At 38.2% G+C, this 243,793-nt stretch overlaps 2 protein-coding genes across 5 annotated transcripts; both read right to left on the bottom strand.

Moving 5' to 3' along the window:
- Positions 1–387: 387 nt before the first annotated feature.
- On the bottom strand, positions 388–191,978 carry Ppn (Papilin). 4 transcript variants are annotated; one of them, XM_067762362.1, is made up of 19 exons: positions 191,547–191,978; positions 21,718–21,787; positions 21,471–21,649; positions 20,377–21,405; positions 20,185–20,308; positions 19,938–20,117; positions 16,387–19,882; positions 16,143–16,322; positions 12,323–12,493; positions 11,000–12,078; positions 10,749–10,932; positions 7,449–7,643; positions 7,195–7,365; positions 6,178–6,761; positions 4,996–5,146; positions 4,344–4,799; positions 4,033–4,191; positions 1,524–1,640; positions 388–1,452 (listed from the first exon to the last, which is right to left on the bottom strand). In XM_067762362.1, the coding sequence occupies exons 1-19, from the start codon at positions 191,567–191,569 to the stop codon at positions 1,289–1,291; spliced, it is 8,712 nt and encodes a 2,903-aa protein (XP_067618463.1). In that variant the 5' UTR covers positions 191,570–191,978; the 3' UTR covers positions 388–1,288. The 4 variants fall into 4 exon arrangements, with proteins under 4 accessions (XP_067618463.1, XP_067618466.1, XP_067618464.1 ...); XM_067762365.1 differs by lacking the exon at positions 4,344–4,799; XM_067762363.1 differs by lacking the exon at positions 12,323–12,493.
- Positions 191,979–213,693: 21,715 nt separating this feature from the next.
- On the bottom strand, positions 213,694–222,322 carry mIF2 (mitochondrial translation initiation factor 2). The gene is made up of 9 exons (XM_067773494.1): positions 222,219–222,322; positions 221,896–222,076; positions 221,711–221,837; positions 221,125–221,652; positions 221,007–221,056; positions 215,618–215,832; positions 215,342–215,546; positions 214,632–215,289; positions 213,694–214,568 (listed from the first exon to the last, which is right to left on the bottom strand). Exons 1-9 carry the CDS (start codon positions 222,239–222,241, stop codon positions 214,396–214,398), a joined length of 2,160 nt encoding a protein of 719 aa, XP_067629595.1. The 5' UTR covers positions 222,242–222,322; the 3' UTR covers positions 213,694–214,395.
- Between the last annotated feature and the right edge of the window lie 21,471 nt (positions 222,323–243,793).

Here is a 243,793-nt window from a genome sequence, read left to right as displayed (position 1 = left end):
CGAAAACCCAAAAAAGTGCGATAATTCATTACCAAAGACGAATAAAGTGATGAAACTTGGTAGGTGGGTTGACCTTATGACGCAGAAAATTAGTAAAATTTTGGGCAAAGAGCGTGGCACCGCCCACTTTTAAAAGAAGGTAATTTAAAAGTTTCGCAAGCTGTAATTTGGCAGCTGAGTATGTAATGTTCGGTTAAACCCGTACTTAGCCTTCCTTACTTGTTCATTTTAGTTCCGGTCGAAACACTATGGACATATATATGTGAGGTCTTTATTGACCGGACAGTGCAGCCTAGTTCTGATCGAGGCAGGTGGCAGTGTAACGTAGTCCACCGAAAAACAAACACCTTTCCAACCCCAACATGCCCGCAATAAAACGCGTCCATATTTTATTATCTTTTACATCATTAGTTTATTTACAAAATTACTTCTTTTAACATTTTTACGTTGATACCTAAATCAATGCACAAATCTCTATTATAATTAAGTAAAAAGTAGTAAGGCACTTTGTAATTACAAAAAAAAAAAATCGTTTAAATTAAAATTACCTACAAAACAGGGAAATCACAAGCTTTGTTCTTGAGTTACCCATTTGGTCGTTTTTTGTGAGTATTAGTACATTCATTTGTGTGTGTATGTGCGGGTGTGCCTGAGAATGAGTTCACGGCTTTTGACACATCAATGCTAATCAATATTATCGAGTGCTCTAAAACCCATCCTCAACTGGCACAATAAATAGGAACAAACTAAAAACTAACATACTATTAAATGTATAAGTAAATTTATAAAAGCTATTATTCATTTGTGGTTTTTTGTATAATTATTTCTTTTGTATTATTATTTTGCATTTTTGTTGGTGTTTGTAAGTGCAAGTGTGCATTTGGGTGTGTTAGAAAAAATACTATACATGTATGTGTAAGTAGCTCGAATGTTAATATTACATACAAACAAACTAAGAAGATGAAAATAAATTTATTTTATTTATTACTATCGAATAACTTGAAGAGTTTTTTATGGTGAACGATGAAACCTAATGATGGTCATAATATTCAACTCGCCTTAAACGAGCTAATTTAGCCAGAGTTCATGATATCGATTGTGTATGCTTTCTTATTTTAAATAATAAATTTTTGTTTCTGAAAATACTAGTTAACTAAATTTGTGATTCGATTACATAAATTAATAGTACTGTTCGTTTTTTTGCTTTCTTTTTTGGAATTTAACAGCTTTAAGCTTTCACTCATTGCAACAGCTTCTTTAGTCAGTGAATGTCATTCTTTCTAGCGCTTTATACGGCATTTGGATGCGCAAATGCAATTTGACCAGCGAGCGTGCACGATCTACAGCAGAATTGTGCATAGTATTTATTACGGCAATATCTTCCGCTTACAATTAGTTTACAGTTGGCAAAATACTGATTATCAATGCAATCCGGATTTATTGGTATTGAAGCTGTAAGTAAGTAAAATAAACAAAAAAGTGTTAACAGGAACGTCTCTTTGCGCATATTAACTTCTACATACATTCGATTGTTATCTTCTCTTCGCTAGTATTATAACTCACTGAGTTTCTAGCTGTACAACCATACATGCCAGTATCCTCGGGCGTGGCATTGCTTATTACCAAAGTGTGGGGTTCACCTGTTGAAAGAGAAAAGAAATATTATCAGACACAGTAATTATCATTTCCAGTTTCCGGTTGTAAATGTATATACAAAAGCATCATATGAAAATAGGAATAGCCCATTGTAAAATACGAAAGCCTCACTTCGATATGAGAATAGTGTGAATGATATGCAAATGCGTCAAATAAAATTGGAAACAATCAGTTGTAACTGAGCACAGTTAATTGTAAATCCTGAGACATCGCCTCGATATGACAATTGTCACTTGTAAATGAGAAAGCGTCAACTTTAATTTAGAACAGTCAGTTGTTAGTGAGAACAGCCAATTCTAAATGTGAACGCATCGCTTCGATATAAGAATGGGCACTTGTAAATGAGAAACCTTTAAACGAAATTTGAAATCGCCCATCATAATTGAGTATAGTGAGTTGAAAATAAAAAAACAGTCAATTGTAAATGCGAAAACATCGTTTTGATATGAGTATAATCAATTGTAAATGAAATGAGAAAACATCAAATATAATTTGGAACAGTCAATTGTAAATGAGAACAGTCAATTTTAAATTCGAAAACATTGCTTCGATATGAGAATTGTCACTTTTAAATGAGATAGCGTCAAATACAATTGACAACAGTCAGTTGTTAATGAGAACAGTCTATTTTAAATGCGAATGCATCACTTCTATATGAGAAAAGTCATTTGTAAATTAGAAAGAGTCAAATGAAATTTTGAAATCGTCAGCTACAATTGAGAATATAGAGTTGAAAATAAAAACATTCAATTGTAAATCCGAAAACATCGCTTCGGAATGAGAAAAGTCACTTGTAAGTGAAATGATAAAGCGTCGTATATAATTGAGAATGGTCAGTTGCAAATGAGAACAGGCAGGTGTCAATCCGAAAATATCGTTTCGATATTAAAATTTTCAATTTTAAATGGGAAAACTTCAAATATAGTTGAGAATAGTCAGTTGTTAATAAGAAGAAACAATTGTAAATTTGAACGCATCAGTTCGATATGTGAATAGCCTTTTGTAGATTAAAAAGCGTCAAACGAAATTTGAAAGCGTCAATCTTGATTGAAAATAGTGAGTTGAAAATAAAAACAGTCAATTGTAAATGGGAAACATCGCTTCGATATGAGAATAAACACTTGTAAATGAAATGATAAAACGCAAAGTATAATTGAGAACAGTCAGTTGTAAATGAGAACTGTCAATTCGAAATCCGAAAACATCGCTTCAAAATGAAAATTGTGACTTGTAAATGAGAAAGCGTCAAATATAATTGAGATCAGTCATTTATAAATGAGAATAGTCAATTGTAAATGCGAAAAGTCAGATGTATACCGAAAAGAGAAAATAAGAAAAAGGGGAGTTGATTAGTATCACAATAATGCAAAATGAACCAACCTAACCGCTAACATTCTTCGATGCAACTGGATGGCATAATATGGTAAAGTTTACGACCTGCATCGCGAATTTAAATATGCTGAGTTGAGTTGCTCCAGACCTTTAAACTCTGTGGGTATGTAGATCACAAATTCCAACGATACTAAAGTCCAAGATATGGATACGACGTGTGGTGAAGCCTTAGTGTGTGGTGAGTCTGTTGCAGCATCAAAACTCGAATATACTGAAACGTGATTGTAAGGTACTTGAAGTATCTCGAAGATTTGGCACTAGATCTTTATGCAAGCAGGTAGGCGAGGAATATGTTGCCTTACGAAGATAAATCTCACGGACAATAATCTAAATACGCTAAACAAGGCGAGGAAGAAAGATACATCGAAAACCCTAAATCAACTGGGCAGTAGGGGGATATACATGTAACGACGATGGTGTTTGAGGTTGTTAAACAAAAAAATGGAGGCGCGGATCTTTCAAATAAGCCTTCAACACATTAGTTCTTATCAGCCTTTAAGGATTGTTCGCTTTACGTTACGCGGATGAAGAAGCCGTGGCTTATGTTGGAAGAAATATATAAATAAGTAATATAAGCGGCCGCAGCTTCAGGGACTCAGGTGAGAGCTACGATTATCATAAGGAAATAGATATATTCATGTTTTTGTCTAACTATAATACTTAGAACCTCGTGCTGGCATTCATTCTGAAATCCTGCAATATGAGTCATAATGCGAAGGTACTACAAGACGAGTCCTAGTGGCTCGGATGCGGCTGTGCACCAGAGTTACTTTCTAACTCATTTCATTTCAACATAGTGGATAATTCGTATCTATGAATACGTTCAGAAAAAAATAAGATAAAACATGGCAGAAATTAAACCAAATTTGGCAAAGGATGACGTAAATCGGTTCAATATACTTCTATTATTTTCTATTTACTTTACGTGTTGGGAAATGTGATCCATTTATGAATATCGAATTTGCGCGAATAATATCGACTTACTTGTAATTTGTATGCGGTCACTCGGCTGCAATGGTATTGAATCCTTTGTCCATGTAACATTTGGTGTCGGGACACCCTGCACTGAGCATTTCATAGCGATAGATGCACCTGGACTATAAGTGTTTCTGGGATCTAAAGCTAGAACGGCTTGCGCGCTTACTGTAAATTTTGCACATAAAACAAAAATATTAATTCAGTTAAGGTTATAAAACTACATGAAATACATGCAACACAGTTGACCTAATATTATTTCACCCTTTTCACAAACATAAAGGCATTAACCCAAACCTCAACTCATGCATCATACTTACTCAATTGTTGCCGGCGCGGTGGTTCAACATATACCGGTGGCGGTGGTTGTGGTGGTCTTTGTGGCCTATATGGATAGGATGGTCGTTGCGTGACCGGTGCTCGTGCTGGATCTATTATATACTGCAAATAGGGTGCTTCATCATTGGTCACAGCACGTGCTGGTCCAACTGCTTTCAAAACAACTTTCATTGAAGTTGGACGGCCCAAACCATTCCATACTTCACAAGTATAAGGGCCCAAATCGATTAGCTGTATGGAACGGAACATTAACGAATAGTCGCGTGTCAACTCAAAACGATCGCTTATCAAGCCCAAACGTTTACGATTACGCCACCAGCTCACATGTGGCGCAGGATGACCACCAGCCGGACAACGCACTTGCGCTGGACGATTCAAGCTTACAATTTGTGTGGCATTCTTATCGCCATAAACATAGGCAGGTAGCTCTTTGGGCTCTGCATTTTTTCATTATGATATCAGCAACAAGCAAGCAATCAATCAGTTTCAATTATGCATTTGTTAGGTAAAGCAACAAGACAAGCAGGAAATTATTAGCAAAGATCAATTCATGCAAAAATAAAACATGCTCTTAATTAGTACACAAAACCAACACCATAGAATGAAGAAAGAGAGAGAGAGGAGTTTACAAACCTGTAACGGCTAGCTGTACCTCGCGACTCACTGGATCGCCAAGGCCATTCGAGGCCACACATACATACGATCCGCTGTCCGTTTGACGTACTTGTACAATTGTCAAATCACCAGCAGCAGTTAGTACGTAGCGTCCTTGATTGGTGTCGATCTGTAAGATAGAACAATACAAGTGAAACAATTGTAGTATGGATATTTATATTTAGGTTCTCCTATGCCTCACTTGAATAGTTTTAAATTACCCTCTCTTTTCTCTACCACCTTTTCTTTTCTTTATCCTATTCTAGTCCCCCTACATCTCCTTCTTTTACTGCCTCTTATTATTCCTCCTAGGCTCTCTCTATCTTCTCTTTTATTTCTCTCCGCTTTTAGTATTAATACTGTTACGTTAATACTGTTCTTTTTTTATTTTTATCCGCATTCCAATTCTTATTTATACTTCCATTCTTCTTCTAATTCCCATTTCCTATTTGTATTTCGTTATTCTGCTAATGCATCGGGTATGATTTTTTAATCCTTCGAACATTCAGCTCTGGAAACATTGCAAGCTCCCAAATTTGCTTGGTTCACTTTCGCACTCCTTTTCCCTCGTCCTTCTACTTCTCTTCATTTTTCCTATTCCCTTGGCTCTTATTTAATACATCCTCCCAATTTCCCTGATTTACTGCTCCCTTTATTTATATCTTTACGTTCCATGAAATTATTATTTTGGCTTCTACTAAATATTACCTCTCTATTTTTCCCTAGTTGTTGACTCCTTTTATTTATCACCCTACGCTTTCTTGAAACTATCTCATACCCCCTCCCCCTCTCTAACACCACTCATTTTCCGCTTTATCTGCTCTCCTACTTTTTATTTTGTTTTGTTGATTTTCCGACAGGGTGGATAAATGATGTATATTGGAACGATTTTCCGTCATCCCTTAACAATTTTGGTTTCCAGACAAACCGTTTTCGGCGTTATGCCATCATCAGTGTCGATTTTCATTCTTTTTCCTTTCCCTCCCACCCTGTCTGTACTTGTACTTCGACCTCAATTTCCTCCCCTTCCCCTTTATCTTCTCATACATCGTACCCTATTTCGCACCAACCCTCTCTGTATTCCATTTCATAAAATTCCACATCGCTGTTGGAGTTAAATTGTTCTATTCTTCAATCCCATACCTTCCCCTCCAAACTTACCAACACATTGCTGCGCGACCATGTAACATTTGGCGGCGGACTACCTGTAGCAAAGCAACGCAATAGAGCAATTCCACCAACAGCTGCCTGTACGTCGACCTCTTGTGGTTGTTTTGGTTCTAGTGCAACTTCCACTTCACCTGGATAAATGACAACTGGTGCTGGAGTAGTCGGTGGACGTGGACGTGAGGTAGGTTGTGTGGGACGTACACAAACAAAACCACAACCATTACTGCAACATTTATTATCCTCACGACAATCGGCATCGGTATAACATTCACGACCACAATTCTCACCTTCGGGCTGACTAAGATGCGGACACTCGCCTGTCTTGTTGGTTTCACGACATACGGGAACAAATTGTCTGGACGTATCCATCGAAACATCGACGGCACATTGCTGACCTTCGTTACATTCGTAATTCTCACAAGGATTCTCACATACACAACGAGTGCAATCGCTATTTTCAACGGCGACACGACGTAAACCAAATGGACAGCGCAGTGTACGACATTCCTCGTCGAATGTTTCGCATGGATTGGGTAAAACTTCATTTTCGCTGGGCTCTGGTGGTTTTTCAGTTTCTACGGAGAGGAATATGATTTCAAGTGATTAGTTCGTTAGTTAATAGTAAGGTTGGGATAAGTATGTATATAAGAATATCTTAAGTTCTAATGGAACCAATCACCACGTGCTAATAAATGATAGAAAAGTGCATTCAAACTACAAATACTTGAACTTAAGAACTAGATAGTAAAGAACTAGATCAGGCATTGCAGAAATAGACTCTGGATATTTATATAAGCATACCAATTTGAGTGGTAAGTAAAAAATTAAACTTTTAATAGATCTTGTGCATAAAATGTAAAATGGTAGTGCAAGGGGTGCAGACGCGATTTCATGGGTGCATAGGTGCGTGTTCGAGTGTAACAATTTGGTGCGATGGTAGTGTCGGATGTCGATGAAGGTTGTGCCAATATTTCGTATGTTCGTACAACACATGTGACATGCGCTTACTTGCACAGTGATCAAAGCAAGCTTCGTATGAACGGAAATTATTTTGATTGCCAGCGCAACCCGAATAAATGAATGACACACAGGTGCCGCGCTCGTCGTCATAATAGTAGCGTCGCTCGTACGCAGTTGGTCCGTTGCAGCTTCCAATTTGTACAGGCAGCTTACAAATATCTACTCATAAAATTAAAATTTTTATAGAAAAACAATTCTTTTAAAATCCTTGATGGCATTTTTGTGATCGTCGTTTGAATTACCTTTGGGTGCATGCGTCTTCGGCTCTTGTCCCAAGATGCAAACCGACTCGCACTCAGCACGTTCGGCAAATCGATTTCCAGTGCCCTCACAGCCGCCATATGTGAAGGGATCGCAACTTCTCGTCGCTTTATTATAATAGAAACGTGTCTGCCATTGACGGCATGGACCAGTCTCGACTGGCTCATTGCACACATCTAAGCAGGTATGATATTGGTAATTTTGTTTCATACAATATTAAATAATAAATATAAGTTGGGCCTCAGCTCGGGTTGATCCGAGCTTGTTATACATATGTACATATATACCCAGCTGTGAGTTTAAGCAAATATGGTACTAGTAAAAAAAGGGCTAAGATCGGCGAGAACGGAAGCTTGGAAAATTGTATGCTGAAGAAAATAATATTAATTTTTTAATATGTGGCAAGGATATTTGTCCGAATCGTTTAATATCTTGAGTTCTGGCGTTTAAATATTTTTGGTTGATACAAATTCGTCCCTTTTGACGATATTGATGTAATAAGGGGGAATTTTTTCAAGATGCTGAGGTCTTACAAGCTCAATAGAGAAGAACGGACTCAAAAGACCTCGGTAGCTCCCCAAAGTGAATTGTGCTGCTTATAATACATCCGCGGCAGGTATGCCTGTCGTAATAGGGACTAAAATACTAAATTGTGTCAATCGGCTGTGTAACGCAACCCTTTCTAGGGGTCGCCAGCCCAATTTATAGCTTCTCCAACCTAAGGGTCAATGTTACAGTGACTAATTCTGTTTGATTAGCAGCCGAGGCTCTGGTGTTTCCTAATTTTCTCATGTATCTAGGGGGTGCGAGGGCGGTATGGTCTTGATGGTTATATGTGGTCATACTAAATCGTTCCCGGCATGGCCGGGCTAGTACCTTAATGGTGCTTGTTACCGGAACTTACCGGATCTATATCCGCCAAAGGACCATCAACATGGATACCGCTCCCCAAAGCCTACGGGGAGTATCCTCATCGCTACAACAACATCAATTTCATTAACTCTGTACTCCAGAAAAAGAATGCTGAGCTACACTAGATATATGCCGCCATTGTTGTCCTGTTGAATTTTCGAGGCAATTCTGAGGCTAGTTCTACTTGATGGGGTACTGCTTTGGTGTTCAGTTTAAAAAAAAATTATACGTGAAGATGCGCTGAAAACCACAAAGACAGCTGCGTTAAACGCCATACTGATCCTATATTTCCGCAAATATACTGTTACTTATAATAAGGCGAATATACTACACGTACCGGTTCCTGAGCTTCAAAGATATTTCGAATGCCATGATGGAGGTCGATGATTAGAGGAAAAGTACTGCAAGATTTGAGTGCCTTATAAGTACCCAAATGTTCAGGATGTGCAATTTTAGTTTCCACAACCTAGAACCAATAGTGGTCCCAAGAAGCCTCTCGCGTTGTAAAGTAACGTTGATATAGTAAGACCCCAACAGTCACTTCAGCTGCGCCTTAACTGTACTCTTGTACGGCATCACAATGACGGTTTGTTTATGTTAAATATCTTAATGAATGACGTCAACAAAATTTTCTACTGGGAACGCATTCGGTACTTCTGACGCTCTGGGTGGAAGAAGTGCTATCGTGACATGGTACACATTTAGATTACAAGGATACCAGGGCGCAATCTTTTTCGGTTATATCATCAGTCTTCTTAGCTAACTGAGGGGCCTTGCCGCCTTATGTCCTCACGACCTCTTCCCATCAGCACTGGCTTCAACTGAGCTTCGGGTACATCACCCCTGCGGCCCCTATATTAGTGTGCGAACGCATGACGCGGGATCTCCAGGGAGTACTTCCACCGCTAGCGGGATATTTAAAAAGGTTGCTAGCATGACGAGGGTCACGCGCTGCTTCTCAACCTTTGAGGCTATTTCGATCGCCGTCCGCTTATTTGAAGGCTAAACGTTGGCTTATGACTACTCGATCAATTCCACTCAGCTCAGATTCTGGCCGCACACTTACCGATATATGAGCTAAAAAACTACAGTTATACATTCATAGCGCGACTCCCCTACGCTCACGGATTACCATACTAAGCTTAGGCCAGTACAGCTACTTCTGTCTTTCTAGCTCGCAGTTCTAGTTTTAGATAACAACCCCGCCGAAAGAGCATCGACAAGCGGAAGATCGACCAGTGGGACAAGTTTTCATTTCAGATAACTACTTAGCCGAAGAAGTACCTACCGTAGACTATCCCCGGAGTATAATCCAGTGTGAAAAGGTAGAGCATCAACCTCTATAGCCCTTGCGTCATGACCGAAACTCCAGTCCCTATGGCACCATTACTGGTATGCGCTCCATCGCCTCACTGTCACCATCGGCCACTCATTCTGTCATTCTACCGTGATAACAATCTCCAATCTCAATTAGTTCCTCCGTCGCATAAAAATAAACCAAGCAACCTCGCTTCATGTTCTTAGTATTGAAAGTTGCTATCCTCTCAACAACACAAACAGTGTGTATGTATGTGTGTGTACTCCATCTTAGACCATAAATTCAGTGTTTTTATTTAGTGGAAGCTTGTGGAACCTTTACCGGACTCTAGATTCACTGAGTCCTGTCTCAGCTTTCGACAAAGTGCAAAGCAGTTATGGTGGGAGGAGGTATCACTTGCCCAACTTTTGAACCTGATCTAAAGATGTTTAATCGTAACCTCGGTGCTACATCCGATCTTCCATTAAACTTCACACAAAAGAATTCTAAGCTTAGAGTAGTCTCTTTGGACATTTTAAAGGGACGAGATGCACATTTGATTTGGAAAATTTACTAGCTAAATTTGATGTTCCTTTAATCCCAAGGCCTGGTACTGCACTATATTAACTTCGATGGGCAGTCAATATAATAGCAAGGATAGGTACTGTGGAGAAAGAAGCAGACAAAGCAACTCATAACTTGCCACGGGGGAATCTCTGAAAACCATGGAGACCTCATCTGTATATCTTAGAATTTGGATATGATAGATGTCTCTGGTTGTACATTGTGCAAGTTTCTTGGGGTAGGTCCCTTTACATCATGTGTGGTAGCATATGAATGACGTATTCCAGCCACTGCAGATTGTCTAAGGAGGTTCAGCTGAGCAAGTCCTGTGGGCAGGTCATAAGTGTTCGAAATTATATAAAGAGGGATACAAAAGGTATATTTCGCTTTTTGTCTCCATCTTTCTTCTATTTTTATGTTTGAACATATTTTCTTAACACAGCTGGGCTCACCAATATCTTTAAAGACCATTTTTGGTTCTCCTGTCTCATGACAACTGAATACTTACCAACTCCCTTGAATTCACCGCATTGACGATCACATTGTTCCTTTGACTCGAAACGATTACCATTACCGCCGCAACCAGAGTAAGAGAAGGCAGTACAGGCCATAGACTCGCCATCATAGAACCAAGCTGCAGTACTATTTTCACAATCACCACGTTCCACAGGCAAATCACATACCGAATAAGCCTTTAAAACAAAATAAAATATTACAATCAATATCGATTTAAACTTCCACTGGCATGCATCTTCCTACCGGCGCTGATGATTCTGGCTGCTGAGGTGCACCACTGCCGCACCATTGCAAACATTCAGCTTGGGTAACAAAATTATTTCTATTGCCACGGCAACCCGTAAATTCAAACTCATTACAACGACGATCACGTTCATCGTAGTACCAACGTATAATATGCTCCTCACATCTACCCGCCAATGGTGGTAGTGAACAAGTTGTCTGTACTTCAAAGCATTGATCCTGGCACTCCTCTTCACTTCTAAAGTTATTCACATTTCCACCGCAACCACCATATACGAACTCATCACATATACCTTCCGCGTGATTATAATACCAACGCGTCTGATTGTTATCCGCACAATGACCGTAATCCGGCGCAAGCGTACAACCTCTATCTTCGCGAGAGTCTGGTGCTGGTGCTGGTGCAGGTGCTGCTTCTGGTGCTCCAAAACGATCCTCAATTGAAGGCGATACTGCTGCCACACAGCGGCTATTACACTCCGCTTCAGTCTCGAAACGATTTTCATTACCAGCACAGCCGCCATAATAGAATTGTGTACAGCGTTTTTCCTCCTTATCGTAGTACCATTTCAGCACATAATCATCACAATTACCTACATCTGCAGAGGCTTCGCAAATATTCGCAGTTACAGGTGCGGGAGCGGGCTCTGGCCGACGTTGAGGCTCTGGCGCAGATGGTGGGGCCGTGCATAATTGATCACACTCTTGCTGAGTATTGAAACGATTGCCGTTACCACCACAGCCGCCATAATAGAATTGTCGACAAGACTGAGCTGCTCTATCATAATACCATTGCATAATGAAGGCGCGGCAGTTTCCTGCATCCGCACTATATTGACACACTTCATGCGAGGTAGGCTCTGGTAAAAGTGCGCCAGGTTGCTCCGGTACAGGCTCTGGTTCAGGTTTCTTTTCACAACGTTGCAGACAAGCTTCTTCACTTGAGAATTTATTGTCATTGCCACCACAGCCGCCATAATAGAATTGGCGACAACGCTCATCCTTTGTATCGTAATACCACATTGCTGTGTAATCGGTACATGCGCCCACCTCTGCAGGTATCTCGCAGATATCCTTGGCTATTTGAATTTGGTAATGAAAAATTTTATTAAAGCGTTAAATTTTTAATTAAATGAGAAAAAGAGAGAAAGAGAATGAATGAGATTTGTTTATGAATGGAATGTTGGGTTTGTGAAGTGCAACCATTTTTTTCGCCACAACATTGAAAGCGACAGCTGCCACACAACTGGCATTTGCATGTGTGTATGTATATTTGTGAGTGTGCTATGTGGTGAAGAAATAATTTTAGAAAATTTGCCTTACCAACTTCCTTGGGACAATGATCCTCGCACGAATCCTGTGTTGGGAAATTGTTTTTGTTGCCACCACAGCCCGTGTAGTAGAAAGGCATGCACTTCTTATCCGCGTCCGAGTAATACCAACGCGCATGTTGTTCGCTGCAATCACCGGTTTGTTTAGGTAGCGAACAATAATCTAATTCAGCAACAGGTTCGGTTTTTTTTGTTTTTGGTTTTTATAGAGTGTGTAGTGTGTGTTTTTAGGCGGTGTTGCATTAGTTTGCAATCGTGGAAAAGCATCGTGTCATTTGTGTGGTGAAATTTAAAAGCAAGAAGGAAAAGAACAGCAAACAGCAAGCGGGCATGCAACATAATTGATAAATAAATAATAAAAAGGAAAATTTAAAAAATAACAAACCATAATACCAAAACATAAAACAAAAAAGTAACTCAAGAGAAAAACATAAATACGATAAGATTAAGGTGTATCCTGTATAAGCTCAGCTAGTAAGCGAGTCGCTTACCACTTTCATCGTGATCATTTGATAATAACTGTTGTTTTCCGAACAATAAAATAACTACTATTTTCGAAGATAAGTAAAAAAAACTCAATAAATAACTGTTATTAGCGAGTATAAAAAAAAATCTAAAAATTATTATTAAATAGGGAAATTCAAAAGACTTTTTAATTCTTATAGACAACTGAAGGAAGAACTTATAGATGAAATCCGGAGGAGGGACTGCATAGAATATGTATGATTAAGAAGTGAGTGTACTTGGAAAGACAAAATAGGATAAAAAGGACGGGCAAGAGCATATTTAAGGGCGTATGGATGTTAGATCGAATAAGTATTATGGATGCCTAAACTCATATGCACAATTATTCGGAACGACATCTTAAAGAGCCCCAGCGCCTTTGATGGCTCAGAACATATGCATGGTAAAGCATAACTGTCACAAGACACCACCAACATTCAGCAAAGCCTTTGCTTCGGCGAGCTTGTGTGATTTTTCCTTTTCCCTCAAAGTTCCTTTGTTCTTGAACCCATATGAGCGTGATGTAAGGAAAGTTAGCTGCAAAATTATGCAACCTCTGCAATTTCTCTTATACTACGATGGATGCTGCGGTGGAGGAATTTAGCGCCATTAACTTTGCTTGACTATCTGAGAAAATGCATACCATATAACCTTCACTATTTCTTCCGACAGGAGTCTAAAGTCCTTCACTATAACCAATATATCTGCTGGAAAATATTAGTCGAATCGAGAACACGAAGTCAAACCGATAATTGAGGCTGCTCAGAGAGGACCCCAGCGTTTACGCCGCAGTTCACTTTTGGCCCATTGGTGTAGGCTGAGCATGCCTTCTGCTGTCGTCCGAGTTCTCTTGATAGAAAGATCACTTCATAACTCCAATTAAAGCTTAGCCAGGGCGAAGTGTATCTATTGATGACCGTTCTAATTTAGTGCACTCAGAGAAAAAATCGTTCTAAAACGAACGAAACAAGTTCAAAATTAAGAACATTCGTTGACAAAAGTATGTTAAGTACGTTTTTTCTTAACTCGTGACCGATGGGCTTGTTTTAAGAACAGTTTTTCCAAGCACACCGTTCGTATTTTATGACCAGTTCGGTATTGATGTGTGAACCTTCTGTCCTCATTTCAAGCACTATTTGTGCTTAAAATAAGATTTTTTGTTCTCACGCTTCGAGAACGACTTGTGGTCGATTTAACATTTTTCGTTCTCAATTCAAGAACGGTTTGGGCTTGATCATTGATGGGAGAGGAAAGTATTTGTTTCAATAGGCACCCATTTATTTTTTATTAATAATAATTTTTTTGTCATAAATAAAAAATATTTATAACAAAAAAATCTTTATTATAGTCCTAAAATTTAAGAAAAAATGCATAATATGCATTTTTGCTTATGTTTCTCTTATTGAGAAATTATTCTTATTTGAAGGTGTAATCTGCATATATACTTAAAACATTTCATAACAAGTTTGAGAATTATCTGTGCATAAGTGAATGGAAAAATAATTGAATGAAATATAAAAGTTAAAATATTGCTTTAAAAAATTTTATAGTTTGACGGTGATCGAACTCGCGCCACGCGATCGCAACCACAACATCATAACCGCTGGGCCACTACGACTGCTTGATAGCTTGCGCCAAATGTTGTATTTAACATTGTAGTACACACGAATTTTACAGTTTCTTTTACTTGAACTTAATTTAAGAACATTGTTCTCATTAATAGAACATTTGTTCATATTTTAAGACCACCCGTTCTCTTTTCAAGAAAATGGTTGTCAGTTTAAGAGCAAGGTTGTTGTTTTGAGAACAGGTCGGTCGTTTTTCAAGAACAAACAAGTAAGAACATGAAAATCTTGAATTGAGTACGGTGGTGCTGGATTTTGGAACGGCGTTCTCTGAGTATACTCATTATAAATAGGTTCGTTCATAGATGCGAGTGGTGATTGTTAGAAGAGCGTACAACTTTATAGAGGAACTCATTGGATTACCATTTAGGTTAACGCTGATAGTCTAAAATAAATGTAAAGTTGTTGTTGTCCCTTTTGTTGTAACAGCCTCTGCATGCAAGCCTCTGCCGTACATAATTCCGGAACGCTCCGATATTACTACCAGCTGATACTACTGTACCCTAACTGCAGCGAGAACATTGCGTGTCATGAATAAAGAGTGTGCATTTTCTCAGAATCGATTTTCTGAGTAGAGGTTGTGTATTTTGCTTTTGTAACATAAACACCACCTTTTGCCAAACAAAAATTAGGCCTGATCAAATGTTCATTTTTGCATTATCTCAACTAGCTTATTTGTTTTCAAACATATTTTAGAACCCAACAGAGTCACCTAACTTGAGAACTAAGAAGGCGTCATACACCCGCAGATTAGTCATTGGTTTGCGGTTAATTCCTTACAGGTGGATTATTTAACCTATTCTGGGCAAGTTTCTTATCAAAAAATGAATCCAATGATTGAGAGGCAATGAGAGTGACTTATTCGAGAGCCACGAAAGACAGACCTGTCACCTGATAAAAGCTGAGGATGAGTGGATGAACGGAGCTATGCAGATACATATGTAATTGGAGAGCTGGTTGTTCTTTTTCCAGCTTAGGTGAGTTCCGGATAATTTATTGGTTATCTGATATTGGGCTCTGGAGTTTTTATCGGCAACCCATTTGTCAGTCTCACGTACTCGTGGCGAACCTTTGGCGACTCAAATTCCTAACAGAAGAAGGGGGCTGGTTGAGCTAAAAGGTTCAACTTGGTCATATCAAATAGTTCCCGAGATAGTAGTTCTTGTACCTAATGGCGCTATATACCAGACCGTACGAAATTAATCTTCGCCAGAGCTGATGGCCTGAGTAGCCAATGCTCCTTTAGTTAGTTCTGATATTCATACCAGTACCTCACCAATAATAATAATAATAATAATAATAATAATAATAATAATAATAATAACATCCGCCAATGGACCGTTTACGTTGATAAAATTCACCAAAATCTCCGAGGGTCCTTCTACCGCAAAAAAAAAAAAAGAAGATGAAAAAATTGTTTCACTGAACTTAATAAAATTGTATAGTGATGTAATTGTAAAACATTGAGATCAACTGAGCTCGGAGCTAATCACCTTTGATTCATTCGTAATACATAGCTTATACTAAAGCCCTTCCATCCCGATTAGATTAGATAAGATCTTGTGTTTTCATGCCCAAAACACATGCTTTCAAGCTTCAAATCATGCAAATTTTGCAAGATGCAAGATGTACATAAAAAGTGCATACCAAATACCAACTTAAGCCTAAATACTGAATTCAAACCTTTGTGCACTCCCGGCTGACGGCAGTGATAGCTGCAAGCATGTTCAGTTGGATAGTTGTTTTTGTTTCCTTTACAGCCACCATAACGGAACGGACGGCACACATCTGTCTCATTATCATAGTACCAACGTTCGAAGTTACCTTCGCAGGGTCCAGATTCCATTGGTTGATCGCAGGGTGCTAAAGCAAAGGCAATCGATAAGTTACTTATCCCATTCCTGTAAATAAACTGCGCTCTACTTACGTGTTGTTTCATCGACAGCACAGAAAGCTTGACACTCAGCCAAACTATCGAAGCGATTGGTATTACCGTAACAGCCGCCATAATTGAATTCCTCGCAACGATTACGTTCAGCATCAAAGTACCATTTTTTGTTGTATTGCGAACAAGGTCCGGAAATTTTCGGCAGGAAGCATTTTTCTTTGCCACTAAACTCTTCACAAGTGGCCTTGCATACGCTTTCAGTTTCAAAGCGATTATCATTACCCTCACAACCGCCGTACCAGAAACGTCGACATGCACCATAAGTCGTATCGAAGAAGGCTCTAATACTAAAGTTTTGACATGGACCAGTATCCTTGGGCAAACCACATGCTTTCTGTAGTGGTTCTTTAGTGTCTGCACAACCTTCAAATTTCTCACCCTCTGCTGATGTAACACCATCAGGACAACAACCATATTTACTTTCCAAACAAGTGCAACCCTGACCATCTGGTCCCTTGGCCGGTGTCTTCTCGTCAGGGCAGCATTTAAATTCGGTTTGTGAGCAATGGCAGCCATAGTGATGTGGACCTTGTGCAATTGTGAGACCATCGGGACAGCAACCAAATTGCAATGTATGACAGGGGCAACCTTCAAATTTGGGTCCACTAGCTGGTGTGATTTTATCGGGACAGCAACCGTGCGGTGAACGCTCACAGCCACATCCCTCTTTATTGGGTCCACGTGCAGCAGTCTTTTGATCCGTACAACAACCATATGGCGTGAACTTACAATCACAATCTTCAAAGTTTGGTCCCCGTGCAGCATTTATGTTATCTGGACAACAGCCATAGGGTGTGTTCAGACAACAACCCTCACCAAGTGATCCATGTGCTGGAGTGCGATTGTCTGGGCAACAGCCGAATGGTTCACGTGTGCATGCTGCACAACCTTCGTAATTTGGACCAGCAGCAGCAGTACGACCATCTGGACAACAACCATTCTGTGTTTGTGCACATAGTCTTGTATCGGTAGGTGCTTGCGCACAGCCTTCAAAATCTTTACCCTTGGCTTCGGTAACGCCATCAGGACAGCAACCGAAGTCACCAAATGAGCATGACTTAACGACATCTGATGCAATTGTGCTCTCGGGTTCTTCTGTGCTTTCCGGTGATAATGTACTTTCAGGTGATAATGTACTTTCAGGTTGTTCGGTAGTTTCGCCCAACTCTTCTGTAGTGATCTCAACTGTGGTAGTTGGTGGTGCAGTCGTTGTTTCGGGACATCCTTCATTGTCCTCACCTTCTGCGGGTGTGTAATTGTCTGGACAGCAACCGAATAAGGTTTCCGCGCACTGCGATTTGGGACAACCCGCATTATTATTTCCCTCAGCTGGTGACACACCGTCTGGACAACAGCCGTATTTAGTCTCAGCACATGTCTTAACAATTGGGCAACCCTTGTCGAATGGACCTTTCGCAGGTGTCTTTTTGTCCGGACAACATCCATAAGTTGCTCTCTTACAACTCTTCTTAATTTTACATTTCTTTGGCTTAGGCGTTTTAGTGAATAGCGCCTCGAGCGTATTAGGCGTGCTCTCCTCGTCTCCTTCATCTGTTGTAGACCAAATATCAAATGTGGAACCAGTTTCCCCAGAGCCTTCAAATGTTGTTTCACTAGTCGCTCCACTCTCTGTTGTCTCAGTGCTTTCAGTTGGTCCACTTTCAGTTGGTCCACTTTCAGTGGTCTCTGTGCTTTCTGTAGAACCACTCTCAGTTGTTTCAGACATTGCAACCGAAGAAGAGGATTCAGTACTTTCGCTAGCCTCAGCGCTAAATATAGATCCTTCTGTTGACTCTGAAGAAGCTCCCTCAATTGTGGACTCAGTGAATGTCCCCGTTGTACTCTCTTCTGTTGATGCTGAAACGGTAGACTCTGAGGTATCCGTCGAACTTGAGATTTCCGTTGTGGTTTCATCGTTTTCACTGGATGCTGTTGAGTCCGTTGTTTCAGATATGCCTAAATCAGTTGATGTATCAGAGGATTCAGTACTAATGTCTGTTGTGTCTGTAATATCTGATGTACTCTCAGAGGATTCTGTTGTGAAATCAGTGGTAACATCCGTAGTAGTGTCGGAGGTATCCGTCGTGCTTTCTGTGGATTCCGTGAACAGTGAAGAATCTGTTGTAGATTCTGTTGTGTCCGTGGACTGCTCGGAAGTTGATTCGGTTGTATCTGTAGATGTGGACTCTGTTGAATCCGTTGTATCTGTCGATGTAGCCTCAGTTGATTCCGTTGTGTCTGTAGATGTAGACTCAGTTGATTCTGTGGTATCGGTGAGGGTTGAATCAGTTGTATCTGTTGCATCAGTAGCAGAAACTTCTGTTGACGGTGATGATTCCGTGTACAATGATGAATCCGTACTTGCTTCGGAAGTAGATTCGGATACTGCGGTGGTATCAGAGGACTCAATTGTAGAATCAGTAGAGGCAGGTGACTCTGATGACTCTGTAGAGCTCGAATCCCCAGGAGTTGTTGAGTCCGTGGTTTCGGGTGGCGCAGATGATTCTGTTGATTCAGTAGGCTCTGTTGATCCTGATTTATCTGTTGTATCTGCCTCGGTAGAATCTGTGCTAGCTGGTGATTCGTCTGTTGAGCTACTTTGTTCTGTTGAAGAATCCGTAATATCAGTGAAATCAACAGTTGAATCATATCCACTTCCTTCACTAACAAGTGTAGATTCTTCAGTATAATCTGTTAATTCGCCGGATCCTTCAACCGTGCTAAACGGAATATCCGTAGAAGTCACATCACTTGATTCGTGACTGGACGGGGAGTCGCCAAGCATAAGCTCATCAGTTATGAGCGAAGAAAGCGTTGTTGTCTCTTCATCCAAATCGATGCCGTCTGAAATTTTCAAGTCCGCCTTTGTAGCTAATCCCTCGTCCTCATCCTCAACCTCTTCACCATCATTATCACAGTCGTCTTCTTCATCAGACACAGCATCTTCTTCAATCGGTGATGCAGTACTATCCACTGGTAGAAGCTCATCCTCTGTACATGCTTGTGTATTACATTTTTCAGAAAGCGACTCAATCTTCAATTCATCACAGTTGAGTGATTTCGTGCCATTAGCTAAACACAACACCTCACGTGTGCGCTCGCCGCCTCCACATGATTTGCTGCATGGTTCCCATGGACCCGTAAACCATTGACCAGGACATTCTTTCACCTCACCTTCACACTGTTGCTCTGATTCTGGTTTAGCGGCAGCGTCGCATTTCGAGTCTTCGGCAGGTTTGATACTTTTGCCATCGAACTCACCACATATTACAATACGTGATTGTACGCCCTTCCCACAAGCCGCCGAACATGTACTCCATTCTGACGTAAACCATTTCGGCTTACATTTAGACGATTTGCATGGCCGTGACAGCGCAGGTACTTCAGGTGCACAAAATTCTTCAGGGAATACCTTGCCATATTTTGAGGCGCAAACGGCTGTGCGTGTCTCAGTTTTTTGTCCACATTCGTCACACTGGCAGAAAATGGATTAATTGAAAGGGAAACGAGAACATAAAGTGCATACTTACGCCACTCCACTCGGATATAATCCAGTCCACACCTTCGCACGGGGTGAGCATACATTCTTTCTCAGTCGGCGGTTTCTCTTCTACACAATCTTCCTCGGGCAGCACTCTCTTACGACCATTTTCCTCAATATAACACGTCACTTTACGCTTTTGTTTACCTTCACCGCACAATTTGTCACACTAGAAGTTAGATAAGCTTATTGATAGGGTTTTGATATAAATATAGAAAGGGCGTGGCATTATTTACCGGTGACCATGGACCTAAATGATATTTCGGACAGTTTTTCACATCTCGATTGCATTCTTGCTGTGTAGCAGGCTTGTTGCCCACTTCCTGCAAGCAAACTGAGTCTTCCTCTGCGGTGCGCTCACTGTAAACATAAAAGTTAAGTTCGCGCACAAATTCTCTAGATTTATTCATCATCATATTCAAACTTACCCACTGGGCGAAATACGTTCACACGTCACTGTTCTGTTCTGCACACCATCTGCACCACATCCCTTCGAGCATTTACCCCAATCACCTTCTAGCCAGTGTGGTGCACATGGTTTCTCACCGCAAGCCTGCTCTTCTGGTGGCTTTACGCTAGCATCACATAAATTCGCATCAACCTCCTCCAGTGTCATGCGATTATTACAGGTTACCTTGCGCGTTTGCGTACCTCCACCACAAGGCGCACTACATGGCTCAAATTCCATATGCGTCCATGAATATTCCACAGGTGGTTGATTACTCACCGACTCCGGTATGCTGTATTCATAATCTATGCTTATATTTTTATCTTGCACCAACATCATAATGGTGATCGACTCTGTTGTGGGACCACTGCAAGTTAGTTGATCTGGTGCTGCAAAACCTGCCGGTTTTCTCTGATAGTTCCACCAACAGCCAGCATAGAACATAGGACGCGGAAAATCTATACGCCAATTACCATTTAAATAATAGTGGCCGGTTGAGTTGCGGCAGGCTAAGTAATTGTTAGAGGGTGCTGTCTCTTGTACGCGTATATTAGTGGCACCACTTGGTATGAGCACGATGTCATTATAACCAACTGGATAATTATTGGCAGTGAAAGTATTCGCTATCGTTTGGCATGTACTACCATCTCCGCCACACTTTCGACATTTGTCTTCCTTAGCATTTGAGCCGAGCATCATATCGCAACCCACCGGCTGACATTCACCGTCTACACACACATCCAACTCACGATCATTACAACGTGTACCATCTATCACTTTCGCTTTCTGGCGGTAATAGAAACGTTCACCTACCGGCATACAATTTAACTCGCAGGGATTGGGTGCATTCGTATAAGGTACCCATTCATAGGTTAGACCATCAAAGGGTACACGATTGAAACGTGCACACTGCTGTGTTCTAAAATCGGGCTCATCTTCGGGACAGTCTTGTGTATTGCAGGAAAAGTACTTACGATTGCCGCCTCTACAAATTGGCGCACCATTGGGCCTGTAAGGGATAAGAAAAGTAAAATGTATTCTTGAAAAAGCTTAATTTGTAGTCTTTAAACGTACGCAGTTCTTAGGCATTCCCGCGTTTGATAAGATACACCACCACCGCAAGTGCGTGAACACTCGGATGGTGAACTCCAGTCTGTCCATTCGGCAGGATCATCTCCCTCGCCGCCCGGCACGATGTAACTCGCCGGTAAGTACATATTTGCGCCATATTGTCTTTTCTGTCGCGTTCCAAACTGTAAGAGGATGGTTGAATTTGTTTTAATATCTACTTTAAACAACTGTGAACAATTTGTTAACTTACGAATCTGGAGTGTGAAGATTGAATAAAAAATAGCAGGATGAATATTATCAAGGCCGCTGAACTGCAAGAACTGTAAGAGATAAAAAATTTATAATCAATATTATGTATGAGACCTGTGAAAGATTGCAATCAAATTATGTTACAAATATTAAAATCGTGAAATAAATATTAATCAAATGTGATTGTATTTATTGTGATTGCAAAAACTATAATCTGGAATTCATTCATTGTAATCACGTTTAAATTACATTTGCTGTTTCTACAATCAATTTCCAATTTTTCCAAAAACCTTTCGGATAGCGAGTCACGTTGTAAAGAATTCAGAAGCCAGCAACCGAAAACAGGCGCTTTGTAAAAGCAAAAGACGGTAATGGTGCAATGTACTTAATCTATATACATATGATATCCAGCTCTACTACACATATGTGCGTACACGCAGCAGAGAGAGACGCACAAACACATGCATATATATTATCTGAGATGCTCCCAAAAGTAGGCAATCATATTTGGAAGTATCACTCACATATACACGCGCATGGACTATGCGAAACGCTATAACAATCGTGCATCTGTAGTTATAGCTGAGAAATTTATAGCTGGTAGTAAATTCTAAAAATGAAACGCCTAGAAGTATGCGAACGAGGAGAGAGACGAGAATATAAAAGGAGGTAAAGCTGAGAATCGGAGTGAGTTTGATTTAAGCACGCTATCTGTCGAGAAGTAGAAGTGTTATTATGAAGTACTTTAATAAAGGCCATTTTGCATTATTGAATAGTGGAATTATTTGTTCAACAGTTTAGTGATTCGAACGTTAGTAGAAGGTTGCAAATAAGCGTATTTTCCCAAAATTCGTTACAATTGGTTTCAGAAGTGGGATTGTTGAATAAAATCCGAAGATTGCGAATACAACTTGGACATGGCAAAATTGAGTGAATTGAGGATCCAGCAACTGAAGAAAGAGTTGGAGAGCCGTGGATTGAATACAAGAGGCAATAAACTCGAACTTCAGGCACGACTACGAGACGCTATGGAGTCGGAAGGAATTAATGTGGACGGTGATGTCTTTCATCCTGATGGGGACGAGACAACAACAAAAATTTAAGAGAAAAACGAAACATCGCAGGCAGTTACCAGCACATACTTGAACATGATATTGGCTGCAATAACTGCTCAAACATCGACAGTGGCATCTCAACGGGAATCGCAGGAGACACGCTTAACATCCAAGATGGAAGCACAAGAGGCACGTATTTCAGAAATGTCTACACAGATAACATTCAAGATGGAAAGTCAACTGGAAGCTCAGGAGACACGTATAACATACAAGATGGGAACGCAACTGGAAGAACAGAAGACATATGTAGCATCCCAACTGGAATCACAAGAAGCACGTATTACAGAAATGTCGTCGCAAGTGTCATCTCAACTGGAAGACCAAAAGACATATATGGTATCTCAATTGGAAGCGCAAGAGGCACGTACATCTGAAATGTCGGCAGAAATTTTGGAAGAGGTGTCATCAAAACTGGAAGCGCAGGATGCAAAAATGGCTCAATTTCAGGCAGAAGTAGATGATTTAGAAGGTCGTATGGAGCAGATACAACTAAACCGCCCCGCTGTTTCAGCAAGCAATCCGAAGGTAAAAACTCCGTCTTTTGACGGCTCTGTTCCTTTCCAGGTCCTTAAGCTACAGTTTGAGAAGACCGATGCAGTGAACAACTGGAATACTGAAGATAAAGTTGCAGCTCTATTCGTAGCATTGAAGGGGCCAACAGCGGAACAACTATTAAGCATTGATGGCCGCTGTAAAACGACGTTACGGAAGCGAACACAGGAAACAAATCTACCAAATAGAATTGCAAAACCGCTGCCAAATATCTAACGAGACTTTGCAGGAGTTTGCTTCGGACATTGAAATATTGCCCCATCTTGCAAAAGCGGACGCACCCGTGGAGTAAACCGAGAGGGTAAAAATCCAGAGTTTTATAAATGGCATACGGGACGTAGAAACGAAGCGAGCGACATATGCAAAACCAAAACCCACATTCGCAGAAACGGTATCACATGCTCTGATTCAGGAAACACCGTCGCTTTTGTGTAAGCCAGTTTTCAAAGCACGCAGTGTGGAAGTGGAAAGGGCAGACAGGGTGAGCACAATATTGGAAGCGCTGAAGGGATCACATCAGTAAAATGATGGAGTTATGAATTGTTTCAAGTGCTGTAACCCAGGTCACATTGTACGTCATTGCAGCACCGGTCCTGGTAGTTCCAACTTGAGTGGCCGTAAACACAAAGCTGGAGGAGATGAGCCAGAGCATCTGGATCGAGAGCTAGCTCCAGCTGTTGAATGTCCTGTGATATCTATCTCGCAAATTCTCGCGCAGTCTTACCGTCAGAAGGAATGTGTATGGCAAAGAGTGTGTACTGACTGTAGATACGGACGCATCTCATTCCTTAATCCGATCTGATTTGGTCAATAGGAGAGTAAAGCCATTACCTGGAGCAAGGTTGGGTACGGTCACTGGCGAGTATAACCAAGTCCAGGGAGAAGTAATATGTGAAGTCTTAAATGGGAAGGTCATGGTTCTACACAAATTCATTGTGGCGGAGATCGTTGATGAAGTCATATTGGGAGAGGGCTTATTAGTTGACCATGGCATTAGGATCGATATGCTCACAGAGTATATTAATTTTGTTCCCATAACATTACCCCGCAACGGCATAAACTAATCGAGCTAGATATAGACTTCTATAATATATCAAAATGATCTGGGCGAAAAAATAAATTCATTTAGCAATGTCCGCCCGTCCGTCTGTCTGTTCGTAAACACGATAACTTGAGAAAATTTTTAGGTATCTTAATGAAATTTGGTATGTGAGTTCCTCGTCAAATTACAGCATGCAAAATTTTTGAATTACCTCCTTTTAAAAGTGGGCGTTGCCAAGCCTATTGTCCAAAATTTTGCTAATTTTCTATTCTGCGTCGTAGGGTCAACCCACCTACCAAGTTTCATCGCTTTATCCATTCATAATGCATTACGCACTTTTTCGGTTTTTTTAAATTTTTGATATCGAAAAAGTGGGCGTTGTTATAGTCCGATATCGTTCATTTTAAACAGCGATCTGAGATGAGCGCCCAGGAACCTACATACCAAATTTCATCAAGATACCTCATAATTTACTCAAGTTACCGTGTTTATGGACGGACGGACGGACGGACGAACATGGCTAAATGAATTTCTTTTTTCACCCAGATATTTTGATATAGTTTATGCCGTTACGGATTACCGTTATACGAACAAAGTTAATATACTCTGTGAGCTCTGCTCAGCTGACTACATTCTAAAGGAAAAACATTTTAAAGGAAATAAGCAGTTGTTAACGCTTTGTTCTTTGCCACCCGGCCTATAGATGGAATGTGCAGAATGACATAAAGTGCAGCCGTCCCGGTTTTTCTTTTGGTCTCTCGTAATTCTAAGCATTTATAGCCTGCATACCCGTTCTTATTTTTTGAGGCATATTCTTTTAGAATGGCTATTCACCAAAGAGGGAATCCATAATTTACGTTCGCTGTAAATACCCAGTAAGAGAGAGAGGGCGATAGAACCCACGTACACCCCGGGATTCTTTTACTTGCATAAAGTCCAACGAGGCTTTCTGCACTCTCCCCTCCAGCTTGAGATTCCACGACAACTTGATGTCTAGAATGATTCCTAGATATTAAATAAGATCACATATTTAAGTATATCCAGAAGCGCCCGATCCATAAAGGAGCTAATTGATGGAAGGCATTTTCCACTTGTTATAACTGTACGCCATTTGCGTAAGTCATTTGTTTGACGAGTCCCTCATCCACCCGCCTGAGCAGTTGGTTGATGAACAGCGTTGACAGCAGAGGTGATAACACTCCATCGTGCGGCGTACTCCTGTAAATTGATTTCGTAGCATCCGACCACCCTCATTGTGAAGTAATCTTCCTGCAATTTAACATGCAACCAATCCAACTGGTTATGACTGGATGTACTTCAACTCAAAATTTGTAGCATCGCTGGGAATGTACCATCTGAGCCCGGCGATTTAAGCTTCGATCTTGGTATCGGTCACCAAGACCGTCAATAACCGCTCCGTGATCGAAGGGTATGTGCTCTTCTGAATCATCTCCCTATCGGAAATATCTGTCGAAAAGCCCCTCAAGGGACTCTTCGCTATAAGGTGAATTTTCCCCGTTCTTTCACTTTATTTTTTCCTGGACTATGTTTGCCTTTGCTAGGACTTTCCTCAATTGCGCTGTTTTGCTGGACCACTTGATATACGCACAGAAACGTTACCATGAGACTCTTTTCGCCACGGAAATTTCACGCTTGTAGATCCACAACAGATCCCTATATTCGCCTCCTCGGCACACTTGACCTTCCGCAACCTTTGTTAGCTTAAACATTTTGTTTACCTGTTTTCTAAGAAAACGCAGCTCATTTCTCCACCATGGCGACTTTGGTTTTCCTCTGAGTATTTTCTAAAGGCAAGATATACGCAGTCATAAGCGTCTTTGTTGGGAAATTATTGGACTACTCAAGTTCGCCTACATTGCCAACTTCTTTAGGTAGTACCAGTTTTGTTTCTACATGTTTCTGGAATTTTTTCTAGTTCGTTCAGCTAGAGTTTCTAAAGGCTGATCCCTTCTCTATCCTCTTTAGGGGATGAACTTCATTGCAGCGAAGGTTGTTTTAAGATGTAGAAAGGTCATTGCCTTATTATTGTACTGCTGTTTTTTAATTTAGAAAAGTAATATTGCATCTACATATAAAGCCGAGCTCGAAATGAAAACCAATTTGATTTGCGCACAAAAACAATAACAACTAAAAACTAATAAATACGATAGAACAGTGCGTGCAGCTCACCCAGAATGCTAACATGAATATATTTATGCAATTAGTTGACCTGCATCAAATAAGATTAGTCCGGGATGCGTCTGGGAATAGTCGTGATAGTGCGATATATATTTCTTTTCTTGTTTTTCTTACGTTTGCCTTACCAATATGGTATTTTTTGTTGTTATGCTTTTTGTTGGTATCAAACATTTTGATTCAAGTTGCTTCTTCTTGATAATTTCCAAGGCGAATTTATACAAAGTAATGGCAAAGCGAATTAAGCCCAATTCGCCGTGCAGAAGAATCTCAAGTCAAAAGAAAGTTGGCATTGTATGGAAGATTACCAAGAAAAAGCAATCAGCTGATGGGATAACAGCACCTGGTATTTAATTCGCCTTAATAATTTCCAAACAACTTCTTTGTACAACAATATGTCGGACAATCGAAATCTATACAAATTTTCTTTTGATTTGACACTCACGTATTGGGTTGAATTCGCTTTGCCTTTTATAGGTATTGTTAAAGCCTGTGAAAACACGGCGCTCAGGACTGCCACGGAATGTCTTCCAGAAGACAGTGAGGCGAAAATACTCTCCATAAAGCAGAGATATGAAATATTGAACAAACAGGGCATCCCTACAGACATCTGATTGAAGAGGACTCGACGCAGGAACTTAAGAAGTCATCTACGTTAGCACAATGAAGAAATCCGGCATTTAAGAAGTCAGCCTTATGGAGATAAATAGCTTTAAAAGGCCCTCAGAGACATCCACACGAAGTCGTCGGATTATTATGCCAACAACTGCGGTGAACTACGTTCTCCAAAATAAATATCCTAAACTCGCAGTTGAGGTAAGCAACTTCCACAGGGAGACTTGCGCCACTCTAGTTAAATTTCAATCTGAATACGGGATAATGGGTTAAACTCTTACTTATTCAGATAGAACCCCGAAATATCCAATATATGACCTGCTTGAAACGTGTCGCCACATGACATCAACCATATTTTCTATTGCAGTTCGGAATCAATGCCTCTAACACCCTTACTTCTTTGTAACAATCCTGTGGAAACAACAAGTTTCCTCGGAGTCCCACTTGATCGAAATTGATGACAATTTGTGAGTGATCTCATTCATTGGATGGAGAAGCACTGCTGCGACAACAACAACTAGAAAGTCACGGCAGTGACATGTACACAATTAAATTTGTATTTAATAATAAAACTCCTGGCACCTGATTGGGGTTCTTGCTTTTGGTCGTCAAAAAAATTCTGATAACACTATGGGTACACTCAGTATATGTGAGGTCTTTTCATCTTGCCAGTCAACCTAACCTTCTCCATTTTTAAGAAAATTATTCCTATGACTAATGAAGCAAGGGTGCTCAAAGGATTTGAATAACGAAGCCAAACGACTATAACGTTAGTCAAAAGTACAACACCTGCCTTGCCGGAATAACAACAATAAACTCCGTGTTATTCTACCGATCGAATTGGTTGTTGTTGAGAGCCAGCCGGAGCCAATAGAGCCATTACGTAGGCACCCTAGATTTAAAGTGTGACTGAAAGCATTGCGAGGGAACAGAATTAGAACTACTACTGTCTCTTGGTGCGTTAGTTCAGAGCTAGTTCCGAACTAGTGCGATTTGTTGCTGGCAATATACACCCACTTATCCATACATAATAATATATTGACATTTTTATACAAAAGCAATTATTTACCATACTTTGTAGCATTAGTGCTTAGGATAACAAAATAACACAATTACAATAACAAACAAATGGCTTAGTAAATTTATTTATCTTTAAACATATTCAACCCATTGAAAGTATAAGGAATGCGTGCTTAAGATAAATATACATTCACTATATGAAAGATGCCCAGTCAACATTTTTGCTTGTTGTGCCGAGCATACACATAAAACATATATACCCATCAAAAATTGGCATAAGCTGTTTTAAGTAATATGGACAAGGCTCCAGTCTAAATACTGAACGTAAGCCCTACATTCGAATGATAATGTACCTAAAGAGATATTGCTGCTTAGCAGGTTGATGACAAACATCAAATGATCAAAAGAACCCAAAAGGAAGCTGTAGCTTAACATCGCAGTATCCGCGCTATTGTATGGATCCGAGCTGTGAACAAAATTACCTCAGACCCACTGTAAGGTACTAACTTTTGTTTTGTTCTTTGCTCTGAGACTGCACTCAAACAACTTTTTTCTAAAATGGGAATGATTTTTCGCCATAGAAATTTCTTTCTCAAAACAAAGGAATTTTTCAAAAAACAAGGAAACCCGTCTTTTATACATGAACATTTTCTTCAATTCAGGAAAGGTCAGTCACATTTTCCAGTTCTTAGGAAGTTTTTTTGTGAGTGTAGCATCCGATAATTGCACAGTAACGGGATTAGCCGTACAAGTGATATCCATAAAAATCGGTATAGATTTATTGGTACTGGAAACACGAGAGTTATAGGAATTAAGAATGCCGAAGGATCAAGAGCGCATGAAAATCGGTAACCAAGAAAGCAAGAAAGGAACGTTATGACTGTAGCAGGACCGCTTGAAAACTAAACAACCGACCAGAGAAATAGCGAAATTAATGACAGATGTTAGTTGATTCAAGTGGTTGCCAGTGCAATTGATAGCTCCTCCAATCAAATCGTCAACCTCACATACCCGTAGCTAGTCCTGCTTAGTTAGCTGTCGAGATTCTGATGACTCCAAGTTCCGCACAGAAGGAGAACGTTTGATAGCCTGAAAGGTTTAACGTGATTACATCAAATTATTTCCGGTTTTATCAAATCATTAATGCTGCTATTTTCTGGGACATGCCGGATCAATATCCGGCAAAGGACCATCAACATCGATAAAACTATCCAACACCTTTGGGAAATCTTCTTTTCGCTCTTAAAAGAATAATCAGACTGATGTAAAAGCATGAAGTACACCATAGGCACCACAAAACATGTCGGCGCAGAATAAAAACGACGAAATTCCTTAGTGCTTTCACGGGATGCGGATCAGCAAGATGCAACTTCTTTGAATGCTCGTAATATAGCCAGAACCGAAAAATAGTCGGGCAAAGCTTCGGCGTAATCACAGTCTATATGCTAAAGAGCGGATATGCGGAACCTGGGAAAACAGCATGATTTAAAATATTGTTACCGGGAGGCGCTACGACTCAAAAACGTAGTCTCACTAGTTCTTTAATTTGCTAATGATCTCGGTTTTCCAAAGATCTTATAAAGTAGTAATACCGGCAACGGTAATGATAGCTGACACGCCTATCGTAGAACCGTATCGCAGCGATAATATGATTCGAGAAAGTGAAATCGCTTCTTATTCAAAGCGAATCCATTGTGTTCACTGGGTATATTATAAACAGTCCATACACACACATACATATATGCTAATGCAGCATACATGTATATGTGTACGCTTATTTAGATGCTGAGAAATTTATTTTGTTTGCCAACAACTTGTTGCACTTTTACTGTACATCAGCAATGCCACGCCACCATAACCGCTGTCATTGCCATCAACAGACACACCAACAGCATCGTCAAAGTTGGTGCAGCTGCGGTCGACAAGTGTAATAAGCGCTCTTAGCCTAACAACTTCCACTTAATTAATTTTTATGGCTTCGCACGCTTCATAAACAGTTCAAAAGGCAAATAAATATGCCACGAAGAAGTGTCGTAAGGAAAACAAAAGCACACATATGTATCTTCATCTAGCACTTGATATTAAAATGTTTGTTTGCCTTTCATTAATGATATCTTGATCATAATATGGAATGTTGTTACTCATCAACAGCGATTGGATCGGTGGTAATGCGTTCGCTAACTCCCTTGCTTCATATGGATTTGGAATGCATGAATTTTACTTCATCATCAATATGTATTAATTGACGCTGGATTTTGGACGTTGTGTACAAAACAGGACAATCATCTCCTCTTGGCGATAAATGACTCCAATTAAAAAGACCAAGCAAAGTACCTAGTCCTACAACTGCCGAATTCCAGTGTCGAAAAGATTAACTTCAAGGCTAGAACATTTTCATTTATTCGCATATCTTGCGGTAGTGACTGGAGGGAAGAACTTTTAGGGACCTTAGTATTTTTATGTCCGATTCATATCCCAGGTCAAATAGACTTCACGCTTGTTGCTTCTAGATGTGACAGTTGGAGTCCTGATCTGGCAAGCACAAGGCACGAAGAAGAACCACCCCAATCGTTTCATCCTGCAACGCGAACGTCCTACATATGCTATAACTCACGAGGCCCAATTGAGTTGCGTATGGCGCCAGAAAGCGCCTACAGCACGTCTACAGTGTACTCTTTTTAGTGATAATACTAACTTTTATAATCTAATGTCGTGATGAACATGATTTTCGACACTTTTTAGCCTGGCGCTTGGTTTCCCACCTTTCCTGCTTAGTTGATTATATACTGTTCCTTCTCTTTTTTATATCGCTTAATCTGACACTGAGTCAGCTCATCCGCTGTTGTGTTATTGTCTATTCCCGTATGACCGGATACGAGATTACTTCTTGAGAATATGTATACTCTAACATATATCTAGAAGTATTACAGTGCGAGATTACAAATTTATTGTTAGCTTGGCTGTCAACATATAAGTTGACCCGACTGAAGTTTATGATATTTTTCTCTAGGGTTTCTACTATTTTAGTCACGGCTTATACTTCTGACCAGATTCATTTCTTCGGAGCCACCGGTGTACACGTTTATCGCCTCTTCCGCCATTTGAGCACATTTAAGCTAAAATTCTAGCTCTATTTTAGCTCCAATATCAACAGCAAAGCACAGGCGCGGAATCTGGTAGTCTCTTCGCCTAAAAGCGCTAGCACTCAAGTTGCCCCCTTTGTAACCCCGCCCCCCCTCAGGTCATCAGGTGCGGAATCTGGTAGTCTCTTCGCCCAAAAGCGCTAGTGCTCAAGTTCCCAAACCCCCCCCAAGGTCAGCAGGTGGAGCTTTTATAATGATATACGGTGCAAGTTGCCGAGGTTGTTTTCAGGTGTACCTTTATACTAAGCACTGATACCCCGTACAGCCCCTGGTTAACGTTACCGGTACATCCGATTCCAAATGCTCAGGCATGGTGGTAATTGGTTTATAGCCAGCGTCTGCGGCAAAGAGGATAATACCCTTCTCTGTGACGCTACCAAAGCATAAATAGTCTTCCCGAGCGATGTGAATCTGATAACCGATTTAAAGAGGCCTAATTTATAATAGAAAGTCGCCTTGTTGTTGTTTCTTTTTTCTAACTGCGCATATCTCTTCCTTTGAAGTCGCGACAAAACTTTTAGCCTTATATACTGGAATTTTGCGATAGCGTCCTTTTTTCTCCGTTCATCGCGAAATATCTGGTCTTAGTAGTTATTCTTCCATACTATCAGGAACCCCAGAGTGTCCGCAAGGTAAGGTACTAAATGAGTCAGGTCAAAATTGTCAGCTGAATGTTGAAATATGACCATATATCGAGGCAAAGACAATGAGATTTACCCCCCTTCCTCTGCTTCTTCTTGTACCGATAAGGGGACTCCCCTAAAAATTTAAGGAGTTTTATCGATGTTGATGGTTCTTTGTCGGATATTGATACGGTACGGTGTGAAAACTAGCATCATTAAGATATTAGGGCGACCCTCTCGGGAGCGATTTAATGTGACAACGATGGACCTTGCAAGGCATCTAACACAATCCTTCCGTATGGAGAGTGGGGTTCATTGCATTGGAGAATATATAAATTACTTATGTATTGGCATAAAGAGTCGCCCCAAATTCAGCGGTTTGTTCCGATTTATGTTAAACCTACAGAAACTTGGGTATCCAAGCAGAAAACTGATTTATCTGCCCCGTCTTACATGCAAACTAGGGCACATCTCCGTAAGCACTATGAGACGATTTGCATACAATAACACTGCCGTTTAACAAAGAAAAGTTTGACAAGATCCTCAGAATCATTCACGTACATTCGATAAATTCTTATGTCAAGCAATACTAGGTAATACCCGTGTTCAGAGTTCAATATCGAATTACTGCAGGAAAGTAGCCCATGCAGTCGCGGGTAACTCTAGCTCAACTTCATTCCAGATATAGTAATACGTTAGACTTTTACTTATCCATAATCAACACCGACTTATGTAACGCATATCATGCAGGTAATGTGTTCCCATATGACACCAACCATCTTTACAATTGCAACGTGGAATTAACGCCTCTAGTACTAATATGTATATAATTCAATCCTTTTAAACTGACACCTTCCTTGGATTTACTTTAGTGTATATGACAACTGAGTGAGTGATCCAACCTATAGGATGGGGCCAGGCACTGCTAAAAGAAGAAAAATAATGCAGGACTGCTTTTTTACCTTTCGAGCCTTAGGGTCTGTGGACTTTAATTTCCTCTTACCAAAGTCATGCTTTAATGGCGGGTATATTCAAGTCTCTAAGTCGCTGGCGTGATCCGCTGTAAGATGAGACATAGTAAACCTCCATGTTCCCCTAAGCCGAGTATGCTGGAGCGTTCGTGTTGCTGTCACCTCTCTTTCTGGAACGTTCCAAAGTACCATTTGGGTTGGTTACGTAAGAATCGTCCACGTTACTCCAGCGTCATAACCATAAACTCTTATGTTTATGTCCCCATCTTAATACGCTATTTATCTGCTCTTCTGAGACCCCTTGCATGCTTAAGAGTCTTTGTTATCGGTTATAGTCAATGATGCCAACAAAATTTCTAATTAAAGAATTAAACCTTCGAAATCACCACATAACAATATGAAGTATGTTTCTAGAACAAAAGGGCAACACTGGTCATGCATTTAATTTCCAAATAAGCAATTCTCGCTCTGTTTCATTACTAATTTCGCATGAAAATGTTATTAGGAATGACAGCTGTGTGTCACTATACTATAACATAGAACGCATGAAACAATGGAGTGCTTATTGGAATAACAATAAAAACAAAGACCGGAATTGCAGATACATACATAACCTCAAACATTTTGAGAATATCTAATATGTGGCAAACTGAATTTTCACATTCACTTGACATTATCATTTTTTGCAGCAGACCGCCCGCTGCTATTGGCTTTATTTTAGCATTAAGAGGCGACGAACTGTAACTTATTATTTCGGTTTAGATTTCTGCGATTCGTAAAATGTTTGCAATTTGTCACGTGGCACACACGCAGTGAGCAAAATTAAATTGGCAGTAGACCAATGTGGAATTTCTATGAAAAAACAAAAACCGGCAAAAGCCAAAATATTAATGTATGCAAGAATAAAAATAGAAAGAAAATATCAAAATTAAATAAATAAGTGTGTTAGCGAATTTCTGCAATTCCTTCATACATGCAATGAAATTTGTTTGATGTCATACTTGCATGCATACGCAGTTATAAACGTCACATACCGGTATACGTATACTTGCTGTGTACTGTGGGATATTTGCAGCAAGTTTGCCACAATGTCTGATTTCTAGTACCGAAAAGCTCTGTGGTATATACTTTGTAAATTGTATGTCGTAGTAAATTTAGAGAGCCCAAGTTCAGAAATAAGCGAACATTATAGGAAAGGAAAGGAACAGAAGGGAAAGGAAAGAAAGGAGCCAGACAGGGGAGAGGAAATGAAAGATTGAAAGTCAAAACCGAAGCCAGATCCAAACGAACGACGATTATCAATTTTTTATCGAAGTGCTTGTGATGTAGGAAGGATATGGGCGTGTTATCCATTTCTTATCAACGAATATTTTTTGACTATATGAAGGGCTCAGGACCAAAAAGATCTAAGTGACATTTTTTTTTAAATTGAGTTATACCCATATTTATATATTTAATATAGTGTCTATTTGTTGACAATGCGATCCAAGCCATTTTGGACATTTTAGTGCCATATATTTGCCAGGCCAAAAACGTACTAAATTTTATTGCATTAATAATTGGAGCCAAAAGGATCTAAGTGCGCTCCTCTAAGCAATAAAATTTAATTGCTCGGCCAAGAGAACATGCAGAATTTTTTCAAATATGCAGTTTTGTAGCCAGTAAGTAAGTTAATCTTAGTTTTGTAAAAAATTTCCCTAAATTTGGCAATTTTTTTCTTGAGTTATACCCCATAAGAATTTTTTAACGTAATTTTTTTATATGGAAAAAAGTCCTTATCCTCGTAAAAAAAAAATTGCCAAAAATCAGCGATATATTCTACGAACTTAAGTTTAGCACTTTATTACACTAAAATTAAACGGGCTACAAAACTGCATACTCGAAAAAATTCTGCATGTTCTTTTGGCCGAGCAATCAACGTTCGAAATTTTATTGCAATCATTTTTGGAAATTTTTGCAATAATTTTTGGAAATTTATAGTTATTTTCCATCTGCGGTAAACAACCTTTGAATTAGTTGACTAACCTGCATTCATTTAGACAGGAATCATTTCAAACGCATTTACCCAGAATTTACAATAAGTAATTTACATTAACCTTAATTATCTCAATTCAACGCGGATGTTACTTAGATCCTTTTGGTTCTAAGCCCTTCATATATATTTTTTTATGAAAACGTTATGAATGTGCCATACTGCAAAAAGGCAGTCAAGTGGAATCGGAGAAAATTGAATTTTTTATTTCGGAAATTTTACGTTTTTTCAAGTAAATATCAAATTTTAAATCATGTTTTATCCCTCAATGTAAACTTTCAATAAGTACTGGTTAAGGTAACGTATAAATTGTAGTCGCAGAAATTTGTTCACATTAAAATTCCTAAAAGGCAGTAAGCGAACTTTATTGCCTTTTTGCTGTGAACGGCTGTATAGATTTGCTATCGGAGCTTACAAATTGGTTATAGGCCTGGTATCTATTTGCTATCGAATATATTTCGATTTATAGTCCAAAAGAGATCAATAACTTATCGATATGTTAACAAAACGTTATTCATATACATATTTTTGTCGAAGAGTAACCAATTTGCTATATATAATATATATAATTATCGCTTTGCTATCGATTTTGTATAAAAAAATTTTCGATTTTATATCATAAAGTTATTAGAGTGTTATCGGTTTGTTACGAAATCGTTATCGACAACTCATCGGCTTGTTATAACAGATACCGATAAAGATTCAATATAAAACTGATGACACATCTGTTACCCGTCGATAGGAAGCCGATGAGAAATCTATTAGAGGCACCTTTTTGACTCTACTATAATAAGTTATCGACCAATTTCGCAAATTTAAAAAAAATATATGTGTATTTCTTTTTTTTGGTAAAAATTATGATGGGATACATGAAGTCTTTTTCGAGTTATGTCTTGAGTACGGTTGTAATGCCGCCATTCCAAGCAGAAACGAGTGGAAGAGAAACCCGGGAATAAGGGACGACGACATCCAAATATACACTGACGGCTCGAAGATGGAATCGGGAGTAGGGGCTGGAGTTTTCTCTGAGTCCCAAGATTTGTCAGCATCATTCAGACTCCCATCGCACTGCAGCGTGTTTCAAGCAGAGATCCTCGCAATTTGGCAAGCCTGCAAATCACTGGAGGGCTTGAATGTAGCTGGTAAAGTTTGCATCCTGTCGGATAGCCAAGCAGCGATAAAAGCGCTTTCTTCGCCATACATTAACTCAAAATTAGTGTGGGCTCGTAAGCGACTCATATCCCAGTTATCCACCAATCTAGAACTACGTGTTATCTGGGTCCCGGGTCATAGGGGGATATAGGGTAAAGAGAAGGCCGACGAGCTAGCACGCAGGGGCTCGTCGGAGATGAACGAGGAAATAACCAGTGTCGAAGTAGGCATACCTTTAGCAGTAGCCAAGGGGAATATCCAAAGCTTCTACTTGAAGAAAGCACACACAAAGTGGAATAACATCACCACCTGTACAATATCAAAATCCATTTGGCCAAACTATGATGGAAAGAGGACGAGAAGTCTTCTGAACAAATCCAGGGATAACATACGCAAACTGATAGCAGTCTGCACCGGTCATTGGGCAGTAGGTACGCATGCGGAAAAGATGGGCATTCCGTATAACGACTACTGCAGAAGCTGCAAAGATCCAAATGCCAAGGAGGCAATAGAACACTTTATGTGTAAATGCCCGGCTCTAGCTAGAGCCCGGCTAAGGTTCCTTGGAAACCTGTTTCTAGAAGACCTCAGAGGGATATCTGTGATAGTAATCCCGAATATTTTTAATTTTATCAACAACTCTGGCTGGTTGTAATACATTAACCGTAACATTCCGTAGGTTTTTAGACGAGTTACATGACATCAAAACGGCTTTAAATAGCTCCTTGGGCCACCAGGGTCGCAGCCATTTCACCTACCTACCTCGAAGAAGTTTCTCCAGGACTCCAACTTAGCCCTCCTTAATTATGACTCATAGATACATAACATTGGGAGTCCTCAGTCTGGTTTTAGTTTACTCCTCCTGTCATCGTTAAAACGTCGTATACTGGAAGCCTCGACGCCGTGTATTATCCTAACTGGCCACGATGGATACAGCGCAACGTTCCTCCCTCTCCCTGCTCAAAGGGGTTGCCTGCGCAGTTCACAGCTTCTTCAACCCAAATTCCAAACTCACATACTTCACATACATAATAACTTAATATCCGGAAAAGGACCGTCAATAAAACTCACGAAAAGAGGGCAGCCCCCTCCGGGAAGTTTACGGTTTTCATATCATATATCGTTTGGCAAGCACTACGAGTGTATTTCTACCATGAAAAGCTTCTCAGTGATAACTCATCTGCCTTGTAAATGCCGTTCGGAGTCGGCGTAAATCTTATAGGTTCCGTCCCACCAATTTGTAAGAAAAATTTAAAATGAGCACGACGCAAATTGGAGAGAATCTTTCATAAAATCTCTTTCGAGATTATCGCGCCTTGTATTGATTAACTTTTTAACCACAATAAAGTTGCCAATTTTGTGCGCCTGGGATATTTAAATGCGATTTTTGCGAAGCACTGCTCATCAAAGAAAAATTGGATGAACTTGTAGTTGGAGAAGGTGTGCTCCGAAAAAGCTTCCATCCTGATATCAGAGTAAACAGATCTTCCGAAACAAGGGTGAGGTCGAACACCATCTCCATAACGTCAGTAATGAAAGTAGGATAATTATCTGATATACAAATACATAAACTCTCGTTGAGAGAAAAGGGGTAAATACCCGATAAATTGGTTATATGTGGTAAAATTTGGTAAATACCTAGATATTTACCCAAAAGAAGATTTGTCCTATAGATACTGGTGGGTATTTATCCATTGCACTATTGGTTGAATTCGTTTTAATCTGTAATTCAGCGTTTTTGAAAAATCTGAACTCCGTAATGCATGCCGTTTTTTTTAGTTTACCCAGCAAACATTTTAAGTCAAAAACAAAGCGCGAAAAAAATATCTAAATCGGAGCATTTACAGTCGTTATGAGCTAATTTGTGGGGCCGGAATTAATGTGTATGCATTCTAGCAATAGGCGTCCTATATGAGCCTGTTAGCATATATCATTTCAGCCTAAATAAGAGTCCGATATGGATCATAAGAGGATTTTAAACAGCTCATATTTAGCCTCTACTGGAACTCTTTCTGACATTATTCATAGCTTTAATGCACTCTCATTTTATGACACCTAATTGGGCTATTTATAATGCATCGTCAGTGCTTATCGGAGACATATAAGGTTTGAAATGCCAACACAAAGCGCGGCAGTTTAGGCGGTCACATAAAAAGAAATCAAAATATTTGTATTTTTAAGATTTAGATGACTGTGGAGAAGCGTCCATGAGCGGAAAAACTTCGATTACAACACAAAAAAGTAATAGCAAGGGTAACAATAATGTACAAATGTAATTACTTTTTATTAAAATTTAAAATTCTCGTAATAAAATATCAATAATTGTAAAATGGGTGTGACACCTACCATATTAAGTAGAATAAAATGAAAAAGTTCTGTAGGGCGAAATCAAAAGCCCTTGGAATCATGGCAGGAATACTGTTCGTGGTACTACATATATAAATAAATTAGCGGTACCCAACAGATGATGTTCTGGGTCACTGTGGTCCACATTTTGGTCGATATCTCGAAAACGCCTTCACATATACAACTAAGGGCCTTTTAAAATCCTCATTAATACCTTTAATTTGATATACATATCGTACAAACACATTCTAGAGTCACCCCTGGCCCACCTTTATGGTGATATCTCGAAAAGGCGCCCTCTTATAGAACTAAGGCCCACTCCCTTTTAAAATACTCATTATCACCCTTCATTTGATACCCATTGAACATTTGAACACATTCCAGGGTTACCCTAGGTTCATTTTCCTACATGGTGATTTTCCCTTATTTGACAGAGGATGAAAGAAAATCGTTCCAAAAAACGTTGGTCTACAATTTGGTCGATATTTCCCAAACGAATGTGATAGGGAATTAAAAACCACTTATAAACCATCTACGAAACCCAACGAAACCAACGCAGCTAAGCTCTCAGCTGAGTATGTAATGTTCGGTTACACCCGAACTTAGCCTTCCTTACTTGTTTGGTTTAAACTGTTTTGTGATTTTTTTGTTCAAATACTTAAGAAATTTAAACCGAGTAAGATTAAAAAATCTCAATAGTAGTTTGAAAAGTTTCCAATATAGAAGAAAAAAGTTAAAAAAAAATTGCTTGAACCGAGTTGTGGTTTAAAATTAAGGCTCATAATTTTAACCATGTGGCAATTCTACCCGTGAACTAATGATGAAAGCTTCTGCTTTGTCTGCAAGGAACTCAAATGGGTGTGAATCCAAATATGAACTCTTTTTTGATTGAATATATTTTCTGTCATATTTTCTTCTTATCAGAATCCAGCCTCCAAATTCCAACTTTCGATAACGCAAACAGCTTAGCTACAACACTTTTACATAGGACTTAGACGGTTATTGGGGATGGAATTCTAGCTTTAACGAAGGCTGGAATTTAGAGGCAGCTTTTGAATGTCAGTACACGCTTAGTAAATATAAAGAGCTTAGCAAGAAAATCAATGTTTACATGATACCTTATTCCAGAGAAACAACTAAGCAAATTAATAAAGTCGTTAGAAGCAAAACTTATGGCCTCAATATTTTGCGAAATCAACAATGACAAACATACGCAAATCTCACAGTACACATTACCACATGGTAGGTATTTTGTCAATATGAATAAAATTTGAAACAACAGCCAAATAGTTTTAGCGCATTTGTTTAACTCGGCGCCACACCAACTTCCGTGCGGCGTGATTTAGATGTTTGCTTACATGGCTACAATCAATTTTTCAAAACATTTGCAGCTCATTTTCTATTTTGCTGTCGTTTTGATTTCATTTTACTTTTTTTTTGCCGCTACCCTCCTATTGTGCTCATATATTTTCTTATAGTAATTCAACTATCTTTTACCGCCTTTCATCTTCCCTATTCAATTTAGCGGACACAACCTAAACGGACATAATTTAGTGCTTTGAAAATTTTTTTTATTTGTCGCTGAGTTGGCGCAAATGCGAAACCATTTATCTAAAAAAATATGTGTTTACAAAAAACAGTTACTGTTTATAGAGAAAAAAAAAAAAAAAACAAAAAAAAAAACCAACCAAAAGAAAACAGGCGCGCGTAACAAAAACTAAATTGCAGCATTGGAAATGATCAAACCCCAAATCATTTAAAAGGAGAAAAAAAATGTCATGAAAAAACAAAACCAATTGGGGGCGCAACGCAAATGTGACAAATTACTGTCCACGCATTGCTGAAATTTCCTTAATGGATAATCTCGGCTATTAGCAAGCTGTATTCAAGAAGCTCGTCAGTTAAAAGGAATTGAAATTTTACTTAACCTTAAAAAAATTGATATAATTTGCGAAGCGCATTATCATTCACCCGAAAATGTTATGTCATGTAGCTAACGCTCCTCTATGTTTCGAGATCTACAACGAAACGACTTCAAATTCATGGGCTCAGGAGCGCTTAAGTACGATGCGTGGAAGGTATTAAATAAACAATAAATGAAGCAATAATATTATGTAATGCAAGTTCGCACATCCGCCGTGCGGCCGCCGTGTTGTGATGGTAGCATGCTCCGCCTACCAGACCGAAGATCCTGGGTTCACGCCACAGGCAAAGCAAAATAAAAATTTTAGAAACAAGTTTTTTCAATTACAAAAGAAAATTTGTCTAAGCGGGGTCGCCCTCGGCAGTGTTTGGCAAGCACTACGAGCGTATTTCTGCAATGAAAAGCTCTCAGTGAAAACTCATCTGCCGTGCAGATGCCGTTCGGGGTCGGCATAAAAACAAGTAGGTCCCATCCCGACAATTTGTAGTGAAAATTTAAAAAAAGGAGTACGACGCAAATTGGAAGAGAAGCTCGGCTTAAAATCTCTTGGGAGGCTGTCGTACCGTACATTTGTTTTATGTTCTCACATCAAGAACTGTCTCTTTTAAGGCACTTAAATTGTAAATCTTCAGTTTTCAGAAAAAAAGTAAGAAAGTCTTAGTTCGGGTGAAACCGAACATTACATACCCAGCTCTGCACTTGAAATGCTGTTGTTGTTTGCTTTGTGTGGTTAATTGTATTATAAGGCTGCGTAATACTGTTTTCACACAGATACTTAATGATCTCATTTCACCTTCTAATAAAATCGTAAATTTTTTGCTTTCACACAGAAGTAACTGCTCGATTAGTATGAAGGATGAGACAGACAATCATGGCGGAACGATACAAGGTGGCAGCATGGTGACATACCTACAAACAAAAAAATTCCATGTACTTGTAAATTCGATGGACAAATGTCAAAATCGTACTGCGCCGGTAGTTTATGTATCAAATCAAATAAAAAAGGTTATAATCAGCTGTTCGATGCGTCCACCTTGTATCGTTCCGCCATGTAGACAATGACATTTACTTTGACAAATGACATTTTTAAGCACTGAACACACCAAAAACTAAGAAGCGGAAACGGAAGCGGAACGCTGCCAACAGAGTTGCATTGTGCTTTTGACTTCATTAGGCATTCGATTAGCTACTAATGAAATAATTATAGATTCCAATTTTGTAGGGAAGATTGAGCTCAATAAGCGTCTTAATGTAGAAACTGCCTTTATTATTCAATAAGCCGTCTGTGTGAAAACAGTATAGTAATACATAAATGGTTCTATTCTGAGCTCATTTTCGTTCAAACGAAGCAAGAAGGATACAGAGGCTACCACCAATAAACTTAAGCGTGTTTAATACAGCTTAACAGTTATAGCTACAAAGAAAATGTGTATGCCACATTTCGTTCGGGTTGGGAAATTTTTTTCGACTTAGGCCATTGAAATTATTTCGGAAAGAGTAACAGAAAAGAGGCGTGCCCATTTTCAAATTTGTTTAAGTTTTGTTCATAGCTCAACCATACCACTACTGATAAATACCGTAGAGTTATTGCAAACTTTGTTAAGGTTTTACCTTTAGAAAAGGTGGGCGTGGTCTTTAACCGATTTAGATTATATTCACTAAGTCTATATAACTTGGCAATGAGTGTCACTGCCAAATTTCAATGTAATACCTTTAACGGCGTTTGATTTACGGCTTGTTAAACTTCCAAATTTTCTTCTTCTAAATGTGAATGGTGCCACGGCCATATTCCAAAATTTTTTGGAGTTTATGTTTTGCTTCATAAAACCAATCCACCTACCAAATTTTATTAGCTTGACGGTATTACTTTTTTAATTATCTAATTTTTTTCATTTTTCTAAATTTTCGATATCGAAAAAGTGAGCGTGGTTATCGTTCGATTTCGCGCATTTTCAATACCAATCAATTCTAGGTCGAGATATGTCAAGTTATCATGTTAACGGACGGACAAAAGGACGGACGGACGGGCAAGGCTTAATCAAATTTTGTTTCGATACTGATGATTTTGATATATGGAAGTCTATATCTACATATATCGATTCCTTTATACCTGTACAACCAACCGTTATCCAATCAAGTACAGATGGGTATAAAAATGTGAATACCATGTACTCGTGATGTTCTTTGTGTAAATATAAAGCCATACCTCTAGAAAAATTGTATTTTTTTTTATTAATTTGAGCTCTCCCAGGGCCCTGCAAAAATCGTTGGATCATGTGGTCCACTGGAGTACTTACCATTATACTCCACTGTAATGCAGCAATGGACCAACTCATGTTTCTACACGAACATATTGTAAGCCGATCATTGCTCGTTTTTAACGATTGTAATCACTGCACGATGTTTATTGGACGGTGGGTACTCCATGGATTACTCTGATGTAATGCGGAGCTGGAGTATATGGTCCCGTCCTAGGACATCGCAATGTTAATTGGACCATATTTTTTGTATGAATTGTGGTTAATTTTGAAGCACTCGGTTGGTCCATAGTGAGTACTCCATACATGCAGGCATGGAGTACTCGCGATTTTTGCAGGGGGATTGCAGTTAAACCACACAAAGGTAACTTTTGGAGACGATTTTCGTCGGCTTTTGTATCGGTCATAACCGATACTGACTAATTATTGTTTTACTATCGGCTTATTTTCGATAGCGACTTATTACCGGCGAGGAATCGCTTTGTTGTGGTCTTGCTATTACCGAGTCTTCAGCTTCTAATTGGTTTCTTCTCGACTTGTTAGTTGCCGATTAGAGATGTAGAGTCGATTTTGTATTGAAGTTTAATCGGTATCTGTTTCAAAGCAAATCGTTGAGTCATCGACAATAAAAAGATAACACGCCGATAGCAAATGAGTAACGATGCGACAAATCACTAACATTTCAATAACAAATCGATAGCTTTTCGATGACTAGTCGATAATAAGCTGATAGCAAATCGATAACACTGCGATTAAAAATCAATAACTGTTTGATAACGAATCGACAGTTTTTCGATAACAAGTCGATACGTTTTTTGGCAGCATGTCAATAATTTTTAAATAAATGGTTTATAACGTTAACATCGATAACACATCGATGAGTTTTCGAATTTTAGGCCGAGCTCCACTTCGAACTTGCTCCGTGCTCCTTTTTTAATTTTCCCCTACAAAAAGATGGGACGGGACTTACATGTTTTATACAAACCACTGGCGAAGGCCGACTCCGCTTGGATAAAGCTTTCTCTAATCGAAAAAACATATTTCAAAATTTTGATGTTACTTTGCTTGGTACGCGAACCCAGCTCGTTCGGTTCAAAGTGATCTTTTTGATAACATATTGTTAAATTTTCGATAAAGAATCGATAACTTTTCGATAACATGTCAATATCTCTTTGATGGCAAATCGATAACATGCTGAAAACAAATTGGGTACACTTCGATAAGAAACCGATAATTTCTTGATAACAAATCGCTGAGTTTTCGATAGGAATTCGCCAATTTTTAACAATCTAATCGGCAAACCTTTTGATATCAAATCGAGAACTTTTCGATAGATATTTGACAAATTTTCAATAACATATTTACTTCAGATTAGTTAAAAAAAAACGATAGTTTTCCGATAGCAGATCGATAAATGCTCGATAACTTTTATGTAATAAATAAATAACTTTGATAACATATCGATACATTTTTGATAAGTAATCGACAATTTTTCGATAACAAATCGATACGTTTTCGATAAAAAACCAATAGGTAAGAATGAACTGGGAGGTCAATAAAAACCTAATATAGGCTGAACGTGTCCATAGCGTTACCAGAATTTCTTTGACGGCCAAACACAATAACTCCAATCAGCTGCCAGTACTTATGTTATAGAATAACTCCGTCCTCCTGGCAAACGCTAGAAGCTTTCTAGGACCTAACTTAATTGCTGTGTGAATTTCTGCTGCTTTCTTCACGGCTATTATTTCCGCCTATAAGACACTACAGTAGTCTGGCAACCTTTATGATCTACTTATTTCTGAATCGACACAGGAAACAGCAGAGCCGACTCATTCCGTTAATTTGGAACCATCGTTATACACGTGTCATTTGTGTACCCTGATCTCAACCCTCCGACTCAATTATAGCTTGCAGTTCTCTCTCGAGGCTCCATCACGGGACCATATATTCCGTTTTCCTGATATAAGATGGCGCTGTATTGCCATGAACACACGACCTGCACCAAAGCTGCCTTCAGACTTTAAGCCTTGCTGCAGTAACTAACGATATAGTTCTGGTCATAAATCAATGATAATCTGCATACCCATTCTAGATTTTTGGTATGGGTACTTTTTTGTGTGGCTGTCCACCAAACAATGAACCCATAGTAAAGTATAGGTTTGACAATTACCGCATATACCCTGGGGGTTCGTCCACGTGCATCTTAGTATCCTCTTGCATGCATAGAATGCCGCGGAGGCTTTCTTTGCTCTCTCCTCTACATGAATTTTCCACGACAACTTATTATCTAAGTACAAAGACTCCTGGATATAACAAACCGATAACTTGTGGATAAAAAGTCAGAAACTCATTGATAACCGTTTTTATCGGTTGAAATTTTATAACACTTCGATAACAAATCGATAGCTCGTCTATACTTAGTTGATAGCACACGTACATATAACAAACTGATAACTTGTCAATAAGCAATAGATAACACTGCTATAACCCGTCGATAACAAACCGATAACTTTTCAAGAATAAACACTTGGATAACAAATTGATAACACTCCATTCGGTTTCAGTTCCAGCTTCGGTTTTGACTTCTAATGTTTCCTTTCCTCTTCCCTCCCTTTCCTTTCCTTTCCATTCCCGCCCTTTGAGCCCGAATACCAATGTTCTAGGCGACTACCATACAACTATTGCTGACACTATATATCAAATTTAATTTGCAATTTGTCTGCAAATTATGCGGGAGCAAACACTTAAGTCGAATGTCATAACGATGCTTGCTTAGAAGGCAAGCGACAAGCTACAACAACAGTGACCGCAGCAGTTTCAACAGCATGCGCAACATTAATGTAGTATATTATAATAAATAATTTGATTGTTGTTGTTTTTAGGTGATGTTTTTTCAATTGCAACAAATCCACAAGATCAACAGCAAACTCTGCAACAAAAACTAATTGTTTAGCGTTAAGAATAGGTACATACATATATATCGCTTTTTCCTGAGCCTTTTTTATGCTTCAGTTTCATATACTTATTATTGTAGTTGTTATTGTGCTGCTTCTATAGCTGTCGCATAGCCAACACCTACTTAATTTTGTCAAGTGACACTTTATTGCTAACAATAAAAGCAATGGCAACAACAAAACCAACGTGTAGACAGCAGCAGCAACATGAATCCGCTACCAACAGTTTCAAACTTCTAAGAGTCCCAAAAGAAAATATAGAAAAAAAATATATGACTCAAAATAACAATGGCATTGGTGTTGTGTGCAAATTTCGCACTAGCAGGTAAAAACAAAAGGGCTATTGTTGTGACACAATGAAGCGTTGAAGTATTCGCCTGTTGCATGCCACTGCAGCGCTGTGTTCTAAACATTGCCATGTGTCTACTATAAGTGAATGCTGCTTTGGGCAACACGTCCTACCGCTGTGACTTTACTGGTAGATGGCGAAATCGCGGGCAAAAAAAAAAGTGAGATCCTCTACCCCAGGCCAAACGTTCAGGCAGCAGCGGCACTTTGATCGTAAAATAAGCGCAAGTGAAGTTAACGAGGAGGAGGGTAAAAAACTCTGGTTCAAGTTAATTGTATAAATATGTACATATTCAGGGGATCTGCTGATACCTTTTTATGTGCATAGTTTTAGCACAGATAATAAATCACGAAACTTTTAACTAATTTTATATTTATAGCAAAAAAGAAATTGGGAGTAAATCTGAGTAACTTTGAACTTAATAACTACTTTTGTCCACATATAGAACCGAAATATGGAAATGTTTGCTTTTCAAAAAAAGTTGCATTTAACCCTTTGTAAAATAGGACACGGGCATATCATGATATCAATATTGGAGTAAGTAAGATATGTCTGGGAATTTTGCACACTTTTACTGGGTGACATTTTCCCCATTGTGAATGCCTTCGGTGAGTGCCAGGCGGAGGCAAATCCGTCCAACAGTTTACCCGAAATCTGAGTCGGCTTCTTTGCAGTCCTTTGCATCGGCAGAGAAACTGAAGAATCGACTCCTCTTCCCACTCAGTTTGATTACACTGTCATTTATCTTAACCCTTAACATCTCACAATCATCCCAGTCGGTCCGGTGGTAGTTATATGGAGCTGTCAACCTCATTAACATCCATTTCGGAATCTTTCCCATTAAGGTGACTTCATATATGAAGGAGTGCCCGTTTTAGCCTTGCTGTCGAAGTTTTTTTGTCTTGCCCATGAAGTAACAGCTGGTAACACACCTTGTATGCCGTCGACTTCGATTATCTTAAATTTGGTCCCAGTGAGTGGCGAAACATTTTGATCCACGGTCGATGGACCAGTGCCTTCTCGAGTGGGAGTTAGTTTTCGCCCTATAAATAATGAGTTTCGAAAAATTTTCAGATATTGTCCTTTCGCATACGAAATGACTGCACAATTGTGCTATGGAATGCCAACCTCTGTTATAAAGTAATTGAAGGCCATTTCTTTTTCTTGCTTTGGTTTTTGTTTATTATTCAGTTATGTGATTGGGTCCCCACTTAAGAGCGCTATCTTAGTTCGAATTTATAGTCACCTTGATTGATGTCGTTTTTGTCTATGCGAAAGAAGGAAGACGTAAAAGTTCCTAATGAAGTCCCTCTTGAAGATTGCGTTCAGAGCCAGATCAGCGTCAATCGGTCTCAACCGAACCTGGACCAGCAGCTTAATGATGATGGACTCCAAGGTCTGCGAAAGTTTTAACGGGACGGAGACGAATTCCTCAATAGTCGGAAAGTCGTTTTGAACGAGTGTCAAGCCCGGTACTAAGAATGGCCCACTCAGCAGCCCGTAACAAACATATCCAAATTCCAGCATATAAAGCTCAATAAGAACCTTACTGGACTCAGTCTTAGTATGTTATTAAATAAGTTGTCTTATTATTTCAAGAGTTAAGCGTTATTCCTTCTTTTTTCTTTTCTTGATTCCAGGATTTCTTTTCTTCGCCGCATAATTGACTTCCAATTGACCCATCGTGGATAGATTCTCCTCTCAAGTAGTCCCGATGTGCGTTGTGGAATGCTTAATCCCAGGGCGGCATCTACTAGCCCTGTCACTAGAGGTTAGCAGGGTGTGCGTGAGGTTTTTGGGCCAACCCTCCTTTACCATCACTACTACCTCTCTATCAGTACCCCTCCAACTACACCTATACCTCTACCTCCCCTTCTGCTTCTACACATACTTCTACCCCACATCTACCGCTATCTCTACCTCTTCCTGCTCTTCTAACTCTACTCCTACCTTTATATCTACATCAAGCTGAACCTCGGCCTGTACTTCTACCACTTCCTTTATCTCTTCCCGTATCGCAACCTCTATTTCATCCTTCCCCTCTTCCTCTGCCGCTGCTTTCATCTCTTCTTATAACTCTTATCTTTACCCCTTCTTACACCTTTAGATTCAAACATATATTTGCAAATCGCATGAAAACCTGCAACTCCGCTGTTTTTAGTACTTATTTCCGGGCAAATTGTAAAATATTTTTTGAAAAGAGTACGTACAACAACAACCACTTGTAAACATGTCTAATTGATTGCACAGATTCCACAAATCGCATTCGACTCCACAGCAAATTTCTCGCTCTAATTATGCTGCCATCGAACTTATATTTAATGGAAATCGGCTATCCCCCTTTCTATTCTCCATTGGGCAATTAAAACAAATTTAACTGAAGATATTTACTTTGAATCATTAATGGGTGCATTTGCCACACTTAGTGCTAAGTGAAGTAGCGACATGTTGCAGCTGTGGCATAAAAATAATCTTAATATGTAGATGCATAAGTACGTTAGAATTCCCAGTAGAAAAGCATACGGGATTACAACAACAGAATGTTGAATGTATGTGATAAAAACAAGTCGATATACATATGTATGTAGTTTGCTTCCTATTCCTGCGATATCAAATTTGTTTTTGGGCTTCCTGTAGAAGTTATCATGGCTATGGAGCAATTACTTTGCAGAATAATGAACTTGGCGGCCGCCGTGGTGTGATGGTAGCATGCTTCGCCTACCACACCAAAGATTCTGGGTTCACTCCACGGGCAAAGCGACATCAAAATTTTAGAAAAATTTTTTTTCAATTAAATGAAAATATTTCTAAGCGGGGTGCTTGAAAAACACTCCGAGTGTATCTCTGCCATGAAAAGCTCTCAGTGTAAACTAATCTGACTTGCAGATGCCGTTCGGAGTAGGCATAAAACAAGCAGGTCTCGTTAAGCCAATTTGTATGGACAATTATTAGGAGCACGACGCAAATCCATATGGATGGCTATGCAATATATTTAACACACGGATAACATTCCATTTCTGCCAAGTACGATGGTGAAAAGTTGATGAAATCAAATCAATCTTAAACTAAATATCTTTTTATAATTTAATATCTTCCACATAGTTCATCTTACAAAAATTAAGCCTTTTGATGTCTAAGTCCTGCATAACAATTTATAAGAATGCGCTGGACCAACAAGTTTTTTCAAGCATTTGTGAACATAATAATAAAAAGAAAAAGAGGGTTTTTTGAGAAACTAATGGAGAATCATAGGCACAACTACTTGATATTGGCAACAAGGTTCGCTCACGAGGAGATATAGAATGGACTAAATGGCAGATACAGGATTTGCTACCATGAAGACATCAATATATGCAGAAGACAACTGGTCGATAAGCATTCGAGTTGGAAGTTAGAAGAAATCCTAAAGAACTGCAAAACCTCTACCGGTATTAGTAACATATGGTTACCTATAAAGTCCCTGTCAAATCCGACGTACACAATGCCAAATTATCTATCGTCTGTGGTGACAAATGCATTCAGACTCGAAGAATTACGCAGCGGTTTTTGCCAGCAATATGTAATGCATTCTTCGATTGAGAAAACCAGACATAAATACAATTGGTCTATCACCATTGCCGTCACGTAGCTTTACAAATGCAAACCCTCAAAAGCAGTACACCGATTTGGAAAAGCCAGTCAGATGATACAACAACTTGGCGAAGAGATATTCAGTTACCTAGCGCATGTTCTCCATAGATGGAAACTTGCCAGGGTGGTACTGCTACTAAAACTTGGGAAACCCGCTAGCTGATTGAATCATAGACATAGAGTGTTGTAGTTTACGTGGATACCTGTCAAGTATGGCCTAGCCACATGATGTTTTAAAACATACGGATTTTATTACATTAAATAACTGGTCCCATAATGCTGGTACCAATAAACTAGCTGATGAATTACGAGGGCTACCTAAAACCTCTGCTTCTATAGGTCTGGGCACCCAGTGGCTCGAAATCTCAGTCTGACAAAACCCAAAACCAAAATACAATTCCGTAAATATATACCAAAATTAAGGGATGTGACACAACCTTTTCAACCAATCGGTATTGTTAAGTCCTTTCCTTCTGCGGCACAAAATGTCACCGTCAAAATTTAAAGCATAGTCTAAAGCAAATTTAAACATCTCAAAAGAAAGGGATGAGCACAAGCCGACTCATACAATAATCGATTGCTAACGATAGGCATTTGCTAAACCAAGCTTGTAAACATTTTGCACCATTTTACCACAATTAAAGAATGCGATCAACCGTTTAACCATTCCTTAATGAAGGTTCCGTTAAAAATATCGAAAACCTTTGACAAACCCACCGCGCAACTCCTTGAAGGGCATGAAAATCAGCCAAGATGGATTGAATGGCGGTTCCATATGATTGTGCCCTATTCTCCCTTTCTAATTTCCACATATCAAGCTCCCTTGCATGATTTACGCAAGATCAGATCAAACTGTTTTTGTTTAATGTCCATATATATGGCACTTCCAAGAGATGCACCCCACCCTCGCATAAGCACTGTAAAGATATTCGGCATACAATTACTAAAGAATTCAATCCGGAAGAGCAGGGACCTCAGTCTCATCGACACACGGTAGGTAAATTCTTTTCTCTTAGCACCGGGGTTTAGTGCAATACACATTTCATGTAAATGAGGAAAACAGACTTCCCAGGGACTCTTTCGCCACTGGCTCAACCTCCATCCAGTTATATGTGAAAATCTCACATATTCAGAATTAACACCGATATATGTAATGGATGTCTTACATGTACTACGTCCCCAAACGACACCAGCCATATTTTCAAAGCTATCAATTCAACTCCAAGGTATCTATGTTTCAACCCTCTTGCAACTGTTACTTTGATCAGACTTCCATTAGAGAATATCGACAAAAAGAGCGAAGCTATCTTACAAGAAGGGGAACATCAAGAGGATCAAAAATAAACGACCGCACAATTTATCTACACGAGATTCATCTAACGATTATTATACACCAACATTTAAGAAGGATTGAGCTGGCTGACTTCAGCGACGTCTTAAAATGCTCCGTAAATAATTAACCAAATCAAGTTTACGCTTTGAACAAAAATAGGATAACAGTACAACAGAAGATGACACAAATAATGTTGCGAGCAGAAATTCCAACCTCAGCGGGTTAGAGGGCTTAGAATATACCCGCGGCAGGTATGCCCGTCGTAAGAGGCGGCTTAAATACCAAATGGATTCAAGGGATTGTGTTGCGCAAATTATAGCTTCTCCAACCCAATTTTCAAGCTCACCTGCCCGTGGCGAATGGTACTTTAATGGTATTTGTTACCGGAACGTACCGGATCTGCATCCGGAAAAGTACCATCAATATCAATAACACTCCCCAAGGCCTTCGGAGAGTGTCCTTATCGCTACAACAACAACAACAAGCAGAAATTGCAGATGCAATAATTTCCCATGCATCATCTATGTATAAGAAACTTCGCTGACATCTTATTTTATACTTTAAGTCCCTACTCATGTTAAACATGTGACACAGCTGTCAGATCTAGAAGCAGCAAGTGGCATAGATCCTAGAAAGCTACTAGTATTACTAAGAGGACGGAGTTATTTTATAACATAGGTCCTGATTTTTGATAGAGTTTTTCAGTTTGTTCGTTGAACAAACTTTTGGTAACACTACGGGCTCATTCATTCAATGTGAGGTCCACATGGACCGGCCAGTTCACCCTAACCTAACCTAGTCCCTATTCAGCCACATCCGAAATTTTTCTAAACACCTATTGCCAGAAACAACAGCCAATCGTCCTAGTTCTGCCACACACATAAGTAGTTGCCATTTTCTCGATAGAAATGTCTGCGTGTTCACAGGCGCGTAGACCATTTGCTTTCACTCATCTACAAGAACAAAATTTATAGTTTTGAAATCGTACATGTGGAGAGATTAAAATTAAAGTGTACTCGAATAAAGCCTCAACGGAAGTTCGTCTATCATATTATCTAATCCCAGTCAAAGTTATATGTAGAATGGGTCGTGTCATTTCTTAAAATAGACGTAAATTGAAGGCAATCGTACTGAAGAGCAAGTGCAAAGTAAATACTACACACTTCACCTGAACAAATATGGAGCAATAGATTGGCTATACTTAGTCGAAAAGTTTATTTCCAAACATACATATTTATGTAAGTACTTATGTGTGTACTATTTTATATGAACTTTCCCAAAACATCAAACAGTGCCATAGTGAAATGTGGCCTATAAGTTGTGGCACGTATGTACGTGTAAGCTGATCACCACTTGCTTCAATGCACGAGCAAAGGAATATGAAATAATAACAGCAACAACAACAAATCAAAAGAAGAATTTGTGCTGCAATAGAAGCTCGAAATAAATTAATACGCGTAGTTTATTTTCTCATGCCATTTACGTTCCATCGATTGGTGCGAGCCACTTACAACACCCAGAAATGAAAGACCTCATCATCATATCATGCACCATGTAGTATTTTTGCGCTCAGAACTGTATTTGTATTTGTGTTTCTTAGTATGTGAAAGTGTCAGTCGTGGCATTCATTTATGTACATATGGATGTGCGTCGGCGTTACAATAAAACAATAAAATGCTTCACGAACTTGTGATTTCAAATTACTCATTCCGCCGCGGAAAAAGCAGAAAATTGTTCTGTTAGAAATTGTGCGTTAGTGGCATTATCAGTGCAGCACAATACTGAGCCAACTCAGAGTATGCATAGAAGCACAAAAAAAAACACCTTCTCTGTCGTTCAAAGTTCTTAAACGATCAAGACGAAATGTTAACAAAAGAAAAGGATGGCGGGACCAAGCGCCCAGGCAATATAAATTTCATTTTGTCAAAAATCCGGCCTTGTTTAGCGCAACTTATTATTTATACAGAAGAGTTGGTGAGCGGGACCATGCCCATATCATCAGCACTAATTGACGCTTAATCGTCTAAGCGAATTTTGCCATTTCGTAATAAGCCACGGCAGCTATCCCTGTTTCGCGATATCTGACGCTATTTAGGAGCACCAAGGGCGGACAAGTCTTCCCCCACATGTCTCTCCTAATTCAGTGAAGGCTCCCGCTTCCTTTGCTTCCAAACTGCAGTGTCGACTGAAATACTTTATTGGCCAGCGAAGCCCTAGGAATTTTATTTGCTGCACTATCGTCGTATTTGGGTAAAGCTCATACAGCTCATCATTATATCTTCTTTGACACTCTCCGTTAGAACCACGGACAAAACTTTTCCTTCGAACGCTCCAGAAGCCATCTCATCTCCTCTCGACATCGTCCATGCATCAGGACCGGTATTATGAGTTACTTATAGAGCATAACATTTGTTCGTCGAGAGAGGGCTTTACTTTTGAATTGCCTACTCAGTCCAAAGTGGCACTTTTTGGTAATTGTTATTCTCCGTTTGATTTCTAAGCTGACATTATTTTTTCTTTTAATGCTGATTCCACAAGAGACGGAATCCTTCACAGACTCGAATGTATATCCGTCAACAGTGACGGACTGTCAAGGTGAAAATGCGCTCTTTCTTTCTTGAATGACATCAAGTACTTTGTCTTGTCCTGTGTGGGTGTTAGCAAAAAGACCCAGCGCAAAAACCCACCCAGCACGTTTCTTCAGCCCAATAATATAAATATCATTAGCCAACGCCAGCAGCTCTACCGTCTTATAATAGATGGTATCATCACGGTTAAGTTCTGCTGCTAGAATTATCTTCTTTAGCATTATGTTAAAGGATACGCTCGAAAGGAAGTCGCCTTGTCTGAAGCATCTTTCGGTTTGAATGGCTCGGAGAGCTTCTAGACTTACAGAGCTGATGGTGTTGCTCAACGTCATTGGACAGAGCCTTATCAACTTTGCAGGGAAGTTAAGTTCTGTCATAGCAGCATGCAAACAATTTTTTTCGTACTGTCGAAGGCTGTGCCGAGTCTCTTAACGTGAGTCTCCAGGATCTGGCGCACCATGAAGATCTAGACGACAGCAGATTTACCAGGTCTGAAGCCGCTTTGATAAGGTCAAATCAGTTTGTTGACTATGGACCTCATTTCTTGTGGATTGGGCAAAGTACACTTAAGTTCTGATCAGGAAGCATGCGCTCATCCGACCACATTTAGCTTTGGAGTTGATGCATGCTCTTTATTAACCCTTCGCCTACGTGTTTGAACAACACGACCTATATTCTGTCAGTACCCGGCGCCTTGTGATCCCAAGCAATATAAACTTAATTTTGACAAAAGTCTGGGTCTGTTTTGCTAAACTATTTATATAAAGGAATGTAAGGGAATAACAGATAAGAATAAGAAGGACAATGGAACAAAAAGCGGAGAAAAATGGGATAAAGAGTATTATGGGAAAAGGAGGAACACTTTTTAAATATGGGAATACTTATTGTCGCGTAGGACAACTTCTGCCTTGCACGCTAGTAATTCCGTTTTCCCTAAAAGAATATAGTGCACTCCCCAAGATTATTGCGCAAAATAGAAGAACAGATCTTATAAACTAATGTACCCAAAACGTCGAATTCGAACAGTACCCCAGGTGCTACTTAAGTACAAAATGTTGGCTACAGATAAAATTGCGCTTTTATTCGTTGTAGTCCGTCGATAGGCATGATTGAAACTGGGACAACACTTGAGGACTAATATAGGTTTAATTACTGATATCGATAGGTATAAACTTAGGATTATTTTGAATTTGGATTGATTTTCCGGAATCGCTTGTTTGTATTGGTTTGGGCAGAAACTGATTTCGGTGTTCCGCCATCTTCAGCGTCCAATTTCATGCTGTCGTGATAGTTTCGTGGGTGTAAGCCTTTATTGTTTCTCATTACACTTAACTGATCGTTTAGATACGTCTTGGGAGCATAACATGTAGTCGAATCGTGTGCATTCGTGAGACGTGCACGTTAAGTGGGTGTTAGGATTATGACTGTGTGCGATTCGATTTTAGGTAGAAGTTAGTGATTCTAGTTTGTTTGTCTTCTGGTTTTGATGTGGTATCAAAAAGCTTGCAGTTGAAAAAAGTGGCGATTGAAATAAAGGCGGCCACCCATCGTGATGTGATGATAGCGCGCTCCGCCTACCGCACCGAAGATCCTGGATTCAAAAGAGTAAAGCAACATCAAAATTTTTGAAACGGGGTTTTTCATTTAGAAAAAAACCTTTTCTATGTGGGGTCGCCCCTCGGCAGTGTTTAGCAGGCACTCCGAGTGTATTTCTGCCATGAAAAGATTCTCAGTAAAAGCCACCTGTCTTCAGATGCCGATCGGAGACGGCATACAACATGTAAGTCCCGTTCCGCCAATTTTTAGGAAAATATAAAGGATCAAGATTCAAATTGGAAGAGAAGCTCGGACTAAAATCTCTTCGGAGAACAGCGGCCTTACATTTATTATTATAATTTTTTTATTGAATACTAATTCAATAAACCACTTTCAAATAAGTAATATGTTCCAAAAAAGTGGTTTATCAGCTAACAAGTTTGGATTGGTAAAGAAAAACTTATAATAGAGTTTAAGAAATGATTCCGCAAACAAAATCGAAAATAGCAACTAAATGGTTTTAAAATCAATCGCGAACTGTGCCCGAAGAGAATCAGTTCGGTTTCCGAAATGCTGTCGAAACTAATCTGGAAAACATTTTGGTTGTTCTCACACTCTGCATAACCCTGCGCTCTGCATAGCAACATTGAAACAGCTCAACAATTTTACATACGTACCTACTTTTGGAAATCTTCTTTCATTTGTACAAATTTGTGTGTAATACAAGTGCAATTGGACTACATCAGTGACGCAGCGTTGAAAGAGGCATTGATAGAGCTTTCGATACATATGCAATATACGCAATCTCTTACAGGCTACCCCATACAGCTCAAGGCAGTTTAACGGTAGAACAACTAATGCATGGCATGCTGTTGAAAGCCTTTGCATATTGTTGATACGGTTGTACTTAAATTAGAAACAACAGTCCGCTTGATGACTGGACTATCGGCAAGTAAATAGATAACCATTTCAAACGCCCGACCGTAATACTTTTTACGGTGGCAAGCAAAAATTCCAAAAATATTAATTTGCATATAAAGGTGAAAGTACATATACCTTTGTGAGTCAATCACACCAGAATGGTTAGATGGATTTAGGGAGAAGATACCCAATGTTCTGACAATATCTACGTAGTGGGCATCCCCCCCCCCCCCCCCCCCTCCCTCACGCAACAATTTCATTCAGATTTGTGACTCAACTACGCCAAAATGTTTAAAAAGATTTGGAACAGAGATAGCCAGCTTTCAGTAAGGATCTAAAAGCTATGTTTTGAGGGAAAAGGGGGTCTCACGTTCTGGTAATAGTTACTTCATAGTTGTCTCTTAATTGTTCATCTGGGTATTGCTATATTGAGTATATAAAAATCATGTGGGTTGGGATTAAAGCAATTTTGGAAATTGAAGTAGCTAGACCTCCTCCCAATGAGAACAATTAATTTTTAAATTGTTATCTCTCTGAGTCTATTTGACCTAGATCACCGTCCATATATATATAAGCCATATGATCAAGGCCAAATAAGCTTGGGAAATCGAACAAAACCTTTAAGCATTCACAAAAGGTTTTCTAGGTCACTTAGATACAATTTCGGAATTGTTTTGGAATCGTTGAGTGATAAGCTCTTGGACCATTTCCTCATCATCTGGAGAATACTTCTACTTCTTTTCAATATTTTTTTCGTAATTATTTTATAATTATCGAATTGGGATTATACTCGGGATTATTTCGGGACCGTTTCAAAATTACTATCGAACTATCTTTGGAGTTTTTAAGAGTTGCTTGCGTCATCAATTCGCTACTTTCTCCATATTCTTTCCAAATGAAAATTTCGGAATCATTTCAAAGACTATTTTCAGCTCATTTCGTGATTATTAGGGGCTTTAATGGAACAATTTCGGAATTATTTCGTACGTTCGCGATAACTTCGGGATTTTCTACGAACGATAGCTTCCCGAGTGTTTTGGAAGATCATCGAAATGTTTTTAATATTCAGACAGTAATTCTTTCAGGAGTTATTTGCGATTTTCTTAGGGATCAAGTCGGCAATATTTTCGTGAATCATTGAGACATTTTTTTTCATGTCCATTAAGGGATTATTTCATTTATCATTTCGGGATTGTTTATTCAAAATTTCGGCAGTTTTATGGGATACATTTGTTATTATTTTATGGACCATAATCAATTTTTTTCAGATTTTCGGAATAAAAGTCAAAGTTCTATATTTTTTTTTATTTCTGTTGTATCAAGTAATGCAGGATCAAACTTGTACCAACTGAGCCAAGTTTCTCATTATTGAGCAGTGAAATATTGTCTGGCGCCACAAAAGATTTATTCACAGCTAACATTTACCATTTCCTGAGGTCCAGCTCTAGATGAATATTTGTTGCAGAAATCTTTACTGACTAAAACAATATTAGTATTTTATGGCATTTGCGATAACATCTGTTCGATATTATGAGATAACACTATCATTATGTTTGAGAACTTTTGCTTAAAGCGAAAATGTACGTAATTAAGATGGGATCCGCGGCATTCATCAGCTCATTTTTACATTAATAAAAATAACTCTAAACTTAACTTTCTTTGATCATAAAAGCCACTTTCAAAAGGTGGCTCGAAATTTTGGTGCGACAAAGAGTAGTAATGTTCATATCCATGATAGATCCTTAGATTAACTTACATCTCAATATATACTTTCTTTTCATCAAACACGGTGGCACTGTTGACTTCAAATATTCAGTAAAGAAGGAAAGCTAAATGAAACTAAGACGGCCGCAAAGGGTCCATGCGGATAGATTATATTTTTACGAAACCTTCTGGATTTATATCAGTTGAAACACTATCAAGTCGACAGCACTCATCAAAATCTACGCGGAGTGCATATATATGGTTCTACAACAACAAAAACTAATCATTACTATTAAGCCAAACTTCATCATTGTTTGTAGGTCTCATGATCAACTCAGCACTAGACACCACCCACAACCTCTAGTAAATACGTCCTTGAATGCAGTCACCACTTCTGCTTCTCTGCCGCCATTCCCTCTGTGGCTGATGTATTATTACAATGCTCTCATCTCCCTACAATCTATTTATACGCGCAATTGAATTTCATCTGAAAACAGACCGTAATATGGTCTGCGTCGAGTTGCTTTATAACTAATGCACATCTGTCCTATTGCTTTATTTGTCATTTCTAGGCTTTCGTTGGCTATCACATTGGCAAAATGGTAATATGCTTCCAATTTGTAGTTCACTCGATATCTTTGCTATTTCAGGAAAGGTGGTGTGTGTGTATTGGACGTGGGTATGTGAGCGCATTACCAGGAACTACAATACAAAATCCAGCTATTGGGTGAAGCTGAATCACTGCAACTGCAGAACAATGCTGATGAACAAACATACATATGTTGCAAGACACGCAAGTTTATGTGTCCAGATCAGGGATGCACCTTAACGTTAAGCTAATCGTTTATCAAAAAATTTCCACCGTTTCCGTTGAAACACTTCGAAATATTATCGATAAAGAAATTATCAAGATAAATTGTATCTCGTTTTTAACCGAAATGAAAAGATTTCGTTAACTTTAAAAACGTTAACAAAAACGTGATACTTTATGTTTGAATTGTGCTGGCAATGCCATAGCCATGGTGAAGCCGTAAGGTGGTAACAGCGAGCGGACATACACACAAACTCCATGTAATTTGTTTGTGTAATTCGTTGGTGGTAATGTCAATAATACTCTGAGAAATGTTCGTACTGTCAAAATTCATGAGAAAACTTGGCTAATGCTTTCACCTTTAATGACTCCGCCATCAAGCAGCTTTGCCAGCATAGTTTGAAATTAATAATCAACATAAACGATTTGATTTCGTTTAGATATGGCAGGAAACGAAACAAAATCATTTCGTTAATTTGACGTTCTTAACGTTAATAAACCAAACGAAATGACTTTGTTTCGTTTATTAACGTTAATTATCGTAACGAAATGATATCGGTTCGTTGGTTAAGCATGCCTGGTCCAGATATGACTTCACTGTTTTGAAAAGCTCTTTTTTAGTGCGTTTCTAGCATATTTAGAACCACTACAGGTTCCCTTGGACAGGCAGCTACTTTTTTTGTAATTGAAATTTAAGTAACTTCCCGATAAGCTACAAGCTTGAAACTTGGAATATAGTTCAGAACCCGATGACAATACAATAATATGAAAAAATCGCCGCTAGGTGGAGCAAGGATCGAGATATTCACAAAAATCGTATTTGTGGTCCGATTTGGCTCATATTCGGAACACATAATACATAGATGAATAGAAAGCGACCTATGATGTCCGATTTGGCTCATATTTGGAACAAACATTACATACAGTCCGGTAGAAGTGACATCAAAATATTTTGGAGTTGGAGGAGGGACAAGCATACGTGGCGCAGAGTCGAGTAAAGTCTTTGGAAGGATTATGTATTGAGGACATAGATTGTAACAAATTGTCAGGAAAGAGTCCTTGTAATAATGAGTCACTAAATGGACTAAACAGAATGAGAAATAATGGAGTTGATCAGACTATTAAATAAAAGCGCTGGATGCGTCAAATTTCTATTAATAGTCATATATAAGATCAACTGAACCTTAATCTGTTTATGCTACGCCTCACATTTTTAGAAATTTCACGCGCCCAATGCTTTTATTTAATTGTCTGATCAACGCCCTAGATTGATGAGGAGTGTGATGACTAGTACATAGGACTTACATAATTATTTTCTAGCTTTTAGTATTATTATTACTTCATGTAAGTATTGTTTTCAATAAAACCGTCTAACTTAAAAATTTTATTTGAATTATTATTATTATTTTTTTAATTATTTCAGGACTATCTCGAGCTTATTTTTTTGTAGTATTTCGCAATTCTATCGGCACCAAGTTCAGAGTTGTTTCAATATTCCAGGAGTGCTCGAAATTTTTCCGGTATTATTTTGGAATTTATTCCAGATTACTCCAAGATTAATTGGATATAATTTCCCGGTTTTATTTGCTGTCACTGCAGACTTTTTTATTAACATTTCACCACTGTTTGGAGATTATTTCGGAATTATTTTTAAACTTTTTTCTGGGAAATTTCAAAATTGCTTTTAGGACTATTTCAGCATTATTTCGGGATTATTTTTGGGGTTTTTCGAGATTTATTCTAAATAATGTATTCTCACTTTAAGCTTCACTTATATAATTTTAAAGCAATAGTTTTTGAGTGTTGCAAACCCGACACGGAACCAATTTTTGAATAAATTGCATTTTGACAAAGTGCTTTTGCTAGGTACTACGTTGAATATGGCGAGAAGTCGAGTTCTCCATTTCTTGGGTCTCGAAATTCTCGCTTGTGTTTGAAAATAACTCGCAAAATCTTATCCATAATATAGGTACGTTACGGGAGTGAGCTGACCGAAAACAGAGTGGAAATCGATTTTTTTAATTTTAAACACTAACGATGCGAATTAATAAGAGAAGCGAATACTAGGAACAGTAGCTTCCAAGCATATTCGTCATCTTGGAGAATACGGCGGATCATAACCAAAGCTATGTCGAGACTATTTCGAAATTATATCTAAAAGAATTCTGAACTGATTCTGTAACGCTTCTTAAATGGTTTCGAAATAGGCTCGAAATATTCCAGTCGTTGTCACCAACGGCGGCCCCCGTGATGTAGTGGTAGCGTGCTCCATCTACTACACGGAAGATAATGAGCTCAATTGCCAGGCAAAGCAACATCACAAATTTAGAAACAAGTTCAAAGAGAAAAAAAGCGTTTCCAAAGCGGGGTCCCTTCGGTAGCGTATTTCCGTCATGAAAAGCTTCTCAGTGAAAACTCAGATGCCGTCTGGAGTTGCCTTTGAACATCTAGGTCCCATCCCGCTAATTTGTTGGAAAAATTAAAAAAAGCACGAAGCAAATTGAAAGAGATGATCGGCCTTAAATCTCTTCGGAGGATACCGCGCTTTAAACTTATTTATTTTATGTCACTTAATAATATCTAATATTATGAAATTATTCCGAATCGGTCCTGAAAAAGTCTTGAAATTATACGAAAAATTATTCAAAATCCCAAAATGCCCCAAAATTGCACCGAACTAATTTCGAAATTAATAAAAAATAAATGTAAGGCGCTATAACCTCCGAAGCGATTTAAGGCCCAGCTTCTCTTCCAATTTGCGTCGTGTACCTCTTGATTTTCCCTACAAATTGGCCAGACGGGACCTACATGTTTTATGCCGACTCCGAACGGCATCTGCAAGGCAGATGAATTTTCACTGAGAGCTTTTCATGGCAGAAATACACCCGGAGCGCTTGCCAAACACTGCCGAGGGGCGACCCCGCTTAGAAAAATGTTCTTCTGATTGAAAAACCTTATTTCTAAAATTTTGATGATGCTTTGCCCGGGGTGTGAACCCAGGGGCATACGGTGTGGTAGGCGGAGCACGCTACCATCACACCACGGTGGCCACCATTTTTTTTTGTTTTTTCAAAAAACTGTTATCGACTAAGGTTTTAGCAGACATTTTTGGGTCGGACAGGGTATACATGAAAATTTTACAATCAAATGAAAAAATTTTTTAGTAGGTCTTGAAAAAAAACTTTAAAAATCAAAGTCGAAAAAAAATCAAAAAAATAAAATTTCGCAGGCTCGAAAATTATTTTTTTGGGTGTGCGTAGTGGAACTTTTTTTTCCTGAGCCCAAATCCTATCAAAAAGTAGATGACGCGATATCAGTTAATAAATCGACCCAGTCTAATGTAGAGTATATGTTTTTTAATTGAAATTGTTGGTAATATTTTTAGGCTCGTTCAACAGAACTTCACTATTTCACCATGTTCGTCTTTTTTTTTTCATTTACACCACTGAAAAACGAGTTAAATAATCCGTTGTAAGTTCGGTCATTTCGGTATCGAAATCCGTAACATCTCTTATATGCAGCTACTGTTGATTTCTTACCATATGTGTAGTAAAAATAAAATTTATTATCGCATCTTTTTTCCTGCGTGTCTTGCTTTCTTGCAACATCTGTATTGTCTTTGTTGTTGTTATGTGTTGCATGCTGTCGGTGCTGGCCACTTGTAATATGAGGCATTTCGTATGTTGATGGAATGCAATGGCATTATTTGACTTTTGTGACCGCGATTGTAAATGTTGTTGTAACTTTTAAATTTTCGCAATCATTTTTAGAATTTTATTGCAATCAGCTTGTTTGCCATAACGTTCGAATACACACACATATTTACATATGCACACACCCATCTGCATTTTTCTTCGATTTTTTTTTCACGCGCTGTTTTGAGTACGCGCATATATACAGTTGTTTTCACAGCTGTTGTTGTTCTTATTGTGGCCCTATGATCTGCTTTCAAAACGTTTAACATTTGCTTCGGCATAAGTACAAAGCACAACAAGCAACAACATTTTACTTGACATTATATTGCCTTTGTGATTGACCGTTGTTGCCACCAACTTAACACAAGTCAATTCATTTTTATGGCATTTTACAACTACTTGGGGAGCAAAAATAAAAGTACAAAATAACAACAAAGTGAATAACTTGAAAATGATTCATATCTCCTAAGGAGTTTGTGGATTTCTCCTTTCATATGTATGCATGCTGATCCAAAAGCAACTACTTACTACGCTTATGAACCAGCCCAAAAAATTTGCAACTTATATAACACTTATTTCATTTGAGAATATTGCTTATTCACTTAAGCACTTAATCACTTTATATCACATTTACACACATGCCTCATTTTGGGTGAAAAATGCCAAAAGCAACGCATTTTCAGACCGTTTGAATCGGACTCAAGGTCTAACAATAAATAATAAATAATCCCAGAGCACGGGGAAAAAGTATCAATAAAGCTGGAGACATTGGTGCTTTATCGGTAACCATATCGGTAACCTTACAACAGCTGATTCGACCAACCTTATGAGAATCAATGCAATCGATTATTGGTGCCGCTAAGGTCGTAACCATATCGTAGCCAACCAATTGGTTTTTGGTTTACCGTCGTAACGATAAACAGCTGATTACGTTGGGGATACGACTACAGCGATACGACAAACGGCACCATGACACTATGGCATCATTGCCATGAAACAAGTCCAATTTTCACATCCATTCTGCAGCAGATGTTGCAGTGCTGTGAATATCAATTGGCAAGAACCAGGATAGTAGTAGAAATAATGAAGACATACAAACAACCGCTATGATAGCGAATGGTTATAGCAGCGATGCCTAAACGTTGCCGATGAAGGAATTTAGCAGTTCCCGAAATGGTTCTATACAACGAGCTTTAGCAGTTGTCTAAATTTTTTCTTTCTTCTATTCTAATTTAAAATTTTTTCAATTAAGAAAAAATTTATCATAAAAATAATAATGATAAAATGATTATTGTTAGGCCTTGGGCTCGATTCAAACCCGCGATCTTACAAATCAGTAGGCCGATATAACTACCAAATTGTCACCACATTTTCTCCTACAAATCGCAAAAGCAATCCTCGCATGAGATAAATGCACGCTTTTGATATTTCCTTTCCTTAATAAAATAAATCCGACAATAATATAATGGTTGAGCGACGTGGCATAACCTTGGTGGTGTACCAAGCCAAAGCAAACTGATAATTCTGCTACAATCTGCTGATATTTTTTCCTACATTTTATGGTACAATTGTTTTATCAATTACTTCAGTGTTTTTTTCTTGCAATGCTTTGGTGTCCCAACATTCGAGTTTTGCAGGGAAGGTTAAACGAATTGCGAATGAAGTCAGTGTAACACTATCAAATGACTCATTTGGAAGTACGTATTTGAGGCCAGTGTAAATATAGTATTACGTTTTAACTGCGAAGTTTAAATAGACTTAGATATAAAGCTGGAAAATCGATTACACATTTTTCCTTCAGACATCCTATATTTGCTCAAAAAGATCAAAGATCATGAAGATCCGTTTTAAACATACTAGTATCTTGCTTTATATTAGTCAACGTTTTCTTTTATCTCAATTTTTCTGAGTTATAGCGTGAAGCGCTAGAGTTGCCAACATGAAAAAAATCTTCCCTTCAAGTGAATGGTCACAGTTGCCCCAAGTTGAACTCTTGAAAAAGCACTTGCAACTAGAGCGCCCTCTTGTGATGCAAAAGGTATGAATTACCACTGGCTGCATTGCTTAAAGCCGTTCCAATCTTCTAAAAATTCGGGTGCTCCATAAATTAATCAAATAATACTCCTTAAAGACTATAATATAAGTAGTCCCCAACTTATTCTCATGCATATCAAATATTTACAGTTGAAATTTCAAAAATGATTCCGAAATAGTCCTAGAATAATTTCGAACTCATCCGACCAGCCTTGAAATGATTTAAGAAAAAAATATACCAACGCTTTTATTTAATTGTCTGATCAACGCCCTAGATTGATGAGGAGTGTGATGACTAGTACCTAGGACCTACCTAATTATTTTCTAGCTTTTAGTATTATTATCACTTAATGTAAGTATTGTTTTCAATAAAACCGTTTAACTTAAAATAATTTTTTTTTATTATAATTTTTTTTTTAAGTTTTTAGTCTTTATTTATTTGCCTATTATTTCTCATTCTGTTTAGTCCATTTAATGACTCATTTTTACAAGGACTCTTTCCTGACAATTTGTTACAATCTATGTCCTCAATACATAAGCCTTCCAAAGACTTTACTCGTCTCTGCGCTACGTATGCTCGTCCCTCCTCCAACTCCAAAATATTTTGATGTCACTTCTAACGGACTGTATTTAATATTTGTTCCAAATATGAGCCAGATCGGACCACAAATAGATTTTTTTAAATATCTCGATCCTTGCGCCACCTAGCGGCAATTTTTTCACAGCCGTTTTCCATTCATGTGTGTATTATGTCTTCAAAATCTGACCACAAAAAAATTTTTTTAATATCTCGATCCCTGCGCCACCTAGTGGCGATTTTATTTTCATAGGTCGCTTTTTATTCATGTAGGTATTATGTGTTCCAAACATGAGCCAAACCGGACCGCCAATACGATTTTTTTAATATCTCCATTCTTGCGCCAATTTAGCAGCGATTTTTTTTTCATAGGCGCTTTCTATTCACGCATGTATTATGTATTCCAAATATGAGCCAAATCGGACCACAAGTACGATTTTTTCGAATAATTCGATCCATGTGCCACCTATCGGTGATTTTTTTCATAGGTCGCTTTCTATTCACGCATGTATTATGTATTCCAAATATGAGCCAAATCGGACCACAAATACGATTTTTTTAAATATTTTTATCCATGTGCCACTTATCGGAGTTTTTTTCTTATTATTGCATTGCCATCGGGTTCTGAACTATATTTCAAGTTTCAAGCTTGTAGCTTATCGGGAAGTAACTTAAATTTTAATTACAAAATTCGTTCACAACGGCCTGTCAAGTTAAGCTAAATAAAACCGTTTAAAAATGGTACTGAAGATGGCAAAATGCCTAAACGGGGTTTTCTCCAAACCAAATTTGATAAGCGAATATGGAAAACCGTATACATCATTGGCCCCCATGCCAATAAAGCGCCAGATGTGTATGCGTAAATGACTACAATTTCGAGAAAGCTCCAAAATACTCTAGGGTAAGCCTCTTAAAACCCAAGAACGGTAATTGACGACGGCACAATATATCTAATTGTAGTTAGTGGAGACTCTCAATACTAACCAATAGATCTTTTTCTTAATACTTGTAATAGCTTACATTTTTTTTGGTTGGTGCGTATATGAACTTAAGCAAGGGCTCCCATATTGATAAGACTCCGTTGTGGGAAAGAAATCCATAGATTCAGTAAACGCAATAAATAACATAGGCATATTTAGGGGGTAGGAATCTTCGGTTTCGTAGACATCTCAATACCAAATATTATTCTCTAATTTCTCGGAAAGGCATAGACATGCTCTATATTTAAACATATTTAACTGGGCGCCTTACCTTACTCTCTGTGCAGCTAGCTGGCCACTATTTATGCGAACTGCCTTAAGCTGGGATACAACCCAAGTCATGGAATTTGATCAAAGTTACCAAAGGCCTTACCGTAATTTCAGCACTTCCTAGGACTTCAGACTAATCAATATTTCGTCTCCTATTTCCAAAAGGGGGAGGAATTCTAGGCATCGGAGCATGTCTGTTGTAAGGCCAGGGCAACAGGAAGGGATTATCTACTCGACTAGAACATGAATATAGCTCTCTTCAGAGGGATAATGTGTGAAAGTGAGCTGCGGCCAAGCGATAGTAAAGCTTAGTGATACGGGCTTTGTACTATCAGCATTCATAACAATTTTCATTTTATCTAAATCATAAGATTATACTCTGTCTAGGCAACTTGTTTGATTGTTTATCTCCTGACAGAGGTTACCGATATTATTCCTATCTCCAAAGGATTTATACAAAGTCGAGATTAGTTTTATTTTCAAGTATATCGTTCAAAAGCACCGGCTCTCAGATTAGTTTTAGCTGACGTCACAGCTATTCCTTGTGCTCTCACAACGGACTTTCTGGTCTTTCAAGTGAGCCTCTCCTACTTGGAGTATTTCTAATTCAAACTAGCTTAACCGTAGCGTTGTGTAGATAACGGGCGAGTATAGCAAAGACAACTGAGAACGTAGGGCTAAAGTATCCCCGGGTCCTCAACCCTTCTTCTAAATTTGTGAAATTATGCCGTCTTAGGCAGTTAAGAGTCACCTATACAAGCCGTACCACACTGACCCAAAATTCTGGTTGAATATCGAATAACTTCAACTAAGGTTCAGCTTAATAAATAATTCAAAAGCCTTTGTACAAAACCAAACAAAAAGGCGTCCCTCATTTTCTCCATAATTAATATTAGAAAAGGCATTTTGATTAGCCACTGGAAAGGCTCGTTCCGGTGTATCTGTGTTTGTATGTGTCTACAGTAAACGATCAAAAGGAGTGCTAATTTATGGCTCATTTAATTAAGGCATACTCTATACCCGCAGCACTCATATGGACACCACCAGTCAATGCATCAACGTTAAACACAATTACAACGACAACTATGTTGATACTAAGGGAAGCCGCCTGCTTGGAGCTATAAAATTGTTAGGCGAGCAGCAGTAGCACATTTTCTGTCAAACATTTATTTAATGTTTCCATTTCCTTGCATTTAAGTAAACTTCATAGGAAATTTAATTTAACCCTTATGAAAGCACTTTTTTAATGCCTCATAAGACTGTCCTTGACACTGAGTAAGTCTTTCCGCCGTCTCCCAGCCCAGTATGTGGTCATAACTTATGTGATAGAATGTTCGATTGAGAAGTCTGACCAAATACTTTACATCTAGTTTCATAGAAAACAGAAGCCCTTACAGTCTCGTTCAATCTGCTCATTGCGATAAGCCAATTTGAAAAATAATCTCGAAACTAAGGCCTTCTAACCTAAAACCTTCTGGCAATAGCCTTTTGGTCCGTGGATTTTACGCTTGGCTCCCATGACTGGCATGCCTTGTCACTATAACATTCTAAGTACCTTATCTAGATCTCGCCCTGGGGTTGAACATAATGCAGGAAACTTTACCAGAGATTCGTCAGCTCCTTATCGATAAGCGAATTATTATAGTCGATTTATAGATTTGTTATGGCCGAGTTATCGGGTTCTTATTGGTATAGGCTTGTTATCCACAGATGAGTCATAGATTTTATATTGACATCGCCAATAAATCGATAACACGCCAAGAACAAATTGGATACACCCTAATAAGAAATAGATAACATAACCTTTCAATAACCTAAATAGTCAACAACTTTTCATTAAGAATAGATAACTTTTCGATAACATATCTAGAAAATCTATAGCATGACGATAACAAATTTGATACAATCCAATAAGAAATCTATAGCTTTTCGATAGCAAATCGATAACTTTGTGATAACAAATTCATAAGTTGTCGGTAATAAATCTATAACGTTTCGACAATAAGCCGATAAACCGGTAACAACAAATTGGTAACACTCCGTTAGCAAATCGACAAGTTTTTGAAAATAAATCGACAGCTAGATAGCACATCAAATCGGTAACTTTTTGGTAACAAGTCGATGTGTTTTCGATAACAAATCTATGACTTTTCGACAACAAATGAGTAAACCGCCGATGGAAAACTAGTAGCCCTCTGATATAAAATTGATAGTTTTACGATACCAAATCGATATATTTTTGAAAAGGTATCGCCAAATTTTTGGTAGTAAATCGATAACTCTTTCATAACAAATCGATTTTTAATACCTTATGAATGAATGAACTTTCAACAGATAATCGATATGTTTTCTATAATATATCGGCAACGCGTCGATAACTTATAGATACAATTTTTTATGGGTATATCGTGTATACCTCGTCGATAACAAACTTATAAAACGTCCATTCGAAATGTATAGCTTTCCATAACCCGTCGATAACAACCCGATAATTTATCTATGGCAAAACGTTACAGTTTAGATTACATATTTAAAAAACGAACTTCGGTTTCGGTTTTGGCTTCGGTTTAGTCTTTGGGTTAGACTTCTAATACTTCCTTTCCTTTTGCCTCATTTTGCTTTTTTCTACCCGTCCTTTTTTTCTTTTCCCCTCATTTCCTTGTCTCCCTTACATTGCGTAAATTTACTGTTGTTGTTCTTGTATGGATACGGTACGTTCCGGTAACAAGCACCATTAGGGTATTAGCCGGACCATCTCAGGTACGATTTGGTATGACCACATGATACCTTCTAGCCTATCCAGCCCTCCCACCTCCTTGATCAATGAGGAACTTGGGGTCGCCAGAGCCTCAGCTGTTAAAGAAACAGGATTCACCACGGGTAGGTGAGGTTGGCAATTTGGTTTGAGAAGATATATATTGCGCTCCACAACCGCTTGAATCAATTTGGTATTTTAGTCGCCCCTGGTATATTCTAAGCAAGGCCCGTATTACATGTTACGATCAGTGACTGAAAACCATTTTGACTCAAGCTATAACTATGCAACTGTCAAACTTTTTCTGAAAATTATAATACGTTAGGGATCTAACGAGTACTATTTGTCGCTAGTTCAAATATGCCATTAATCCGACTCACCATTTCAAAGCTATTGTGATTTAAAAATTGAGTTTCGATCATGTTTCGTAACACGTAATACGGGTCCAGCTTAACCTGCTGGGTTATTCGCTGTCTTATTTCGCCATTATCAAATCCACCATATTACGCTGCAATTTAGTGGTTTATCTTACGCTTAAATTCTGTATTCCCCCATCACTGCTATCAAAGTTTATTGGTGGGCCCCCAAAGCTCAGTGCATCTTTTCAAGAATAATTTCAGTTTGTACTTTTGGAAGGCACCCTAACATGAGCAACATTAAAAGTTTGCACTGTAGCAATCGCTCAAAATGAGATATTTGCACATTTGAAATGAAAAAGGTAAATCTCTGCAAGTACGCCAGTGATCAGGAAATCAACTGTTAGCTACATACATTCTGGTATGCACGTGCAGTACTTACATTCGAATTCTTCCTAAGGATAATTAGCGCTTCACTAGCGAACGGATATAGTCGTTGAGTGTTTGGAATAGCGCACCAAACCTTTGCTGGCTACCGACGATGACAATCACAATTATTATGTTTACAGTTAATTTTCTTGCCGCTGGCCACAATTCTATTGCAACATTTTAACTCATGTATGTACAAGCAGTAATGTGTGAGTATGTTTGAACTCACTGGTGTGCAATTAAAAGCTGTCATAGTCAGCATAGCTGCCATTTAACTGAGCGTGTTAAACACACAATACGAAAAGGCATATCAAACATTAAATTAAACAAGTTAACCAATGTTGATCATTTTATATTTGGGGTATTCCATCCCGTTTCGACCAATTTTAACCCGACCCCTTTAGAATTGGCTGAAAGTTTTTCTTCTTTTTCTAGCTTACGAAAACGTTTTTCAGAAGTTTTCCAAATTTTTTCATCCAACTCAAAAAAAGTTATGAATTTTAAAAAAACACCGTTTTTGTTTTCAAAATGCTATAACTTTTTCAAAAATTTACCGTTTGGGATCTTTTATTTTTAAATTTGTTTTTAAATGTACTTTTCGGAAAAAATTCAAAAAAATTTTTAAAGTTTTTTTTTTTGTAATTTTTCAGTTTTTCGAGATTTTTCGAATTCCGCCCTTTTTTTCTTATAAAAAACTTCAATCAATTCTGCAATCATCCCCACTAATCCCGGAGTGGGCCGAGAATTTTTTTTTTATTTAATTGAAAAAAAAAAACTTTAAAATTTTTTTTTGTATTTTTTCCGAAAAGTACATTTAAAAACATATTTAAAAAAAAAAAAATGATCCCAAACGGTCAATTTTTGAAAAATTTATAGCATTTAAAAAAAAACACCGTTTTCCAACTCAAAATAAGTTTTAAATATTTTGAACAAAAACGGTTTTTTTTTTTTCAAAATGCTATAACTTTTTCAAAAATTGACCGTTTGGGATCATCTTTTTTTTTAATATGTTTTTAAATGTACTTTTCGGAAAAAATACAAAAAAATTTTAAAGTTTTTTTTTCAATTAAATAAAAAAAAAGAAGAAATTCTCGGCCCACTCCGGGATTAGTGGGGATGATTGCAGAATTGATTGAAGTTTTTTATGAGAAAAAAAGTGCGAAATTCGAAAAATCTCGAAAAACTGAAAAATTACAAAAAAAAACTTTAAACATTTTTTTGAATTTTTTCCGAAAAGTACATTTAAAAACAAATTTAAAAAAAAAAAGATCCCAAACGGTGAATTTTTGAAAAAGTTATAGCATTTTGAAAACAAAAACGGTGTTTTTTTAAAAATTCATAACTTTTTTGAGTTGGATTAAAAAATTTGAAAAACTTCTGAAAAATGTCTTTCGTAAGCTAGAAAAAGAAGAAAAACTTTCAGCCAATTCTAAAGGGGCCGCGTTCAAAATTGATCGAAATGGGATGGAATACCCCATTTATCTAAAGTAGGTATGTGGTAGTGATGGTGATGAAGGTGTTTGCCTGTGTCACAAAGAATTCGACTTGTGCCAACTGCTAACGGCTATAAGGACGATGAATATAATTATGGCTTTAACGACAACGATGAGTGGAGAATATGCGAATAAGAACGTCAACGGAAGTAAATGTTTGCATTGTTGAAAATATTAATTGCATTTGCATAACATAGCCCATATGTTTATATGTAAGCTGATAAATCTCATTATATACCTACATATACATACGTAATATGTATGGTATATTATTGTAATACAGTTGCCATAGCCAAAGATCATTCTCACAAGGACCAGCACTATTAGATAAGAACGAAATCAGGGAATGCTTAAAAAATGTGGGGATACTGGATTTCCTAACATTGCTCCCCAATATGCTGTGTTTTATAGACAATGTGGTAGGTCTCAGGTTATAATGAAGTGGTTCTAAGCGCCTCTCTGGACATCGAAAGGCCGTTTAACAAAGTCGTGCTTCAGCTATCGAAAGTACCCTCGGTATATTAGAAGTCAAAGAGGCTCTGGTTACGTAAGCTCAGTTAAGTTGATTGGTAGCCATTCCAAGAGGGAGGCTCACTTTGACAACATAAGGCTCCTTTGTGATACCACATAAAGTAACAGCAACGTAAGCTTTAGCTACTTTGAGAAGCAGCAATGTACTTTCGAATAAGACCGACCTCGACCCTAAGTAAAACCTTCCGCAATCCTAGCAAGCCATGACCGCATTACTAGTTTTGGCAAAAGTTTGAGTCAAGCATGAAGTGTCTCAATGATTCAACCTTTTGGTCCTATATGTCGCTACAGCAAGATGACCTTTCCTTCATGTTGATATGTACCACAGGGACTCTCAAAGGATGATAGATGAGTCCTGGTGAACCCATCAATTTTAGCAGACCCCCGCTATTTACTTACAGCCAGAATAATCTCACAACTCTGCTGGAAGCCAGGTCGGTAGGGAAACTCCGTATTCCCTACAGATATCTAAATCCGGTGCGGTTAAACCCATGCGTGCTAATAGATCCGCCTAACAATTTCCGGAGATACTGCTATAACTTGAGGCAGATGATATTAATATGAAAGAAGGCAGGATTAATTCATCACATCCTCAATCGCGGCAACTTTCGATTGCAATTCGATATTAGGCAACTTGAACTTAAATCGAGCTTCTAAGATAAAACTTCCTTACCAACCTTCCCATCCAACTTCGAGTCATCCCTTAACCAGTTAACCAGCCCACTGCTCTCCTCTCTCGAGCGTATGACTTCTCTGAAGTATGAACATTACTCCATATAGCAAGATTGGCCTTCCTTTGATAGAGCCAATGATTCTTTTCCAATTTAATCCCCAAATATTCCACTCTATCCGAAAGTACCAAAGGTATTCCTCTAATCGAGGGTGACCTGAAAGGGTGGACCTTGTATTTCCTCGTAAAACAACCAGTTCTATTTTTCTGGCACATATCTCGAAAATATCTCGCTGGGTTTCCAGAAACTTACCGATGACAAAGAATGTCAGGTCATCCGGTGGAAAATGGAATCGACCAAAATCATTGAGCTCAATTAGTCTCGTTTATCGTTGGTAATTGGGGCTATTACGGACATTATGGGAAGGAAGTCCAAACGGGGCTGCTCGGTATATTGAAAAATCCCTTCTGCTTCAGCTGCATGGTAGATGACGAGCTGTAAAAAATTCGAAATATATTTTTTTTTCCTGATTCCCTACGAAGCCATAATCATCGTCTCGAAAATCATCCAATTCTTATATAAATGAGTCAAGGTGGCAACTTTTTATCGTATTTCAATTGTGCTATAGTTGTTTTTTGAAAACATGACCCATTAAATGTTGCTTGGATATTTTGTCTGACACACACCTGCACTGCCACTTGATTATTGATTAAACTTAATAGAAGAACCAGAGTCTCTCAAATACATTATTTCAAATCCAATGTTGGTCCAAACTGACTTCTGTTTGAGGACACAGAAACTAATCTTGGTATGGTTGAAGGCAACTAAGCCTCTGCGAGCACCCGGTTGCTAGTGAACTACATCTCGAGAGTCGATGTTTGTCTAGAAAATACTTCTGATTGATTATAGGTATACCAATAATTGACTTATCCAGAAAATCTAAACCACTTAAGACGCATAAAAGTTTCCCACGGGCCGTACCTACAGTGAGGCCGGTACACGTGCACGCTGAAATTTCTCAGTGGTACCAATTTTTTTGATCATAGTAGATGGCCAAGGGGACGTCCGTCATAATTTACTTGCGGGATTAGAGTTTGGTGGCTGGCCATGGACAAAAAGATTACAGGAAGGTAGTGTCGAACTGCCGCAATAAATGTATTGCTGAACCTACTCCCTTTGGGCCTTTACATAAGTGAAACTGCAAATTTTTCTGCAGTAAAATTTTGAGAGTCGACGCAGTATGGTCATAGTGCTCTCCTCAGAAAACTTTCCATCATATTATTACACGCCAGCGGAGGATTTTGACAAATGTCATAAGATTAAATTCCCTTCAAGAGGGCAGGTGTTCACATCAAGGACGCAATTTAGTTTTACGTGGACGAGCTGAGGTCTTCTGTGGGCAACTTTAACTATAGCTAACTTTCTGTCTTCCTAACTCGGCTAGTATCTTCCAAGCGCATGTACCGGATATAGAAAAGGCCTGTGCTCTCCTGGAGGAGTCTGTTAGAGAGCGCGAGGTGTGCATTTTCTTATATAGTCAAGCAGCACTCATGACGCTTCCTTCCTTTATCACTTCGTTAAGGCGATCATCAACTGTGAAGGTTCGCTAATATGGGTTCCTGTTTACAGAGACCACGAAATCAACGAGAAGGTAGTGGAACTTGCAAAGGCAGAGGCACTGATGTATACTGCGGAGGGAGTCGAGATCCATCATCCACTATCAGCAATCAAAAGTAACATAAATAGCAGTTTGAAAGAGAGCAGTTTGAAAGAGGTATTCAGATGGTACTCCTCGGTACGTGCAAAATAACTAATCAAACTGGCCGAATTACGATAGTAGAAGAAAAAAGGACCTACTGAAAAAATCTTTAGGATCACTGCCACAGCCATGGCAAACTGCCCACTTGGTCTATATACTGAGAAAATGTGGATCCCTTGTAACAGCATTTGCAGAAGTTGTGGCGAGGAGGTAGCAAAAAAACAGTAACGCCCTGCGCAGTAAGGACCTATTTAAAAAATCTTTAGGATCACTGCCACAGTCATGGCAAACTGCCCACTTGGTCTGCATACTGAGGAAATGTGGATCCCTTGTAACAGCATTTGCAGAAGTTGTGGCGAGGAGGTAGCAAAAAAACAGTAAGCCCTGCGCAGTAAGGACCTGCTTAAAAAATCTTTAGGATCACTGCCACATTCATGGCAAACTGCCCACTTGGTCTATATACTGAGAAAATGTGGATCCCTTGTAACAGCATTTGCAGAAGTTGTGGCGAGGAGGTAGCAAAAAAACAGTAACGCCCTGCGCAGCTTTAGCACACTATTAACTTCAAATTATGGAAAGTTAAATACTGTCGGGAATACCGTTTCTAAATGCTCCGCAGAAGATATCAGCAAGTTTATTGACCTAACTAAATTGTTTGAACGTAGCGCCGACTAAACCTGTAGAAACCGTTGCAGTTGATTCCAGGAGAAAAAGGGGCCAAAATTCCACCCTGTGCGCTACCTAGGTTTGGGTCTTTTAAATGCAAGCAGCAACAGAGGCAAGGAGATTTTGATTATTTCGATATTAAGTGCAGCAGAACTTGAACCCAGTTTTTTCGGTATAGTAGACAAGAACACTACCCACTACCTCTCGGCGGAGGCATTTAGTTATTTTAAGATGTCACGTATCCATATTTACAAAACACTTTAATATTACGTAGCTTGCGTAATTAATAGACCGAGCGAATCGTACCTCTAAACATTGTGTAATATGCACTATTACATAACAGCTAAGAAACAGCTAATATTGTGCTGCGCAGCTATTTATGCAAACCCAAGGTGCAACCTTTGCATGAAGCCTACTGCCCTATATTGGCCTACAAGATCAGTAAATAAACAAACAAGCCAGAACACAAAGTACATAACTGCGCATTCCCACAAACGTGATTTCGCTAACACCGCTAAGCCTATTTTTGTTGTATTTGTTGAAGCTGATTTGTTGTGCACGTTGCAAGGCCACGTTGTCGCGTTATTAGCACCTCTAATTTGATGTTACAACAAAATCTAAGAACAAAGCTAACTATTTGTGCATACAAAGACAATATGTGCCCATTGAAAAACTTGTTCAGATGCAAAGTTTATTTTGTGACCTATGCTGACGAACTAGGCCCTTTATTGGCGGAGTTTCACTGGTATTATCTGATAAGGTTAAGTACCTTGGCGATATGCGTGGCAGAAAGCTGCCACAGAAGCAAATTAAAGAGGGCAAAGCTTAAGAAAGCCGCATTCGCCTTGTACTGTTGTCCTGGAAACAACGCTGGGGGCTCTCATCAAGGGAGGTAGATACATTGGCGCTATGGCGTGGTGGTAAAGCCGATTCTCTTCCATAGAGCGTTGGTCTAGTGGAATACGAACAGCCCTGATTGGGATTAGCGAGGCTTTTCGCATGATACTAAATCCGGCTTTGAATGCAATGTTTAATATACACATAGTGCATATGGTTGAGAGGGCAGCAGCATCCTTGACTGTAATTAGGCTATATAACACGTGGCAAGACGACATTATTATTACCGCCTTCAACTTCATCCCTTAGCAGGACAGATTACTGTGTGCCAGGTTTTGGGATGCTAATTGACTTCACAACTTATATACCTTCGAGGAAGGAATGGGTGTGAAACTCATTTAGGGCAGGGGTCTGAATGACGTATAGGTCCAAGCACAGTGGCAAGGCTGGAATGGGAGTAATCTGTCAGGAAGTCAGAGTTACTGGCGGAAATCGCCGTGGTCTAGAATGATGTGGCCAATATTCTATCCAGTACATCATAATATAGGAAGTTTATCATCTACTCGCACAGTCAGGTGAGCATCAAAGCGCGAAGCTGCAAAAGCGTCGAGCTGCAAGTCAATAAAAATTTTTTGGGTGCCGAGCGATATTCCCGTAAAATTTCATGCGGATATCTTACCACGCGCTGGAATGTACGTTGTGAATGGGGGGTGAATGACAGCAAAGACTTTATGCTGACCCCACCTCTTGCCGGGTGTCAAGATCTTTCTGGTCGGTTGTTGATATAAATCGCTCAACGGCATAAATAGGGTTCACAATGGCTCATTTCACAATGGTGATTGGAGCTTGCATAGGCACTGCTCCTTACTGTGTTAGTTGCATTGCTTGCCTGCCCAACTTTTGCATATATAAGGCGTAACTATTTTTGTAGGGATGTATTTGAGTCCCCGGAGAAAATTTCGGGGAATTATGTTTGGTTATACCGGAAGTATGTCGTTACTACGCAGCGATTCACTTAATGATCAGAAAAAAGTTTCTCCGCTAATTAACGTGATATCGCAACGTACCGTAATTGTTGAAGTGGGCAGTTTGAAGCAGCAGCCAGTGAACCTAATTTTACCAGAAGTTTAATGCATTTGATAAAAATGTCAGCTTTTCTTTAAAGCTGTGCGGTACCATAAGCTGTGTTATCCCCTCAACTGTGGAACCATACGGTGAACACCAAACCAATAATGATTCCTATGATTCCTTTCCTAGTCACACGAAATAAACCGCATAGCCTGCCAGATTACAAGCCGTAATATTTATATTTCAGATACACTGACTTCCACACAGGCAGAGCCTCACCTTCAACCTTTCCCAAAGTATTTGTAAGGTAGTTAAACTGAATGCCCTACTGGCCTGGAGCGTAATCATATTTGATCATACCAGAACTGTCGCCAGTTAATCCAGAAAAGAAGCGACTGGCACGCCTTGATAGACCATCATAAGGGATTAAACGGTTAAACTCCATCTAAGAAAAGTCATACGTCAACTACTTATACCACGAATCATATGCCTTCACCATGCCAAAAACCAACTGCTCTTCAAATTGAATATCAATGTTATGTATGCGGCCGCCGTGATGTGGTAGTAGGGTTCTACGCCTACTACACCGAGGGTTCTGGGTTAAACTTCCGGGCAAAGTAACATCAAAAATTAAGAAACAGTTTTTTTCAATTAGAAACAAGTGCTTCTAATTAGATTGCCATGAAAAGCGTCTCCGTGAAAATTCATCTGCCTTGCATATGCCGTTCGGTGTCAGCATAAAACTTGTAGGTCCCGTATCGCCTAAATTTTCTCGGAGGTAAATGGTGAGATCTACTCTGAGGATCTTATGTTCTTCTGAAGGGAGAGGCAACCGAACCATTGCGGCAGGACCTCTCCCCTTTTTCCAAAAAAAAATTAGCCAGTAAATCCCCCTGGAATACTGGCTATACACATGTCAAACACAAATTACTCCATCTGTTCTAGCGTAGTTGAGTCACAGAGCTGATTAAAATGTAGCACATTCTAGAGGGGTTGAACTGGCCGATCAATTAACACCTAACATACACTGAATGTGCCACTATTGCCACCAGAATTGATTTGACGACCAAACCGAAAACCCTCAATTAGGCACCAGGACTTATATTACAGAATATTATTATATTACGAATACTAGAAGTTTTCCAAAATATTACTTAATCGCTGCCTCGAAAACTGGCAACTCTGCCACACCTATTAGCTTCAAATTTTACCTCGCGAGTGCGTGGCACGAACACAGAACATGTTCAACCGTCCCAACCTGAGATTGAACTTCCTACATCTGCTGTTCCTGACAAGGCCCAACTTAAAAGCATGTGACGCCAGTCTATTTGGGGATTTGCACATGATCTTGATAAATCATACGCAACTCCTGTCTCCTTTTGATTTCTCCAAAACTAAATGGGACGCCTACTGTTAATTCATTTTTCCCTTAAGTTTAGGCTTAGAGTTGGCGGCCACCGTGGTGTGATGGTAGCATGCTCCGCCTACCACAACGTATGCCCTAGGTTCACACCCCGGGGAAAGCAATATCAAAATTTTAGAAATAAGGTTTATCAATTAGAAGAAAATTTGTCTAAGCGGGGTCGCCCCTCGGCAGTGTTTGGCAAGCACTCTGAGTGTATATCTGCCATTAAAAGCTCTCAGTGAAAACTCATCTGCCTTGCAAGGTGCCGTTCGGAGTCGGCATAAAACATGTAGGTCCCGTCCGACCAATTTGTAGGGAAAATCAAGAAGAGCACGACGCGAATTGGAAGAGAAGCTCGGCCTTAGATCTCTTCGGAGGTTATCGCGCCTTACATTTATTTTTAAATTTTTAGGCTTCGAGTCCAACTAGGGACCTTATATTTCCTAGTAAATAATTCTGGATCGGTTTTTCCGCGTTGACGGTTAACACGACTCCACATTCCCAGACATGTACATCCCAAATCGCCTGATCCATCACAGAGCTGATTGTTGGTAGACATATGCCGCTTACGATTACTGAAATATCATCTGCAAATGCCGTGAGTTTGACTGGTCCTCTATCGAACCGTCTAAGCAATTGGTTAATGACCAGCGTTCACAGCATTGATGTTAATACCCAACCCTGCGGCGTTCTTCTCTTTACAGATTTGACCTCGCATAGAAACCAATCCGACGTGATCGTTTTGCAGCTTAACATGGAACATGTCCAATTTGTTAAGGCCGAATGTATTTCAATCGAGTTGGAACTATCGATGATTGCTATCTTCGAGACATTGTTAAAAGCAAATGACAAATGGCAAATGGACCCCCCTACAAAATAGGCCATAAATCCTTCCAGATTATAGCTATCTGCATGTAAATTCCACCTGAATGCGCCATTCTGGCATGATTGAATCAAAAAGACAAATCTCTAGACATCCAAACATTCACTCTTTCACATAATAGGAATATTAAAACTTACATCCTTTTTGGGTGGGTATTTGAATGTAAATTTGTGTAAATGTAAAAGTATTGTTTTACATGCAAAAGTCTAAAACAAAATCAAAGGCCATTGTCCAACAAGAAGGTAAGTAAACTGCATCATGTGCTCAACTTGAATGTCCCAAATCTGCAAACTGTTGAAAATGCGAAAAGGCGTTAAGCGCATAAATTTCTTTGTTTTATCTGCTTGTTTTATTTGGTGCCCTGTTATTGTTAATGTAGCTATTTGTTGTTTGTATTATTGTTTGTTTATATAAATGATATAAAACATATATAAATAATAAATCTTGAGGTTGGGCATCGTGTGAATGGTTAGTTTTAATGCGTTTTCTTTTTTGAAAAAAAAAACAAAAAATGTTACACTCATGTTGCACTCTTTAGTTCTAAATTTGTAATCTGGCCACCTGATGTTATGTAAAATGGCTCTATTTGTAGGTAATGCGACCCATTTTCTTATTAACTGGAAAATGTTTTGTGAAATGAACACACAAAGTCACCAGCTCTATCCTGGAAAAGAACCAACAGGGCGATTTATTATTTTCAGAAAAGAAAACGAGATATCCCTATGATCCAGGCTGAACGTGCTCCAAAAACAAAGCATAAGTAAATTTTAAAGCCGCCTTCGACAGCACGAAAAGGAGCTGCCTATATTCCGCTATGTCTGAATTTGGCTTCCCCGCAAAACTTATACGGCTGTGCAAAATGACGTCAAGGAACACCATCAGCTCAGTCAGAATTGGGAAGAACCTCTCCGAGCCGTTCGAAACTAAACGAGGTTTCAAACAGGGTGACCCCCTATCGTGCGATTTCTTCAATTTAATGCTGGAGCAAATTATACTAGCAGCAGAACTTAACCGCTCTGGAACAATATTCTATAAAAGCGTGCAATTACTGGCATATGCTTATGACATTGACATCATCGGCCTAAACACCCACGTCGTTAGTTCTGATTACTCTAAACTTGAAAAAGAAGCGGTAAGATGGGTTTGATGGTGAATGAGAACAAAACCACGTACCTGCTGTCCACGCTACTGTTGGCAGGCATAATTTCGAAATACTAAAAGACTTCGTTTATTTGGGAACCAGCATCAACACTAGCAACAACATCAGCTCCGAAATCCAGCGAAGAACCAGTTTTGCCAACAAATGCTACTTGGGACTAGGTAGGCAACTGAAAACTAAAGTCCTCTCTCGGCCAACGAAAGTCATACTCTACAAATCACTTATCGTTCCCGTCCTGCTATATGATGCAGAAGCATGATCCATGACAACATCAAATGAAACGGCTCTGGGAGTGTTAGAGAGAAAAGTTCGTCGAAAGATTTATGGACCTAAACGCATTGGCGATGGCGAATACCAAGGAAGATTTAACGAACAGCTGCACAAGCTCTACGCAGAAGTCAACATAATCCAGCGAACCAAAACGCAGCGGCAGTGCTGGCTAGGCCATGTTATGCGAATGAAATATGACGCTCCGGCCACGAAAGTGTGGGTCTATCGGAATCCGCCTATGGAAGCAGAAGTAGAGGGCGGCCACCACTTCGCTGGAAAAACCCAGGTGGAAAACGATTTAAACTCCCTTGGTGTAACCAATTGGCGCCAGTTGACAGAGAGAAGGAGCGACTGGCGTGCCTTGTTGAACGGCCATAACCGTTTAAACGGTTAAGCGCCAATTAAGTAAGTAAGTAAGTATGGTAAGTAAGTTGTATTTAATTAAAATGGAACTAAAATAGAAATGCCGCTATGCCATCTATGAAAATAATATTGATAAATCTTTCATTTGTTAACTCGATTGTGAACTACAGTAAAAATTGAAATGTCCTACTAAATTGCACTTGACGTTTGGATTAATGGCATTATATTTGTTAGCGGCTTTATTTGTGTACTAATAACGGTAACTTTAATATTCTTTACCTCTTAACTCTGATATCGCATGCTGCACCTGCCCAATGTAACTCAATTTACAACATAGCAGTAGGCCAGCAGTAGCCTTAAAGTCAATAAATATGTATGTTATTATTATCTCGGACAGTTGCTCATAAATTATCGCTTAACAAATCAAGGTCAATGTTGTCAGGAACGTATAGCAGAAAGGCTATTGAAAGGAAATAATCTATGAGATGATCTATTACGTACATTAGCCCATTTAAAAAAAAAATAAAAATTTACCATCCAAACCATTCTAAAAAGAGGTTGTGTCTAGTCCGCATTGAAACATTTCTTCTTCATAGATGAAGAAATTGAATTTGGCTCAATTGGGAGATCGCCAGATCTTTCTCATTTTCAGTTTGACCAAAGCCTTTCCCACTAATGGCTCCTATAAACTATTTTTACGAAACACGTTCTTTGTGTAAACAAGCTGTGAGGAGGTTGAGTAGTTTTTTTAATTTTATTTTTTTTTTTCATATATTTTTACAAATTTAATGAATTTTAGATGCCTCTTACAATTAAATTAATTAAATTATTATATTTATTATGACAGAAAAAAAACTAATAAGATTGTCACATACAAGAGGATGTATTGCGATCATGCAAAAGATCTCTTCAGATATGCTGTATTTTTAAACAGAAATTATATTCTCACCAATTTGAGACTCGAACTCGAGTTCTTAGATTTCCAATCCAGCACTCCTAACACTAGGCTATGGCCGTATCTGTTTTTATGCTGCTTAATTCACTATTATTATTGCTATTGTTATTTATCAGTACGATTTTTTTATGCATATTTATATGATCAGAGAGGTGCTTAATAACCAGACATTGACCGTACACTTGCCTCAGACTAATATTATTTTGTTGCGAAACCCCCCTCCACCTTGAGAAGTTTTACACTTACTCTCTTATTCATAAAAAATAAAATAGCTTTATAAAGCCCTTAAAACGCTGTCAGCATACCGTTATAAAAAGTTTCACAGAAGTTGACAGAATCAGCTGATTATTACGTCAAACTAGATTGTAAATAAAAGTCAAAATTGCCAACCTCACCTAAGCTACATCAAAATATTAACTTCTCTAGATAAAATATACACGTGGCTTTGTTCAAAACGTTTGGCGCCTTTTCCGTCCTGATATCGCAATGTTCCAATTTTTCCCAGGATATTCAATAAATTCAAATTAAAACAAGTAAGGAAGGCTAAGTTCGGGTGTAACCGAACATTACATACTCAGCTGAGAGGTTTGAAGACAAAATACGGGAAAATCACCATGTAGGAAAATGAACCGAGGGTAACCCTGGAATGTGTTTGTATGACATGTGTATCAAATGGAAGGTATTAAAAAGTATTTTAAAAGGGAGTGGGTCATAGGTCTATAGGTGGACGCCATTTCGGGATATCGCTATAAAGGTGGAACAGGGGTGACTCTAGAATATGCTTTTACGATATGGGAATCAAATGAGGGCGTTAATGGGTATTTTAGAAGGGATTGATCCTTAGTTCCATAGGTGGACGCCGTTTCGAGATATCGCCATAAAGGTGGACCAGGAGTGACTCTAGAATGTGTTTGTACGATATCGGTATCAAATGAATGGTGCTAATGATTATTTTAAAAAGGAGTGGGCCTTAGTTCTATATGTTGACGCATTTTCGAGATATCGCTATAAAGGTGGACCTGGGGTGACTCTAGATTTCATTTTCTTCTACTTAATATGGTAGGTGTCACACCCATTTTACAAAGTTTTTTCTAAAGTTATATTTTGCGTCAATAAACCAATCGAATTACCATGTTTCATCCCTTTTTCTATCTGGTATAGAATTATGGCATTTTTCTCATTTTTCGTAATTTTCGATATCGAAAAACTGAACGTGGTTATAGTCAGATTTCGGCCATTTTTTATACCAAGATAAAGTGACTTCAGGTAAGTGCGTGGACTAAGTTTAGTTAAGATATATCGATTTTTGCTCAAGTTATCGTGTTAACGGCCGAGCGGAAAGACAGACGGTCGACTGTGTATAAAAACTGGGCGTGGCTTCGATCGATTACGCCCATTTTCACAGAAAACAGTAACCGTCATAGAATCTATGCCCCTACCAAATTTCAGAAGGATTGGTAAACTTTTGTGCGACTTATGGCATTAAAAGTATTCTAGACAAACTAAAGGAAAAAGGGCGCAGCCACGCCCATTTTGAAATTTTCTTTTATTTTTGTATTATGTTGCACCATGTCATTACTGGAGTTGAATGTTGACATAATTTACTTATATACTGTAAAGATATTAAATTTTTTGTTAAAATTTGACTTTAAAACAATAGTGGGCGTGTTCTTTATCCGATTTTGCTAGTTTTTATTTAGCACATATATAGTAATAGTAGTAACGTTGCTGCCAAATTTCACCATGATATCTTCAACGAATGCCAAATCAAAGTTACACCCTCCTTCATTCCTGGTCAACCTTTTTTCCGATTTAAAATTATGCCAATTAAGAGCTGTAAATTGGCATAATTTTAAATCGGAAATAGGTTGACCAGGAATGAAGGAGGGTGTAACTTTGATTTTGGCGTAAAGATAAAGTTATAAATGGAAGTAGAACGGTTATAGGCTGCATCATAGAGCGTATTATCAGTCGACAAATTTTTCTCTAAGCAAATATACTTTGGTCAGGAAACAGCTGTCGCTCACACTGTAACCACCAACGCGCTACAAAAACCGGGGGACTACTTCACTTAGTAGTTCCTCAAAAGCACAGATATAGCTCAATCGACAACGTCAAAAAGAACTGCCAAGTATTCTGCCACTCCCAATATGTAGTCTAATAGGAGTGACTGCTAACTAGTCGACCCTCGTGGTGTAAAATCACATCTTGTCCGAGCTCCCAACAGCATACTCTCTCCTACCCTAAAGACAGTGATTCGGCGGAAAGTTTACTTACTTACTAATAAAATTGGCGCTTAAACGGTTGTAGCGGTCCAACAAGGCGCGCCAGTCGCTTCTTAGCTCTGCCAACTGGCGCCAATTGGTCGTGGTGTAAAATTACATCTTGTCCGAGCTCCCAACAGCATACTCTCTCCTACCCTAAAGACAGTGATTCGGTGGAAAGTTTACTTACTTACTGACTAAATTGGCGCTTAAACGGTTGTAGCGGTCCAACAAGGCGCGCCAGTCGCTTCTTAGCTCTGCCAACTGGCGCCAATTGGTCACCAAGGGAGTGAAAGTTTACTGCGCGAGGTCATTATCGGATTCTGTTTACCTGGAGGTGCCAGCCAGCTTTCATTAGTTTTAAATTCGTTAAAATTCAGTGACGCTAGTTCTGCTAGAAACCCCTTTTATTTTCTGATGTTGGTATCGATATTATGTTTTATTTCTTGACTTGAGTATTTGGCACTCCGTATGAAAGGCCAAGACTGCGGAAGTGGGTGGTGCCCATAGGGGGACTGCAGTACAACTCGATGGTGATTCACTGGTAAAACGCCTTTCACCTCCCACCATCATTCTCCTGATTTGCGTTCACCCAATAAAAGCACCAGAGTCAAAAAATAAGGTAGAATCAGATCGTTCGCACGACAGCGTAGAAAGGCGGCAGCTCTGGCCAGGCAACAGCAAGGCGTAGATTTGAATTACGGCCTTTTCAACCGCGGAATATGAAAAAGCGGATGTACGGATTGGAGACAAGGTTTCTCCAACCGTACCTACTTCGGAAGAAGCAAAAAGAAATGTATTGATTGTATGAGATCGGATTGAAGACACGGCCTCTTCAATCTGTGCAACTTGCCACACCTGAAGGGTTACATCGCAAGTTTTATTGTAAACAAATGCTATTCAAAAATTGCATGTTTCGAGATTTTCTGATACCCTAAAATAGCTGTCTAGTGAGATCGCCATATCTGCGTTTGACTCACATTTTTATAAAGAAACTGTTTGGAAAAATAAAGCTTCATTTGCGTTATTTATACATACATAGCTACAGCAAAAAAAAGTGGTGAGTAGGAGGAACACACAGTTTTAGGAAGCGTTTCATTGTCCTCTACTTGTGAAGACGCGAATGTAGTTAGCAGGGGCGGGAATAAACCATACGTTTTCTCTCCAACTAATCCAATGCTTTGCGACTGAGAAAGTTCTTCACCATGACGGACGAAGAGCTTAGTGCCGAATTCACCTCCCGCCGGAATGCTTACTTTTACTTAACAGTACTACGTGGGAAGTGGTACTAAGACGGTAAGAGTTTTAGTACTGGTTAAAGTCCCACACTGATTTCGAAGCTTTCAATGCTTTCTTCTCTGAAACAAAAAAAACAGTTGTGGATCATTCAGCTACCTGCCGAAAAACGTGTCCTAAACGCTATTGAATATATACCTAACAACAACATAAGCATGAAATCTTTTGACTTATTTGATATGTAATTTCGCTACCTCACAAGCATTCAGCCCGCATTTCTCTTGCTGCATTATTGCGGCGAGTTCATCATTCCGCATTATAACAAAAAAATACTCTGTTCAAAAAAATCCAAATGTTTAACTGTCAGTAACCTGTTTCGTTTGCTTCTTCTTTACAGATTCGCTCTCACGTGCAACATAAACGATTTGCACTAGAAGCTTTAAATCGGCGCCAATGGCAATGACGCATGGCTTTATTCTGTCTGCATGAGCGCGACAAGCTCATGCACATACTGACCGCCAGACCGCCAATTGAAGCCACAATGGAGGTTAAAATCATCGTTAGCGCTGGTTTTTTATTATTTATTTATGGGGTATTCCACCCCATTCCGACCAATTTTGAACCCGACCCCTTTAGAATTGGCTGAAAGTTTTTCTTCTTTTTCTAGCTTACGAAAGACGTTTTTCAGAATTTTTTCAAATTTTTTCATCCAACTCAAAAAAAGTTATGAATTAAAAAAAAAACACCGTTTTTGTTTTCAAAATGCTATAACTGTTTCAAAAATTGACCGTTTGGAACTTTTTTTTTTTTAATTTGTTTTTAAATGTACTTTTCGGAAAAAATACAAACAAATTTTTAAAGTTTTTTTTTTAATTTTTCAGTTTTTCCAGATTTTTCGAATTTCGCCATTTTTTTTTTTTTTTTTCATAAACAACTTCAATCAATTCTGCAATCATCCCCACTAATCCCGGAGTGGACCGATTTTTGTACTCAGTTGAGCAGAGCTCACAGAGTATATTAACTTTGATTGGATAACGGTTGGTTGTACAGTGATAAAGGAATCGAGATAGATATAGACTTCCATATATCAAAATCATCAGTATCGAAAATAAATTCGATTGAGCCATGTCCGTCCGTCCGTCCGTCCGGACGGATTAAGCGATGAAACTTGGTAGGTGAGTTGAACTTATGACGCAGAATAGAAAACTAGTAAAATTTTGGACAATGGGCGTTGCACCGCCCACTTTTAAAAGAAGGTAATTTAGAAGTTTTGCAAGCTGTAATTTGGCAGTCTTTGAAGATATCATGATGAAATTTGGCAGTAACGTAACTCTTATTACTATATGTCTGCTGAATAAAAATTAGCAAAATCGGAGAACGACCACGCCCACTTTTTAAAAAAAATTTTTTTTTAATTCAAATTTTAAAAGAAAAGTTAATATCTTTACAGTATATAAGTAAATTATGTCAACATTCAACTCCAGTAATGATATGATGCAACAAAATACAAAAATAAAAGAAAATTTCAAAATGGGCGTGGCTCCGCCCTTTTTCATTTAATTTGTCTAGGATACCATAAGTCGAACAAAAATTTACCAATCCTTGTGAAATTTGGTAGAGGCTTATATTCTAGGATGATAACTGTTTTCTGTGAAAAAGGGCGAAATCGGTCGAAGCCACGCCCAGTTTTTATACACAGTCGACCGTCTGTCCTTCCGCTCGGCCGTTAACACGATAACTTGAGCAAAAATCGATATATCTTTACTAAACTCAGTTCACGTACTTATCTGAACTCACTTTGTATTGGTGTAAAAAATGGCCGAAATCCGACTATGACCACGCCCAATTTTTCGATATCGAAAATTACGAAAAATGAAAAAAATGCCATAAATCTATACCAAATCGGTACGAAAAAGGGATGAAACATGGTAAGGTAATGGGATTGGTTTACTGAAGCGAAATATAAATTTAGAAAAAAACTTGGTAAAATGGGTGTGACACCTACCATATTAAGTAAAAGAAAATTAAAAAGTTTTGTAGGGCGAAATCAAAAGCCCTTGGAATCTTGGAAGGAATACTGTTCGTGGTATTACATATATGAATAAATTAGCGGTACCCGACCGATGACGGTCTGGATCACCCTGGTCCACATTTTGGTCGATATCACATATACAACTAAGGACCACTCCCTTCTAAAACCCTCATTAATACCTTTAATTTGATACCCATATCGTACAAACACATTCTAGAGTCACCCCTGGTCCACCTTTATGGCGATATCTCGAAAAGGCGTCCACCTATAGAACTAAGGCCCACTCCCTTTTAAAATACTCATTAACACCTTTCATTTGATACCCATATCGTACAAACAAATTCTTGAGTCACCCCTGGTCCACCTTTATGGCGATATCTGGAAAAGGCGTCCACATATAGAACTAAGGCCCACGTCCTTTTAAAGTACTCATTAACGCCTTTCATTTAATACCCAAATTGTACAAACAAATTCTAGAGTCACCCCTGGTCCACCTTTATGGCGATACCTCGAAAAGGCGTCCACATATAGAACTAAGGCCCACTCCTTTTTAAAATACTCATTAACACCTTTCATTTGATACCCATATCGTACAAAAAAATTCTAGAGTCACCCCTGGCCGACCTCTATGGCGATGTCTCGAAAAGGCATCCACCTATAGAACTAAGGCCCACTCCCTTTTAAAATACTCATTAACACCTTTCATTTGATACCCATATCGTACAAACAAATTCTTGAGTCACCCCTGGTCCACCTTTATGGCGATATCTGGAAAAGGCGTCCACATATAGAACTAAGGCCCACTCCTTTTTAAAATACTCATTACCGCCTTTCATTTGATACCCATATCGTACAAACGCATACTAGAGTCACCCCTGGCCCACCTCTATGGCGATATCTCGAAAAGGCATCCACCTATAGAACTAAGGCCCACTCCCTTTTAGAATACTCATTAACACCTTTCATTTGATACCCCTATTGTACAAACAAATTCTAGAGTCACCTCCGGTCCACCTTTGTGGCGATATCTCGAAAAGGCGTCCACCTATAGAACTAAGGCCCACGCCCTTTTAAAATACTCCTTAGCGCCTTTCATTTGATACCCATATCGTACAAACTCATTCTAGAGTCACCCCTGGTCCAACTTTATTGCGATATCTCGAAAAGGCGTCCACATATAGAACTAAGGACCACTCCTTTTTAAAATACTCATTAATACCTTTCATTTGATATCCATATTGTACAAACGCATTCTAGAGTCACCCCTGGTTCACGTTTATGGCGATATCCCGAAAAGGCGTCCAACCATAGAACTAAGGCCCACTTCCTTTTAAAATACTCATTAACACCTTTCATTTGATACCCACATTGTACAAACGCATTCTAGAGTCACCCCTGGTCAACCTTTGTGGCGATATCTCGAAAAGGCGTCCACATATAGAACTAAGGCCCACTCCCTTTTAAAATACTCATTAACACCTTTCATTTGATACCCATATTGTACAAACAAATTCTAGAGTCACCTCCGGTCCACCTTTGTGGCGATATCTCGAAAAGGCGTCCACATATAGAACTAAAGCCCACTCCCTTTTAAAATACTCATTAACACCTTTCATTTGATACCCACCAAACAAATTCTAGAGTCACCCCTGGTCCACCTTTATGGCGATATCCCTAAATGGCGTCCATATATAGAAATATGGCCCACTTCCTCTTAAAATACTCTTTAATACCTTCCATTTGTTACACATGTCATACAAACACATTCCAGGGTTACCCTAGGTTCTTTTTACAAATTGGTGATTTTCCCTTACTTTGTCTCCACAGCTCTCAACTGAGTATGTAATGTTCGTTTACACCCGAACTTAGCCTTTCTTACTTGTTTTTTATATTTTTTTTTATTGAAAAAAAATTTTCAAAAATAAAAATTTTTTTTATCAGTTTTATTTATATAACAAAAAATTGTAAGAAAATAATTTTTAAGTATTCTTTTTAAGTATTGAATACGAATGTATGTGTATACCGGCCTAATGCAGTTGCTGAACAGCGAAAGCGAGTCATTTTAATCGTAGATTACCATAATATATAAAGAAAAGGATACTTAAAAATCATTTTCTTACATTTTTTTGTTATATAAATAAAATTGATAAAACAAAATTTTATTTTTGAACATTTTTTTTTCAATTAAATAAAAAAAAATATAAAAAAAATCGGTCCACTCCGGGATTAGTGGGGATGATTGCAGAATTGATTGAAGTTTTTTATGAGAAAAAAAATAAAAATGGCGAAATTCGAAAAATCTCGAAAAACTGAAAAATTAAAAAAAAAAAACAAACTTTAAAATTTTTTTTGTATTTTTTCCGAAAAAAACATTTAAAAACAAATTTAAACAAAAAAAAAAGGATCCCAAACGGTCAATTTTTGAAAAGGTTATAGCATTTTGAAAACAAAAAAGGTGTTTTTTTTTAAATTCATAACTTTTTTTGAGTTGGATGAAAAAAATTGAAAAAATTCTGAAAAACGTCTTTCGTAAGCTAGAAAAAGAAGAAAAACTTTCAGCCAATTCTAAAGGGGTCGGGTTCAAAATTGGTCGAAATGAGATGGAATACCCCTTATATAAAATTTGTATTTATTTATTTTCATCAATTTAAAACACTTTGCTGTTAACAAAACAATGAATGGTCGAAAGTTGTTAACGGCAACTGCAGTACGGTCCAAAGCCAATGCCCTTAGTCTATGCTTACCACACACACACGCACTGTGACTTTGGTTGTGGTAAAGGTTTCAATTTCAAAACCACAGCCTGACACTTTTGGGCTTTGTCCGCCTGCAACTCATGCAATTATCAAAATTGTTGCACGTATTGCGTTTGTTGTATGATGATGGAGAACCAAGGCATAGCTAATGTGGAATTTGATTAAAAAGGCAGAAAATTCAATTTATATATTCTCCTATATGAGCATATATGTTGCACTGCTTGATGGTTTGACATACATACATCCGCATTTTAATGATAGGCGGATAACCGTCCAGACGTTTTTGGCAGAATTGAACAAAGTGTTACCACGTTATTAGCGTCGTTAAACAAAAGCATAATACTTGTCAGTTATATTTAAGTATTTACTTTTTTTCCAGTGCCTAGTCAACGCGATTTCATGGCTATACTAACAAGATATATTTTTTATACACAGCTGTACTTGTACACAGGGTATTATAACTTTGATTAGATAACGGTTGGTTGTACAGGTATAAAGGAATCGAGATAGATATAGATTTCCATATATCCAAATCATCAGTATCGAAACAAAAAATTTTATTGAGCCATGTCCGTCCGTCCGTCCGTCTGGCCGTTAAGACGATAACTTGAGTAAATATTGAGATATATTCATCAAATTTGGTACACGAGCTTATCTGGGCCCCAGAATAGATTGGTATTCAAAATGAGCGAAATCGGATGATAACCGCTCCCACTTTTTATATATATAACATTTTGGGAAACACAAAAAACCTGATTATTTAGTAAATAATACACCTAGAACGTTGAACTTTGACATGTGGACTGATATTGATACTCTTGATAAAAATTAAAAAAAAAATTAAACAGGGCGTGGCATACTTGTGATAAAATCAATTTTACAAAATATTGTTAATCATAAATCAAAAATGGTTAAACCTATCGTAACAAAATTCGGCAGAGAGGTTGCCCTTACTATAAGGAATTCTTTGAAGAAAAATTAACGAAATCGGTTAAGGACCACGCCCTCTTTTATATAAAAGATTTTTAAAAGGGTCGTGGACGAATAAAATAAGCTATATCTTTGCAGACAGCATCTTTATATCAATGGTTTTTTATTTCGCAATTGGATTTATAACAATAAATAGGAAAAACTTCAAATTTAAAAAAATGGGGGTGGCATCGTCCCTTTCATGACTAAGCAATTTTCTATGTTTAGGGAGCCATAACTCGAAGAAAAATTAGTTCAGAATAGAACCATATGTATATGTATTATTGCGCAGCCTTGTAACACTATTAAGCACACAAAACAAACAACAACAGCATTTCAAATGTACAGCTGGTTATGTGATGTTCGGTTTCACCCGAACTTAACCTTCCTTACTTGGTATAGTAAAAGCATCGACGTATGAAGCGGTTATATTAGGTAATGGCCGATCTCTTAGCTTTGCTGGCGAAAGAGCTAACTTATTTACCTTCATAGTGGGTAATTGTCGTGTGAGCAACAACTCTTGGCAACAAATGCTACTAAATACTATGTACATAAATGATAAATTCTATCTGAACGAACAACTATTATGCTCGGTAGGGCTCTGACCGTACTTGTCCTAATGTAAGGCCATAAGGAAGGTTCATGGTATTTCTTAACAACGGCATGCGTCGAAGGACATTCGTCTGTTACCTCTACCTACCAGATTTGCACATAGTACAGAAAATTAAGACATAATCTGCGCTTTTCAAAGACTAAGGGATGCGGCGGCCGCCATGGGGTGGTGGTAGCGTGCTTCGCCTCCAACAACGAGGGCCCCTCGGAAGTTATTTGGCGAACATAACGAGTATATTTCTGCCATGAAAAGTTTCTCAGTAAAAATACATCTGCCTTTCCGTTCGGAGTCGGCATAAAGCATGTAAGTCACATCAGGCCAATTTGTAGGGAAAATTAAAAGAAACACGACGCCAATTTTAAGAGAAGCTCGGCCTAAACTCTCTTCGGAGGCTAACGCGCTTTGCATTTGTTTTTATTATTTAATCTTAAGGAAGGTTAATTTAAGAAGGTATGCGTGGGAATTTCCCATACTCCCACTCCGAGACATATGTGAATATCCGCGGTGAGTTCCTGGAGGCGGCACATTTGTCCAACTATATTACTTCCGAGTGGTTCTCAAACCAATTGCTTTCTCTGATGAACTCAAGTTGGAGTGAAAGATCCACCTTCCCAACCTGAGTCATATTGTTTGCAGTGCTAGACATTGGCAGAGAAAGTAATGAATCTACTTATCTTCCTCCTCTTCCTGAAAGCTAATGCAGAGGGAGCTTGTTGGTATGCCGTCCGTCGGAGCATTGGTGCAATAGCGCAATGATCTTTGATGCCGCCCGTAAGTACTGTAGTTTTCTTTAGCTTGAGAGGGAAGCTAGATCCTTTCCTATCTAAATATCGCCATAAGGGCCTTGAGACAACAAATTCATCCCAATTTGGTTCGCAGCGAGTCCGTGGCAAGAAAAAATTTTTAATTAATTAATAAATACCGATGAAGGGATGAAGTTTGGTGAGTGCTTTGACTTGATAATGAAAAATAAAGATTTCGATAATGGGCGTGGCAGCTCTCACATTTATTAGAGGAATGTTAAAAAGTCCAGGCAGCCTTTGATATCAATATTAATAATAAATATATTTAAATTTTAATATAATTTAGTGTTCGTGAAATTTTCTTTGAATCTCTCTTTAATGTATGTGTGAGGTCATCAGCTGGATAAGCAATGTTCGATCTCAAGCGAACTTAGATTTATATTTTTATTTTATTTTTTTTTTTTTTATGTGGTAGAAGATAATGAAACGAATTTTCATCATTTGAGTTGATATACGTCATGAATCTTCATTGAAACTCTTTGCTACGCCTATTAATTTCCAGCTGATGAATAGAAAAGCTTTATTGACACGCTTAAATGCTGGGAATACTATTTTTGACAGTCTAGTAGGCTACCTAAAGGCAGCTATGACTCTCACTGTGCTCCACGATAGCTTACATGGCTTAGCAAAGGCTTCATCCCAAAAAATAATCAAAGCATAATAAATTTTAACATCACGTTATCGATTTAATTAAGCGAATAGCATTTGTTTTATGCTTTATCGATATGCAAATTCATGTTGCATGCGGCAAATAAATTAACATAACAGAGGATGTGTGTAAATTATTTATGTATGTATGTATATTAGGGCGGGTCGATATAAAAATCGCTCATTGCTCTGTGAAAATCGTATTCTAGGGATCAAAACCTTAAACTATGCCGAAGGAACCACACCTCTAAAACGAATTCTGATGCCCCCCCCCCCCCCCCCAATTTGGTTCGAACTTTTGGGTAGGGGCAAATTTTGAAAAATCCCACTTTGACCCATTTAGAGTGCTCCAATCGAGTCCAAATGTATGACCGACCTCCACTAACTTTGGAGGCCCGACCCACCGATGCCAGTGGTATACCCCCTGGAACCCCCCTGGGGGTTCACCATAAATGTTGGTGATGGGCAATAGGCGAAATTTGTGCCTCCCCACAAATCGACCCGCCCTAATGTATATATAGACCATACATATGCTAAATTCTTTACATATGTACTTCCTAGTTACCAATTTAAACCACATTTCGCATATATGGAATTTATTGAAAATTTACGAAGCCATCGCCCAGGGATAAAGAGCTTCGCACACTGATAAAGGTATGTATCTATGTAATGCAGAAAGATGTGCTTCAACACTATCAGCCTCAGTGTTGGGCATGGGAACGTATCCCTATATGGCTTCTTTATACATACATATGTACATACGTACACACATACATAAAGTTAAAATTAAATCGGGTGGAATTTATACACATAGCGGCACAATTGGAGCATGGAACCTAGAGCGTCGCGCTATAGCGCGGGGAGAGCTGGGAGCGCTTATCAACACAACCACAGCCATGCATATACATACATATATAAGCTGTGTGCATATGCTAGGCTATCTATTAATGCACTTGACTAGGTATCATAGCAGCTCTTTTGTTGCTGTAATATGCACGCTAAACAAAAGATTATATATAAAGCTATGCATAATAGCCGTTTGTTCAGTACCTCGACTATATCTGGAGCATTCTATGTATGTCTACGCAGAAATGTTTCCATGAGATCTCTATCCACGTATTGGTTTCACGTTTATAGGCCTCTAACAGATTCCTAGACTCCTTCACGCCAGTCTCTCTAGATCAAAAATGTCGTTTATTTAAAAAGACATAACTGCTTATTCCACCCCTGAATCTTCTTGGAGCGATTGCTCTGTTATATGTAACACTATTTTCTTTGCTGGTTCTTGGATTCCTCCATCTCCTATACAGTGAAAACATTATTGGGTTGTTTAAGATTTATTTCTACACATTTTGGACATGTATTCCCATATGTTGCCATAGGGTTTCAACAGATTCTTCCCTTTTCGATCATCTTTAGTAGCTAGTAGAATGATATGTGTACGGTCTGCGAAGAATGATATCTGAAGTACTTCCGGTCAGACCTGCATATGTATATCAAACTCAGAACTCAATGTGTTGGCAAGCACATTGTGTGACATTGGCCGCTTGAATACTCCTATGGAGTAAATGACAAAAGAGACTCACCTATGTCATTTCTATCGTCACTGTCCCATACATTGTGCGATGCATTCTGCTACTAATGACCTATGACGAGCCGTCTCCTGTGTCATTCTTGAACCACCAGCCTCTTCAATTTCTCTAATGGGGCCTCCACTTTGTAAGCCATATAGCAGGCTGCCATGATGAGGGGATGTTGTTTTTTCCTTTCTGTGAATACCTCGGCTGGGTTCTTTGTGCTGACTTTAGACAGCATACTTGAGTATGGGTGATATCTAACCCTGTAATCTTTCTGGTATATTAAGAAACCTGTCTTTCCTGCATCTGTGCGAAATCAAGCGAAGCTTTCACAAGAATCAGAAGGAGTTCGTTCGGCTGCAGTTTACTGGTTTACTGTGTTTATACTTCATCTAAAAGACTCGCAGCGTTATTAAGCAGTTTGTCACTCTCCTTTATCTCCGGCACTGATTTTACACTATCACTTCTCACCACCAAATTCAGGTTGCCATTACCTTTTCAACATAGTTTACTCTTAGCATGGTTGTTTTCCTTAAGATTTGTGTTTCTGGGGCGCATATAAAGACTTTCCATACTTATCTGTATGTTCGTGCTCTGGCGTTGCAGCAAGTTCAGTGCATCCTTCGACTTCAGCACGCATGCTTTCCACATATTTCCCTTTGGTATCGTGGGTATCTGTGGTCTATCTACCACATCCAACCATGAGCTCGTACGTTATTTTTGACGTACAGAAATGTGACAGATAAAATGACTAAATATGGGTAAGTCTAAGTGCCTGCGTACTTAATAATTTACGGTTCACCTTTTGCCATGTGAGCTTTGTCTTTAAAAGGACCTCCGCACATTCATATGCTTTGCTAGACGGAAAGCAAATTGATCAATGAACCGCATCATGATGCCTCGATTTCCACCAGTATACTGTGTACATATTTGTATGCAGCTTCAAAGTACAATATCACAACATGACTTCAGCAATAGCAAATCAAAACGCGCATAGAAGTTAATTAACGAAATATCCTGTCTGATATGGGAGCTAAGATCGCGAAATAACCGAGGCGTTGATGATGCTCAACACAATTACATCTTAATTTAATGGGTAGTACAAAAATTATATAGATATGTACATATGTACCTTCTTAAGTATATGTAGCCATCTATCTACACATGTCGGACTCATGTTGTAGGCGTACAAGGGAATTACAAAAATGCAAACTCCTTAACAGTTGCCCACATTTATCGGTTCGTTTGTATACGACGGTCTATTAGTTTGTCCGTCTGTCTGTCTAATGCTCTTTCAATATTAAAAAATCTTCAGAACGAAAATTTTTAAGTCAATGTACTCACGTACATATGTGCAGGCTCGTAAGTGAACACCACTGAGCTGTGATAAACTGCCATCAAAATCGCACATACATATATACATCACATACATACCCCGTAAAGAAGTATTTTCATTTATACGCATTCATATATGCATAAGTACGTGTGTTGTTAGTTTCCGCCGGGTATGGGGAACGAGACTGGATCAATAGGATTCTGACAATACAAACAACGATGTGAAAAAAAAAAAACGTTGGGAAAAATAAAAACTTTGGTTTTCGTTTTCTTCTTACCCTAGAAGGCAGAACTCAGTTATTAGCCTTTTTAGATATTAAGGAAGCAGGTATATTGCACAAACTGCACATGATCTTAGATATTTTGCAGCCCCAAGCCTCAATTCCCACCTTATTTTTCTTCTTTCTAGTTATTCCTCTTATTCTTCTCATAGCGATAAGTGAACTATACGAAAGTTTTGGGGACTTTTATCGATGTTGGTGGGTTTTTTCCGGAAATATATCCGACACTTTGCGGAAAATATCACCATTAAAGTACTAGCCTGAAATTTTTGGGAACGATTTGACCATGATGAACCTTCTTTTAGTCAGAAACTTTCCTCTTTGATTAATCATATGTAGCTTCTGTAGCCATTTAATTTCTCCCAAACGGATTCTCCTCGGCCTTTTCGTTACCTTTTATCTCCTTATGACCGCGAACTTACTACAAATGTTTAACAATATATTCATTTTTCATTCAATTCACGGCCTTATAGATTCTTGGACTGTTCCCAAGGCCTTATTTACAAATCTTAGCCTTTACTCTTACTGTTATCTAGACCACGCACCTATGTCGAAAGAAAAAAATTTTGAAACCCCAAACAAAGATAAGTTCCACAAGACAAGTAACTAAGACCCCTCTTTTCCGATAACGGGCACATTAGATCATCTCCCAACTCAGAAAAGCCCCCCCCCCCCTTCCCTCTCGTCCTGGACCGGACCATAAGTCTTAGGAAGGAATTTTTTGGAATACTCCAAAGTCAGCAGCAATCACAATCAATTCAGTTTAGTCCATCGTGCTTAATGCTGTAACTTGGTGAAATGTGGTTTTATTGAGTCGAACCTGGTGTCTATTAAACTGTTATCACGAAAATTAATAAACTTTCAGTAACATATTGAATAGCTCTCGTTTTCTAAAAAGTTCCCTTACATACATCTGCCAATAGCAAGAAGCATGGAGTCAAGTCAATGAAAGCAATAGCGCAGTCCATATCGACTGCCGTGGCCACAACACTACAAGTCACAGCTGCGTATCGTTTGAACTTGGAACAGTGGCTCAATTGAAATTGATCTGCCACCAGCAAATGAGTCGCATTGAGCATATCGTTGTTCTGCTGTACACTCTGCAGGACAAGCATGCATATAACAAAGACCATAGTTGTTGAGTCGAGAATACCAGTCGTGTATAACACATATTTATCTACAAGTAGCCATGTGTGAGACTTGCAAGTGAGTTTAGTCTTCAAGTGAGTTGCGTTGACGTGCCTTAATTTGTTGCATCATTACCAATGTGACAAATGTCGACAGGAGAGATAAATGTTTGAAATTAGACACGACCAAATGGATGTTGAGTGTGCACTGATAATGACACAAGACGCGAGGGGATATCTATAAATGAAAATATTTGTGTAGTACCCCTAAACTTCAGTGCATAGAATTTATGAGTTCTCAATGTACTGAAAATGAAAGAAAAATTAATTTTGTTAAGGAATGAGGTGAATGGATTTTAGTTCCTGTAGCGGAGTTCCTGCCTAAAGTCGTTGCACAGCTGGCAAAATGCATTATTATTAGAAAAAAACTATATATATATTCTACTAGCCTTTACCCGCGGCCCCGTCCGCAAGGAGAAAATAAAATATATGGGCTATTTACGTTATCCTGCTTATTAAGTTAAAAAAACAACTAAATGAGCGGAAAACCTGAAAGCCACGCTTACGTGAATAGTACAATACAGTTTTTTCGAATTAAAAAAAATACATTTTGTTTTTAAGTTAAATTATTAAGTTATATTTCTTCCCAAACGAATTATGTGATCTATTGTATACTGCCATAAAACCAGATCAAATACGGAAAAGCACACATACGCCACTTATTAAGTTATATTTGTTCGCAAACTAATTATGTGATCTACTGTATACTGCCATAAAACCAGATCAAATACGGAAAAGCCGACATATCCCACTAAATAAGTTATATTTGTTCGCAAACTAATTATGTGATCTATTGTATACTGCCATAAAGCCAGATCAAATACGGAAAAGCACACATACCCCACTTATTAAGTTATATTTGTTCGCAAACTAATTATGTGATCTATTGTATACTGCCATAAAACCAGATCAAATACAGAAAAGCACACATATCCCACTAAATAAGTTATATTTGTTCGCAAACTAATTATGTGATCTATTGTATACTGCCACAAAGCCAGATCAAATACGGAAAAGCACACATACCCCACTTATTAAGTTATATTTGTTCGCAAACTAATTATGTGATCTATTGTATACTGCCATAAAACCAGATCAAATACGGAAAAGCACACATATCCCACTAAATAAGTTATATTTGTTCGCAAACTAATTATGTGATCTATTGTATACTGCCATAAAGCCAGATCAAATACGGAAAAGCTCACATACCCCACTTATTAAGTTATATTTGTTCGCAAACTAATTATGTGATCTATTGTATACTGCCATAAAACCAGATCAAATACGGAAAAACACACATATCCCACTAAATAAGTTATATTTGTTCGCAAACTAATTATGTGATCTATTGTATACTGCCATAAAGCCAGATCAAATACGGAAAAGCACACATACCCCACTTATTAAGTTATATTTGTTCGCAAACTAATTATGTGATCTATTGTATACTGCCATAAAACCAGATCAAATACGGAAAAACACACATATCCCACTAAATAAGTTATATTTGTTCGCAAACTAATTATGTGATCTATTGTATACTGCCATAAAGCCAGATCAAATACGGAAAAGCACGCATACCCCACTTATTAAGTTATATTTGTTCGCAAACTAATTATGTGATCTATTGTATACTGCCATAAAACCAGATCAAATACGGAAAAGCACACATATCCCACTAAATAAGTTATATTTGTTCGCAAACTAATTATGTGATCTATTGTATACTGCCATAAAGCCAGATCAAATACGGAAAAGCACACATACCCCACTTATTAAGTTATATTTGTTCGCAAACTAATTATGTGATCTATTGTATACTGCCATAAAGCCAGATCAAATACGGAAAAGCACGCATACCCCACTTATTAAGTTATATTTGTTCGCAAACTAATTATGTGATCTATTGTATACTGCCATAAAACCAGATCAAATACGGAAAAACACACATACCCCACTTATTAAGTTATATTTGTTCGCAAACTAATTATGTGATCTATTGTATACTGCCATAAAGCCAGATCAAATACGGAAAAGCACGCATACCCCACTTATTAAGTTATATTTGTTCGCAAACTAATTATGTGATCTATTGTATACTGCCATAAAACCAGATCAAATACGGAAAAACACACATATCCCACTAAATAAGTTATATTTGTTCGCAAACTAATTATGTGATCTATTGTATACTGCCATAAAGCCAGATCAAATACGGAAAAGCACACATACCCCACTTATTAAGTTATATTTGTTCGCAAACTAATTATGTGATCTATTGCATACTGCCATAAAGCCAGATCAAATACGGAAAAGCACACATACCCCACTTATTAAGTTATATTTGTTCGCAAACTAATTAGGTGATCTATTGTATACTGCCATAAAACCAGATCAAATACGGAAAAGCACACATATCCCACTAAATAAGTTATATTTGTTCGCAAACTAATTATGTGATCTATTGTATACTGCCATAAAGCCAGATCAAATACGGAAAAGCACACATACCCCACTTATTAAGTTATATTTGTTCGCAAACTAATTAGGTGATCTATTGTATACTGCCATAAAGCCAGATCAAATACGGAAAAGCACACATACCCCACTTATTAAGTTATATTTGTTCGCAAACTAATTAGGTGATCTATTGTATACTGCCATAAAACCAGATCAAATACGGAAAAGCACACATATCCCACTAAATAAGTTATATTTGTTCGCAAACTAATTATGTGATCTATTGTATACTGCCATAAAGCCAGATCAAATACGGAAAAGCACACATACCCCACTTATTAAGTTATATTTGTTCGCAAACTAATTAGGTGATCTATTGTATACTGCCATAAAACCAGATCAAATACGGAAAAGCACACATACCCCACTTATTAAGTTATATTTGTTCGCAAACTAATTATGTGATCTATTGTATACTGCCATAAAACAAGATCAAATACGGAAAAGCACACATATCCCACTAAATAAGTTATATTTGTTCGCAAACTAATTATGTGATCTATGGTATACTGCCATAAAGCCAGATCAAATACGGAAAAGCACACATACCCCACTTATTAAGTTATATTTGTCACTTTTTTTGAAAAATTCTATTTTAATACAGTTTTAAAACTGAATTCAAAATACATCGATCACAAAAAAAAATATTTAAATTTTCATTTTTACGTGCTGGGGGCAATGATGTGTAAATGTGCTAAGTCGTCAGCTGTTAAAAAAAATGTGCTAAGTCAACCTGTCAATAATATCAGTCTGAATTACTAGTCATTTCTTTCTGCGCGCATTTTATTTATTTATTTAATTCATACAGTCTAAAAGTACGTACATGCTTCGTTGTTGCTGTTGTATTAACGATAAAAACACTCCCCGAAGGGTTTGGGGAGTGTTACTGATGTTGGTGGCCCTTTGCCGGATATAGATCGGGTACGTTCCGGTAACAAAGCACTATTAAGGCACTACTAGCTCGATCATCTTGGGACCGATTTATATGACCACATTGAACCTTCTAGGCCATCCCGCCCTCCCCACCCCCTAGTTCCATGAGGAACTTGGGATCGCCAGAACCTCTGCTGTCAATGAAACAGGATTCGCCACGGTTAAGTGAGTTGACAATTGGGTTGGAGAAGCTATATATTGTGCTGGGAACCCCTTGAGAGGGTTGCGAACACAACGCCTTGAAATTGTATATACCCAATTGAGATATGCCTTTGGTGTATGATAAATAGATTATTAGATATTAAAAATAGAAAACAATTCAAGTTTAAACTTAAATAAGCTGTTATTAAAATTAATAACACTACTGAATCGATTTGCTACATGTGTAGTCCTAGTTACAGGTGCATTCATAGCATAATTCATTTTATGGGTTATTTCTATAAAGAGTCTATTATGCCGAAGATTACGCAGTGGAATATATGGAATGAACAAATTAAATAAATTAGAGCAATTCGAGCCAAAGTTTATTACATTATAGGCAAACATGAGTGAGATAAAAGTTCTTCTGCATGCAAAGCCTGAAGACCAAGAAATTTGTACCTGCTGGTATATGATGGGAGGCCGTCTGGCCAGTGAAGTATACTTAAAGCAATTTTGTAAAAATTTTTGGAACTTTCTCAATTGCATAGGAGTTATATTCATAGAAAGGATTCCATATTATTGAGCAATATTCAATACCACTTCTGACCAAGGATATATAAAGTGCCGTCAACGTCATAGGGTCCTTAAAATCACTGGTGTTACGTCTACTGAACCCAACCATTGCAACAAATTTCGAAACAACGAAATCAATGTGACTAGAAAAAGAGAGTTTGTAGACAAAAAGTACACCCAAGTCTTTACTCTCTTGACAACAATTAAGAGATTTAGCATTTAGTTTGTAGATAAAGTATGTGGCAGTTGTCTTTATGGAATAAGACACAACACAGCATTTCTTTGAATTTAAAAATAAGTTATTGTCTGCGCAACATCCGGCAAAAGAGTCCAGATCAGAACCGTTAGAAATAAAATAAATAAATAAATGTAAAGCGCGATAACCTCCGAAGAGATTTTTAATTTTTCCTACAAATTGGCGGGACGGGACCTACTTGTTTTATGCCGACTCCGAACGGCATCTGCGAGGAAGATGAGTTTTTGCTGAGAGCTTTTCATGGCAGAAATACACTCGGAGTGCTTACCAAATACTGCCGAGGGGCGACCCCGCTTAGAAAAAATGTCTTCTAATTGAAAAAACCTTATTTCTACAATTTTGATGTTGCTTTGCCCGGGGTGTGAACCCAGCAATATATGGGCTATTCTCGTTAGCCTGCTTATCAAGTTATCTGTTTAATATTTTTTATCTGTCTAATGCATTTTATTTTTATAATTAAGTAAAAAAAAAGAACTGAATGAGCTGATAACCTGATAGGATCCCAAATGATCCCGAAATTATCCAGAAAAAGCCACGAAATGACCCCGAAGCTATCGCGGACGGATCCCGAAAACTACCCAGATATGCCCCGGAACGGTCTCCAAAAGCTCCCGGAATAGTCCCGAGAAAACCAGAAATGACAACGACACGATTCTAGACTTACCCGAGGGAATCCACGACGGACCGCGAAACACATACAGAAATGATTCCGGAACGGTCCCAAAATGATCGAAATAGTCCGGAAATGATCCCGATGCGATCACGCACGGATCCAGAAATGATTCCGGAAACCTCCCAAAACTATCCCGAAAAAGTAACAAAAAAAATCCCGAAATTACTCCTACGGCATCCCGTACGGATTCAAGAATGATCTCGGAAGGGTACCCAAATGATCCCGAAATAATACAGAAAAAGTCACGTAATTACCCCTAAAGGGTCCCAAATGATCACTTCGGGACCAAGACGGGATCCCGGACGGATCCCGAAAAGCATCCAGAAATGATCCGGAAATAGACCCGAAGAAGTCCCGAAATGACCCTGACGGGATCGCGAACGGATCTCTAAATGAACATGACGGGATCTAGGACAGATCCCGAAATCCAATCAGAAATTATCTTAGGAGGGTCCCAAAATGATCCCTAAATAGTCTAGGAAAAGTCCAGAAATTACCCTGACGGGATCCCTCACGAATCCTGAAAGCCATCCTTAAATGATCCCGAAAAACTCCCGAAATGATCCCGTACGGATTCCTAACACCATCCAGAAATGATGCTGAAGGGCTCCCAAAATGATCCCGTAATAGTCCCGAAAAAGTCCCGAAATTACCCCGACGGGATTCCTAACGGATCCCGAAAACCATCCAGAAATTATGCCGGAAGGGACTCTAAATTATCCCGAAAAAATCACGAAATTACCCCAACGGGGTCCCGGACGGATTCAAGAATGATCTCGGAAGGGTCCCCAAATGATCCCGAAATAATACAGAAAAATTCACGCAATTACCCCTAAAGGGTCCCAAATGATCACTTCGGGGCCAAGACGGGATCCCGGACGGATCCCGAAAAGTATCCAGAAATGATAAGGAAATAGACCCGAAGAAGTCCCGAAATGACCCTGACGGGATCGCGAACGGATCTCTAAATGAACATGACGGGATCTCGGACAGATCCCTAAATCCAATCAGAAATTATCTCGGGAGTGTCCCAAAATGATCCCTAAATAGTCTAGGAAAAGTCCAGAAATTACCCTGACGGGATCCCTCACGAATCCTGAAAGCCATCCTCAAATGATCCCGAAAAATTCCCGAAATGATCCCGTACGGATTCCTAACACCATCCAGAAATGATGCTGAAGGGCCCCCAAATGATCCCGTAATAGTCCCGAGAAAGTCCCGAAATGACCCCGACGGGATTCCTGACGGATCCCGAAAACCATCCAGAAATTATGCCGGAAGGGACCCCAAATTATCCCAAAAAAATCACGAAATGAACCCAACGGGGTCCCGGACGGATCCCGAAAACCATACAGAAATGATGCCGGAAAATACCCCAAATGATCCCAAAATAGTCCCGAAAAACTCTTGAAAATATTCCGACGGGATAATGATGCCGAAAGGGTCCCCAAATGATCCCGTATCAGTCGAGAAAAAGTCCCGAAATGACGCCGACGTGATCCCGGACGGATCCCGAAAACCATCTAGAAATGATGCCGGATAGAGATATACGCCGCCGATTTTGGTCGTTGTTCGCACGCCGCCGCGGAATGTCAAAAATATCGGCGTGGCGGCGCGGCGTCCGGCGCATTACTATATTTTCTACTCGTTTAAGACTGTTTAGACCATTTATTGTTCATGTCGAAAATTGGTCGGATATGGTCGAAAGTGGTATCAACGGATGCGCATCACTGCCAGTTATAAGAAACTAATTGCGAAATTTAACTCTTTCTAACTGTTCATAAGTTATTAAAAAAAAAACAAAACAGCCGCTTTCGATGTCAGTTTAACACGGACTTTGCATTACCCAATTCAGCAAGTTATTAAAATATACTAAAAGAAAAGTTATATAATAAATTTATATGCTCACTTTGCATTTTTGAAAAAATTAATAATGAACAATTAATTCAAATAAAATGACCCAAGGCGAACATGCTTTTAAATTGTCCTCAAGAATAAGCGAAGTCAGTGATGCAAAATCCTTTAGTAGGTTCTAGGGGCATAAACACTCCTTTGAAATTATTCTTACCTCATACTTAAGTTCAGGATATATGTACGTATGAGAAGGGTTTGACAAATCACTAAGTCTTGCATTCAAACATCTGTTGTTTATTTGCGAAACTATAAAATAGCGTCTGAAATGTTAAATTTGATTTTCACACTTCATCCTTCAATACCCAAGTCTCCCGGTTTGACATTTCCTAAAGTTGGCGGCCCTATCCAAAACTAGTCCCTTAGAGTGAATCACATTGATTATAGCCTATCAACCAAGTTTAAATATCACCTACACGTTACGGCTTCTTTTACAATTGTGAATACGTAGGCACATATATTTACAAGGTGAGGCGTTGTCCTTCGCAAGAACACTCAAAGTGGTGAGGCAAAAGCTTTCCCAAGACAGTCGAACTAAAGACCGTGTGTGCTACTACCCTAACGTAGTGGACAGTCGAACTAGTCTGAAAACTGAAGCTACTCGGTCATCCATTCTAAAATATCGTTTTCATTTAACGAATACTATTGAAATCAATGTTGTGAACACAGACGTCTGCAAAATTTGATCTACATTTTAAAAATTGTATCCACGGTCCTTGTAAAATTTTAAATATGTAGATACGCCGAGGATTATACGATTTTCACCCATGAGTTACGCAATTACATCCACTTAGACTGCTTATGATTTCGAGGGCGGCATCCTTGGCCGAATAGTTACTCCCTAACGTTTCAAGGTGTTTCTCTGGTGTAGCTCGGCAGCATAGCGCGACAAAAACATCCGTTAGAAAGTCTTCGGAACTACAACTAGAGCTTCTAGGAAAGTGACGTCGACGAAGGTACATATGTGTTCGAAGTCGCAGTCCTATAGCCTCTGTGCTGGCATATGGTGTGATGGTCAGGGGGCGTGGTAGCGACTGGTGGTCGGGATTGCTACTGTTCGCACATCGGGAATTGTAGCTCCTAATCATCGGGAATTGTAGCTCGGAAAAACTGGATGCGCCCTGTACCACGAGAGGCATGACCATGAATAGCAACCGTAAGTCTCCTTTGTGCGTGACCGCCAAGGAGCCACAAATGATTTAAAGAAATTGTGCTCGCGACGATTATTAGGAGTTAACCCTAAGTGAAACTACGCTTTGCACGAGATATACAGACAAAAGTGCGACCATTTTACGTATCTCAATTTTTCTTTTCAGCAGACGCAGCAGTACCAATTCCAAAGACCGGGGTTAGGTTCGAAGCCTCTCTAGAGTAAGTGAACGAGGGACAATCCCTCCACAAAGAGCTACTACTGAGAATTTTTGAACGATCTGCGAGTTTTTGAGGCAAACACCCCGGATATTTCCGAAATGCCCAAAGCTTTGATTTCCTTAAATACATCCAAATAAAACCTTTCCTAAATACTTTTTTTTTAAATAGAAAAATTAAGCTTTTAAAGTAAGAACACCGGCGTATGCCGGCGCGCCGCCCACGCCGCCGCCGCCGGTATATAATAGAGCCTACCTCGCCGCCGCCGATAAAGTGATCGGCGTAAACCTCTAATACAGATCGAGATCTAGACAATTTTGGAAAAACGATCAGTGGTCCTCTCCTTCTCCACCCGCTATCCGCCCTCCTTCAATTGTTTTTATTAGCACGCTTTTATTAGCTTTACCTGTATGTTTCTTTGTAACGCTTTATTCCCTCTAACGCGCCTGCTGCCTTATTAACATGGTTTTATAATTAGCTTCAGCTTAATTGTAATCCCGTTCGGGTCATATCCAGACCCTTCCGGGATCATTTATGGATGGGTGTGGGAATCCTTCCGGGATCCCGTCAGGGTCATTTCGGTACTTTTTCGGCTCTATTTTGAGATCATTTTGGGAAATTTCTGGGATAATTTATGTCTAGTTTTCGGGATCCGTCCGGGATACCGTCGGCGTTATTTTGGGACATTTTTGGGACTATTCCGGGATCATTACGGGAATATTTCCCGATCATTTGGGGACACTTTCGGCACCATTTCTGGATGGGTTTCGGGATCCCTCCGGCATTCCGTCATGGTATTTTCGGGATCATTTGCGTACCTTTCAGAGATAAATTCTTGATGGTTTCCGGGATCATTACGGGACTTTTTCGGCGTCATTTTGGGCCCCTTTTGGCAGCATTTCTGAATGGTTTTCGGGATTCGTTCGGGATCCCGTCGGAGTCATTTCGGGACTTTTGCTTGGATCCCGGCGGGGTCATTTCGGGACTTTTTCTCAACTAATACGGGATCTATTGGGGACCCTTTCGGCATCATTTCTGGATGGTTTTCGGAATCCGTCCGGGATCCCGTCAGGTTGTTTTCGGGACTATTAGGGGATCATTTGAGGACCTTTCCGGCATCATATCTGGATGGTTTTCAGTATCCGTCCGGGATACGGAACTTTCGGATTCGGGACTTTTTCGGGATCATTTGGGATTCCTCCCTTCATCATTTCTGGATGTTTTTCGGGTTTCGTCCATGATCCCGTCGGGGTCATTTCAGGACCTTTTCGGGATCATTTGGGACACCTTCCGGCATCATTTCTAGATGGATTTGGGGATCCGTTAGGGATCGCGTCAGGGTCATTTCGGGAATTTTTCGCGACTAATACGGGATCATTTGGGAACCCTTTCGACATCATTTCTGGATGGTTTTCGGTATCCGCCCAGGATCCCGTCGAGGTAATTTCGGGATCATTTGGGGTACATTCCGGCATTAGAGGTTTACGCCGATCACTTTATCGGCGGTGGCGGCGTAGGCGGCGCGCCGGCGTACGCCGGTGTTCTTACTTTAAAAGCTTAATTTTTCTATTTAAAAAAATAATATTTAGGAAAGGTTTTGTTTATATGTATTTAAGGAAATCAACGTGATGGCCATTTCGGAAAGATCCGGGGTTTTTGCATCAAAATCTCGCAGACCGTTCAAAAATTTTCAGGAGTGGCTCCTTGCGAAGGGATTGTCCCTCGTTCGCTTGCTCCAGAGAGTCTTCGAACCTAACCCCGGTCTTTCGAATTGGTACTGCTGCGTCTGCTGAAAAGAAATAGAGATACATAAAATAGTCACACTTTTGCCTGTATATCTCGTGCAAAGCATAGTTTCACCTAGGGTTAACTCCTAATAATCGTCGCGAATACAATTTCTTTAAATCATTTGTCGTTCCTTGGCGGTCACGCATAAAGGCGACTTAGGGTTGCTATTAATGGTCTATTAATACTCATGACTATCGTGGCACAGGGCCCTTCCAGTTTTTTCGGCTTTATCGCGGATGCTTTTATCGCGCTATGCTGCCGAACTACACCTTGAAACGTTAGGGAGTGACTATTCGGCCAAAGATGCCGCCCTCGAATCATAAGCAGTCCAAGTGTATGTCATGTGGATGGATACAAAGATTGCAGACGTTTGTGTTCACAACATTGATTTCAATAGTCTTCGTTAAATCAAATTTAGAATGAAAGTCGACGGATTTCAAGCTGAAAGTTGTTAACTACTGTGTTCCGGCCTTACGATATAGGAGCTCATTATGGATGACCGCGTAGCTTCAGTTTTCAGATAAGTTCGACTGTCCACTACGTTAGGGTAATATCACACACGGTCATTAGTTCCACTGTCTTGGGAAAGCTTTTGCTTCACCACTTTGAGTGTTCTTGCGAAGGACAAAGCCTCACCTGGTAGATATATGTGCCTACGTATTCACAATTGTAAAAGAAGCCGTAACGTATAGGTGATATTTAAACTTGGTTGATAGGCTATAATCAATGTGATTCACTCCAAGGTACTAGTTTTGGATAGGGCCGCCAACTTTAGGAAATGTCAAACCGGGAGACTTGGGTATTGAAGGATGAAGTGTGAAAATCAAATTTAAAATTTCAGACGCTATTTTATAGTTTCGCAAATAAACAACAGATGTTTGAATGCAAGACTTAGTGATTTTTCAAACCCTTCTCATACGTACATATATCCTGAACTTAAGTATGAGGTAAGAATAATTTCAAAGGAGTGTTTATGCCGCTAGAACCTACTAAAGGATTTTGCATCACTGACTTCGCTTATTCTTGAGGACAATTTAAAAGCATGTTCGCCTTGGGTCATTTTATTTGAATTAATTGTTCATTATTAATTTTTTCAAAAATGCAAAGTGAGCATATAAATTTATTATATAACTTTTCTTTTAGTATATTTTAATAACTTGCTGAATTGGGTGATGCAAAGTCCGTGTTAAACTGACATCGAAAGCGGCTGTTTTTGTTTTTTTAATAACTTATGAACAGTTAGAAAGAGTTAAATTTCGCAATTAGTTTCTTATAACTGGCAGTGATGCGCATCCGTTGATACCACTTTCGACCATATCCGACCAATTTTTTACATGAACGATAAATGGCCTAAACAGTCTTAAATGAGTAGAAAATATAGTACCGCGCCGCCGCCGCCGCCCCCGCGCGATATTTTTTACATTCGGCGGCGGCGTGCGAAAAACGACTAAAATCCGCGGCAGCGGCGGAGTATATATCTAATCTGTATGTACCAGATAACAAAAACTATTGATTTACGATAAAATTGATATTGAGTTATAACAATTTATAGATTTTACACCAGATGGTGTGAAGGTTATGAGTGCTCACTTTGTGAGCCCTGGACTTATTTCACCCATTGAGTTATTAAAAAGTAATTGTTCCATGTTCCAAAAAAAATTCGCTAGTAGACTGTTTTCTTTCCCAAATTCCATCAAAATCCGTGTAGCCGTTCTGGCGTGATTCAGTTACAAAGACGAAAAAATATAATAATTAAATTATAACTGTTCCTAGGGGGGCGGGGACCTCCACCCCTTTTAAAAAATATATAGCTAGTAGATCCTTCTAGACTATTTGCTATATGTGTGCCAAATTTCATCCAAATCCGTCCAGCCGTTCTTGCGTGATTGACGCCCAAAGACAAATGTCTGAACATCCAAACATCGAAACGTACAAACATCCAAACATTCACATTTATAATATATGTGACCCGCCCTATGAAAAGGTAGCTTATGACTCAAAAAAAAAAGAAAACTACTAAGAATCTGAAGAAATGCATTGTTTATCTTTAACAGCTGTTTCTCGCAATTTCTTTTTTGAGTCATAAGCCACCTTTTCATAGACCGGGTCACATCTAATATATGTGACCCACATATCGTTAGATTAATGTGAAAATGTGCTAAGTCAACTTTTACGAATTTTACAGGAGACGAAAATACCTGGATAATTTTTGAAATACCCTTCTTTTTTCAAAACTGTGAATGAGGATACCTTAATTGCAATGCTTTTGAGTGTAGAAGCTTTGAAAAAGATAAATAAATATCATGTATGCCAACCCAGCAGCTATTTTATAACTTAGCACAAATTCCGCACTCAAAACAAATTTTTTCTCCTGACTTAGCACTTTTTACTCAATATGTTTTCCCATCACTCCTCACCTTTAATGATTGAAATAAAACACTAAAACTATATATTTCACAAAAAATACTATTTATTTGTCAAACTATTTCTAACGGTTCTGATCTGGACTCTTTTGCCGGATGTTGCGCAGACAATAACTTATTTTTAAATTCAAAGAAATGCTGTATTGTGTCTTATTCCATAAAGACAACTGCCACATACTTTATCTACAAACTAAATGCTAAATCTCTTAATTGTTGTCAAGAGAGTAAAGACTTGGGTGTACTTTTGGTCTACAAACTCTCTTTTTCTAGTCACATTGATTTCGTTGTTTCGAAATTTGTTGCAATGGTTGGGTTCAGTAGACGTAACACCAGTGATTTTAAGGACCCTATGACGTTGACAGGACTTAATATATCCTTGGTCAGAAGTGGTATTGAATATTGCTCAATAATATGGAATCCTTTCTATGTATCTAACTCCCATAAAATTGAGAAAGTTCAAAAATTTTTACAAAAATTTCTTTACGTATGCTTCCCTGGCCAGACGGCCTCCCATCATATACCAGCAGGCACAAATTTCTTGGTCTTCAGGCTTTGCATGCAGAAGAACTTTTATCTCACTCATGTTTGCCTATAATGTAATAAACTTTGGCTCGAATTGCTCTAATTTATTTAATTTGTTCATTCCATATATTCCACTGCGTAATCTTCGGCATAATAGATTCTTTATAGAAATAACCCATAAAACGAATTATGCTATGAATGCACCTGTAACTAGGACTATACATGTAGCAAATCGATTCAGTAGTGTTATTAATTTTAATAACAGCTTATATAAGTTTAAAGTTGAATTTTTTTCTATTATTAACTAGTCTGTAACAAAGCATGTAGTTATCGCCATGTAAGAATTGAAGTAGATTATGGTCAGCGCAAATCATTTATCAAACACCAAAGGCATGTGAATTGGGTGAATCCAATTTCAACGAGTTGTGTAGGCAACCCTCTGAAGGGGTTCCCATCGCAATATACAGCTTCTCCAACCCAATTGTCAACCTCACCTACCCGTGGCGAATTCTGTTTCATTGACAGCCGAGGCTCTGGCGACCCCAAGTTCCTCATGGAACTAGGGGGTGGGGAGGACGGAATGACCTAGAAGGTTTAATGTGGTCATACAAATCGTTCCCGAGCTGGTCAGACTAGTACCTTAATAGTGCTTTGTTACCGGAACGTACCGGATCTATATCCGGGAAAGGGCCATCAAAGCCTTCGGGGAGTGTCTTTATCGTTAATGCAACAACAAAAACAGCAACAACAAAGCATGTACTTTTAGACTAAATGAATTAAACAAGTAGATAAAATGCGCGCACGAAAAAATGACTAGTAATTCAGATTGATATTACTGACTGGTTGACTTAGCACATTTTTTTTGAACAGCTGACGACTTAGCACATTTACACATCATTGCAAACAGTACGTAAAAATGAAAAATATAAATATTTTTTGTTTTGTGATCGACGTATTTTGAATTCAGTTTTAAAACTGCATTAAAATACAGTTTTTCAAAAAAAGTGACTTAGCACATTTTCACATTAAGCTAACGATATATTAGATGTGATGTGTGTGTCTTATGACTAAAAAAAAATTTTTGCACTTTTTTTCTGGTTTCGAGAGTTCTTGAGACGCTCTTTCACATGGTGAAAACTAGAAAGTCCTCACTTGCTTAGAAGTATACTAAAAATGTAGAGAAAAAAGAGCACAAATGAAAGACGATGAGGCGTATATTTTATGTGTGAACATATTTGCTTCTATGCGTAAGCGTAGGCTTTAGAAGTGGTATGCTGAATGGGGATTAAAGAAATGGATGATGATAAATATTTACCGGAAAGTTATCGGTGCTATCAAAAATTAACCGACAAGATAATGAAAATTTAATGAAAATTTGTCGACATGCGATCTAAAATGTATCCATTTATTATGGAGAAGTTATCGATTGTTCATTAAAAGGTTATAGATTTGTTTTTGGAGTGTTATCAATTTGAAAAAAGCATGCTAAGAATTTTTGTTATTGACCGCCTTTCATCGATGCGTTATCGAAAAACTATCGATACTTTATCGAAAAATTATTGTTATTTGCTATAGGCAAATTATTGATTTGTTATCGACGACGCATCGGTTTGTTATGAAACAGATAAAACTTCACTATAAAGTCGATGATACATCTGTAAGCTGAAAAAAAGCCGATAGGAAGCCAATGATAAATCGACTCTAGAAATTCGCTATCGATAGTAAGTAGGCAATGAAATAATAATTTGTCGGTACCGCTTGTTACAGATAACAGCCCTCGAAGGTGTTGTTATTTAGCCCGAAATTATTTGTTTCTGGTAAAGCTGCCTGCATGGAAAGTTGTACTTAGACTGCAGCATTAATTTCCCAGACCTATACCTGTAATAATTATAGAACTTAAGATCTTCTAATCATTTTCAATAAGTCAAATGAATTAGTACGAGTACACAGCCTGAAAATGTCTTGAGGAGGGGCGAATATGGGGCCGTGAAATTATAAGCAAGCATTTGAAATCAACAAGGCTTTCATTTTGTATTTCCATGGGAGGTTATCGTTAGCAAACCATTGCTGACGACCTCACTGAGGTCAAAGCCCTCCGGGTTAAGGCCTAAGAATATCCAAGCTATAAGGCATGATCATCGTAATAGGCCACTAGAACTCACAGACCTAAAGGTGAGAAGTGTCAAATTAATTGTTCTCTCGGCGTTTGGTCTTGCCGTATCGTGCTTGCACCAGAACATACCAGATTCATATCCGGCAAATGATAGCCCACTTTCGATACATTGCCTCAAACCTTCGCGGAATATTTGTTTCAGCTACAACGACACCACCAACAAGCTGAACCAACTTCCGATACTAAATCTCTCTAAATCTCTACTGCTTAGCAGATACAAATCTGAGACCTCTGGTATAGTAGAAAAACACCCTGCCTCCATTTCCCTGCAAACAAAACTGTTTAAACTCAAGATCTCGCTCAATTTAGTTTCAGGAACACGCTGACTTCAGTCAAAATTTCCTCGGAACGGCACCCATGAGGTTTTCATATAAAAGGTTCAATCAACCTATTCTATGGACTTTGCCATGCAACGTTTCTTTGCGTTTGATTTTGGTTATTGTCATGCCAAGAATGCAGTCAAAGGGAAAATTATAGTTAGTAAGCTTTTGCTTTGTTGGCATTTCCGCTCTTAGATAGTTTCACTAAGCCATTTCATTGAACCGCTGTATAGATTCGGTCGTAGCTACCTAAGCAGTCAGATCGAATTAAATGTGCATTCTTAGCAGCTTAGTACCCAATTGCCGGAATATTACAAAACAATCTCTGTAGTTTTCTACTTTCGTTCACTGCAGGAGGTGCTATCATTCAGTTCTTTTTCGCATGTGCCAAGCGCAGGCACTTTCCTAACCTTACAGTGTAAGAGTTTTCTACTACCTTGCACATACAAAGTTGTACTATGAAACGAGTGATTTTCAACCAGTTTCCTTCGTTGTACTTGTAGAATGTCATTCTGAACCGTTAGTTACCTTGCTGATCGGAATCATGTTCTTTCCAACAACAATGATAATTTTATTATTTAACTAGCAGACCCTGCAGACGTTGTTCTGCCCTAAATTTGGCCTATCTGCATACATTTTAATAAGCTTTTTCCGTCTAACTCTGCCCTCCCCCCACCCCTCTTCACTTTTTCCTGATCCTTTTATTCACTCCTCCCTCCGTCTTTTTCGCTTCATCTATGTCCATAATCGTCTCATTCTATTTCTTTATCAGTCTCCTCCTCCTTCTCTCTTTTCTCTTCTTTCATGTTCTTCTCATTCTTCTTCATCCCTTATTGCCTGTCCCAGAGGGTCGTATGTATTTTGTTCCAGTCCCAGTCCAACTAATACACATTTTAGCCTTTCCTTTTATATATATAGATTTTTATTTTTCACACTTCACTATAATATTAAAACGAAATGCAGATTTTCGTTGCTTTTGAAATTCGGCTTAAAAATTGCACATGGAACAACTAAAGACTCTCCTGAATTTAAAAAAATGTCTTAGTATTTCTAAATTGCGAGCCACCTCAGAAACCCCTGGTCGGGGAGACCAGAGTCTATATCAGAGCTAGAAGGATTGGCAACACGTCCATTCCAACCTTCAAAACTTACTGAGTTGATTGGACTCCAATACATACCGACAGCGTTGGACTGGAAACACATCCTTTCCAATCACATTGTGAGTGGGACTCAGTTGCTTACAAGTTGCCAATTACTGTGCTGAAGAAATCTACGTAAAACCTTGGATGTCCATATATTTGGCTAAACACTGATTTATTGAATGCAGATCCCCTACTTTGACGTCTCGCTCACTTACGCTACGCTTAAAATAAACCAAGTGATAACCGCTTTACGTTGATTTCCAAGGCGTTAGAAACATTCCCATATTGGAAAAGTACATTCGCTCCAATTCTGAGATGTGTACAACTACAATTCGAATCCTAATAACTCCCACAGTCGTTGAATCACAGCAATTTCAAAACTCATTTGCTCAAGCGATAAGCAAATTATTTTAATGTTGTAAACAAAATCTTAGATATTACTAGTTATGCTGACACAGAAATAGGAGTGGGAAGGGCAAATCAGCATGATTAAAAAAAAAATTTAAAATTCTACATAATAAGTGCAAATAAAGTTCCAAAGAGGACAAATTTTTCCACTTTACAAACATTCCAATGCAAGAAACATTTATATTTTTTATGAATTTGTATACTCAGCTGAGTAGAGCTCACGGAGTATATTAATTTTGTTCGCATAACGGTACTCCGTAACGGCATAAACTAATCGATTTAGATAGATATAGACTTCTATATATCAAAATGATCTGGGCGAAAAAAGAAATTAATTTAGCCATGTCCGTCCGTCTGTCCGTCCGCAAACACGATAACTTGAGTAAATTTTGAGGTATCTTGATGAAATTTGGTATGTACGTTCCTGGGCACTCACCTCAGATCACTGTTTAGAATGAACGAAATCGGACTATAACCACGCCCACTTATTCGATATCGAAAATTTCGAAAAACCGAAAAAGTGCGATAATTTATTACCAAAGGCGGATAAAGCGATGAAACTTGGTAGGTGGGTTGACCTTATGGCGCAGAATGGAAAATTAGAAAAATTTTGGCCAATGGCCGTGGCACAGCCCACTTTTAAAAGAAGGTAATTTAAAAGTTTTGCAAGCTGTAATTTGGCTGCTGAGTATGTAATGTTCTGTCACACCCGAACTTAGCCTTCATTACTTGTTCTCCATAAATTATTTCAACGCATATTTTTTTGTGTATGCAAACATTGAGAAAATGATTAATTAGTAGTAAATGCAAAATTATGTATGTATATCTAAGCTATGCCACTATAATCCAGCCACCTCTACATATTAAATCTTTATACAAACACTTTTAGCTAAACAAATATGCACAACATTTTAAAATAAAGTGCTGCAACCTAATTAACATTTTTGTTTAGTCTCAAAACAGTTTAGAAGTCACCTTAAATCTTAATTCTCAAACCTCAAATAGCACACGAATGCATCTCTTTTCAGTAAGTACTTAAATTAAGTAGTTTGATATTCTAAAACAAATCTCAAAAAGGACCGGAACGACATGAACGAGTAACGCCCTTCCCTTTAGTTTCCCAGCTCCTAACTACCCAATTTGAGAATAAGCCTTTGAGAAAGATTTGACGAAACGTATTGTTTGAAAATATAAACCACAGTGCCTATTAAATTAATACAGAATGGAGCACGTTTTATATATCTAACGATCCAGTCGTTCTGAATTCCTACCTTGCAAGGTCTTATTTCATACCCGGGAGCATCAAATGGTTAACAAAGTAGCTGCTGGGTATATGTATATTATGGTACAATTCGTTTTTATATTTGAAAGTTGCTTTGCTTCAGCAATAAACAAAATAGCATAAAAACAAACTAAACTAAGTAAATAAACTTACGTACATACTTAAATAATCAACAAAGCGCCGAAAAAGTAACAAAAAAATTTAACGAACATTTGTTTATGCGAAACGCATATAAAGGGTGTATAAGTGTGATTTGAAATTAAATGGATATCGCCCCGTTACATATTTTCGTTGATATAATACTAATACAAAAGAAATATTTAGAATTTAAATATTGTTCTATTTTTAAACACAGATTTACTTTACGGTACGAAAAAACTGATAATTTCTGCCTGTGTCGGTTAGTTGTTAGAATTTCTTAATTTACTGATAAGCTTACTGAAAGAATAAGGATAGATGTCAACCGGATTGGAGGGATGACATAAGGCCAGCATACATAACGCCAATTGACCTTATGACCACTTCAAATGGCACAATTTCTATTGAAGTGTGACCATATAAAATATTCACGTCGAATTTCAAGCCTTTACAATGTCAACAATATTTACATATGATCATCCTGCTTTTCCGACATTGTCATAAAGTCATTTTTTCCCTAGTGGCCATAAGGTCAGTTATTTTGATTCGCACCTTCTCGAAATAAAATGTTTTCAACTGTAAAATAGTGTTTAAATTTTCAAAAAGCTCGACTTTTTTAAAAACCATGAACTATGACTATACGCCGTTATGATGGTGGCTCTGAGTAAAAGGAGAAAGATGAAGAAATTTTATCATCACCAACAATTGGTTCTTTGCCGCCTAGAAGATTTTGGCATTGCAATTGCGCAAGTTAGCCTAGCTATCCCGGCTTCAACATAACTGACACCAATTGCGTGCACCAAGGTAGATCAAGTATTCTTGGTGGAGGTGTTCCGCTTCGTCTGTTTCCATGTTACCGATGCCGATAGGAGCATTTTTTTGCCGAAACATTTCATGAATTCCTATAACAAGACCTACCGGCTGACCAATTAGTGGGACCCGCTGACCAATTATGACCAATTAGTGACCAATTATTTGGCATACCTTTCGAATCGAAAATCCACCGATGGGGTGCTAACATCCGATAACAAAGAAAACTAAAAATTAATTAAAAAGTTCCTATGGCTGACCAATTAACGAAACCTGCTGACCAATTATGACCTATTAGTGGCCAATTAATTGGCATACTTTTTTTTTGGAAAATTTATGTATACAGGGTGTCTAGACAGCAAAATTAATTTTCCTTGGAAAACTTTAAATGGTCATAAAAAATTGTCTATGGCTGACCAATTAGTGGGACCCACTGATCAATTATGACCAATTAGTGACCAATTAATTGGCATAATTTTTTTTGGAAAATTTATGTATACAGGGTGTTTAAACAGGAAAATTGTTTTTCCCTTGGAAAACTTTAAATGGCCATAAAAAATTGTCTATGGCTGACCAATTACTGAAACCTGCTGACCAATTAAGACCAATTAGTGACCAATTATTTGGCATATGTTTTGTTATAAAATTCCAGAAATGGGGTGCTAACATCCCAGAGCCGTTAATGAGTATTTCAAAAGGGCGTGGGGTTTAGTTCTATAGTTGGACGCCTTTTCGAGATAAAAAATAAAATAAATGTTAGGCGCGATAGCCTCCGAAGAGATCTAAGGCCGAGCTTCTCTACATGTTCTATGCCGACTCCGAACGGCATCTGCAAGGCAGGTGAGTTTTCACTGAGAGCTTTTCATGGCAGAAATACACTCGGAGCGCTTGCCAGACACTGCCGAGAGGAGACCCGGCATAGAAAAATTTTCTTCTAATTGAAAACCCTTATTTCTAAAATTTTGATGTTGCGTTGCCCGGTGGTTGAACCCGGGGCATACGGTGTGGTTGGCGGAGCACGCTACCATCACACCACGGTGGCCGCTGGCCGCCTTTTCGAGATATGGAAAATAATAAAATGGACCAGGGGTGACTCTAGAATGTGTTTGTATAATATGGGTATCAAATTAAAGGTATTAATGAGGGTTTTAAAAGTGAGTGGTGGTAGTTGTACAGATGGCCGCCTTTTCGAGATATCGGCATAAAGGTGGACCAGGGGTGACTCTAGAATTTGTTTGTACGATATGAGTATCAAATGAAAGGTGTAAATGCGTATTTTAAAAGGGAGTGATCCTTAGTTCCATAGGTGGACGCCGTTTTGAGATATCGCCATAAAGGTGGACCAGGGGTGACCCTAGAATTTGTTTGTACGATATGGCTATCAAATGAAAGGGGTTAATTGGCATTTTAAAAGTGAGTGGGCCTTGGTTCTATCGGTGGACGCATTTTCGATATATTGCCATAAAGGTGGACCAGGGGTGACTCTAGAATGCGTTTGTACAATATGGGCATCAAAAGAAAGTTGTTAATGAGTATTTCAAAAGGGCGTGGGGCTTAGTTCTATAGTTGGACGCCTTTTCGAGATATCGCCATAAAGGTGGACCAGGGGTGATTCTAGACTTTGTTTGTACGATATGGGTATCAAATGAAAGTGTTAATGAGTCTTTTTAAAAGGGAGTGGGTCTTAGTTCTATACGTGGTCCCTTTTCGAGATATCGCTATAAAGGTGGCCCAGGGGTGACTCTAGAATGTGTTTGTACGATATGGGTTTCAAATTAAAGGTATTAATGAGGCTTTTAAAAGGGAGTGGTTGTAGTTGTATATGTGAAGGCGTTTTCCAGATATCGACCAAAATGTGGACCAGGGTGACCCAGAACATCATCTGTTGGATACCGCTAATTTATTTATATATATAATACCACGAACAGTATTCCTGCCAAGATTTCAAGGGTTTTTTATTTCGCCCTGTAGAACTTTTTCATTTTATTCTACTTAATATGGTAGGTGTCACACCCATTTTACAAAGTTTTTTTCTAAAGTTATATTTTGCGCCAACAAACCAATCCAATTACCATGTTTCATCCCTTTTTTCATATTTGGTATAGAATTATGACATTTTTTTAATTTTTCGTAATTTTAGATATCGAAAAAGTGGTCGTGGTCATAGTCGGATTTCGGCCATTTTGTATACCAATACAAAGTGAGTTCAGATAAGTACGTGAACTGAGTTTAGAAAAGATATATCGATTTTTGCTTAAGTTATCGTGTTAACGGCCGAGCGGAAGGACAGACGGTCGACTGTGTATAAAAACTGGGCGTGGCCGATTTCAACCGATTACGCCCTTTTTCACAGAAATAAGTTATCGTCCCAAAATCTAAGCCCCTACCAAATTTCACAAGGATTGGTAATTGTTTGTTCGACTTATGGCATTAAAATTATCCTAGACAAATTAAATGAAAAAGGGCGGAGCCACGCCCATTTTGGAATTTTCTTTTACTTTTGCATTTTGTTGCACCATATCATTACTGGAGTTGAATGTTGACATAATTTACTTATATACTATAAAATTATTAAATTTTTTGTTAAAATTTGACTTAAAAAAATTTTTTTTTTAAAGTGGGCGTGGTCGTTCTCCGATTTTGCTAATTTTTATTAAACATACATATAGTAATAGGAGTAACGTTCCTGCCAAATTTCATCATGATATCTTCAACGACTGCCAAATTACAGCTTGCAAAAGTTTTAAATTACCTTCTTTTAAAAATGGGCGGTGCCACGCCCATTGTCCAAAATTTTACTAATTTTATATTCTGCGTCATAAGTTCAACTCACCTACCAAGTTTCATCGCTTTATCCGTCTTTGGTAATGAATTATCGCACTTTTTCGGTTTTTCGAATTTTCGATATCGAAAAAGTGGGCGTGGTTATAGTGCGATATTGTTCATTTTAAATAGCGATCTGAGATGAGTGCTCAGGAACCTACATACCAAATTTAATCAAAATACCTCAAAATTTACTCAAGTTATCGTGTTAACGGACGGACGGACGGACGGACATGGCTCAATCTAATTTTTTTTCGATCCTGATGATTTTGATATATGGAAGTCTATATCTATCTCGTTTCCTTTATACCTGTACAACCAACCGTTATCCAATCAAAGTTAATATACTATGTGAGCTCTGCTCAACTGAGTATAAAAATTATTTTAAATCAATTAAAATGTTTACCACAAAATAGAATTATCATCCCAAAGATAAATTTTGACAAGCACCAGTCCCGCGCAAACTAATAATTGGCAAATTATGAAATTGTATATTAATTGATGTTACTAATAAATTACGGACATGCACACAATTAAGATAATTTTTATAATAAGGAAATAAGCGAAATCCTAAATATAAAATATTATTGTATGCAATTCTGATATGTAAATTGAGCTTTTGCTAGACTTATCTATTTTATGTCCATAGTGAGCTATTTTTACTTTCATACGAACTTGTGCATATCAGTTACTGCACATTTGGGAAGCAGAAACACACAAATTTGTAGACTAATGGCGTTTCAATATGAATTAACTTAAACTGGAGTCATTGGTGCCGTGTGTCGTATCGTTGTAGTCGTATGCCTAAAGCTGGAGACATTGGTGCTTTATCGGTAACCGTATCGGTAACCTTATAACAGCTGATTCGACCAACCTTATGAGAATCAATGCAATCGATTATTGGTGCCGCTAAGGTCGTAACCTTATCGTAGCCAACCAATTGGGTTTTGGTTTATCGTCGTAACGATAAACAGCTGATTACGTTAGGGATACGGATACAGCGATACGACATACGGCACCAATGACTCCGGCTTAACGTAAGCAGCTGTTTATCGTTACGACGGTTAACCAAAACCCAATTGGTTGGCTACGATATGGTTACGACTTTAGCGGCACCAATAATCGATTGCATTGATTCTCATAAGGTTGGTCGAATCAGCTGTTAAAAGGTTACCGATACGGTTACCGATAAAGCACCAATGTCTCCAGCTTTAATCATATAGTTCCGGATTCTGTTTCGTATACAATATCAGCTGAGAAATTGAATGGAGAATAACTCTTGCAAACAAGTACTACTTTGGACTACGCAGGCTATTGAAAAGGAAATTCCTCTCTAGGATTATACCTGATGCCGCATAGCCACATTACGTATAAGTTAAATCGGATTATAACCTACGATAGTGAACAAATCTCGAATTAGTTTGAATAAAAAGCTCTTTATATGGCCCTTTTCCCCATCTCTAGGTAGATTAGAATTTAATTGGAGTATAGAAATCCTTCAGAAAGCTTCATATGACCTTTTTGTTCTCACCAGCACAGTAAACGACCCTAGTAAAATCGATAATTGTGAATATTTTGTAGAACAAATCGCAAAAATATATTATGAATATACAAAAATCAACAAAATATGTGGCTATTTTTTTTACTTTTGCATAGCGCCTAACCGACAGTCAATATTTCGGGTATCATGAAAAAGTTTCCATAGCTTTTAGATAAGTGACTTAGTCTCAGTTAAGTGCAAGAAAAAATTGTAAGCAAAAGTCAGCTGTATGACTTATTTTAATAAATTCACAATATATTTTTCCGGTTTGTTTTGCAAAATATTAAATATTGTCCATTTAACTGGCGTTGGTGTGAAAAATGTCAAGTGAAGCTATCCAATTGATTTCTATCCTCCAGGTAAAATCTAACTTAAACGGAGAAACTCTCTAAGGGTTAGAGGAAAATCTTGTCAAGTTTGAATTTAATTGAAAGCTCGCAATCATTCAGGAAGCTTCAATTCCACCACCAGTTGAATCGTTAAATGTAAATATTGATTTTGTAGATCAAATCGCAAAAAAATATGGGGAATACACAAAAACCCACACAACAGTTAGCTTTTGTGTGCAATTTTATCTTGCACGTAACTGAAAAGCCGACGTTTCAAGTTAATGAACTGAAGATGGGTAAAACGGTCCTAATTAAAGTTGATGAAAAGGGTCCCAAGAGGAGCATAATGTCAACAGTTATTGGATAGTGATAAGTGTTGGTTACTAAATTCGTAAAAATCTTCGGCGGTCATCTAATCTTGGACATTTGAGCCCCGGGCTAGCGGAATATCTGACCTTTTTGAGGTCATTAAAAAATGTTTCATTTATTATTGTTCTATGACAGAATATTTGAGCAGTAAAGTATTACCCTTACCTGGCCTGTCATGCACAGACAAGGCGAAAATAATACGGGTTAGGATCGGAACTACGCCAAAGTCAGAATCAGCTTTATCACAGCACAGCCTTTCCTTAGCAAATCTGAAGCCGGTATTATACGTGCAGGCAATGCAAGGAAAGTATCGCTGTGGTTGTTATTATTGCAATGGTTTCGGTTAAAAGGTCTATCATTTGTGATATCTATATATGTATGTCTTTATATCGTTTTTTTTTTTTTTTTGCACACAAATCGCTGCGTTAAAGTTATACAAGGTACAATTCAAAGTTCCAGAAAAATAGCTGCGATTGAAGAGAAAGTATTCAAACCCACGGAGAGCTTTGATATATGTGTATACAAGAGTAAATTTCTTCTGCCGATTAGATCTATCGAGAGTAGCAAGACAGGGTTTTGCTTTGTGTTTGGTGATAACAATGAAGAAATTCCTGTACGTCAAAACTGTCAAACGACAATGAGAGCAAAACGAACCTCATAAGAACTATATCCTCATTTTAATTTTTTACAGTACTACAAGTTTCCCAGATTCACTTAAATCCTGAACGCAAAACGCGAAATTCTTAAATTCATACGCACAATAAATGACCTGATGAACGAAAATGGTGAGACGAAAAAAAAGACGAAGCAATTATGAAAAAGCCGGTAGTCAACAGCAAAACAAAAACTCACTAAAAGAATCAACACCACACAATAGCCGAGTAAAGTGCTTATAGCTATAAGTGTATGTTTGTAGGTAAGAATGTTTGTATACAAAGTTAATATGCCACACGTAAGTATTACGAAATTTGTTAAGTGGCTGGAAATGAAAATGCAAAAAGCACAAAACAACCGGGCCAGAAGCTACACCACCGTACGTCCAATAAGGCTCTTCAGGCCAGGACAGCCTAGCCAATATTGTTGTTGGCGAAAATTTCAAAAGCAATTATTGCAGGCGTAATTCGCACGTGCATTTACTGTAAATGAATGTAAACGATGACGAATGTAGCAGAAGATGAAACTTATTTACATACTTTTGTTTAGGTTTTTGTTTGTTTCTTTGTGTTACCTGCTTTTGGGTATTATGATCATTTTCGGAACGAGAGGGAGAGTTTGAGGGGACCAAATACGCTTTCCGTGAGTGTTTACGATATTTCCTTGAAAATGTCTGAATATATCAAAACTCGAGATATCGAAAATCCGATCTCAATATAAAGACAAGGCGCTATAAACCTCCGAGAAAAATTAGGCCGAGTTTCTCCACCAATTTTCGTCGTACTACAATTTTAATTTTTCCTACAAATTGGAGTGCCGGGACCTACATGCCCAATGCCGGCTGTGAACAGCGTCTTTGACAAAATACAATCTATGTAAATATATCGTTTTCATAATTTTGTAAGGCGACGAGTCTAAGGTCAATCTTCGCTTGCAAATTATTTTATACTGACTTTTTATGGCATCTGCTAAGAAACATGGACTTTTCTTCACCGAAAAGTTTTTCCTGCGAAAACAACACTCGGAAGGTTTGTAAAACTTCTGCCAAAGGGCGACCCCGTTTTAGAAAAGTTTTTTGAACATTTTTTATGTTTTCTGTTTCGCGAGTTGAGTCCAACAATAATACCACTTTTTTAAGACGACCCTATGTAGAGATCTTAAGGTACCCTGTTCGACAATCGACAATTATTACTTGTCCGATATATCATCAAATTTTAAGAAGGTGTCAAGAAGATACTGTTGTTTTTGTTCTTGTTACAATAAAAATACTCTCCGAGGGTTTTGGAGAGTGATAACGATGCATGCAAGAGGCTTCCATACAGAAGACAGGTTGCCATGATGGCGCTTGGTACGTGTTCAGCATCAGCAGTAGTAGCGACGTTTGCCGTGGCCAGCGTAAATTCGCTCGTAGCCATGCTAGTGCTGACCCTCATACTCTTATCTCGATAAGACCATAAACTACTCTATAAGGCGGCCCGGTGTCAGAAATACAAGCCTCCAATTGGCATGGTGCCGCATGGAACCCTAGATTCTGAGGGGTAGATCTTGGTTGGATCGCTGTGATGAAGATCCATGCAGAGCTGTGTCCTTTGGGTGGCCTAGCTCTGTAACTAACAACCTCATGAGCCGCTGTCGTTTCTGTTCGCTTCAGAAAGTTATGAAGCCATTAACATTCACTGTTTCTTGCTAAACATTACAATAGACAAGTGTGGTCGCAGTTTGGGTGCCGGATCACCCACCAATAATGGGTTAAAGAAGTGGTAGCCGTCCTCTCATAAAACGGCTCGATAATAGCTGTCACGGAGGTAAAAATGTTGTCACTCTGGGGCTCATATATTGATGTCACTCAATCATATTTGTCAAACCTTAAAAGGCTTGCATGGCAATCAAATTCGAACATACAGCTAAAAGGCCCCTTTTGGCTGGCGCTAAGGTCATAAAAAAGGATTTTGGTGTCATTACGGGACAACTATCGTACCATCTGTTGACGCAGTCGCTTTCCCACAATAAATCCAATATCACGACTTTCCTTTTTCCTTTCTTCTTTACATGACAATTGTAGCGGTCTTACAAGGCCCTCTAGCTTTCATGCCTTCCTCAGTCGATTGTGTCTCTTTCAAAGCAATTGTCGCTTATTGTAATAGCAAAAACACTTCCGGAGGCTTTAAACATTGGCGGAAAGAAGTGTAAAGGTACATAAAAATCGTAAATTCCCTCCAACATTTTTCCTGGTTCCGACCATGATTACAGCACAACAGGCGGCCGACCACTAACTCAAAAGAACAACAACAACAAAGTCTTCAAACAAAAACGCTGAAAGAATAAAAAGAGGAGAAGGAGGAATATAATTTCCTGCTGTGATTTGAACGCGTGTCGCGCGCACGTTGGATCATAAAAACACACAATTTCAACCACATATGTCGGCCACATTTATGTGTACCGTTTGTATGGGGCAAAAAAGCGCTTCATTATTCAAAACGGCGACAGACGTCAACGAAGACGTGCAACTAAAAACAAAGCGATTTCCATCAGCATGTAAACAAACAAGCCATTTTGACGAATTCGCTGACTTTTGAAGCGGCTGACAAATAAAATAACACAGAAAAGGGATCTTGCGACAATCAAAATTCGCCAAACAGTCGCCATACAATGCTATTGAAGTTGCCTTGCTTGCGAGACTGGCGGCGCGTCGATAGCAGCGTATCGGTGGCGGTGTTGGTGATTTCAAGTGGCAACAAACTCGGCCAAAAAGTAACCAGCCAGTTGGTTCAGCAGCTAAGGTATACTGCTCAAAAAAAAACCAGCAGTATTACCATTGTTAGTTGTACCCGAACCGTGTTTTGGCATATCTACGATTAGATGAAGAAGCCTTTAATTTTTGGTTTGAATCTCACGTCTTTCATTTTCAAAAATTTTCTTTTGTTCTTTAGAAGTAACTTGCCACAATTTTACTTTGAGACTATACGCAATATGACGCACGTTTCTCTTTGAACTAAAAGCTTTATAGAACAGGCGACAAAGTCGGGTAGAAGATGGGTTTTCATTGCTCCAAAGGATTGCGTTGCCTTCGTTTGCTCTTAGCTGCAGAGGAACCAATCAAATAACGTACAAATTAACTTACTTACTTACTTACTTAATTGGTGCTTAACCATTCAAACGGTTCTGGCCGTCAAACAAGGTGCCAGTAGCTCCTTATCTCTACCAACGGACACCAATTGGCCACACCAAGGGAGTTTAAATCTTTTCCACCGGGCCCTTCCAGCGGAGTGGGGGCCGGTTCTACCTCTGCTTCCATAGGCGGGTTCCGATAGAAATACTTTTTTGGCGGGAGCGTCATCTTTCATTCGCATAACATGGCCTAGCCAGCGCAGCCGCTACGTTTTAATTCGCTGGACTATGTCGATGTCTGCGTATAGCTCGTACAGCTCGTTGTTAAATCTTTTCAAGAACTTTTCTCTCGAACACTCCCAGAGCCGCTTCATCTGATGTTGTCATGTTCCATGCTTGTGCACCATATAGCAACACGGGAACGATAAGTTACTTGTAGGCTATGTTCTTCGTTTGCCGAGAGAGGACTTTACTTTTCAATTGCCCATCTAGTCCAAAGTAGCATTTATTAGCAAGAGTGATTCTTCGTTGGATTTCAGAGCTGATGTTGTTCCTAGTGTTGATACTGGTTCCCAAAAAAAAGTGATCAGAAGTTTCGTCACAACGCCATTTAACTAAGAGAGTTAGACCTTGCTTTATCTGGTCCATATTTCGTTCTAAAACACTACTTTCCGCTTGCAGAATTCCCTCTGGATAGCACTGTTTTTTAGCTGAATGCTTTGTTCGGTGGGTAGATATTTGCACTCCTTTCTTTGGCACCTTGCTGCACTAGCATATAAGAATACTTTGATAAATGCGTGTATATGAAACAATGCTTCTTCACCTGTATATTGACTGGATTGATCAGCTAAATGGTTATTATTATTATTATTATTAATTGGTCTGGAAGCACTGCGACCTTTGTGCAAATCTATTGTGCAAGACCTTTCAACCTAATTATGTATCTGGAGGCTCTTGATGTATAAGTACCTCTTCAGGCTTTTTACTCCATATCACATAGGGATTAAGAGTCCCACCACCTAGATGGGATAGTCTCTGCCTAGCTAGAGCGACGCATTCGCAGAGAATGTGAACCGGCGTTTCATCATTCAGCTCACAGAAACGACAAATTTGTGTATCAGATAGATTTAATTTACTTAGGTGATATCGTATACCGCAGTGTCCCGTGTAGAACCCAGTAAGAGTTCTTAGGTCCTCCCTGCTTAGATTAATGAGTTTGGCTGATACTTTCGTTGCCGGAAGTATAAACAGTTTGACCTGCCTTTGCCCTGGGCAATCAGTCCAGTGACGTATGATTTGTTTAGTTTCCCAGTTACTTATAGTTTTCCTGGTGTGTGCTTTTGAGAGTCCACAAAAGGGCTCTGGACCATAGAATGCTGATATAGCACTCTGCTTTGCTAGGTAATCTGCATGTTCATTACCCTCATTTCTCTGATGTCCGGGAACCCATCCCAACAAAACCTTGTTTTTGGCTCCCAGGGCATTAAGGATTTCAGTGCATTCATCCACCAGCTTAGATGTAACTATGTAGGATTGCAAGGCATGCAGTGCCGCCTGGCTGTCCGACATAATGTAGATGATCATCGATGTTGAGCCTCTCCGCACACATTCTCTACCACAGACCTCTATTGCATGAATTTCTGCCTGAAATATGGTGAGGTAACATCCCATTTGTATCGATTTTTTGAAGTTTGGCCCATAGATGTCAGCTCCCGTTCTTCCGTTATCGAATTTCGATCCATCCGTGTACCAGACCTCTGAGTCAGGATCATTATAAGGATTCCCTATTTCCCAGTGGGTCCTGTCCACAATGGACACTTCAAAGTTCTGTGAGATTCTGAGCTTAGGGGACATTACGTCACGCAGTTGTAATGAGGGATTTCCTATGGATTTTCTTATTACTTTCATATGCCCTATTATATTTACTTCCTTCAACTCAAAAATATTTGGAAGTCTTAGTGCACCTAGTGTTGCCTCTTTCTCTATCAGAATAGGGAACGGATGTATTCCCACTAAAGCACTAAGTGCGTCAGCAGGGGCGGTTCTCATCGCACCCGTTATGCCAACGCAAACTTATCGATGCAGTTTGCTTAGCTTAGCCGTTGCCTTTCTTTGCGTGGCCTTCTGCCACTAAACTAGAGAAGTATAGGTGACTATTGGCCTTACGACAGTATTAAATGTCCAATATACCATTTTTGGACAAATCCCCCATGTTTTGCCGTAGAGACGAGTACAGGCGAAGAAAGCTCTTGTTGCCTTGTTTAGGATAGCATCCAAATGAGCATTCCAGGTGAGGGTTCTATTCAGAGCTAAATGGTTAAAAATATTTTTTTATTTGGTTAGCCTTTTCAGGTGAAGATTCAATAGTTTCAACATCTCGCAGTCCCGAAGCATTTAAGCCCATTTTGGTAACAAAAGCAAGCTTTCGGTAAGTACAAGTACATACCAAATGTTCTACCCTCTTTCGTTTCGCTGACTGCGAGAAATCATTCAAGCTTTTCCTCGGCCTACCTGCGTATTCCGGAAATAACTGCTCTGGAAGATCCATAGCTTATTCAAGCCACGAAGCAAACTTTGCGAGAAAATTCTCTTTGGTGTAATTCACTTGAATCTATCTGATACGAAGCTTTGATAAAAAACTCTGACTATCCTGAAACTTAAAACAGTACACACGTAGTCTAAAACGGCTTTTTCCTTTTACTTTTTGCCACGTTCTGCAACCCCAACCTCATAAAACTTCCTCTTTGTTATCAAAACGAGGACCTACGGGGATGATAAATCATTTGAGTAATTTGTAATAATATTGAGTTATTGCAGAAATTCAAAAATAATTGTGGTACAGCGTGGTTTTGGCAGGCTTTTCTTTTCACGGTTTTATATATTTTGAGTACAAAAATAATACACATTAAAAAGTCATAGTTTAGTAAAAAAAAATACTCAACCAAAAAGCTTTTGAACACTTGCAAATTAATACACTTACGTGTAGGTTTTAAACAACCAAAAAATTTCACTACAAAGTTTTATTTAATTTTAAACCACGCGTTATGGGAAGAATTTCAGCCCAAGTAAATTCGAGAAATGGTGCTCCTCAAAACTTGGTGCACTGCTCCCAACCCTGGTTTTGTAGTGGTATAAAATAAACAATTTAGCAGTTTGGAAACAGATGAAACTAATTAGAGTACCTTCTGTAGGTTTCTGTGTTTATTGATTTAAAATACAAACATTATATCACATAGCCTTTCTCAATTCAATAGCGCAATTAGATTGTGCAAAGATATGAACAAATCACAAGGAAATTTGTTTTTGAAAACAGCCAAATATTTTCGTTGCGCCCATTTCCTGATATCTAGAAATTTCTACTTATTTTCCATTCACACAATATACTAACGTATAAAAAGCGCCCACAAAACCGTCTATATTTTTGACTTCATTAGGAACTCAATAAAGCAATAATGAGATAATTAAGAATTTGTATTTTGTATGGAACATTGGGTTTATTAAGGGCTTTAATGTAGAAAACTTGGCTAATTATTTCATTAACCCTCTGTGTGAAATTACTATAAAAATCACAAAATTTTACGAATATGGGGAAGATGAACAGACGCTTAAGTCCACAGCCAATTAACGTCTCATTAACACCTAACACAGGATCTTGATTACGTCACCCCACTTAACTTCGAGCAATGGTGCTGCTCAAAACTTGATGCACTGCTCCCAACGCTGGTTTTGTGGTGGTATAAAATAAACAATTTGGCAGTTTGAAAACAGATGAAACTAATTAGAGTACCTTTTGTAGGTTTCGGTGTTTATTCATTAAAAATACAAACATTATATCACATAGCCTTTCTCAATTCAATAGCGCAATTAAGCTGTGCAAATATGTAAACAAATCACAAGGAAATTTTCTTTTGAAAACAGCCAAATATTTTCTTTGTGCCCATTTCCTGATATCCAAAAGTTTCTACTCATTTTTCTGCACACAATCCACTAATGTATAAATAACGCCCACAAAACCGTCTAGATTTTTGACTCCATTAGGCACTCAATAAAGCAATAATGAGATAATTCAGAATTTGTATTTTGTATGGAACATTGGGTTTATTAAGGGCTTTAATGTAGAAAACTTGGCTAATTATTTCATTAACCCTCTGTGTGAAATTACTATAAAAATCACCAAATTTTACGAATATGTGAAGGATGAACAGACTCTTAAGTCCACAACCAATTAACGTGCAATTAACACCAAACACAGAATCGTGATTAAGTCAGCCCACTTAACTTCGAGCAATGGGGCTGCTCAAAACCTTGCGTATTGCTCCCAACTCTGGTTTTGTGGCGGTATAAAATAGGCAAATTAGCAGTTTGGAAACAGATAAAACTAATTAGTGTCCCTCTTGTACTTTTCTGTGTTTACTCATTAAAAATACAAACGTTATATCACATAGCCTTTCTAAATTCAATAGCACAATTAAGCTGTGCAAATATAGAAAGAAATTACAAGGAAATTTTCTTTTGAAAACATCCAAATATTTTCTTTGTGCCCATTTCCTGATATATAGAAGTTTCTACTTGTTTTTTATTCACACACTCCACTAATGTATAAATACACCCACAAAACTTGTCTGGATTTATTTAATATTTAACAAACGTCTGAAATAGTCATAACTTAAAATGAATTTGCGAAATAATTTCGGGCTCCTCTTGGTCACGCTTAACTTCTCTTTCATCTGCACGAATGCGGAATTTCGCGGTCGAGGTAGCATTTCTAGCAGTTCTGTGGATACAGAGGATGCATCATATGTGGTGGCTATATATAAAGACGGTATATATGCTTGCATTGGATCATTGATCACTTTGGAACATGTGGTTACAACTTTAGTATGCCTGAAGAAAGAAGGGGAGACCACAGTTAAAGCTGGTGTAAACAGTTTATCTCAAACGAACCAAGCGCAAGTAAGCAAAGAACGTTATACTATTTGTAGAGCATACGGTATATATATAGGTATAATTGGAGTGGACAGCTTTCAAAATACAGTAAGAACAATACCACTTTGCAGAATTAAATTAAAATCGGTCACAACAATGGTTGTTAGTGGATGGTGTTCACGACTTAGTAATGAAATCCGTTCTACTGTCGAAGTTCTACCAGCAATAAGCAAATTTCCATGTTATTTCCACGACCAAATAACAGATATTCCTGGATATGCTGCAACAAGTGAAATAGATTCTGGAGCACCGGGCGTTGTGGAGGGAGGTCTTTGTGCTGTGGCATTAAATTATGTCGGTTCGTCTACACCGTTTTTTATAGATGTATCTCCTGGAAGTCCTGCATTTAAATTTATAAAAAATAATATTATATTGAAATAAGTGTTGTTATAAATCAAATGCTGATATATTTCTATTAAAATATTTTCGTTTTTATTTTCCATGAGGAAATGTTTCTAAATAATATTTTTTTATTGTAAAACTTAAACTGCTGCCATTGTGAATTCATACATATGAAAAATCTATCTATTCCTCCAGGGCTGTCGCGGATGGCCAGAGAATGGAAAAAAGGTTTCTTTTTTGCTCGCCGTTATTAAATTGAAATGCCATGAATCGCCCATTTGTGTTTCCAATCAGCTTTTCTTTTAATTGTGTATACAGAAAATCAGACTACATATTAATTTTAATTTCTAAAATCTATTTATGAGATAAAATGTGAGCAGCCAGTTAAGCAAACATTTGAAAATTTGTAACTTATTCAATACGGCCGTCGTTTACAAATATCATTGACAGACACTATTGGCACATGACTTAAGTAATCGGACAGCGATTGAACAGGTGATCGAGGCTGTTTATTATTTTGAACGTTTTTTTCAAACATTCGCCACTTGCATAAATTCACAACGATGGAAAATTTTAAAAACTATTGTGAAATATAAGAAATATATAAACTTATAAAAATTTCAGTATGGATTCGCCTTGAAAAATTTGTATTCCAAAATAAACCAAAAGTTCCCCGATCAAAAAAAAAAAATTCACAAAAATTAGAATTTTAAAACAGAAGAAAAAAACAGCTCAAAGCAAGTCGCCGAACTCAAGACACTCGATGCACCGACAAGAAATTCGGTGCCTAACATTCACCCCATCTGTTGATGCAGTCCCTTCCCCACAATAAAACCATTATCATGACTTCCCTTTTTCTTTTCTTCTTTACATGACCATTGTACCAGTTTTAAAAGACCCGCTAGCTTTCATGCTTTTCTCAGCCGATTGTGTCTCTTTCAAAGCATTTGTTGTTGTTATTGCAGTAAGAAAAACATTTTCTTTAGACATTGGTGGAAAGAATGTGTTAAGGACCATAAAAGTCTTAAATTTCTCACAACTTTTTTCCTGGTTTCGACTATGATTACAGCACAACAGGCGGCCGACCACTACGCCAAAAGCTCAACAACAACAAAGTCTTCAAACAAAAAAGCTTAAAGAATAAAAAGAGGTAAAGAGAGGAATACAATTGTTTGCTGTGATTTAACCCTCCGATTAGCGGTGAATAAATTCAACTCATCGTTGTCGTCTAGCCGGACGAATTTTGACACTTTGAACTTTATGCACAAATACTTAAATTTTGAAGAAATCTCGTCGCAAACTGTGATTACCCAGAAATAAGTTTTATTGAAAAATTTTGAAATGAATACGAACTATGAGGTCTTTGAGGCTTAAAAATGTGTTCGTCTAGCCAGACGACAACGCTAAAATATGACATAATCAACTTTGGTAGAAAAAAAAAGATACAATAAAAAGAAAAATATCGATTTTCGAATTATTATAAAGACCGCCTCTAAACTTAAAAAGTCACTAATACTATGTACAAACACACACCAAATTGGCAATTTGTAATAATAAATTGCCAATTTAAAAAAATAGCGTAAAAAATTGTTTCAAACTGCAAATGCAACCTTGTAAAGTGTGTTTATTGAGTATATTTAAACGTCAGTTACGCATGGTTCAACTATATGGTTGGCTCATCTCATCAGCTAATTTTATTCTTTTCATTTCACTGGAGTACGGATTATCAAAAGAAGATGGCAAACTCAAAATGAAACCAAAACATTGAACACATTTTCTTACAACACACACACATTTCATAGTTTTCGTTCCATTCCATTGGCGTAATCCAGCACGCAAATTTTGACAGTCTGAACAAAGGTATGTTGTTACTGTAGAGAGGAGCCAACCAGCTATCAAAATACTGTTGTGTAAGCTAAATTGAGTTGTATGACCACCATTAAATTTAAATCGAAATTGCCTCAATTTATTTTTCTGTTTAAACATAGTGTAACGAATTTACTGCAATTCCCCTTATTTGCAATCTTCTGCCAACGTTCGTATGGCTAAACTGTTGACTAAATAACTCCAAAATTGAATAATGAAAAAATGGCCTTTATTAAAGTACTTCACAAATTGAGGAAATTTCGATTTGAATTGAGTGCTGTTCATACAACTCGATTTAGCTTACACAATAGTAATTTGATAGCTGGTTGGCTCATCTCTACAGCAAGAACATACCTTTGTTCAGACTGTCAAAATGAACACGCACATTATTAGGCGAATGAAATGGAATGAAAACATAAAACTTTCAAATTTTTGTGTGTTGTAAGAAAATGTGTTCAATGTTTTGGTTTCATTTTGATTTTGCCATCTTCTTTTGACAATCCGTACTCCAGTGAAATGGCAATGGCATACCTTTAGGAGCATTTCAGATAAGATATCTGCATGTGCTTGTAATGATTGATTCGTTTATGTAGATACATAATGATTGATCTATGGATGTGCATGCAAAGCGCTGCTTAGCATCGGCTTAGAAATGGCAGCACCCCTTAGTTTTGCTAATATTCATAACACTGCCCTCCACCTAAGTCTGATCGTCCCGATCAGAGAAATATCTCGATCTAAACGCTGCTAGCATCTCCAAATGAACCACCCTTCTATTTCGTGGTTTCCCAATTGTTTGTATGCGGTAGATGACAGCACTGATCTTCTTTACAACTCTGTATGGGCCTTCCCAGCTGCACCGATATTTGGATGGAACACCTTTCCGCCGGTGAGGGTTGTATAGCATTACCAAATCTCTCGCCAAGAAACCTTCCGTATTAAAGTTCTTGTCATACCTGGGTTTCATCTTACTTCTCATTACCCTGGGCCGTTCCCTCATACTCTGTTGCTTGGCCAATGAAGAACTACTTCGCAGAGCTTGATCTTGACGGATTGACTTTGCATCATCAGTCTCGTCTTGACGTTTCACAACAGTAGTGCGTGCAGCTTGAAACCACCCTTGCATTCTTTCTGGAAAATTCTTTCAGTCGTTTTAGTGCGTTCATTAGGGTTTGTCAATGCCAGTGTTTTTCTCCCAGGCACCTTTGATTTCGCTTTATTTGGCCCATTCGATCCATCAACCTTTGCTCGATCTACTTTCCTTGACTTTCGTGGTCTCTGTCGAGTCTCCTCCACCAGCACTCGCTTACTGCTGAACCCTTTTTTCAAACTGAAGTTAAGTGGCACATCTTGGTTCTCATAACGCATTACCCTTCTCTGCATATCGATCTTGATGTCATGGTCAACCAAAAAATCCACTCGCAATATAACTTCATCAACAATCTCCGCCACAACGAATTTGTGTAAAACCATGACCTTCCCAATTAAGACTCCCCGTACTTGGTTATACTCTCCAGTGACTGTACGCAACCTTGCTCCAGGTAATGACTTTACTCTCCTGTGGACCAAATCAGATCGAATCAAGGAATGAGATGCGCCTGTATCTGCAGTCAGTACACGTTCTTTACCATCCACATTCCCTCTGACGGTAAGACTGCTCGATTTTCTACCAATATGCAACACAGATATGACAGGGCATTCAATATCTGGATCTAGCTCTCGATCTCTACATCTTACTCGCTTTTGCTCATCTTCTCCAGCTTTGCGTTTACGGCCACCCACCCACATTGTTGGAACTATTAGAAACAAGATCGCAATGACGTGCAATGTGACCTGGCTTCTCGCATTTGAAGTATTTGATAACTCTTCCACTCCGCTTTTGCGATCCTTTCAGCGCCTCCAATATTACGTCCACCCAATCTGGCCTTTCCCCTTCCACGCGATGAGCTTTGTACGTTGACTTACTCAAAAGTGAGGCTGTTTCCTGAGTCAGTGTATGCGATACCGTTTCAGCAAATGTTAGTTTTGGATTCGCATATGTAGCCCGCTTCGTTTCCACATTTATGAAGCTCTGGATTTTTACCCTTTCAGTGTATTCCAAGGGTGCGTCCGCATTTGCAAAATGAGCCAATCTTTCAATATCTGAGGCTAACTCCTGCAAAGTCTCATTCGCTCTTTGGTGACGGTTTTGCAACTCAATTTAGAATATCTGTTTTCTATGCTCGCTTCCATAACGTCTCTCGACAGCGGCCATCAATGCTTCATAGTTGTTCCGCTCTCCTTCGGGAATCGTCTGTAGGATTTCGGCTGCTGGCCCCTTCAATGCTACGAATAACGCTGCAACTTTATCTTCAGCATTCCAGTTGTTCACTGCTGCGGTCTTCTCAAACTGTAGCTTAAAGACCTGGAAAGGAACAGAACCGTCAAAGGATGGTGTTTTTACCTTTGGATTGCTTGCTGAAACAGATGGGCGATTTAGTTGCAACTCCTGTATACGATCTTTCAAAGCATCCATCTCGGCCTCCATTTTATCTTGTCGTTCACTAAAAGCCTCCAGCTGCGATGAGACTTTTGCTTCCTGTGCCTCCAGCTTCGTTGAGATACGCTCTTCCTGTGCTTCGAGTTGTAATGTTATGCGTGCCTCTTGCTCTTTTAATTGTTCTGCAATTTGTGACGCCATGTATGTTTTCTGTTCATCCAATTGTGCTCCAATCTTGGATGTTATCTGTGTCGACATTTATGACATACGCGTTCTTGTGATTCCAGCTGGGATGCCATATATGTCTTCTGCTCTTCCAGTTGAGATGACACTGTCGATGTTTGAGCAGATATTGCAGCCAAAATCGTGTTCAAACGTTATATCACATAGCCTTTCTAAATTCAATAGCACAATTAAGATGCGCAAATATAGAAAGAAATTACAAGGAAATTTTCTTTTGAAAACAGCCAAATATTTTCTTTGTGCCCATTTCCTGATATCTAGAAGTTTCTACTTGTTTTTTATTCACACAGTCCACTAATGTATTAATACGCCCACAAAACTTGTCTTTATTTAATATTTTACAAACGTCTGAAATAGTCATATTTTAAAAGGAATTTCGCTCCTGTTGGTCGCGCTTAGCTTCCCTTTCACCTACACGAATGCGGAATTTCGCGGTGGAGGTAGCATTTCTAGCAGTTCTGTGAATACAGAGGATACATCATATGTGGTGGCTATATATAAAGACGATAGATATGCTTGCATTGGATCATTGATCACTTTCGAATATGTGGTTACAGCTTTAGAATGCCTGAAGAAAGAAGGGAAGACCGCAGTTAAAGCTGGTGTAAACAGTTTATCTCAAACGGAGCAAGAGCTAGTTCGCTATATTACTATTTGTAAAGAAGACAAGAGAGAGAACGATATATATATAGGTATAATTGAAGTGTTCCCCCCCCCCCCCCCCTCTTAAAAAATACAGTAGGAACAATACAACTTTGCGGAACTAAATTAAACCCGGGCATGGAAATGCATGTTAGAAGATGGTGTTCACGACTTAGTAATGAAATCCGTTCTACTGTCGAAATTCTACCAGAAAGCAGATTCTTTCTTGTTATATCCATGATGAAATAATACATATTTCTGGATATGCCTCAGCAAGTGAAGTAGATTCTGGAGCACCGGGCGTTGTGAAGGGAGGTCTTTGTGCTGTGGCATCAAATTATATCGGTTCGCCTTCACCGTTTTATATAGATTTATCTGCTGGAAATCCTGCTTTTGTTTTTATAGAATCAATTATGAAATCGTCATAAGTGTTGTAATAAATCAAATGCTGTCATAAAAATATATAATAGTTCTAAATTAATAGTACATAGAGGGTACACTCGCAAACATCAGAGTGCTGATAAATTTATATTATGTTTTTCTTTTCCTTTTCCATGAGGAAATTTATCTAAATAATAACTTTTTATTGTAAAACTTAATCTGATACAATCAAAATACTACGTGAATTAAAAACTTATTGCGCACATATTGTTGTAGAAATATCGGAGTATTACATATATGACTGCTGTGGGGAACATCGCCCTCTCTCGGCTGAAAGCCCCATCACAGAATTTTTCGTATAAATGCCCCAGCTCACGTCAAAACAGTTTAAATTTATGCACAGTTAGCGCGTTTTCGAAATGGTGGCTAAGATAGCGAGCAATTCCACTCAGCAGTCGAAATGGCGATATTTATATGGTATTATCTACAAAGCAATATTGATGATTGCGATTTAATAAAAGCTTTGGTTATATTCATTGAATGTGTGATAAATCAAGTTGTTACTTTTTTTACTGACTTCAACCAAACAAAAAATGAATACTCTTCTCCTAAAACTCATTGTAATACATACTTATCGCTTTTTATAAGATTAAACAAGGTAAAATTGACATCTCTCCAATCTCCTAATCAAGGGTGCTAGGCATGGTCCCTATTGGATGAATTGCAGCCAGGGGATATTTTCGGAATGGAGTCTTCCCCATACCGGACAGTTTCGGAAAGTAATGGCGGCCTTACCACAGCAAGGGGCGCTGTTGTAGCGGACGATTTTTATCCCCACTTTTAACATTAGACCGATGAGCCCGCCTTGTTGGACAGATGGTCGTACGACCAAAATGAACTCAAATACTTCCAAAGTAAGTAAGGATGAGAAGTAGAAAGCGATGGCGTCGCAAGCCCGGAAGTAAGAAAGCGCTATCAGTTGCTATGTTAGTATGCAGTCAATGCGCTCGGTAGAGGAGGAATCTACCAGCCGGACAAAGTACTAATGTTAACCCGACGAGAGCGATCGCTTGGCATGGGCCAGAGAGACAGTGCCCCTAGAGGCAAAAGGCAGCGATCGGCTGAACCTGACAATCTTTAGAAACCTTCTTAGAGGGAAGGTAGAAGAGGTTTTTTAGTTTGCAGGAGTTGCGGAAAACGGGGAATGCTGGGACGAATTTAGAGGTCTGTTGTGGATCTTTAAACGTGAAATCAACAGGTCGAAGAGGGTTGCTGGAAAAAATGTATGTGCGGATATAGAATGCTCCACAGAAACTGCTAGACTGAGGAAAGTCGTATCAAAGGGAGATGCGGTCAGGCAATGATAAAAAAGATCGGGGGAGAATGGTCACACACTAATTAAAAGTTGCTTGAGGTACTACTTAAGACACACTTTCCATCAGGAGATGATGTAACAACGTCTACACTCATAATACGGATCGAGAGTTACCAGGATTGATGACAAATATCAAAATAGAATAGGCAATGAAATCTTTTGCCAAGTTCATCAATTTTGCTCAAAACCCTGGAGAGATAAGATGTGTATATAAAATCAAATATGAATGAGAAGTTCATCTTTCCAGCACAACATACTTACACCATCGCTATTGCATTGCATAGGCCCTGCTCTAGGTGTTTTTATGGGGCTTTCAACAATATCTCGAAATGAGTAAACATGTACAGTCTCAACTAAATTAAATTTCATCCCGCCTTTACAAAATGGATCGGTTCGAAGTTAAGCTGCAGTGTGATCACGTCGCAATGAGGTCTAGGCAACAAAATCTGCAAACAGAGGAGCGCCGCAAGGTGGGGTTTTAGGGGCGGCCACAGCATTGTTGTTGACGTTGATTATCAACCAATTGCTTAGGCGGTTCGACGGAGGACCAGTCAAACTGCATATCAGATGACGTCAAGTGGCCCTAAGAAAGCAGGCTAATCCTTTTCATGTGTCCGCACCCCGTGGGACTGCCGTTAGGCATAACGTCACGGGGGGAAAGGCGATTTAGTCGCCACTACTTCGTATGCGCAATTCTCGCGCTCCCTTTCACCACGCATCAATTTCGTCATAACTATAAAGGCCATCTTGCTCACAGCAGTCCAACAATCTATTTCTCCGCACATTCGGGGAACTAAATTCCTAATGGAAGGCTCCTCTCCAAAAACTCTGTTTAGAGAGAGTCTTTCGCCATGAAAACGAGGGCAGTGAAACATTACATGTTCTGCGCTTTCCAATTCGAAAAGAAAGTGTGGACAGAAAGGATCCTCCTCTATCCCACGCTAATGTAGATATTCCTTGTAGCCGCCGTGCCCGCTCAATATCTGTGTGAGGTGGTAATTTTGCTCGCCGTGTTTTCGCTCATACCATTCCGCTATATTCCGAACTAGCATGAAGTTCCAGCGCCCTTTTCTCGATTCTTCCCACCGTTCTTGCCACCTCACTATTGTTCGTGAACTTTCGCTTTTCTTAGTAGCTTCAGACGTGTAGCTTCGCCTGGGCCGCATTATTTGCATTAGGGCTCCACTAACTCTAGAAACTTCTCACCGCCTGAAATGCTCCTTAAAAGTTAGTTTTGAGTCAATGATTACTCCTAGATATTTCAAGAAAGGCTTTAAATTTATTTGATAATCTCTTATGGTAAGGACTAACTAATCCACAGCCCGCTTTGAGCTCACCAAAACTACTTCTGTCTTATTGCTAGCCATTTGTAGCCCCATGTTCGTCAGCCATCCCTTTATTCTTCCCAAGTCGTCATCACATAATGCTTGGAGCAGATCAAGTTTCTTGGCCACTGCACTTGGGTCTGCTGCAAACGCTCACTAATAATGCGTTAAAAAATCTTCCCTATTGAATCCAACATACAAAGTGGCCTGTATGAAGATGGCTGGTCGGGCATCTTTCCAGGTTTCAGCATATGAACCAGTCTATGACGTTTCCATGTGCTGGGGAAAATGCCTTATCGCTGATTTAAGGCTACATTTGGCACTCCGTCCGGTCTTGGAAACTTACTATGCGCAACTCTTTGGGTTGCATCCAGTAGGTCGTGCTCTGTTATTTCTGTTATAATAATAAGCAGCAAGTGCCTAACAACAATCAGCTCTCGGATGGATCTACTTCGGGATGTACAGGCCTGCGCATCTTGCGTCGAGTTAACCAACAACGCGGAAAAAATCGATCTTGAATTATTTACTAATAAACATAAGGTCCCTAATTGGACGAAGCCTTAGCTTGGAGGTTTAACCCAACAAGAACAAGCAAGGAAGGTTAAGTTCGGTTGTAACCGAATATTACATACTCAGTTGAGAGCTATGGTGACAACATAAACGAAAATAACCATGTAGGAAAATGAACCGAGGGAAACCCTGGAATGTGTTTGTATGACATGTGTGTCAAATGAAAGGTGGTGGTAGTTGTATATGTGAAGGCGTTTTCCAGATATCGACCAAAATGTGGACCAGGGTTACCCAGAACATCATCTGTCGGGCACCGCTAATTTATTTATATATGTAATACTACGAACAGTTATCCTTCCAAGATTCCAAGGGCTTTTGATTTCGCGCTGCAAACCTTTTTCATTTTCTTCTCCTTAATATGGTAGGTGTCACACCCATTTTACAAAGTGTTTTTCTAAAGTTATATTTTGCGTCAATAGACCAATCCAATTACCATGTTTCATCCCTTTTTTCGTATTTGGTATATTATTATGGCATTTTTTTCATTTTTAATAATTTTCGATATCGAAATATATACAGTGAGTTCAGATAAATACGTGAACTGAGTTTAGTAAAGATATATCAATTTGTGCAAAAGTTATCGTGTTAACGGCCGAGCGGAAGAACAGACGGTCGACTGTGTATAAAAACTGGGCGTGGCTTCAACCGTTTTCGCAGAAAACAGTTATCGTCCTAGAATCTAAGCCTCTACCAAATTTCACAAGGATTGGTAATGTTTTGATCGACATATGGCATTAAAAGTATCCTAGACAAATTAAATGAAAAAGGGCGGAGCCACGCCCATTTTGAAAATTTCTTTTATTTTTGTATTTTGTTGCACCATATCATTATTGGAGTTGAATGTTGACATAATTTACCTATATACTGTAAAGATATTAACTTTTCTTTTAAAATTTGACTTTAAAAATTTTTTTTTTAAAAAGTGGGCGTGGTCGTTCTCCGATTTTGTTAGTTTTTATTAAGCATACATATAGTAATAAGAGTAACGTTCCTGCCAAATTTCATCATGATATCTTCAACGACTGCCAAATTACAGCTTGTAAAATTTCTAAATTACCTTCTTTTAAAAGTGGGCGGCGCCACGCCCATTGTCCAAAATTTTACTAGTTTTCCATTTTGCGTCATAAGTTCAACCCACCTACCAAGTTTCATCGCTTTATCCGTATTTAGTAATTAATTATCGCACTTTTTCGATTTTTCGAAATTTTCGATATCGAAAAAGTGGGCGGGTGTTATAGTCCGATATCGTTCATTTTAAATAGCGATCTGAGATGAGTGCCCAGGAACCTACATACCAAATTTCATCAAGATACCTCAAAATTTACTCAAGTTATCGTGTTAACGGACAGACGGACGGACGGACGGGCGGACTGACATGGCTCAATCGAATTTTTTTTCGATACTGATGATTTTGATATATGGAAGTCTATATCTATCTCGATTCCTTTATACCTGTACAACCAACCGTTATCCAATCAAAGTTAATATACTCTGTGAGCTCTGCTCAACTGAGTATAAAAATAATGCCCCAAAATATCTAGGAGATATCCTAAATGGTAAGTTGTCTGTGAAAGAGAGAGCGAAGAGCCTACGCGACATTGTGTGCATGCATGGACGAAGCCTTAGCTTGGAGGTGTAACCCAACAAAAACAAGTAAGGACGGGACTGTCTACGGCTGTGCCGAAGACTTCATACCTTTCATGAATATGGCTGAACAATAATCTTATCCCGTTCGTAATCTCCACATAATCGGATGTATAAGATAAGAACTACATAGTGAACAGATGTACAGACCTAAACGATTTTTAAGAGAAATATAAAATAAAAAAATAGGTATGTACTTTGTGTGAAGATGCAAAGTTTCAGGTTTTTTGTGGTTTGCGTGTAAAAAATATGACTACGAAACACGTATTTCAACAATATATGACGTAAACGTAACTATTTGATGAAATTTGATGAATTTTGAAGCTTCTAGCCGTAAAAAAGGGGCAAAAATGACAGTTTATATGGGGTATATAATATATATACAACCGATCTCTATGATTTTTTCAGACAACAATATATGCTATATACGTAAGCATTCGGTGAAATGGGGCTGAAATTGCGAAAATATATATATATACTAGAAGACCCGGCAGACGTTGTCCTGCCCTAAATTTGGGCAATCTGCATACATTTTTAAAAGCTTTTTCCGTCTGATTCTGCCCTCCCCCCTCTTCACTTTTTCCTAATCCTTTTATTCACTCCTCCCTCCGTCTTTTTCGCTTCATCTATCACCATCTTCTTCTCATTCTATCTCTTTCTCAATCTCCTTCTCTCTTTTCTCTTCTCTCTTTTCTCAATTTCTTCTCATTCTTCTGCATCCCTTATTGCCTGTCCCAGAAGGTGGTATGTATTTTATTCCAGTCCCAGTCCCAGTCCCATTCCGAGTCTCAGTCCCAGTCCTAGTCCTAATTCCAGTCCCAGTCCGTCTCTGGATAGTATATTACTCTGTACTAAAGCACTCAGCAACAGCTTTCATTTGATATACATATTGTATAAACACTGTCTAGGCATTCACCGGCCCACGTTTTGGCCTATATCTCGAGACCCTAGTCACCCAGGGATATGAAAATTACCCTCTACTAAAGCACTCATGAACAGCTTTCATTTCATATCCATATTGTATAAACACACGGGTCCACGTTTTGGCCTATATTTCGAGACCCTAGTCACCCAGGGGTATAAACCCTCTTATAAAGCACTCATCAACAGCTTTCATTTGATATCCACATTCTATACACACACTCTAGGGGTACCCGGGTCCACGTTTTGGCATATATCTCGAAACCCTAGAGACCCTAGAGCCCTATACTATATTTCAAGTTAGATCAAACTACACACGGGGTGCAAAACAAATTCAAAGTCGGTTCAGTAGTTTAGGAGTCCATTGGCCTCAATAGTGTGACACGTGTTTTTTATAAATTATTAATTATATATATACTATATATACCACCCTATACATATATACTATATATACTCACCAAATTTTATCAAGATATCTCAAAAATTGAGGGACTAGTTTGCATACAAACAGACAGACGGACAGACGGACATGGCTAAATCAACTCAGCTCTTCATCCTGATTATTTCGGTATACTTAATGGCGGGTCTCTCTATTTTCCTTTAAGGACTTACAATTTTGGGTTTCGTGGCGAAATAAATATACCATTTCATTTTCATGAAAGGTATAAAAATAGGTAGGTACTTTGTGTGAGGATCCAAAGCTTCACGTTTTTTGTGGTCTGCATGTAAGAACTATGACTACGAATCAGGTATTTCAAAAATATATGACGTAAACGTAACTATTTGATGAAATTTGATGAATTTTGAAGCTTCTAGCCGTAAAAAAGGGGCAAAAATGACAGTTTATATGGGGCATATAATATATATACCACCGATGTCTATGATTTTTTCAGACAAAAATATATGCTATATACGTAAGCAATCGGTGAAACTTGAAGCTTATAGCTTTTAAAATGGGGTAGAAATTGCGAAAAGTTTCTTATCTCAACAATCGGTTGTATGAGATATATACTATATATACAACCGATCTCTATGATTTTTTCAGACAACAATATATGCAATATACGAAAGTATATGGTGAAGCTTGAAGCTTCAATCTGTTAATTTGAGGAAGATATGACAAAAATCCTCTTTTTCTGAAAAATCGTTTGTATGGAGGATATATGCTACAGTGGTCCGATCCGGCCGGTTCCGACAAATGTCTAATCGGACACCCAAATACACCCGCTCACCAAATTTAATCAAGATATCTCAAAAATGGAGGGACTAGTTTGCATACAAACAGACAGACGGACAGACGAACATGGCTAAATCAACTCAGCTCTTCATCCTGATTATTTCGGTATACTTAATGGTGGGTCTATCTATTTTCCTTTAAGGACTTACAACTTTGGGTTTCGTGACGAAATTAATATACCATTTCATTTTCATGAAAGGTATAAAAATAAAGCCCCAAAATATCTAGGAGACATCCTAAATGGTAAGTTGTCTGTGAAAGAGAGAGCGAAAAGCCTACGCGACATTGTATACATGCATGAAGATGCTAGGTTGCACGTGGGCCCTATCACCCAAACTATCTTACGGAAATTGTCAAACCTATACCTTACTATTGAGTCCTTGTGTTGTAAACTGAATTAAGCAAGGAAACAAATCCAAGCAGGATAGCCTAGTGGTTAAGGCCACTGCAGTTTCACCGTGTGATTCGCGGTTCGAGTCTCGATGAAACCTTTGATAACATTACGAAATTGCCTGATTATGATTACGTGGCGGTTTTCGAAATGGTACCATGGCAATATACCAGTAAATGTTTCATTCCTTCTCTTCAGTTTCTCTTAGAAAAACATAATATGTAATTGAATATTCAATTATTATAAGCCGGTGGTAAGCTCATGAATTCTTAATAATTATAATTTGAACACACCACTAAGAACAAACAAATATTTCATGTTCATGAAAACTATAATAATCGAATGAATAGCGAAGCCAAGCCGAGTTTTCGGTCGGATATAAAGTGGTAACATAGAAAACAAATAAACAATAAAACAAATAAACAAGGCAAAGTAAATTTGCATGCTGTTCCTAATTATGACTACTTTGTCTCCGTCTAGTCAAACCCAAAAATTCTTTCAAAGGGTGAGTATTTAACGTACTTTGAAAATAAACGTTATATTTTTAAGGCACAAACACATTCGACTTCTGCGTCGTTTTGGCGTTTACGCTGCGTCAACAGCTGACTTTGAACACAAAGGTATCCATGGCAATGTTCACAATCCACAAACAAGGCAACGGAAACACTGAAGTAACGCAAAAGGAATTCAAAAACTTACGTTTTGTTAGCGTTGTCAATTACTTTCTTTGCAGTCTTCTAATTTTGTTCGGTTTTATTCAATTTTTAATTATTTGGTATCAATATACAAAAATATTTTCCTTTTAAACGAAAACATTTGTTTATTTACATTTTTTTAATGACAAAAAATTAAAATCTATGTCAAGGCGAATCCCATGGTGGAATCACCAGGTGAAGTAAATAGAAAAAGACAGAAGATGTACGTTATCTGAAATGGTACGGGTGTATTTCCGCCGGTCAAACGAAGGTAAAACTTTTCCCCGCTTTGAAAAAATTAGGACTAGTATAATAAGTAGATTTCTACGGAAGCCATTACAGAAACTGGGTTTTTTCAGCATAGCAGTGCTTCCTAACGCCAATGCAAAATGGTAGACTAAGGGCCAGCGTGAGTTTACATTACTGTTAAAAAATTAATGTGAGGCGCGATAACCTCTTTAGAGATTTTAGGCCGGGCTTCGCTTCTAATTTGCGTCGTGGTCTTTTTAATTTTTCCCACAATTTGCCGCAACGGGACCTACTTGTTTTATGCCGACTCCGAACATTGTTGTTAGCATTGAATAAAAATTAAAAAATTTAATCTGGCCACTTAAATTGTAATGAGCAGTAAAATTCAATGCACACGGCCAAAGTAATTTGACCTCAACTTCAACTGCAGTTAAAGCTTTCACGGAAAAACAAGCGGAGCAAGACGGCTTTTCAGGAAGAAAAAAGCAGAGGTAGAAAGGCGTGAGTACGAGGAGCTTGAGCTGCTAGCCACCAGAAATAACGCCCGAAAATTTTACCAAAAAATACGGCGACAGACGGAAGCTTTTAAGATCGGGGCAAACTCCTGTAGGAATGAAAACGGCGACCTTGTAACTGATGTCCACAGAGTGCTTAGATTATGGAGGGAATACTTCTCTTCTCTCCTAAATGGAGGCAGCAATTCACCGCGCAGAGATGAAGAACCCGATCCCGCAATCGATGATGATGGAATATATGTCCCCCCGCCCGATTATGATGAAGTTAGAATAGCAATAACCGGATTGAAAAACAACAAGGCCGTGGGCGCTGATGGATTGCCTTGCGGAGCTATGCAAGTACGGCGGCGAGGAGTTGGTAAGGCGCATGCAGCAGCTTCTTAGCAAAATATGGGCGGACGAGTGCATGCCCGACGGTTGGAATCTAAGTGTTCTTTGCCCGGTACACAAGAAGGGGGATACTACAAAATGCACCAGATATCGTGGAATCAGCCTTCTTAATATCGCATATAAGGTCCTTTCAAGTGTATTGTGCGAAAGATTGAAGCCCACCGTGAACCGGCTGATTGGATCTTATCAGTGCGGCTTCAGACCTGGTAAATCTACCATCGACCAGATTTTCACAATGCGCCAAATCTTGGAAAAAACCCGTGAAAAGAGAATCGACACACATCACCTCTTCGTCGACTTTAAAGCCGCCTCGACAGCACGAAAAGGAGCTGCCTATATGCCGCTATGTCTGAATTTGGTTTCCCCGCAAAACTTATACGGCTGTGCAAAATGACGTTGAGCAACACCATGAGCTCAGTCATAATTGGGAAGGACCTCTCCGAGCCGTTAGAAACTAAACGAGGTTTCAGACAGGGTGACCCCCTATCGTGCGATTTCTTTAATTTGATGCTGGAGAAAATTATACTAGCTTCAGAACTTAACCGCACTGGAACAATATTCTATAAAAGCGTACAATTATTGGCATATGCTTATGACATTGATATCATCGGCCTAAACACCCGCGCTGTTAGTTCTGCTTACTCCAAACTGGAAAAAGAAGCGGTAAAGATGGGTTTGATGGTGAATGAGGACAAAACGATGTACCTGCTGTCATCGATCAAAGAGTCAGCGCATACGCGCCTTGGAAACCACGCCACTGTTGGCAGCCATAATTTCGAAATAGTAAAAGACTTCGTTTATTTGGGAACCACCATCAACACTAGCAACAACATCAGCACTGAAATCCAGCGAAGAATCAATCTTGCCAATAAATGCTACTTTGGACTAGGTAGGCAATTGAAAAGTAAAGTCCTCTCTCGGCGAATGAAAATCATACTCTACAAGTCACTAGTCGTACCCGTCCTGCTATATGGGGCAGAAGCATGGACCATGACAACAGCAGATGAAGCGGTTTTGGGAGTGTTCGAGAGAAAAGTTCTTCGAAAGATTTATGGACCTCTACGCATTGGTGATGGCGAGTACCGAAGAAGATTTAATGATGAGCTGTACGAGCTATACGCAGACATCAACATAGTCCAGCATATTAAAACGCAGCGGCTGCGCTGGCTAGGCCATGTTATGCGAATGAAAGATGATGCTCCGGCCAGGAAAGTGTTTCTATCGGAACCCGCCTATGGAAGCAGAGGTAGAGGGCGGCCCCCACTCCGTTGGAAGGACCATGTGGAAAACGATTTAAACTCTCTTGGGTGACCAATTGGCGCCGGTTGGCGGAGCGAAGGAGCGACTGGCGCGCCTTGTTGGACGGCCATAACCGTTTAGACGGTTAAGCGCCAATTAAGTAAGTAAGTAAGTTATCCATATACAAACATATATAGTACATATGTACGTCAGTTATTCACTTAAATGGGTTTTGGTTTCGACTACTGAAGCCATAATGATTTAAAGTTTTACACACCCACTTGAAAGTGATAGTAATACTGTCAAATGTTTCCTTATCCATAAAAAACCATACAAAGTTCCAACTGCTTTGTTGATTCGTCGTTAGAAGTAGGAAGTAAAACATATGCCCTTCTAACATGTTATGCAAACTTCATCTGAAGATCCCCAAAAATTCTTGACAGTTGAATTCATGACGTATTACTTATGTTACCAAGCTATTGTTTACCAAAGCATGTCAGGCGTTAGATGGGCCACGTCTACAAATTTGATCGTAATGGTTTGGCATCGCCTTAAGGGCCCATTACTGACACTTAGCATAGACTTCACTTGACTTGAGAACTGTCACGTACAGGTCTGTTAATGAACATTGCATGTTACTAGTTACTCAAAACTTAGCAACACCAAAGATTACGAAAAGTAAAGATGTTGCACGCACAAAAAATTGTCCTTCTTCTTCTAGTAGGTCACATTCACCACTTACCACAGCAGAATTTGTTAACTACCACTGTCTGTATTTATTATTTAATAATTATTTGTACACTTTTTATTCAGGTAATGTGGGGAAAGTGACTAGAATTTTGTTACGCTCCGCTGCTTTCCACCGAAGTTTGCGCCTGCAACATCTTCACTTTTCGATAATCTTTGGCAACACTTAACTTGTCTTAGAGGTCTGTTGAATTTTGATTTTCATGTAAGTTCTAAGTGACGTTTACATTTTGAGATGCCATTTGTTTGTTTCCATTTCATTTTGACATTTTGTCATACAAATTGACATTTAGTGATTGTGATGCCAGATTGTATGCGCTAAGTGGAGTATAATCGTGGCTAAGTTGCCAATTTACGCCAAGTCAAGTCAAGTCTATGCTAAGTATCCTTTACTTATGAAAGTCAACACCAAATGATGACTCTGTAATAAAATCCAATAAGGGTCCTTCGATATTCATCTAACAGCTTATGTGAAAAAAGTACTAAATATAGCATATTTTACTGCTAAAAAATGCAAAAAACAACACTTTTTCGGAGAGAACATTTTTGAAAAATTTTCGAGTAGCCGAATAACAAAACAAAGAACTATTTAGAGCAAGACAACTCACTGCTTACTTCACCTGGTTATTCCAACATGGGCGAATCCATACCAGGTAATGGCAAAGCGAATTCAACCAATTCGCCGTGCGAAAGAATGTCAAGTCAAAAGAAAATTATAATTGATTTCGATTAGCTGACATATTAAAGTACAAGGCGCTGTATGGAAAATAATCAAGAAGAAGCAATCAGCTGTTGGGATAAGAACACGTGGTACTGAATTCGCCTTTATATGAGTTTTCTTTTTTCATTCATTGTGGTAGGAGAACTTTCCAAGAGCGTTATTTCAAAACGAAGCCGGCGCCTAAACGACGCAAAAGTCGAATGTGTTAGGGCCTTTACTTTTTGGTTATTAGATACCATTTGCTATCCAATTTGTTTTCGAAAACAATAATAAAGCTACCCTGCAGGGAATCGTTCTAGTTCCGAACTAGCGCAGAACTATCTCATCAAGAGGCGGTACTTAATCTAACTCTGTCCCCTCGCAGTGCTTTAAATTGTCACTTTTAATATTGTGATGTTCCTCGAAAAGGCAATTGTCTCCCTTTGCAGACCTTTCAAACGCGGTCTTAACTGGTTCAGCATTAAGTGGTTCTGAAATAGTCGCTGCCTCCGAGAAATTGATTTTAATTCATACAGCTCAGTCTACAGTGCTGTGGGTACAAGATTGGCTACCAACGTCGCGCCCTGCATTCAATTAGAACCGGCGGGTTAGGAGGCTTAGAATATACCCGCAGCAGGTACACCTGTCGTAGGAGGCGATTAAAATACCAAATTTATCAAGGGGTTGTGTAGCGCGTTCCTTTCAAGGTGTTGTAAGCGCAAAATATAGCTTCTCGAACCCAATTGTCAACCTATCCTACCCGTGGCGAACGATTTTGTTCAGCGGGATTGTTTCGGGGCATATAATAATATTTTATATACTATTCGCATATTTCTTCATTTTCAGGTAAATCTTTGCAAAAGAGAGTATTTTTGGTTATATCTTTAAAACTCCAAATGAAATTTAGTTTCTAAGATCGCTACTTAATTTTGATTTTTTTTTTTATATGAGATATTTCAGTTTGAGCTGTTTCACACAATTATAGTTTGCGTGATTCTTTAACCAGTTAGTAGTTGATTAATTGTAGTTAAAAAGAAATGAGTTACTTTCCGGAAACCTGTTCAATACTTATGCCAGGTTTTTCAGTGTGAGTTTAAACTCTATTTGAAGTTGACAAGAGTGTATTTAACCTTGCCAATTTGTTCGATAACATAAAAATTTAGCTGCTCATCTCAGCTTAAGCGGTCGAAGTAGCAGACTACAGTTAGACTAGAGAACTTCGACTGAAGTAAAAATTCGCCCTGAAAAACTGGGCCTAGGTTAACTAATAGATTCTTTATTTGCAGGATTGATGCAGGTATATTGCGCACATGAAAGAAAATTTAATTCTTATTTTTATTCCTAGACGGACTCGACCTATTTGCTTGCACTGCTTGGAAGTACCAAACATGGATCCCCTGTAGGTCCCTGCCGCTAAAGTATGCAAAAGCAAATAAATTAATTACTTGTTCAGCATAAACTAATTTTTTTGTTTTTCAAAAAAACTCGCTATGTTTAATCAGCTGTTTTCTTCCATCACTGTTGAAAATTTCAGTTGAGTTTAGTTAGAACAACTCGCACATGGCCTTAGTTACACAAATAACAACTCAAAACGTGAGAGAGACGGATAATTTAGTTTTAAAAATTTTATAAATTTAAAAAAATACCTTCGAACATATTTTCGGCCGAGCTTCTCTGTAAAAATTTTTTTTAATTAACAAAACTTGTCTCTAAATTTTAAGGTAGCTTTGCCCGGGGCTCGCCCATGATTTTTGGCGTGGTTGGCGGAGCACGCTATCACCACCACACCGCTGCATAGTGTACCTATACAAGTGTGTCAGCTAAGCGATAAACGTCAAAACTACAAACAGAGTTGCATTTTTGGTACGCAAGAGTACTTCAAGCTGAGTTGCATTTGATAGTTTAATAAAACTTTGTAGTATTTATAGATAAAATAGATGTATATATTTCCGCGGAAATAAGAATACTAGAAGTTTTGTAGCCTGCAACAACATACTGAAAGCAAAATTTATTTAAATTAGAGTCAAAATATAAAGCGCCACACGTGTAATATGGAAAAATTTCACTTCTAAGGCTGTTTACACAAATGCATAAGGGCAAAATTATATAAACCCTTTGGTCGCTTCAAAGCAAAGATAACGTACGGCGTTTCATTGTTTTTCGTCTGGCGTTGTCAAAGCGTAGGCACGCAACCAAACATTAATGTAAATTTTTCGATACTTCGCCCGACAGATGAACTAATGAATGCAACACAACCAAAGCGTCTGTGTAAATCCGCCTTAATTTTTGTAGCTGTGAAAGTCTCCGGCAAATAAAATGGTGCTGTAAGTGCAAACAAATCAAACTCCTATATGACACTACTTTATTTTCTATGTAGTTTTCTAGTATTTTCTCTTATATTTTTTGTCGAGGGAGCCAATAAGGTTTCAGTACTGGTGTAAGTGTGTGAACTATATTTAAAAAAACTAACGAAATACAAGAAAAATACAACGTAGTTCATTAAAAACAAACAAGCCAGGTTGTATTTCGATAGGGTTTTTGACATTAGGCCGTTTTTTCTTTATTTTTTCTGACAAATGAATATTTTGTTTTTAGTTTTAAAATTTTGTACATAAAAACACAACTAAATTCATAGTGTAAATTGTGTGTGCAAATGAGTTTTCAATAAGTGTACATTTTTCAGTTTTTCATAGCTAAGGAATTGGCCTCCAGATTCTTGTGTTACACAAATATAGTGAACTTTTGTACAGAAAATCAAATTAAAAAGTTTTTCAAAATAATTTGAAAAACTCTACGTTTTCGCTGCTTTTTGCACTTAAAGGAGCAACCCTCCGTAATAAATTAAACTTTTAATGAAAATCAATAACTCTGAACTGAACACTTTTCGCCATGATATAAAATTAAAATGCTGTGGAACAGGAGCAACACTTTTGTGACTACATAAACCCTGTTTAAATCTTTTACATCTCTGCACAGAACCCTAATTGACCGTTTTCAGCCGAAACAACAATGGCAACCCAGATTTTCCCGTTATGCTCACTTAAGCGAATGCCTGTCAGAAAGAAGTCAACACACTTGTACTTGTACACTATGCACCGCTGCAATGGTTTGATAAATTAGTCAACACAAAAATTTATTAGTTTTGGATTTGGCAGAAAAGCAAATTCACATTGGTTGCCCATGATTCAATCACAAGAGGTTTGTTCGGCTGACAAATTTTTTGACAATTGCAGCCATTTTGCTCCCAAATCGAATTGACATCCGTTAACTGTGTTGTTTCTTTGCAATTTTTCGAAAAATATTAGTAGTAGAAATACGAAGCAATCAGTTTACAAATACCCGATAAGTACTTGAACTGCCTACTTCCTTAGAACATTTTTTTTTTAATTTTATGATGTATTTGGTAACTATGCCATGATTTATTAGTGTGGCTGAGCATAGTTAATTTTATGAAGAAGTACGGATACAAATGAATTTTGCACTTTCGTAAACCTATGAACATACGAAACCTAAACCAATTCATCAAAATTCATCGTACAACGTCAAAAACTCGACTAATAAATCGATTCACGTAAAAATGTAATTAAAAAATAATGGAGATGTCATAACGAAATACACTCTTTCAGTATGTTGGGAACATTCGTCTCCTCTTAGGAATTTGTGGAATCGTTTTTGGAATTTTCGGACTTCGTGAGATAGTATCAAATGAACGTGTTCGGAATATTCTAAACGGTTTGACCGGAAAACTTCCTAAAAACTTAAACGGAAAAGAGAAAAAGGTAAATTTTCTCTATGTAAATTTCCCTGTGTAACGGAAAAGCACAAAAGCTTAACTCTTCTGTCAAATTCGAGGCCGGAATATAAAGTTCTAAGCCGTTTTCTCTTATTTTTTTCCGTCAGTTCATTGCGGCTGTTGAGTAGAGTATCACACCATGTCGGCTGCCTGTTCAAAATTGTCCTATCTCAAAATATTTTTCAAAAATTTCCTATTTCAGGATTTGTTACAAAAACGCCCTATATTAGGATTAGATTGAAGAACGCCTTATTTCGGAATGCTTTTCATTAACTCACTCTTATGTCAAAATACACTGAACTTATGCTCAAATGTGGAGTTTTTGAAAAAAAATTTGCGATAGTGTATTTTGGTATAAAATTCTAACGTGCGGCATTCTTCAAACAAATTCTGAAAGAATGGCCTAATCAACATAACTCTTTATCAATACACTTTTCGCTGAAGGGGATTGAATTATTCACAGTTTTCCTTCGTAAAAGCAACCCATCCAGATTTTTAAATTCGGGCGTGTCAAAGCTCTGTCATAATTGCAGAACAAACCTCTAGTAATTGTATCATGGCCATACATACCTGTCAATTAAAATGTTGAATGTGTGATAAATCAAGTTGTTACTTTCTCTACTGACTTCAACCAAACTCATAAATTTATTTCAATTTCACCAATTATGAATTGACAAAAAATGAATACTCTTCTCCAAAAACTCATTGAAATACTTATTGCTTTTTATAAGATTAAACAAGGTAAAATTGACATCTCTCCAACCTTCTAATCGAGGGTGCTAGGCACGGTCCATATAGTTGGATGAATTGCAGCCAGGGGGTATTTCCGGAACGGAGCCTTCCCCATACCGGACCGTTTCGGAAAATAATGGTGTCCTTACAACAGCAATGGGCGCTATTGTAGTGGACGATTTTTATCCCCAATTCTAACATTAGACCGCTGAGCCCGCCTTGTTGGACAGGTAGTCGTACCACAAAGATGAACTCAAAAATTTCTAAAATAAGCAAGGATGAGAAGCAGAAAGCGATGGCGTTGCAAGCCCAGGAGGAAGAAATCGCTATCAGTGATGATTTGGACGCAGATAGCGATGATAGTATGCAATCAGTGCGCTCGGTAGAGGAGCAGTCTACCAGCACAAATAAGCTGTGCAAATATATAAACAAATTACAAGGAAATTTTTTTTGAAAACAGCCCAATATTCTCTATGTGCCCATTTCCTGATATGTAGAAGTTTATACTTGTTTTTTATTCACACACTCCGCTAATGTATAAATAACGCGCACAAAACCGTCTAGATTTTTGACTCCATTAGGCACTCAATAAAGCAATAATGAAAAAATTAAGAATTTGTATTTTGCATGGAACAATGGGTTTATTAAGGCCTTTAATGTAGAAAGCTTGGCTAATTATTTCATTAACGATGTATATTGGAACGATTTTCCGTCATCCCTTGTCAAATTTGGTTTCGAGACAAATCGGTTTCGAAGAACGAAAATCGACCCTGAGATGGCACCACGCCGAAAACGATTTATCTCGAAACCAAATTTGACAAGGGATGACGGAAAATCGTTCCTATATATATCATCCACCCTCTCAGAAAATCAACAAAACAAAATAATTTATTTCATTAACCTTCTGTGGGAAATTGCTATAGAAATCACAAAATTTTACGAATATGGGAAGTATGAACAGACGCTTAAGTCCACAACCAATTAACGTGTTCATAACACCTAACAGTGGACCTTGATTATGTCAGCCCACTTAATTTCGAGCAATGGTGCTGCTCAAAACTTGGCGCACTGCTCCCAACTCTGGTTTTGCGGCGGTACAAAATAGGCAAATTAGCAGTTTGTAAACAGACAAAACTAGTGTACCTCATTTACTTTTCTATGTTTATTCATTAAAAATACAAACAGATAAAACTAATTAGTGTACCTTGTGTTGTTTTCTGTGTTAATTCATTAAAAATACAAACATTATATCACATAGCCTTTCTCAATTTAACAGCGCAATTAAGCTGTGCAAATATATAAACAAATCACAAGGAATTTTTTTTTTTTAAACAACCAAATATATTCTTTGTGCCCATTTCCTGATATCTAGAAGTTTATACTTGTTTTTTATACACACACCCCACTAATGTCTAAATAACGCCCGCAAAACCGTCTAGATTTTTGACTCCATTAGGCACTCTATAAAGCAACAAGTAAGGAAGTCTAAATTCGGGTGAAACCGAACATTACATACCCAGCTGTACACTTTAAATGCTGCTGTTTTTTTGTTTTGTGTGCTTAATAGTGTTAAAAGGCTGGCAAAAATACATATATGTACATATGGTTCTATTCAGAACTAATTTTCGTCTAAAAGAAGCAAAAAGGATTCAGAGGCTAACACCAATGACCTTGAACGGGTAATAATGCAGTTTTCCTTCAGATATGGGGATTTTCCTATTGTTTATTTTAAAATAAAGATATAACTGAACAAAAAAATACGATTTGTACAAAACTATTTTTCGCTAAGATTTAACTTTATATTTTTGCCTACGACCCTTTTTAGCGTCATTTGTATAAAAGTGGGCGTGGTCCTTAACCAATCTTTTTCATTTTTACTAGAAATATTATCTGCTTTAAGGAAAATATGTGCACCCAATTTTGTTACGATATGTAGATTTTTCTTCGAGTTATGGCTCCCGAAACATAGAAAATGACTTAGTCATAAAAGGGACGGTGCCACGCCCATATTTTTAAATTTGAGAGTTTGCCTATTTATTGTTATAAATTCCACTTGGTAAATGAAATACCATTGATATAAGGGTCTCTTTTGCAAAGATATAGCTTATTTTATCCGTCCACGACCCTATTAAAAATATTTTGTATAAAAGTCGGCGTGGTCCTTAACCGATTTCGTTAATTTTTCTTCAAAGCATTCCTTATAGTAAAGGCATCCTCTCTGCCGAATTTTGTTACGATAGGTTTAACGATTTTTAATTTATGATTAATAATATTTGTAAAATTAATTTTATCACAAGTGGGCGGTCTCAAGCTCATTTTAAAACATGTTTTCAAATTTTTATCAAGAATCTCAATATCAGTCCACACGTTAAATTTCCACATTCTAGTTTACTAAATAATCAGGTTTCTTGTGATTTCCAAAATGTTATATATATAAAAAGTGGGCGTTGTTATCACCCGATTTCGCTCATTTTCAATACCAATCTATTCTGGCCCCAGATAAGCTCGTGTACCGAATTTGGTGAAGATATCTCAATATTTACTCAAGTTATCGTGTTAACGGACAGACGGACGGACATGGCTCAATCAAATTTTTTTCGATACTGATGATTTTGATATATGGAAGTCTATATCTAGCTCGATTCCTTTATACCTGTACAACCAACCGTTATCCAATCAAAGTTATAATACCCTGTGTATAAATACAGCGGGTATAAAAATGAGATAATTAAGAATTTGTATTTTGTATGGAACATTGAGTTTATTAAGGGCTTTAATGTAGAAAACTTGGCTAATTATTTCATGAACCCTCTGTGTGAAATTGCTATAGAAATCACAAAGTTTTGATCTTGATTATGTCAGCCCACTGAACATGGAGCAATCAATGATGCTGCTCAAAACCGGGTGCACTGCTCCCACCTCTTTTGTGGCGGTATAAAATAGGCAAATCAACAGTTTGGAAACAGATAAAACTAATTAGTTTACCTTTTGTACTTTTCTGTGTTTATTCATTAAAAATATAAAAACAGATAAAACTAACTAGTGTACTTCTTGTAGTTTCCTGTGTTTATTCATTAAAAATATAAACATTATATCACATAGCCTTTCTCAATTCAACAGCACAATTAAGCTGTGCAAATATATAAACAAATTTGAAAACAGCCAAATATTTTCTTTGTGCCCATTTCCTGATATACGGAAGTTTGTACTTTTATTCACACAGTCCACTAATGTATAAATAACGCCCACAAAATGTATCTTGATTTATTTAGTATTTAACAAACGTCTGAAATAGACATAATTTAAAATGAATTGGCGACATTTTTTCGGGCTCCTCTTGGTCACGCTTAACTTCTCTTTCATCTGCATGAATGCGGAATTTCGCGGTCGAGGTAGCATTTCTAGCAGTTCTGTGAATACAGAGGATACATCATATGTGGTGGCTATATATAAAGACGGTATATATGCTTGCATTGGATCATTGATCACTTTGGCACATGTGGTTACAACTTTAGAATGCCTGAAGAAAGAAGGGGAGACCACAGTTAAAGCTGGTTTAAACAGTTTATCTCAAACGAACCAAGTGCAAGTAAGCAAAGAACGTTATACTATTTGTAGAGAAGGCGGTATATATATAGGTATAATTGGAGTGGACAGCTTTAAAAAACCAGTAGGAACAATACCACTTTGCGTAATTAATTTAAAATCGGTCAAAACAATGGTTGTTAGTGGATGGTGTTCACGGCATAGTAAAGAAATCCGTTCTACTGTCGAAGCTGTATCAGCAATAAGCGAATTTCAATGTATTTTCGATGACCAAGTAACAGAGGTTCCTGGATATGCTGCAACAATTGAAATAGATTCCGGAGCACCGGGCGTTGTGAAGGGAAGCCTTTGTGCTGTGGCACTAAATTATGTCGGTTCGTCTACACCGTTTTATATAGATGTATCTCCTGGAAGTCCTGCATTTAAATTTATAAAAAATAATATTATATTGGAATAAGTGTTGTTATAAATCAAATGCTGATATATTTCTAATAAAATATTTTCGTTTTTAATTTCCATGAGGAAATGTATCTAAATAATAATTTTTTATTGTAAAACTTAAACTGCTACCATTGTGAATTCATACAAATGAAAAATCTGTCTATTCCTCGTTTACAAATATCATTGAAAGACACTACTGGCACATGACTTAAGTAATCGAACAGCGATTGAACAGGTGATCGAGGCTGTTTAGTATTGTGAACGTTTTTTTCAAACATTCGCCACTTGTATGAATTCACAAAGATGGAAAATTTTAAAAATTATTGCGAAATATAAGAAATTTTAAATAAACTTATAAAAATTTCAGTATGGATTCGCCTTGAAAAATTTCTATTCAAAATCAACCAAAAGTTCCCCGGTCAAAAAAAAAAAAATTCACAAAAACCAGAATTTGAAACGAGCAAGAAACTCGGCGCCTAACATTCACCCCATCTGTTGACGCAGTCCCTTCCCCACAATAAATCCATTATCATGACTTCCCTTTTTCTTTTCTTCTTTACATGACCATTGTACCAGTTTTACAAGGCCCGCTAGCTTTCATGCTTTTCCCAGCCGATTGTGTCTCTTTCATTTTGTCGTTGTTATTGCAGTAAGAAAAACACTTTCTTTAGACATTTGTGGAAAGAAAGTGTTAAGGACCATAAAGGTCTTAAATTTCCTACAACTTTTTTCCTGGTTTTAACCATGATTACAGCCCAACAGGCGGCCGACAACTACGTCAAAAGATCAACAACAACAAAGTCTTCAAACAAAAAAGCTTAAAGAATAAAAAGAGGTAAAGAGAGGAATACAATTGTTTGCTGTGATTTAAGCCTCCGATTAGCGGTGAATAAATTCAACTCAGCGTTGTCGTCTGGCCAGACGAATTTTGACACTTTGAACTTTATGCACAAATACTTAAATTTTGAAGAAATCTCGTCGCACACTGTGATTACCCACAGAAATAAGTTTTAATTTTTATTGATAAATTTTGAAATGAATACGAACTATGAGGTCTTTGAGGCTTAAAAATGTGTTCGTCTAGCCAGACGACAACCCTAAAATGTGGCATAATCAACTTTGGTACAAAAAAAAAGATAAAATAAAAAGAAAAAAAATCGATTTTCGAATTATTATAAAGACCGCCTCTAAACTTAAAAAGTCACTAATACTATGTACAAACACACACTAAATTGGCAATTTATACCACTTGGACAATTTATTACGCAATTTATCATATAATAAATTGTAATAATAAATTGCCAATTTAAAAAAATAGCGTTATAAATTGTTTTAAACTGCAAATGCAACCTTGTAAAGTGTGTTTATTGAGTAGATTTAAACGTCAGTTATGCATGGTTCAACTATATGGTTGGCTCATCTCATCAGCTAACTTTATTCTTTTCATTTCACTGGAGTACGGATTGTCAAAAGAAGATGGCAAACTCAAAATGAAACCAAAACATTGAACACATTTTCTTACAACACACACACATTTCATAGTTTTCGTTCCATTCCATTGGCGTAATCCAGCATGCAAATTTTGACAGTCTGAACAAAGGTATGTTGTTACTGTAGAGATGAGCCAACCAGCTATCAAAATACTGTTGTGTAAGCTAAATTGAATTGTATGAACACCATTAAATTTAAATCGAAATTGCCTCAATTTATTTTTCTGTTTAAACATAGTATTATTAAGCTTTTCATGATCGGGTGGGTAGGAGTAAAGTTATTCATGAAAATTAAGCCTTCTCGTCTGGCCAGACGGCACAATCTATTGGAGGGTTAAACGCGTGTCACGCGCTCGTTGGATCATACAAACACACAATTTCAACCACATATGTCAGCCACATTTATGTGGGGACCTTATGTATGGGACAAAAAAACGCTTCCTTATTCAAAACGGCGACAGACGTCAACGAAGACGTGCAACTAAAAACAAAGCGACTTCCATCAACATGTAAACAAACAAGCCATTTTGACGAATTCGCTGACTTTTGAAGACGCTGACAAATAAAATAACACGGAAATGGGATCTTGCGACAATCAAAATTCGTCAAACAGTCGTCATACAATGCCATTGAAGTTGCCTTGCTGGTCTGAATGCTAGCGTATCGTTGGCGGTGTTGGTGGTTTCAAGTGGCAAAGATCTCGGCCAAAAAGTCACCAGCGGCTACCCGTTGTGCGGCCCGCCCACCATTCCCAAATACCACCAAATTTAGCAGACCAACCCATCAAGCGCAGATGAATTTTCTGCTAATTCCATAAATATGTACTCGCTGCTTACGCATTTATTATGTCGCTTCGATGTGTAAAGCACGCGGCACATTGAAATTTTTCATATATATATGCGTTTAACACAAGCTTAAGCGGGAGTCATTGGTGCCGTATGTCGTATCGCTGTAGTCGTATCCCTAACGTAATCATCTGTTTATCGTTACGATGGTAAACTAAAACCCAATTGGTTGGCTATGATACGGGTACGACCTTAGCGGCACCAATAATCGATTGCATTGATTCTCATAAGGTTGGTCGAATCAGCTGTTATAAGGTTACCGATACGGTTACCGATAAAGCACCAATGTCTTCAGCTTTATGCATTCCAATAACTTCGCCACAATCAACCAAGACATTGCGTTTATAAATATGAAAGAACTTCAGACTTGGCAACTGAAGTTTATTTCGCCTTGCCCACAATTTCGAGCTGTTATGAACATTGCAGCAAAAATACTTGCTAACATATTTTGTGTCGTATTCATTTGTTATATTGCAGTTTTTAATTGCGAAAAATGTTAGTAAAGTTACCAACGGGTCGGAAAAATAATTTCACTTGCAAAGTGTGCCAGCTCCCTTAGCCAAAGCAAATGTCAATTCTTCTTCTTTGCTTTGCTAACAACAAAATTTGCAAATTGGCTACATTTTCATGTCAGATGGCGCTAGTGTCACTCAATCTACCGTTCTCCATAAAAATACGTGCAATTTACCCATAACGCCTAAGATTGATTTAAGCGCATCTATATGAAAAACTGCTTATGTGACGGGGCTTCATCGGACGAACGGACAAAACCACAGAGTCCACGGCATGTGTGGCATATATGTACATTTTTGTATGGGAATATGGGTTTATGCGTTCCTCAGACATATACAAAAGACACGCAGAATATTTAGAACTTTATGACTTTTACCAAAAATACACATTTTATATATACATATATATATATGTAAGTACATAGGTACACGCAATAAACAAACGAGTAATTTCACTTGCTTACTTACAGCAGCGAACAGAAAAATAGCAGTGACATTTTGTTTATTTTCGTCAATTAAACTGTTTTTTACGTTTGTTTGTTTAATGGTGTGTTCAGTTTATACTTATTATTTGAGAATTCATTAGCTTAACACCAGCTTATAATATTTGAATATTGAATTATTATGTTTTCTAAGATAGGTAACATTACGAAATTGCCTGATGATGATTACGTGGCGGTTTTCGAAATGGTACCATCGCGATATGCCAGTAAATGTTTATTTCCTTCTTTTCAGTTTCACTTAGAAAATACAATAATTAAATATTCAATTATTATAAGCTGGTGTTAAGCTAATGAATTCTTTTTTTTTTTTAGTTTCGATATTTTAAGAAGAAACGTCTACGAATTTTGTAGCTATGCAAACCAATCTCAAACACATTTTCAAAAAAATTCGAAAATTCGAAGAAAATTTCGAAAATTATATTTGAAGTTTTCTGATGTCTTTGTGTATGCTGTTATTTAATTTAATCAATATTAGTCTAACAAAGTACAAGTTGGCGCTAGCCGCAGTGGTGTGGTGGTAGCGTGCTCCGCTTATCACACCGAAAATTTAGAAAACGTTTTTTCAATTACAAAAACTTTTCTAAGCGTCCCTTGGCAGTGATTTGGCAAACACTCCGAGTGTATTTCTGCCACGAAAAACTTCGCAGTGAAAATTCATTTGCCTTGCTGATGCCGTTCGAAATCGGCATAAAACATGTAGGTTCCGTTCCGCCAATGTGTAGGAAAAAGTAATAGGAGCCCGACGCAAGTTGGAAGAGAATATATTCGGAGGTAATTCGCACCAATTTTGTTTTTTTTTTTTTTGTAAGTACAAATTGTAGGTCTTTCAAAACTTGGATTGATTTTTGATCTTTATTTTCGAAGGGTGTCTTAGATTGTCTTCCATACAAAGTGAGAATTCTTTTTTTATATGCTAAAATCAATCCAAATTTTGAACAACCTTTAACTTGTAATAAAATTGAATCCGTCCGAAAGATCATCCATCAAAGTATTTTGTAAAACTTAAGACGTATTTAAATTAAGTTATTGTTATGAAATTTGACGTTCTTTTCCTACTGACTGCAAGTTATGCTCAGCCAAAACTAGCCGGCATTTAACCACGCCCACTTTCCATGTATGAAACAGCTTTTCGAACGCGGTTGAAAGCGATATCTTTAGAACGGTTAAAGGTATAGTGAAGAAATTGTGAGTCTTGAACATTCAAGGGGGAATTGAAAAAGTTACAAAAAAATACGTATGGGAGACACATCGTCGTCCGCTTGCCAGAAGCATGAATGCCAAAATGAAAATGTTGAGAAATCGAGTTTCAAAGTTTATTGCTCTCTCAAAACTAGAAGAATTAGTTTCTAGTGTAAAAATCTACTTACAAATTGTAACGAATTTACTTGCAAATCCTCTGCCAAGTTCGAATCACTAAACTGTTGAATAAATAACTCCAAATGGCCTTTATTAAAGTACTTCACAATAACACTTATACTTTGCTACTCGCTGGCTTAATAACCAAACTGATTGATAACTCAAATGAAACTCTACTTTTGGCCGCCAGATCGCGTGCTTAATCAAAACTGATTGATTGCTCAACTCAAACTGAATTACTTCTTACTCGCTTGCGCCACTTTTATAGTTTACGCTGCATACATCTAGGCTCTTCTATTTCCAGAAGTTACTAGTTAGTTTCGGCTACAAAATCGCCAGCCACAACTACGGGCACAAATTATTGCCCTCTCTTGTGACAACTCAGATAAGATATTTGCATGTGTTTGTGCATTGCCACTCCGATGCTCGTATACGTACATATGTGTAGACGCAATTATTTATTCGTTTATGTAGATACATAATGATTAAATTATTGATGTGAATGTTTGTAGTTTACAGTCTCTCGAGTACACATAGGCGTATAAGTAAATGAATCTGTATGTGACATCTCTTTCGGCTGCCTTATATATGTGTATACATGATTTGATTATTGACGTAAATACTGCTTGGCATGGCCTTAGCATCGCCTTAGTGATGGTATAGCTTAGTGATGCTAATATCCGTGACACTGCCCTCCACCTAAGTCTGATCGTCCCGATCAGACAAATCTCCCGATCTAAGTGCCGCTAGCATCTCCAATCGTACCACTCTTCTAACCCGTGGTTTCCCAGTGGTTTGTATGCGGTAGATGGTATCACTGATCTTCTTCACAACTTTGTACGGGCCTTCCCAACTGCATCGAAATTTGGCTGGAACACTTTTCCGCCGGTGAGGGTTGTTTAACAGTACCAAATCTCCCGCCAAGAAACCTTCCGAATTAAAGTTCTTGTCATGCCAGTGTTTCATCTTACTACTCATTACCCTGGGCCGTTCCTTCACAGTCTGTTGCTCGGCCAATGAAGAACTACTTCGCAGAGCTTGCGCTGGACGGATTTGCTTTGCATAATCCGTATCGTTCCGACGCTTCACAACAGTAGTGTGCCTTGGCTTGAAACCACCCTTGCATTCTTTCTTCGTTTTAGTACGTCCGTTAGGGCTTTTGAATGCCAGTGTTTCTCTCACAGGTACCTTCGCTTTTGATTTCGCTTTGTTTGGCCCATTCGTTTCATCAACCTTTACCTTTGACTTTCGTGGCGTTTGTCGACTTTTCTCCACCAGTACTCGATTACTGCTGAAACCTTTTTCCAAACTGAAGTTAATTGGCACATCCTGGTTCTTATAATGCATAATCCTTTTCTGCATGTCGATCCTGATGTCATAGTCAACTAGGAAATCCACTCCCAATATGACTTCGTCAACGATTTCTGCCACAACGAATTTGTGTAGAACCATGACCTCCCCAATTAAGACCTCACATACCACTTCTCCCTGGACTTGGTTATACTCGCCAGTAATCGTATGCAATCTTGCTCCAGGTAATGGCTTTACTTTCCTGTTGACCAAATCAGATCGGATCAATGAATGAGATGCGCCTGTATCTACAGTCAGTACACGCTCTTTGCCATCCACATTTCCTTTGACGGTAAGACTGCTCGATTTCCTTCCAGTTTGCGAGATAGGTATCACACGACATTCCATAGCTGGGGCAAGTCCTCGATTTTTACATTTGACCCGCTCTTGTTTATCTCCTCCAGCTTTGCGTTTACGACCAGCCAAGTTGGAACTACCATGACCGGTTCTGCAATGACGTGCAATGTGACTTGGGTTACCGCACTTGAAACACTTCATAACTCCGGCATTATTTTGTTGTAATCCCTTCAGCGCTTCCAAAATTGTGTCTACCCAATCGGGCCTTTCCACTTCCACGCGATGAGCTTTGTATGCGGGCTTACTCAAAAGTGACGCTGTTTCCTGAGTCAGTGCATGGGATACCGTTTCAGCAAATGTTGACTTTGGGTTCGCGTATGTGGCTCGCTTCGTTTCGACGTCCCATATGCCGCTAATAAAGCTCTGAATCTTTACCCTTTTCTGTGTATTCCACGGGTGCCTCCGCATTTGCAAGATGAGCCAATCTTTCAACATCCGAAACAAACTCCTGTAACATCTCGTTTGCTTTTTGCTAACGGTTTTGCAACTCAATTTGGTATATCTGTTTCTCGCTTCCATAACGTCTCTCGACAGCGACCATCAATGCTTCAAAGTTGTTCCGCTCTCCTTCCGGAATCGTCTGTAGGATTTCGGCTGCTGCCCCCTTCAATGCTACGAATAGAGCAGCAACTTTATCTTCCGCATTCCAGTTGTTCACTGCTGCGGTCTTCTCAAACTGTAGCTTGAAGACCTGGAAAGGAACAAAACCGTCAAAAGATGGAGTTTTTACCTTCGTATTACTCGCTGAAGCAGCCGGCCGATTAAGTTGCAATTCCTGTATACGACCTCTCAAAGCATCCACCTCTGCCTCGAATTTTTCCTCAAACTGCGTTATTTTCTCGTCTATACGCGCTTCGAGTTTTGATGATATACGCGCCTCTTGCTCTTTCAGTTGTTTCCATCTTTGATGTAATCTGTGTCGACATTTCTGAAATACGTGTCTCATGTGATTCCAGCTGGGATGCCATATATGTCTTCTGCTCTTCCAGTTGAGATGACATTTGCGATGACATTTCTGAAATACGTGCCTCCTGTGCTTCCATCTTGGATGTTATACGGTTCTCCTGCTATTCTAGTTGTGATGCCATATTTGTCTTCTGCTCTTCCAGTTGAGATGACATTTGCGATGACATTTCTGAAATTTGTGACGACATTGATGCTACTGTCGATGTTTGTGCAGATATTGCAGCCAATATCATGTTCAAGTCTGTGCTGGTAACCGTTTGCGATGTTTCGTTTTTCTCTTCAATTTTTGTTGTCTCCTCGCCCTCAAGATGAAAGACATACTCTTCCACATCAATTCCTTCTGCTTCCATTGCCTCTCGTAGCCGCGCCTGAAGTTCAAGTTTAACGCCGCTTGTATTCAATCCACGGGTCTCCAACTCCTTCTTTAGTTGCTGGATCTTCAATTCACTGAACTTTGCCATGTCCTTGTTGTCCTTTGGATTTTTTCAACAATTCCTTTTCTGACACCAATTGTAACGAATTTACTTGCAAATCCTCTTATTTGCAATCCTCTGCTAAGTTCGAATCACTAAACTTTTGAATAAATAACTCCAATATTGAATAATGGAAAAATGGCCTTTATTAAAGTACTTCACAATAACACGTATACTTTGCTACTCGCTGGCTTAATAACCAAACTGATTGATAACTCAAATGAAACTCTACTTTTGGCCGCCAGATCGCGTGCTTAATCAAAACTGATTGATTGCTCAACTCAAACTGAATTACTTCTTACTCGCTTGCGCCACTTTTATAGTTTACGCTGAATATATCTAGGCTCTTCTATTTCCAGAAGTTACTAGTTAGTTTCGGCTACAAAATCGCCAGCCACAACTACGGGCACAAATTATTGCCCTCTCTTGTGACCACTCAGATAAGATATTTGCATGTGGTTGTGCATTGCCGCTCCGATGCTCGTATACGTACATATGTGTTTAGCGCAATTATTTATTCCTTTATATAGATACATAATGATTGAATTATTGATGTGAATGTTTGTAGTTTACAGTCTCTCGAGTACACATAGGCGTATAAGTAAATGCATATGTGTGTGACATCTCTTTCGGCTGCCTTATATATGTGTATACATGATTTGATTATTGACGTAAATACTGCTTGGCATGGCCTTAGTGATGGTATAGCTTAGTGATGCTAATATCCGTGACAATATGATACTCTCACTATGCTCTTTTAACTGAGATAATTGTCCTGCTCGCATCCCATCTATTCTCTGGGATTTAGCATATTCATATTCCTGGCACAACAAAAATTTAAAAAGATGATATATTTTTTGTTAACACATCTATACAAAAAAATTAAAAGTAGTCGGATCAGGTGAATCTGATCATGCTTTCTATGCATTTTGATGCGCTGAATCCGCTGGTCATGGTATGGCCATACCCTCAAAAGACGTAAAAAAATCACTACAGATTGATTTTTAAATAACGTTAGGGCCAAGCCATGACCTGCTAGGCCAATTCCGTTGGCGGCTTGGGATTCGGAGCTTCACAGTACTTGGGAAAACATCCGCGGAAACATTATCGAAGTATGTATGTATGTAAATGAAAAAAGTTACACATTCAATTCGATTTCACATACACTAATGTGTGTTTATTTACGATATTATTGCAAACATAGAACTAGTTCTTATTCTCATCAGAATCAGAATCTTCTGAAATGTTGGGTTCGGGAAAAGCGTTGCCCTCAAAATTTTTATAAAAAGAATGATATTATTTTGGTAGAACCAGTTTTTCACAAAATTTTCCAAGTATTTTAGTTTTGATTCGGGAAGAGGCAACGGCTTCGAATAAACCGGTTTGCCTTCAATTAAACATCTATTTTTTCGGATATTAAGCTATTAAAAATTCTTCATCTGTATAATTTCTTTTGAAGAATACCAGGCACGTATACCCGAACATTCGAATATGTGATGTTCTTATTTTTTTCAAAAATTGTTTAGCCATATCAACGAATGTTTCGTACAATGTGCCACATTCATTTTTCTGGCTCAAATTTGTGTGATTGAATTTATACATTAGTGAAAAAGGCATTGTAAATTATTAGGGTTTCCATGTACATAGGAAGCTGTAGATTTAAATAGAACGTAGAGAATCTAAAGGGTAATCCCAAGAGGCCTCTAACACAAAATCGGAAAAATTGCACATTCATACTTCTGGCTAACGGGCGACGACATATGTATAAAGCGATATCCTAAAAATCGTGTTTAGCATATTTTTTCTAACTCTACCTTTTAACAAGTAAGAAAGGCTAAGTTCGGGTGTAACCGAACATTACATACTCAGCTGCCAAATTACAGCTTGCAAAACTGTTAAATTGCCTTCTTTTAAATATGGGCGGTGCCACGCCCATTGTCCAAAAGTTTACTAATTTTCTATTCTGCGTTATAAGATCAACCCACCTACCAAGTTTCATCGCTTTATCCGTCTTTGGTAATGACTTATCGCACTTTTTCGGTTTTTCGAAATTTTTGATATCGAAAAAGCGGGCGTGGTTATAGTGCGATTTCGCTCATTTTAAATAGAGATCTGAGATGAGTGCCCAGGAACTTACATACATACCAAATTTTATTAAGATACCTCAAAATTTACTCAAGTGATCGTGTTTACGGACAGACGGATGGACGGACATGGCTATATGAATTTCTTTTTTCGCCCAGATCTTTTTGATATATAGAAATCTTTATCTATCTCGATTAATTTATGCCGCTACGGGATACCGTTATGTGAACAGAATTAATATACTGTGAGCTCTCCTCAGCTGAGAATAAAAAGGGTATGCGACGAATTTCGATAGGGATATCCCGAGAACGGTTAAAGATATAGAGCTTAAAGTTGGTATGCTTTACGAAGTAAAACTACTCTATGAATGTCGATTGAAAACTAAGCCCACACTCCTATACATAAATAAATTTATTTCTCTTATGCCAATTTTTTAAACGGTTTCAAGGAAGGACAAGCATGTGTGGCGCAGAGTCGAGTTAAATCTTTGGAAGGATTATGTATTGAGGACTTAGATTGTAACAAATTGTCAGGAAAGAGTCCTTGTAATAATGAGTCACTAAATAAACTAAATAGAATGAGAAATAATAGGCAATTAAATAAATACTAAAAAATTGAAAATAAAATAATTTGAAAAGAAGATATTTAAGTTTAACGGTTTTACTGAAAACGATGCTTTCATGAAGTAATAATAATAGTAAAAGTTAGGAAATAATTAGGTAGGTCCTAGGTACTAGTCATCACACTACTCATCAATCTAGGACATTGATCAGACAATTAAATAAAAGCGTTGAACGCGTCAAATTTCTATTGATAGTTTTAAGTAAGACCAACTGAACCTTAATAAGGTTATGCTACATCTCACATTTTTATAAGTTTCACGCGCACAGCGCTTTTATTTAATTGTCTGATCAACGCCCTACATTGATGAGGAGTGTGATGACTAGTATCTAGGACCTACCTAATTATTTCCTAACTTTTACTATTATTATTACTTAATGTAAGTATTGTTTTCAATTAAACCGTTTAACTAAAAAATTTTTTTTTATTATTTTTATAAGTATAGCGCGATCGTGGAGTGGTGGTAGCGTTCTCCGCCTACACACACCTAGGGTCCTTGGTTCAACTCCCGTACAAAATAACATCAAAAATTTAGAAAAAAAAAATTTTTCAAATAGAAAATCCCTCTAATGCTTGGCGGAGCGTGTGTTTTGTAAGCTTTCGACAGATCGAATGTGACGAGGTTGTCTGATCACCACTTACAATTTCACGTTGATTACAACTTATGCACGATATTTTATCCATAAATAGTAATCTACCAGTAACCTAGGTTGAAACGCTCACTTGGACACTTTGTTCATCTAGGGCTTCTGCTTCGGCGGAAATGTTCGGACGAAGTTAATATCATATTGACGCTACGATTTCTTTAACCAGATTACCTTTTACAGATATAAGATGTGCTGGACCATGTGGTTTGTTAAAAGTTTGTTATCTAAGCCATTCCAGTCTTCAGAAAAATAATACATTCTTTGTTCAAAAATAGCGGTTTTACAGTGAAGTTGAGACACCTATGTCACTATACACAGCTATGTATGTATGTACATACATTAGACTGGGTCGATTTATTAACCGATATCGCACCATCGATTTTTCGATAGGATTTGGGCTCAGGAAAAAAGTTCCACTACGCATACCCAAAAAAATAATTTTCGATACCTGAGAAATTTAGTTTTTTGACTTTTTTCGACTTTAATTTTTAAGGTTCTTTTCATGACCTAGTAAAAAAATGTTCATTTGATTGTAAAACTTTCATGTATAGGGTATACATGTCCGACCCAAAAATGTCCGCTAAAAACGTTGGCGATAACAGTTTTTTGAAAAAAAAAAAATATTTTTTTGTAGGTCATGAAGAAAACATTGAAAATCTAAGTCGAAAAAAGATAAAAAAATTAAATCTAGCAGGTTCGAAACTTATTTTTTTGGGTATGCGTAGTGGAACTTTTTTTTCCTGAGCCCAAATCCTATCGAAAAATCGATGGCGCGATCTCGGTTAACTTTCGTCCATACAAATCGACCCAGCCCAATGTACATATGTCCGGCTTCGGAGTAAAACAGACAATGGAGTTGCAAATATTATACATATGTATGTACCACATTCTTGCTCAATGATTGACTTTCTAAATTAGGAAAATTAACATTTTTGTGGTGATTGATTAGTAATAACATTTCTAATTGACCACACGCAATCAGATGTGCGTACGAAACGCCGTAAATATTCATTTGCGTGCAGATATGCAAAACATTGCAAATTGACATTTACTTCTTGTATCAACAAATTTATTTACTGCATATTTTGTGGCATTTGTCGAAATGCAAACGAACTGGTGGGGAGTGAACGCTACCACCCAAAAATTCCGAATAGACATACAGATCATCGTATGCGTAAGCTGAAGGCTGCTTGTCAACCATGCAAAACACCTGCTAATCAGCTTTGAACTAACCCGGTCCCTCTTCATCTTCTTCTGTGCTTTCTGTATGTTGTTTTTCTTCAACAACGACCTGAAGATTCCATCAGCCAAAGCTTCAATAGTACATCAAGACCTCCCCAAAATTTGAAAGTTTTTAAATCAATACGTGAGTGATGTCCCCAACATCAGATGTGAGTAAATAGACAAATGTTTGTCACATCCCTTCTATTTTTTGTTGAATGCTTTTGCAAAAAAACTTCAAAGCAAACCATTTTGCTATTTTGCTTTAGTTAATTTGATTTATAGCCTTGGAGTGTTCATATATTAGCATATGCTCGAAGCATCTATACCACAGTAGCTCGGATCCACAAAAAAGGCGGCAAGCAGATCAATGATTGTTGTTAAGTTTCTCACGCAAATCACAACATACGCTTCTGCTACACATACATACATACATACATGTAATTTGTGTCTTATTTACATCATCTTGTTCGCTTGGCGCTAAAATAGCTTTTCCCCTCTGTTCTAGAGATATACGCCGCCGATAAACACCGCCGCCGCCGCCGCCGATTTTCGTCGGTTTTTGCACGCCGACGTCGAATGTCACAAATATCTGCGCGGCGGCGGCGGCGGCGGCGTCCGGCGCGGTACTATATTTTCTACTCATTTAAGACTGCCTATGCCATTTACTGTTCATGTCGAAAATTGGATGGATATGGTCGAAAGGGGTATCAACGGATGCGCATCACTACCAGTCATAAGAATCCAATTGCGTAATGTAATTCTTTCTACCCGTTCAAAAGTAATTTAAAATAAAATAATTAAAAAATGTTTAAGTTAAACGGTTTTATTGAAAACAATACTTACATGAAGTAATAATAATACGAAAAGCTAGAAAATAATTAGTTAGGTCCTAGGTACTAGTCATCACACTCCTTATCAATCTAGGGCGTTGATCAGACAATTAAATAAAAGCGTTGGGCGTGTGAAATTCTTTAAAATGTGAGGCTTATAATAACCTGATTAAGGTTCAGTTGGTCTTATATATGACTATCAATAGAAATTTGACGCGTCGAACGCTTTTATTTAATTGTCTGATCAACGCCCTAGATTGATGATGAGTGTAATGACTAGTACCTAGGACCTACCTAATTATTTTCTAGCTTTTCGCATTATTATTACTTCATGTAAGTATTGTTTTCAATAAAACCGTTTAACTTAACAATTTTTTTTTAATTATTTTATTTTCAAGTTTTTAGTCTTTATTTAATTTCCTATTATTTCTCATTCTATTTAGTTCATTTAGTGACTCATTATTACAAGGACTCTTTCCTGACAATTTTTTACAACCTAAGTCCTCAATACATAATCCTTCCAAAGACTTTACTCGACTCTGCACCACGTATGATTGTACCTCCTCCAACTCCAAAATATTTTGATGTCACTTATACCGGACTGTATGCAATGTTTCTTCCAAATATGAGCCAACTCGGGCATCATAGGTCGCTTTCTATTCATGTATGTATTATGTGTTCCAAATATGGACCAAATCGGACGATCTTTGTGAATATCTCGATCCTTGCGCCACCTAGAGGCAACTTTTTTCATAGGTCGCTTTCTATTCTTGTATGTATTATGTGTTCCAAATATGAGCCAAATCGGACCACAAATACGATTTTTGTGAATATATCGATCCTTGCGCCACCTAGCGGCAACTTTTTTCATAGGTCGGTTTGTATTCTTGTATGTATTATGTGTTCCAAATATGAGCCAAATCGGGCCATAAATACGATTTTTGTAAATATCCCGATCCATGCGCCACCTAGCGGCGATTTTTTTTTATAGGTCGATTTCTATGCTTGTATTTATTATGTGTTCCAATTCTATATTCCAAGTTTCAAGCTTGTAGCTTATCAGAAAGTTACTTAAATTTCAATTACAAAATTCGTTCACAACGGCGGTGCGGCTGTGCGGCCTGCATGTCAAGTCAAGCTAAATAAAACCGTTTAAAAACAGACGCATTCAATGCCAGCTTAACACGGGTTTGCATCACCCAATTCACTAACTTATTAAAACAAAACACTAAAAGAAAATTTATATAAAAAATTTAAATGCTCACTTTGCATAATTTTTAAAAAAAACTTAAGAAGGAACAATGAATTCAATAAAATGACCCAAGTCGAACAATTTTTTCAAATTGTCCTTAAGTTGTTAAAAAAGCAATTTACCCGAAAAAATGCTGATTTTTTCAAAAATTTTATATTCCTATTGGCGTAAATAATAAGTGAAATCAGTTATGCAAAATCCTTTAGTAAGTAGGTTCCAGGGGTTTAAACACTCGTTTGAAATGATTCTCACCTCATACTTAAGTTGAAGAAAGAAGGGTTTGAAAAATTACTTGGCCTTATATTCAAATATCTGCTGTTTATTTGCGAAACGTTAAAATAGCGTCTGATGTGTTAATTTTGATTTTCACACTTCATCATTCAACACCCAAGTCTCCCGTTTTGACATTTCCTATAGTTGACGGCCCTATCCCAACTAGTCCCTTGGAATGAATCACATCGATTCTAGCCTATCAACCAAGTTTAAATATCACCTACACGTTTCGGCTCCTGTTACATATATGAATACGCAGGCACATATATTTACCAGGTGAGGGTTTGTCGTTCGACAGAACACTAAAAGTGGTGAAGCAAAAGTTTTTCCCAGACAGTCGAACAAATGACCGGGTGTGCTACTACTCTAACGTAGTGGATAGTCGAACTAGTTTGAAAACTGAAGCTACGCGGTTATTCATAATGAATTCTTGCATCAAAAGGCCGGAAAACAATAGTTTGACCTGAGCGTATAACTTTAACATCTTTCAACTTAAAATAGGTCGACTTTTATCTCTGGTAGTACTCGGCAGTATAGCGCGACAAAAAAAATCCGTTAGAAAGTCTTCGGAGCTATACATAGACCTTCTAGTGACGTTCACGAAGGTATGAGTTCGAAGTCGCAGTCCTATAGCTTATGTACTGGCATGTTGTATGAGGGCCAAGAGCCGTAGCGACTGATGGTGGACAGGATTGCTACTATTCGCACTTCGGGAATTATAGCTCTTAAAACAGCCGAAAAAACTAGATGCCCCCTTTGGCGCGATTAACAATAGGCCAGCGCTGGTGATCACCGTTAAAACTGTGTCATGAGAGCCATGAGTATTAAAAGACCATTAATAGCAACCGTAAGTCGCCTTTGTGCGTGACAAGCAAGGGGTCACAAATAATTTAGAGAAATTCTGTCGATAACGAGTATTAGAAGTTAGACCAGAACATATTCGATGAAACTACGCTTTGTACGAGACATACAGAAAAAAAGTGTGACCATTTTAAGTACTTAAATTTTTTCGGTAGACGCAGCAGTACCAGTCAATTAGACCGTGGCTAGGTTCGAAGCCTCCCTGGAGTAAGTGAAAGAAGGACAGTCGATCCCCAAGCAGCTGCTTTTGAAATTTTTTGAACGATTTGCGAGACTTTGAGGCAAAAACCCCATATCTTACCGAAATCGCCATGATTCCCTTAAATACATACAAACAAAACCTTTGCTAAATATTATTTTTATACTCAGTTGAGCAGAGCTCACAGAGTATATTAAGTTTGATTGGATAACGGTTGGTTGTACAGGTATAAAGGAATCGAGATAGATATAGACTTCCATCAAATCATCAGGATCGAAAAAAATTGATTGAGCCATGTCCGTCCGTCCGTCCGTCCGTTAACACGATAACTTGAGTAAATTTTGAGGTATCTTGATGAAATTTGGTATGTAGGTTCCTGAGCACTCATCTCAGATCGCTATTTAAAATGAACGATATCGGACTATAACCACGCCCACTTTTTCGATATCGAAATTTTCGAAAAACCGAAAAAGTGCAATAATTCATTACCAAAGACAGACAAAGCTATGAAACTTGGTAGGTGAGTTGAACTTATGACGCAGAATAGAAAATTAGTAAAATTTTGGACAATGGGCGTAGCATCGCCCACTTTTAAAAGAAGGTAATTTAAAAATTTTGCAAGCTGTAATTTGGCAGTCGTTGAAGATATCATGATGAAATTTGGCAGGAACGTTACTCCTGTTACTATATGTACGCTTAATAAAAATTAGCAAAATCGTAGAACGACCACGCCCACTTTTAAAAAAAAAATTTTTAAAGTAAAATTTTAACAAAAAGTTTAATATCTTTACAGTATATAAGTAAATTATGTCAACATTCAACTCCAGTAATGACATGTTGCAACAAAATACAAAAATAAAAGAAAATTTGAAAATGGGCGTGGCTCGCCCTTTTTCATTTAATTTGTCTAGGATACTTTTAATGCCATAAGTCGAACAAAAATTTACCAATCCTTCTTAAATTTGGTAGGGGCATAGATTCTATGACGATAACTGCTTTCTGTGAAAATGGGCGAAATAGGTGGAAGCCACGCCCAGGTTTTATACACAGTCCTCCGTCTGTCCTTCCGCATGGCCGTTAACACGATAACTTGAGCAAAAATCAACATATCTTTACTGAACTTAGTTCACGTACTTATCTGAACTCACTTTATTTTGGTATAAAAAATGAACGAAATTCGACTATGACCACGCCCACTTTTTCGATATCGAAAATTACGAAAAATTTAAAAAATGCCATAATTCTATACCAAATGTGAAAAAAGGAATGAAACATGGTATTTGGATTGGTTTATTGACGCGAAATATAACTTTATAAAAAACTTTGTAAAAGTGTTGTGACACCTACCATATTAAGTAGAAGAAAATGAAAAAGTTCTGCAGGGCGAAATAAAAAACCCTTGAAATCTTGACAGGTATTACATATATAAATAAATTAGCGGTATCCAACAGATGATGTTCTGGGTCACCCTGGTCCACATTTTGGTCGATATCTGGAAAACGCCTTCACATATACAACTCCACCACTAACTTTAAAAACTCTCATTAATACCTTTAATTTAATACCAATATCGTACAAACATATTCTAGAGTCACCCCTGGTCCACCTTTATGGCGATATCTCGAAAAGGCGACCACCTATAGAACGAAGGCCCACTCCCTTTTAAAAATACTCACTAACACCTGTCATTTGATACCCGTATCGTACAAAGTCTAGAGTCACCCCTGATCCACCTTTATCGCTATACCTCGAAAAGGCGTCCACCTATAGAACTAAGGCCCATTTCCTTTTAAAATACTCATTAGCACCTTTCGTTTGATACCCATATTGTACAAACGTATTCTAGAGTCACCCCTGGTCCACCTTTATGGCGATATTTCGAAAAGGCGACCAACTATACAACTACCACCAATCCCTTTTTAAACCCTCATTAATATCTTTAATATGGTACCCATATCGTACAAACACATTCTAGAGTCACTCCTGGCCCACCTATATGGCGATATCTCGAAACGGCGTCCACCTATGGAACTAAGGATTACTCCCTTTTAAAATACTCATTAGCACCTTTCATTTGATACCCGTATCTTACAAACAAAGTCTAGAGTCAACCCTGATCCACCTTTATGGCGATATCCCTAAATGGCGTCCACCTATAGAACTATGGCCCACTCCCTCATAAAATACTCTTTAATGCCTTTCATTTGATACACAGGTCATACAAACACATTCCAGGGTTTCCCTCGGTTCATTTTCCTTCATGGTTATTTTCCCTTATGTTGTCACCATAGCTCTCAACTGAGTATGTAATGTTCGGTTACACCCGAACTTAGCCTTCCTTACTTGTTTTAAATAGAAAAAAGCTTTTTAAAGCAAGAACTCCGGCGTACACCGGCGCGCCGCCCACGCCGCCGCCGCCGATATAGTGATCGGCGTAAACATCTACTCTGTACTAACGACCGTTGCAAATTGATTGTGCGTTTTCCCAACTAATATAAATATTTACTTTAACGTCTTAAATGATAGCAAACAGTTTGATTGCTTTGATTTACCTCGGAATCCGTACTCTGTTGTACTCAGTACTCCTCTTAAGCTGTTAAAAACCACCTTCACCACGTGTATGATTTTTTTTTTCGAGCGGGAGGTGGAGAGGTAGAAAAATTTAAACAAAGCTGATCGAAAAAACAAATATTTTTTCTCAGTCTACATTAAACTATTTGAGTTTATTACGTTATTTCTAAATATTTAAGTATGTTAAGTAAAGTATATACTGACATACTTAAATTCCATTAAACTTCCACCTGTCTGCTGGCATACATACATACAAGGGAGCTTCTGTACTAGGGTAATACCAAATTCACGCAGAAGTTAAATGGAATCAAAACTCTGTTTATTGAAATAAGTAACTATTTATGTATCTGCACACAGGTTTTTTTTTCTGAAAACAAAGCTACACTAATTATTTTATTAACTCCCTGTGTGAAATTGGTTTAGTTTCGAAAGTGAAATTTTTCAAGCGCTCATTGAGATCACGGTATTGAACCAAAAGTAGCTAAATGGTTTTCATTTAAAACAACAACTAAAAGTATCGGAAACTCAATCAGCAGGAGTGTCAATACCATTTTCACAATTGAGCTGAGCAATAATCTCATCCCATTCGTAATATCCCAATAATCAGCTATATAAGAAATGTAATATTTTAAGAACAGATAAACATCGTTCAGCGTAATTTTCAATAAATATCAAATAAATAAAAGATCGGCAATATTCATCAGATATCTATGACGATGAATATCTTATCCGAGCATAAGGTTGTTTTGGATATTAAATATATATACGACCGATTTATACGGTTTTTCAGACCACAATATATGTCGTGTACGTAGCATTTGGTGAAGCTTTTAGTTGTTTAAATGGGGCAGAAATTACGAAAAGTTTCTTATTTTAACAATCAGCTGTAAGAGATATTTACTATACATAGACCGATCTTGACGATTTTTTCAGAAAACAATATGTGCTATATAATAAATCATGTGGTCAAATTTAAGAAAAAATCGGTTGTATGGGGGATATATCCTATATTCGTCGGACACTTAAAACATCAGATAACGAAATTTTATCAATATATCTCAAAAATAAAGCATACAAATTGAAGTTAAAGTAGTAGAGAATGGGATATAGAGTGAACTGGGCAGGACAAAGTATGCCGGCTACGCTAGTACAAGATATAAAAATATTAAAGAAGGAAAAAGTTTGAGAGATATGAAACTGGTTCTTATTACTAAGGTAAGCTTTTGTACCATATGATACAAGCTTAATGTTTTCTTATGATCTAAGCGCCTGCCTTGTCTGTGTCAAGTTAAATACGAGAAACAACTTGATTTCCAATAGAGCGCGTTTGAGAATGTATACGTGAATGGTATACGGAATGCTACGTGGTTGTACCCCTAGTGATTTAAAGCATCTAGAGCAGAGCTAATGTTACCAAAAAAATGTATGCTAATTTTTGAGAAGAGCATCTTCGTGTGTTATCGATTTCATATAGAATTTTTATCGGTACCTGTTTCATAATTTGTACCCCTCCGACAAGAAGTGGACTATTTAACGATAACTTTTCTTTAAATAATCGATATCCTGTCGATAGTACATTGACAAAAAAAGTATGAATTTTCAAAAAAAATTGATAACATGCCGATAACAAATTGGTAAAACTCCGAAAACGATTCGATAACTTTTCCTCAAAAAGTAGATTACTTTTTGATACGATATCGATAACATTTCCAAATTTTATCGGCAATTTGTCTATATCACGTCAATAAAACAACTAACAAATTCTTCCCTTCTAGTTCCTTTCTTTACTTTTCTTATATTTACTTTGCTCTTCTATCTTTTCTTTTCTTTTATTTTCTTTTCTTTTCTTTTCTTTTCTTTTCTTTTCTTTTCTTTTCTTTTCTTTTCTTTTCTTTACTTTTCTTTTCTCTTCTTTTCTTTTCTTTTCTTTTCTTTTCTTTTCTTTTCTTTTCTTTGCTTTTCTTTACTTAAATTTCATTTTCTTTCGTTGACTTTGCTTACCGAGGTTTCGGTTTCGATTTGAAGGGCATTCGAAGTTCCGTGTTCGGTCCGATGTCTGTTCAGCCTTGTTTTGGTCTCGCTTTCAATTTCGGCTTTGATTTCTGTTCGGGTCTCATTTTGAGCTCCCTCGCAGAACTCTTTTTCTCTGGGAATACAGTGTCAGCTCAGAGATCCAGCAGATATACACTTTTTCAACACGGTTAATTTTTCAAATTTAAAAAATTCCCATAACTATCCTAATGTAGGGCGAAAATCGTGAATTGTGTCAAAAAAAGTTTTATGAACCTTATTTAGCGGAGGGAGGCATGCTTATATTATACTGCTGCTTTAACCCAAAATGACTCTCCGAAACTTTAGATGAATGTTAAAAATATGGGCAGTGCTTTGCCGAACATGACTCCGATACACTCTGGTACTAGCGCTTTCTAGCACTAACACGACTGCTGCGGGACCGATTTCTTTTCTTCTTTGCATATTTCGACACGCATGCCGCCTAAGATCCGATACATTCTAAGACCTTTAAGCCGCTGAGCTATGAGATGTTTTTAGCAAAACTTTGAGCAAACACGCCAACCACCCTAATGCTTCTGTATACTTTTCAGCAATAGAGTATGTGTACTTAACAAACGCATATTGTCGGCAGTGGCGGATTTGAATATTCGCCGCACCTAGGCAGTACATAACTTGCCGCCCTTATTTTCACGATAACAATATTTAACACAATGATTGCGATTTTCAGTGCTTATTAATTTATCCTTAATTTTTTCCAAACATTCCTCATTTAAATTTTTTTGCGTCTAGATTTTTCAGCTACGAATTCGCAAACGGCATCATCACAATCGATAGATAAAACCAATTCTGATTCTATCGTCAACAACGCAAGAGCATTCAGTTCGTCTTCGCTCAATGAAGATCTGAGGTAGTTTTTCACGTATTTTAAAACAAAACGACCTCTCTGCGCTGCAATTTGAAACAAATATTCGCAACGCAATGTCAACATTTGGGTAAGAGATATGCAAATTATCCTGTCTCAGCGTTTTCAACAGTTCCAGCGGAGAATAATTTGAAATGTTCTTTTCGATGCACAGTATGCCTTGAAAAAGAACATTTCACTTCTCAAATTTCCCTCAAGATCTTGGGTGTAGCAGTTGCTCAATATGGTGGATTTCTTACGTAATTCTTCTTTGCATAGATGTTTCATATCAGTGATAAGAGAAAACTTATCGCGCGAGACAAACAGAAGACTATACATTTCCTATTATTTGACGTACGTCCAGACTTGTCCTTCAGATTTTATGCATTATAATATACTTGTGAGGAATAGAAGGGCTTGAGCTCAAGATTTGCATCGAATGCACGCTCGTTTTTTGGCACTGATGTCAATTGTGGTAACCCCTTAGATGATTCTGATTCTCGGGTGGGGCTGTTTCTTTACACCACGCCCAGGCGCGTTGTTAGGTTTCTAATGCGCGTGATTCGAAGTTATATGCAAATTTTTACGACTGCTATGCGGAAAAATAATTTACAGCTTCATTCTTATTCCGAAATGCATAAAAGAGAGTGAATTTTTATACTCAGTTGAGCAGAGCTCACAGAGTATATTAACTTTGATTGGATAAATTTTGGTTGTACAGGTATAAAGGAATCGAGATAGATATAGACTTCCATATATAAAAAGCATCAGTATCGAAAAAAAATTTGATTGAGCCATGTCCGTCCGTCCGTCCGTCTGTCCGTCTGTCCGTTACCACGATAACTTGAGTAAATTTTGAGGTATCTTGATGAAATTTGGTATGTAGGTTCCTGAGCACTCATCTCAGATCGCTATTTAAAATGAATGATATCGGACTATAACCACGCCCACTTTTTCGATATCGAAAATTTCGAAAACCAGAAAAAATGCGATAATTCATTGCCAAAGACAGACAAGGCGATGAAACTTGGTAGGTGTGATGACCTTACGACGCAGAATAGAAAATTAGTAAAATTTAGGACAATGGGCGTGGCACCGCCCACTTTTAAAAGAAGGTAATTTAAAAGTTTTGCAAGCTGTAATTTGGCAGTCTTTGAAGATATCATGATTAAAAATTAGCAAAATCGGAGAACGACCACGCCCACTTTAAAAAAAATTTTTTTTTAAGTCAAATTTTAACAAAAAATTCAATATCTTTACAGTATATAAGTTAATTATGTCAACATTCGACTCCAGTAATGATATTGTGCAATAAAATACAAAAATAAAAGAAGATTTCAAAATGGGCGTGGCTTCGCCCTTTTTCATTTAATTTGTCTAGGATTTTTTAATGCCATAAGTCGAACAAAAATTTACCAATCCTTGTGAAATTTGGTAGGGGCTAGATTCTAGGACGATAACTGTTTTCTTTGAAAAAGGGCGAAATCGGTTGAAGCCACGCCCAGTTTTTTTACACAGTCGTCCTTCTGTCCTTCCGCTCGGCCGATAATACGATAACTTGAGCAAAAATCGATATATCTTTACTAAACTCAGTTCTCCTATTTATCTGAACTCACTTTGTATTGGTGTAAAAAATGAACGAAATCCGACTATGACCACGCCCACTTTTTTGATATCGAAAGTTACGAAAAATTTAAAAAATTCCATAATTCTATACCAAATACGAAAAAAGTGATGAAACATGGTAATTGGATTGGTTTATTGACGTAAAATATAACTTTAGAAAACATGTAAAATGGGTGTGACGCCTACCATATTAAGTAGAAGTAAATGTAAAAGTTCTGCAGGGCGAAATCAAGGGTTTGAATCTTGGCAGGAATACCGTTCGTGGTATTACATATATAAATAAATTAGCGGTACCCGACAGATGATGTTCTGGGTCACCCTGGTCCACATTTTGGTCGATATCTCCAAAACGCCATCACATATACAACTACCACCACTCCCTTTTAAAACCCTCATTAATACCTTTAATTTGATATCCATATCGTACAAACACATTATAGAGTCACCCCTGGTCAACCTTTATGGCGATATCTCGAAAAGGCGTCCACCTATAGAACTAAGGCCCACTCCCTTTTAAAATACTCATTAACACCTTTCATTTGATACCCACGCCCTTTTAAAATACTCATTACCACCTTTCATTTGATACCCATATCATACAAACAAATTCTAGGGTCAGCCCTGGTCCACCTTTATGGCGATATCCCTAAATGGCGTTCACCTATAGAACTATTACCCACTCCCTCTTAAAATACTTTTTAATACCATCCATTTGATACACATGTCATACAAACACATTCCAGGGTTACCCTAGGTTCATTTTCCTACATGGTGATTTTCCCTCATTTTGTCTCCATAGCTCTCAACTGAGTATGTAATGTTCGGTTACACCCGAACTTAGCCTTCCTTACATGTTTATTATAATATACAGACAAGAATACTATTTTAAGTGCAGCAAACTCCGAATGCAATTTTTTTTGTTCAAAAATTAATCGACTCGAATTTTGCCGCCCCTCAATTTTGACTCCCTAGGCTCTAGCCTGTGTTGCCTATATGGTAAATCCGCCACTGATTGTTGGCGTGGGGTGTTTGCCCTCACAGCGAGCTGTAATGCGCCTTGCGCTCCATTTATGGTTGCATTTATGTATCTGCAGTTAAGTATCTACAAATTTTTGTTTAAATAAACAAATCAATTTATGAAGAAAAAGTACTTAATGCAATTGATTGACTTTCGTTTTCCAATGTTGCATTATTAAGTGTGTGTATGTATGTGTGTGTGTAAATACAATGTTGCATCTTCAGTTGGCCTAAGCACAAATGGCACCACTCTACTAAACGCTATGATCTCTATATGAGTAAACGCAGGTTTATTTGACCATGAGCACTGCATGAGTTCGTTAGCGAAATTGCCACATTATGTTTTTTTTAATTCTTAGAAAATATGGGTAAATCAAAATAAAATATGAGAGAAGATGGTGCGATTTGTTGTTTGTGTGTAGTTGTGTATGTTAAATTGAGCGAGTAAATGCTATTAGCTCATCGACTAACTTTCTGGAAATAACTTTTAATTATTTTTATTTTTTTTTTTTGTCTAAACATTTTAGCATTGAATTACGCAAACATGCTTTTTGCCACTGAAAAAAAATATGAGCATATACATACATAAGTTTATACAGAATTTGTATGCCGAAATTTTGCATAACGATTTATGATTTATGTTTTAAGCACGTCCATAAATTCCAATGCGCTGAGTGAAAAGCTTTCTTTATAACATTTCCGTTAATGATACCTTTTTGTTTGCTCTTGACTGTATTAATGGTGCAAAACTAAATATAAATTCATATGTCGAACTTCTACATTGCAATTTATACAAATAAAAAATATAAGCCAATGTAAAGAAGCTTCATTCAGAAACGAACGAAACAGCAGTTCAACGCGTGTAACCACGGTTGCCAACATGGCGGAGCCAGGAACAGGTGGCGGCCGGAAATCAGCCGACTGGTACTTTATAGTATGATTTGACACTTCCGGCCCAGTACGATTTTGACATATCATCGTGACATCGATTTACCAAAACGAAGTACATGGAATTTTTATTTAAGTTTGTATGTATGTATGTCACCATGATGTCACCTTGTATGGTTCCGCCATGGTTGCCACTTTTGTAAATTTTTACGAAAAGTGTCATTTCTCCGATAAAGCATATACATAGTATAACCAATCTCTCAAAAAAGAGGTTTTTTGTCATATCTTGCTTAATTTATCAAATAAAAGCTTCAAACTTTACCAAATTCTTTCATATATGCCATATTTTGTTGTCCGAAAAAATCTTGTAGATCGTCATACCTATTCTTTAGATAAAAGGTTCTTCGTCATAGCCATGTATCTCATTTAGACAACAAGAACCGTGAAATTTTGTGTCAGTATTGCAAACAATATATTTGAAATTTATTCATGAAAAGTATGAGAATGTTGGACACAGCCAAAGACAGTCCCGTCCTTACTGATTTGGATTTATTTTTTTATATGGACTGCTACGTCTGATCGGCCCTGCTACAACAACAACATCAACATTGCCCTATCACGGGCACCAGTTCAAAAACGCCTTTTCTCACGCCAAAATCTATTAAAGTTGTGTTCTGATAGGGCGTTTTTAAAAGTTTTATGAGATATGGCGTCGCAATATTCAGTATGAAAAAAGGAAGAATGTCATGTCCATCCATCCGTCTTTAGACGCGATAATTTGAACCGATTTAAGATTTCTGCAATTTGACAAGAGCTGTTGCTACTGTTATTAGCAGATGTCCTCCACTCCTCAGCTCTGGCTTTGGCCGTGAGCTGCTCTTCGCCTCTTCGCTACGACGAGGCGGACGTCTTTAGGTTCCCAGTTATATTATATTCACATTGTTCCATTAACTAGAGTTTATAGAACAGTGTTAATTTAATGATAAGGGGAGTAGCGTTTCATGGTCCTTGTGACTACGTGGTTCCTTCTGCACAGCTTTGACTCTCTCCGCGGACTTCCCATCAGCCGGTATACGTAGTCTCGTTTTCTATTAGCACCTTTTATATAAAGTGTAAATATGTTGGTAGGGGTGTTCATTAACAGACCCCGGTGAGTAATGACTTACCCTACACTATCCCTGTAGGGTCAGTGATACTCCTATACATGCAGCGCCGACACTTATGCACTCTGTCTACGCACTGCCACCATTCAGCTGCTGATAGACTCATTCATACAGCAGTACAGCTGTTACCGTCCCATTGCTACCACGGTCGTTGACTGCCCGCTATCGCTATATCGACGACCAGCTATTGCCGCACTTATTATAACGCCACCCAATTTTTTCCATCCTGATACACCGCGTAAGTACCACGGTATCTCATCGCTTCAGTTGTTCGGCCACCTCCGCGATAGTCTACTTAACTTTTACCGACCACCGACCATACCACATACGATGGCAGATGAGTAACGTGCATGCATTTGCATGGGAAGCGACAAATAACGCACCACCAGCGCCATGCAAAATTAGCCAATTTTCAGCTTTTGTTCAAGCAGAGGCCAAGAAGAACTTGGCATTTGTTTTGGCTATGAGTGCTTTCAGAGTTTGAGAGTGAGATTGGTTTTCCCACACGTTGGTACTTTTCTAACACTTTTCACAATAAAAAGCTGCATTTTAACAAATGAGTAGGACACAAAATATGTTAGCAAGTACTTTTCATTTAGAATGTGGTAATGGGTAAGCCGAAATAAACTTCAGCTGCTAAGTCTGAAGTTGTGTTTATATTTACAAATGCAGTATCTTGACCGACTGTTACGATATTCACTTTTTGCATCGAAACTCATGAACATGAAATATTCATTTTGACGCGGCCAATACTGCTAAGCCTAGCCCCTTAGTCCTCTAGCTTGGTATGGCAAGCAGCTATCCTCCCAACATCTCAAAGCAAATATTTGTATGTATGTTAGATCTAGGCGTTCTTATGCAGTGGGTGTTTGTAGGACCTCTAACTGCCACTATATGGACTGAGTGTAACATCAGCCTTCGACAAAGTCCACCTCATATACCGTTAGGAACTCGTTATCGGTTGAAAGTTCGTCTACTCTTATGAGGATATAACTTTATCAGCAGAGGTAGCTTACTGCAGAAAAACGCTATATTAGTTAAAAAGAATTAAATAAAAAATATAAATGTAAGGCGCGATAACCTCCGAAGAGATATAAGGCCGAGCTTCTCTTCCAATTTGCGTCGTGCTCCTCTTGATTTTCCCTACAAATTGGCCGGACGGGACCTACATGTTTTATGCCGACTCCGAACGGCATCTGCAAGGCAGATGAGTTTTCACTGAGAGCTTTTCATGACAGAAATACACTCGGAGCGCTTGCCAGACACTGCCAAGGGGCGACTAATTGAAAAACCATATTTCTAAAATTTTGATGTTGCTTTGCCCGGGGTCTGAACCCAGGGCATACGGTGTGGTAGGCGGAGCACGCTACCATCACACCACGGTGGCCGCTGGATGAAAATTGCTGTCTTAAACTGCTTTGCAATTGCGAGACGAAAAAGTTAAGCCTTAAGTATAGTTAACCTCTATAGGATTAATTCCAAGTCGATGTAAATCTTCATACCACAGCAATGGCTTCAATGAACAGAGTTCCTACCAAATCACAAAGATTCGATAAAATGCAAAAAAACACTGCTGACATTATATACGAAAAATTGTCACGTGGGAAAGCAATCAGTCCCTATACGCATCCGTATAAAAACGATAAGCCTTTTTGTCGACTCAAGCAATCAAATTCAATAACTAGTTCGGTTCGCCTTTGGCTCAAAAATCTACCTTCGGTAGGACACTAGAACGCATACTAGTCAGATAGACTCGTGCTCTTTGACTCAACTCCTTCGTATCCAGATAAACTTATATAATGAACTTGTGTTCTGCATGATGAGTGCTTCCACATGACACAAGCCATATTTTAAATTATTCTGTGCATCCAAGCTCTATAATGACATCCTCTTATGAATCAACAGAATCAACTATCAAAACGGAATTATTATTTTTACTGGAGGATTTTTAGTGTAATTTAAGGAGCTCGCATGTTCGATATGTACCTGAGAACAGAGTGATGCAAGGTGCCCTTAGCCTTATACAAACTAAACAAATTTTATTCTTGAACTGAAAACATTTTCCTTTGGTGTTATTGCCTAACCCATTGATATTTCATGGGTAGTCCCCTAACTCACTTTATGAAACTTTAGAAGGAAGAGAATTTCTTTGGAATTTCCCAACAACCACATAATTTAATTAATTTTAAGTGATCACACATCTGCCAAATATTCTTTAAGTAAGTCCTTAGAGATTTTCTATAAAATTAAAGCACATAAAACCAAAGCTTCATTACCATCAAGAAGCATTGAAATTAATGATAGTTAAAGTGGCCAAACGAGAACATATTTGAGAAGCAATCGTTTTCAAAATTTTTAGTGTATATAAGTACGTATGTAGGTATGTGACACATTCTATTTATACATATAGACAAAGTGTTAAAAATGAAATTTTATTTGCTTTTTCGACAATGTTGTCCCAGCTATTGTTTGGGTTTTTTGTTCTTGTTCCTCAAAGGATAATGCACCCACATTGTTATTGTGTTGCTTTGAATACCCTCTGATTTCTATTGGTGTCTAATCCGAGTGTGAAATCACTAATGTACCACATGAATAATAAACTCAAGTGGCACGTTGTACACATACCCAGCAAAATACGGCATGGGCGGTAGTAAGCAAAAAGGGATATGCTGGCAGAACAATTCGCAGCGGCTAGAGGATAAGAATATACCCGCTGCATGTACGTCTGTCGGACCCAATTAATTTGAAGGAGATGGCAGCGCAATTTATAGCTTCTCCAACCCATTTTTCAACTTCACCTATCCGACAAAGGACCATCAACATCGGGGAATGTCTTTATCCCTACATCAACAACAACAACAACACTGGCAAAATTCTTTAAGAGCATATAATTGATACTCCTTACAAATTACAAGAAATCAAACCTTCTTAAAGACCAAATTTTTTGGTGTGTACTACCAGAGTTTGCAGGAATTTAAATTAACTGTATTAAGTGGCTGATCAATAGCATTAAAGTCGATATTAACGAGAAGAGTATAGAGTGAATAAAGGGTGTTTAAATTTGAGTTTTAGAATGTAAGTAAGGTTGGGTTCAACTGGCCGATCAATAAAGACCTCATATAGATTGAATGTGTCCAAAGTATTACCAGAATTTGTTTGACGACCAAACGAAAAGCCCTGTCTAGGCAGCAGGACTTATGTTATAGAGTAACTTCGTCCTTTGACCTAACTTAATTGCTGCCTTGAGACCTGGCTGTCCCTAGTAGCTGAAGTCTGACCTCGCGAGCGCAGGACACGAACACAGAACGTGATCAATCGTGTCTTCCTGTATCTCGCTCTTCTCAAAACTGTTAGCTGTTAGTGACGAGGCTTAACTTATAAGCATGTGACTCTAGAAGGCAGTGCCCCGTTAGTTGCCCTAAGTTGTTTCTCTTTACAGATATGAGCAACTGTGTGAATATAACGTCCTAGGACTTGCACATGATCTTAGAAATTTTGCGGCACCACGCTTCTGCTCACGCCTTTCCTGCTTGATGGATCATCATATGCAACTCCTGGCTCCTCTGGATTTCTCCCAAACGGACAGTACTTTATTGGTATTAATTTCCTGAATGTACCGGGGTAATATTCCGAAAATCGATATTATTCCCCAAACCTTCGGGGAGTGTGTTTATCGATACAAGTAGTCGAAGAAGACTCATTTATCTGTAGGCGAATTCACTAAGTTTTAACGACGCAACCTGTAGAAATTTTAATAAACGATTTTTCACGGCTCTGCGGTTCAGTTTCGGCATCGCTAACGTGGTGATAGTTTTACTAAGTTCAAATGAAAGGAAAGTGCCTTCGCAGCTAATGCCGATAAAAAAAAATATAATATTCTTCTATTGTTAAACGACAAAAGCTGATCATAGACTAACGAATATCGATACAAAATTGTTATAGCGATGACGAATGTCGTTATAAAAGTTCCAAATTCCAGCACAGGTGTCTTCACCACATAAATATAAAAAATATGGAAAAAGTAGAAGAGGGTCTATATAAAGTTCATGACTGGAAACCTTCTTTGTGGGTTTTAGCGGAATAAAGTAAAGGAAAGAATTGAGGTATGGCCAAGCTATTCGATCAGTATATGGTTTTTCTATCCAACGTTATAATGATAAAATGATGTATCGCAAGCTTCGCAATCCTAAAGGCAGCTTAAACCTCACTTTTGTTATTCGTATGCTAAATTTGCACTACACCAAATGCGTCATTTTCTATAAAACTTCCAAAAGCGACGCATAGAAATCTCATTTCCGAAATGATACTTTTGGCCTATACGTATTATAATCCACACTCGTTTATGACTTTTCCTTACTAAAAGAAACCCCGTAAAAACATTATGGTTAAATGACGGGTGATAATCTTACTGTTATACCCGAGTTAAAAAAGCAGCTTCCAGTTACAAACTGATTTGTCCTTGGATATTTTTTTCTTTTTTAACGTACTAATATTTAATCAAATCGCTGAGTGTGAAAAACGCCGTTCTAAAATCCAGCACTACCGGACTAAATTCAAGATTTTCATGTTCTTACCTTTTTGTTCTTGAAAAACGAACGACCTGTTCTTAAAACAACAACCTTGTTCTTGAACAGACACCATTTTCTTGAAAAGAGAACGGTTGGTCTTAAAATATGAACAAATGTTCTATTAAGATGTTCTAATTAAGAACAATGTTCTTAAATTAAGTTCAAGAAAAAAGAAACGGTACAATTCGTGTGCACTACAATGTTAAATACGACATTTGACACAAGCTACCAAGCCGTTGTGGTGGCCCAGCGGTTATGATGTTGTGGTTGCAATCGCGTGGCGCGAGTTCGATCACCGTCAAACTCTGAAGGTTTTTAAAACAATTTTTAATGTTCTATTTTTTTAACTCTCATTTTTCGTTCAGTTCCATTCGCATATGTACAGGTAATTCTCAAACTTGTTATGAAAGTTATGAAATGTTTTAAATATATATTCAGATTGCATCATCAAATAAGAAGAATTTATCAATAAGAGAAGTTTATGAAAAAATGCATATTATGCGTTTTCATTTTCATTCTTGAATTCATGTTTGGATTTTAATAATAGTTTTTTTTTTGTTTTAAATATTTTTTATTAATGACAAAAAAAAATATTATTAATCAAAAAAAAACAAACGGTACTAATTGACAAAATTACCTTCCTGTTCCCTCCTAAGATAAAGCACAAACCGTCCTTGAATTGGGACCGAAAAATGTTAACTCAACCACAAATCATTCTCGAATCGTGAGAGCGTAAAATCTTAAATCAAGCCCAAGTAGTGCTTGAAATGAGCACAGAAGGTTCACTCATCAATACCAAACTGGTCATAAAATACGAACGGTGTGCTTGGAAAAACAGTTCCTAAAACAAGCCCATCGGTCACGAGTTAAGAAAAAACGTACTTAACAGACTTTTGTTAACGAATGTTCTTAATTTTGAACTTGTTTCGTTCGTTTTAGAACGATTTTTTCTTTGAGTGCACGCCAGTGTGTTCTCTTGCGATGGGTTGATGACCTGCTAGTCGAGTCTGCGAAGGTTAAACGAAATTCGAATAAGGCCATGTAAACGCTTTTATGTAACTTTTTGTGAGGTAAATATTTGAATGCACTTTATATGTTGCCAAAGTATTTTATATACTTCAGCAAACATGTTTAGTGAAGCAAGCCCAACAGCATCCAGTTCTTTTAAGACAATGTCGAGATCTTAAAAAACAATTTGGGTAATTTTGATAAAAAAATGTTCCTTGTGCACCGTAATATTTTTTATGAGTTTATTGTATAAAAAATTACTAAGGCGAAAAATGTAGAAAATTGTATGATGAATAATACCGTTTTCACACAGACACCTAATCGAATCACAATTCTATTTAATGATATAATTAAGTTTCCATACAGGGCCTTTTGCTTCATTAAGCGAACATCTGTCAGCAGCCATAAAAAATATTTAATTTTTACAAAAATTACATAGCTAAAATGGAAAGCAGCCGTTTCCTTCTTAACTATAAATATAATCAAAATACATAAAATGCATGCGCAACTACCCATAGATGTTGCACCTAACCAAATAGTATGTGCCTATTTTCGAAAAAGCCATATTATCTTTTGCAGCGAAAATTAAATTTTTAATTTTTTCGTGTTTTTTCTATTTTTCGTAAGTTAATGAAAATAATTTATTTTTGATTGTCATTTGTTACATTGACGATAAAATTCGAAGCACCAAGCAAAACCGACTGGATTTTTCACACGATTAGGCATTCAATAAAGCAATAATGAGATAATTAATAATTTGTATTTAGTATGGAAGATTGGGTTCAATAAGGGCTTTAATGTAGAAAACTTGATTAATTATTTCATTAAGCATCTGTGTGAAATTGGCATACAATTAATATTAAACTTTTTATGTACCACCTTTTGTTTCCGAGATATTGACTAGAATAAATAACAACATGTTTTTTTGTATAGCTTTGCAAAAAATATTCGCATGACCCTGCAAATCCGGACTTAAGTTTTCCTGTGTTAATCTTCCATGTAAACAAGTGAAACGTATCAGCCTTTTTCGCGAACAGCGAAAACGTCTAGGGCTTCCACACGAGAAGCTGAAACTTAAGTCTTCCACGCGAGAAACTGAAATGTGTTAGTTTTCCGCGCAAACAACGAATCGTGTAACCTTCCAAGGGAATTGAAATGTGTTAGTCTTCCGTGGAACCGACTATATGTATAAGAAAATGTTTCGAAAAAGAACCTATGATTTTCAAAATTTTTCACGAATCAAGTTTATAGATTTTCAGCAATAAATTTAAACTATTGCGCTTTGTTAGTAAACCAGAAATGTAAACAAATTTCTATTTTTTAAATAAGATTTTTTAATCTGTTGTTTTTTGTTTTAAAATCAGAAATGTTTATAAATGTTTAGACTCTTTTAAATTTTTGATTTTTGTTCTAAAGCAGTTTCGAAGTTTATTGGCATATTTCAAATAAATTTAAAACTGAAAGCCAAAAATTAGAGAACAGAGTAGTAAAATGAAAGGCTTGGAATTTAGTTAGACAAGTGTGAAACACTGCTTAAGCCGATATATGGTTTAAAATTTAAGCTTAAATTTCTAACGGTGTCGCGTGAATCGCTCATCCTTCGTATCGAACAGATACGTTGATGCGAATATGACATATCAAAGAGTGGTGTTCGCACAATATTTGACAACTAATGCTTGATTTTGATAAGGTCAAAATGCCTGCCATCAAAAAATTTACTTAAATTGACCCGCTGGCCATTTTGTGTCACATGCGTTTCCATTATGTCATGTTACTGACTCGAAGTCGATAAAACAGTGTGTGGTCAATACCCAAGCTAAATTTTTGTTTTCATTAATTTCACAACCCATTTTAATATTTTCTGTTGTTCCACTTTGGCATTTTTTACTGATAGGACGCCAGTGGGCAAATTTGCCATAGCGTTGCGCAATTGGCGTTTTCACTTTTTGGTCAATTTATTTGCCACTTTGTAGTCAAAAGGAATGCAAACGCATTTGACGTTGTATGACAAGCCGTTTTCTTTGGTATAACCAAATTTGTGGTCAAATTTCGTTCTAGAGAAAACCAAGTATAAGCTCTCATTTGGGAATAATTCACAAACAGAGGACATAACTAAATTTTTATAACTTTTTCTTTTTTTGATGAGCGCTAATAATTAAAAGAAGAACTTAAGATTTCGCTATAAATCTTGATAAAAAGTTGGCTCTCTATGGTGTGATGATGGCTCAGGCTCTGCGGCGAATTCTTTGCACGCCAGATATGTAAATTTTCTTAACTCCTCAATTGACACAATCTACCGGCAGAGAACACGATAAATTTCTACAATTCAGAAAAAACCATATCACGAACAAGTAACCCCTTGCAAGTTCCTACTTATCAACTAAACAAACTGCACATGAATGCAATCAACTGTGTATTAACTATTTGTTGCACTTGCTAGTATGCTTTGCATAACAACCCATCCTTGTTATCGTCACACAAACACCAACAAAGTAGCTGCGCAGCTTATAAGCTAGATAGAGACGAAGCTCTAAAAAGCTCTCTACACGCACACACAACTTGTAAGCATATCAAAAGTGGGTTCATAAACATTTTGAAAATAAATTAAAAACCTTTATTGACATATTAATTTGCAAAGCATACATAGAGATTCAATCAATCTCACAATATGTTGCACATATTCATTTACGAACACATACACCCAGCCAACCAACATGCAGCAAATTATTTACACACAATCTAAATAAAATTGATTTTTCATTATCACCCAAATATCCTGTGGCTGAAGCATGGAGTTGAAAGGCAATTGAGTTGAGCTATTAAATTTTTCTTAATTTTTTTTTCTGTTTTATTTTTTTATATGTATGGAGAATTAATTTGAAACTTTTTGTTATTCTTACCGCAACCGCCTTGATAAATCCATTTTGTTGGTGATTTAATTAATAAACTGAGGTTCACAAACGTATTTCCTTTTCAAGGTTCTCTTTCAGATAATTAAATAGAAAGGGGATATTAAATATTGTTATCCTTGTATTAACATGTAAGTTTTATTTTCCACTCAGCATTAATGCTATTGTTGCTTTAATAAGTTATTTGGTAATTTAATTTTTTAACTTTTTCAGCATATAAGATTATAGCTTGACACTATATATGTATATATATCCTTCAGCCTGAGCCTTAAAACCATTAAAATTTAATTCACAACACAGTACAATTTCATTGTACTATGATTTATACTTTAGTCCTTCTTGTCGCAAGGACTCTGCACTTGAGGCATTACACGAACGCGAGCGTAAGAAGAAAATCACACCCGTTGGACAGGAACGCCAACACGCAACTGATCACAACGACAGAACAAATGATCGCAGTTAGTGAATGGATACTCTGCTATGTAGCGGCTCGCACGATCAATAGTTAACGCAACACATAAACAACACACAAGCTCCACAACGCCAACAGCTGCAACAATAGCAACCACATTGCAACAATCCAAACGAAAGCAATAGCAATGGAATGCCTTGCAATAACACAAATCAACACAACTAACAGAATGAAACGATCTGTATTAAAAAATCCAGCCATCAACGATCTACATATACGTACATACATACATACATACATACATTTATACGCAAAGAAATTTGGAACAAACCGGCGATGGATATGTATGAGTTTGATTTCAATATAGCACATTTAATATATGTACATATATGTATGTATATGCATTTGTATTTAGCGTTTCCGCTGCTTATATCATTCTCGATCCCGAACTGAATCGTGCGTCCGTTAAAAGCCTCGTCCACCCAAACACCCACCCATACACACACATACAAGCATAAACTGCTACTTGCTATAAGCACCGTCTCGAACGCACTACGCTTAATCGTGAACAGTCATTCAAGATTCAGTGTGAAACTCTGAACGGATATTGATAACATAATTCACAGCTCGGAAATAAAAGGGAATATGAATTAGTTGTTGTTATTATAAACAGTCAATCACAGTCGAAATGAGTCATTGTTTTTTGTTTCAAAAAAATTGGCTATAAAAATATTATCTGGTGTTGTCCTGCCCGAACACTGGGCAATTTCTTGACAAATTAAAACAATTTTCAGGATACTTCCTTGCCCCTTCAACTTCTATCTCCACCTCTTTCTTCTACCTCTTCATATTCTTGCTCCCGCCTCGTCATCTCCCTATTTCTATTTTTTTTATACCAATCCCTCTTTCCCTTCCTTACTGTTCCGCGGTTTCGTTTGATGGATCCGAAATAATGCCTTTTATTTCTTCCTGCACAGTTTGCGCGGATGATTTTTCATACGCTTAATTTTTCGATACAGTTTCCCGGCAACCTTCTGGTCCAACTTCATAGTTTTTTAAAGCAGCTAAGAACAATGATATGTAAATGTCTGGAAAGTTTTCAAAAGTTGGAGAATAATTTGAAAATGATGTTGGAGATCAAGTTAAGCACTACGAACTTCTCAAAGATCGTAGAACAATATGAAAAAAAAAACATTGGATAAGTGCTTGAGAACTACTAATTTCTCAAACGTAGGAGAAGAGTATGAAAATGATGTTGTAGACAAGCTCGAGTCCTATAAGTTTACACCAGCTGGAGAGTGATGGTGAAAATTAACTTGAGAACTATAAATTTGAGATGTGAGAGAATAATTTAAAACTGACCTTGAATTTAGCACGAATTCGCCCCTTGTAGTAATGATACTGATAAACGCATCACCGTGGCATCGGGTATGATTACCTGATATTTATATTTATTTATATTTATATTTATTCAATACTGTCTATGAAATAACATTTCTTACAGACTAATAACCATGGTGTAGGTTACAAAATGAAACATACCTGCTTAAAATAAGAGAGTAAAATATTCAAAACAGCTTGTTTTCCCAAGGAAAAATCAAGGGAAATACTCTGAGATATAATATTAAATTCGCGCATAGATCTTGCAAGAGGAGCATTACTGGCAAATTTAGTTTTGACTTTTTTCCAGTAAAAAGGATAGGTGACGCGAAGATTTCGCCTTGGAATGTTAAAAGTAATCCTTTCCAGAAGATAAGGACAATCTATCGTACCATGAATAACATTAAACATGAAAGTCAAAGATAAGATTGACCTACGGGTTTCGAGAGATTGAAGGTCAAGTAGCATAATACGGGATGCATAGGGTGGAATGGGAGTATCAAATTTGAGGGACCGTAAAGCGAAATTAATGAACGCCTTTTGAATACCTTTTGAATGCGTTCTATTCTTTTTATATAATTCGTAGGAGCTCATCCCCTACCAGGATCCACTGCAAAGGTGAGAGCAACCCGCCATGGGGACATTTCTTCATAGTGTTGACCTGAGTTGTGCTGTTGCGTACCTAAGTTAGCGACTCTCGTGCGATGTCGTGTATCTATTGATCTTTGGATAGGCCTCTGAACTTATCTGCTTTGCAGTAAAAAGCTTATACTGTCATGAGCCTTTTTCCAAACGAATCTTCGATGTCAAAAATAGCGTAGAGCATTGGTTTCACGAATACGAACGCTCTTCTGCCAGCTCTATGGGCGTATAGACTATGAGGCAGAATAAGGGTCTGCTTTTGAAGACCTTAGACCTAATTTCGTGGCGTATTATCTGGTCTTGAAATAATGGAGAATACAGGATATATTTTTTGCTTTTATGGAATTTGGTACACAGTAGTTCCCTATGTAGGTCAGGACCAAGTTATCTCTTATGATTCTGGTGAGTTGTGGGATAAGCTCATGCCTCTCCTGTAATTGCGCTTAGTAGATGATATGCACTCCCGGAGATTTGTACTTTTCAATAAGTTCCACTGCAAATTTGACTGTTTCCTTCCAAAAAAGATTATTGTGGCCATGTGCCAGTTTGTGTCAGTTTGATGGGTTGGTCTCACAAAACATGCGGCTGGCTTATCTTGTACTAGTTACCTGCAACAGAAATCACAGGCTAATTGGTTCATATAATCGCTGCTAGTTGCTATTTTCACGAGAGGTGTGATTAAGTCAGTGATTACGATTATGCGTGTGCCTGATTGCGAGGGGCATGCTCCCTCAGTCGCAGGTGCTGTCATAGTCAGTCAGTAATGGGATTTTCTTCCCAGTTGTCACTGTGATTTACTGCGATCTCAATCGCTGTGACAGCCCTGTCGCACTTTAGTATTCACTAACTGTCCATTGTGAACAGGCGAGAACTGAAGAAGATTTAACGATGAGCTGTACGGCTCTACGCAGACAACAACATAGTCCAGCGAATTAAAACGCAGCGGCTGCGCTGGCTAGGTCATGTTATGCAAATGAAAGATGACGCTCAGACTAAGAAACTGTTTCTATCGGAACCCGCCTATGGAAGCAGAGGTAGAGGGCGGCCCCCACTCCGCTGGAAGGACCAGGTGGAAACCGATTTAAACTCCCTTGGTGTGACCAATTGGCGCCGATTGGCAGAGAGAAGAAGCGACTGGCGCGCCTTGTTGGACGGCCATAACCGTTTAAATGGTTACGCGCCAGTTAACTAAGTAAGTAAGAACAGGCAGGTTAGAAAGGTTTAGTTGAACTGGCCGGTCAACAATGACTGAACGTATCTGTGGAGTTAGCAGTAGTTTGTTCAATGATAAAGCTTAAAGACCCTATCACAAAACCAGAATTAATGTTATAAAATAACTTCGTCCTCTTTGAAATTATCAAATTCTTACCAACACTAGCAACGTCTAGACCTAATAGCTGCGTTGCTCCTAACAGCTGCAGCCTTAATCTGATGAGGGCAAGACAAGCACACACATCGTTCTAAGCCGATTCAACGCTAGGATCTTAATATTGAATGGTTTTGATGTTTTTATGTCAACCGAAATCTGAGATCTTGGGCAGAATGTGGCTCAACTTTTGCAACCCAATATGGGTATCAACGGAAAGGGGCTGAGCAAAGCCTCAAATTGGTTAGTTTGTTGGGTGCTAGGTGCTACACGCGAGATTTTCTACTACAGAAAGTTCCGTCACTTTCCATTTGTATTCTCATTCTGCGTATTTTAGAATGAATATAATAATGTATTGTCCCATTGTGACGATCAGTTACTGTAAGTATTTTACTTTTGTATAATTTTATCAGTTATTCATGCTTGCCTTGTGCGTATTTTTTAAACTTTTTAGCGGTTAAGCATACATATTTTTTGATAAGTTACTAATAAAAAAATTCAAATAAAATTACAAAAAAATACATTTTCATTTCATTTTAATACAACTCTTCAATGCAACATTTCACGTTGCATAAGCAACACACAATTACACATATGCATACAAATACTTATACTTAAGGACACAAATATGTACTTTTAGTACAATCAATTTGTAAACTTAGATATGCATATTTAACGAAAAGTCACATTAAAGATATAACATTTGCTCCAGTTTCGATTTACATATATATATAAAAGTCTGTATAATATATATAGATGCATATATACACAAAACATGCATGTTACTATTAGCTATTGTGTCACTCTCGCTTGTATGCAAAATTTTTCGCGCGCCTTGCAATGCTGCATGCAAATTTTGCTTCTGCTAAAAATATACACAAATCATATGAACTTACATGATTATGCATACTAACATACATACATATTTGTACACATAAATATTTAAGTATCATTCTATATATATATGCACACAAAATAAAGTAATGTTCCAATGGTGCAAACAGTCAAAATTTCACGACCCTTTTTTTGTAACAGTTTACTGAATGAGACACTTGTGCCCATCACACGATCGCACTGCAGCTCGCATGGCATGAGTTATGCCCGTATAGTTTGCTAATACTTGCACTAGGTAGATGGAGTAGCTTGAAGCTGTTAGCTTGACTATACAACATGAAGTGCACACATATTCGCACGTATTTATTTATGTCCCATACATCTGTGGCAGTTTTTGCCAAGTGATCTCGTACTTGCCTCATTTCTTCGTTTTTTTTTTTTTTGTGCTAAAGAAGCGTTCGTACTCATATGACGCTTTTTTATTGCTCTTCGCTTTGTTTACTTTCGTTCTTCAGAGGTATCTCTCAAATGATCGCAATCGATTCTCTCAGCGATAAGTTAGTGATTGTAATTGTTGATATATTGAATATGTGGATATAATGATGATATGATGTGACATAGTGATGAGGTGATGTGAATACATGATAAGAGACTATGTGATGTGAAGACATGATGTCATATGTAATTTTAGTTGTTTGATTTTCAACTGCAAAGTTTTTGATTAATTTGTTTATTTTGATTTGTATACGTGTAGGTTTAACATCGGTTGAAACCCAGATTGCTGAATATTTATAATACCATTTTAATTGATAATAACTGTACCAAAAACTTGATATCAAACGAAATAAATTGAGGTAGGTACTGTCACGACTATCTGTGTTGGCATTTTTCAAATAGAAAGTAACGTCTCTGTTGTTCCTTTTAGGAGTTCAGGCGTAGTTGTTGGTGAGCTAGAGCGCAATTTTTCTTCCACATTTGCCACTCTAAGGCAAGGGCTGGCAATCGATAGTCTCTACTGCTTTTGCGATAAAAATCGCCAGCATCAACCGAAAGAAAATGTAAGCCTTGAATAGCTCATCCATTTCCTTGCCTATCCGCCAGCCTATCCGTCCGAAAGCTTATATTCACATGTTTCTTTGGAAAAAACTGTCCTTTTCGTAAAGGTATTGTGATGCAGGCCGCCGGGTGTGGTGGTAGCCTGCTCGGCCCACCACACCGAACGTTCTGGGGTCAAGTTCCTGACAAAGCACCATCATCAATTAGAAAGAAATTTTTTCAATTACAAAAAAGTGTTTTCGCGCGGAGTCGCCTCTTTGCAGTGGTTTAATAAACACTCCGAGCGTATTTATGGCATGAAAAAGTTTTCGGAGAAAATAAATCTGCCTTGCAGCTACCGTTCGGAGGCAGCATAAACATAAAACATATAGGTCCCGCCAATTTCTAGTTAAAATCAAAAAAGAGCACGTGTCAAATTGGATGAGGAGTTCGTCTAGTTATCCTCTAAGGTAAATAGCGCCAGGTATTTTCTTTATTTTAATTGTGATGAAGCAGTGGTAATCCTTTTGCCTCGTGTAACCACGCTCACGGAATTTTAATACATTTTTGTTTAACAAATTTTTTTTTTAATTTCACCACTTCACAAAACAAGAATTCCCCCCTCCACATGTCCTAGAAGAAAGTTAGGAAAGGTTTAAAGCGATACCGATTTATTTTGTGCAGAAGTCAGAGTTTGGAAGCGACGCCTAACCGTAAAGCGAATGTTGTGTTAAGCAGAGTTCGACGCTGCTATATTCTTTAGGAACAACAAATCCTGCGGGTGCAACAGTGGAAGGCACGAGTGGACTGCCTACTACCACATTCGCCAAATACCGTAGGATAAACAAACTATCACTGGGTATTATACGCAACATTGTGGTGTGAGTGGTACTGGAATTCATTTAAAAAGTGGTTGGAAGTTTCTCCCTGTTCTGTATGTGTTTTCTAAATATCTCTATCCCTGGCACATTAAGTAGAATTTTGAATGTTAAGTACTGAATATTCATTGTGCTCTACTCTAAGCTTATGGAAGCTATAAATCAATCGCATAATTTTCGAAATTTGGAAAGAATTTTTGAATATTTCGATCTATGCACCACCTATCGGAGTTTTTCTCCCGACTTCTCAACTACGTAGGAAGTTGATTTTTCTGGATATCACAATCCGTGCGCCACTCAGCGAAATTTTGTGTAATGACTCTGAATTCAGTTTGAAATTTCAAGACACTAGCTCATCGAGAAGTTACTTAAAAGCCAGTTTAAAAATTCCAATATCTCATCTAATTATTTCGATCCGTGCGCCACCTAACGAATAATACACATTCGGTGAACATGACCTAGGAATATAAATTTATCCATTCCAACCCTAAAAGTTCATATCGCTTATAAGCATTTAAAGTTCTGAGAAATTGCAAAGTGCGAAAACACAAATAGGGGATCTTTACGTGGCCATCAATGAAAATAACTTCATTTCGAGAGAATTTCATTAACTCAGTCTTAAGTAATATAAAGAACTATTAAGCAATGGTTCCATTAAAAATTAAGTACTTTAGACACAAGTCTTACTGCATAGGCAGTTCAAAGACAAATTTCCGCTGAGTAGACAACAAAACTGCAGAGGGAAAATCCTCACTAAAATATGAAATTACATTGCAGAAGCATAACAGTTTAGAAGGATGCTGACATGTACAGTGATTCCACACATTCACGAGGTACTCTTATTATGTTCTCGCTTCAGCTGGTGGCGTATATGTTGTAGTGACGACGACAACGCGCTGAGACCATTCTAATTATACGCACATGTGGCTGATGGCAATGCACTGTTGGGGTTTTTCTTCAGAATTAAAAGGGCCACCGCCTCAGCAATTAATATTCAAAATAATAAAAATTTCAAGACATTAACCACAACAACAACAACAGAGACTCGTTGTGTATGATGAATGTGTCAAATCACAAAAACAACTTGAAAAATGAGTGGAAAGGATTGTAATAAATAAATGAAATAGATACTTGCTCGCTTGGTAGATATGTGTCGAAGAAGTGTTCGAACAAAGACTGGTATAGAGATTTCTTGGCAATTTAAGTACATCTTCTCATATATTGACTTTGGAATTGTATTTTATTACAATTGACCCAAGGGAAGGACACTATATAGGAACACATGCAAAATAGTTTCCCGATTGCTGCATATAGGGTGCCTCACTAGGAATATTAAATATTAAGCCCCCTTTTGTTTTTAAAAAGTTATAGACCTAATAAATTCCCTTGTGGTTGGGGTGGTTTAGGTCAAAGCTTTTTTAAATCAAAAGGAGTTTTACTATTTGGTATGATAAGATCACCTTATTTGAATTTCTGAGCTTATTAATTTTCTTGGTGAAGAATTTTTGATTAAAATACCGATTTCTGAAGTTTTGGGTGAGTTCGAGCTGCAGTTGTTGGAGCAGTGCTCCTTTTTATGACAGAGCATCACATTCTTCACTGGTAAAGCAGCGGTCTTTCAACTCAGATAAAGAACAAACGTTAGAACGGGAAGGAGACAGGGAGTAAATAATTATGGAGAGCTTGACTGCTGTGGTCGGCCCAACCGATCGCCAAAGAGAGCGCTTGGCATGAGCCAGTGAGACAGTGAAATATTGTCGAAGAGAGTTCACTAACAAGGACTTTGCTAACAAAAATCGTTTTTTCTGCAATCGCATTGAGGAGGAAGAAGTCCTTAGGGGCGAAAGGCAGTGATCACTGAGCCCGACAAGCCTACTTTTAAGAGGTAGAAATGGGAGAAACAGGAGGCGAACTAGCCGGAATGGTTCCCACCGATAAGAAAATGAATGACGTTTCGAAGCAGCATCAAATTCGAAATGATGCATAATGAACCAATTAAAGCGCTAACAGCCTTCGGAACAGCCGGATGGCACAATGGAGTTAAACCAATAAGGCGACTTAGGAATGGCTGTAGAGAGTTGTTCCAGGCCTTCAAAGAGGAGGAGGCGCAAGGTTGAAGGTGGAGGATAGAGCACTGATCAGAACGGTACCAAATGCCAATATTAGGATTCCACGTGTGGTGAAGTCGGAGGATGCGCTAAACATGCTGCAGAGTCAAAACCCGAATATACCAAAACGGGATTGGAACGTGCTTTAGGTGTTTCGACCCATGGTGTGGGACCAGCACATGATCCTCCAAGTAAATAAGGAATCGGAGGATGAGTTGCACTCACAGTTAGAGAGAATGTCCTGGCACGCTGGAAGTGTTTATGCGCCTTATGAGTGGAGGTAATGGAAGCGGACAATCAGTTCAATGGTGCTGCGAGGGCTTAACAATAACAAAAAAATGCTAAAACCAGGGGAGGAAGAAAAGGGAAGAAAAGGACCACGAGAACCTGCAAATAGAATCAAATGGAAAGGATATAGCCGAGGCGAAGATGTTGGAAATGGACAAACAGGATGTTTAATATCTCTGCGCATAGGGCCAGCTATCTTCAGAGGGTCATAGAAAGGGATACAGAATGAGACAACGATAGTCAATTAAAAATCAGGTTATCAGTTTATTTGTGATTTTTATAAGTGTGATAACTTCTGCATAGGCGTCAAAATCACATACAGAACTGATCAACTGAATTTTAATTAACTATCGTGGTCTCATTCTGTATCTTTTGCAGAATCTTGAACATTCTGTCAGGCAGTTGACGGATAAGATATTACAATTGTTTTATTCACAATGCTAGTGATGCCCCTCATTAACATCCGGAAATGCTTTCTCTTTAAAATACATATGTTCACATTTCAAACTTTGCTCATATCCAGTATGCTATAATTCCGTTTCCTCTGCAGTGTGACACTTAAAAGTGTTTATTTAAATGCACTTTTAATTAAATGGGCGAACAAATCCGTATGGCTTAGTTTCAAATTACTATTTTCATTCATGAACTTGTCATTGATGTCATTCAAAATTTTTTCGGGGCCACAAACCTATTTTGAACCGAACCATATTTATTTGGATTTAATTTGTATTAACAATGTTAACTATATAAATTATATTGACCAACGTCCTATGGATGATATCTCTGACCATTATATGTTATTCTTATCTTATGATTTGAATACAATTGAGCCCGACTTTGAAATAACTTATAGAAATTACAATGGTGTAAACATAGACCTTTATGGAGACATTTCTTCTTGATTGGAGTAGTTGCTTGTCCTTTTCTAATTTCGATGAAAGGGTAAAATGTTTCTATAACCTTGTTTGTTACCTCTTTGATAGATATGTTCTACTTAAAAACGTCAAAATTCAGTATCATAAAAAGCCGCGGTTAATAGTAGAAATTATGGAACCTATAAGAAAACGTGAGAGGGCTTACAGGCAATGGAACCGATTTCGCAATGATAAACACTGAGAAGATTGCCGCCTTCTGCGAAATCAAGCTACCCTTTACATTCGAAATGCCAAGGTAGCACACTTGAAAGTTAAATTTAGTACAAATTTGCCAACGAAGATGCTCTGGAAGAATCTCCGTTCTTTTGGAGTATCTAAATGTGAACAGTTAATGCAACCTTCATCCCAATGCCATGAACTCCTATTTTTTTAGTGGTAATACAAACATTACTGCAACGAATTATAGTGCAAATATTAGGTTCGGTTAGGTTGAACTGGCCGGTCAATAAATATCTCACATGGACTGAATGAGTCCATAATGTTACCAGAATTTGTTTGGCGACCAAACGGAAGAACCACAATCAGGTGCCAGGACATACGTTATAGACTAAATCCGTCCTCTGGGCAAATACTAGCAGTTTTCTAGGACCCAGCTTAATTGCTGCCTCGAGATCTGGCAACTCTGCCGCCCCTAATAGCTGGAGCCTGGACCTGGCGAGCCGAACTTATAAGCATGTGACACCAGAAGGCAGTGTCCAGTCAGTATGCCCATCGTGAGCCTTAAGTCTTGTCTCTTCAGAGATATGAGCCAACTTGTGGGTCTAATATCGTAGGCTTTGCACACGATCATAGAAATTTTACAGCCCCTCGCTTTTGTCCACGCCTTTCCTGCTTGATGGATCATATGCAACTCCTGTCTCCTTTTGACTTCTCCCAAGCGGATTGGGACGTCTATCGTTCAAATGTTAATAGGAATGATATCAATGAAAAAACAGCTGTAACCTGTGTGGACAGAATATTGGAAATAAGTTCTTTTGATTTCTCAGTGGTCACACACACAGTGCGATTTGCTGTTAAGTCGGATGCCGTAAGATCGACAGTATAAGCATACGGTTTATTAAACTTATTCTTCGCTATGCTACAGCCTCGCTGACACATATTAAATTTTTCAGTTATGTCCGACAGGTTCCCAGTAAATGGAAAATAGCTAATATTGTCCCAGTTCATAAAACGAAGTCTCCAAGTACTTATAAGTGTTTATACCAATAAATCTCTTGCCTGCCTTATCTTAGGTGTATGAGAAGCTATTAGCTATGCACATTTATGTCCATATATTTGAAAATAACTTGCAATGTGAGATGCAGTTAGGATTTAGAAGAGGGCATAGTTGCGCCACATACACGCTCAAGATACTTGAAGACACACGCCTGACCTCTGACAACAATGAGCTTACAGTACCGGTACTTCTGGATTTTTCAAGAGCTTTCGATACGGTTGATTTTCAAATCATCATCATCATCTTCCTCAACTCCTATTGGAGCATAGGGCCTCGACCACCGACTTAAATCTTATTCTGTTAGGTGCAGTTCTTATGATATCATTCCACGTGTATCCTGCGTCTTCGAGTTCTTTATCCACAGTTCTGCGCCAAGTTTTCGCAGGTGCACCAGGTCGTCGGCTTCCTTGTGGATTCCATCGCAATGCTTGTCTGGCTATATTTACTGGAGGTCTTCTGAGAGTGTGACCAATCCACGACCATTTACGCTTGGTTATTTTTGTGGCAGCCTTGGGTTGATTTGTTCTAGACCATAAGTCGTCATTTGAAATTCTTTCCAGCCATCAAATTTTCAGGATTCGGCCCAGACATTTATTAATGAAAACTTGTAGACGTTTCTGAATTAAAGTTGAGCTTTTCCACGTCTCGCAAGCATAAAACAGTACTGATTTAACATTCGAATTAAACAGTCGAAGCTTCGTTTTTAAAGATATTTGAGTGGACCTCCATACGTTTGTCAGTTGCCCAAAAGCCATTCTTGCTTTGTTTATGCGAGACTGAACGTCCTCATCTGCACCGCTCTTATTTCAGACAATACTACCAAGATAAACAATGGACTCTACACCTTCGATTTCATTTTCGTCAACCGTAAGCATTAATGGCCTTGATGAAATACTATAGCCGCATCTTATGACTTTCGCTTTCGCTGTATTGATGCTTATTCCGGCCTCCTTTGCATGTGTGTTGACAGCTTCTAAATTGTGTTGAAGGTCAGTGCTTCTGTGACTTAGCAGACAGACATCGTCTGCATATTCTAAATCCCCTAGGTGAGTGAAAGGCGTCCACTGTATACCGTGTCCACCATCTGCGTTCCTCATAATCTCGTCTAATGCCAAGATAAACAAGAGCGGCGAGAGTATGCATCCCTGTCGTACCCCGCTTTTAACTTCGAAGGGTTCTGAGAGGCACCCATCGTTACTGACCCGGTACTTAAATTCGGCATATATTTCCTTTATAATGTTAATTATTTTATTGGGTATCCCTCGTTTTCGTAGTATTTCCCAAACGTATTTCCTGTCGGGACTATCAACAGCTTTTTTAAAGTCAATAAAAAGTAAATAAGCTGATGTTCTGTATTCACAGCATTGTTCAACAATGATTCGGACGGTATTTATTAGATCAACACAGGATCGGTTTTGTCTAAAGCCAAACTGATTTTCTCTTAGAGTTCCGTGCACCCCCTCTTGAATTCGGGACAGTAAGATCGTGGAGAACACTTTTCTATGAATCGAGAGTAAGGTGATACCTCTGATTTTCAAATACTTCTTCATAAACTCGAAACTAGTTATAATTTCAGCCAGTATGCAGTAAAACTAAGGTAAAGCTATTTCTCTGACCGGTTTAAAGACGTACGATGTATTGACAGTCTCCAATTTAAAGCTCATAACAGCTAATGTCGCGCAGGGATCTATCTTAGATCCAATGCTGTTTACGCTTTTCACTAATGATATAGCTGCTTGTTGTCATAATGCCCCAATTAATCTTTATGCCGATGATACCTCATCCGATTGGACTTTCCGAAGACCTATTTGTTAGGCTGAATGAAGACTTAGCTCGCATAGGAGAGTGGGCTCACTTAAATAAACTATCTCTTAATGCAAGTAAATCAAAGTCAGTAGCAATATCGAATGCTATCTACGATGCTAAAAACCTTCCTGGAATTGTAGTCGGTAAAGTTTATAATACTCTTCGAAAGTTTTGCAGAACTGCCTACTTGTTACCGCCAGACACCAAGAAGAAGCTGATAAAATCTGTTATTGTACCTCATTTTTCGTACAGTGAGCTTATTTATGGTAATCTTTATTCGACTTAACTGAACAAATTGCAGGTGGTCTTAAAAAATGCTGGCTCGTTCATTTTTTTAAAAAGAAAATTTTACCATATATCTCCATATGCCACGCAAATCCTCGCACTGCGACCTTTGTGCAGATCTATTGTGCATGACCTTTCAGCCAAATTTTGTATCTGGAAGTTTTCCATGTATCTAAGCACCTCTTCAGGCTTTTTACTCCATATCACATAGGAATTAAGAGTCACACCACCTTGATGGCCTAGCCGGAGCGCCGCATTCGCCTTCAGCTCACAGAATTGAAAAATTTGAGTATCGGATAGATTTAACTTACTTAGGTGATATCATAGACCACAGTGTCCCGTATAGTACCCAGTGAGAGTTCTTAGGTCCTCCCTGCTTAGATTAATGAGTTTGGATGATACTTTCGTTGCCGGAATTATAAACAGTTTGGCCTGTCTTTGCCCTGGGCAGTCAATCCAGTGACGTCTGAATAGCTTAGTTTCTCAGTTAATTATAGTTTCCCTGGTGTAAGTCCACAAAAGGGCTCTGGAACATATAACGCTGCTATAGCACCCTGCTTTGCTAGGTAATCTGCATGTTCATTACCTTCATGTCCCTGATGTCCAGGAACCCATCCTAACAAAATCTTGTTTTTGGCTCCCAGGTCATTAAGGATTTCAGTGCAGTCATCCAGTAGCTTAGATGTAACTGTGTAGAACTGCAAGGCATACAGGGCCGCCTGGCTGTCCGACATAATGTAGATGCTCTCCGCAGACATTCTGTACCACAGACTTCTATTGCATGGATTTCTGCCTAAAATATGGTGCGGTATCGCATTCATAATTACTTTATGTCATATTTTCCTAGTAATCATTAAGACTAACTTATGTACTACCTAAAAGACTAAGTCTTACTTGTACAAATGAGCTTAAACAAAGAAATAAATAAAAAAAAATTCAAAAATGAACTTACAACTTTTCAAAAGTGAGTTAAGGAAGTCCTTCAAACGTTCGTTTACTTCATCAGTATTCCTTTATGATCTTCGTCATAATTTAAATTATCTATAAGTCAGAGTAGGAGTGGAAGACAAGAATGTTAAGAAAGTTACATAAAAGTGATAAAAGATCCTGAATGTGAAGAAGACAAGCCATTTTCATTGATATTGCGCCCAATGGCGTAGAACATATCATATACATCGGTCAAAATGGTGTACTAAAGTTGCCAGGCTCGATTGCCGATTATTGCTTTGCCAATTTAAGATAAAAACAAACAAAAGTTAAATGCTAACTGAACAGGTGGCTCAGAGGTACACACGAACTCATATAACTGTAAACAACTGACCCGAACCGAACCGCATAGTTATTTGATGTGGTTGGCAGTCCTGTTTATATTTCTACATGCATTTACATATTTGTGTATTTAATTTACATATTTTGTATTATAATTCATTAATAAAAATTTTTAATACAGACGAAGTTGATATGAAACACGCTCCGCTTTATACGACATAAAGTTGGCAGTAACCGCTCGCTGTATGTAGGGCATAATACATATTTCTGCTGCGTCTCCCTACTTTGATAAAGTGATTCATAACATTTGTTTTTGAATGTGGTGACATCGACATTCATGATTAATTGGCTTCTATGCGCCAAAGCTATTTTGAACGTCTTGGATGATCCGAAATCAAAACACCAACAGATTTCAAGCCATTCCCCAGGTGTTTTCCTAATACCGTTGGTTTCAGACAGTTCAGTACTCCTTCATTTTTCTCAAACAAAATTTGCAATCAACAATCGATAGCAATTTTTATTTACATTAAACGCCATTTAACACTATGCATTCATTCAACTAAACTGAATTTAGATATTTTGAATAGCTCGGAATAATCGAACACCCTAGTAAAGACAAATGTGCATACGTGATGTATAATTTATGAATGGGACTTTCATAGTTCGGAAATTCAATCTAAATACATTTATTAATATCCGCAAATATTTTGTTACATATGTATGTGTGTGCTTACGTGATAAAAACGTGCTTTAACTAAATTTCAAATTAATTTATAAAAAATAAATTAGTAAATCCACAAAAACAATTAAATAAAAAGCAAAACAAGTGTTCTATAAATAAATTAATTTAACTGTCTACATACATATATGAATACATATACACAATTTTGGGATTTAAAGAAAACTTCGAGCTTCCGGTTGCGATATGGGCATTCGAAATTTCAAGTACTTATGTAGGTACTTATCTAAAAATATTTGTAAAACTAGCTTTCTTTTATACTGCATATATAACTGAAGGTACCGTTATTTTCTTGTTGATTTTCAAAGTAAAAATGCATGTTTCGCTGTATTTTCTATAGATATGTATGCACATAAATCGTGCTGAATCATATTGTAACGAATTTACTGCAATTCCCCTTATTTGCAACCATCTACTAACGTTCGAATCACTAAACTGTTGAATAAATAACTCCACTATTCAATAATGCAAAATGGCCTTTATTAAATTACTTCAGAATAACACTACTATTGCTCGCCAGATAGCGTTTTAATCAAACTGATTGTCGCGCTTCTACTCTTGCCGCCTTTTATACTCTGTGATTTCTCGTTCGCATACTTCTAGGCGCTTCCAGAATTTACTTAGTTACTGCTATAAAATTATAACTACAGATGCACGTGTATAGCTTCTCATATGCGCGTGTATTTGTGAGCGACACTTCCACAATTAAATTGCCTACTTTTGGGAGCATCTCAGATAATATATCTGCATGTGTTTGTGCGTCTCTTCTCCGCTGCGAGTACGTACATAATGATTTATTTATTGATGTGCATACAAGTCACTGCTTAGCATCGGCTTCGAGATGATAGTATCCCTTAGTGTTGCTAATATTCGTCACACTGCCCTCCACCTAAGTCTGATCAGACAAATCTCTCGATCTAAACGCCACTAGCATCTCCAAATGTACCACTCTTCTACTTCGTGGTTTCACAATGGTTTGTATGCGGAACATGGTATCACTGATCTTCTTCACAACTTTGTACGGGCCTTCCCAACTGTACCGAAATTTGGATGGAACACCTTTCCGCCGGTGAAGGTTGTATAGCAGTACCAAATCTCCCTCCAAGAAACCTTCCGAATTATTGTTCTCATCGTATCTGCGCTTCATCTTACTACTCATTATCCTGGATCGTTCCCTTGCACTCTGTTGTTTGACCAATGAAGAACTACTTCGCAGAGCTTGATCTTGGCGGATTCCATCATCAGTATCGTCTTGACGTTTCACAACAGTAGTGCGCGCTGGCTCGAAACCACCCTTGCATCCTTTCTAGAAAATTCTTTCAGTCGTTTTAGTGCGTCCATTAGGGTTTGTCAATGCCAGTGTTTCTCTCGCAGGTATCTTTGATTTTGCATTGTTTGGCCCATTCCTTCCATCAACCTTTACCTTTGACTTTCGTGATCTTTGTCGACTTTTCTCCACCAGTACTCGATTACTGCTGAACCCTTTTTGCACAACTGAAGTTAAGTGGCACATCCTGGTTCTTATAACGCATAATCCTTCTCTGATCTCGATCCTGATGTCATGGTCAACCAAGAACTCCACTCCCAATATGACTTCATCAACGATCTTCGCCACAACGAATTTGTGTAGAACTGTGACCTTTCCAATTAAGACTTCACATATCACTTCTCCCTGGACTTGGTTATACTCGCCAGTGACCGTACGCAACCTTGCTCCAGGTAACGGTTTTACTCTCCTGTTGATCAAGTCAGATCGAATTAAGGAATGAGATGCGCCCGTATATACAGTCAGTACACGTTCTTTGCCATCCACATTCCCTTTGACGGTAAGACTGCTCGATTTTCTACCAATTTGCGACACAGATATCACAGGACATTCAATAGCTAGAGCTAGCTCTCGATCTCTACATCTTACTCGCTCTTGCTCATCCCTTCCATCTTTGTTATTAAGACCACCCATGCTGTTGAAACCAGTAGGATCCAGATCGCAATGACGTGCAATGTGACCGGGCTTCCCGCATTTGAAGCATTTGATAACTCTTTCACTCCGCTTTTGCGATCCTTTCAGCGCCTCCAATATTGCGTCTACACACTCTGGCCTTTCTACTTCCACACGGCGTGCTTTGAAAAATGGCTTACACAGAAGCGACGCTGTTTCCTGAATCAGAGCATGTGATACCATTTCTGCGAATGTTGGCTTTGGGTTTGCGTATGTAGCTCGCTTTGTTTCGACGTCCCGTATGCCATTTATAAAGCTCTGAATATTTACCCTTTCAGTGTATTCCACGGGTACGTCCGCATTCGCTAAATGTGCCAGCCTTTCAGCATCCGACGGAAACTCTTGCAATGTCTTCTGGAAGCGGTTAAGTAACTCCATTTGGTATGTCTGTCTCCTATGCTCAGTTCCGTATCGTCTCTCTAGGGCGTCCATCAATGCTTCATAACAGTTCCGTTCGCCCTCTGGAATGGTTTGTAAAATCTCAGCTGCAGGCCCTTTCAACGCCATGAACAGTGCAGCAACTTTATCTTCAACACTCCAGTTGTTCACTGCTGCGGTCTTCTCAAACTGAATCTTAAACACCTGGAAATGAACAGAGCCGCCAAAAGATGGAGTTTTTACCTTCGGATTACTCGCTGAAACTGCTGGGCGATTTATTTCCAACTCCTGTATACGACCTCTCAAAGCTTCTATCTCGGCATCCATTTTGTCCTCGAGCTGTACAATTTTTGTATTCTGTGCTTCTAACTGCGAAGACATTTGTGCCACCTGCAATGATAAGCGCTCCTCTTGTGCTTCCATCTTGGATGTAATCTGTGTCGACATTTCTGAAATACGCGTTTCTTGTGCTTTCAACTGCTCAGCCAACTGAGATGTCATATACGTCCTCTGTTCTTCAAGTTGAGTTTACATCTTAGATGTTATACGGTTCTCCTGGGATTCAAGTTGGGATACCATATACGTCTTCTGTTCTTCCAGTTGTGATGCCATACATGTCTTCTGTTCTTCCAGTTGAGATGACATTTCCGACGACATTGATGCTACTGTCGATGTTTGTGCAGATATTGCAGCCAATATCATGTTCAAGTCTGTGTTGGTAACTGTCTGCGATGTTTCGTTTTTCTTTTCAATTTTTGTTGTTGTCTCGTCCCCATCAGGATGAAAGAAATCATCGTCCACATTAATTCCTTCCGACTCCATAGCGTCTCGTAGCCGTGCTTGGAGTTCGATCTTATTTCCGGTTGTATTCAATCCACGGCTATCCAACTCCTTCAGTTGCTGGATCCTCAATTGACTCAACTTTGCTATGTCCAAGTTGTATTCGCAATCTTCGGAATTTATTCAATAATTCCTCTTCTGACACCAATTGTAACGAATTTACTGCAATTCGCCTTATTTGCAACCTTCTGCTAACGTTCGAATCACTAAAATGTTGAATAAATAACTCCACTATTCAATAATGCAAAATGGCCTTTATTAAAGTACTTTAGAATAACACTACTATTGCTCGCCAGATAGCGTCTTAAATCAAACTGATTGTCGCCCCTCTACTGTTGCCGCCTTTTATACTCTGTGATTTCTCGCTCGCATACTTCTAGGCGCTTCCAGAATTTACTTAGTTACTGCTATAAAATTATAACTATAGATGCACGTGTATAGCTTCTCATATGCGCGTGTGAGCGACACTTCCACAATTATATTGCCTACTTTTTGGGAGCATCTCAGATAAGATATCTGCATGTGTATGTGCGTCTCTTCTCCGCTGCGTGTACGTACATAATGATTGATTTATTGATGTGAATACAAGTCACTGCTTAGCTTCGGCTTATAGATGATAGTATCCCTTAGTGTTGCTAATATTCGTCATCTCAGATGACCGTTGTGTTTTCATCCTGAAAGAAACTCCTTTGCCGAAATAGATACCATATGTTTGCTTTATACAGTAACGGCATGGCAACGCTGTTAACAAAATAACAAAGTTATGAAACTTCTGAAACTTCAAAAACCCCAAATACGTCAAAAAATGTTAAGTAGAACTACCTTCTTTTTCATACCATGCTATGACGTATTTGACTTAAGCTATGTTAGTTGTCTGAAATAGATTTTGCCAAATGCTGAAGCGTGCTGCGCCTGCCACACCAAAGATCCTGGTTTCAAGTCTCAGGCAAAGCAACATCAACATTTATAAATAATTCTTCGAATTAGAAAAGTGTTTCTAAACGGGGGCTACCTCGCCAGTGATTTGGCAAACACTGCCATGAAAAGCAAGTCCCGCCAATTTGTAGGAAAAATCAAAAGAGCACGACGTAAATTGGAGATGTGAACTGTATAAATGCAACTTAAATATCACATAAAAAAGTAAAGCATAATCTTAATTTTTCTTTAAGCAGAGAAGTGCTTCTTGAACTCTAAATTCTTTACTGAGAAACCACCCGCAACCCTTGGTAAGAGGATCCAAATCTATCAATTGAATCTAAAACCCTCCTAAATAGTGAAAATACGTCGCTCGATCAACTTTGCTGTATTGGGAGGTTAGTGTGTTAGACTTGCCGCAATATTGATTTGTTTGTCCTCCTTTGACATTTCGGGTATTGTGACTAAGTCGCCTTTTTCCAGTTTGGTACCTGCCAACGCACCACGCATAGAATTCAGGACCTGCCTTCGGAAATTTGGAAAAACTCCGTTAACCTATTCCAATGTGTTTACCTGCTGACTTGAAAAGTGGTAGCGTTTTATTTAGTTCGTCCCTCAACATTCTGACCTTTCTTCAGGTCTCCAAGTTTCGATAGATAGCTGCCCATAGGAATTCGTGCAATCTATAAGCCTCCCAATAAAGATCTGAGGAACTAATTCGTCGCATCCTTCATCTTCCTGGAGATGAGAGTGGAAGCATTTGCTATGAGTAAATCAGAGTTTCTTTCCTAACGCCTTTTATTTTACTAATCACTTCGTAGCAGCGTCGTCCTTTCTGCGCTAACACCACCGTTACTTCGCATGCACGCCAGCGAGCCGCTCATCCACATAGTAGGGCGCTGTGGAGTTCGGCTAAGCCCTCCCAGTGACAATCTGGCTTAAGATCCAATAGTGGAAAAGAAAATATGATGTATGTTCGGGGTGCGGTCACGTTCGGAAAACCGTTATGTTGAGCAAGTGTTGGATTCAGTACCGGAACAGCTTGTTGAACGTCAAAGAATTTACTGAAAAATCATAAGAAAAATTCAAACAGAACTGCAATCAAAAATATTGTTTTGGGCTATTCCTTTTAAAGAAATGGTATCGCCGTTTCAAAAGGGAATGCCAACACACAGTTATGTCAAATGACGGCAATGCCGGAGGAGGAGTGGAACTACCTCTCTATATTTGTATCGTTTTTAGGTTGAAATTTATCTTTTTTAGTTTCCGAATTTATACAGTTTGATGTTAAACTTTAACCCCAATTTCCTATAACCATTTTGTATTGCCAATCACAAATGCCGACATATATGTTTCGGAATCGAAGCGCTATTCTGGTTGTCTTACGTAAATGGGAGTTACATGAAGAGAATGCAATAAGGTGATAAAAACTATGTATCCTATATATAACAGATATACTACGTTTAGAAAAACCTTTTCTGTGTTCTCCCACCTGTTGGATTGCGATGTTTCGATCGAAACTTGATCGACTCGATTGAGTCAGTTTTGCTAACAGACAACACTCGGATTACGGAAAGCTTTCTGATATAAAAACGATCAGCATTATCGTCCCACCACTTTATCATGCTTTTTTTGTCAGCTATTGGTTGCCATTTCCTTTGCAACTAACATTTGCCCCTTGCAACCTCCCAGGCTTTCTGCCTAAATTTTCGAACATCATTCCTATCATACTACATCTGCAGCTTATCACGTACACTCCTTCCTTCTAAGTAGGCGTCTGGTGTTGTTGTAGCGATAAGGACACTCCCCGAAGGTTTTGGAGACTTTTATCGACGTTGATGGTCCTTTGCCGAGTATATGTCCAGTACGTTCCAGTAGCAAACGCCATTAAGGTACAAGCGCAACCATCTCGGGAATGATTTAATATAACTGCATTGAACTAGAAAGGACGTCGTAATTTTAAATTTTCTGGCTACGATCTGCAGGGTTCGTAGACTTACTAAATATTACGATTCCTAAGAAAAAAGAACAACTTTTTAGTGTGGCGCTCTAATGCATCAAGTATTTGAACAAAAAATCTTCATATTATCGAGTTTAAAAATAGTTTCGCATATTTCACAGCCGCCTTCAACTATTTAACCTATTTCTGGAGGCACACATTTCGTAAAGGAAATTGTTATCGCTCTAGAGCTAGAAAACAGCAAAACGCAGAAATTCGTACAGCTTAATTAGTATTTAATAACCAGTTTCGAGACTGTATTTGAACTGCTGAAATTCCCGCCATGTTTTTATAGCATGCTGTTTTCGATAATTTCATTATTCAACAGCGTGGTTGCTATCCAAGGTTATTTTTCTAATGGGAGCAGTCACAATGATACAAATTTTCTTACAGTAGAAGTGTTCCAATGCAAGTTGAACCTAACATGTGTGAACACAAAGTTCATTTATACCAACTTCCTTACATGATCACCTATGAAAACATGGGCCAGTGTGGTTTACTAAACATATATATACAAAGAGGTCGTGTTAGTGTTCCCTGCAGCAAAGAGACTATTAGAAATGGATGCTGGCGTTGCTGAATTATATTTGCTTTCCCGTAATCTAAACTTCACTTGCGCTAAGTACAATTACGATTAATGAGGTCGCCAAAAGTACTGCATGGGTGTTAAATCTCGACAAATTTTTGCGCTACATTCTGCTTCAATCCAAGATGTTGCCAAAACCTCTCAAAAGAACCACGGTTAGAGGAAAGCTTAGGCACAAAGCTTAAGATATCTTTTCTGCAATAACGAACATAGTATATGCATTTAAAAAGCCACACACAAAATGGCTAGAACTAGATTTTTCTACTTCCTTTTCTTCTATTTTAATACATACGTTCATGCGTCTGTGTATTTGATATTTTAGCGCCTTATCAATGACCAGTTCCGTTCTGCTCGCAATGTTCTCATTTCATTTGCCCAATTCTTATCATAAGCTTATTAATGGCCATAAAAGTAATCGGATATGTAATTGTGCTGTCTAAGACTATACTTTGTTTTACATATTTATATAAATATGTATAGTTATATGTACTATTACATAGAGGCATTCTGACATTGAGCGTTGTTTAGCGCGCGGGTTTGGTTTCTACTTTTATGAATGAATATTAATTTAAGAATAACAACAGGAAACTTAAATTTCTATACATTTACGCTACTCCAAAGTTTGATAAAATATATATCTATAGCCAAAGTGCTTAGTAGCGAAATGATTTATTATATAAAACGACACTATATATGTAAATATAATATACAAAAATACATTTTTTTCGTTATATTAGATCGGTTTAAGCATTTTTGGATTCACTGGGAAAAATAAAAAAGGGCGTATTTTCAAAACCGTTAAACTTTTCATAACTAAAGTAGAGTAAGCTGCTTAACATACAGATAACATAGTATTTTAAGATCTACAAGTGCAAATTATTAATGTAGAGAAATGTAGTTTTATTTACAACCTGAATTTTTTTTCATTTTTTAGAACCCTGGATCCCAATCTGTTTGCTGTTCTGTCATTTGCGTTGTATAGCATACAATGATATCGCCAACCTGTGGCACAATTTTAGTGTCTTTAAAACGCAAGCCACATTCCACATCCTTTTTGATTGAATCCACCTCATTTTTTAAATGACGCATTGACTCTAATTGGCCTACGGTAAGTCAACATGTTAATAAGCAAAAGCTATTACTATACAAATAGAAGCCAGCCTTACCATCATGTACAACTTCGCCATTACGTATCAAACGAAATTTGTTTCCTTTCTTGAGCATGCCCTTAACACAGCGGCAACCAGCAACAGGTACCTCTTTGCGTCCTTCATTGATAAAAAATTGCTGTAGCACATTTGCTTCACCCACCACTTCTTCCACTTCTACTCTAGGCAATTTACTGTTAATTTCATTTTTTAGATCGTCTATCAGACGATAAATGACATCATAACATCTTATTGGTACATCTTTTGGTGCATTCATTGGCTTAGGTACTGAGAAGGCATAGATAATAGCATTGAATGTTTTCGCAAGCTCAATATCACCTTCAGTTACATGACCCACACCATAGTGCACTACATCGAGACGACAACGATCATGGCTAGTATATGAATCGAATACATCGAGTAGTGCCTCTACAGATCCATGCACATCGCCTTTAACGATGACACTGACACGTGGCGTAGCATCTGGCTCAGTGGTCTCTTTCGCACGTGGACCGTAACGCATCCGAAATCTTCCAGCCAAACGACGGGCATCACGTTCAGCGCGATACTTGGCGAAATGCTCCTCCTCTTTTTGACGAATTTCATCAATAGCCTCTTCGGCTTTTTGAAACTTGGCTTCATGTTCACGCCAACGCAATACTTGATGCGCGTTTTTCTGTGGGAATCAATATATTAAATATTATTTTATTACAAAGTTTAAAATTTACCTCCGATTCTACTTCAAGTACAATATCACCCGCAAGTGGCAGCTCCCGCCAACCAAGTATTTCAACTGGTGTACCGGGTGCTGCTTCCGTCATGGGCTTGCCATTGTGGTCGAAGAGTCCTCGTACTTTGGCATGCGCCAAGCCACTTACAAGTACAGCTCCTTTTCGCAGTGTGCCACGTGTAACAATCGCGGTGGAGAGCTTTCTTAAAATACACAATATCAAAATATTTAACTGAAATGGTTTGCTACCTTGAAGTGATCCACTATAACTTACCCTCGACGTGGATCTGTCTTAGATTCGACTACCATGCCTTCAACAAGGCCTGTAGGTTCTGCCTTCAAACCCATAAGTGTTGCTTGTGTACTTATCGCTTCCGTTAGAAGATCTAAATTAGTGCCTTTCAAAGCAGAAATTGGTACGGTCTGTACATCGCCACCTTGTTCCTCCAGCAGTAAGCCCATCTGCATCAAATCACGTTTAGTTTTTTTCTATATTAAAAATTAACAATTAAATTCATTAAGTAGTTGTACTGAAATTCATTTAAAGTTAGGCTTAGAAAAGGGATACTGTGGGATGGGTAGCTTTAAGGTTTCCAAAAAGGTGGTTCGTGGCGAGTAGGGAGCAGAGTTGGAGTAATCGATAGGATATTGATCCGGCACCATAAATTTCTAGGTCTGTGTATATTGGTCTCCGCTTACGACAAGCATGCCATGCCGCGGGAGTATTCTAAGCCCTTTAACCAGCTGGGGTGAGTGTTTGCAGATATCCAGTAGTTGTTAATATTATTAGACTCTTCCGAAGGACTCACGGATTGCTGCCCGAATTAAATATAACATTGGATCGGATATAGAAACGACGATTCCGACTGTTGTAACTTTACCTAGATATCCTGTTGTACTAGCTATAAACACATTCTCTGACCGCTTCCCAAGGCAGTCGGTTCTATGTACCGGAGCGACTCGGGATTTTTCCCGACCAAGGACTGTCATTTCAGTGTGACCCCATTTGTTTCGTCCCTCCCACAAATTGTCATCCTCACAGCAGCTCCTTGCAGCAGGACTGCTCCATATTCTCTTACTCCGGGAAGGCATCGAATCCAATCCGGGTCCGTCTCCTGACCCCGGTCCTGAGAAATGGTTTTGCTGCATCTACCGGAAAAGAATCTTTTTAGGACGGTCATACTCTGTTCAGTGTGTCTCGTGCAAGGGATGGTTGCATCGGACAGGTTCTTCTGGGCTTGATCCCAAAACCCGACGTCCACGTAACTTTTATAAATCATTTGTGGCTCCTTGCTGTTCACGCCCCAGGGCGTCCCGTATTCTACGTCTAAGCGCCCCCCTCCCACTACCTTCCAGCAGCCCCGCTGCTCAGCAAGCCACAACAAGCACCCGCTGCTGCTCGCGCCCCTCGGCGCCAACAACTCAAACAGCTGCTACCACTCATAACTACAATCTTCGTTGTAGAGTCGGAAGCAATGCTGAGCAACAGCCCCTGCCCCCGTCTTCTCCCCCCCCCCCCCTCTTTTCCGGCAGCAATCGTGTAGGTCAGGGAAACAGACTCTTAGTCCCTACCTCCGTTTGCACCGTTTGCCAGCACAGAATATATATGTTTGCGACATCCGCCCAATGCAGCTCCTGTCTTGGGTGGTGCCACTTCCCTAGATGTTCTGGTCTCCGCGACGGCAACCCCCCGACTGGTTTCATCGCGCCATGTTGCCAGGTCGCAAACCCAAATCATCCGGGTACCCCAATGCTTGCCCAAGGACAGTCCTAGGGCCACAACAGCAACTGCGTCCTGGCCTTCCCCAACCCAGGCGAAGTCACCCGACACTTACCCCCAGAGTGGCGACGTCTCCCCTTATGCACTTCAGAATTCTGTAGTTAAACTGTAATGGACTAACTGGGAAGATTACGGAGATAGTCGATTTCATGAAGCGGCACAACATCCGCATTGCTGCGATTCAAGAGACTAAACTCACAGCAAGATCTGCATTGCAGACCTGATCTGGGTATAACGTCCACAGGAAAGACCGCGAGAGCGGAAATGGAGGCGGTCTCGCGTTTGTTGCCCCAGTGGATACCGCCCTAATATCAGGGCCTTACTCACTGGCAACAATCGCATTATCTTAGGCGATTTCAATGCCCATCATGATCTATGGCATTCAAACTTGCGGGCGGACAGTAGGGGTGAGATGTTGGCGGATCAAATGGAAGAAACGACGTTCTGCACAATAAACGGAGACGCCCCCACACGTATGGTAGGAAGCTGTCACAGCTCGCCAGATATCTCAATCGTGAGCGCAGAACTCGTAAACTGCGTCAACTGGCAGCCGATGGTAACATTGGCATCCGACCACCTGCCCATACTTATTTCGCTTGAGCGTAACGCCGACTTCATCGTCACTGAAAAACGCACTTTCATAAATTTCAAAAAAGGAAAGTGGGAAGAATATAAATCCTTTACAGACAGCCGCCTAGCTGCCCTCCCTATCCCGACTGATGCCCGCCAAGGGGAGCGTGCCTTCCGTAAGGTCATTAAATCCGCCTCGACACATTTCATTCCCGCCGGGAGAATTCCCGAAATCCGGCCCCACTTCCCGGCGGAGGCCGCAAACTTAGCGAGAGAACGTGACCTTATAAGACAGCTTGACCCAGGCGACCCCCAAATAAGGGATATAAACCAACGCATCAGATTGCTTGTAGATGAACACAAGCGGGCGAAATGGGAGGAGCACCTAAGAGGTTGTAACCTCTCTACCGGTGTGGGTAAACTTTGGTCCACCGTAAAGACCCCATCGAATCCGACTAAGCACAAAGACAAAGTTTCCATCGCCTTTGGCGACAAAGTGCTGTCGGACGCAAAAAAATGCGCGAGCGCTTTCTGCCGACAATATATAATGCATCCTACGGTCGACAAAGATAGACGGAGAGCCAATAGACGCCCACATAAACACAAATTCAGCGCGTCACCAATCACCATCACCGCTAAAGAGGTTGAGGACGCCATTGGTCGTGCTAAACCATCCAAAGCAGTGGGCCCAGACGGCATAGCCATACCGATGCTTAAAAACCTAGGGAAAGAGGGGATCAAATATTTAGCGCATGTCTTCAATCTGTCTCTTTCCACCTTTGTCATACCTGAGAAATGGAAAATGGCCAAGGTGGACCCGCTACTAAAGCCTGGGAAACCAGCTAACATAGGTGAGTCGTATCGTCCGATATCTCTCCTATCGCCAGTGGCAAAGACGCTTGAAGCCATTTTGCTCCCTTATTTCCAAGCAAATTTGCAGCTAGCCCCTCATCAGCATGGCTTCAGAAAACTCCATAGCACTACCACCGCGCTGAATGCCATTAGCACCCAGATAAATTGCGGTTTAAATCAATACCCCCACCATAGAACAGTACTCGTAGCGCTAGACCTATCAAAAGCTTTTGATACGGTCAACCATGGCTCGTTACTGCAGGACCTGCAAGGGTCTACCCTTCCCCCATGTCTTAAAAGGTGGACCCCAAATTATGTGGGTGGTCGGCAGGCATCGGTGCAATTTAGAAACGAAACATCAAAACCAAGGAGAATTAAACAGGGGGTGCCACATGGTGATGTCCTATCCCCACTTTTGTTTAATTTCTACATATCTAAGCTACCTTCACGACCGGAAGGAGTCACAATCGTTTCCTACGCCGATGACTGCACAATAATGGCCACAGGCCCAGCCCAAAGATCGATGCGCTATGCAATAAAATAAACGGCTACCTCCCTGATCTCTCCAGTTTTTTCACCTCGCGAAACCTGGCATTATCGCCGACTAAATCTTCCGCGACTTTATTTACAACATGGACGCCCCAAATGTCGACCATTTTGAACACCCACATCGATGGCACTACGCTACCGACTGTCCGACACCCCAAAATCTTGGGTGTGACGTTTGATCAGGATCTACATTTCGGTGAGCACGCAGCCGCAATTGTTCCATTGATCGCCAATCGTTCAATTCAGAGCCGTAACAAAATCCTCAAATCCCTCGCTGGCAGTACTTGGGGAAAAGATAAAGAAACGCTCATGACTACATACAAAGCAATTAGCCAGCCGATTACGTGCTACGCGTCACCCATATGGTCGCCAAGCCTAAAAATCACCCACTGGAAGAAACTACAGGCCTGCCAAAATACTGCTCTCAGAATCGCCACGGGATGTCTTCTTATGTCCCCAGAACACCATCTGCATAATGAGGCGAGAATACTCCCCATCAGGGAGAGAAATGAGATGCTGACCAAACAGTTCCTGTTGAATACCCAGAAACCTGGGCATCCCAACAGACATCTGATTGATGAACCAGCACCGCCTAGGGGCTTAAGGAGTCATCTCCGTAAGCATTTTGAGGAAATACGGCAACCTGAGAACCCAGCCGTATGAAGTGAAAAAACACAAGCAGGTCTTTGGTGAGCTCCATAAACAGGCGTCGGAACTTTATGCCGGGAATTGCCAGGTGAATCCAGTGCTTAACGAAATTTATCCAAAACTTGCGGAAGAGGAACGCATAATCCCCAGGGAAACGCGTGTCACTCTTGCTCAACTTCGTTCTGGATACTGTAACAGGTTAAACTCTTACCTATCCAGAATCAACCCCGACATACAAAATGTATGCCCCGCTTGCAATGTGTCCCCACATGACACCAACCATCTCTTCAATTGTAATGTGGAACCAACGCCTCTAACACCCCTCTCCTTATGGTCCACCCCTGTTGAAACGGCAAGTTTCCTTGGACTCCCGTTAGAGGATATTGATGACAATTTGTGATCGGTCGCGGCTATTAGGTGGGGCGAGCATTGCTACAACAACAACAACAACAACATTCTCTGACGGGTTTTGAGGGATATAATATACAGTATGTTGTTGTTGTATTCCGAATACAACAACAACACTTCCCGAAGGTTTTGGAGGGTGTTACCGATGTTGATGGAACTTTGCAGATCCGATACGTTCCGGTAACAAGCACCATTAAGGTACTAGCGCGAACATCTAGAGAAAGATAGAGTATGACCACATGAACTATCTATGCCTGCCGCCCTCCCACCACTTAGATCCATAAGAAACCAGGGGTCGCCAGAGCTTTGGCTGTTAAAGAAACTAGATTCGCCACGGGCAGCACCAATTAGGTACTAGCCCGAACTTCTCGGGAACGATTTAGTATGACCACATGAAACAATCTAGACCATACCGGAGTCGCCAAAACCTTGGCTGTTAAAGAAACAGGATTCGCCACGGGCAGGTGAGGTTGAAAATTGGGTTGAAGAAGCTATAAATTGCACTGGCAACCCCTTGAATCAATTTGGTATTTTAGTCGCCCCTTAAGACAGACATACCTGCCCCGGCTATATTCTAAGCCCCCCCCCCCACCCACTGGGGGACCTTTCCCCAAGTCTCAAGCGGTGGCTTAAAAACCCACTAATTTCCGATTATGAATAATCTTGAAGAGCATTGTTCGAAGGCGAAATCAACGAAGACTTTTACGTTGTCAAACGCGTTTACGGTATGCAAAAAATTACTATTCATTAGGTCGAAATAGTTCAAGTGCGATTAAATGTTAGAATAGCTATTTATGCCTCGTTTCAGATACCTAGAAAGTCAGTTTGCTGTGATGCAATATCCAATAACACTTACGATATCCGCTTCAGGTTTATCAATTTTGTTAATAGCAACAATTATTGGCACTGTAAATAACATAATTTCGAGTTATAAAAATGTGTAACTGTCGCAAATCCAAAAGAGCATAAAATACCGTTTTCTTTTAATGCCAACTGTATCACTTCACGTGTTTGTGCCATTACACCATCCTCAGCAGCCACCACCAAAACAATTATATCCGTTACATGTGCACCACGCGCTCGCATTGCACTAAACGCTGCGTGACCAGGTGTATCGAGAAAAGTAACTTGCTCACCATTATCCAGTTTTACTGTGAAGGCACCTATATGTTGTGTTATACCACCAGCTTCACCTGCAGCCACAGCTGCGCCACGCAACGAATCTAAAAGCGTTGTTTTGCCATGATCCACATGACCCATAACAGTAACAACCGGTGCCCGTGGTTTTAGAAGTTCTGGTGCGGCTGGTTGACGTGGAGTAACATCATGATGTTTACCCATCTCGTCGCTTTTATCATGTTCTATATCTGGTGCCGCAACTATTCTCGTTTTCGTGCCACATTTATTGGCGATTTCTTGTATGATTTTAAGATCGTCAAGTCGCGCATTTGGTTCAATATTGTCTGCTCCTTTCACATATAGCATCACCTCTTGTACGTCGTCTGTAACAAAATCGCTCTAAGTTAAAGCAAAAATCTTGCCGTGCTCTTTGACACTTACCTAATGAACGTTGCATTGAGTTCGCTAAATCTTGAACAGACATATGTCTCCAAACATCAACAACACCTTCCAGTTTCGGTACATCCTTTTTTTTCTTTGGTGAATACTCAATGATACGATCCGATTTCTGCAACACACCAAACATGCTACATATTTACATTTTCAACTCCTCATTAGTTACTTACCTTTTCCTCACGGTCTTTTCGTCGCTTCCAATGTACTTCGCACAGATACAAATTCCGACAGGTAATCGTGTTCAACCACAATGCGGTGGATGAGGTAGCTGGCGTAAAAGTTTTACCACGAAATCCTTCAGTTATTAAGCGAAAGCGTTGAGTATTTGAGTAGTGCCGGAGTGCCACTGAACTGCAAAGAGATACAGCTGATTAGTGATTGTGTTCACATATTTCTACTTCAATCCTGCTCCACAATATAAATACGAATATCCTCACTTAATTAAATTATTTGGTTTATTTATTATAACTTAAATAGCTTTGTTTATTCTTACCGCACAATTGCTCGAAAAAACATTTTACGTAAAGGCGAAAATGTCAAACGGCCGTGTTTCAGTTTCTGTTCTTTTTATGATAAAATCAGCTGACTACAAGGTTGCCAGCACATTAAAGGCCGGAACACATTCAATTTTCGATTCAGTATCGAACCTTGACAGTTGAACACGTGTTTGCAAGAGAAGCGACAAATAGGGAAACGCATACGATCAACGCAACAATTAACGAACGATGCTGCATCAAAAGTCCCATACAACAAAAAGTTCCACCTTGTTCCCCAAAAAAATTTGTACGAACAGTACAACCCTAAAGTGTCTGTATATTTGCCCTATATGTGTGAGCATTATAGGTAATTTGATAAGTAGGTACGATACGGAATGGAATGGTCTTAAAAGTTCCCGATGCTCTCAAGAAATGTTACTGAAGGTTTTACGTGTTTCATCATCACAGATAGGACAGATAGGACTCGCCAATTTACGAGTTTAATTTTTGCTGGGTTATCTAACAAGCTGCTATCAGTTATGTGCTTTGTCAAATAACCACTCTTATATCAAAGAGGATAAATATAATTAGAGCCGTCACTCGTTATTTTTTAGGCATTTACTCGATGTAAACTATGAGGTAGTCGCTACTTGTTTTTTAGCCGAGATGTTTATAAATGTCTTCTATACATTTTCATGGGGTATTTGTGTTTATTTTTCCGACTGTATTTAATTAATTATTTAATTCTCTTTCTAAAAAACACGTTTGCATAAAGTGACAACACAACATGGATAAATGGGAGCTAATTCAAAAATGTCCCTCATAAAATAAAAGTAGCGACTACCTCACAGTTTACATCGAGTAAATACCTAAAAAATAACGAGAGACGGCTCTTATTATATTTATCCTCTTTGCTTATATTTGAAACAACTGGAACAATGAAACGGAATGTGAAATATAGCACCATAATTGATAGGACGGACACATAAGATTTCATTGATGAATTATCGTGTGCTGACAGATAAGTACATTGCATGTATTTGCATGCGCTTCAAGAAATAGTAGGGGGACTCATGAAAGCATATAAACTTATAAGGTGTAAAATTATATGAATTTACACACGCGGTTATATGAACGCACCTAGTAATACTCGTGATAAACTTGATTGTTTATCAGCTGTATTATTGCCAAACACAATTTTTTTGATTGTTATACAAATTAAAAAATGCCAAGATTAAGTGAAAAATCAAAACTAAAACGCCTTTACTTGCTGATGTTGGAGATTTCTGATGAAAATGCCTGCTGCAATGTCTGCAAGGTTGCATTCCTTTGAGTTTACCGCGATTACACAATTAAATGTGCGCGTAAATTTATACAAATTGTGTAAATGATTTTTCATACAAAATTTGACAGCTCGTTTACGCACTAGATAAATTTATACGTATACACACTTTATAAGGCATTTATACGGTTACATGAGTTCCCCTAGTCTTCGCACGCTGCGTAAAAAATCTTATGTTTTGGGCCTTGAGTTTTGTTTTCTGATCGCACTGCTGTAGTTAATAGCTAATGCCCAGTTTTTTAGTGCGAGTTTAAACTCCAGTTAAAGTTGACTAGATTTTAACCCTGCCATTTCGGCCGCTTAAGCTGATATGTGCATCAAAATTTTATGTTATTGAATAAAGTGGCCGGGTAAACAACTTTAACTGTAGTTTAAACTCGCACTGAAACACTAGTTCCGGACTTGCATACAACGCGTGCCATGTTAAAGCCCCATCACATAAGCAGTGAAAGGTTTTGACAGTGTTTTACAAAATTTTGCATGTGAATGGGCTAGGCGAATTAAAGTTCAATTATCAAGTCCTTTATATTTATTTACGCAACATCTTACGTGCATATATGAAAATAAATATGTTGTGTTGTGTTAACAACTGACTTTAAACACAATCATCTTAATTTCTTTGTTCTCAATCCACCAGCAACGCCAAGGCAACACAAAAACAATTCAAAAACTGATCTTTGGTTTCCATTAGGTCAAAATGACTGACATCAAAACAAAGTGGTGTAAAGTTATAAATTTATAGCACACCAGGCTGTGTGCGAGTTCGCCTAAATTTTACGCACCTAAACTATAATTTCACTGGAACTTTCCAGCACTGCAAAAATTTAGGAAAAAATTGTCAGAACTGTGCGAGTTCATTTGACAATCTAAATTGTTTGTTTATACGCAGAAAAAACTTTAAATATTTAAATATCAAACTTTATGGTATTTTGGTGTTTGCAGTGGCCGGCCTGGGCCTGGTAAAAAAGAAAAAATACAAACATACTCTTGGATAAATGCCTCCTATGCCTTACTTAATAGGGAAAGTCAATTTACAATGGAACACAATAAACAATAAATTATTTATGCCCGGTTTTTCAGTGCGAGTTTAAACTACAGTCAAAGTTGACTAGATTTTAACCCTGCCACTTCGGCCGCTTAAGCTGAGATAAAGCGCCAAATACACGACACGAACATTTCCGCGAACATTCCCGTTATGTCATGTTTCTGCGACCTTTTCTGTCGTGTATGGTGGTGTTTGCCAGTTCGCGCAAATGTTCGCCAAAAATCAAAATATTTTAATTTTTGGGGAACATTTGCGCGAACTGTTCGTGCGTGTTTGGCGAAATACCTCATAATCGTAGTAATTTCTGAACGGAACAGACGTGCGCGGAGAAGTAAAATGGACAATAAAAAATTTCTGAGTGAATTTATTGAATCTTCTCTTTTTTTTCGCTTAATTGCCACAGCGAGCAATATTGCTGCAGCACAATTGTTGTCCGTATTCATCGCTATCTGAAAGAGAACTAATGTTCGGCCAAAAGTTCGTATGGTGTATGGCCAAAGCTGCGAACAAGATTGCGGAATGTTCGTGTCGTGTATTTGGCGCTTAAGCAGGAAAATGTTATGTTATCGAACAAAGTGGCAAGGTTACTGTAGTCAACTTTAAAACCGGTCATTAATAATGGAGAATTTTCTGTACGTCTTGCGACTGTTAATTACCGATAAGGTATAAACTTCCGCCAGTGCCTGCAAGTAATTTGGCGGCACCTAATGTGAATATTTACAACTACAGTCGGTACAGCTGTTTAACACCGCATTATCTGCCGGAAGTTGATCACTCGACAATCCATTACAGCCATAACGTAATTTTCGAAAGGTCTTGTGTTCAGAAGTTCATTGCGAGAGTTTAAATTTTTCAAGGTTAATGTACATATGTACTTTAAAAAAGTTTTATTTTCGGTATCAAATTGATATTCAAAGTAAAAATAACAAATAGTAAGTTTGGCACTTTTTGCAAAACGTTTGCTTGAAATTTTCAAATATTAATTTAACTTAAGCTGTTAATAACTCTATTTGCGACCGCTTAAAAATAAGTCACGATTCAAGAAGCAAATGTGTTTGATTCCAGCTGAAGTTTAAATAGGTCTTTAGTACAAAACCAATAACAAGAAAAAAATCATAACTTGTCAATATCCGTTCTTCTCAAATAGTCCAGTAATCATACCGAAATGATCATAAAATTTTTCCGGGATGATTCCGAAAGCCTCAATATAGTTCTAAAACTGTTTTCAAATACTACTGAGATACAGCTCTGAAATAGTTCGGAAAAGGTCCAAAATGCACCCTACATGACCCCGCAGATATCCAAACCGCATTTTTTACAGAAAGGTATCAAAGTAATTCTAAAAAGATCAAAAACCTTATCACAAAACAGCGTAAAATTACGAGTATATCCAGGCAGCATCATGGAAAGATTCTGAGTAACAAAGGTAGGTTAGGTTAGGTTAAGTGGTAGCTGCCCTGATAAGGACAGCTCACTTGGACAACACGAAGGTCCGTTGTGATACCACATACACCAAATATAACGGTGACTTAGATCTAGCTACTTAGAGAATCGATGGGTAGCAACGATAAAGTTCCGAATGATACCGCTCTCAACTTTGGATAAATCTTCGGCAGATCCAAGTGAGTCGCGACCGAAGTACTTTCGCCTAGTTCTAGCAAAAGCTGGGCAATCAAGCATAAAGTGATTTGGTGATTCCACCTCATCATCCTCCATACAGCTGCAGCAGGATGGGGTTTCCAGTATATTGAGACGTACCGCATGGATACCCATGGGACAATGTCCTGTCAATACCCCAAGGACCATTGATAGGTGAGCCTTAGTGAACCCAATTATTTCAGCAGACCTCCTGCCATCCATCTCGGCCAGAAACATCTTGCTACCCTGCAAGACGTGGTGTCCGCCCAACGTTTGCTGAGCTGATTCGGGGCCCAGCTATGGAGGCCAGCGGAATTCCGAAATCCCTACAGCCATCTTCATCCGGTTCAGTTGTACCGATGCGGGTTAAGAGATCCGCTTGACAGTTACCCGGGATATCACTATGGCCCGGGACCCAGATAATCTTAATTGTAAAATAATTTGATGCAATCGCAAGCGAGGTCAGGCGATCCCAGACCACCCCCGATCGCACTGTAGTTGAGCTCAAGGCCTTGATAGCCGCTTGGCTATCAGAGTAGTTGTTAAATTCCCTAACCGTAGTAGCACTGGATAGCATTCCATCCACCGCATCCTTAATCGCAGCAACTTCCGCTTGGAATACACTGCAGTGCTCAGCCAACTTAAACTTGTAGCTTACATTTAGCTCTTGACAAAAGACACCCCCCCCCCCCCAACTAACATTTCCGTCCAGCTTCGACCCATCCGTGAACAAGTTAACCGGTTCCATGCCCCAGATAATTCCTCTTCCCCACTCCTCTCTCGGTGGAATGACTGGGGTGAAGGTTGTATAGGGAGCAGTTATCGGCATACAATAGTCCGTTCTGTTCTGATAATAACAAAGGTAAGTTTCTAGTAATTAATAATTTTGGACTATTTGAGAAAAGCTTTGTCGGCTTCTTACCGGTAAAAACTGATAGCGTCTAGTCATTCTTTCATTATCGGGTTATTACCAAAGCGCAATTAAAGTCGCAATATCGGCTTGTTATCCCCAAGACGTCGGCTTCTTTTGGTTTCTTATCGGCTTTTTATCGACAGGTTAAAAATTTGTCATCGAGTTTATGTAAATTGAAGCGTATCTATCGTATCACGGGTATGTTTCAAAACAAACCGATGAATATTCGATAGCACATCGATCAGACGCCGAAAAATATGGCAATGCTCCGATAGCGAATCGATAACTTTTCGATGACACGTCTGAAACAAATCGATAACAGCATTTCGATAACTAATCCTTAACATTTAGACAACTAATCGACAACTTTTTGAAAAAATCGATAACTTTATGATAAATAATCGAAATATTTTAAGATGATTTCTCGATAAAAAATGAAAAACATTTCGATAACAAATGGATAACTTTTCCATAGATATTCTATACATTTTCGTTAAAATCGAGAAATTTTTTGATAACATATCGATAACTTTTCGATAGCATTTTAAAAATAAATCGACAAGTTTGGGTTCACAAATTGTATAATACGCCTATAAGAAAATGGTTTACGGACAAAATTAGGAAAAACCCCATCATAACACGGTGCTCGTGGCACTTGATCTGTCAAAAGCTTTTGACACAATCAACCACGGCACGCTAGTCCAAGACATAGAAGGCTCACACCTTCTCCCTGGTCTAAAAATATAGACCGCTAATTATCTGAATGGTCGGCAGGAGTCGGTTCAATTTAGGAACGAAATCTCAAAACCTAGGAAAACTAAACGGGGGGTACCACATGCTTATCTACATATCAAAACTCCCTTCCCCACCAGAAGGAGTTACAATGATTTCCTATGCTGACGACTGTATGATTATGACTACGGGACCTGGCTTCAATTGATGAATTAGGTTCTAAAATAAACAGCTATCTCCCCGATCTTTCCAGTTTCTCCACCTCGCGCAACTTGGCATTATCACCGAAAAAATCCGCTGCCACACTGTTTATGACGTGGAAGGCACAGATGTCGCAAATATTGGACGTACGCGACAATGGTGTCACACTACAGACTGTCAGTCACCATAAGATCTTAGATCTTCGATAATTCTGTAACCTTCAAAGCTCATGCCACCGAAAGTGTATCTAGAGTACAAAGTCGCAACAAAATCCTCAATTCGCTTGTCGGAAGCACCTCGGGAAAAGATAAATATACGTTGCTAAGCACTCAGAAAGTAGTTGGCCGGCCGCTCATGAGCTACGCGTCACCAGCTTGTTCGCCTGGTCGTAAAAATACACACTGGAAAAGGTTACAAGCCTGTCAAAATGGTGCAATCAGAACTGCCACCGGATGTCTCCTTATGACCCCCGAACACCATCTACATTGTGAGGCCAAAGAGCTCAATATTAAAGAGCACAACGAAATGCTGAACCATCAGTTTTTGCTAAATTTTCACAAACCAGGAAATCATAGCAAACAACTGCTTGATCTAGCACCACCTCAACGGGGATTAAAGGAATATCTCTATAAACACTATGAAGATATACGGCACCTGCAACACAGCCGTTTGATCCAGATAAGCATAAGCAGGCTCTAAGGCAAATCCACACAGAATCGGTAAACGCCTTTGCAGGACGCACCCGGTGAACCCCGTTATTAACATACAATATCCCAACCTTGCAGAAGAAGAAAACACACTACCAAGGGAGACACGAACCAACTTCGCTTTGGATACTGTAACAGTTTAAACTTTTACTTGTCCAGAAACAACCCCGACATATGTAATGTATGTCCTGCATGCGATGTGTTTCCACATGACACCAACCATCTTTTCAATTGTAATGTGGAACCTACGCCTCCAAGACCTATTTCCCTATGGTCCGCCCTGTTGAAACAGCCACTTTCCTTGGACTCCCGTTAGAGGAATTTGAGACAATTTGATAGTGGTCCTGCCCATTGAGTACTGCTATTTTTCTTCCTTCTCTTCTTCTGTTTCATCTCCTTTTTCAGTTACTTCCTTTCCTTTGTCACTTTCTCTTTTTTCGTATATCATCGATTTATTTTTCCGCCTTCATTTATTTTCATTAACCGATTCGCTGTCTTACATTGAATATGTCAGTGTCAAATCTGTCCCTTGGAGAATATTGTATTCTTCTGCCTTAAGAAACTGAGCTCGAATAACTCCATTGCTTTGGTAAGGATTAATTAAGCAAATAACCTGTCGGTACATCGGTACATCAAACAGCTATGTTGAGTATTGCCACAGATACCCACAACCCTGTTTGATATCGTGACTAGCCTGCACCGAAAATTTTGTTACGTCTTTCACACCATGCAAACAGATAACATATTTTCCCTTAAGATGTTGCGGAGAGGCAATCCTTTCTGACTTCCAAAAGGCTAGCCCTAGACCAGCTATTTACCGTTGGCGTGACTACATTACCATATAGCATCTATTAAATTTTGATGGCATATAAGGACAATGCATATGTATCTATGTATATATATGTACCTAGATTATTTCCTGCTTGAATCAGTGCAACCGGTCTTTATCACCACTTAATTTGATTTTGAAGTGAATTATATGCTGAAATGATGTCTCCTTTATAAACAAAAGTCAAACGACTACCAAAAGACGAACTATAATTCAATGCGAATCTGGTGCTGTTCTAATATCTTGTACTCGATTTTTGTACTCACTTGAATTTTAAAGAAAATAATCAATACCACGAAAGTACAAAGGGAAAGTAACCGCTACATACTTTCATCGTACTCATTCAAAATTTTCAAAACATTGGCCGATTAAACAAACATTAGCAGTAAAAGGTTGTGCTAACCACCAGTGTGGCAAGGTTAAACAGACCTCAACTGGGCACAAGCAATTCTTTAAAAAAGGCTGAAGTTCTTCGAGTGAAGGCTTGTTCTCGATATCTGTGAAAGTACTTGTACTCGTTTCGTAATCAAAGTACTCGAGTATTAACTGTAACGTTACGTGTGTCGTGGCAACACTATCAACGAGCCAACAAATCCACTTATCAGCCGTTCTGCTTTGCTAGGATGCATTACCCGTGCTGGCTGACTTGCAATTCGACAAGCTATAGCGCATCTGTTTGAATTATGATGGAGGGCGCAAATATTTCAGATGTCAATATTTACAGGAAAACTAACTGTAAATATACCAGCTCGCAGTTATATAAGTCTGCACTACGAGTGTGTAAGTGCAATATGTTGAGTTACGTACTGAGATTGCACGAGTAGGAAAAATGTCGTACTAACTCAGATAGCAGAGAGTGGCAATATTCATTTTAGACAACTTGCACTTGTAAAGAGTATAAAAACACAAGAAAGTGCACACATTTCTATAAATATCGTGGCAGCGTGAGGGTATACGCTTTTTCGTGCATGACATTAACCCAGTTGGAAATGCTCTTCTTCTTCTTGTAATCATAAAGACAGTCCCCGAAAGTTTTGGTGATCCGGTACGTTATTGTCACAAACGTCATTAAAGTACTAGCTCGACTGTTTCAGGTAGGATTTGATGGAATCTTATAGACCATCCCCCCCACCGCTAGTTCCATGAAAAACATGGTATTGCTAGAGACTTGTCTGCTAAATATGTATATTATACTATAACGAATTTTTTGGGAATTCCGGTTATTCCAAACCTTCTGCTAATCCAATCGCTAAACTGTTGAATAAATAACTCCAATATTCAATAAAGCAAAATGGTCTTTATTAGACTACTTTGAGAGTACTTCACAATAACACTCAACTTCACAACCAATAGCGTGCTTAAATCAAAACTGAGAGTCATGCCTCAGCTTGCGCTGCTTTTATGCTCTCGGTTTACTCTTTCACCCATTTCTCCTAAGGTCTAGTAATTGCGCGAACTTCATGCTTGGTTACCAGCCATATACATGTATATTTGTAGTTTGTAGCCATATGCGTGTGAATATGTGAGTAACACTTCGGCGTATATTTGATTGTAACATGATGTAGGCAGGGTGCATTTATTTTGATTTTTACCAAAGGCCAAAAATGCAAAACGTTCTCCAGAAAAAAATTTCGATTATGCCACAAGTAAGGAAGTCTAAGTTCGGGTGAAACCGCACATTACATACCCAGCTGTACACTTTAAATGCTGTTGTTGTTTGTTTTGTGTGCTTAAAAGTGTTACAAGGCTGCGCAATAATACATAAAACATATGGTTCTATTCTGAACTAATTTTTCTTCGAGTTTGGCTCCCGAAACATAGAAAATTGTTTAGTCATAAAAAGGGCGGTGCCAGGTCCATTTGTTTAAATTTGAAGTTTTTCCTATTTATTTTTATAAATCCACTTGGGAAATGAAACACCATTGATATAAAGCTCTTTTTTGCAAAGATATAGCTTATTTTATTCTCAAACGACCCTTTTAAAAATCTCCGAATTTTGTTACGATAGATTTAACGATTTTTGATTTATGATTAATAATATTTTTAAAATTTATTTTATCACAAGTGGGCGGTGCCACGCCCATTTTAAAATTTTTTTTCAAATTTTTTATCAATAGTCTCAATATCAGTCCACACGTCAAATTTCAAAACTCTAGGTGTATTATTTACTAAATATTCAGGTTCTTTGTGTTTTCCAAAAGTGATATATATAATAAAAAGTGGGCGTGGTTATCATCGGATTTCGCTCATTTTCAATACCAATATATTTTGGGTCCAGATAAGCTCGCATACCAAATTTGGTGAAGATATCTCAATATTTACTCAAGTTATCGTGTTAACGGTTGAACGGATGGACGGACGGACATGGCTCAATCAAATTTATTTACGATACTGATGATTTTGATATATGGAAGTCTATATCTATCTCGATTCCTTGATACCTGTTCAACCAACCGTTATCCAACCAAAGTTATAATACCCTGTGTACAACTACAGCTGGGTATAAAAAGAAATTGGAAGAATTGCAAAGCGTCTACCCAACAAGTTGGGTCAATGTCATGAAGCGGTATCCACTTACATTGAACTTCAGTCAGCAATATCCGAAGCCTTTGAAAAGATAGCAGAAGAGAAAAACGACAAAACTTCAGCACAAGCTTCTCAGTTTCAAGCTGCTATTTCGAGCGTGCAATTCCAAACGTTGCTGTTGTTGTTGCAGTGATAAGGACACACCCCGAAGGCCTTGGGGAGTGTTATCGATCTTAATGGTCCTTCGTCGGATGCAGATCCGCTACGTTCCGGTAACGAGCATAATAACCACCCTACCATCTCGGGAAACGATTTGTTATGACCAAATGAAACCTTCTAGGCCATACCGCCCTCCTAACCCCTTGAACCATCAGGAGTTCGGGGTCGCCAGAGCCTCGGCTGTTAATGAAAGAGGATTCGCTACGGGTAGGTGAGGTTGCCAATTGGGTTGGATAAGCTATAGAATGTGCTGGCAACCCCTTGAGAGAGTTGCGCTACACAAGAAACCACACATCAGTAAACATCAATTAAATAGATGTAACGTTAATACTGATAGCGTCGAGGATTATTATAGAATCGCATTCTATATTCCATTCCTTGATGCATTAATAAGTCATATCAAGAGCCGTTACATAAAACACCAACTAATTTTCGAAAATTTCGGTGTTTTGTTGCCCAAAAATGAATACAACGTTGAAAATTGCAATAAACTGCATGAATTTTATGAGAGTGTTGTGAATTGTTCCAAAACTGAGTTTGCAATGGAAGTCAAAATGTGGAGAAGGCGAGTCGATGGGCAAAATTTTAAAAACGTGTTTGATGCACTTGAGGTGGGTGCAATTTTTATGATCAGCTACAAAATTTGTATGCTATATTTCATATTTATCTTATTTTTCCATATGGTGAATCCAAATGCTTTCGAACATGGAAATAAGATATTGCGCATATCAGCCGTTTTACCAGTTTCGACAGCAACATCAGAACGTACATTTTCTGCCCTCAAAAGGTTAAAATCATACTTGCGGAGTACAACCAGTTAAGAACATTTGAATGGACTCGCTTCATTGAATATCCGTATTGATACACCACTTTCTGTAAACGAAGTACTAGAAGAGTTTTTTAAAAACATGGGCGATTGTTGGAAAATAGTTATTGGAAAAATTAGTTTCTTTATGCTGTATGGGTTTAAAGCTTGAATATACAGCCATATTTTACTGACTGATTTTGTCTACGAACCAATTTTCATATCATAAAAAAGGTACGAAAAATACTTCACATCAACACCATCTTCTTCAATTTTCTAATTATCAAACTTGAGATGCCCATTTTACAAGCTGAAGCAACTTTAACTTTTAAACCCGAAAACCCCCCCGTAAATCCGCCATTGGCTTGTAGGTAATAAAAAAATGAAATGAAGTAATCAACATGAAAAAAAATATATATTGATATCCGCACAATATACCGAACACTCGATATATAAGTCGCCTCAAATTCTGCGTTTTTTAAAAGAGGTCGGTTTTGAGACGACTGCCGAGATAGGATGATATTGCACTCAGCAGTCGATACAAAAGGTTTCTTATCCCATTCGTAGTATCGGAAAAATCAGCTGCGTAAACTATATTACATAGAGAACAGGTTACATACATACTTAAGCGACATTAACCCTAAGTTTACCGTTTCTTGTTTTCAACATGAGCTTGCTATGACAATGAATTATTTGAACAGTAGGTTGTATGGGATATATGCTAAGTATACCGACCGACACAGCATCTGGTGAAGCTTGTAGCTTTTACTTCATAAATTGAGGAGGATATGACAACAAACTTCTTATCTGCAAAATGGTTGTATCTGGGTTAAATCGGATCCAATTCGGTCGGTTGCAAGAAATGTCTAATCCGGGACCAAAATATACCCGACGACAGAATTTTATGAATATATCTCAAAAATTGAGGGACTAGTTTAGATTATAACAAGAAGACTCATAGAATTAAGACTATTATTTTTTTATCTGAAACCCAAAACCGATAACACTGTGCCAAAAAAACAACAAATATATAAAAAATGACCTCTATATATTTTCGTAGGACATTTGTTAATTAATTGATTAATTCTCTTTCCAAAAATCGGAGTTGCATAAGGTGCCTACACCACATGGATAAATGTCCCTCATAGAAAACATTCGGTATACATTTTTTGATTTCCAGCGAGTTACTCGCCACTCGTAGCAAACTGGTGGCTCTTATTATAATTTATCCTCTTTGCCTATGCGCCACCCCTTAACATTTTCAAATGAGACCAAAATTTTGTGATATTTCTGACGTATGTATGTATGTAGTAAAGGTTCACGCCGATCAATTAATCAGCGGCGGCGGCATAGAATTCATAGTATACTGGCGGCGATAGCGATGCCGGCGTACTTATGTACTTTAAATTTTTCTGTTTAAAAAAATAAAATTTAGGAAAGATTTTGTATATGTATATGTATTTAAGGAAATCCATGTGTTTGCGATTTCGGAAAGATCTGAGGTCTTGAGGACTGGTACTGCTGCGTCTGCCAAAAAAGAAATAGAAATACTTAAAATGGTCAAACTTTTGTCTGTATGTCTCGTGTAAAGCGTAGTTTCACTGAAGGAGATGTTCTGGGCTTGCTCCTTACACGCGTCATAGACGCGATTTCTTTAAATCATTTTGCTGTTAATGCACAAAGGCGACTTACGGCCACTACTAATGGTCTATTTATAGTCACGATTCTCGCGGCATATTGTTGATGGCGCCTCCAGTTTTCCGGCTGTTTTTAAGAGCTAAAATTTCCGAAGTGCGAACAGTAGCAATTACGACCATCAGTCGGTACCACGACTCCTGACCCCCACACCATATGCCAGCACAGAAGATATAGGACAGCGACTTAGAATTCATACCTACTGTAGGGTTCTTATTATTTTTATTTAACTTTGTATTTTAGTTACTTTGAACTTTGTAATTTTTAAATGTATTATCAATATTTTAAGTTTCAATATTGATTTTTCAATTTTTAAAAATTTAGGCGTATTAATAAAATATAGTTTAAAGTTTAAAACGTGGTTTCAATCTCCACACCTCCGTCGTCGTCATTTTCCAAGAAGCTCTATGTGTAGCTTTGAAGACTTCCTGACGGATGTTTTTGTCGCGCTATACTGCCAAGCTACACCAGAGAAACATATTGCAACGTTAGGGAGTTACTATTCGGCCAAGGATGCAGCCCTCGAAATCATAAGCTGTCTAAGCCGATATCTTTCCGTAATAACTTGTGGAGGAAAAATCGTATAACCCTCGGCGCATATACATAATTTAAATTTTGGAAGGACTCTGGATAAATTTGTTTAAATGTTGGCCAAAACTTGCAGACGTTTGGTTTTAATAGTCTAGTGAAACATTGGTCTTAATAGTCTTCATTAAACCAAAACGATGTTTTAGAATAAAAGTCGACCGATTTTAAGCTGAAAGATGTTAATGGTTATGCTCAGTCCAAACTGTTTTTATGATAAAAGATTTCATTATGAATGACCGTGTAGCTTCAGTGCCTGTTTTATTAAATTACTTTTGAGTAGAAAATATAGTAACGCGTCGTACGCCGCCGGTGCGCTAATATTTTTGACATTCGGCGGCGCCGTTTATAGGTGAGGGCTGGGACTGAAAAAATCATTTATTTAAGGACCACCCTCATAGGAATACATACATAACCACTTTCTCTCGACTTTGTTGAGAGATTGTAAATTAATTTGATTTAGAATCTCAGATAATGCGGCAGCAATAGCCAAAACCATTCCAAAAATAGCTCGCTAAAATAATTCAGGCGAGCTCAAAAGTGGAAATGCACATAGTTACATACAAACTTTTTCAAAGTGTGTGGGTATATTTTGGTTCGGAATGGACTTAATCAAAAATAGCAGCAGAAATTTGTGTCTGCGGTTACGACTTCAGCTTTGACGATTTCGAAGTGAAAATGCAACTCACAAGGCGAATGCCAAAATTGAAGAGACTGTTGTAATATTGAGTGCGTGTGTGTCAATTAATGAATGAACAAGATGCGGGAAATGTCTGATTGTCAACGTTACATATGTAGGTACAACAATAAAAAAAAAACATTCGAGTACATCATGAGCTCAGCAGGCAGTACTCAACAAGAGAAGCAACAACACAAATGCACGCCGGCTATGCAAACATATAAGTCAGAGCGAGCGAGAGCAGATGTGAATAGCAGTCACTTACACAATAACACAGTGGAGATGTATGCAAGCAAGCATTAAGCGAAAATAAAGAGTCATACGATAGGCAGAGATCCATAGCAGCAACGGCATCAACAGAAAGCAGATGGCTGAAGTAGTGAGCACAACTAGCGATGACAGCCCAACGAGGCGGAGCTAAGTAAACAAACATGGCCGAAAATGTTTCTAACACACACCCATTCATATGAAGTTTGTAGTACAATGAACACATGCACATGTTCATACATACATATGTAGTTTGACTGCAGGAGGCAATTGTGTACATATGTATATGTAACTCACTTTGTATCTTCACATCTTTATTGAGCTGCACCTCTGTACGACATTAAATGTGGTTTCATCTTCCCCTTTTTATGATTTGTGCATTATTTGGAATTTGCAGAAATTAATTTTCGAATAAAGCTATCTCTCCCGTGATAGAACAAAAACAGGTATCTATTTTTTTTTAATTGTGGGAAACTAAGGATTTGTGTAGAAGTCCATATTGTAGGTAATTATTTTATTAATTTACATACATATATTTTTAAATTTTAAAAATACAAAATTTTATTTCAACATCAAAATGATATAACATTAAAAATGAAATCAAAAATTTTCTTTTTGATGCAATAATTCAAAAATAACTTAAATCTATATTTTCTAATTTTAACAAAGTTTAAACATGTAAAGTACAATTATAAATCCTACACATACATACATATCTCCCTCAAATATCAAGCTATTTTAAAGACGTTTATACTTGTGGATAGCTTATACTCTAAAGTTTTTTATGTATAACGGGCTAACATTTTTTATACCCAGCTGTACTTATACACAGGGTATTATAACTTTGATTGGATAACGGTTGGTTGTACAGGTATAAAGGAATCGAGATAGATATAGACTTCCATATATCAAAACCATCAGTATCGAAAAAAAAATTAATTGAGCCATGTCCCTCCGCCTGTCCGTTAACACGATAACTTGATACTTGAGATATTGAGATATCTTCACCAAATTTTGGTACACGAGCTTATCTGGAGCCAGAATAGATTGATATTGAAAACTAGCGAAATCGGATGATAACCACGCCCACTTTTTATATATATAACATTTTGGAAAACACAAAAAACCTGATTATTTAGTAAATAATACACCTAGAATCTTGAAATTTGACATGTGGACTGATATTGAGGCTCTTGATAAAAATTTGAATTGAATACAATTTTTTTAAAAGCGCGTGGCACCGCCCACTTGTGATAAAATCAATTTTACAAATATTATTTATTTATTTTAATATTTTGTTTTTAGGCTATTTGACCTGTTGTGGGTTCCAGTAGGTTTTTAGACACCTTATTGTTGTTGATGTAAATAATTTCAAAAATTGTGACCAAAAACTAATGTAATTATTTGTTATGTTTTATTGTTGAAAAAAAAAAAAAAAAAATAGAATTCGCCCCTGAAGAAGCTAGGACGGCTAGCGAAACGTAGGGCCGCAACAGTGGAATAATCACCATCTTTTTATTTCCTACTGGAACCCACAATAGGTCAAATAGCCTAAAAACAAAATATTAAAATTTATTAAAATTTACCGGAATAACCCAAATAATTATTTATTTATGTTTGTTTGTTTTAATGGTGTGTTCAATTTATATATATTATTAAGAATTCATAAACTTAACACCGGGCTTACAATAATTGAATATTCAATTATTATGTTTTTTCTAAGAGAAACTGAAAAGAAAGAAACATTTACTGGCATATTGCGATGGTACCATTTCGAAAACCGCCACGGATTCATCGTAAGGCGATTTCGTAATATTATCAAAGGTTTCACCGAGATTCGAACCGCGAAATTGCTTAACGATGAATTCATGGCGGTTTTCGAAATGGTACCATCGCAATATGCCAGTAAATGTTTCTTTCTTTTCAGTTTCTCTTAGAAAAAACATAATAATTGAATATTCAATTATTATAAGCCGGTGTTAAGCTCGTGAATTCTTAATAATAAGTATAAATATTATTAATCATAAATCACAAACGAAATAGGTTAAGGACCACGCCCAGTTTTATATAAAAGATTTTTAAGAAGAGCTGTATAGCAATGGTGTTTCATTTCCCAAGTGGATTTATAACAATAATAGGAAAAACTTAAAATTTTAAAAAATGGGCGTGGTACCGCCCCTTTTATGACTAAGCAATTTCTATGTTTCGGGAGCCATAACTCGAAGAAAAATTAGTTCAGAATAGAACCATATGTTTTATGTATTATTGCGCAGCCTTGTAACACTTTTAAGGACACAAAACAAACAACAACAGCATTTCAAGTGTACACCTGGGTATGTAATGTTCGATTTCACCCGAAATTAGACTTCCTTACTTGTTTTGATTGTATTTATAGTTAAGAAGGAAACGGCTGTTTTCAATTTTAACTATTTTTTGTAAAAACGAGATATATTATTGGGGCTGCTGACAGATGTTCGCTTAATGAAGAAAAAGGTCCGGTATGAAAAGGGAAACTTAATTAATTCATTAAATAGAATTGTGATTCGATTAAGTTTCTGTGTGAAAACGGTATAAGGTAGTAAATATGTTGATATGTATGAATGAATAAACATTAGTAGGCGTCCTTAAGACATTTATTAATAGGCTACTTTTTTACAAGTATTCTTGTGTTAGTGATTTTTTAACAGGAGTATGCTGATGATCAGGAGCTCAGGGGACCATATCTTGCTTTACGATCCGTGAAACCAGTAGTAACTCTCAATCGCCTGCCATGCAAAGCAGTAACACTATGACTGCAAAGAATGTGATGCCGTTGAAGTCTGCCAGTGAAACTGTGCCTACTTATGCTGGCGTCACTATTATGGATAAAGGCAACAATAAGCAATCTACATCTGATGATGTAACTTCTGAAATTAAGACAAACAAATCCAAGAAGGCTGCTACTATCGTTGTAGGCAGTAATGTAAATGCTGATCTTAATCTGGCTGTTCGCCTAAAATGGTTACATTTATCCTCATTCAAGCCGTCAGTTAATGCAAGTGATATCATCAGTTATGTATCCAAAAATGCGAATATTTCGCCATCTCTTATTCATTGTTATAAGTTAGTAAAGAAAAACACGGATTCTAGCTCGTTAGTAAGATGCAATTTTAAACTTGGGGTCTCGACTTCAATCTATAGTAAATTACTAGACTCGTCTATATGGCCAACTGATGTTAAAGTAAAGCAGTTTCGTTTTTTTTCAAAAGGGCAAAGGCCAAACGCTCAACCCCTAGTAAATAAACCGCAAAATTCAATTTTTAATAATGTAAATATTTACTACCAAAATATCTCGGGGATGAGAACTAAAGCTAAGGATATTTTCTTAGTCACTTCGCGCTGTGAATATGATGTGTATGTCATAGTTGAGACCTGGCTCAACAATGATTTCTTTGACGCAGAATTTTTTGATACTACTTTGTTTCATACCTATCGTAAGGATAGGGAGCCAATCAAAACGGGATGCCAAAGAGGTGGCGGGGTACTAATTGCCGTAAGACGTACCCTCCTTTCTTCTTTCGTTCAGCTCCCCAATACTGACTCGCTACTGGACCAAATGTGTGTCTCTATTTGTGGGCTGTTTGGAAAGCTGTTTATTTGTGTTTCGTATATTCCGCCTTGTAGCAATGAGTCTCTGTACTGCGCGCATGTGAATAATATTTTTGAAGTTTACGAAAAAAATGCAAACAGTCATTTTTGCGTTTTGGGTGATTTTAATATGAACAGGGTTGTTTGATCAAAATTGCTAAATGACAATCTATTAACACCTATGAATGTCAATCATCAACATGAAATATATTTTTTAGATACTCTTTTTAGTGCCAACTTTGTTCAGATTAATTCATTTGTGAACCAGCTAAATAACATACTGGATCTTATTTTTGTCGATGAAAATTTAATTTCTCACTTATCTGAGTGTCAATTTCCTATCTGCAAATCGGACATGCATCACGTACCCTTATCTTTATTATTAAAATTCATTGAATTTGTACCTAACAACAATACCATTCAAAATACTCCCTCCTACAATTTCAAAGATGCAAATTTTGATGCACTCAATTCGAGTATTGCTGATATTGACTGGACGTCTATTTTCTGTGCTAAAAATGCCTCTGAATGCTTTGAAATTTTTCTGCTGCAGTTATCTGATATATTTAGTAAAAATCTTCCCCTTCTTCGAAGCAAAATACATAAATTACGCTGGTACAATACCAGGTTAAAAAAGCTTAAAAATCTTAGAAATAAGTATTTTAAGTTGTACAAAGCAACCAACGACTTTTCATTTAGAGATCGATATTTATTATACATGAATCAGTTCAATGTGCTTGATAAGTTTTTATATAATAAATACATCTCCCGTTTCGAAGAAGAGTTAAAGCAAAATATCCCAAGGCCTTTTGGAACTTTGTCCGCACAAAAAAAGGTTGCTCCAATATTCCAACCTCTGTCAATTTTAATGGCATTAGTTCAAACAGTTTAGTGGAAACAGTGAACCTTTTTGCTGATTTTTTTCAAATCTATTTTTGTTGTTGACTCTAATATTTCTGATGTTAGGGTTGGTTCTGATACAGCTAATTCCTTGGACTTTGGCTCATTATTGGTATCGGAATCAGATATTATTATTGGCATCTCGTCCCTACAATCTTCTTTAAAAAAAGATATTGATGGGCTGTCTACTTTTTTGGTTAAAAAATGTAGTAGTTCGCTATGCGTGCCGTTGTGCCATATATTTAATGTGTCATTGTCCACTGGCGTTTTCATTGATCGATGGAAATTGGCTTCTATTACTCCAATCTTCAAGTCTGGAAATAAGAGCGAGGTAGCAAACTACAGGCCAATCTCTAAACTATCAACCTGTTCAAAACTGTTTGAGAAAGTACTAAAGGAGAAGTTGGCTTTTGCTATTAAAGGAATAATCGATCCATGTCAGCATGGGTTTGTTGCGTGTCGTTCAACAGTGACAAACTTAGCTGTGTTTCTGCTTTTAAGGATGGGTATCAAGTGGATACTATATATACAGATTTCTCTAAGGCGTTTGATACAGTGTCCCACAAGATACTTCTTCAGAAATTTGAGTACATTGGTTTCCATTCAGCTTTTCTGTCATGGTTAAAGTCATACCTGACAAACCGAATTTTATTTGTTGAAATCGAGAATATGAGGTCGTATGAGTTCTTGGCAACCTCTGGGGATGCCACAAGGTAGTATTCTCGGTCCAATCTTATTTGTTATCTTCATTAATGACGTCGGCTTATATTTAAAGCATTCAAATTATTTACTTTATGCTGATGATTTAAAACTGTTTAGGCGTATCACCACTGTATCTGATGCATTGCTCTTACAGAGAGATTTGGATGCTCTTAATGTGTGGGCTTTTAATAATCATCTGAGACTTAACAGTAGCAAATGTTGGCATATCACGTTTTCTAGATCTACAAGTGCGCTTACGTCAACATACTATATCGCTAATACATATCTTGCCTCGGTCAAAGAATTTCGTGATCTTGGTGTCATTTTCGACTCTTCGTTCACTTTCGTTAACCATGTTAACTATCTTATACCAAAAGCGTATGCTAATTTAGCTTTTTTACGGCGTTATGCGAAGGATTTTAAGGACCCATACACTAGGAGTATATTGTATAATTCATTAGTGCGATCTAAATTAGAGTACGCCTCTATCATATGGAATCCCATTTACAGCACATACTCTGCTAGAATTGAAAGGGTTCAACGTAAATTCATTCGATTCGCCCACCTACCCCTTCATTTTGTTAATCCCCTACCACCTTATATAAACAAGTGCATGCTTATAAATGTTATGCCACTGCATGTCAGACGCTCAGTACAACATTTAATGTTTATTTACGATATTATCTCTGGTACTATTGATTGCTCAGCTCTGTTGGAGCAGTTAAATTTTCTAGTTCCTAGTAGATCTCTACGCTCTCATAATATATTCTACGGTGAAGTTCTGAGAACCAATTACCTTGGCTTTGCCCCTCTCACAAGAGGTCTCGAAGAGTTTAATAAAATTTCCAGAATGCTAAATCTTGACTTTGCAATGCCCAGGCCTTTGTTTAAGTTACGGATTGAGTCTTACTATCGAGACAATTTATCTCATCCTTGAATTAATTAATTTTAGTTGCTTAGTTTTAAGTTAATTTGCAAACTTGTAAATCTAGTCAGTAAGGTTTCTGCCATTGACTCAATAAATATGAATATGAATATGAATATGAAAACAAACGATATATTAAATCAAAATAGTTTTTAAATGGTTTATTAGCAACATAATTTAGCTACGCGTACACATTAGATCCACAATTTGTAATCATTTTAATAAATAGTTTGCCAGTTTCGAATTATATCTATCGTTTGAGTGAAAATAGTTTTCTGTACGTGATTGCATAACCTTGTTTTCTACTTCAAACTAAAATAATACAGAACTATTAGATATATTCTAACATATCTGGATAATAATGACCATGGTATAAGTAAACGATGTAAATTCACTCTTTAACGTAGGTAGCCATTTCGGGGTTGATTCTTTTACAGTATCCAAATCAAAGTTGTGCCAGATTGACGCTTGTCTCCTTGCGAAGCCTACTTTCCTCAATTCCAAGCTCCGGGTATTTGACAGTGTGTACGGGGTTTGCCGAATATTTATCGGCATATGACTTTCCGAACTCGTCGTGGATGACTCTGAGGGCATTTTTATGTTCTATTGATTAAAATGACTGCTTTATATGCAGGATTTCTTCGCAGTACTTACCGGTTTGACTCCTTATGCTCCTGAATGGCGTGCCTTTCCAATCAGATGTCTTATGGGATGCCCAGGTTACTGAATAATAACAAAAAACTATTTGTTCAGCAATTAGTTTCTCTGCTTTATGGGGAGTATCGTCCTCACTGTGTATTTGATGTTCCGGCGACATAAGAAGAAAGCCCATCCAGTGTATTTCTTTTAGGCTTGGAAACAGGAGCTATGCGCGCTTATTTGCCTGTGCCCCAAGTGCTTAAAGATTTTGTAACGCCTGTTCCCCAATCGAAATATATGTAACGTACGATTCGAGGACCTAACATCGATTCGGTTCACTTGTCGCAGCCTAAATACGCGCCCGCCTCAGCGCGACTAAAAACAAGAAACAAAAAACACAAGCAAAGACGTCGAAAGGTTGCAATCGCTATAGACTGCCATTGATTTCGCAACTCAACTTTTACACCTCCTCTATGTGAGCAAAAGTTCTTCCAACGGAATGTAGGACTAGTAGGAGCACATCTCTAAAGCACTTCGTACTGCGGTCGAGGAAAAAATTGTTTATCATCGACAATGGGACAACTACCAGTATGGTGAAGAATGGCGCATTGCAACC

The sequence above is a fragment of the Eurosta solidaginis genome, chromosome 1 (genome assembly GCF_040869045.1).
Source record: "Eurosta solidaginis isolate ZX-2024a chromosome 1, ASM4086904v1, whole genome shotgun sequence".
NCBI classification, from domain to species: domain Eukaryota; kingdom Metazoa; phylum Arthropoda; class Insecta; order Diptera; family Tephritidae; genus Eurosta; species Eurosta solidaginis.
This window is presented reverse-complemented; position numbering and strand designations above follow the sequence as displayed.

Excerpts from the sequence above, each read along its gene's own strand:
- Ppn (XM_067762362.1), bottom strand. The coding sequence starts at position 191,569 with ATGGATTTATCAAGGCGGTTGCG. Across the intron at positions 19,883-19,937 it reads TTATATCCGAGTGGAGTGGC|TGTGACGAATGTGGACAAAA; the intron begins GTAAGTATGCAC and ends ATTTTCTGCCAG. Across the intron at positions 7,644-10,748 it reads CGGTGAATTCAAGGGAGTTG|ATGTGTGCAATGAGCCAGTC; the intron begins GTAAGTATTCAG and ends ATACCTGCTTAG.
- mIF2 (XM_067773494.1), bottom strand. The coding sequence starts at position 222,241 with ATGTTTTTTCGAGCAATTGTGCG. Across the intron at positions 215,547-215,617 it reads AAGACAGATCCACGTCGAGG|AAAGCTCTCCACCGCGATTG; the intron begins GTAAGTTATAGT and ends GTGTATTTTAAG. Across the intron at positions 214,569-214,631 it reads TGGCGAAGTTGTACATGATG|GCCAATTAGAGTCAATGCGT; the intron begins GTAAGGCTGGCT and ends GACTTACCGTAG.